The 285,945-nt window shown below is 48.9% G+C and overlaps 5 protein-coding genes, 2 long non-coding RNA genes and 1 pseudogene across 38 annotated transcripts; 4 read left to right on the forward strand and 4 right to left on the reverse strand.

The window, feature by feature from the left end:
- Window positions 1-10,538: 10,538 nt before the first annotated feature.
- GRK4 (G protein-coupled receptor kinase 4) lies at window positions 10,539-106,825 on the reverse strand. 7 transcript variants are annotated; one of them, XM_058719648.1, is made up of 17 exons: window positions 106,129-106,824; window positions 77,879-77,974; window positions 71,355-71,467; window positions 67,246-67,326; window positions 61,282-61,311; window positions 61,009-61,112; window positions 56,344-56,436; window positions 55,078-55,141; window positions 51,172-51,312; window positions 43,337-43,527; window positions 32,728-32,765; window positions 18,857-18,946; window positions 17,730-17,938; window positions 14,190-14,324; window positions 12,239-12,376; window positions 11,742-11,879; window positions 10,539-10,693 (listed from the first exon to the last, which is right to left on the reverse strand). In XM_058719648.1, the coding sequence occupies exons 1-17, from the start codon at window positions 106,178-106,180 to the stop codon at window positions 10,640-10,642; spliced, it is 1,767 nt and encodes a 588-aa protein (XP_058575631.1). In that variant the 5' UTR covers window positions 106,181-106,824; the 3' UTR covers window positions 10,539-10,639. The 7 variants fall into 7 exon arrangements, with proteins under 7 accessions (XP_058575631.1, XP_058575634.1, XP_058575636.1 ...); XM_058719651.1 differs by lacking the exon at window positions 56,344-56,436 and having other exon boundaries at window positions 106,129-106,825; XM_058719653.1 differs by lacking the exon at window positions 77,879-77,974.
- LOC131506041 (uncharacterized) lies at window positions 95,940-103,395 on the reverse strand. The gene is made up of 2 exons (XR_009258699.1): window positions 98,675-103,395; window positions 95,940-97,695 (listed from the first exon to the last, which is right to left on the reverse strand). It is a non-coding gene; the product is annotated as an uncharacterized LOC131506041 (long non-coding RNA).
- Window positions 106,826-107,042: 217 nt separating the features above from the next.
- NOP14 (NOP14 nucleolar protein) lies at window positions 107,043-132,437 on the forward strand. 3 transcript variants are annotated; one of them, XM_058719625.1, is made up of 18 exons: window positions 107,047-107,300; window positions 110,327-110,461; window positions 110,981-111,122; window positions 115,553-115,695; window positions 116,175-116,309; window positions 117,305-117,427; window positions 119,099-119,230; window positions 120,086-120,335; window positions 121,260-121,390; window positions 121,989-122,074; window positions 123,088-123,223; window positions 125,171-125,272; window positions 125,785-125,938; window positions 127,555-127,714; window positions 129,868-130,015; window positions 131,673-131,791; window positions 131,941-132,096; window positions 132,275-132,437. In XM_058719625.1, exons 1-18 carry the CDS (start codon window positions 107,106-107,108, stop codon window positions 132,372-132,374), a joined length of 2,547 nt encoding a protein of 848 aa, XP_058575608.1. In that variant the 5' UTR covers window positions 107,047-107,105; the 3' UTR covers window positions 132,375-132,437. The 3 variants fall into 3 exon arrangements, with proteins under 3 accessions (XP_058575610.1, XP_058575608.1, XP_058575609.1); XM_058719626.1 differs by lacking the exon at window positions 107,047-107,300 and adding an exon at window positions 109,549-109,728; XM_058719627.1 differs by lacking the exons at window positions 125,785-125,938; window positions 127,555-127,714; window positions 129,868-130,015; ... (1 more) ...; window positions 131,941-132,096; window positions 132,275-132,437 and adding an exon at window positions 125,342-125,778 and having other exon boundaries at window positions 107,043-107,300; window positions 125,171-125,294.
- Window positions 132,438-133,977: 1,540 nt separating this feature from the next.
- Window positions 133,978-137,918, forward strand: MFSD10 (major facilitator superfamily domain containing 10). Of its 9 annotated transcripts, none has more exons than XM_058719665.1 (13): window positions 133,978-134,104; window positions 134,654-134,854; window positions 134,964-135,060; window positions 135,228-135,331; window positions 135,588-135,746; window positions 135,828-135,989; window positions 136,231-136,339; window positions 136,423-136,534; window positions 136,701-136,809; window positions 136,917-137,007; window positions 137,131-137,178; window positions 137,264-137,353; window positions 137,545-137,918. In XM_058719665.1, exons 2-13 carry the CDS (start codon window positions 134,681-134,683, stop codon window positions 137,661-137,663), a joined length of 1,374 nt encoding a protein of 457 aa, XP_058575648.1. In that variant the 5' UTR covers window positions 133,978-134,104; window positions 134,654-134,680; the 3' UTR covers window positions 137,664-137,918. The 9 variants fall into 9 exon arrangements, with proteins under 9 accessions (XP_058575648.1, XP_058575649.1, XP_058575647.1 ...); XM_058719666.1 differs by having other exon boundaries at window positions 133,996-134,104; window positions 134,658-134,854; XM_058719664.1 differs by having other exon boundaries at window positions 134,006-134,104; window positions 134,593-134,854.
- Window positions 137,919-138,400: 482 nt separating this feature from the next.
- Window positions 138,401-227,232, reverse strand: ADD1 (adducin 1). 10 transcript variants are annotated; one of them, XM_058719634.1, is made up of 17 exons: window positions 227,031-227,232; window positions 184,959-185,173; window positions 178,871-179,033; window positions 170,731-170,882; window positions 162,259-162,339; window positions 161,867-162,016; window positions 160,007-160,150; window positions 159,802-159,900; window positions 158,904-159,080; window positions 153,737-154,081; window positions 151,196-151,297; window positions 150,447-150,536; window positions 149,618-149,710; window positions 144,985-145,141; window positions 142,495-142,593; window positions 141,798-141,831; window positions 140,111-140,238 (listed from the first exon to the last, which is right to left on the reverse strand). In XM_058719634.1, coding segments are annotated over exons 2-17 (2,082 nt in total). In that variant the 5' UTR covers window positions 185,154-185,173; window positions 227,031-227,232; the 3' UTR covers window positions 140,111-140,237. The 10 variants fall into 10 exon arrangements, with proteins under 10 accessions (XP_058575611.1, XP_058575612.1, XP_058575613.1 ...); XM_058719628.1 differs by lacking the exon at window positions 141,798-141,831 and having other exon boundaries at window positions 138,401-140,238; window positions 227,031-227,231; XM_058719629.1 differs by lacking the exon at window positions 141,798-141,831 and having other exon boundaries at window positions 138,401-140,238; window positions 153,830-154,081; window positions 227,031-227,229.
- On the forward strand, window positions 206,653-207,197 carry LOC131508104 (peptidyl-prolyl cis-trans isomerase A-like; annotated as a pseudogene).
- Window positions 227,233-239,905: 12,673 nt separating the features above from the next.
- Window positions 239,906-275,936, reverse strand: SH3BP2 (SH3 domain binding protein 2). 7 transcript variants are annotated; one of them, XM_058719645.1, is made up of 16 exons: window positions 275,816-275,884; window positions 260,906-260,955; window positions 260,513-260,667; window positions 259,854-259,931; window positions 250,750-250,889; window positions 249,459-249,561; window positions 248,625-248,742; window positions 248,265-248,335; window positions 247,091-247,179; window positions 246,722-246,790; window positions 244,546-245,200; window positions 243,072-243,183; window positions 242,776-242,831; window positions 242,335-242,416; window positions 240,728-240,787; window positions 239,906-240,527 (listed from the first exon to the last, which is right to left on the reverse strand). In XM_058719645.1, the coding sequence occupies exons 5-16, from the start codon at window positions 250,883-250,885 to the stop codon at window positions 240,390-240,392; spliced, it is 1,689 nt and encodes a 562-aa protein (XP_058575628.1). In that variant the 5' UTR covers window positions 250,886-250,889; window positions 259,854-259,931; window positions 260,513-260,667; window positions 260,906-260,955; window positions 275,816-275,884; the 3' UTR covers window positions 239,906-240,389. The 7 variants fall into 7 exon arrangements, with proteins under 7 accessions (XP_058575628.1, XP_058575629.1, XP_058575626.1 ...); XM_058719646.1 differs by lacking the exons at window positions 259,854-259,931; window positions 260,513-260,667 and adding an exon at window positions 275,472-275,587 and having other exon boundaries at window positions 275,816-275,933; XM_058719643.1 differs by lacking the exon at window positions 259,854-259,931.
- LOC131506043 (uncharacterized) lies at window positions 252,997-257,516 on the forward strand. Its single transcript, XR_009258701.1, has 2 exons — window positions 252,997-253,140; window positions 257,361-257,516. It is a non-coding gene; the product is annotated as an uncharacterized LOC131506043 (long non-coding RNA).
- Window positions 275,937-285,945: the final 10,009 nt, after the last annotated feature.

Here is a 285,945-nt window from a genome sequence, read left to right on the forward strand (position 1 = left end):
TTTTGTTTAAGCTCCTGTTACTTTGGATTATTCTGTTTATATGCTGCTAGACCAAATTCTAAACCGGTCCAGAGAGTTTGAGTCATGAGACCTTATTTGCCCACAAGAGATCATGGCTGTTTCAGCCACGGCAAGAAGTCACCTGTCCAGAACTTACTATGATCCTGACAGGAAATCTTCCAGGAAGGCCTTTTAGAAAGGGACTGTCATCAAAGCAGATTGTGTTTAAATTCAGAGAAAAGTTTGGCATAGTCCAAAACAGAGCCATTAAACATGAGCACAGGTGGGTGTGCAATTCGGCCTGGTGTCTCCAAAGCCTTAAAAACAGGCATAGTCCCTGGGGCTCCTGGGTGGCTCCATCGGTTAAGCGTCTGACTTCGGCTCAGCTCATGATCTCGGGGTCCGTGAGCTAAAGCCCCACGTCGGGCTCTGTGCTGATCGCTGGGAGCCTACAGCCTGCTTCAGATTCTGTGTCTCCTTCTTTCCCTGCCCTTCCCCCGCTCACACTCTGTCTCTGTCTCCCCAAATGAATAAACATTAAAACTTAAAAAAAAAAAAAAAAAAAGACAGGCATAGTCCCTGAACAGTAAAGACACTTCTGGTAATTTACCCCAGGGAAACAGTCACGTATACGTGAGGACCAGCGCTTATTACAGCAACACTGAGGACAAAAAACATGCAAACAACGTCAATGCTGGACAGAACAGGCGGCTAAATGTATCATGATCCATCCACAGGACTGCAGTCGCTCAGATCCTGCTTTAGGAGAGCATTCGTGACACGGGCAAAGTGTGCAAGGCGTGAGCACACTACAATGCATTGCATGACCTCCCCCCCTTTCTTTTTTTAAAGACGGAGAAGAAACAACACACACACACACACACACACACACACACAGAAAAGGGACCTGGTCAGTAAGTCTGTGACAGTGACTCTTGTGAACAAGGAAATAATAGGTGATTCGTATCTTCATCTTTGAGTTTTTTCTGTATTTTTCAAATCTTCCACAACGAACTTGTACTATTTGGTAGAAAAGAATGTAAAAGAGTAGGTTTGGGTGGGGGAGCTAAAAACGAAAGCCTAGCAACACACTGGTGACGGATCCTGCCGAGGGAGAGAGGGAGATATTTACGGTGCAGCTGGGGGCGGACGCACACTCCGGACCCCAAACCCGGTAGGAGTCCCCGGGGTGCACGGCAGGGCCACAGGGAACGAGGTGAGTGGGCCGGTGGCTCCTGCCCGTCTCCCCTGAAGCTTCCTTCCAATTGAGAGAGAGCTATTGCCATGTATCTTAATTCTACGTAAATGCACACACGTGCTGCAAAAGACACAGACACGGTGATTGTGGTTCTGAACAATCAACATTTGTTTAAACTGACTCCCACCTCTACCGTGTTTTCTTACTCTTCGTTGCCTCCTGCATCTCCGAGCTTCCAGCTGGGGTCATGGTCTTCCGCCTGGAAAACACCACAGAGACTTGCTTTTACAGGGCACCTTTTATCGCTGAGATCCCTCTCAGTTGACCTGAAAAAACCTTTACTTTGCCTTCATTCTCAATGGAGTTTTGGTTGTGTGTAGAGTTCAAGGATGACAGATGTTTCCTGTCAGCAGATGAAAGGCCTGGACACCACTGTCCTCTGCTTTTCATTCTGCCTGTTGAGGAGTCGGCTGTTGGTTGAATGGTTGTTCCTTGAGGTGATGTGTCTTTTTTGCCTCTCTGTCTGCATTTAACCTTTTCTTGCTATCTTTGGCTCCCTTGGTTGTGCTGCACGTGTATGGAGAGAGGAGCCGGCCTCTTGACGGTGAGGGATCCCGTTCAGTGATATAGCAGTCAGATGCTCGGCGGGAAGGGCTCGAAAGGCTGGCTGATACCAGTTCTGGAAGTTCTGGGATGCGAGTTCCCTGGTGAAAGATGTCTGGGATCAGGCTGTTCTTTTCATCAGCAAAGCCGTTCCCCGGAGCCTGAAGTCTGCCACTGCTGCGTGACCAGCCGGGGGCTCCCGGTTCCCTTCGGATCCCCGCGAACATGCATGTTGACAGGGAACGAGGTCCCTCTCCTGGGATGCTTCCGGTGGCCGTGGCCGGCTGGCCTGTGTGGAGCTAACACACAGCAGGAACTTGAGACAGGTGCTTCTTCTAATGGCCTTCTGCCTCCACGTTTCTCCATTCGCTCCACTGTATGTCCACACTGTGTGTCCTCTACATGGTGTTGGTCGTTCCTGGCTTGCTTAACAGTCGGGCTTCTTTTCTTTCTTTTTATTGTTTTATTTTTTTAAATGTTTATTTATATCTGAAGGAGAGAGGGACGGACTGTGAGCGGGGAGGGGCAGAGAGACACAGAATCCAGTGCAGGCTCCAGGCTCCAAGCCGTCAGCACAGAGTCCAATGCGGGTCTCAAACTCAAGAACTGTGAGATCGTGACCTGAGCTGAAGTCAGACGCCCGACCGAGTGAGCCACCCAGGCGTCCCACAGTAGGGTTTTCACTGAATCTGCTTGGAATTAGTTGGGTTTGATGGCTCTCAGGTTTTGGAAAAACTGGACTTATTTTACTGGTTCTCTCCCTGGCCGTTTCCATTCTGTTGTTCAATCCTTGTTTCACCATTAAGTTCTGGACATTTTGTAGTTTCCTGTACTAGAATGCCTGATCAGTTCTACAGGATGCCGTGTCACTTGTTATAGTTTCTAGTTCCCTGCTGAATTTGTCATGCCTTGAACATCACGTGCACAGCTTTTGAAGACTTTGTGTCTCCTTGATTTCCATTTCCCGGAGCATCTAAGGGCATGCGTCTCCTGTCTGAAGTTTCTGCTAATTCTCATTTGTATTGTCACATCTCCTGTCCCTGCTTCTCTTTGCTTGTATACGGGACATTGTATTTGGAAACCATTATAGAATAACTTGAAGCTTAAGGTATTGTCTTCCTCCAGGGAATATTTTATTTGCAATGCTGGGCAACTTGGGACATGAGAAGTCCCAGGGCGTCTTAATCCAGGTTGCAGTTATGAAGTTCTCTGGGCCACTCCAGAGCTGGCTTACTCCCAGGTCACCCTTTTTCTTGGGTGGGCTGGACCCCAAAGTGGAGACTGAACCGCCTGGGGCCCCAGTCTTGGCACTTTGGATTTGACTTGTGTTTCCCCTGCCTCAGCCTCTCAGGTGTCTTAGGATCCTCCCCGGTCCCCCCACAGCAGGAGGAGCCCTGGCATTTGGCTCGTCTCTCTAGGTTCCTACCCTCTCCTGGCTTTCAGCCCTGACAGTTGCTTACTCTCTTGATGTTTATACTTGTCAGAAGGTAGGTCCATATTCCCTAGCCCACCCTTGCTGTATGTGGAAGTTCTCCTCTACATATTAAATAGGATGTTGAGAGTGGTCATCCTTCTCTCATTCCTGATTTTAACATGAATGCCTCCAGTGTATATGGGTAAGTTGCTGCCTTCTGGGCCGATATGTCTATTCCATTGTACTAAAGAAGTATTTATTCAGTTTATTGACTGAATGTAACATAAATAAAATGAGTCCCTGTCCTAGGCAGCCCTTAACCCAGTGGTGAGGCACAAGCCATAGTGAATTCTTGCTTCTACATCCAACTATCCACTGCATCCAACTATCCAACAGCACAGAACTGTCCACTTCCTCCGTCTCCACACGTCCAACCTGCCCAGCCACCGATGGCCCCCACGTGGCTCCTTCCTTCCACTCCTGCTGCCCCAAACCCTGGCTTCATGCAGCAAACGGAGTGCACTTTTCTTACCTCTCTTACACACACGTGAAGTTAGTATGCAGCGGCCACCCAGTATACCTTCCTCTATATTCAACAATGGTTAACGTCTTGTCGTATCCACCCCCCCTCCACCCCTGCAATCACTGGAAAGTACGTTGAAGACATTGTCACACTCTACCGAGCAATACTTTAGGAGATGCCTTCAAAACTAATGGCCACAATACCATTTTCACATAACTATCTAACATCACGTAAAATCCAGTCCTGAGTGAAATTTCCAAATGGCCCCAATATGTCTTTTAAGTTTTTTAAAATGAGGATCCAATCAAGGTTCATGCTTTGCACTTGGGTTGTTATAATTTTTTATGGATAGTTCTCCATTGTTGTTGTTGTTATTGTTGTTGAAACGACACTGACCTTCTAAAGCATCCGGGCCAGTTTCTCCCGGAACATCCTCCCTTGTGAATTTGGTTGCCTCCTCGAGATGTGGTTTGACTTGTTCCCATGTCCCTCGCATTTTCTGTAACCTGGAAGATTGGTTGCACTGCCCTATACTTTAGCCACTAGCCACATGTGGCTATTGAGTACTTACTAACTGTAAGGGCGCCTGGGTGGCTCAGTTGGTTAAGCATCCGACTTCGGCTCAGGTCATGATGGCTCGAGAGTTTGAGCCCCATGTCAGGCTCTGGGCTGACACGCAAATTCTGTGTCTCCCTCTCTCTCTGCCCCTCCCCCGCTCATGCTCTGTCTCTGTCTCTCTCTCTCTCTCTCTCTCTCAAAAATAAACATTAAAAAAAATTTTTTTTAAGGTAATAACTCTGAACTGAGATGCGCCGTAAGTACAAAATACACCAGATTTCAAATACTCCGTATAAAGTAAAGAATGTAGAATATCTCATATTTATACTGTTTACTTGTAGAAATAATATTTGGATATATTGGGTTAAACAAAAATATTAAAAGCAGTTTCTTTTTACTTTTTAAAAATTACATATGTGGTTCACACATTGTGTTGCACGGCTCTGGTCTGGAGGCCAGCTAGGCTCCGTCGAGCCCTTTGGGAAGGAGGCTGCCCAGGTGGGGCTTGTCCCAGGGTCAGGCTGCCCTCTGTCAGCGGGGCCGTGTGGGGTCACTCAGGAGAGCTGGTAACCGCCAGATCTCTCCCGTGTAAAGTACCTTTTCCTCTACAATCAGGAGGTCCTTTGTGGCTGTTCTCTGCAGTTCTCCGGACCTGTGAGAATTCTCCGTTACCCAGAAGCCTTCCACCACTGGGTCTGGCACCCCCCCACCCCCAACGAGCCCGGCCCGAGTTGGCTGTGAGGCTGGGAGCGGCAGAGGGGCGGCTGTTGCAACTCCCTCGTTTCTTCTGCTTTAGCTGCCTGGCTGTCCTGTCTGAGGGACAGCTTGCCCCCCCATGTCGCATCCATTCCCTCCCTCCCTCCTCTCCTCCCAATCTTAAAAACTGTATGTGTCACAACCAGTTTCACCATTATTCTTTTATGGAAGCTCAAGTTGTCCCCAGTTCAACGCAAGCCCCTTCAAAGTAGCTCCTGTGTCCTTTTGACACACCCCGTCATGTCTCGAGCACTTTCTCATTTTATGTCACAACAAGATGTTCCCAGCCCGTCCTTCCTGCCTCAAACCTGGAATCGGCCATTTCTCTAAGGAGCCCTGACTCTTCGGTACATAATGACGTCTAGAAACGAAGAGCTGGGCTCCACGCATGCTCGCTGCTGTGGGGGCGTCACTGCTTCTGGGCCCTTCAGAGCACGCAGAGCTGGGGAATCATGAGTAGCTATCTCAGTTCAATTATTTTCATTCTCTTTCACTGTAGTAAAATATACAGAGCATAAAATTGACCATTTTAACCATTTTCAAGTGCACAGTTCAGTGGCACCCGATTCAAATTTATTTTAGAGTCTTTTTTAAGTTTATTATTTTTCTATTTTTTAATGTTTATTTTTGAGAGAGAGAGAGAGAGAGAGAGAGAGAATGAGTGGGGGAGGGGCAGAGAGAGAGGGAGAGAGAGAGAGAATCCCAAGCAGACTCTTGTGCTGTCAGCGCAGAGTCTAACGTGGGGCTCGGACCCACAAACCACGAGATCGTGACCTGAGCCGAGATCAAGAGTCAGACGCTCAACCGACTGAGCCCCCCAGGCACCCCTCACATGCCTCGTGTTATAGATGATGAAACACAGACCCAGGAGGGGTGGTGACATGAAGTGACGGGCCGAGTCCGGATCACCAGGTCCTAGCGCTGACGCCCCGGGTAAGGTGAGCACTAACGGGAAACTTTGAGTCGGAAACTCTTAACAACAGTATGCTCACAATCCAGCAAGAACCTGAGGCGGGCGAGCAAAGATTGGGGACAGTACTAGCCAGGACCGGTACGAACACACGCAAACAGGACTCCAAACACCGTTAGTTGAATAGATTCTTGTCACTTTTCTCAAGAGTGATTTGGCAGCATCCATCAAAAGATTTAAGTACACAAACCATTTGACTTAGCATCTATTAAGAGTGTTACTGGGGCGCCTGGGGGGCTCGGTCGGTTGGGCGTCTGACTTCAGCTCGGAGATCGTGATCTCGCCGTTTGTGGGTTCGAGCTCCGCGTCGGGCTCTGTGCCGACAGCTCGGAGCCTGGAGCCCGCTTCGGATTCTGTGTCTCCCTCTCTCTCTGCCCCTCCCCGGCTCGCATTCTGTCTCCCTCTCTGTCTCAAAAATAAGCAAACATTAGATATTTTTAAAAAAATTTTTAAGTGTTCCTCTAGAGACATTATTAGATAAGCACTCAAAGATGGAGGTACAAAGGTGTCAATCAAAGTAATAATATCAAAAAGATGAAACGACATCAATGTCCAACATAAGGCATTTGGTAGAAACATTCATACTTCTGTACATCAGAATGCCCAAAAGCCATTAAAAAATGACACATTCAGGAGGATGTGGAGAACCTGGAACCCCGTGCACTGTCGGTGACAATGCAAACTGGTGCAGCTACTGTGGAAAACAGGATGGAGGTTTCTCAATTACCCAGCGACCCAGCAGTCCCAATTCTGAGCATTTACCCAAAAGAATTGGCACCTGGGCCTCAAAGAGATATCCGTACACTGTTCACAGCAGCGGGATTCATAGCCGCCGAGAGGTGGAAACCCAAGCGCCCGTCGGCGGATGGACGGACAAACAGTGTGGTCCATCCACACAATGGAGTGGTATTCAGCCCTAAAAAGGAAGGAAACCCCGGGGCGCCTGGGTGGCTCCGTCAGTTAAGCTTCCAACTCTTGATTTCGGCAGGTCACGATCTCACAGTTCATGAGTTCGAGCCCTGAGTCGGGTTGAGTGCTGACAACATGGAGCCTGTGTGGGATTCTCTCTCTCTCCCTTTCTCTCTCTGCGCCTCCCCCCCTTCCCCCCCCTCCCCCGGGCAAATAAATAAGTAAACATTAAAAAAAGAAAAAAAGGGGGAAGGAAATCCTGCCACCTGCCACCACCTGCATGAACCGTGAGGACATTATGCTCCGTGAAATGAGCCAGTCATGAAAGGACAAATGCTGCATGATCCCCTTTATATGAGGTCCCTAGAGTAGTTAAATTCAGAGAGACAGAAAGGACATGGTGGGAGCCAAGCGCTGGGGGGAGAAAGGAAAGTTAGTGTTTAATGGGGACAGAGTGTCAGATTCACATCAGTCTAGAGATGGGTAGTGGTGACGGTTGCACAACAATGTGAATATACTTAATGCCACCAAACTGGACACTTAATGTTAAGAGGGTACATTTTATGTATATGTATGTTTTGCCACTGAAAAAATAAAGAAAAAGAAATACCTCATTTCTTTTTTTAAATTTTATTTTATTAAAAAAAATTTTCATGTCGATTTAATTTTTTGGGAGAGAGAGACACACACACACACACAGAATCCAAAGCAAGCTCCGGGCTCTGAGCTGTCAGCACAGAGCCCTACACAGGCCTCGAACTCATGAACTGCGAGATCGTGACCTCAGCCGAAGTCAGATGCTTAACCAACTGAGCCACCCACGTGTCCCAGAAATACTTCATATCTAATGAAAATCTTTACCAGAAGAAAAACCTAGTTTTTGATGAAACTAACAGGGAACTTTGAAGACATTTTTGGTGGGAGAGGAAATTTTTAAAAATTTTCAGAAGGGCAGTTTGTTCTCATAGGTATATAACATACATTCTTTTAAAATGTCCTTATACCTTTTTTTAGTATGTAATTGTGCTTTATTGGGGGAAAACAAATAATTTTTACAAGACAGGGTTTATTTTTATCTTTTTTTTTTTTTTAGTTTTTTTTTTAAGTTCATTTATTTGTTTTAAGAGAGAGAGAGAAAGAGCATGAGCAGGGGACAGGCAGAGAGAGCGAGAGAGGGAGAAAGAGAATCCCAAGCAGACTCCACTGTGTCAGCACAGAGCCTGACATGGGGCTTGATCTCATGAACTGTGAAATCACGACCTGGGCCGAAATCAAGAGCCAGTCACTTAACTGCCTGAGCCACCCAGGAACCCTTGTTTATTCTTATCTTAGTAATAAACAGATGCGGTCGACAGAAAAGGGCAGACAGTGCTTATAAAGGAAACAGCATTCCTCTGTCCCTTTTCCACCCATCCCAGTGGAAATGGGCAGAACGCCCACGGAAAGCCACTTTGAATTGCTTTAGCTCTTTCTTGTAGTGTTTACATCAACCGTTCATACACTTTAACCGAGGGAGTCCCTGCTACAAATCTATACAGGGATGTCCATCCCACTGGTGTTTATAGCAGCAAGAAAGCTGCAAACAATGATTGTGTGGATTGTCTGATACATGATGGCCTAAATGTGCAGCAAAAGATAATATTTGAATGACATGGCAAGAAACAAGTTAACTACGAATTATATAAATATAGAATAAACTGCTGATAGGGATTATCTTTGGACAGTGGCTGATATTAAAGGTGAATTTTTCATTGTGTAGCCTTTACTTTCAAAACTCTCTTCAATACATGTGTACTTGCTTATAACCAGAGAGGGAAGACAAGTCAACACATGACGTTCCGGTCTGAAAAAATCCTCCCTAGATTTGTTGCCTCAGTCAGGACTCTTCGCTTGGTCTTGGAGACACTCAGCTCAGACTGGCTTAAGCAGGGGGAAAAAAAAACGAAAAACAAAAAGGAAGTAAGGACTGAACTGGTCCCTGGAGCTGTGCACAGCCCCCCAACCCTGAGGGCAGACGGCCCCTCAGGCTCCCCTGGGGCCGGGGCTCTGCAGGCAGGTGGCTCCACCCCCACGAGGGGCAGGAGTGTCCTCGGAAGGGATGAAGGCAAGCTGGAGGACCACCGCCCCTGTGCCCACACTGATGGAAGTGTCCGGAAGGCCTCAGAACATAAACAGGTGGTAGGAATAAAGGTGATTTTTATTTTCTTTAGACTTTTTTTTAGAAAATTTTTTAGATTAGTCTAATTTTTTAGAAAATTAGACTGTAATTTTTACCAAGAGCAAGCATTACCCTCCCACAGTTACTAACATATTTACTGAGCGGGTAGCACGTACCAAACGCTCTACTGAATGCTTTACGAAGATGCTGAAGTTTCTGTCCCCACCTCCTGCCGTCTCCATTCTGGAGACGAGGGCCCCCACCTGAAGAGAAGCCATCTCTAAAATAAAGGTAACTTCTCTCTCCCCTCACCTGGGTATAAAGCACGCTCGGGATCAACGTCTGCTGGTCTCCAAGGACAAGGCCAGGCGGGGGCTTTCCTTGAAACACTGGCCCAGCGCTACTGTGCTCCAGCGGCTGACAACACGTGTGGAAAACCAATTTCAGACACGCCGTGATGCCGACGGCACTCAGAAGCACCTCCGGGCGCAGGTCTCCGCCAAGGCAGAGCGGGCAGCCGTCCCCCTGGGGACATGTGGCGGACCCTGGCTCACTCTCCTGCACACCGCCGTGGGGTGGTGTCCCAGCATCCAGAACAAGTCCTTGCCGTTGGCTCAAGTCGCCGAGGTCTGGGCCCTGGCTTCTCACCCCACAGCCCCCGCTGAAGGCCACACACACGTGGATACGGGAGAAAGCGCCAGTTCTGCACCTCGGGGCCACCCGCAGAGGTCTGTGTGCACCCCACCCCCGGGGGCTGCACAATGCCTGTGGGTGTGAGCGCCCCTCCCCGGGCAACAGAGCCCACGTTTCCACCTGAGGTTTGGGGCTCCGCCTTCTTCTCTGGGCAGCAGGGGCTGAAGGAGAGTTACTGACCTCAGAATTCTGGGGGCTCCTGCCGGCTAGGCGCCAACCAGCGCTTGGAAGGGGGCTCCTCGCCCACGACCACCTCCCACCTGTGCGTCAGGCCGGGGAGCCCCGAGGTCCCAGAGACTCACTGGGGCTGCCGCGGTTGGGTGAGTCACGGCTGCCAGCCACGCCCTGGCCTCAGGGTGCTGGAAACACCCCTGGAAGGTGCACGGCAGCCACAAGGACGGGCACGCAGGCGGAGACACGCCCCGGCGGGAGAATCTTGGTGACCGAGGCGCAGATGTCAGCCTGAATGCAAGCGGGAGAAGGCTTTGTGACGCTGGGGCCCTGGGGAAGCCGGGGCCGGCCTGTCCTCTCCCCCTCAATGACACCGGAGGGCACTCTGGGCTGAGGAACGGAACCCTCAGCTCTGGACACTGGTGGGCAGACGCCCAAGCCCTCCCCTCTCCCCTCTCCGTGGCACAGGTCCACCCCTGGGGGTCTCAGCATCCGGGTGGTGCACAAGGGCCTTCGTCTTCAACCCAGCTTTGGTGACAAGGTGATTCACGTATGAATATAGAGACGTCTGCAGACTCATGAGGCTCTCATTTTACGAGGTGTCACATGTTTATTGCTGTTCACAGATGGGGTCAAACACCGCGCTCGTGCTCCTGGGCGCTGGGGCCCGGCTCTGCAGTGGGTGGTCACACCATTGAGGGCAGCTCTTCCTTGTCGCTGGGGACACCGCTAATGCAGCCCTGCAACACGGCAGAGTGGCCGGGTCAACCTCTTACCCGCTCGGCCGGCTCAGCTCTCCCGTGCTGGACGCGCAACTTTACAACCACGGGGAGGGGGACCAACTTTAGGGCTGAGTTTCACACTTCCTCTCATCACCTCACGGTAGGGAAGCTGCTCAGTTCACACACACACACACACACACACACACACACACACACACACAGTGTCTCAGATTCGCTTTCTCTGTCACACACCCAATTGCAATTCCTCAACCCCGAGCTGGGCCTGCAAGGAAGGAAACAGGGCCCGGGCTCCCCCTGCAAGCACCGGGTGGCGCAGAGCGGCCCCTCCCGCACCGGGACACCACAGCTGCAGGTGTCCCTGCCCGGCAACCTGCTCGCCTGCTCAGGCCTGCGTGTGGAGCGTGTGCAGACACGACTTCCCGCGCATGGACAGACCGACCGTGCTAACGCACGCCTGGTCCCCGTTCTCCAAGGAAATGTGGTCATGGTGGACGTGCCCGACAGACCTTTCCCACCCAAGGCGTGTTTTTTACGCTGAACAAAGATGGACTCGAATGTTAGTGGACGAGCTCTGAACGAGGCCTTCGAGAACGGACAGGGCACCAAGCAGGATAAGCCGCTAGTCCAAGGAGAACTGCACTAGGAGGAAACATTTCTAGATACGGCCCGCGAAGTGTCTCCGAACCACTCCTCCAGGTTCTCTGTGAAAGCAGGCTAGCGAGGGAGCGGCTGTGAAGTCAGAACGGGAAGGGAGTAGTCTACATGGCATATACCGTTTCCCGACTGTTCTCCACGACACTGATTTCGGAGCACGCTTAAGGGCTTTGTCACTGAGAGAGGGATCTGCTTCGGAGGCAGGTAAGCCCTTTTCCTTTTTGGATCAGAACAGTCTTCGTACCAACAGCAAACGACCTTGTGAGGGTTTTTGAGCCCCCGTGGGGCTCAAAGAGCACCACATTGCCAGAGCACTTAAATTATGTTTCTTTGCTTTTAACACGTCACGTTTTTTAAGAAGCCAAAATAACAACATGCTTTTTGCTCTTACCCCTCTTCTGAGGAGTCTATAGAAGAAGCCTCTCTTTGCTTTGGGAACTGGGTGGCACAGTGTCTCTTGTAGATGTAGTGCCACACATTCTCCAGTGTCACTTTCGTTGATGTCCTTAAAACAACCCGATTCGATCATCTGCATCCACAGAGAAGTGGGGGACACCGCGAGGTCAGTCGGCCACTCCCCCCCCCACCCCACCCCCGGCAACCGTGCCCAGCACTCCGGGGCCACCCCCATTCCCGTCCTCTTTCCTGCTTGCTGACTCCTTCTCGGGGTCCCTGCCCCGGCCTCCTCCTCCTCTCCCTGAGCGCACCCCCAGAGCAGGCCAGTACCGTGGGCGCTGGGCACCGGCCAGGCCCGCTTTCGAAGTGAGACCCATCGTGGACAACTATCCCCTTCTACCTCCAAGCACACGCGCACGCGCGCGCACACACACACACACACAAACACACACGTTTCCTCCTGGCATCGTACCCCGTGGAAACCCGCAGTACCTCGTTCTGCCAGGGGATGGAGACAGAGCCTGTGGCAAATTGGCTGTAGAAAGTATCGTCCGTGGTGTCCAGGTAGACTCCCCTCACCGTGGAGAATTGGTCGATATCCACGACATCCTTACAATACACTGCCTTCGGCTGTGTGCAAAGAACAAAAAGGCATTGGCCTCTGAGATGACTGGAATCAATCTTAGTTTCCTTAATTACTAAGAACACGACGCGTATGAAATGGACCCGTTTACACCGTATCTGAAGCCTTTCCCTTCTCCAGGGAAGTCTCCTCAGTCACAGGCCCTGCGGATGCCCTCTGGCCCACAAACCTCCTGAGGCCCCCGCCCTCCTCTTTTCTGCAGTGGAAGGTGGGTTACAGGCAGAGGCAGGGATGAGGAAGGGCAGGGCGGAGTCCCACCTGTGCCTCCAACCCTCGGCCTCCTTCGCGTGAAGCGCCCTCTGCAAAGTCTCAGTGGAAAACAGCAGGTCCTGCCTCCCCACCTGCTGTCAGAGGTCATCTAGTGGTCGGGAGCCGACCCCTCCTCTGGGACAGGAGACCAGGCCGGCTGCCCTGAGGATCAAGCAAGCAGGGCGGGGCCCAGCCTGGGCTGCCTCCTCCGTGCAGCTGCCTGTGCTTCTGGAAATAAGGCGTCGGCAGCTACAGACCAAACCGTGATAGTGCAAGAGGCACTGGCAGTTCTGAGAAATGTCCTGCCCACGTGCTGGAACCTGCACAAAGAAGTGACATTCCATAGGTTGCCGGTCAGCACACTTCAGAGCAGTGCTATCCGTTCAGTCCCCACACAGTGGGGGAAGGGAGCAAATGGTGGCCACACTCAGGAGGCAGTCCACGGGAGGCCGAAGGCCCAGAGCCCCGTCCTGCCCCCTCCCCCCCCCCCCCAGTAGACAAAACTGCCTACCCCACTGCCACCGGACTCTCCTGTCAAGTGGCCCCCACGGGCTCCTCTGGTTACGTTCAGCAGAACACGCAGAACAGCCCCGGAGCCGGGACCCGCCAGGGCCTGCCCCAGGCTCGCCGGTGTGGCAAGGGCATCCCCGCCCTTCCCCGGAGAAGACCGCCTGCCTTCCCTGCTCCTCTCGGACCGACGGCCCGTCTCAAGTCCCTGCGGCACACAATCACTAGCCAGGGGGTTGGCCAGTTGTAACAAAGGTTGCCAGTTTGTACCCTGTCTCCCTGCCTATGTCCACAGGCTGGATCGAGCTCCACGGCAGCGAGACCTGGCTTTCCTGTTCTCCCTGTGGCCTCAATCCCGAGATCTGTGTCCTGCAGGTAGTAGGCACCCAATGGATCTGTAGCCCGTGAGCTAGTTCAAAGGAGGGAGGCACCGGATAATGCACGGGAGTACGGAATAAACACCGTAAGCCCTGAATCACACCCTGCAGAACTCTCTCCTCTTCACGGGTCTGTGCTGTGCCTGCAGCAGGCGGTTAAGGAGAGAGTCCGGACTGCGTGCTGCTCATTCGTTCACACTTCCATCCACAGGAGCTCGCTGCCTGGTGTTCCCACAGGCGTGGCTGCAAACCGGGCTCTGGGCGCGGCCCCCGCCGCAGGCTCACGAGGAGACTCACGAGGAGGCTCAGGGGACCTCCAGGGCTGCCGGTGTGGAGCCAGGAACTGGGAGACGCATACAGGGCAAGTGCTTCCCAGACTAAAGAGGCAGCTGTGCCAGCGCTGACACAAGAAAGGGGACGCCGGAACATGCAAGGCCTTGCCGGGCCCGCCGAGGAGGCCGTGGGGTGGTGCTGAGGTTCTGCGTGGGGCAGGGCCAGGCTCAGCTGCCACGAAGGCCCGTGAGGACAGTGTGGTGCGTGGCGGGGGCTGGGGAAGGGGGCCCAGGGTGGGGCACCCCGGGCACAGCCGGGCTGTGACTCTGTATCTGCTGGAACAAAAATCAATGGGTCACGTGACCCCCTGCTCCTCTCTAGACAACATACTTACATCAGGACAGAAAGGGGGATCCAACATATTTGCTTCCAGCTTCTTGAAGTTAATGTCCTTGAACACGGGGTGTCCCTTCACTTCCGTTGCTCCACCGCTGAAGCCCAGCCGTTGTCTGGGATTCTTGGTGAGTAACTGTGCCAGAGGCAGAAGCGAAGTCAAGTTAAGCTCCTGGGACGCGAGAGAACTCAGAAAATCTCCGCAATAAGAACCAGGGAATTAGGGGTAGCAAAGAGCACCTCCATCCAAACAAAGTTACGCAAATTTCAAAGTTTCAACCAAACCTTGTTAATTCAGATTTCTGTACTTTAGAATGCATGGTGCTTCAAAAAAAAGTGGAAGGTAATAAAATAACCCTTGAGCCACCAGCAAATAAAGGGTGGGCTAAGTAAACCTTTGAGGAAGAATTTTAGCCATGGAAAAATTAAGGGGCTTTTTTAAAGGAAAAGAAACTGTCAAGAACGTCCAATATGCCATTTTAATACTATGTTATGTTTATAACCAGAAAGATCTTTATTCATTAACTAGATCACTGAGGAATTCAGATGAGGCAGAATTTTGGCAAACCTAGTTCTGGAAATTGTATGTTCTTAAAGTGATCAGGCAGCACCTCTTCCTAACGTGTTCCTTACTCACACACTCATCATCGTCACCAATTCAAAGAGGTTCATCCACGGTTACTATCAGTCAGTAAGGCTGGGGGTGCTCAAAGCAACATGGGAGGCCAGGGTCTCTAAAGCACAGCGGAGCAGGCCTGGGGAGCCCCTGAGCTTCTACCTAAGGTTTTATCGGAGCACAGCCGGGCCGTTACCTGAGCTGGGCCCAGGGCCGCTTCTGCGCTGGAGCGGTGAAGGACCAGCTGTGAGAGGGACCTGCGAGGCCCAGGCACCTTTACTCTCTGACCCCTCACAAGAAAGTTTGCTGGGGCGCCTGGGGGGCTCAGTCGGTTGAGCGTCCGACTTCAGCTCAGGTCACGATCTCACGGTGCGTGAGTTTGAGCCCCGTGTCAGGCTCTGTGCTGACAGCTCGGAGCCTAGAGCCTGCTTGGGATTCTGTGTCTCCCTCTCTCTCTGCCCCTCCCCTGCTCACAGTCTGTCTGTCTGTCTCTTTCTCAAAAATAAATAAACATTTACAAAAACAAAAACAAAAAACAGGAAAGTTTGCTGACCTTGGCCTCGCCTCGCAGCCAGCACCCACTTTTCTGAACAGAAATCAACTCCCAGTGCGACGCACGCCTACCTCGTTCACCTCCGCAGACCCACGGCCCTCATGTGCACTGTGCCCTCCGTCTAGAAGAGTCGTGGCCTGGCTCTCTCAGGCTCCAGCTTCCCACCTCAGACCTCCCTCGGCATACCTGTCACGACTGCTGTGACGACATCACGTGGGGAGCTGCTTGGAACAAAGCCTCCAGGGCCGGGGGGGACTCCCGCTCACTGCTGTGGCCCCAGCACCCAGCCGGGGCGACAGCTGAGTAAGATTCACTCAGTGCAGCTACCCCTCGCACACTTCGTTAATTAGGAACAGATCTGGAAACTAACCGTGGTGCCAGATACAATCCCCACATCTCAGGGCTCCGTGACTCCATCATCCAGCCCGTTGCCAACACACACCCATCCAGTGGCCTTGGACTTGTGGTCAGAGAGCTCGCTTGGGATCAAGTCTGCCCACTGCCGTTGATGATGGGACATCACGAAAATCAAACTCTTAACTTTTCAACTGTGAGGCTAAGAAAATGCCCCAGAAATCCACCATGAGATTAGATGAGACAATCTGTCAAAGAGTTTTGAAAACTACAGAAAGGTGCCCACGTGTCAGGCGCCACTCTGACCTCCTGCTTGGGTCACCGTAAACACCGTAAACTTCCCTGCCTTCTGCTCTGTCGAGCACAAGTGCAACACCCTGACCTCACACCAAGTCCGGGTCACGCGCTCGGCACAGCTGCAGAGTGCTGGGGGCAGGCAGAGAGGGCGAGGGGCCCTGCAGAAGCCTGCGGCACCACCCCCCGCCCCGGCAAGTCCCTGTCCCCACAGGTGCCGTCCCCCTCGACTGCCCCTTGCCTCCCAAGACGCCCCCTCCTCTGGTCCGCGCTTGCTGGCACGGAACCCCCTCTCCAGGAAGCAGCCGCTGCCGATCTGTGTTGCCAGGCCCGGCACACGCACAGCTGCACCGCCTCCCGGCTGGCCTGTGGAGGAGAGGTCGTCACCACCCACAGCTTAGAGGCGAGGAAACCAGAGGTGCCGGCAGGGAAACCCGGCACGGGGAGCGGAGATGTGGCCCCTGGCACAAGCTCCAAGCCAGAGCTGCCAGCCCCAACGCGGGCACTCACGCGGGCACCGCCTCGCTCTCCGGCACCCCCAGCAGAGAACAGCACTTCTCCAGCCTGAAAAGCCCTGAGTCCTGGTTTCTTCCTTGTTGACGGCACCCGTCAAATCCTGCTTTTCCACTACAGTTCTTTTTCACGTTGGGTCTACGTGTGCATTCCTTAGGGGGCAGGCTCTTCCAACTCCATATTTTTACATTTCCACCGCCCTTATCGGTGCCTGGCAGATCACAAGCACTCGGTCAAATAGCAGCTTGGCCAGAGTGCTGTTAAACGTGGAGGTGCTGACTCAACACTGCCAGCTCCCAGCAGAATGAGCTGGCGGGAAGAAAGGCCAGCCTGCTTCCGCTGTCCGGTGACAGGCCACAAACATTGGTCACATCATATATGGAAACAACAAGGGAGGGAAAACAAAACAGGTGCTCTCCAGCCACCGACAACTCACCGAAGTTACTGATCTACTCAGTATAGCGGCTGTTGGTCCCACACCCACTTGGGGACCCACGCCCGGCCTCTCTGTGGCCTCCTCACCAACGACCTGGTCCTCCGCCCCCCCATTCCTGCCACTCTCTCTCCCTAGACTCTTTGTGACCAGCCAGACCTCCTGTCCTCTCCACACGCTCCCCCGGACTTTCTGACTTTGGCAAGGAGGGACCAGACTCCAACGAGCTGGGCCCCCACCTTGCCTAGAGCCTGCCAACTCTGCCCCTTCCCTTGAGCCCCTCTTCCTCACCCTCCTACAACCCACTTCGATTCCACTGTCCATCATTCAGCCACCCCTCGGCCTCCACCCAACCCCACAGCCTCGTAGGGCCCTTCACACATCAAGGAAGGTGGCAGGCACGTGGCAGGCCGTCAGGTCAAGGTGTCTGCTGTGAGCATGATTCCCGGCAGTAGTTAAAGAGGAAAGAAACATGAAAAGACAGAAAAACCTCACTGTTTCTAAGATACTGAAGATGCTGCTTTGTCTTTACTTTTGCAGGAAATGATGACCTTGGCCCCACCTTCCCTGTCAGGTGCGTGTTTGGAGAAAGCAAACAATGACTGCTCTGCTTTGCTCCCGTTGGCTGAAGCCCAGTCGCGTCGTTTCCCGGGCAAGGGCAGGACGTGTGGCGCCAGCCTGGCGCGGAGACTGCTGGGTGTCCCCAGCGCCGGTGGCAACAACTACAATGAGGCAGAGGGTGTCTCCCAGCCCGGCCCCCCCCCGGAGCCCGACCCACCATCCTGCAGACGGACTTGGCGTCCTCGGAAAACTTCCTGGAGTACTCCTCTGTGTCCTTCTTCACTCTGCGCTCGACTTCCTGTCGCTTGACCTTCTCTTTGAACTTTTTGAATGGAGAATGTCCCTGAATCATCTCATATATCAGGCAGCCAAGTCCCCACCAATCAGGACTAAAAGTATAGTTTTCATTATTGATAACTTCAGGAGCTACACAGCAAATACAGGAAATGTAAATTAAGTTTTGGTTTTAAATTTTCGTGCAGTTACTTACAAATAAAACACTATAAATTTAACATTTACTACAACATGAACCTCGGAAATGTGTTAAGGGAAAGAAGCCGGACGCACATGGCCCAAGGCGGAACAGACCAGTCTGCAGGGGCTGGGGCGGGAGGGGGTGCTGATGGGCGCGGGGTCTCTTTCTGGAGGTGAGGGCAACACCCTGTGGTCGCACATCTCCGTGAGCATGCTGAAACCCGCTTCAGAGTGGTGGACTCGACGGTGTGGGACTCATGTTTCAACAAAGCGGTTACTGGACACGGTCTGTACGATCCCGGAGCGTGGAACGAACAGCCACAGAATAAGGGCCACAGGGAAAGCGGTGCTCCGGGTAAGACCCCGCTCCTGAGGAGCGCGCCCCCTCAGACACCCAGAAGCATGCCCATGGGCACCCCACGGGTATCGGCCGCCTATTCGCAACACGGGAAGACCCCGCGGCAGGCGGTAGCACAGTGGGGGCGTGGGGCTCTCGGGGTCCCTCCTGCTGGAGGCCACCCCTGGGTCAGGCTGCACTGCTGGGCTGGAAGCTGACCCCAGGCCAGGGCCTCCCGCGCACAGAGGCTTTGCAAAAACCAGGGAACGATGGTTTCACGAGGGGCCTGAGAGGCCAGAGGGCACAGTGTGGGGACTGTGGCAGTGAGGGGGCCCCGTCCTATCCCGATTCTGCCCTCCCTCAGCTGTGTGACCCTGCAGGCCTCACACCCCACCTCTGTGAGACAGGAGGGCAGACGGAGGGCTCCCTCCGCAGTCCCGGCCCTGGCGCCCGTGCCCCTCCAGGCGGCCTGGACCTGGTCTCGGGTGTGTTCTGGGCATGCAGCGAGGCCCTCCAAGCGGCCCCTCACATACCCATGTAGCCGACGGTCCCCACTCTTCCTCGGACGGTCCGGCCCTCCGGGACCTCCACGGCTAAACCCAGGTCTGAGATCCGGATGTGCCCTGTGTGTTCAAGCACATCACACAAACCACACGGGGTGTGCCGACACATTAACGGCAAAAAACCATGGGGGAAAACCTAAAATTACGTGTACCTTCTCCACATTCCGTAAGACGCTATGCAGTTCCACTAACACAACAGGAAACCAGATTTACAGCTGCCTACTGACCAGGAAGCCCTTTAACCACAACCACTTGATGAGACAGAAGCATTGCATTTATTATTTTATATCTTATAAATAAAACTGTAATGCATAGTACATGAACTACACAAGCAAAAATAAACACTTTTGATCAGAACACCAGTAAGCTTATATGCAGGGACAACAACAGATGAATAAGGAGTTTTTCTCTGAAGAACAAATCGTAATAGCAAAATAATAAATAAAAATCAAGGAAATTCATTTAAAAGACTGTTATGGGGGCGCCTGGGTGGCTCAGTCGGTTAAGCGTCCGACTTCAGCTCAGGACATGATCTCACAGGTCTGTGGGTTCAAGCCCCATGTCGGGCTCTGTGCTGACGGCTTGGAGCCTGGAGCCTGTTTCGGATTCTGTGTCTCCCTCTCCCTCTGCCCCTCCCCCACTCATGCTCTGTCTCTCTCTCTCTGTCTCAGAAATAAATAAACATTAAAAAATTTTTTTTTAATTTTTTTAAAGACTATGTTATGTGTTAATGCCTGTATGTAGAAAGATTTAAGTAGTTAGAAAGATTAAGTAGTAGTTATTAAGTAGCTTTCTTTTCAGAGTCTAGAAAGATAAACCAGCCCTGGAGGCAGATACCCTGGTCACCCTGTTCACCAGGTGTCCCCAGCTTCGGACACAGCATCTGCATATAGTAGGTGGTCAATAAATATTTATTGAGGAAGTGAGTGAATCAACCAATAAATGTGTGCTGAGCATTAAAAATACACAACATACTGCTCAAGGCCCTGGGGTCGTTTTACAACAGTCCACATTGTGCTCTAGATGGAAAGATGACTCTCCCTTAGCGTGCCTGCCACCAGGAGTCACATCATTCCCTGCCCACCATGGGGGAGGCCGGAGGCTGGTGGGCACAGATTCTGGAGCCACACGGCCCAGACTTGAGTCCCAGCTCTGCCACTTACTAGCATGTCTCAGTTTCCTGCTTTCATACTGAAAGATTTCCTCAATAAGGCAGCTTTTATGTATTTTGTGTTTAAGTACAATACTGGCACGTCGTGAAATTTTAAGTGACCTTTCTTATTTTTCTTTTAAAAAGTGATTTTTTTTAACTGAGACATGAAAAGCAAAACTGCTGACAAACTGTGTTTGAGAACACGGCCTGTTGTGCAGACCGCGGGGAAGCCGGTGCACACACACCTTCCTAACGGGCACACAGACCAGCATAGACGGACAGCCCCCTCACAAAGAATTTGGCAATGTCTGTACAACTGCACGTGAATCCATCCTTCAGCCTCACACCCCCCAGGAGTCTATCCCAAGGACACACGAGATAAGGCAGGAAATGGCATGTGGACAAATTTATGCAGTAGAAATAGCAGAAGACGGGGAACAGCCTGCTGTCCGCCAGTGTGCACCGGGCAGATCATGCTGGTCCCTCCACAGGCAGGCGGACAAGGGAGTAAGCAAGGTCTCTATTTGGTGTTGTAGAGTGGTCCATGTTACATATTAAAGAAGCAAAGTGGGGGCGCCTGGGGGGCTCAGTTGGCTGAGCATCCGACTTTTGTTCAGGTCACTATTTTGCGGGTTCGTGAGTTCAAGGCCTGCACCAGGCTCACTGCTGTCAGCCTGTCAGGGAAAAGCCCACTTTGAATCCTCTGTCCCCCTCTCTCTGCCCCTCTCCCGCTACCACTCTCCCAAAAATAAATATTTCTTTAAAAGAAAAGAAAAGAAAGAAAGAAAGAAAGAAAGAAAGAAAGAAAGAAAGAAAGAAGAGGGAAATACTCTAATCATATTAATGTCATTAGGAACTAATATTTTCAGCATTAGGATTAAAAAACCCAAATGTGAAACAAAGAAGTTAAATGAGAATTGGAAATATCAACACGAATTCATGATGAATATTTTCTTTTAAAACAATGTTTTAAAAAAGTTTTTTTAATGTTTATTTTATTTCTGAGGGAGAGAGAGACACACACACACACAGAATCAGAAGCAGGCTCCAGGCTCTGAGCTGTCGGCACACAGCCCGATGCGGGGCTCAAACTCAGGATCCGTGAGATCATGACCTGAGCCGAAGTCGGACGCTTAACCGACTGAGCCACCGAGGCGCCTCTAAAACAATGTTTTCAAGAACAATGTTTTCTAGGAAGAATGACCATCATGGCATCAAAGAACATCTTAGCACCCACACTGTGCTCTCACAGAGCTGCTTTCCACACAGAGGACCAGGGCCCTTCAGAGAAACAGTTGATTCCAGGCCTTGGTCAGCACACGTGCAAGGTAATCCTGGAACATGTTTAATAAGAAACAATAACAGAAAACAAGGAAGTTATTAAAGGCTACTGGGCATCCACTGGCTGAAGATGGGACAAAAAACATCAAAAACATCAAAAAGAATAATTACTCGAATGGATGAAACCATATCAACATGTTAAAATCCATACGTTCATAATGATACCAAAACAGAACAAAAATCTCATGAGCATCTTGGAGAATGATAGAGAACTAACACAATACTCTGAAAAGTGGAAGTAAAAGAAGTGTTCAAGTATTTCACCCGCTTTTCCTGAACAAACAGGTAAGCGACGTTCCTTTTTACAGATGAATCTCAACAGATAAGTGCCAAAGGAGTGAGGGAATTAGAATAGCACCATTGTACAATCCTGGAGAAATGATGGGTCTTGATGTTGACCATTAAGCCGTTAAGTGAAACGCTGGTGGGGAACAAATAATGGACGGATCAGGCTGACAAAGCATCTGAGAGCACTCATCAATCTGAACACCATAAAAAGAGAGACACTCCAGCATCGTATGCCTCCTGATGTAGTACAACAGGAGTTACACACACAGTGTGCTCACCAAAAATCAAATCTGGACCTATTCCAGCCTCCAGATCTAACTACTGGCTTCCAGGGAAAGTAGGGCAGTAGGAAACATGTTAAATCCAGCCAAGTCCAGAACACAGGAAATTCTACGGGACAAATGTCTGTGTACTTGTGTGGCAGGGCGGCCATAACCCAAGTGCCACAGGCTGGGGGCCTTCAGCAAGATAGTTACTTCCCCACAGCCCTGGAGCCTGGAGTCCCAGACCAAGAGCCCGAGGGCGGGCGGCCTCTGCGCTCGGGGTGTAGAGGACCGCTCTTGCCCTGTGTCTTGACAGCGTCCCCCCACCCCGTGCATGTGCATGCGTGTCTTAACCCCACCTCTTGTAGGAACACTAGTCAGATTCAATCAGGACTTTCCCCAGCGGCTTCCGGCAACTCTAATCACATCTTTAAAGACCTTAACTCCATTGAGCTGCGAACAACACGACCTTGAACTACACGGGCGCACTCATGCGTGCGGTTTTCTAAATATAGGACAGGGCTATAAATGTATTTTCTCTTCCTTAGAATTTTCTTAACATTTTTTCTCTGGCTTACCTCATTGTAAGAATACAGTATATAATATTATGACATATAAAATATGTGTTAATTGACTATTCATGTTATGAGAAAGGCTTCTGGCCAACAGTAGGCTATTAGTAGTTAACTGTTATTGTTTTTGTTGTTGTTTTTAAGTAGGCTCCACGCAACATGGGGCTCGAACTCACGACCCTGAGATCAAGACCTGAGCTGAAATCAAGAGTTGGTCACTCAACCAACTGAGCCACCCAGGTGCTCCAGTAGTTAAGTTTTGAGAAAGGTGAAAAATGATCTGTGGATTTTTGACTGCGTGGGAGTTGGTACCCCTAATCCCCATGTTGTTCAAAGGTCCACTACCTAGTCACGCTCTGAGATACTGTGGGTTAGGGCTTCACAACATGAACTTTAGAGGGACACAATTTGGTCCATAACACCTGGTTTCACAAACAAATAAATGACAGAAATAAGCAGGGAGAAGAAACCTAGGAAGTTAAAAAAAAAAAAAAAAAAAAACTCAACCAGATATCAACGAAATGTAATGTGAACTTCATGCTATATTCAACACACAACTATAAAAACATTTATGAAATAATGAAGGAAGATTTAAAACGGATGGTATATTAGGTGATGTTAAGGAATTGCTAAATACTTTTGGATGTAATAATAGTACTGGGTTTATGTTTTAAAAAATAGCATTCTTACCTTTGATATATATTTTAGAGATAGAAGAATATGGTGTTTAGGACTTTCTTTAAAATCACTGTCAATGATAAAATGCTACCGGTTTTTACAAAAATCCACTACTTATCTTGCTATTTAGGAATATGCCTATTTCATAAAACCGAGGTCTCTGCTATAGAAAACATAGGAATGATAGGTTTTCTTTTTTATGTCAACTACCAGCTACATTTCACAAACCAAGTCCCTCTTAATTTATAAGTTTTCAAAAAAGAGTGTTGACATATTTAGGATGGACAAATGGTAAATATACCCTACAACCTGGAACAGATGATAGTTAGCACTTTTTAAATTTAAATTTTATTGTAATTCCAGCACAGGTAACATAGGGTTATATTCGTGTCAGGTGTACCACATACTGATTCAACAATTGTATATATTACTCGGTGCTCGTCAAGATAAGTGCGCTCCTTAATCCTCATCACCCATTTCAACCATCCCCACCCCCGTCTCCCTTCTGGTAACCATCAGTTTGTTTTCTGTAGTTAAGAGCCTGTCTTTTGGTTTCTGTCTTTATTTTGCCTTTATTCATTGCTTTTGTTTCTTAAATTCCACATATGAATGAAATCATATTGTATTTGTCTTTCTCTGACTGACTTATTTTGCTTAGCATAATACTCTCGAGATCCATCCGTGTTGTTGCAAATGGTAAGATTTCATTCTTTTTTATGGATGAATAGTATTCCATTGTATGTATATACCACATTTCCTTTATCCATTCATCAGTCGGTGGACATGGGCTGCTTTAATAATTTGGCTATTGTAAATAATGCTGCAATCAACACAGGGGTTTCAAATTAGTTTTTTTTTTGTATTTTTTGGGTAAATATCCATAGTGCAATCATAGGGTAGTTCTATTTTTAATTTTTTTTTTTTTTTTTTTTTTTTTTTTTAATTTTTTTTTTCAATGTTTTTTAATTATTTTTGGGACAGAGAGAGACAGAGCATGAATGGGGGAGGGGCAGAGAGAGAGGGAGACACAGAATCGGAAACAGGCTCCAGGCTCCGAGCCATCAGCCCAGAGCCTGACGCGGGGCTCGAACTCACGGACCGCGAGATCGTGACCTGGCTGAAGTCGGACGCTTAACCGACTGCTCCACCCAGGCGCCCCCTATTTTTAATTTTTTGAGGAACCTCCACACTGTTTTCCAGAGTAGCTACACCCGTTTTGCATTCCCACCAACAGTGCACAAGGGTTCCTTTTCCTTCACATCCTCTCCAACACTTGCTGTCCCTTGTCTTTTTGATAATAGCCATTGTGACAGGCATGAGGTGATATCTCTTTGTGGTTCTGATTTGCATTTTAATACAGGACAGTGATGAGGGTGATGAGGGATGTTGAGCATCTTTTTATGTGTCTGCTGGCCATCTGGATGTCTTCTTTGGAAAAGTGTCCATTCATGTCTTCTGCCCATTTTTAATTGGATTATTTGTCTCTTGGGTGTTGAGTTTTGTTTTGTTTTGTTTTTTTGTGGTCCAAAGGGATGTTCCTCTAACTCATAATTTGGACCAAAATCGACCAGAGACATAATTAGTCCCAGAAAAGATAAACCAATATCAGAACTTTAAAAATTGAAGAAAAAGAGAATTGATGTGAAAATATATCTTTCAATAATAAAGACTAAAGAGAGTAGACACAGAATCAGGAAATTCCAGTATCCACAACAGAGAACAGAAAAGAACTTTCACCAATACAGGTCTTATGTCATAATAATGTAAACAACATTTTGGAATGTACAATTCAAGAAATTTTTTTGTAAAAGTATATAAAGTTGTATGTACCCACCAACAACAGACACATTTTTATCACCCTTGGGTCCAAGAGACGTTGTAATGGGAAAGAGACATGTACATAACTGTGTGATTACTTCAAGTCTGAGATAACAACAAAGATTTTGTACAGATGTAGAAGACAAAGAAGGACACTCGAAACCATTAGTATTCATATCAGTGACACGAACTAGGAATTCATACACTTGGGATCCCCATCAAGGAAGAGGCACCTGGAAAGTCAAAGCCACATTCATAATAATGAAAAGATTTCTGTCCCGCCTGAATTTTCATGAACAAAATACATGAAGTATTTTGAAGTATTCTGAAGTTTTCCCAAAATTGTGTCGATTCAGGATCATCTCCATTGCATTTGGCTCGCATTTTAAATAAGATTTTAAGGGAATTTAAATGCTTTCCCACAGTGTGTCTGTGCTCACAGATTCCTAGGATACCTGAAGTCTTTTCCCTGGTGCTTAAGTTCATAGGATTTCGTGTCACTGTGCTTTCATGTGTGTCCTCGAAGGGAAGAGGGACAAGTGAAGGCTTTCCCACAGAGCAGTCATTCACAAGGTTCTCCCCACCAAGGGCCATCACACATACTTGCAAGTCTGTGGGACACTGGAAGGTCTCACCAGAGTCCTTACATACAAAGGCTTACTGTCCACTGTGCACCCTCTTGTGTTCTTGAAGGGAGCAGTGGCTTGTGATGGTCTCTCCCCAGGGTATTTCTTCATGTGCACTCAAAGAGATGAGGAAAATTTGTATGCCTTTCCACACTCCTTACATTCATAGGGTTTAATCACGCTGTGCATTTTCAAATGACCTTGAAAACTTTGCGGCTGACTGAAAGCTTTCCCACACCCCATACACTCAAAAGGTCTCTCCCCATTGTGTGCCCACATGGTGCTTGCAGGAGTGATGGACACCTGAAGGCCTTTTGGGTGTTGAGTTTTATAACTTCTTTATATATTTTGGATATTAACCCTTTATGGGATATGTCATTTCCAAATATCTTCTCCCATTCAGTAGGTTGTTTTCTTGTTTTGCCGTTTCCTTTGCTGGGCAGAAGCTTTTTACTTTAATGTAGTCCTAATACTTTATTTTTCCATTTGTTTCCCTTGCCTCAGGAAACATATCTTAAAAAATATTGTTATGGCTAGTGTCAGAGAAATTACTGCCTGTGCTGTCTTCTAGGATTTTTATGGCTTCAGGTCTCACATTTAGGTCTTTAATCCCTTTTGAGTTTATTTTTGTGTATGGTATAAGAAAGTGGTCCAGTTTTCCTAACACCATTTGTTGGAGAGACTGTCTTTTCCCCACTGTATATTCTTGCCTCCTTGGCCATAGATTAATTGACCATATAATTGTGGGTTTATTTCTGGATTTTCTATTCTGTTCTATTGATCTATGTGTATATTCTTGTGCAAGTATCATACTGTTTTGATTACTACAGCTTTGTGGTATATCTTGGAATTTGGAATTGTGATACCTCCAGCTTTGATTTTCTTTTTCAAGATTGCTTTGGCTATTTGAGGTCTTTGTGGTTCCATATAAATTTTAGGATTGTTCATTCTAGTTCTGTGAAAAATTCTGTTGGTATTTTGATAGGGATTGCATTAAATCTGTAGATTGTTTGCGGTAGTATAGACATTTTAACAATATTGGTTTTTCCAATCCATGAGCATGGTATATCTTTCCATCTGTTTGTATCATCTTCAGTTTCTTTCATCAATGTTTTAAAATTTTCAGAGTACAGGCCTTTCACCTCCTTGGTTAAGCTTTTTCCTAGGTATTTTATTTTTTTGGTGTAATTATAAATGGATTGCTTTATTAATTTCACTGCTGCTTAATTATGGGTGTATAGAAATACAATGGATTTTTATACATTGATTTTGTATACTGCCACTTTAGTGATATATCAGTTCTAGCAGTTTTTTGGTGGAGTCTTTCGGGTTTCTACATGTAGTGTCATGTCATCTGCAAATAGTGAAAGTTTGACTTCCTTGCTGATTTGGATGCCCTTTTATTCCTTTTTCTTGTCTGATTGCTGTGGCTAGGACTTCCAGTACCATGTTGAATAAAAGTGGTGAGAGTGGACATCCTTGTCTTGTTCCTGACTTTAGGGGGAAAGCTCTCAGTTTTCCCCCATTGAGGATTATATTAGCTGTGGGTTTTTCATACATGGCCTTTATTATATTGAGGTGTGTTCCTTCTCAACCTACTGTGTGAGGGCTTTTATCATGAATGGATATTGTACTTTGTCAAATGTTTTTTCTGCATCTATTGAAAAGAACATGTGGTTTCATCCTTTCTCTTATTGATGTGATACATTACAATTGATTAATTTGCAAACACTGAACCACCCTTGCATCCCAGGAATAAATCCCACTTGACTGTGGTGAGTGATTTTTTTAATATATTGTTGGATTTGCTATGCTGGTATTTTGTTGAGGATTTCTGCAACCATGTTCAGAGATATTTGCCTATAGTTCTCTTCATAATCATCTTTTTTTAAAAAAACCTAATTTCACCACAAATGTCAAGTTCTGCTTTACAGACAAGAACAGAAGCCCTAACAAGCTGTCTAGATGGGAAATGAAAGAGTTACTCTTATGTTCTATGGTTTCTGGTGGAAATTAGTTCTTGGTTGAATTTTAACTACATGATACTAAAAATCCTAAAATCAATCACATTCAGAAGTCATAAAGTATAGCTAGGATTACATTTTAAAAATTAAAAGAATAGGAAAACAAGAAGAAAAGATTTAAAGTCTCCTGAAATTGGAGCACCTGGGTGGCTCAGTCAGTTAAGCATCCAACTCTCAATTGCAGCTCAGGTGATGATCTCATGGTTTGTAAGATCGAGCCCTGTGTCAGGCTCTATTCTGACAGCACAAAGCCTGCTTGGGAGTCTCTGTCTCCCTCTCTCTCTCTCTGCCCTTCCCCACCATGCACGTGCATGTGCACATATATGCCCTCCCTCTCTCTCTGTCTCTCAAAATAAATAAACATTTTTTTAATCTCCTGAAATCAAGAAAAGCAAAACAAAGTTCTGTAGAATATTCCTTTCCATTCTTAACAGGAATGTGACCAGGTGCACAGCACCAAAAGAACAAATAACAGTCAAGACTACAGACATGATGCTGGGCTCCTGCTTCGGGGCAGGGTGGTGAAGGTCAGGGCGGCCCATGCTACTATCAGCCACAACTGCAGGGCCTAACAAATCACACAAGCCGTCCTCCAAGGGTGTCCACGAGCCACGACGGTGACTGTATCGGATGGACGAAACGCCCGTGCAGAGAACCACACAGAGGTGAGCTGCCAAGGGGCACCAGCATTTCTCAGAAGCATTGCAAATCCTGGTCAGAGCAAGGCTGCTCACTGGCAGTGGGGGCTGAAAGAGCAGATCTAGGCCGGCTGACTAGTGACTATGTCCCCGACATGGCCGCAGAAAGAAGTTCCTGCTCAAACCTCAGAACACGCCTCCTCCCCTTAAGTAACTTACCGATTGATGCATTCTTCTGAAGTCTGAGGTGGGAGGAAGGGGAGTGTGAGAGGCGTGGAAAGTGTCAGTAGAAGAGGGAGGGCTTCTCTCAGGTCGGGGCCAGAGGCAGGAGCCCTCAACCCTGTCCAGGCTTAGAATGACCTGGGAGCATTTTACCCCTCCCCAAACCAATTAATCAGAGTCTCTGGGGATGGTGTTTGGTGCTAGGTATTTATAGCACAGCAAGGCTGACAGCCAATGGTTAATAGGTGACCAGTGAGAAACGTTCTGTATACGCTGAGGCCAAACATGTTAGAGATCCTCAGACACAGTGGTTCTTAAACTTCGGCTGCATCAGAATCTCTTGGAAGACTTGTTCAAACACAGATTGCTGAGCCCCACCCCCAGAGTTTCTGATTCAGTAGGTCTGTGACCACCAGGCCCAACATTTGCATTTTTAACAAGTTCCAAGTGACGCTGATAACTGCTGACCTGGGACCACACTTTGGCAGACAATCGGCTGAGTCCACGACCCTTCCCCAGCCAATCGGCTAAGGCCATGATCCCTATAAAACCTTTTGTGCTTTTGAAACTTGCTCTCTGTCTCCGGTATCTCATCGCTGCGTTGGTTCAGGTAGGAGATTGAGCTCGAGCTAGCTCGAATAAAGCCTCTTTACTTTTGCATCGGACTCGGCTCCCTGGTGGTCTTTGGGGATCACGAATTCTGGGCATAACAGGGGCCACACACGGCCACTCTCCAGCAACCTGCAACCTGCAACTCCCACCGAGGCTGGGCCAGCTGGCGGCTGAGTCAAGACTTTTGGCCCCTGGAGCCTCTGCAGGGATGTAGGCAACAGCAGGCCGCTGGTGCTCCCATGATACTACAGACACAAGAGCAGAGACCTTCACCCCCAAAATACCAGGAAACAGAATCTAGCAATCTATGTAAAGAATAGCATACTATGCCCAAGTTGGATTTATTTCAGAAATGAAATGTTAGCTTAACATCTGAAAACTTACTATATGAACAGAGAAAAAGGACATCCTATAATTATCTTGAAGAGCACTGATAAAATTCAACAACCATTTGTTATTTTTTTAAAAAGAAAAATTCTTTAAAAAAATTTTTTTTAGTGTTTATTTATTTTTGAGAAAGAGGGAGAGAGACTGAGTGCGAGCTGGGGAGGGGCACAGAGGGAGACACAGAATCTGAAGAAGGCTCTAGGCTCCTAGCTATTAGCACAGAGCCTGACTCGGGGCTTGAATTCACAAACCGTAAGGTGAGATCATGACCCCAGCTGAAGTTGGATGCTTAACCGGCTGAGCCACCCAGGTGCCCCAAAAAGTAAAATTCTTAAATCTGACCAAGAGTATCTACAAAAATACTACAGCAAATTTCGTACTTAAAGGTGATATGTTAAAAGGCTACCCCTGAGCTACTGACTGAGCCACCCAGGTGCCCCCATAAAGAACTTTTAAAGCTTAACAGTATGAAAAGAAACAACCCAATTTTTTCAATGGACAAAAGACCTGAACAGACACCTCATAACAAAAATACGCAAATGGGAAATGAGCATAACAAGAGATGGTCAACACCGTATGTCACTAGGGAACTGCAAAGTAAAACAACACTAAGACTCCACTGCACACCTTTTGGAACCGCCAAATCCAGGACTCTGACCCCACCACATGCTGACCAGGACTCAGAGCGACAGGCGCTCCCGGTCACAGCTGGCGGGAACGCAGGATCACAGGTGCGGCCGCTCTGGGAGATGGTTTGTCAGTTTCTTACAAAACTAAACATACTCTTACTGTCTGATTCAGAAATCACACTCCTTGGTATATGCTCAACGGTGTTGAAAACTTCCGTCCACACGAAAACTTGCATGTGGATGTGTAGAGCAGGTTTATTCTTAATTCCCCAAACTTGGAAGCAACCAAGATGTCCTTAGCAGGTGATGGACAAATAAACTCTGGTCCATCCAGACCATGGAATATTATTCAGCAGTAAAGAGACATGAGCCCTCAAGCGTAGACCTGGAGAAACCTTAAATGTGTATTACTAAGTGAAAGAAGTCAGTCTGCAAAGACTACACACTACATGACTCCAAGTCTATGACTTTCTGGAAAAGGCAAAATGACAGACTGAGTAGAGATGGGTGGTTGCCAGGCTTGGAAGGAGGGTAGGAGGGCTGGATATGTGATACACAGGGGACGTTCAGGTTGTGAGACTACTCGGTGTGATACAGTAAGGGTGGACGTATGTCACCACACCTTTGTCAAGACCCACACAATGTGCGACCCAGAGAACGAGCCTTAAAGTAAACCATGGATTTTTGTTAATGATAATGTACTGGTATTGGTTCGATTTTAACAGTGTATCAGACAGCAATGTAAAATGCAAATAATAGGGGAAATTAGATTTCTAAATACCAGCAACAAGCAAACAGAAGTTTTAAAAACAAAACCATTAAAGAACATCAAATAGCAAAATGTGTACGACCCTTACGGTGAAAACCACAACGCGATACTGAAAAAGGATACCCCGATATGTACAACTAGACCCCACCGGAATGTACGGAACTTCTGCCTCCAACCAACAAGGGGTAACTGATGCAACACTTGCTCTTCAATCAGAAATAATTAAAAATGGCCCCAATACACTGTTCGGCACTGGGTCTACGGTAGTCAGGGATGGTGCTTCCCGACAGGAGAGAAACAAGACAGCTGGGTCCTACCGTCCTCCCGGACCAGGAGCCGCTTCCGGATCCCAGCACTGCAAGAAGGAGCCTACACAGAACAGGTGGTGTTGCTAAGAAGACAGAGATTAGAACTGAGGGAAGACAGGTCAGCTCAAATTTGTGGGGGAAAGTCCTGGAGAGGAGGGAGCGATGCACAGAAAGAACTACAAACATCTCCATGGAGTTTCACTGAGTCCACTTAGAAGTAATACAAACAGGGGCGCCTGGGTGGCTCAGTCGGTTAAGCGTCCGACTTCGGCTCAGGTCACGATCTCACGGTCTGTGAGTTCGAGCCCCGCGTCAGGCTCTGGGCTGACGGCTCAGAGCCTGGAGCCTGCTTCCAATTCTGTGTCTCCCTCTCTCTCTGTCCCTTCCCCGTTCATGCTCTGTCTCTCTGTGTCTCAAAAATAAATAAACGTTAAAAAAAAAAAAAAGTAATACACACAAATGACTTCTGAATAACGAATGTACTCACATGGTGCTACAACGAACAGAATCACAAAATAATGTGGAGAGAAATTAAACGAGCCCCAAATATACGGGATTATATACTATTTTCTTAAATGGAATGATTTAATATTGTTAAGATGTCAGTTCTCCACAAAGTTTCTATAGATCCAATACCATTCCAATAAGAATCCCAGCATGTTGTGGGTTCTTTTGCAGAAACTGAATTACATACTGAAAAATATAAAAGGGCATTAGTGTCAGTGGAAACCCTGCTCCCCCTAGGCTATCTGCACTCTTAACAGTTTCTTATGACTCTTCTTTTGTGTTTCTTCAGGTCTGTACGTATAAAGCAAATACAAATACACATTACTTCCCCTCTCGTTTTACACAAAAGGCAGCACACTCTATGCTGTGCTTGACCTCACTTCTTTCCAGGGAATGTTGTATCTTGGAGATCACTTCCCGTTTCCACACAGAGTACATCCTGTTTTCAAAGCCGCTTTCACGCCCCGCTGGTCAGCAGCACAGCACAGTGAACCACGGGTTAAGGGCCAGAAGGCATTTCCCAGTGCAGCCATCACCCCGAGAACTGAGGAGGGGCACCTGCTGATGACAATGAGCCGGTCCAGAAGGGCCATTCCCCACCTGTGCTCACAGGGTCCCCAACCAGCCACCTGCGCTCCTGCTCTGTGAAAGAAGCCTAAGGCAAGGGCAGCGGGCCAGTATTTAGGAGGGCAAAGATATACCCCTCCAAGGGAAAAAGCAAGATATGGGCAGAGGAAAATGTTCTTACTTTTGAATTTATTTTAATATGCTTCTAGAACTCAATTATTAACAGAAAATTATGACCATCTCTGCTTCTTGCCTAAATACGGGGGAATGACAATGTTATTATCTCTATTAGATTTTGAAAAGAACATGTACCAATGAGTTTCTCTTTCTGGTGTTGTTTCTGTTCTGCGATAAGAGGCTAAGTGCACATTAACTCTCTGTAGCCAGGTCCCTCCTAACAAAGCCTTATGCGTTAGACGTGAAAAGCTCACTCACTTACCAATGTCATCGAGGAGGATATTCTCAGGCTTTAAGTCTCTACAAAGGAAGGGACAACAACAAAAAGCTCAGTTATTCATAAGGCGACACTGTGACTCCTCAGCACCCAGCAGAAATGACCACAGATGTCTCTACTCTGAGCAGCAGCAGGAACGGGAGATGACAAGACCACCCTCTGTGGGTCAGCTCATGAGCCCTTCACGCTGTCGCCGGGAAGGACGAGGACCCCACAGAGGCTTCATCTTGGCAAGCACCGTGCATGTGCCAGCGGTGTGCGAACCGCTCCGCACAGGCCCGCGGATCTAACGGAAGGTCAGTAAGGAATTAGTCCATAATAAACTTGGCTGTTTCTCTCATCATTAACGTACTTTTTAAAACGTCAACAAGTGAAAATCCCCCGTACCGGAAGAACTCAGCTCTGGGGGTCAGACAGGCACGGTCTGCCACTTCTCCGCTGCGTGGCCTTGACCGCCCTAGGCCTCGGTGTCCTCCCCTCACAGCGCCGTCCACACCCACCCTCTTCCCGGCAAGGCAGGGTTGGGGAGCTCAGGCCTTGCAGCGGGAAGCAGGTAACCAACAGCAGTGACTGTTACTGGTAGTTCGTTGTGAAGGGGAGGTGGGGAATACCACAAACTTTGAATAAATATAGATCACGAAAGACTAAGATATCTTAAAAGTAATATTTCAAGCTGCTGCTTGTTTGTTTCTTCCCTTAGAGAGAAAAAATTTTCTTTTTCTTTTTTTTTAATTTTTTAATTTTTTTTTTTTTAATTTATGTTTGACAGAGAGAGAAGGAGCAACAGAGCATGAATAAGGCAGGGGCAGAGAGAGGGAGACACAGAATCGGAAGCAGGCTCCAGGCTGTGAGCTGTCAGCACGGACCCCGACGTGGGGCTCAAACTCACAGACCACGAGATCATGATCTGAGCCGAAGTCGGGTGCTCAACCAACTGAGCCACCCAGGAGCCCCCAAAATTTTATTTTTCAGAGGATTTACATTTAACTCTGATTTCCAGTATGGCCCTATCACAACACTGTGTCCCCTGAGCATCACCCCTGATCTGTGGCCAAATGACTAGAACCTACAGAGGAGGCAGAAGCAGCAGGACAGATGGACAGACAGTAAGCTAGTGAGAGCAATGGTGGCTGGAAGCGGCTGGCCTCCAGAAGGCTCTGTAGAGAGAGGCCCCGCAGAACCAGGAGCAGCTGAAGTGAGAGCACTGCCCACAAGGCCCACAGGCCGCACTTCCTGTAAAGCCTGCTCAGGCCAACTCCCACAGCCCTGGGAAAGGAGAGAGGTTACCTGGTTCCAAGCCCAGGGAGAGAAGAAGCTGCAGAGAAACATTTCCTGTAGCAACACCCACGCCACTGTGGTAACGGTCTCCCTGGGGACAGAGACCAGAGGCAGAGGCGTGGGGGCCTTCTGTGTTTGCATTTTCTTTTCTTTTTTTATTAAAAAAAATTTTTTTTTAATGTTTACTTATTTCTGAGACAGGGAGAGACAGAGCATGAGTGGGGGAGGGGCAGAGGGGAAGGAAGACACAGAATCGGAAGCAGGCTCCAGGCTCCGGGCTGTCAGCACAGAGCCCGACATGGGGCTCGAACTCACGGACCGCGAGATCGTGACCTGAGCTGAAGTCAGACGCTCAACTGACTGAGCCACCCAGGCGCCCCTTCTTCTCTTTTTTAAAAAATTTATTTACTTAGGGGCACCTGGGTGGCTCAGTCGGGTAAGCATAGAGCCCAACATGGGGCTCAAACTCAAGAACTGTGAGATTGTGACCTGAGCTGAAATCAAGAGTCTGACGCTTAAACTACTGAGCCCCCCAGGCGCCCCCGTGTTTGCCTTTTCTAGCCCCATGCATATGCTCTTGCGTTATCTGGGCGGAATGATGAACATTTTTGTTTTTTCCTTTATTCTTTTCTGTTTAAAAAAAAAATCCTAATAAATGTTATTTTTAAGAAAAGGAGTCTTCCTTGACACGAAACTTCCACAGCCTCCTTGTTAACGTAAATTTACACTCATCACCGCCACAATACCTGCCCACCCAAATTACTAGAACCTCCTCTGGGGACTTCCCAAGCCTCACTGCTCCCTGCACAACTGGTCACAATACAAGCTGGGGCCCCGCCTGAGACCTCCCGACCCGACCCCGGGGCACAGCTCAGCAGCGCACACTCGGGGCCACTGTGCACAGCCAGTCCGCTCGCTCCAAAAGGAAGTGTGCTGTATCCGTCTCCCAAAGGAGTTAACAGTAGAGGCGGCCTTCGGGTCAGCTCACTACCCACACACACCACGACTGTGCTTACCCACGGCACAGGCACCACCTCCTGTCGGGGCCACAAGATCTGTGAAGTAGCTGTGGGCAGAATGTGAGTCTCGAGGACGAGCGAAGCACAGGTGTCACAGGGACGCTCAAGGACAAGCTGGAACAGGCCCAGACCACCCGCTTCTCCCGCACACACCCGCTGTAAGCTGTGCGCAGATGAGCAGTCCGCTGCCACGCTTTAGGCCACAACGTGTTGTTTCTCCCACCTTGCTCCAAAAACAATTTCTCCAGGCTTTTAGTCAACTTAATGGCTGTCTTCACGCATCTCCAAGTTGGGGCACGGGGTGTGGAGGACACTGGACACTGAGCGCTGCCTCATCACTGGCCACTCCCTCGGCCTCCAGGGCTTGGCTTCCTCACCTGCCCGGGGAGGGGTTTCCTAGTGATCTTTTCAGCTGCTTTTGGAGCCAGGAACACACGCTGACATCAGCATGTACAGGAGGGTCCAAGGCTGAGGTTAAAAGCAAGTGAGGTCGTCTTCTTACATTTGTACAACCCCCCCCCCCCCCACACACACACACACAGCCTGCTGACTTGGGTATAACTTGCATATAATTCGTTGTGCTCCCAGCCATTTAAGAGTGATCTTACACCTCCATGCTCTGGGGCCAGAAACTCATTTTCTGGCTTTCTGTCCATCCTCTTCTTGTTAAAGACATTTTTGCCATCTGGATCACATTTCTCAGCCTGTTACTGAGGCTAAGTTGATTTCTGGAGGCTGAGGCTTGAACGGCTCATCCGGTGACTTCCTCCCTTGTCCACATCCCAGTGCCCTGCTTTCCCCCGATGACCCTCTGTCTTCCTGGTGGAAGACACCTCACTCCCTGCCAGGTCCTGTCACGTAGCCGGCCTCTCCTGGGGAGTGAGGCCGTGGGTGAGCGATCTGCTGGGCACACTGTGAGAGTCAGGGGAAGAGAATGGCAAGGGCTGGCCCGGCCACAGGTGAGGGTTTCCTAAACCCTGGCAACGCTGGATCTTCAGTACAGTCTAAACAGACGTTGGTCTCGGGAAACAGCTCCACCCCCATCAGAAGGCGTCAGGAGCAATGTTCTGCATCAGGGAAGGGGGAGAGTAAGGAAACAAAGGCAAAAATAACTTCGGCTCGTTCCCTAGAGTTCCCTTAAACGTTCTTCAAGGTAATGGGGCTCATGAGCCTCAGGGCAACATTCTAAGGTCCGTCCCCATCCCCTGTCATGCCACCATGCCCCCCACTTCAGAAAAGCTCACCTGTCCAAGACAGCCTCCAGAGAATGGATCTGTTTAGTTGCTACTGTCGTTAGAGACAGACACTGCTATGAGGCAGCAATGTCCAATCTGGAAGGATGTGGGTCACACGCAGGTTAATAGTTCTTTTAAACATTAAGATCTGCCACTCTCACTTTAAATTAACCTCCATGTTTCAAAACCAATGGAAACAAGAGATTATCCTTTGAAGCGCTTCTTGTAAATGGTAGTTATAATGGTTGGTTATACGCTTCCTGAGCACAAGGACTTCAAAATCCAATCTGTTCCCCGGAGTGTGCTTCTAGCATGCAACTAAGAAGTGTGTGTGCACCTGGGACTCAATATACATTTCTGGAATGACTGAATGATCCTTCCTGCTACTGAAAAATCTAACGTGACAGCAATAATCTGTACTAATGGCCTGTATGGGCCAATTCACTACTGGAAAAGTGTAGGTCCAAACTCTTTCCTTCCCACCATTACTCTCCTGCACACCAACTGCCTTCTCCTTACAGCGAATAATATCATCTGCTTTTCAATCCACAACTCATTCACTAGAAAAAGAAATCCAATGCACAACTAAACATCTGTTTCCCTTAACAATTTCTAACTACAGCATTCCAGACAGGTGGAAATTTCATCTTGCTTAATTAAGGCAGAGTCAACTTTCTTGAGAAATGTAACAAAACAACAAAACAGGTTAAGATTCAGGTTTTCCCTCCTGTTATGGGAAAGAGTGAGGCACAAAGGATAGAACACAAGGCCTGGATCAGTATCCATCGTTCACAGAGAAGGTGACGAGAGATAATCTCTCTTCATCTGTAAATAGACATGATCCCTCAAAACTGTTGAGACGGTAAATTACGGTGTATGCCAAAGGGCTCTGAAAATGCTATGTGTTGTACAAATAAGTGTTATTAGTATATATCTTGACCATATCCAGCAGCATCTTTTGTTATTCATTTCATAGGGAGTGGTTTTCTTTAAAAACAGTGATACGTGGAAACAAAGTGAAAGGGCATGTACTGCAAGTTTAAGTTGTTAAACTTGTTTATTATAAAATAAAACTGTAGAAATCATCCTGATTTAGTAACTACTTTTAGTTTTGTGAGGATTAGTAAAGGAAACGTGGTTTAGAATGAAATCTTGCCATTTGCAATGACGTGGATGGAACCAGAGGGTATTATGCTAAGCGAAATTGGTCAGTCAGAGAAAGATAAAAATCATTATGACTTCACTCGTATGAGGACTTTAAGATACAAAACAGATGAACATAAGGGAAGGGAAGCAAAACTAATATAAAAACAGGGAGAGGGACAAAACAGAAGACACTCTTAAATATAGAGAAGAAACAAAGGGTTGCTGGAGGGGATGCGGGAGGGGGGATGGGCTAATGGGTAAGGGAAACTAAGGAATCTACTCCTGAAATCATTGTTGCATTATATGCTAACTAATTTGGATGTAAATTTTTTAAAAAAATTAAAAAAAAATTAAAAAAAAAAAAAAGAGGGGCACCTGGGTGGCTCAGTCGGTTGAGCGTCCGACTTCGGCTCAGGTCATGATCTCACGGTCCGTGAGTTCGAGCCCCGCGTCGGGCTCTGTGCCGACAGCTCAGAGCCTGGAGTCTGTTTCGGATTCTGTGTCTCCCTCTCTCTCTGCCCCTCCCCGATTCATGCTCTGTCTCTCTCTGCCTCAAAAATAAATAAACATTTAAAAAAAAAAAACTTAAGGGGCGCCCGGGTGGCGCAGTCGGTTAAGCGTCCGACTTCAGCCAGGTCACGATCTCGCGGTCCGTGAGTTCGAGCCCCGCGTCGGGCTCTGAGCTGATGGCTCGGAGCCTGGAGCCTGTTTCCGATTCTGTGTCTCCCTCTCTCTCTGCCCCTCCCCCGTTCATGCTCTGTCTCTCTCTGTCCCAAAAATAAATTTAAAAATGTTGAAAAAAAAAATTAAAAAAAAAAAAACTTAAAAAAAAAACAAGTGAAACTGCTATGTTATATGGTAGTTTTAGTTTTAATATTGAGGCACCTCCGCACTGTTTTCCATAGTGGCAAAATTGAAAACATTTTAAAAAGGAAACTCATTAAAATTTCCATAGCCTTTTGCCATGTTCACCTGCATAGACTATACATTGTTATGTAAAATAATTCTTGTAATTTAAAAGAAATTACACTACCCAAACAATAGCAAGCAGAATGTGCCATCCCCAGAGAGGCTAAAGAACACAGAGAAGGTTGTTCTCTGTATCCAGCTGCTAGTAGGCTGGTCTCGGGAAAAGCTTTTACATGGAAAGAAAGCATAGCTGGTCCTTGAATAACATGGGTCCCCTTACACATGGATTTTCTTACAGTCTAGTGCTGTAAATGTATGTTCTCCTCATGATTTTCTTACTAACATTTCCTTTTCTCTAGCTTGCTTTTCTGTAAGCAAATAAGGTACAATACACATAACATACAAAATATATGTTAATCGACAGTTTATGTCATCAGTAAGGCTTCCAGTCAAGAGTAAATTATGAGTAGGTTAAGTCTGGGGGGAGTCAAAAGTCTTCTGTGGATTTTTGACTGCAAGGGAGTCAATGCCCCAACCTCCAGGCTGCTCAAGGGTCAAGCACACTACCCAGAAACCCAAGTGCTGTTTAATAAGGAATTGGTTATGCCTGCACGTTAGTATTCAGGTGGTGTCAGGGCATGGACCCATGGAGTCTGTTCCTAGCTAAAAGCACTTTAGTTCATCTGATTTTGTAGAAACTATGTTCTTAAGTTAACTTTTAAAGGACGTTCAAAACCCCGAAGGCCCGCAGTCCCCTTCACATGTCTGCATAATGGACAGGCAAAAAAGTCGCACGAGAGTCTGCGAGTGAAAGTTCTCAGCTGGACTTAAAACGCACGCACACACAAATACCTTTATTGTTGTTCTGTTTTTTTGTTTAATTTTTTTAACCTTTATTCATCCTTGAGAGACAGAGACAGAGCATGTCCGGAGGGAGGGGCAGAGAGAGAGGGAGACAGAGAATCCGAAGCGGGCTCCAGGCTCCGAGCTGTCAGCACAGAGCCTGACGCGGGGCCGAACTCACAAACCGCAAGGATCGTGACCTGAGCCGAAGTCGAAAGCTCAACCGACTGAGCCACCCAGGTGCCCCTATCATTGTTTTGTTTTAATTAAACGGTTGATTTCTTAACTGAAGATAAGGCTGCACACTCAAAAGTATCACGTGTCTCTCAAGATTACATCTACACTTTCATTCACCTGCTTTTTGTCATTGAACAGTTTAGACGAAGCCATGTTATACGTAGAGGAATCTAAAGGTACGACACAACTACACGGGAAAACCACACAACCGTGCTACTCACACCTGCTGTCCGCCTCCCGAGTGCTGTGCGGCAGCCCAGCCCCAGGGGTGCTCCTGGGCCACAGTGAGTCTGGCGCTTCTTTTGTGGCTTGTTGTTACACTGTTTCAGGCATTTTATGGGAACAAAAAGCAGAGGACTACAGACAAAAAAGATGAAATACTCCAGGAAAATTACATCTGCAACAAAAGACCTCAACAATGCTCTGGCACTTTAGCAACTTCTTAACCTTTTCCAAAAAAATAACAGATACAAACAGGCACAGCCTAGGGCCTGGCAGGCAACAGAAAGCCAACATGTTTTTTGTTTGAGACAGAGAGGGAGGAAGTGAGCAAGGGGCAGAGAGAGAGAGAATCCCAGGAGGGGCAGAGGAAGAGAGAGAGGGGAGAGAGAAGCAGGAGTCACCCAAAGTGAGGCTCGAGCTCACCTGATGTGGGACTCAAACTCGTGAACCGTGAGATCATGACCTGAGCCAAAGTCAGATACTTAACGCCTGAGCTCCCCAGGCACCCCAAAAGTCAGCACGTTTGCTTCTCCCTTCCTCCTCTCTTTAGGACTGCTCTGGTTTCCATGGACTCCTCTGCCCACTTTCTCCAGAATGCAAACACAACGCTCATCTCCCCTGGAAGAACGACCCCTTCTCCCTCTGCCCAGATCTTAGCCATCTACCCAAGCTGCCTGGTGAGTCCCAGCCCCTCTGGGAAGCCTTCCCCGACTTAAAGCACTGCTGGTAGAGAGAATCCCGGGAGCCCATTAGGCTGCAGCATCCGTCCTGCTAATTCCAGTTTGGTGAGAGGCACGGGGAAGGCCTGGCACCCTCGGGGGAAGCTCCTGCGGAGGAGGGTGAGGTGGCCCCCAGGCTCTCAATTCTGACCGCTAACATGCTATACCCTAAGGCTGGTCTAAAACCCAACCTGAGTGCCTCCTCTCTTCTGACCTTAGACTTGAAATAGTAAAGCATTTTTATTTGTACTGTCCCTCTGCAAAAAGGAAGGTCATCTCTCTGCCACCTGGTCTGATCAAGGTTGTCAAGAGGCAATCTCTGACAACAAGAAATAGGCCACAAAAACCTTTCTTTTGAAGAATGCAAGCAGTGCTTTACAGGTCCTTAGCTTAAAAGAGGAGGGGAAGGTACCAGCAGAGGCCGAATGCCATCAGTCATTCATTCAGCAAACACTTAGTGGGCAACCTCCCGATGGCAGGTGTTGTGGACACAGCAGAGGAGGAGACAGGTATTCCAGTTCCCAGGAAGTGCCGGCCAACCCATGCCTTTCACCTGCTCTGTCGGAGGGCAAGGGGAAGCCTGAGGTGAAAGGTTGGGTTCATAGGAAGGTTCGTTTCTAGCCAATCCAGTAATGCACACCTCAGAGGCACGGCAGTTTGGCCCCAGACCACCACAATCAAGGGACTATCACAATAAAACAAGTCAAATGAATGTTTTGGCTTCCCAGGGCACATAACACTTATGTCTACACTGTACTATAATCTATTAAATGTGCAGCAGTGTTATGTCTAAAAAAAACAATGAATCCCTCAATTTAAAAAATACTTTATTGCTAACCATCATCCGAGCTTTCAGCGAGCTGCAACCTTTCTGCTGGTGGAGGGTCTTGCCTTGACGCAGACTGCTGCTGACTGATCAGGGTCCTGGCTGCTGAAGGCTGGGGTGTCTGTGGCAGTTCCTCAAAACAAGAGAATGAATTTGCCGCCTCTTCCTTTCCCAAACGATCTCTCTGTGGCACGTGATGCTGTCTGACAGCATTCTACCCACAGTACAACGTCTTTCAAAATTGGAGTCAGTCCCTCCAAACCCTGCCGCTCTTTATGAACTAAGTTTATGCCATATTCTAAATCCTTGTTGTCGTTCCAACCGTCTTCACGGCATCTTCACCAGGAGCAGAATCCACCTCAAGAAACCACTTTCTTTGCTCCTCCGTAGGAAGCGCTCCTCATCTGTTCAAGTTTTATCCTGAGATCGCAGCCATTCAGCCCCTGATCGTAGTTCTCTTGCTGTTTCCACCCCATCTGCAGCGACTTCGCCACGGAGTCTTGAACCCCTCAAAGTCCTGCATGAGGGCTGGAACCCGCTTCTCCCAAACTCCTGTTAATATTGATATTTTGACCTCTTCCCATGAGCCACGGCAAGAAACATTTTCGTAAGGACATCCAGAATGGTGAATCGTTTCCAGAAGGTTTTCAATTTACGCTGCATCAGAAGAGTCACCATTTACGGCGTCTACAGCCTTATATTTTTTAAGATATGTGTTTCTTAAGTAGTAAGACTAAAAAGTCAAAGTTAAAAATTACTCCTTGCTCCATGGGCTGCAGAATGGATGTTGTATCAGCAGGCATGAAAACAACATTAACCTTGCTATACATCACCAGAGCTCTTGGGTGACTGGGTACAATGTCAATGAGCAGTATTACTTTGAGAGGAATCTTTTTTTCTGAACTGTAGGTCTGAACAGTCGGCTTAAGATATTTGGTAAACCATGTCGTAAACAGATATGCTGTCATCCAGGCTTTGTTGTTCCATTCAGCACAGTTCTTCGGGGCCACATTCTCGGGGGCAGGGGGAGGGGACACTGCCATGCTAACTCTGGGACAATGAGCAGCAGTGTCTCAGAGTGAAGGAAGAAGGGCCACAGTGAAAAAAAGAGTCCGACAAGCAGACCACATGTGCAAAGGTATGAAGCCCTGAGGACGCTTGAGAAGAGTGTGAGCTGCAAATATGTGCCCAGCATGAAGGCAGGGAGTCCCCATTCGGGGAGCAGCAGGACACTGGGTTGGAGCAGTCAGTGAGGAGCGGCATCACACAGGCGTCACACAGGGTCAGGGGAGCCAGGCCCACAGGGGTCCAAGCTAGGGACAGCATGACAGGATCAGATCCACATCACAGGAAGGCCTGTCACTGGTCTCACGGAGGAGGCACTGGGGCAAGACTGGCATTAGGGAGACCATTCAAGTGTCTGCCTGCCAGGTAACCTACGGAAGACCCAAACTAAGCCAGTGACCCTAACGAATAATCTGGGAAACATTCAGGGGTGATTTCACGACTAACTGTATGGGGAAGGTGAAGGCAGGGGATACACAGAGCCCTTGGAAATTTCAGGAAAAGGACACGGTGAGAAACTCCTGTAGGGAATGGTCTCCACATAGAGGTGCACTGCCACACAGAGGCGAAGGGACGGGCTGTGCAGGGAGGGGTAGAGAAGGGTGTCAGAGCCCGTGAGCTCCACACCTAAAGGTGGAAGGAAGGACTGCTTTCCCTAAAACTAAATATTCGATCATACTAATTTAATTCTACCTATTAAATTAAACTTAATTTTCTTTACTGAATTCTAAGGCACAAGATATTAAAATATTGAGGCATTTAATTGTACGCTATTTTGTTGGAACATAGTCTACAACCTTAAATAGAGCTCTCAAGATGCCTAAGAATCTGGGAAATGGGCTCTTCTTACATGAGCAAAACTGCCTACATTTCATCAACGTAACAAATAAAACCAACCTACTAGAGATGGAAGAGAACTGAAAAGAAAACCAAGGTCCCCCACCGACTGACCCCATTTCCTACGGTGTGAGTGACCACACCCTACAAATGGCCACCAAGGGGCCCCATAGCCCTTGTGCCCAGGCTCGTGAGGGGTCAGCAGTAGCCGGGTGGGAGTCTTGGGCTCTCAGGCCCAGGAGTTCGTTCTGTTCTTACCTGTACACAATTCTTTCTTTCTGTAAGTCCTCCAAGCCACAGCACAGTTCGGCCGCATAGAAGATCGCTCTCTGCTCATCAAAGCCAGGGCTGCCCAGGTTGTAAATGTGATACTTTAGGTCCCCTCCATTCATAATGGTCAGCACCAAGTACAAGGAGTCTTTGGTCTCATAAGTATAAGACAAACTAACCTAAGGACAACAGCAACATAAAAAACAAAGCACAAAAACCTGCACATTCATTGGTGATTTACTCTATTTGCTAACATTATTCAAATAACCCATGTTAGATTTATAATTAGAAAACCCAAATACTATATGCTTCAGGAAAATGCCTATCATGCATCTGGCGTTTCTCAGGCATGTACCTATAAAGGACTTTACAACAGTTCTGTACTGCAAGGACAGAACCTTCTGTGGCTAAGTGGGTAGGTGGCAAAGCTTCAAAGACACTTGGGACTATGATTTATCAAAGCTATGCTCTCTAATCATTGAGCACTGATAGTCCATACTTGTAGAACACCCACGTTTAGCATACAAGTTAAAGACACTCTCCACAGTAGTGCAAGAGGGGTCTTGCTGCTGCACATCCTTCCAACATTTTGTGCCGTCAGTCAATGCTGGTGGAGGCATAGTTGTCTCTTACTGTGGTTTTTTTTTTTTTTTTAATTTTTTTTTTCAACGTTTTTTATTTATTTTTGGGACAGAGAGAGACAGAGCATGAACGGGGGAGGGGCAGAGAGAGAGGGAGACATAGAATCGGAAACAGGCTCCAGGCTCCGAGCCATCAGCCCAGAGCCTGACGCGGGGCTCGAACTCACGGACCGCGAGATCGTGACCTGGCTGAAGTCGGACGCTTAACCGACTGCGCCACCCAGGCGCCCCTCTTACTGTGGTTTTAATGTGCATTTCTCTGTACATACAAATAAAGGAGACACTTCTCATAGTTTTTCATATACTTATCCATTTGGAACCTCTTTTTTTTTTTTTTTTTAATTTTTTTTTTCAATGTTTTTTATTTATTTTTGGGACAGAGAGAGACAGAGCATGAACGGGGGAGGGGCAGAGAGAGAGGGAGACACAGAATCGGAAACAGGCTCCAGGCTCCGAGCCACCAGCCCAGAGCCTGACGCGGGGCTCGAACTCACGGACCGCGAGATCGTGACCTGGCTGAAGTCGGACGCTTAACCGACTGCGCCACCCAGGCGCCCCTCTTACTGTGGTTTTAATGTGCATTTCTCTGTACATACAAATAAAGGAGACACTTCTCATAGTTTTTCATATACTTATCCATTTGGAACCTCTTGTGTGAAGTACCTGTCCAGGTTTTTTGCCCACTTCTCTGTTGGTATGTAGGTCAATTTGCGTGCACGCGTGCACGCACGCACACACACACACACACACACACACACACCCTGCTGGATTTTGATTAGGACTGCATTTAATTCATTTAATCTATATATCAATTTGGGAGAAGCAATATCTTTATATGTTGATTCATATGAATGTTCTGATCCATGAACATTATTTGGTCTTCTTCAATTTCTTGTAATAGCATTTCTAGCTCTCAGTTTAGAAGCCTTGCATATTTTCATTAAATTTTTGCCTAGATTTTGATATTTATTGATGCTATTATAAATGGTATCAATTAATTTTTTTTTATTTTCTAACTATTTGTGGTTGGCTAGATACACAATAAGTTATATAGAAAGTGTTAGGCTTTCATCATACATAATCATATCGTGGGCCAGTCACGGTGGGCAGTGGGAAGCAGGAGGAAATGAGTGACAGGTACAGGTCAGGTTCCACTGATCAACTGTAAGCAGGGAGTAAAAAATGTTACTTTATATCTAAAGGAACTAGAAAAAGAACAAAGCTCAAAGTTGGTAGAAGGAAGAAATTAATAAATATCAGAGTGGAAATAAATGAAATGGAGAGTTAAAAAAAACAATAGAAAAGATCAATGAAACTAAAACTTGGTTCTTTGAAAAAACAAAATCAATAAACTTCTAGCCAGACTTGTCATTAATAAACAAATACATTATCTCTTTTAAACTCAGAAATGAAAGAGAAGTTACAACTGACACCACAGAAATACAAAGAATCATAAAAGATTAATATGAATAATTACACACCAACGTATTGGGCAGCCTAGAAGAAATGGATACGTTCCCAGAAACCCAACTTTTCAGGACTGAATCACACAAAAATAGAAAATATGAACAGACCAATTACAAGCATTGAAATTGAGGCAGTAATTTAAAAACTCCTATAAAAAACAAAAAGTCCAGGATCACATGGCTTCACAGGTGAATTCTACCAAACATTTAAAGAAGACTTAGTACCTATTCTCAAATTTTTCCAAAAATTGAAGAGGAATGAAGATTTCCAAATTCATTTTATAAGGCCAGAATCACCCTGATTCTGATACCAGATAAAAACACCCTGAAACCAGATAAAAACACTACAAGAGAGAGAAGAGAGAGAGAGAGAGAGAGAGAGAGAGAATTACAGGCCAATAACCCTGATGAACATAGATGTAAAAATCCTCAACAAAATATTACTAAACCAAACTCAACAACACATGAAAAGGATCATACACCACAATCGAGTGGGATTTATTCCAGGGATGCGAGGATGGTTCAATACCCACGAATACATCAAGGTGATACACCACATTAACAAAATGAAGGATAAGTATCATATGATTATCTCAATAGATGCAGAAAAAACATTTGACAAAATTCAATATCTATTTATGATTTAAAAAACTCTCAATAAAGTGGGTATAGAAGGAACATACCTTAACATAATAAAGGCCATATATGACAAACCCACAGCTAATACTATACTCAATGATAAAAAGCTGAAAGCTTTTCTTCTAATATCAGGAACAAGACAGAGATACCCACTCTTATCACTTTTATCAACATAGTACTGGAAGTCCTAGCCATAGCAATTAGGCAAGAAAAAGAAATAAAAGGCACTCAAATTGGAAGCAGTAAAACTCACTATTTGCAGACGACATGATAGTACACATTGAAAACCTTACAGACTTCACCAAAAAGCTATTAGAACTAATCAATGGTATCAGTAACATCGGAGAGTACAAAATTAACATACAGAAACAGGTTGCAGTTTTATACACTAATAATAAGATATCAGAAACAGAAACTAAGAAAACCATCCCATTTACAGTTTTATCAAAAGAATAAGATACCTAGGAATAAATTTAACCAAGGAGGTGAAAGACCTGTACTCTCAAAACTATAAGGCATTGATGAAACAAACTGAAGACAAAAATAAGTGGAAAGATATTCCATCCTCATGGATTAGAAGAATTAATATTGTTCAAATGCCCACAGTACCCAAAACAATCTACAGATTCAATGCAATCCCTATCAAAATACCAATAGTTCTGGGGTGCTTGTGTGGCTCAGTCAATTAAGCATCTGACTCTCGATCTTGACTCAGGTCATGATCTTATGGTTCATGGGTTTGAGCCCCACTTTGGGCTCTGCACTGACAGCATGAGGTCTGCTTGGGATTCTCTCTCTCTCTCTCTCTCTCTCTCTCTCTCTCTCTCTCTCTCCTCTCCCACTCACACACTCACTTGCTCTCTCCCTCTCATTCTCTCTCTCAAAATAAACATTAAAGAAATACCAATAGCTCTTTTCACAGAACTAGAACAAACAATCCTAAAATTTGTATGAAACAACACAAGACTCTGAAAAGCGAAAACAATCTTGAGAAAGAAGAACAAAGCTGGAGGCATCATGCTCCCTGATTTCAAACTATACTACAAAGCTGTAGTAATCAAAAGAGTATGGCATTGGCATAAAAACAGACACATACATCAGTGGAATAGAATAGAGAGCCCAGAGATAAACACATGCATATAAGATCAATTAATTTATGACAAAGGAGGCAAGAATATACAACCAGGAAAAGACAGCCTGTTCAATAAATAGTGTTGGAAAAACTGGACAGCTACATGCAGAAGAATAAAGCTGGCCACTACATTTTACCATACACGAAAATTAACTCAAAATGGATTAAAGACTTGAGGGGTGCCTGGGTGGCTCAGTTGGTTAAGAGTCTGACTCTTGATTTTGGCTCAGGTCATGATCTCAACAGTTCATGGGATCGAGCCCCACATCAGGCTCTGTGCTGACAGCACAGAGCCTGCTTGGGATTCTCTCTCTCCCTCTCTCTCTGCCCTTCCCCTGCTCACATGCATGGGTCTTCTCTCCCTCTCTATGTCCCCCGACCCCCCGTCTCTCTAAAAACTAAATATAAATAAACATTAAAAAAAATAAAATGCTTAAAAATGGATTAAAGACTTGAATGTAAGAACCAAAACCACAGAACCCCTAGAAGAAACCACAGGAAGTAAGCTCTTTGGCATCAGTCTTAGGAATGTTTTTTCAGACCAGTCTCCTGAGTAACAAAAGCTAAAATAAACAATGGGATTTTAGTAAACTAAAAAGCTTTTGCACAGCGAAGGAAACCATCAACAAAACAAAAAGGCAACCTACTGAACGGAAGATATTTACAAATCATATATCAGATAAGGAGATAATATCAAAATATATTTTCTAAATTATACAAATATGTTAAAAAAAAAAAAACCTGATGAGAAAATGAGCAGAGAACTTGAACAGATATTTTTGTGGTTTTTTTGTTTATTTATGTTGAGAGAGACGGATACAGTGTGAGCAGGGGAGGGGCAGAGAGAGAGGGAGGGAGAGAGAGAGAGAGAATCCCAAGCAGGCTCTGCACTGTCGACACAGAGCCTGACACAGGGCTCGAACTTATGAAACCATAAGATCATGACCTGAGCTGAAACTGAGAGTCAGACGCTTAACTGATTGAGCCACCCAGGCACCCCAGATATTTTTCCAAATGTACATACATACATATACATACAGATGGCTACCAGGCACATAAAAAGATGCTCATCATCACTAACCATTAGGGGAATGCACATCAAAACCACCACGAGATAGCATTTCACACCTATCAGTATGACTAGAATCAAAAGACAAGAAACAAGGGTTGGTGAAGATGTGCAGAAAAAGGAACCCTTGTACAACTGTTGGTGGAAATGTAAGTTGGTGCAGCCACTGTGCAAAACAGTATGGAGATTCCTCAAAAAATTAAGAATAGAAACACCATGTGATCCAGCAATTCCACTTCTAGGTATTTATCTGGAGAAAATGAAAACACCAATCCAAAGAGGTATCTGCACCCTTCTGTTGACTGTGGCATTAGTCATAATAGCCAAGATATGGAAGCAACCTAAGCGGCCACTGATAGATGACAAATGGATAAAGATGACGTGATGTGTATACAGGAGAATGAATATTGCTCAGCCATAAGAAAGGATGGAATCTTGCCATTTGTGGCAACGTGGATGGACCTAGAAAGGACAATGCTAAGCAAAACAAGTCAGTCAGAGAAAGACACCACATGGCTTCACTCGTATGTGGAATCTAAAAAGCAAAACACACTCACAACAAAACAAAACAGAAACAACAAAACAGAAACTGACTCCAACACTAAACAGGCTTGTTACAAGAGTAGGGAGGGGTTGGGGGTCAGAAAATAGGTGAAGTGGATTAAGAGGTACTAACTTCGGTTATGGAGCAAATAAGTCAAGGAGATGTGATGTACAGCGTAGGGAATACAGTCAATATTTGTAACTTTTTAATAACTTGTAATAACTTTGATATGGCAACTAGGCTTATCATGAGAATCGTTTCACAATGTAGAAAAATATCAAATCACTATGATGTGCACTTGAAACGGATAGGATATTATTATGTCAATTATCCTTCAGTTGGGGAAAAAAAGGATGAAGGAAGTTACTTCCAGGTTCCTTGGGAGAGGCCAAGAATATAGAAACTAAAATATTTCATTTTAATAGAATAAACCATAGATACCGTTTATGTTCCTTTCAAAAAGCTAGATTATGGATTTCCATGTTTCAAGGTAGTTATACAAATATATTTAAAGAATCTCCCAGATGAGCTGATTTTATGAAAGATTTTTGTGTCATGGGTGCAGAAGTGACCTATCATACACGGAGACGTACATGATGGCTGTGCAGGCCCCTGTTCTGGAACATTTGTTCCCTACCACAAATCGGCGAACCTCAGTACTGAGACATGAATGACCGGGACAAAGTAGGTGTAACACTACAAATTCTTTCATAAAGTACCTTCCTCTCCCCGCTTCAGGCAGACCCTCCTGTCGCCGTAGCTGCTACAGGAGATAGGTGATGGGGTGAAGAAGTCAGGTTTGGCGGTGAAAACCACACCACCTCACGCACAGCCTAGGGCCTGGAAGGGTCCCAAGGTTCACCCTAGCCCCACAAGTCCAATCCTTGCCTGAAACAGTGAAGGTGGAATTTGAGGCTCCATACAGTTGGAATGTGCTGATAGAGGGCCAGTAATACATTCGCCAAGTGTCAGAAAGAGGCCACTGAGAAGAGAAGGACCAGAGGCAGTGCCTTTCAGGACTAGGAGTCAGAGTGGCTGAAAGGCCAGAGGGTAAGGCTGTCTGCCCCGCAGGGAGAGGAGGGCCCTCACTGGTTAAGAGCACACTGCTGGGTGTGGAGCGGAACCACAGGTCAGGCAGTGGTGGACAGCTACAGATTTATAGCAGGTCGGAAGTTGGAAGTGGGATCCCCACTCATTTACGTTTGTGCCCAGTAAGAAGTGAATTGGAAAGCGGATGGCCAACAGGCACATGAAAAGATGTTCAACGTCGCTCCTTATCAGGGAAATACAAATCAAAACCACACTCAGATATCACCTCACGCCAGTCAGAGTGGCCAAAATGAACCAATCAGGAGACTATAGATGCTGGAGAGGCCGTGGAGAAATGGGAACCCTCTTGCACTGTTGGTGGGAATGCAAATTGGTGCAGCCGCTCTGGAAAGCAGTGTGGAGGTTCCTCAGAAAATTAAAAATAGACCTATCCTATGACCCAGCAATAGCACTGCTAGGAATTTACCCAAGGGATACAGGAGTACTGATGCATAGGGGCACTTGTACCCCAATGTTTATAGCAGCACTCTCAACAATAGCCAAATTATGGAAAGAGCCTAAATGTCCAGCAACGGATGAATGGATAAAGAAATTGTGGTTTATATACACAATGGAGTACTACGTGGCAATGAGAAAGAATGAAATATGGCCCTTTGTAGCAACGTGGATGGAACTGGAGAGTGTTATGCTGAGTGAAATAAGCCATTCAGAGAAAGACAGATACCATATGGTTTCACTCTTATGTGGATCCTGGGAAACTTAACAGAAACCCATGGGGGAGGGGAAGGAAAAAAAAAAAAAAGGTTAGAGTGGGAGAGAGCCAAAGCATAAGAGACTGTTAAAAACTGAGAACAAACTGAGGGTTGATGGGGGGTGGGAGGGAGGGGAGGGTGGGTGATGGGTACTGAGGAGGGCACCTTTTGGGATGAGCACTGGGTGTTGTATGGAAACCAATTTGACAATAAATTTCATATATTAAAAAAAAAAAAAAAAGAAGTGAATTGGAAAGAAGAGGGCTGCCACTAAGACGAAAGAGGCTATCCCTGGCACGTTCCCAGGTTCCCAGCACACGCTGAGCCTGGAAGCGCGGGTGAGCCCCGGCTGCGGAGTTTTCGAGCCGGGGATGGAGGAGTAGGCGAGCCCGGACCGGAAAGTGGGCACGCCGCAGGGTGGAGAGTGGGCGAACCCCAGGGTGGAGAGTGGGCGAGTCCAGCAGCAGGTGCGCTCAGGAAGGTGGGACTCAGGACACCGCGTACAGGGAAGACTAAGGCAAGATACTTACTACAAATCTGCTATTCACTTTTTCCAGCATCCTCTTCTCATTTAGAGCCATTGCTTCACCTTTCCTCCTCTTTATTCTTTTCTTTGCTAGCTTCTTACAGGCGTACATTTTTCCTGTAGCTCGCACTTGACAGGCACAGACCTAGTCCAAAAGAAGAAACCACAAGCTTTGTACGTACCTGACGTCTCTAGGCTGCCAACCACCAACACCACCACCAAACCCTGTCCTCTCCATGTCAATTCCTCCGGCCCAGAGCATGTGATGGACCAAGGCCACTCCACTCTCAGACACGTGAGGGCTTAGAGCAGGCTCCTCCCTCCTCCCCCAGCTTCCTCAGACACAACCCAGTGAGCGGAGCGGGAGGCTGTGCTCCTGGAACTCGGGGCGGGGGGGGGGGGGGGGGCGGGTGCGGTGGGGGGGGTGGCGCGGCTACAAGGGACTCCTCATGTGTGATCGCGGCAGCCGCTTGACTCAAGGGTCCTCCTGGGTCTTTCAGTTTTCTTGCAAGAGCAACACCTTTTGAAACTAAATACATTCATTTTTCTTTTCTTTTTAAATGTTTATTTTTGAGAGAGAGGGAGACAGAGCATGAGCAGGGGACAGGCAGAGAGAGAGGGAGAGGCAGAATCCGAAGCAGGCTCCAGACTCTGAGCCATCAGCACAGAGCCCACAGCAGGGCTCGAACTCACTGACTGTGAGCTCATGACCTGAACCGAAGTCTGACGCTTAACCGACTGAGCCACCCAGGTGCCTATCTTTTTTTTTTTTAAGTTCAAGAATATAAAAAAATAGATTTCAGAGAATTCATAATCTTTAATACATTGATTCTACTTAGTTGTAAAATAATATCTGTATACTACTTAACCTTACATTATGAGAAAATTTCCAAAATTACAAAAGTGGAGAGGAGGGAATAATAAGCTCCCATGTGCCTGACCCCCAGCCTCTGGCTATCAGCTCAGGGTTACTCTGTTTCCTCAGACTCCCACCCCCCTACACACACACACACACACACACACACCCTCCACACCAACACTCCAAAGACACATACACACACCCCCACCCCACCCCCACTGCAGACACACACACACCCTCTACACCACACCCACACCCATTCCACACCAGACACACACACACAACACACCCCTCCACACATACACACAGTCCACACCACAGACACACACACTCCACACACACAGTCCACACCAGACACACATGCCCACACCACAGACACATACCCACACCCCGTACACACTTACTCCACAACCACACACACACATATACACATGTACACACACCACACACACCTACTGCACACCACAGACACGTATGTGCCCCCAGGCATGCAACACAGGCACATGCTACACATACACAAACACAATTACCTTATAAGCAAATATAAGACACATCATTTTAATCCATCAATAAAATGATTTTGATAATAAAATATAAAGTTCATCGTGGAAAATACAGAAAGTATTAATAAGGACAAAACTGCATAAGGATAAAACTCGTTGAAATTCCAAGATGACTATCATTCACATTTGCTGTATAGGGTCCTGAGTTCTCCTCAGTTTTGGCAGGGGGAACCGGCCTTATATTATAGAATAGGTAATATTTTATACTGTTTTTATCTTACAGTGGGACTCTCTTCTCATCATTAAATGTTCTCCCACTATATGAATACTCCAAACCTTATATAATCATTAAGACACGGCACACAAATCACGGCATATCTCTCCATCGTTAACTTACGATAATTCTTTTAAGTGAAACTGCCAAGTCAAAGAGAGAGAAGGAAGAGGTCAGCGTGCCAGGCCCTGCACTGTGGCTGGAGACGAACGCTCATTTGCCGCTCACAACAACCCAGGGAAGCAGGGATCATCTCCCTCTTAAGGGTAAGAAGGGGACGGTGGGCCCAAGATCACACAGCTGGAAGCGATGGAACAGGAACTCACCTCCAGTCTGCCCATCTCTCACAGATACGCTCTCTCCACAGCTCTCTGCTGTCTCTACAACCGTGCTCGCACAGACGCTGCCAATTCTCTTTCCCCCGTTCTGCCCCAGAGCCCTACAGATCCATTTCGGAGGACCTCAAGCATAAATGAACGTACTGTAGTTGACGAGATAAGACCAAAATGTTTGTCCTTCCAAACCCACCGGAAAAAGCATTAGCATTTGGAAAAAGTAAATACACCATTGGAATCTGGATTTAAATGGCACCGAGGCAGGGCATCTGGGTGCCTCAGTCGGCTGAGTGTCTGACTTGATTTCATCTCAGGTCGTGATCCCAGGGTCATGGGATGGAGCCCCACATCAGCTTGGGATTCTTTCTCTTTCTTCCTTTGCCCCCCCTCCCCCTCCCCCCCCTCACCCCCCCCCCCTCCTCCTCCTCCTCCTCTCTCTCTCTACCTCAAATGAAAGAGGCACTGAGGCTGTCTGCATTAGGGTCACAGTGCTCCCTCTGACAGGTATTCAGAATAGAAACAGATATTCACTCCGCTGCGCTCAGACTTGATGTAACAAATAGCACATTCAGAACAAGTCTGTGAAAAACCACAACATTTTTTTCATCCACACAATCTTTTGTTTGGAAACACAAGTAAATGTGTTAAAAAGTAATCTATAAATATCATAAATACACCAAGTCTTCCACAACAGTTAAAAGCTGCAAACATGTTATCACTGAGTCCATTTTTAAATGTACACATGGCTACAGTTAGAACTACATTCTGTTGTAAACACAAGATCCATGTGCTTGAAATGTCTTTCCCTCTGTTCTCCGACAAAATCTGAGTTTTATACTTGGAGATCACGAAAAGCAGAATAGCATGAATTAAAGAGAGCAAATTTTCCTGCTCTAGGATGTACGGAAAGACAGAGTGGATTTCTTACAGAAATATCTATCCCGAAAGGGTGACAGCAAGCATTTTTGGTTGAGATCATTCAAAATACTCTAAAAGGTCTCCAGAACCATATCAGAGGGTCGGTACCATGGATTCTCCTGACGTAATGGCTACGAGGACCAGTTTCTTACCACGTCCAACTACAGGTCTTACTTGCAGCACAAGGCCTCGAGGCCAGCTTCCTAATTCACGTTAAGGCAATTCTGGTATGTCTGGTTTAGGCTTTCGATTGGAATTTGGGAGTGTGCAGGATTTAAATCACAAGTGGCCAGCGTGACTTGCTTCTGACTAAACACACAGCTCCTGGTTCTGGGCAGTTGTAAATGCCTGAGCTGAATATGACCACTCCAGATCAATAGCGAGGCAATTAAATTCACCTCTTTAAGTTACGGAAACAGAACTACATGTGATTCTGTGTCCACCTCCCACAATAGTCTCTATCTGGGAGAGCCATTACATCTAGACCATGTCTCATGAACTTGTGGACAGTTTCCTCAGGATTTCCCCAAATTTAGATGTTGTGTAGTATCTTTTGATGTAGGTGTGGGGGCACATATACACATCCAAACAGAGTTGAGATAAATAAGCCTATTTAATAATATACCCTGTACTAAGTGAGCTTTTAGGCTAGTCCTAAATTATGGAAATAGAGTAACAGAAATTCCACAATATGGAAACAGAATCATCTTTTTAGTCGGGACAAACTGAGCTTGAACATCGGACAATCAAACACAGGAAAACAGCTTCTATAAGAAACATGAAGTAAAGAAAAAATCACAACGATAGCACATTTCTTTCCACATCTCCGAATTTTTTAAAAGCATGTAGCAAAGCACCTTTTGTTCCAAGTTCAATCTCAACTCACATGGTTGGCTAAAATTATTCCCAAAACACACGGTGAGGAAATAAAGGTATTGGTAAAGTTGAAGCACGTCTTTTCGTTCCCTTGCTATCTTACTTTTCTAGAAGTATTGCTTATGGTTAGTCACACATTACTTACCTCCCCAAATCCGCCTTTTCCTAGAACTCTGTAATGTCTAAATGTGTCCTTTGTTATTGGTTGCCTAATTAATTAAAAAAACAAAAAGCTTCAGGTCTCACATCACATTGTTATTTTAAAACAGAAAAGCCTACCTAGCTCTTGTCCTGCTTGATTTATGAAAGCATGCTGTTCAAAACAAGTGCCTGGGGCACGGTGCCTGTGCTCTGGGACTCCGTCCCCTCTGCTGACACAGCCTTCTACACTAAGAGGCAGATGCGCACGTCAACATTGAAGATTTACCGGATACACTGAAGATACATAGGGAACAGTCCAAGTATCCTTGCTAATTAAAGACAGGTCGGCAACTAGTCCACACTATGAAATACTTATGAATCGGGCCGGTCGGAAAGCTGCAGAGGAAAATGATAGCTATCCTCTGGGAAAAGAACCTCAGAGGAGATGTCCATACTCAACGTCTCGAAAGAAGTGTACATGAAGTAGAACTGGAAATTTAAACAATCAATCAATACAACAGTGACACTCGTGGCAGCTAACACTTTTTGAACACTTACTTTGTACACCAAGCACGGCTGAGTATCTTACACACCTTTTTCAGGTGGCCTCAGCAGCCCCGTGGGGGTAGATTATAGAATTACCTCTATTTTACAGAACAAGGACCCGATGCTCATGAAGGTCGGGTCTTTTGACTGAGTCCACATGGCTTGTACAAAGCTGAGCGGGGCTCAGACCACAAGACTGAACCAGTGTGCACTGGTTTATACTTCTGTGAATCCAGGATATGTTTTATTTTCTAACTACTATACCCACAGGGCTAACTGGCCATTTTATTTTATTTTATTCTATTATTATTATTATTATTTTTGTTTATTTTTGACAGAGAGAGAGAGAGAGAGAGCAAGTGTGAGCTGGGGAGGGGCAGAGAGAGAGGGAGACAGAATCTGAAGCAGGCTCCAGGCTCTGAGCTGTCAGCACAGAGCCCGACGTGGGGCTCGAACCCACCAACCGTGAGATCATGACCTGGGCCAAAGTCGTATGCTTAACCGACTGAGCCACCCAGGCGTAACTGGCCATTTTAAAAAGGCAGAACAGAGTCAACTAAATCAGAAGAAATTATATAACACATATTAATAATTTCTGTATAAAAATACCATATACAGCCCAAGATTTCTAATAGTATTTTGACAGATGGGAAAGTATACATCTATCAGTACACATTCTGAGAAGTTACTACTTGTTTTTGTTGAATTCTAAATTAGAACATACCTTTCCAGCCATTTCCACTGTAGAAATCGAGAAAAATATGAACTTTCTTGATATTCTTCAAATGGTTCTCCACTTAAATAGTTATGAACAAATCTAGAAAAAGATTTTATATAATTCTATACATCCGCTGCATTACAGCAGGAAAACAGCTGCGTTCAGTGCAGTCATGAACACTGGATATGAGAAGTCAATCGTTATACACAATTAAATATATTGAGTTTTGCAAGTATAGAATTCCACACTAGTTTCTAATGTTATCACTAAAAATATGAAGGCAAGAATTCAGAAGAAATGAAATTGGTTTACCCTCCCAAAGTCAAAGGTTCTTTTTATGTATATGTACTCAAGGTATGTGTGTGTGTGTGTGTGTGTGTGTGTGTGTGTGCAGGAGTGCACACATGTGCATACACCCAAACGTGTACTTCAGCAGGGAATGTAAACATTTTGTATATAAGATTAGAATGAATATCTAAATGATAATAGTCATATGACAGAAAATGTTAATATGTGACACCACCTTTTTAAACATTGAAACTAAAGCATCCAATGAATTATTTTATGCTATACACTTCCTGAATTTTTGTGCAATTAGTCATGCTTCTAAAGTTTTATTTACAATTTTATTACAGAAGTAATAATTTTTTTTTAATTGGAGATAGAGAGAGCACAAGTGGGGAGAGGGGCAGAGGGAGAGGGAGAAAGAGAATCCTAAGCAGGCTCCACGCTCGGTGTGGAGCCCTATAGGGGACTCAATCCCACAACCCTTGGAACATTACCTGAGCTAAAACCAAGAGTCAGACCCCCAGATGCCCCAAAGTAATAAAATTCTTATTTGGAGAGTCAATAAGGGACAGAATGTAGTCTGTCATTTACAATTGTTTTCAATGTTTATTTATTTTTGAGAGACAGCGTGAGCAAGGGAGGGGCAGAGAGAGAGGGAGACACAGAATCGGAAGCAGGCTCCAGGCCCCGAGCTGTCAGCACAGAGCCCGACGCGGGGCTTCAAGTTGCAAACTGTGGGACCATGACCTGAGCCGAAGTCAAACACTTAACTGACTGAGCCACCCAGGAGCCCCATAGTCTGTCATTTAAAACAGCCCATTAGTGGGGCGCCTGGGTGGCGCAGTCGGTTAAGCGTCCGACTTCAGCCAGGTCACGATCTCGCGGTCCGGTCCGTGAGTTCGAGCCCCGCGTCGGGCTCTGGGCTGATGGCTCGGAGCCCGGAGCCTGTTTCCGATTCTGTGTCTCCCTCTCTCTCTGCCCCTCCCCCGTTCATGCTCTGTCTCTCTCTGTCCCAAAAATAAATAAACATTAAAAAAAAAAAAACTTAAGGGGCGCCTGGGTGGCGCAGTCGGTTAAGCTGCCGACTGCGGCTCACGTCACGATCTCGCGTGATCTCGCGTGAGTTCGAGCCCCGCGTCGGGCGGGGCTCTGGGCTGACGGCTCGGAGCCCGGAGCCTGTTTCCGATTCTGTGTCTCCCTCTCTCTCTGCCCCTCCCCCGTTCGTGCTCTGTCTCTCTCTGTCCCAAAAATAAATAAAAAAATAATAATAATAAAATAAAACAGCCCATTAGTCAGTAAGCATCTAACGACTAGATTGTCAGCAGTGTGCAAGACACTGGAGGGACAATTTTAGATTAGGCTTACCCTGAAGAATCTGGCCACTCAAACAGGGAGACTGGTAAGATAGCGTGCCACGAGGAGAAGAGTGCCACCAGAGTTGTTACAGCCGTGCCTGGTGTGCTCGGAACAGCTCTCCTGGGAAAGGAGGTGTAGGGAGACTTTGTGAAGGTGGCGTCTGAGCTGAACAGGAGTGACCCTGAGGAAGGGAGAAGGGAGGGTCTCCCAAGCAAAGGCAGAAGTCCGAATGGGAAAAGATCATAGTCGTCACGGGGAATTGCTAGCAGGCCAGTAACTGAAGGGGCTCCAGCATTTTTACTGGTCGTTAGAGAAGGTCTGACCCTTGACTTCAGCTCAGGTCATGATCTTACAGTCATGGGATCAAGCCCCACACGGGGCTCCATGCTGAGTGTGGAGCCTGCTTGGGATTCCCTCTCTCTCCCTCTGCCTCTCTCCATGGCTGCCGTGTGTTCTCTCTAAAAGAAAAAAAAATCTGAGGAAGCCACTTGATTTCACTTCATTTTGTAAAAGGAGGTTATTCACAAGCTCTTGGACTCATTAGTGTTACAGCACAGTGATTCTCAAAATGTGTTCTGAGGATCTCTGTGGATTCTGAGACCTCGTCAGTCGGGGGCGGGCGGGCGGTTGTTAATAAGGAAACTATACTGTACTATACTTGTTGTAATGCTAAGACATCATGTACCTTTTAAAAACTTCATTTTCAGGGGTACCTGGGTGGCTCAGTCAGTTAAGCGTCCAAACCTGGCTCAGGTCATGATCTCACACTTTGTGAGTTCGAGCCCGTATTGGGCTCATTGCTGTCAGCACACAGCGAGCCTCGGATCTTCTGTCCCCCTGTCTCCCTGCCCCTTCCCCACTGGTTCTCTCTCTCTCTCAAAATAAATAAATACACGTGAAAAAAAAAAAAAGTCTCATTTCCACAGAGCGTTTTCCAGAAGCATAAGACATAGGATATCATTGCTCTGATGGCTAGGAGAATGCTTGTGTCTTTTTATTTTTAAAAACATAAGCCACATGTACAAAAGTGTTTAATAGTGTAATGGCGTCAGGAGGTGGGGAAGTTCGAAACGGCTGCTGTAGACAACCTTAGACCTGAGCGCTGTTCTGGAGGCTATGAAGATCGCCTCCACATTTCCTAGTGTCCACACCCTGGTCCAGCTCCCTCGGCCTCCCCCTCAGCCTTTAGGTGCAGTCTTTGTGGACACTCTTCTCTTGGCCACAGACTAGGAGAGGGCAGGTCACTGGCAACCTGCCCTACACTTGTGGGAGACTCAACAATGACAGAAACACATCCGGGTCCTAATCCTGGAACCTGGGACTGTCACCTTACGTGGCAACAGGGACTCTGCAAATGTGACTGAGTTAAGGGGCTTGAGATGGGAAAACGATCCTGGATTATCTGGGTGGGCCCTAAATGCCATCACGCGTGTCCTTGTAAAAGGGAGACTGAGGGCGATTTGGACACACAGAGTAAGAAAGGCTCTGTGAAGATGGAAGCAGAGAGAAGCTTGAGAACGCTGTACTGCTGGTTTTGAAGGTGGAGCAAGGGGCCATGAGCCAAGAAATGTATTCCTAGAAGCTGGAAAAAAAACAAGAAAATGGATTCTCCCCTACATTCTCAAATGGATCAAGGCCCTGCTGACACCTTGATTTCTGCCCAGTGACACTGCTTTCAGACTTCTGGCCTCTAGAACTGCAAGAAAATAAATGTGTGTTGCTTTAGGCCACCAAGATTGTGGCAATTTGTTACAGCAGCAATTGGCAACTAATACCGACGTCTCGGTTACTCCACTCGGTTATAAGCTCCCTAGGAGTTCACTGTTGCTCATCATTTTATTCCTGGAAACTAGATCAATGACAGGCACATAGTATGTGCTTAAATAAATGTCTTCCAAAAAATAAGTAATAAGTGAAGACTCTACAGTGTATATTTCCTTAGGGCATGTAAGAATGTAAACTCAAGTCAGCAGCATTTTATTCTGTTTGTCCTCTACCATAACTTCAACCCAAAGAAGCAAACTATCATGACTTGGAATCCATCTCCCAAAAACTATGTTGAAGTCCTAACCTTGAACCTGTATACTGATCTTACCTGGAAATAGGGTCGTTGCAGATATAATTAGTTAAGATGAGGTCACCCTGGAGTAGGATGGGCCCTAGTCCAATATGACTGGTGTCCTCATTAGAAAAGGAGAAAACACAGGGACAAAAACCCAAGGGAAGAAGGCCACGTGACAGCAGAGATTGAAATGCGGCGGGTGCAGGCCCAAAACATCAGGACTCCTGGCCACCGCCAGAAACAAGAGGAGGTGAGGAAGAGCCCTCTCCTCAAGTCTGCAGAGAGTACGACCCTGCAGAGAGTACGACTTCAGACTTGCAGCTTCCAGAACTGTGAGCATAAAGTTCTGTTGTTCGAAGCCTCCTAAGTTTGTGGGACTTTGTTATGGCAGCCTTGGGAAAAGGACACAGTCCCTGACATAGAGTCGGCACTCAACAAGTACCTGTTGAATGAATGGGTAAGTGATACCCGAATGCTGCCTAACTGTACAAAGGACCACACGTGTCTCAGGCCAGATCACTCCAGAAACCATTCTTTCTTCCTATGTACAGAAGGATGCCAGATTTACTCAAAGTGCTCTGACTTAGAATTTTCCTGTCCACATTGCAAACATCCAGAGAAAAGAAATTTTCAGCGAGTGCCGAGGTCTTTAGAAAACAACATTTTATGCCAGTCTTTTCATCCCAGACACAAGCATTTTAGAAGGCTGAGCTGAAGGGCCAGGGGCCCACAAAACCTGTGCGCACACTGGCTCTCCACAATGTGACCCATTTCGGTGTGTCATTTACATCTGTGTGATTATCACCCTTTGTTTAGCTCTACCTAGTGACAGTGACGATTTTCTTTTGGAAAGTACTCCAATAAGAACTTGTCTCCTGCAGGGAGGCCCCCTGGGAGCCCCCCCCCCCCCCCCCCCCCCCCCCCCCCCCCCGTCTCAGTCTGTGTAGGGCCGGACCGGTGCTCACCTGGTGCACTCCTCAAAGACGTCCTTGGAGGGGTTCTCCTTCAGTCTCAACCTACATTCTTTCAAAACACGTGAAGGTATTTCTGGTAAAGGGGCTGCCGATTTCTTAGTACAGAACAAATCAAATGCATAACAATTAGTGCTTTCATAATTTACCAGTTGTAAACAGAACCTAAAGCTTGCTGTAAAAAAAAATTATAATATCAAGTGTATGAAATAACAAGCCAAAATGCCACCTTCACCCTGCACCCCAGTCCCGTTTTCCAGAGCTCACTGTGTCGTCCACCTTTTTAGATCTTTCCCTCTGCAAATAAAACCAGAAAGAAAAGCAAGGTTGTCAAGAGGCATCTGTACACCATTTTCACAGCATTATTCACAACATCCAACCTTTCACATTTAAATATGACGTTAGCTGTGCTTTGTATATGACCTTCATCAGGTTGAGCAAGTTCCGTTCCGTTCCTAATTTGTTGAATACGTGCATTAGGAAGGAGTCTTTGGACTTTGTCAAATGGTTTTTCTGCCTCTACTAAGACGATCATGGGACAGGTTTTGCCCTTTATTAATATGCTCTATTATATTAATTGATTATCAGATGTTGAATCAACTTTGCATTCCTAGAATAAATTTCACTGGGCTTTGGTCACGATTCTTTAAAACTGTGAATCAAATGACTGAATTTTAATATTTGGGAATACTGAAAAGAAAACTAAGAAAAACTAAAAGTGACTGAGAAAAAAGAAAGGCAAGAGTGAATATACACAGTCTTGCCTTACTTGTAGATGCCTTAAGAATTCTGCATTGCTGGAATTTGAATAAAGGAGTTCCCTTTTCAAGATGCAAAAAAGGATGCTTGTTGTTTTTAAAGAAAAGACAGGAAAAAGAAAATCTACAATAAGGATGTGACCCATTGTTATTTTTACATAAAGCACAAGAATAGTTTCCCCAGTTGATGTTAAGAAAAAAAAAAAGCTTTCAAGTTACACCATCTTCGGGCCGCCCATAAACACCCCTCACTGAGCCACAGAGGCATGTGCACCCCTCCGCGCCCCTTCTACATTTGCTACATCCGTCAGGATTCCTTTTAAATTACGTCTTTTGGTGCACCTGGCTGGCTCAGTCAATACAGCATGCAACTCTTGACCTCAGGGTTGTAGATTTGAGCTCCACCATGGTGGGTGCAGAGATGACTTAAAAATAAAATCTTTAGAGCATCTGGGTGGCTCACTCAGTTAAGTATCTGACTTCGGCTCAGGTCATGATCTCGCGGTTTGTGAGTGCGAGCCCCGCTTAGGGTAAGCCCTGCTTCTCTCTCTCTCTCTCTCTCTCTCTCTCTCTCTCTCTCTCTCTCTTCCCCCTCTCTCTCCCATTCTCTCTCTCTCTCTCTCTCTCTCTCTCTCTCTTTCTCTCTCTCTCTCTCTGCCCCTCACTCGCTTGCACCCTCTCTCTTTCTCAAAAAATAAAATAAAATATTTTAAAAATAAATACATAAAGTCTTTCTTCTTGACAACCTCCCTTGCTATGTCAGTATTTCTTCAGGAAAGGTAAAGGGAAAAAAAGAGGTAACAAAAAGATAAAAGAACTTGATAGGTGGGAGGGAAAGATGGTGGCAGAGTAGGAGGCCCCTGGGCTTGCCTTGTCCCACGAATACAACTAGATAACTAAAGAAATACCCCAGGAGTCGATCTGAAAACTGGCAGAAAAAAATCCACAACTAGAGAAGAGGCCACATCAAAAAAGATAGAAATGTGGGGATGCGGCTTGGGAGAGAAACAAATCATGGCCATGATGGTGGGGAGGGAGTCGTGAAGAAGGAGGAGAGACAGACCAGCACACAGGGGAGCACATGGGGAAATCGAACCCCAATAGCAATTGGCTTGGAAAGAGACAGGGCCCGAATTTCATGAGTTCTTGCAACCAGCGGGGTTTAAAGCCTGGAGTTTGAAAGGTCAGCATGCCTGGCTCTGGGACAGCTCAGAGGACATTGGGCTGCTCCTGGAGAAAAGGCAGGCAAACAGCCTGCGGACATACACGGGGAAACAGTGATCGGAAGAGCGCCTGGGGCACACAGTGGGGAGGTTAGTTGCTCATCTGGGAGCGTGTCTCAGAGCGCCAGTATTCACAGAGGGACCTCTCTGGGAATAAAGGAACTAGCAGGTGCCATTTCCCTCCCCGGCCCCTCAACATGAGCACAAAGCCCCCTGCGGGGAGTAGTGCAACCCCGACACTCAGCACCTAAGTTGCTTACACCGGGTCCCCCACCACGCGTTCCAGAAGAACCACCCTTCCCCAGCCACCTGCGCCTCAGTCCCACGTGGCAGGCCCCCTCCCCCAGAAGACTGGCCCAAGCCCATGCCAACGCTGGGTCTCCCAACCTGGGAGTTTTCCAGAACCTCTGTTCTGGTGGAGGCAGCAACAGGTCACGTTTCACAAGCACACCAGAGAGCACCTAAAATGCATCAAACACTGCACACAACAGGCGAAGAAAGCCTCTGCAGACAACTGGCCTGAAGGATAAAGTATCTAGGACATAAGAGCGTGCACACAGCACACACTGGAGACACTCCCGGAAGCGCCAGGGCCTGGGGAACAGGGGACACTGCACTGCAGGGACCTCTTTTTCGTAAGGCCATTACCCTCAAGAACAGGAGGCATAGCTGACTTCCTAACACACAGAAACAGGCACAGAGACATAGACAAAATGAGGAAAGAAAACAAGGCCACAGCCAGACGGCCAAGCAAAACAGATATAAGTAACATGCCTGATGAAGTATTTAAAGCAATGGTCATAAGGATACTCATTGGACTTGATAACCACAAATCGAAAACCACTAATAAATGAGTAAAGAAAAAAATGCAAATATATCACTAAAGACAAGCAGCAAACTATGAAAGACAGAAAAACAAGAAAGGATCAGAGAAAATCTTCAGAAATAACCACAAAACAAGTAATAAAATGGCAATAAATACATATCTATCAGTAATTACTTTGAATGTAAATGGACTAGATGCTCCAATCAAAAGACATAGGGTGACAAAATGGATAAAAAGAAATAAACAAGACCCATCTATATGCTGCCTACAAAGGACTCATTTTAGACCTAAAGACACCAGCAGATTGAAAGTGGGGAGAAAGAAAAATATCTATCATGCAAATGGAGGTCAAAAGAAAGCCAGAGTAGCAAAATTTATATCAGACAAAACAGACTTTAAAACAAAGACTGTAATAGGGGACAAAAAAGGACACTATATAATAATAAAGGGGGCAAACCAATAAGACGATATAATAATTGTAAATATTTATGCGCCCAACCTGAAACACCAGAATACAGAAAATAGTTCATAACAAACACAAGAGATCTGATCAATAATACGTCATCAAAGCCATACATGAAAGACCCACAGATCATATCATCCTCAATGGGGAAACACTGAGAGCTTTCCCCCTGAGGTCAGGAACACGACAGGCATGTCCACTCTCGCCACTGTTGTTTAGCATAGTGCTGGAAGTCTTAGCCTCAGCAATCAGACAACACAAAGAAATATAAACCATGCAAATCGGCAGGGAAGAAGTCAAACTTTCACTCTTCACAGATGACCTGATACTCTACATAGAAAACCCGAAAGACTGCTAGGTCCGTGAATTCAGCAAAGTCACGGGATACAAAATCAATGTGCAGAAATCAGTTGCATTTCTACATACCGATAATGAAGCAGCAGAAAGAGATATCAAGGAATCAATCCCATTTACAATCGCACCAAAAACCATAAGTACCCAGGAATAAACCTACCCAAAGAGGTAAAAGATCTGTACTCTGAAAACTATACAAAGCTTATGAAAAATTGAAGACACAAAGAAATGGAAAAACAATCCATGCTCGGGAATGGAAGAACAAATATTGTTTAAAATGTTGAAACAATCTACACATTCAGTGCAATCCCTATCAAAATGACACCAGCATTCTTCACAGAGCTAGAACAATACTAAATTAGTATGGAACCACAAAAGACTCCAAATAGTCAAAGTAATGTTGAAAAAGAAAACTAAAGCTGGAGGCATTACAATTCTGGACTTTAAGCTGTGTTACAAAGCTGTAATCATCAGGACAGTATGGTACTTGCACAAAAACAGCACAAAGATCAATGTAATAGAAAAGAGAACCCAGAAATGGGCCCACATATATGACCAATTAATCTTTGACAAAACAAGAAAGAGCAGCCAATGGAAAAAAGTCTCTTCAGCAAATGGTGTTGGGAAAACTGGACAATGACACACAGAAGAACAAACCTGGACCACTTTCTTACACCAGACACAAAAATAAACTCAAAACGGATGAAAGACCTAAATGTGAGACAAGAAATCCATCAAAATCCTACGGGAGAAAACAGGCAGCAACCTCTTTGACCCTGGCCGTGGCAACTTCTTACTTGACACATCTCCAGAGGCAAAGGAAGTAAAAGCAAAAATGAACTACTTTTCCAAAGAAGACATCCAGATGGCCAACAGACACATGAAAAGATGCTCAACATCACTCATCATCAGGGAAATACAAATCAAAACCGCAGTGAGATGCCACCTCACACCTGTCAAAATGCTTAAAATTAACCACTCAGGAAACAACAGATGTTGGCGAGGATGCAGAGAAGGGGGAACCCTTTTGCACTGTTGGTGCAAATGGAAACTGGTGCAGTCACTCTGGAAAACGATATGAAGGTTCCCCCAAAAGTTAAAAATTAATAGGTAGGTAGTTAAAGAACTATCCTACAATCCAGTAATTGCACTACTGGGTATTTACCCAAAGAACACAAGAATACAAGAACACTAATTCAAAGGGATACATGCACCTCTGTGTTTACAGCATCATTATCTACAATAGCCAAACTACGGAGGCACCCGAGTGTCCATCGACTGATGAATGGATAAAGAAGATGTGGCATATGGTGTATACAATGGAATATTACTCAGCCATGAAAAACGAACGACATCTTACTTGCAACGACATGGATAGAGCTAGAGAATATAATGCTAAGTGAACTTCATCAGAGAAAGACAAATACCATATGATTTTACTCATATGTGGAATTTAAGAAACAAAAGAGATGAACAGCAAGCCACAGGAGACTCTTAATGATAGAAAACAAACTGATGGTCACCAGAGGGCCGGTGGGATGGTGGGAGAAGTAGATGATGGAGATTAAGGATAACACTCAGGGGGAAAATTAAACCAACGTTTCAATGATTCATTCTATAATCATTGTGAATACAGTTATACGATAATTTCAATGTCAAAATTATTTTAATGTAAAAAAAAAAAAGGTTTATTCCTGTTGTCAAAAAAATAATCCTATCCAGTGATTTAAGTTCAAAAATAAAAAATAAACTAGCTAAATGCAACTTCCCATCAATTCCTCCCAATCAGTGACTTGGGGGTATCTTTAAGTACATGGATGCTGTAGCAGCCGTGTTGGAAAAGAATGATCTAGGAGCCATGGTACTGAGGCTGGAGGCTAAGACAAACACAAGCTTTGGAGTCAAAACCCATCCGGTCCGAACCACACCCCTGCCTCTGCCGATTGTGTGTATGTCTCTGTACCCACCTGCTAGTCCACTGGCCTTCCCCCCGAGTACCGGCGAGCTCCCCCCGCTTGATGGCTCCACCAACCTCAGTTAGCCAGGCTCGACAACTGAGTAGTTTGGACTCAATCTCACTACACTGTTCTCCAACCCCAGTCTCTACACGTTTGATGCCTGGCCCTGGCACTTCCCAGCTGTGTGACCTTGGGTAAGTCACTCAACCACTCTGATCTTCAGTCTTCTCATATGAAAATACACATAATAATGTACCCAACTCAGAGGACTCTTACTTGTTACATGTACGTGGCTTAGAGCGGTATACTAAACTGTAAGAATCTACCAAGTCAAAAATCATAGAAACTAAGACTCATTAAAGCTTTTAGGAGAAAAATATTATTTTCAGTCCAAGACAGACACATGAAATTCTCTAATTCTGTATTCTGTTTGAGGATACAGAAACTTTTAAACTCGCTGAATCAACTTTCCAAGAGATTTGTTAATTTCCTCACTGACTCAAAAGAAAATGCATACGAGGAATATTTATAAGAAATTAAAATTTTTAACATACTTGCCATATCTTACCCAACCAAGAAAAAATGGTTATGTACTCTAATTATTTCAGTAAGTATTTACAACTCTGCGCATGTAAAGAAGAAAACGCACCTCAGCAGCACTGAAGAACGTGTCTAAGATGGACAGTCCGTAACTTCTGCGGTCTTCGTCATCAGCCACTTCATATTCTGCCTGATGGTAGAGAGGAGAACAAAGAAAAATGGTAGTTAAGCTTTGCCGGCTTCACAATGTTTCAAATTCTCTGACATACACAATTCACTTAGGACCCTATGAACCACAGAGTAGCTCTAACCGATTTGATATCGATCAAGGATCTGCAGCTCTTCTTTGGGAAACGAATGGCAACGAGGGGAGATAACAGTTTTCTTTAAAGAGTGAATAATGCAGTAGAGCAACACGTCCAGTAATGCTCTGTCATATTACACTTTCAGCCCTTACATGTGGCCAAGTAAAATAGAATCAAATAAACAGCTTGGGTTGTTCTAGGCAATAGCATTTTAGAAATGCCCAAGAGGCACTTCAGGAGAACCTGAGTGCAGAGCTCCCAGAGAAGTCACATCCCTTCACAGGTGTCAGATGAGGGACCTTAAGGGAGGACACTACCACACAGGCCAGAAAACAGAGGAAAGGTCAAGGCAGAACCTGATCGATATCTAAGCACCTACAAAAGATAGTCAAGGAAGAAAGAGAAGAGAGAAAACCAGAGGAGAAATCATTAAAGCCTGGATAAGAATTTCAAGAAGAAGGTACTCGACAATGTCAACAGACCTGGAGACTCAGGCATGAGGAGGCCTCCGTGCAGCCACCGGGCTCTGCAAGTTGGGGCCTCAGAAGAGCAGTGAAACTAGCCAGATGGGGCCAAAGAGGTTGGTGAGGAAACAAAGACCAAAGGAAGTGCGTCGACTGAACCTCACACTTGCTGCCGCATCCTCCCCAACACAGGAGCCACAGCCATCGGGCTGACGGCCAGCCAGAGCCAGCTTCACGTTCTGTGCTCAAGGGCACTACTCACCTTGACTGGGAACTAGACACTGTTTACTTAAAGAACCTTCAACTTACATTCTGGATGCTAGATGGCACGTAATGAGTGGGAGAGAAAGCCCTGTGATTTTGTGACCATCTTTTGACACATCAGCCTGGCAGGCAGCAGTGTCCAGTCATTCCAACACGAATCTAGTCATTGCTGAGCTGGGCTTTGCAGATGTGATTAAACTCTTTACCAGTGACTTCAAGTAAAGGATATTATTAAAAAAAATTTTTTTTCAACGTTTTTTATTTATTTTTGGGACAGAGAGAGACAGAGCATGAACGGGGGAGGGGCAGAGACAGAGGGAGACACAGAATCGGAAACAGGCTCCAGGCTCCGAGCCATCAGCCCAGAGCCTGACGCGGGGCTCGAACTCACGGACCGCGAGATCGTGACCTGGCTGAAGTCGGACGCTTAACCGACTGCGCCACCCAGGCGCCCCAAGGATATTATTTTAGATAATCTGGGCGGGACTGATTCAGTCAGCTGAAAGGTACGTTAAGGCCAGAGCTGAGGCTTCCTCAGAGGAGTTCTACCTGAGGACAGCAGCTTCTCTCCTCTTGGAGGGTTCCCTCCTGCCCTACAGATTTCAGACTCTCCTGACCAGACCTCACAGTCATGTAAGCCAATTCCTCGCAATAAATCTCTTAATAAATATCTCCTCTTGGCTCTGTTTCTCTCACTGAACACTGACTGACACAGAGGCCCTTAATTCAGTCAACAAACACGGAGCAGAGAAGAGAGGGAACAGCCATGCCAGGCGCCAGGAGGCAGAGAGATCAGACGCCATGTCTGCACTCCAGAAGCTCCAAGGACCTGTAACCGCCTCCCACAAGGGAGGTTCCAGGAGCAAGTGCCCCACACACGGCCTCATCAGGTGTTATCATCGCCCCACACAGCTGGCACCAAAACCAGACCAGAGCAGAACCTGTCACGCCAGTCAACTGGCGCTCCCCAGTCTCGTCACACCGCCAGGAGGTCCAAACCTGAACCAGCTTTAGCAAAGCAGCTTAGCCATTTTGAAATAAAGAAGAATCATAGGTCCTTAAATTCCTAAAATATAGCAGCTTGGCAAATATAAGCCAATGCACGAAGACATATCCACACTCTACTCCTGGACAAGGGTAGGCGTGCCCCACCACACCAAGTTCTAGCTGGAAAAAAAAAATTACCTCCTTTCAAAGCCCTGTCTTATTCGAGTAAAGGTGCCAGGAAGGAAAGGGCTGCAGGAGCTCCAGGGAGAATAGGTAAGAGTCTCACATGTTTTTCTGAAAGAATTCAGGTGTACTCCATTCTATTGTGCTTTGCTTTATTGCACTTCACAAATAATGTGTTGTGTTTTTTTGTTTGGTTTTTGGGTTTTTTTGTTTTGTTTTGTTTTGTTTTACAAACTGAAGGTTTGTAACAACCCTGCAACCAGCAAGTCTATTGGTGTCATTTTTCCCACATCACTTGCTCATGTCATGTCTCTGTGTCATATGTGGAAACGTTTGCTATATTTCAAACTTCTTCATCATTATCATGTCTGTTATGGTGATCTGCGATCAGTGCTCTTTGATGTCACTTGTAACTGTTTGGGGGCGACATGAACTGCACTCATATGAGGCTTGGTAAATGTGGTGCGTGTTCTTACTGCTCCACGGACTGGTCATCCCCTCTCTCTCCCTCTCTTTCCTGGGACACAGCAGTATTGAAATCAGGCCAATTAATAACACTACAATGGCTTCTAAGTGTTCAAGCAAAAGAAGAGCCAATCAATGTGGCAAACTTGTGTTTTGTCTTATTGTAAGACACAGCCACAGACACCCCAAGTCAGCGACCCCCACCATGGTCAGTCAGCAGCCATGGACACCAAAGCAAGACCCTCCACCAGCAAAAGATGACAGCTTGATGACGGTCAGATGACAGTTAGCATTTTTAGCAGCAGAGTATTTTTTAATTAAGGTATATACATTGTTTTTTTAGAATAATGTTATTGTACAGTTGATAGACTACAGTATAGTGTAGACATAACTTTTTTTTAACGTTTATTTATTTTTTTGAGAGAGAGTGACAGAGGATCTGAAGCTGGCTCCAGGCTCTGTGGTGACAGCAGAAAACCCGATGCGGGGCTTGAACCCACCAACCATAAGATCATGACCTGAGCCAAAGTCAGGACACTTAACCGACTGAGCCACCCAGGTGCCCCTAGACATAACTTTTATATGCAGCGGGAAACAGAAAAGCTCATTTGATCCACTTCATTGCGATATTCACTTGTAGGGAATAAGTTTAAGAATTCCCTGAGTTTGCACCAATGGGTTAACAGGACTTAGGGCGGAAAGCCACCACAGGGCAAAAGCGCCCCCAGTGTAGAACAAAGCAAGGAGCGGAAAGCCGCTTCCACAGGACGAAAGCGTCGGAGAACAGGTGGAAGTGGAAAGCCCCACAGCAGGATGGAAATGTCCAGAGCTAATTAGCAAGAAAAATGCCTTGTCAACCCTGAGGTAGCACGCTCTGACACTGCCCCTAGATAATTTAAGATAAACAGACACGGTGCCTGGTGCCTGCAGTAAATAGCCGTCTGCTCGGTGCCAGGACTTGGATTTGCGTTGACCCTAAGCCCTAACACTGCACACCTTTGAAACCCCCTTCCTCTCACACGCGAGTTAATGATCACTGTTTTACTGTCTCTTTCTGCACGTGCATCACGTTTGTAAGCCTTCTGATCCTAGTAAATACGGAGCAAGGACCCTTACTCTGGGCTCTTGTCTCCTCTCCAACATTAGCCTCTCTCGTGTTTAATTCTGCATCCACTCTCTTGCTGGACAAGAGAGAACTCCGGACTCAAAGTCTGCAACATTCGCTTCACTGACATGGTCTGGAACTGGACCTGACCCGCAATATCTCCAAGTGTGCCTGCACTGACCGTACGTTAGAAGGAGGGTCACCTGCTTCCAGACTCCAGCTGGCCCCAGACAACTGAAACCCGGAAGGCAAAACTGCAGACAAGAGGGAATATTATATAGGGACTTCCACACCAAGGTAACATGACACCAAGAAGCTAGTTTATCCCCTCTTACCATCATTGCCAAGGTCTACTTAACTTAGAGAGATCTAAGTTTTTAGATCGAGTCTCTTAATTTTCAAAAGCACAAGACTGGGTGATTCAACACTGAGATAAATTGCTCACCACTACGTCTAGGAATTTGATGTACATCTTTAGATCATGTCTTGTATCACAGAATTGCCTGAAGAGAAGTCTTCCTATTGGCTGCTTGTCACAAAGGCTGTTATAATCCTTTTCTGGGTGGAGAAAGGGGATAAGAAATGAACAAATATATTCATTACAATTCAGAAAGTGATTTTCTGAGCCTGCCATTTTCACCTGATAAAATAAAATCAATAATAGTATTTGCAGTATTTTTTTTTAACTACTGGTTTGTTTACTAGTCTAGACTGGGTTATCATGAATATTTATAATCCCTCCACAGAGCAAAAGGTAGCTGGAAGAATTGATAAAAGTGTGTGAAGCAAACTGGAAATGTCCCTGCTCCCCTGCAAAAGGATTTATGTAGGGGAGCAGTATTCCCTGGGGAACTGAGCAGTCAAGATCACAGTGAAGGAAAAAGGGGGCAAGAAAGAGACCTGGCCCCGTCCTTGTACAGGCCTACCCCCCAGTGTGTTTGGGACAAATTGTATGTGGTGAAATACATGACAGGATGTACTAAATTACATTTTTTAAAATTCTTTGCCATTTTGCTACCATTTTACACTTTTACAAGTTACAAACATTATATATTCTTAATTATTTTTTTTTAAAGACACACACTGAGATTTTATTTTATTTTAGAGAGAGAGAGTGAGTACGTGCGTAAGTGGGGGGGGGGCGCGGTTAGAGGGAGAGAGAGAGAATCTTAAGCAGGCTCCATGCCCAGTGCAGACTCTTACTCTGGGCTCGATCTCACAACCATGAGATCATGACCTCAGCTGAAATCAAGAGTCAGACACTGAACCAACTGAACCATGCAGGTGCCCCTCTGCTTACTTGTTTTTCAACTGTTTTTTTTTTCTTTTCAGGGGATAATATGTTATATACCTTAACCTTACCCCAAACACTGATACTGTTTTGAGAACAAAGCACTAATATTTAGTCAAAGTATCTAGAGGGATATAAAACAAAAATGATGGGAGTGCCAGGGTGACTCAGTTGGTTAAGTGTCCAATTCTTGATCTCAGCTCAGTTCTTGATTTCATGGTCGTGAGTTCAAGTCCCACAATGGGCTCCACTCTGGGCACAAAGCCTACTTAAAACAAACAAACAAACAAACAAACAAACACAAAAAAGTTATGTTCAAAATAGGCTAATTTAAAAATTGAGAAAATCAGTTGCTCTGAACCTGAAATGAACGTTATGTTCAGGTACTCTTTTTTTTTTTTTTTTAAACATTTAAACTTTTTTTTTTTAAACGTTTTTAAACGTTATTTTTGAGACAGAGAGAGACAGAGCATGAACAGGGGAGGGGCAGAGAGAGAAGGAGACACAGAATCTGAAACGGGCTCCAGGCTCTGAGCTGTCAGCACAGAGCCCGATGTGGGGCTCGAACTCACGGAGTGTGAGATCATGACCTGAGCCAAAGTCAGACACTTAACCGACTGAGCCACCCAGGCGCCCCTCAGGTACTCTTAAAGTGGCCCTAAAGCTGAAGAATTAAATAAAATTTGTGAAAAATAAGCAAGCCATAACAAATTCCTCAATTAACAGGTTTGTTAATGCCAAGTAATTAGTGGAATCTAAATCCGACTTTGGATCGCTGAATTTGCATATAGAAAAGGGTACGCAGGGATGTAGATATTTTGGTTGCCAGTGTATAATCGCTTGTTTCAACAAACAACAGTTTTGCAGAGGAAGGCGCTGCAAAGCCGATGGCCAGAGTTCAACATGTGCGGTGGGAGACCCCTGTGGGACATCCCGGGTTTAAGCACTGCTCCGTAAGGACACCCGGGGAGCTCAGTCAGTTAAGCCTCCGGTTCTTGACCTCAGCTCAGGTCATGCTCTCAAGGTTTGTGGGATCGAGACCCAAGTGGGGCTTTGTGGAGACTGCTTAGGATTCTGTCTCTCCCTCACTCTCTGACCCTTCCCTGCTCTCTCTCCCTCTAACCCCTCCCCCGCTCATGTGCACACGGGCTCACTCTCTCTCTCTCTCTCAAAATAAATAAACTTAAAAAAAAAAAAAGTTTTGTTTTGTTTTAAACAGAACTGCTCCAGAGCCCAGATGTGGGGAGGAGAGCGACACAGTGAGGAGGAAGCCACCGCAGCGGGTCAGGAGGGAACAGCCTGGCAGGGAAGACAACGTTACACTCCAGCTTAATCTGGTTTATCTGGTAAAGCCAAACATCTGAAGTTTACGGCCGTGAGGGCATAACTGTGGGTACATAGTTCAGATTGTTTTGCATTTTATATTTACATCATCCTTAGACGCTAAAAATACTTGATTAGAGATGGATTCCATTCAAACTTTCCAAATTCATTTCTTGATTACCCTTAATTTCATCCGGAACTCTGTTAGATAGGAGTCCTTACTTGTAAAGGAAGCTACCTAAATGGCTCTACAAGTCTTAATTCAGGTTCAGCAGGAAGAACATAAGATCCTGAGGCTCAGATACTGTATAAATTTCTATCCTAACTATAAAATCTCTGAGGAAATGATCACATGATGCAAGCCACATTTGCTGAAAGATCTTTAAAAACATAAACACAGGGTAGGAGCCCCTTGGATGTTTCTGGAAGGAAGCGGGGCAAAATCAAAGAGCATGAGGAGGTCTAGGACAAGGCCGGGTCACGTGACACGCGCCTCCCTCCCGTGTGGAAAATGGCGCTGCCGCCCTCTGCCCACAGCGCTGGGTAAGGGCAGGGACTGGGGGGACTCCGCACACACACCTGGCTGAACGGGCTGTCCATCAATGGGAGTTTGATTCTGGGGACAGGCCGGTCCTGCAGCGTGGTGAGGAGGCAGCAGGGACGTTCAGACTGGACAGCACTGATGTGGGCACCTCACGGGAAAAGGTCTAATTGTACGCAGTCCAATCGTCTTAGATTGGCTCAGGTACATTAGCAAAAACGATGCATGGCTCCAAAAGACCTTAATTCTAGTCTTCCCCTTGTATTTGGGTGGTGGGAACATAGGTGACTATTTAGTCAATAAAGTCCTTTTTCTATTTCAAAATATTTCATCACACAATTTTCTCCATCCTGCAGTAATTCAATACTTTCACACTGATGACATTAACAGCAGAACCCTAGAGAAATGACAGCAACATCACAAAACCCATGGGAAGTAATACAATCAGGGAATTAAAAAAAAAAAAAAAAGTTTCTCTAAACCAGTCGAAAACAAGCCTGGCATTTAAATAATCACAAAAACTGTAAATCTATTTCCTTTTACCTTATCTGGCTCACAATTCTATTGATGATTTCACTTTTCCATGCATTAGATTTCACATGTTACTAAAATCAAACACCATAAACCACAGAGATGTGCCACGAAATATGTGTCAGAAGCAGCAGCCACCCTCTTTCCGTCTTCCCGTCAGAAGCCCTGGTCCTGCAGGAACCGGAAGATCCAGCTTCTTCTTTTGACCCCTCAGAGGCTGCACAGTGAACCATCTACTGTCCCGGCCATGGGTGAGCAGACGCCCCACAGGGAGTTCAGGCCACAGAGAGGGGAAGAGCCCTGCCATGGTAGACAGGGACAGGGAGGGCCAGCACCGGAGACTTCCAGGTCGGAGCCCTCAGGGCACCAGAGTCAAAGTCCGCTCCCCGAGAGGCACTCTCCCTTGGGCAGCGTAGGGAGGGGAGCCAGCCACATGAGACACTGGGGTTTCTAAGTGCACCAAATTCTGAGGCAAGGATGAGCCACTTACCAAAAGCTCTCTTGCTTATTTCAAAGTGATCCTCCTTCAGTAAAAACACTAACTCTAAGTTTTATAGCTCATGGATTCTCTACAAGCCACCAATTTAGAACAACCAAAGGCTAAACATTAGAAAGACCCAGCATGTGCCTACTACTGCACTAAATCAAACACACACGTAAACTAATAAAATAAACGAAGAGCTGCATACAAAGTAGAGGGTATCTGACTGGAAGTATCGTTTTATTCAGTGAGAAAGTCGGCTTGTACATCTTCCCTGAAGCAACTGCACTAACGTCACCAATTCACCCATTCCTTCATTCATTCACTTAACAAAACTGTGGGTGAAACAGAGACCTTGACCTTGGGATAAATCCAGTGGCCGCTTGACCTCTCCGCTGACATGCCCACCAACCTGGGGCCACCCTGGCCCCCGGTTCTCTGGACCCGTCCGCTCCCCAGACTGCGCACAGACCCCCCTGGCTGTTCCTCCTTGGTCTGCTTTGCCCGAGCCACACCAGGATGTGAGGTCCTCTGAACCTGGTCAAGGGCCCCTTCTCCTCTTCCTGTCTCTAGGGAGAGCTTATCCACTCCCAGTCATGACTGCTAAACGCCATTGAGACACAGATCTCCCCCAGACCCAAACTCTTCCGATCTCTAAACATGAATGTGCCCCTTCCGTCCAAACAGAGCTGCTCACACCACGGACCCGATCTCAGTGGGTGGACCAGACGTGGAAGCCACCCTTAATACCTCTATCCTTCCTACCTCCACATGTAAATCCAACTGATTCTACTTCCTAAACATCTCTCATGGCCATCCAATTGGTCCCCTCCATCCCATGCCAAGCTGCCATCATTTCTTGCTCACACAGGGCGACAGTCTCTCCCATGGCCTTCCTGCCTCTCTATCTACCCTGTCAATTACATGCCTCACCCTGAAGCCCGAGACGCCCTCCAGAGACGTGCGTCTACTTACGTCAGCCCTCCGCTGGAACTCTGAGAACGCCACCTTTCTAATGAGATGGATGCCTTTACCAGGCCTACAAGCCCTGCCTCCCTCCTCTCCTCTCATCCAGTGCCACTTTCCTTCTCCACCTCTCTGCTCCAGTACGACTGGCCTTTCCGATGTCCCTGGGAATTGCCATGTTCCGTCTCACTTTGGGGCCCTTGTACTTACCCAGCAGGTGAGAACTTTTCCTTCAGAGGGCTTACTGCAGTTTGTAACTATGCTTATTTCTGCAATGATTTATTTCATAACTATCTCTGCCAAGAGGTCAGAAGTCATGTCTGCTTCTTAGCCACTGTTATTGGTGGCACCATTCCCAGTGCTTGGTACATAGAAGCAAATAAATGCTGACATTTAAAAGTTAACTAATGGAGTGGTACACCTTAGGCTCATACAATGTTATATGTAAATTATATCTCAATAAAAATAAAATTAATTTTAAAAAAATGAAAATAAAAATTAATTTTAAATATAAAATATAAATAATAAATATAAAATAAAAATAAAAATTAATTTTTAAAAAAGAGCATGAAGTGGCGGGGGGGAAGGTTAACTAATGGGATATTTAATGTCATTTACTTCATTCTATGTACGAAAAACTACCCCCAAAGAATCAGAAGTATACAGAGGTAATTTATGTGCAAATATACATGAATATATTTCTATGATCCTATGAATATATTCAATAGCATAAATAACCCCAAAGTAAAGCTTATAATATCTTAATTATAATGCATGTGTCAAATAATGGAATCAATCTTTGTATTAATCACTTGGGGCTACATGCAGAGAAAAATTACTATTAACGCTATGGATCAAGTATCAGTTGACCCAAAGAAGCATGGCCAATAATCACATAAAAAGATGCTCGACATCATTCGTCCTTAGTGAAATGCAAATCACACCGGCTAGGCTAACTGTAATGAAAATGAGCGTTGGCAAAGATGTGGAGAAACTGGGACTCTCGTATGTTGCTGGTGGGAATGTAAAATGTGCAGCTGCCTTTGGGAAACAGTTTGCCAGTTCCTCAAAAGGTTAAGAAAAAGTTAAGCTTAGAGTTACCATCTGTAATAGGCTGAATAACAGCCTTCCCAAGGTATCAGGTCCTCATCCCTACAAATACAACCTTATTTGAAGGAAAAAAAAAAAAAAAAGAGAGAGAGCCTTTGCAAATATGATTAAGTCAAGGATCTTGAGATGGATGACTGTGCTGATTATCTGAGTGGGCCCTAAATGCAAACATGTGTATCCTTACAAGTGCCCAGAAATAAACATTCACCTTCACAGTCAGTTGATTTTGATAAAGGTACTAAGACAATTCAATAGTCATTCAATGAATGGTTCTGGAACAACTGGATATCCAATGCAAGAAAATGAAACTGGATCCCTTAAAAATGGCTAAAATGGTAATTTTTATGTGTACTCTACCACGAACACAAACACTTGTACATCAATGTTTCTAGCAGCATTATTCATAATAGACGAAAAAAAAAAAAGGAAGCAAGTCCTCTATCAACTGATGAATGGATAAACAAGAAGTGATATAACCATATGGTGAAATGTTACTTGCCAAGAAAAGGAATTAAGTACTGATTCATGCTACCACATGGATGAACCTTGAAAACATTGTGTTCACTTCTAGAGAGATGATTAGTTGGGTCATGGGGAGAGGAAATTTTACTATATTACTCTTCTGTCCTATATAGAACAATGTGCACATATTACTTCTTAAAAGAATAACACCTAGCGAATGGTACAGTGCCCGACGTGGGCCCCAGACTGGCACTATTTACTCACCAATGGAACATCTAAGCTCGCTGCACTGGCTGACAGGGGGCAGCTTCAGCATTTCCTTCCATTTTTTACTACGACCTCTTTTTTTGCCATATCCTCCTAAATTGGGGGAAAAAAGTATTTTTTTAATGATCAGAAATATCCAATATCTGTTTGAGTAGTTTGGTACCCATCGCGAGTGAAAATACAGTCTTAAAACAATTGGTCTTATCTAGAAGCCAGCTTGACAAAGTATAAAAATCCCAAGTGATACAATTATTCACTGGCTCTATCTTTTAGAAACTGTGTGACCTTGACCTTCTATAAGTAACTCTGCTGAGCCTCGGCTTCCAAATTTGTAAACCGGACGTAACATATCATACATGGCTGCATACCTAGTATGAATCAAACACCTGCAAAGTACAGGAAATACAATCTCACCCTTCCATTCTAGTGCGGGAGGTTTTAGAAAAAACAACCAAAAAGCAGTTAATGATAAGTGATTAAAATATCAGCCAATCACACAGTGCTAAGTGGTATGAAACAAAATCAAGCAAGGTGAAGGTGAGATCAGAGAAGCCCTCTCAAGAGGGTCAAGCTTAGGCAGAGGCGTGAAGGATGTGAGGGAGTGAGTCTCTGGAAGATCTGGACGAAGAGTGTCCCCTAGAGAGACAAGACTGGTGGGAAAAGCTCTCAGGTCGTGTTTTTAGCAGATGGCAGGCACACTTGCGGTAAGCGGAGCATAGAGAGGTAAGAGTCTCTATGTTGTTTGTACATCTGAAACTAAGGTAACGTTGTGTGTCAACTATACTCAAATAGAAGAAAAGTTTTAATAGATAAGTAAAATAAAAATCTAATAAGATAATATTTTAGAAAGATCTTTTTAAATAAGCGCCTTAAAAAAAAATTTGGAACGCCTGGGTGACTCAGTTGGTTAAGCATCCTACTTGGGCTCAGGTCATGATCTCGTGGTTTGTGAGTTCGCTCTGTGCTGACAGCTCGGAGCCTGGAGCCTGGAGCCTGCTTCGGATTGTGTCTCCCTCTCTCTCTGCCCCTCCCCTGCTCTCTCTCTGTCTGTCTGTCTCTCAAAAATAAACATTAAAAATAAAGCCTCAGAGAAATCAGAACCTTCAATTTCAAGCATTCTGAGGAGCTGAAATTTTACCAAATTTCATCCAAGAGAAAATATCACAGTTTTGGTGAGTGTGATTGGAAAGAATAGGGAAAGCCATGTTCCGGGAAGTGACGAGCTCGGCCTTGACCACCGTGAGCAGAGAACTGAGAGAAAGCCACCTGGAGGACAGCGGCATGGGTGAGCTCAGGAGAGAAGGCCTGGCTAGAGACGCGGATTCGACGGCAGTCTGCCAAACAGATACTGGTTGGACACGCAGGGGCTTCTTCCGTGGCCTTTTTGCTCCTCCTCTTACCATCCCTCCACCACCCCATTTCAACTGGGATCGGGACTCCAGACTTGTATCGCGACTGTAGACTACACAGAGCTCCCAGAACACCTCAAGGTCAACATGTTCAAATCAGACTCCATTTATCTTCCCCTCGAATTCAACCCTCTTTCCACACACTATGCCTCGAGTGGGCTGCCTACCGTCTACCAGGTGAATGGAGCTGGAAACTGCAGCACTAACTCTCTCTGAAGTGCCCCACCCATTTATTCAGAAAGCATTTGCAGCTGAAGTCCCGTGTGCGGGGCACTGTCCGGGCACCAGGCACACAGTGGAGGGTCAGGTGGCCAGCGCTGCCTTCAGAGGCTCTCCTGTCCCCTACTCTCCTTGCCCACGCTATTAAAAGATCATTAGCCTCTTCTTCTGACTGGCCTTCCTACCTCTGGTCTTCCCTTCCAGACCCTCCTCCATACTGCCTTCCACGGTTACTTTCCTAAAATGCAAGTAACAGCCCCCTCCTGAGTCGAGAGATGAAGCAGAATAGAGCACAGCCCTGCCTACCATCATTCCACAGGCACACCATCCCCGAGCCACACTGTCTACAAAGGTCCCAAAGAAGCAAAAGCAGGTTCCATCCTGGACTGTCACTCTGGGCTTATTACTGTAGGCAAATCTCTACTCAGCTCAGGCAGAACCACCCCCACACAGCTTGCCCCGCCTTCCTAGGGAGATGCAGGGACTCCTTCCTCTCCATACCTTTTGCGTCTTGAAAACATCTTCATTAAATCTCAATGGCAGGTTCTAGGTTAGTGGCCTCACTCTCAGTGTATCTCCAGCATTCAAAAAATGATCAAAGGAATAAATAAATGGACCTCCAGGTGCCCAGCACTCTACGAGCAGTATACCGCACACAGCAGACACTAAAGGAAAAAGCTGGAGATGCTGACTACAGAGTACGGGTCAGAGGAAGGATGAAACTGCCAAGGTCTAAGAGGAGGAGGAGGAAGTTAGTTTACTGAGTATTTATTATGTGCTGGGCACCTTTCTAGAAGCGTCATAAATATATTGACTCATTGAATCATCCCTCGTCCTATGATGAAAACACTACTACTATTCGCTTTTCTCAGATAAGGGACCAAAGCAAACGGGTCACATAACTTGTCCAACATGCCACAACCAGTGAGATGTGTGGGTCTGCCCCACTCCAGGAATCCTGTTTAATCATTACTGCTATTAAGAAGAAAAATGGTGTAACAAAGCCTTTTTTTAAAAGTACACAAACATTTAAAATAATTTGCCGTAAACACATTTACAATTAAATCATGTTGTGAAATGAAAATAATATTAAACCAACATTTCCCAAACGTTGGAAGTGGTTATGGTGACGGCCCTAATACCAGCAGCCCTTATAAGCGCTGACCGTAAGCTAGCCACTCCGCTAGAATATCCTGGTCTGCTCTCACTAGATCCTCCCATCAACCCTACAAGGTGAGTACTGCTGCTATACAAGGGCAAAGTTGTTTCAATCCTAATTTTATAGGTGAGGAAACTAAGGCACAGGTATGTGAAATAATTGGCCCAAGGCATTATAAGCAGTAAACAGAGAAGCTGGGATTTGAGCCCATGTAATCACACTGGCCGAATGGGGACATCCCCTTTGTCACAATAGCTCAGTTTTTCTATCGGTAATTAGGACCACCAAGGGAAATGCATCCAGTGACCAAGAACTGGACCGAATAGCTCTCTGGCCTACAAATTCTGCTGGATGTTAAGAGGTTTAGGACTTGGTTTTCTACTATGAATACCATAATTATGTTTATAACATATTCTGGGATATTATATGCCATCCTGAGTATAAGACACGCCAGAAAATCACAATCATTAATTTGGCGTGTGTTATCCCAATCCATTTGTAAATCTGTGTGTGTGTGTGTGTGTGTGTGTATGTGTGTGTGTGTGTGTGTGTGTGTGTGTGTATGGCTTTGAACAATATATTGCTTTAGAGGAAGATTCTTTTTTGTTTTGTCTTGTTGTTTTTATTTATTTTTGAGAGAGAGACACACAGACAGACAGAGCACAAGTAGGGGAGGGGTAGACAGCAAGGGAGACACAGAGTCTGAAGCAGATTCCAGGCCGTTGAGCTGTCAGCACAGAGCCCGACGTGGGGCTCAAACCCACAAACCGTAAGATCATGACCTGAGCCTAAGCCAGATGTTTAACCGACTGAGCCACCCAGGCCCCCCTGGAGGAAAATTCTTAACCTGGCATCCACAGGCCGATATCAGGGTGTCCCTGAATTTGGACAGAAAAAAACTCACATTTAGCTTCACTAACTTCTGGCCAAAACTCATCATTTCTGCCAACCACAAATGTAGGCAAGAGTACCACCATATTAGTAGTACCTGTGACTTCATCACCAAGAAAATTCGGATTTTTCTATCATGTTACAGTTGTCAGAAATAACTCAAAATGTCATTTACACTCACACTGCTTTGAAATTACAACATCGGTGCCAGATTGTCCACAAGGGCTCAGGTGACAGGGCCAAGCAACCCCTAGGCAGCTCTGTGCCTGGTCGTTAATCATTCAGACTCCAAATGGCAGGTCCCACGCTCTCACGTGGATTGTCTAGTGACTCCCTACAACTGTGTTGATGGACGCACGGAAGCAGCTGTGTCAAAGGCCACCCCACAGCTTCAAAGCCCCACTCGGACTAAACAATGACACCCTTCACACGGACAGATCTTTAAAGGACAAGGCTTTAACTTGCCTAGGTATTGCCTTGCTGCTTAATGCTCGGATAACAAAGCACTTCTTATAACACTAATCCATTAAATTTTACAATTATTTCAATATAATTGACTTCTGTTACAATCATGTGTATATTATTTTATTTAGATTAAGAACTCCTACTCTAGAGGTTGCCAAATTAGCAGGAATGGTGTGTTACTGCATACACCACCCTACAACTTTTCCTACACAGCTCAGGCCATTTTGACACAGATTATCCACTTGTCCCAAGTGGGCTCCATGCTCCTCCTGCCCCCAGCCCCCAGCCTCCAGCCTCGTGACCTTTGCCTTCCTTGTTTCATGGCCCAAAAAGCTCTTCCTCAGCAAAGCTAGATCCCTCATCTCAGGTCTTTTCTTCTGGCCACCCAGTCTGAACTTTCGTGTCCTACCCCCACGCCTAACCCTTAGCATCCCCCTTCTCTGCTTTACTGTCTCTTCTTAGCCCTTATCACCATCCACCATGCAATCTACTTAAGGTATGCTATTGAGGACCTGTGTCTTCACAAGATTAGAGACACCTTGAAGAGAGGGGTTTATCTGTGTTATTCACAGTCATAATCCCAATAGCTACACAAGCACCTGGCATAAAATAAGCATTCAGTAAATATTTGGTGAATAAATGACTTTGTTTTAAATACTATATAAATATCCTATTTATCTATTTCCCATTAATAGTCATTTAATGTTCCTGGTTTCCAGTATTACAAATAATGTTACAACAAATATTCTTATAAATGTCTTCTTTACCACCATTTCTGCAGAGTGTAGACCTAGAAGAAGAGTTTTTGACCTGGGACATTGACGAGTACTATTCACTTGTTCTCCGAAACCGTTGTCAGTTACCATGATTTCTTAAAATACAGCACACACACTGGGTGTAATTCCCTTGATAGGAGCCACTCAGGATTGCTTTTCACACGTACTGTTAAGTTTGTAGTCAAAAATAAGACACGTTCTCTTCCTTGAGTTTAAAACAACTTTGGTTAGTCAGAAGAAGAGCTCCATGGAGTGGAGAGGCTGAGACTAAGCCAAATAAACGTAATTCACTTCCCTCTTAAAATCAGTTATAACCACAGGGCTCCAGAGTCTTCCGTAAGAGTCTTCCCAAACTCTTATCATACCACAGAGTTGCAGACACAAATGTGATGGTGAGAATCAGGCATTCATGTTGAGCAGGGGGCCTCTCAAAGGTACACTGTGGTCACTGCATTCAGCAGGAAGCTACCTGCTGAAGCTGGCCGAGCCACCATCAGCCCGGGTTCTACATGACTGAACAACAGCACTGCCACCCAGCTGGGCCATCTGCCTGGACTCTTGCAGGACAGAAAGAACTTCTACTAAGTTGGAGATTACACTGGGGATCTATATGTTCTGTCAGTTCAGCCTACCCTAAATAATAAGGTGTGTTTTGATGAACAGGACAGCACTAGCATGGGACTTGGAATATTAGAAGATAAAAATGAACATGGCTGGATTTATCTGAAAATAAAATTGTTTATTAACATGCTCACCACTGACTTATGTTTAGTAGCAACATCACTTAGTCAACTCAGAAGACAGTAAGAACCACACAGAAAAAGGACCTCTGCAAAGCACAAAGTCAACATGCTGAAACTTGCACATTTTATTTACTCATAAAAGAATTTCTTAGGCCCTGATGTCTTCTCTTATTTTATGTACAATTCTTATTATTTGGCTTTGATTTCCTATACCACAACAAATTAGAAACAGAAAGTTACTAAAGAAAAAAAATACTTGTAATAGGTAATTTATAGACAGATCTATGTGACAGCACCTTGAAAGAATAGCCACAAAACAGCATAAAAAGGAAATGTAAGCATTCAAAGCACAGCATCGAGGCCACCTGGTATGGGGATAAAGAGGCACATGCCACAGGCCTTAGAGCAGCTTTTAACATACGGAGGATCATAATATGCCCTTAAGTTATCCAAAAGAAATTAATTTAGGCTGTATTTAATAAAGGCAGAAAGGGTCCACTGTAGAAATGCCAATTTTAAAATGTCAATGCTCAAGGAAGTAAACCCTAAATGACTCAGACACCTCAGAGGCTAGAATAACATATTTCCTGGTTTCAGAGAGCAAAGGTTTCTATGTATTTCATGAAATAAATGTCTTTCATTGAACCAAAAGAAAAAAATCCACCAGTCCCTCTCCAAAGCCCTGGTGGCCTATTACCAGAAATACATGCATGAGGCTTCCAAGAAGGAGATTAAAGACATCCTCATCCAGTACAACCAGACCCTGCTGGTGGCCGATCCCCGGGGCTGTGAATCCACAAAGTTTGGCCGTCCTGGTGCCCATGCTCACTACCAGAAAGTTTACCAATAAGCCCATCATGAGGATCAGGGTTCACCTTTATAGTAAACAATTGTCACAGGACTTAAGGTTAAAAAAAAAAAAAAAAAACGGGATGGAAATTCTGACACCTGCTACAACACGGATAAACCTTAAGGGCATTATGCTAAGTGAAATAAGCCAGTCATCAAAGAGACAAATACTGTAGGATTCCACTTACATGAGGTATTAGTAGTCAAACCACAAGAGACAGAAGCAGAATGGTGGTTGTCAGGGACTGGAGAGAGGGGAGAATGGGGAGTTATCACTGATGGGACAGAGTTTCAATTGGAGAAGATGAAAGTGTTCCGGAGGTGGATGGTGGGGATGTTTGAATAACAATGTGAATGTTACTTAATACCACTGAACTGTGCACTTAAAAATGGTTAAATGTAGTTTACAACAACAAAAGTTTTTTTGAAAAAAAAAATCTACTCAAACATCATAAAGTCACTTGTTGTTGACTATATCCATGGAATCTATAGCGATGTCCCTCTTTCATTTCTGAGATTAGTAAGTTGTGTTTCACCCAAATTGTCCACTTCATAGTCACCCAGAAGTGAAAACAGATATGCAACAGTCCTGAGACACAACAGTCTTGATAAGGGTGTTCAACGTAACTGCTAATCCTGCCGGAAACTCAGCACACAGAGCCATCACACTAGAATGACATATCCAGGTCCCAGCTCGCTCCTTTGGGGGACTCCAGGGCTATTTTTCTTCCTCACTGCGTCCAGTGTCAACATCTACCTAACACAACCAAAGCAAGAGTCAGGGACCAAAAACCCCACTGGGCCTACCCCAGTTCTTTCTCATCCCATGATAAAATCACAGGGATTTTGTTATTTCACCAAACAGAAGAATGAAAAAGGAGGATGGAGAGGATACATCACATTTCCCCGCAGGTACCTTACTTGATCAAGTCTGTTCCCACCAATACTTCCTGAGAAAGGCTATTGCAATCCAAAAGAAGCAGGGTGCACAATCTTAGAATAAAGGGTGGTCTGCCAACCACACAGATGTGCTTATTGAAAACTCAGTACAGTGTTTCGCTATTCCCACCCAACTATGTCAACGAAAATTTTGCCCTGGTAACTTCTGTCCCAGGAGAGACGGAACCCCAACAGATACTCTGCTCTTCCATACCCTTGACTGCATGGTCCACACGGGGCTTTACTTACATACAAGTGCCCTCATCTTGTCTGGCTCACTGATGACCCATTTCCCTCATACCTCCCACAAGTCATCTTTTTCCAAGTATTTCTCTAAAAGGTCTGTGAAGAGGAAGGAAGGGATTGGTGAACAGGCAGCCCCAGTGCTCCTGATGCAGAAGAGCCAGCAAGGTATACCAGTCTCCACCAAGGAAGGCCACAGGCTGGGGCCGCAGGTGCTGAAGAGCCCTGGCCAGGACTCCAGGTTCAGTTTGGCCTCTGGCCCCCAAGCCAGAGTCCAGGACAATGATAGGTCACTTCCCAGAGCCACAGGCTCACGGGGAAGCAGCATACCCTTCCAGGCCGGGTTCTCCTTGTGTGAGTGAAAATGGCTGGTCATAGGATATCTATCCAGTGATGAAGCAGGAGCAAAGCTGTGACAGAAACAGAGCTGGGATCTCCTGTGTCATTTTCTTGGTAAAGTTCCCTAATTTCTATATCCTGAGTTATACGGGCTCATCAATTCATATGAGCTCAAGTTAATGATTTTGGTGTACTGATTTAACTCTTCAGAAGAAAAACAGTGACAGCAAAACACTGCATGGTGTCTGTCCAGCACATCCTTCCAGTTATCAGATTCTAGCCTTCCTTGTCTCTGAGATGTTGTGCAGCTTTCTGCAAACTGTGGGTGACAGGCAGACATGGAAGCTGTTTTGTCTGGTAGCTCCCATGCACTTCTCTTCCCTCTGTAGGAAAATCAGTTTGCCTGGATTTGCAACAATTCCTTTTGCCATGTAAACTTGAGCCTTTTGACTTCATTTGAATTGATTATAACATCTGCCTGGTTCCCTATGTATGAGTCAAATAAAACATATGTTCATTTTAATTTTATCTATATGAGCATAATTTTACCTTTCTCTAGCAATTTTAAGATTCCTTATTCCTAGCCAAGCTATATCCATGGCATCGGTAGTGATGTCCCTTTTAATTTCTGGTATTAGTAATTTGTGTCTTCTTTTTTCCTTAGTCTGGTTAGAGGCTTACAGATTTTACTAATCTTTCAAAGAGTCAGATTTTCACTTTATTTCCTATCTTTGGTTTCACTGATTTCTACTCTAATAGTATTCCTCTTCTTTTGATTTGCTCTTCTTTTTCTAGTTTCCAAAGGTGGGAGCTTAGATTACTGATTTTAGATCTTCTGGGTTTTTTTTAAGTTTTTGTTTTAATTTTAATGTTTATTTTGAGAGAGAGAGAGAGAGAGAGAGAGAGAGAGAGAGAGAGAGAGAGAGAGAGAGAGAGAGAGAATGAGCGGGGGAGAGGCAGAGAGAGAGGGAGACACAGAATCCAAAGCGGGCTCCAGGCTCTGAGCTGTCAGCAAAGAGCTCGATGCGGGGCTCTAACCCATGAATCATGAGATCATGACCTGAGCTGAAGTCAGAGGCTTAACCAACTGAGCCACGCAGGCACCCAAGATTTGTTTTAATATATGCATTTGAAACTGTAAATTTCCCTCAAGCGCTGCTTTTGCTATGTCCCACAAATTCTGATGTTTTGTTTTCATTTTCACTGAGTTCAGGGTATTTTTTAGTTTCTCTTGAGATTTCTTCTTTGGCCCCCATATTATTTAGAAGTGTGTTGCTTAAACTCCAAGTAGTTGGGGATTTTCTAGCTGTCTGTTATGATTTCTAGTTTAATTCCACTGTGTTCTGAGAGCAGATATTGTATGATATCTATTCTTTTAAATTTGTCACCATGTGTTTTATGGCCCAGAATATGGGCTGTCTTAGAGAACGTTCCATGTAACCTTGAGAATAATGTGTATTCAACTTCTCCTTGCAGTTCTATCAGTTTTTGCTTCATGTATTCTGACTATATGTTAGGCACATACACGTTAAGGATTGCTACATCTTCTTGGAGAATTGACCCTTTTATCATTATGTAATGCCCCTCTTAATCTTTGATAACTTTCTTTGCTCTGAAGTATAAACTGTGTGAAATTAATATAGGTACTCCCACTGCCTTTGATTAGTGTTAGCATGGAATACTTCTCTCCATCTCTCACTTTTTTTTTTTAATTTGAATTCAAGTTAGTTAACATACAGTGTGGCCTTAGCTTCAGGAGTAGAACCCAGTGATTCATCTCTTCCATAAGCATCCAGTGCTCATCCCAAAAAGTGCCCTCCTTAATGCCCACCACCCATTTAACCCATCTCCCTACCCACCTCCCCTCCAGCAGCCCTCAGTTTATTCTCTGTATTTAAGAGTCTCTTATGGTTTGCCTCCCTCTGTTTTTATCTTCTTTTTCCTTCCCTTTCCCTATGTTCATCTGTTGAGTTTCTCAAATTCCACATGAGTGACATCATATGATATCTGTCTTTCTCTGACTTATTTCATTTAGCATAATACCCTCTAATTCCATCCACATTGTTGCAAATGGCAAGATTTCATTTTTTTTCATCATCCAGTAGTATTCCATTGTGTATGTATACCACATTTTTCTTTATCCATTCATCAGTCAATGGACATTAGGGCTCTTTCCATAATTTGGCTATTGTTGATAATGCTGCTATAAACTATGGGGTGCATGTATTCCTTTGAAAGAACATTTTTTATCCTTTGGATAAATACCTAGCAGTACACTTGCTGGCTCATAGGGTAGTTCTATTTTTAATTTTTTGAGGAACCTCCATACTGTTTCCAGAGTGGCTGCACCGGTTTGCATTCCCATCAGCAGTGCACAAGAGTTCCTCTTTCTCCGCATCCTCGCCAACATCTGTTGTTGCCTGAGTGGTTAATTTTAGGCATTCTGACAGGTGTGAGGTGGTATCTCATTGTGGTTCTGATTTGTATTTCCCTGATGATGAGTGATGTTGAGCATCTTTTCATGTGTCTGTTAGCCATCTGGATGTCTTCTTTGGAAAACTGTCTATTCATGTCTTCTGCCCATTTCTTCACTGGATTATTAGTTCTTCGGGTGTTGTTTGGCAAGTTCTTTATAGATTTTGGATACTAACCCTTTATCTGATTTGTCATTTCCAAATATCTCCTCCCATTCCATTGGTTGCCTTTTAGTTTTGCTGATTGTTTCCTTTGGTGTGCAGAAGCTTTTACTTTGATGAGGTCCCAGTAGTTCATTTTTGCTTTTACTTCCTTTGTCTCAGGAGACGTGTCAAGAAGTTGCTGTGGCTGAGGTCAATGGGTTGCTGCCTGTTTTCTCCTGTAGGATTTTGATGGGTTTCCTGTCTCACATTTAGGTCTTTCATCCATTTTGAACTTATGTGTGTGTATGGTGTAAGAAAGTGGTCCAGGTTCACTCCTCTGAATATCGCTATCCAGTTTTCCCAGCACCATTTGCTAAAGAGACTGTCTTTTTTCCATTGGATACTTTCCTACTTTGTCAAAGATTAGTTGGCCATATATATGTGGGTCTATTTCTGGGTTCTCTATCCTATTCCATTGATCTATGTGTCTGGTTTTGTGTCAATACCATACTGTCTTGATGATTACAGTTTTGTAATACATCTTCAAGTCTGGAATTGTGATGCCTCCAGCTTTGGTTTTCTTTTTCAACATTACTTTAGCTATTCAGGGTCTTTTCTGGGTCCACACCAATTTTAGGATGGTTTGTTCTAGCTCTGTGACAAAAGCTGGTGTTATTTTGATTGGGATTGCATCGAATGTGTAGTTTGCTTTGGGTAGTATCGACATTTTAAACAATATTTGTTCTTCCAATCCATGAGCATGGATTGTTTTTCCATTTCTTTATGTCTTCAATTTTTCATAAGCTTTCTATAGTTTTCAGTGTACAGATCTTTTACCTCTTTAGTTAGGTATATGCATAGGTATCTTATGGTTTTTGGTGCAGTTGTAAATGGGGTTGATTGCTTAATATCTCTCTCTCTGCTGTTTCATTATTGGTGTATAGAAATGCAACTGATTTCTGTACATTGATTTCTATCCTGCGACTTTGCTGAATTCATGGATCAGTTCTAGCAGTTTTTTGTTGGAGTCTTTCCAGTTTTCCATGTAGAGTAGCATTTCATCTGTGAAGAGTTAGAGCTTGACTTCTTCCTTGCCAATTTGGATGCTTTTTACTTCTTTTTGTTGTCTGATTGCTGAGGATAGGACTTCCAGTACTACGTTGAAGAACAGTGGTGAGAGTGGACATCACTGTCGTGTTCCTGATCTTAGGGGGAAAGCTCTCAGTTTTTCCCCACTGAGAATGATATCAGCTGTGGGCCTCTCACACATGGCTTTTATGATGTTAAGGTATGTTCCTTCTATCCCTACTTTCTTGAGCGTTTTTGAAAGGATGCTGTATTTTGTCAAATGCTTTTTTCTGCACCCATTGAAAGGATCATACATCTCTATTTTTATCTACATGTGTTTTATATTTAAAGTGGGTTTCTTATAGACAACACGTAGTGGGGTCTTACTTTTCTGTCCACTCTGACAATCTCTGTCTTTGACTGTTGCACTTAGACCGCAGATATTTAAATATCATACAATACAGGCATACCTCAGGGACATTGTGGGCTCAGTTCCAGACCACTGCAATGAAGCATATATCATAATAAATACAAGTGGAATTTTTGGTTTCCCAGTGCATATAAAAGCCATGTTTACACTACTATACTGCAGTCTATTAAGTGTGTAATAGCATCATGTCTTTAAAAAATGTACATACCTTAATTTTAAAATACTTTATTGTGTTTTTTTTTCTAATTTTTTTTTTTAACGTTTATTTACTTTTGAGACAAAGAGAGACAGAGCATGAACAGGGGAGGGTCAGAGAGAGAGAGAGGGAGACACAGAATCTGAAACAGGCTCTAGGCTCTGAGCTGTCAGCACAGAGCCCGACGCGGGGCTCGAACTCACTAGCCATGAGATCATGACCTGAGCTGAAGTCGGACGCTTAACCGACTGAGCCACCCAGGCGCCCCTAAAATACTTTATTGTTAAAAAATGCTATCATCTGAGGTTTCAGTAAGTCAATCATTGATCACACATCACCATAAAAATTATAATAATTTTAAAGTTTGAAATATTACAAGAATTACCAAAATGTGACACAGAAACATAGAGAAAAAAATGCTGCTGGAAAAATGGCACCAAAAGACTTGCCACAGGATTGCCACAAACCTTCAATTTGTAAACAGTACAGTGTCTGCAGAGCACAAAACAAGGTATGTCTGTAGTTGGATTAATCTCCACCATATTTTTACTAGTACTTGTCATCCTTATCTTTGTTCCTCTTATTGTCTTCCATGTATATATCTGTTCCCTGTTAGTTGATAGCTGATAGAGCAATTAAGAATAAGAGAAACAAATCTTCACTTTACCTTCACTTATTCATTTTCTGATGCTCTTCATTTCTTTATATGTAAAGTTTCTGAGTATATTATTTTCTTTCTCTCTGAACAATTTCTTTTAACATTTCTTGAGAGGCAGGTCTACTGGCAACACATTCCCTTGGTTTTTGTCTGGGTAAGTCTTCATTTCTCCTCACTTTTGGAGGATACTTTCACGGGGTACAGAATTCTAGGTTGGTGAGTTTTTTCTCCCAATACTTTAAGTGTTTCACTCCCGTCTTCTTCCTTGCATGGTTTCTGAGAAGAAATTGGATATAATTCTTATCTTTGCTCCTGTACAGATGAAGTGTTTTTATCTGTGGCTTTTCTCAAGATGGCTTCCTTATTTTTTAGTTCCTGAAGTTTGAAGATGATATTCCTAGGTGTAGTTCTTTGGTATTTATCCTGTTTCATGTTTTCAGAGCTTCATGAGTCTGTGGCTTGGTGTCTGACATCAATTTGGGTAAAGTCTCAGTCATTATTACTTTTAATACTTCCTCTGTTCCTTTCTCTTTCTGTTCCTCTCAGCATTCCTGTTATGCCTTTTACAGGTGGTTGCCCCACAGTTTTTGGATATTCTGTCCTAATTTTGTTCAGTCTTTTTTTTCTCCTTGCTTCTGTTTTAGGAATTCTCAGTTATTATCCTCAAGCTCAGAGATTCTTTCCTCAGCCCTGTCCAATCAATTAATGAGGCCATCAAAGGGATTCTTCATTTGAAAAAAAAAAAAAAATTTAGGGGCACCTGTGTGGCTCAGTTGGTTAAGCATCCAACTCTTGATTTCAGCTCTGGTCATGATCCTAGGTTTGTGGGAGCAAGCCCTGCACTAAGCGTGGAGGCTGCTTAGGATTTTCTCTCTCCCTCTTTGCTCCTCCCCAGCTTGCGCAGTCTGTCTCTCAAAATAAACGTTAAAAAATTTTTTTCTTATTTGACAGCAAGATAACAAGCAAGCGGGGGGAGGGGCAGAGAGAGAGAGAGAGAGAGAGACAGAGAGAGAGAGAGAGAGAGAGAGAGAGAGAATCTTAAACAGGCTCCATGCCCAGTGTAAGGCCCAACATGAGACTCCATCACACAACCATGGATCATGACCTGAGCAGAAATCAAGAGTCAGATCCTTAGCAAACTGAGCCACCCATGTGCCCTAAAAGGATTCTTTGTTATTGTTTTGTTTTTTCTTACCACTAACATTTCTTTTGATTTTTAGAATTACCATCTCTCTGCTTATGTTGTGCATCCGTTTTTGCATGGTGTCTACTTTTTCCATTAAAGCACTTAGAATATTCAGTTTTAAAAAATTCCTGGTCTGATAATTCCAACACATCTGCTTTTACTCTGCTTGGTCTGGGAGGTCATGACGAGTTCAAAGGAGAGGGATGACATCTTGACTTAAATTTTAATAGGATCACTCTGGCTTGTATGTTAAGAACAGACTATAAGGTCAGAAAGCCAAAAGCTGAAACCAAGTAGCAGTCAACTGCAGTCTTCCAGGTGAGAGAGGTTGATGGTTTGAGCCATGCTGAAAGCAGTGGAGGCAATGAGAGGTCAGATTCTTTATATTTTGAAGGGAGATCTAAAAATATTTGTCCGAGGGCTGGATGTGGGGAATTGAAAGTAAGGAGTTAAAAGTCAACTACAAGATTATTGGCCTGGCTATTAACTGAAATACAGAAGGAAAAAATTGGTGTACGTGGGTGTCAAGAGTTTAGTTTTGACTGTGTGTGTGTGTGTGTGTGTGTGTGTGTGTGTGTGCGCACATGCACCTATGAGGTTTTCCAAGTCAAGTGGGCAATATCAAGTGGGCAAGTGGAGAATGAGCTGCAGTGCAGTGGACAAGTCCAGTCTGCGGATTTCAATTTGAGAGATCACAAGAGAGTGAGTGTGGATAACGAAGGTGAGATTCCACGGCCTGAGCCTTCAGAATACTTCCATGTGAAGAGGTCCAGAGAATGAGGGGTGACCACTCAAGCAGTCTGAGAAGGACAAGCACTGAAACAGCAGAAAAACACAGAGGCTGGTCTAAAAGGACATATTGACTCAGGAAACCCCCATGATGGGCTATGTCAAGGGCAGCCCACAGGCATAGTAAAATGAGGACTGAGAACTGACCCTGGTGATCTGGACAAGGGTGGTTTTAGGGAAGTGGTGGAGGGGAGAGCTCAGAACCCAGCACATAATTCACTAACAATTTCCAGTTTAAAGAGTAAATGACATACACACAGTAGTGCTCACACCATGCACATCCAAACACAGGGCATCATCCACATTTCACTAAATGTAGCAGCGCACACAGACAGACCCTGTGCCACCTGGGTAAGCTATGGCCACAAAAGACCCCCTTCTCCCTAGACAACGCTCCCTGGCTTGGTCTGAAGAAGAATATCACCAGGTGAAAGAGAGAAGAATGGGGTCTCCACAGGTGTCTCTGTCACTTTGGACTGCTATAACAGAATACCATAGTCTGGGGGGCCTGAACAGCAAACACTTACTTCTCAGAGTTCTCTTACTTCTCAGAGATCAAGGCGCCAGCAGATTCACTGACTGGTGAGGGCCCTCTTGCTGCTTCGTAGATGGCTATCTTCTCATTATGTTCTCACATGGCCTTTCCCTGCTGCGTGCACTCAAAGAGAGATCTCATGTCTCTCCCTCTTTCTATGAGGACACTAATTCCATCATGAGGCCCCCACCCTTATGACCTAATGCAACCACAATTATCTTCCAAAGGCCCTACCTCCAAATGCCATCACACTGGGGATTAGAGCTTCAATTATTAAATTGTGAGAGGACAGAAACTTTCACTTCATAGCGGCAGGCTTGGGGCACACATGCCGGTGAACCGGAGCAGCACCTCCCGTGCACGCTCTCTCAAAATAAATAAACTTAAAAAAAATCTCAAATAAAAAATGTCACACTTAAGATATTAACTAATGGAACCATTGTGATTATCATTTCTCTTCCTTCCTGCGGTTATGTTACTGTAATACTCAAGTTGACCAATGCATAATGCGAAATGAAGAGCCTTGAATGTTCTTCATACACAACCTCAACTACCTATCATTCCTATAAGGTAAGCAAGTCATGGAAAATAATTTACAAACAGAAAAATGAAGTCTCGACAGACCTAGTGTCTTCAAATGCTGGAGTGGCCCCCTCTGGGAAACAACAGACCTTGGAGACTGGACGACCTTTCTGCCCCTCCCCCCACAAGATCACAGTTCATCTCTGATGTTTTAAACTCAAGCTTAACGAAGAAAAGATTCCTTTGAACTAATTTAATTTTGAAATGCTTCTGCATTTATGATAAAATATAAACAAAGCACAGGGCTATTTGCTGCTTTTTTGGTTTCAAATCATTTGCACTTACGTTCAAAGATGAATATAAATGATCAGTATTGCAGTTTTCCCCAATCTTTCTTGCTTGTGTTCAACTGCATTACTATAGCCAGTAGTGGCCATAATTTTGGAAAGCTTTATATTATACACGCATCTCACAGGTACATATCTTCTCAGGTAATAAAGGCATTTGAAAAGCACATGATTATAAGACCTAAAGCCAGGGTGCTTGGATTTAATCTGACCCCACTGTTCACTTGCTGTGTGATCTGGGCCCAGCTGTTAGCTTCTCTGGACTGTTTGTTTTTTTTTAATTTGCAAACAGAATTACTAAAACTATCTTCTTAAAGAGTCATCAGAATGAAATGAATTATTATATAAAAACAGAGGTTTGTACATTTCAAATACTCAAATATTAGCTATTATGATTATATAAGACTATCAAGCCAAAGGAAAAATGGTAGCAAAATACATACCAAAAAAAAGTCCCATAAAATGTAAAATAGGGACTAAAAACTTAAGTACTAAAAGAATGAGATTATTAGACTGGATAAATCAGCAAAATCCAGCGGGATGTTGTTTACAAGAGACATCTGAAGCATTCAAAAAATACCAAAAGGCAGAGAAAAACAGCAAAAATTAGCGGGGGCAAGAGAAAAAAAAGCAGGTATAATAACAGACATGCCAGATGATAATACAATTTAAGGCAAATGCACTGGTAGGGATAGAGATGCACCTTACATAGTAATAAAAAAAATAATAACCAACAAGAAGATACCAAAATCATTAAGTAGTAAATACTTAACAGTGTCTTGAAATAAAAATCAACCAAATTAGGGAAATCAAATTTGATAAATCCACAGCCTTAATGGGAGATTTTATCAAACCTTTATCATAAACTGATTAATCAAGCAGACAAAAAGCAATAAAAATAGAGGCTATTTATATAATAATATTACAAATCTGACCTAATAGATAATTGTACAGGGTCTTACCCAGCAAATAAAAAACACATATTCCTCCTCGGGACAGGTAAAAACAGTTATAAAAATTGACCACGTACAGACCACAAGGTATATTTCAACAAATATCAAAACATTATTATCCTTAACACCGTATCTTCTGATCATATATAATTAAATTACCACCAATAAAAAAGATCATTTAAAAAGGTGCCACAAGTTTAGAATTTCTTAAAAATCACATTCAAATAATCAAGGTCTAACAAAGAAATCGCAATGAAAATCACTAAACATAACTGAAATGAAAAACCTACATTAAAAAAATCTTGCAGGGGCGCCTAGGTGGCGCAGTCGGTTAAGCGTCCGACTTCAGCCAGGTCACGATCTCGCGGTCCGTGAGTTCGAGCCCCGCGTCAGGCTCTGGGCCGATGGCTCGGAGCCTGGAGCCTGTTTCCGATTCTGTGTCTCCCTCTCTCTCTGCCCCTCCCCTGTTCATGCTCTGTCTCTCTCTGTCCCAAAAATAAATAAAAAACGTTGAAAAAAAAATTTTTTTTTAAATCTTGCAGGCTCCTGTTAACGCAATACTTAAGAGTTTTACACTTACTATAAAAGAAGGAAGTTTAAAAAGTAATAGGTTAAGCATTCAACTTGAGAAGCTAGAGGCAAATCAAAATAAAGAATACAATATAAGCAAAAATTAATAACCTGGAAGGCAAACATAATACAGCAAAGCACACGAAACCAAAAGCTGGTTCATTGAAAAGTTTAATAAAACAAAAATCTTTTACAAGTCTAATAAAAATAAAAGACACACACAAATAATATTCTAAATTAAAAATATCACAGTTGCAATTGTAAAAATAGCAAGAAAATGTTACCAATAACATTTGTGCCAAATAAATTTGAGAACTTAGGTGAAAATAATTTTCTCAAGGGAACCCTCTTGCGCTGTTGGTGGGAATGCAAACTGGTGCAGCCACTCTGGAGAACAGTATGGAGACTCCTCAAAAAACTAAAAATAGAAATACACTATGATCCAGCAATCGCACTACTAGGTATTTACCCAAAGGATACAAAAATACAGATTTGAAGGGGTACATGCAGCTCAATATTTATAGCAGCATTATCAACAATGGCCAAACTATGAAAAGACCCCAAATGTCTACCAGCTGATGAATGGATAAAGAAGAGGTGGTAAAAATATATACAATGGAATATTACTCAGCAATTGAAAAGAATGAAATCTTGCCATTTGCAACATGGATAGAGCTGGAATGCACTATGCTAAGCAGGACGAGTCAAATAGAGAAAGACAAATACCCTATGATTTCACTCATGTGTGGAATTTAAGAAACAAATCAGATGAACACATGGCAAGGGGCGAAAGAGAGAAGAGAGGGAAACAAACCACAAGAGGCTTTTAAGGATACAGAACAAACTGGGGGTTGATGGTGGGATGGGGTGGGGGATGGGCTTAGATGGGTGATGGGTACTAAGGAGGGCACTTGTTGTGATGAGCACTGGGTGTTGTAAGTGATCAATCACTGAATTTGACTCCTGAAACCAATATTGTACCGTGTGTTAACTAAATTTTAAAAAATTCTCTTAGAAAACATAAATTGCCAAATCTACCTTGAAAAGAAATGGTCCTGAATATCACAACAAGTATTAAAGAAACTAAATTGATAATAAAAAGTCATCCCTATCCCTGCTTCCTAGGCAAGAAGGTCAGGATGGGGGATGAGGGAGACACCAACCTCAGGCAGTTTCATAAAGGTTTACCAAACATTTAGGGAGCAGAGAGGTCCTAACTTATAAAAAAATTCTTCCTTATAAAAAAAAAACCCACAACACCTTTTAACAGACACAATTTTCACAATAATATGCACCAATCTTAACACTATGGCTCTACAACCTCATAATTACCAGCAGGATCAATACACATTTTCATCATCCCATAAAGTTCCCTCTTGCCTCTTGGGTGACAATCCCTCCCTTCTTCAAAGCAATCAGCATCCCGATCTGTATTATTGTGGATTAATTTCACTTCATACTACTGGAACCACTAAGGATTGTTCTCTCTCCTGATTCTTCTTCCTTAACATGATGCTCCTGAGACCGGCCTGTGCTCTTGCATATACTGGCAGCTCTTTCTTTTTTTACCACCACATTGCGTTACGCGTAGCAGTATGTCTTTATCCATCCTCTTATTGATGAACATTTGGGTTGTTTCCGGTTTGAGATTGTTATGAACAAAGCCGCTGCAAACATTCTTGTACTAGACTTTCTGTGGACATATGCCCATTTTACTGGGTATATGTTGAAAGAGAATCACTGGGTCACTGGGCAGGTGGGTGTTTAACTTTATTAGAAACGGCCAGTTTCCCAAAACGGTTCTCCTGTTTCACACTCCACCAAGCAGCACGGGAGAGTTGTAGCTGCAGCTACTCCAGGTCTTTGCTAACACCTGATTATTGCTGAGGTGTGCAGGTGGCGTCCAGAAGCTGGAAAAGGCAAGAAAATGGATTCCCCCACAGAACCTCCAAAATGAACCTCTAATAGCGCTCCACCTGTATTAAGGATTAACTCGCTTCAAGCTCTTGTGCTCCTTGTGTGCTGACCTAACTCCCTTGGTCTATAGCAGAACTAACCTCTTTCCTTGAGATTTGCAGACCACTGGCCTGGAGGAGTGAAGGACCAAACTTTTCCAGAAGGTAAGGCTGACCACCTTCAAAAACAGCTGCCACTGATGCCAGTGAGTCTGTTCAAGGTCATGCCAACAGACCACTGACTAACTGCGTGAGCACCTGCTTCTCTTGCATGTAGCCCCCCTCCCTTTTCCTGTGCCTTCCCCTCGAAAACCTTCCAACTTGGCCTGGACAGGGAAGATCGTCTTTGAGACGTCTGTCCACTTGTCTTCCCAGCTTGCCGGCTTCCTGACTGATGCAACCTTTCCCATCGGTACTGGTCTCTCGAGTGTTGATTTTTGAGAAAGCAGACAAACCTGAGCTCAGAACTGGTTCTCTGTCTGGTAACAGATTCCCCCTAGAAGCTCCAGAAAGCAACACAGCCCTTCTGCCATCTTGATGCTACCTTAGTGAGACCCATTTCAGACTTCTGATCTCCAGAACTGTAACACAACAAATCTGTGTTGTTTGAAGCCGTTTAGTTTTTTGTGGTAACTTGTTACAGCAGCAATAGGAAAACTAATAGAGCAGGTGGGAGAATGGGAGATTTGTGCCATGTGTACTTAGTATCCCGATTATATAAAAAACTGCTATAAATCAGTAAGATATTCTGCCCTCATTTGTGCAGAAGATATGAAGAAGCAATTCATGAAGAGGAAAGCTAAATCACCCTCAATATGAAAAGATGTTTAATTGGGAAAATGCAAATTAAAACAGCATTATACACTGATTTGTATCCCATCTCCTCCCCCTCACACTCACATGTTGAATCCCTAACCCCCAGTGTAAACCGTACTTAGAGATGGGGTCTTCAGGAAGGGTCAGCCAGTTAGGGCTCTAATCCGACAGGTGTATTCACAAGAGGAGTCACCAGAAAACTGCTGTCTCTCAGTGTGAACCCAGAGGAAAGGCCACGTGAAGACACAGGGGGAAAGCAGCTTTGTACAAGCCAGAAAGAGTCCTCACCGGAAACCAACAATGCTGGTAAGTTGACTTTGGATTCCTAGCCTCCATAACTATAAAAAAACAAACAAAAAACACAAAGAACAAAAACATTTCTGTTGTTTAAGCGCCCAGTCTGCGTTATTTTGTTACGGCAGCCCAAGCTGCCCAAACAGTAAGATAATATTCCATGTCCTTCAGGAGCAAAAGTTTTACAGTCTGATAATTCTCTGATGTTTTTAATCTAGGTTGTTTGGAAACCTTTTTCTTCTACTTTTTTTTTTTTAAGTTTATTTATTTTGAGAGAGAAAGAGACAGAGAGAGAGAGGGTGAGAGAGAATCCCAAGCAGGCTCCGCATCATCAGTGCAGAGCCCGATGCTGGGCTGGAACTCATGGAACTGTGAGATCATGACCTGAGCCAAAACCAAGAGTCAGACACTTAACCGACTGAGCCACCCAGGCACCCTAGAAAACTTTAAATTAGTGGAACAGAATCAGCTCAAAGAGAATTCTGTCCCTAGCTCTACAAGGGGACATTAGCAGGCTGTCCTTTCAAGAGGAAACACACTGTGTTTAACCCAATGGAGAACTTGAAGGAAAGACCACAAGCATGGAAGGCAAATGTAATAAAAACAGGGAGCAGAGAGGGGGCTCCAAGTCCCCTCCTTTCAGACTCACAGTGAGTAAGGCCCTGCCCCATCGCCAAACGTCTACCATCACTTTCGGATCTGGTTTAGGCTCCCTCTCAGTGAACAATGCTGTTGGCTCTTTAGTTCTCGTTGCTTAAACACAGACAACGTCTCTGGACTTCTCGTTAGATGAGAATACCGCGCCCCCCCCCTCCCCTGCCACATCCCAACTTCCGTCAACTGTGCTTTCATGCTGTCCAACCAGGCGAGGAGCGACACTCCCACATCTAGAAAGCTAATTTCATGCCAGAAGCTAAATACAAAACATCAACTCATTTCCATTGAAGCAGTAAATTGAGGAAGTCTTTCAACAGACAGCATCACATGATTGGTTAGAACATGAGTTTGGGGCCAGACAGACCTGGGTTGAAACCTAACACTCCCATTTACTAGTGACGTGACCTCGATCAAGTCACTTCACTTGTCCTTCCCCCATCTGTCAAAGGGGATAAACACCTGCCCCTGGGTGGGGGGAGGGGGATGCTACCAGTTCAGCAGCCTGTCAACCTCGCAAATGTGCTAGCATCGTCTTCCAAACAACTCACAAGAAGAGATCTAGGTTTACCATGCAAACACTCAGGCACAATGTCTCTGCCAGGAAGTGAGACAATCAGCACAGGAGTAAGGGGGCAGGAAAGGTAGTACTACCATGTGTTCTTTGAACTAGAAACTCTTTCAATTTGGTAAAAACAGAGAGTTTACCCTCTAAAAGGAAAATGTACGGGCATGGCCTTTTGCTAACATCCTGACTAGTTGTGGCTAACCCTGCTGCTGTCTCTGCTAGTGATGAGCATGTAAACATTGAGAGAACTACAGATTGCGTTATAGGTATAATTAAATATTTTAATACTGATTTGCTAAAAACAAGAATATTAAATTCAAAATGAAATAAGAACTACTCACCACTTCGAAGTATGGAGCCAACTGACATTCCAAAAATTGAATAAAATCTCAATTTCTGTTCCAGAAATCCAGACTAGTTCCAGATCACTAGTCTAAAAAGACACTTGGTTTGAAGCCTTGATTTCTGGTTATCACCAGTATTGAAAGAATTCCTGAGATGTGCTCTTTTGTCCCCAGTCATCAGTTGGCATTTGTAGAGCTGGGAGCTAGCACAGTGCTAGATGCTGGTGACACAGAAAGGGACACCCAAGCTGTCCTGAATCAGCCCAGTGCAGTAACAGCTCATCCTGGGCATGGCAGTGGCACAAAAGATGGAATGATCAAGTCTCTTGCAGGAGTGTCGAAGTTTCCAGAAAAGACACCCAAGCCGGAACATGAAAGAAGAACAAGACTTCACCGGGTAGGAAGGCATCGAGTGGTCACATACACTTAGCAGCAAATGGACAAGGAGAGAAGAGCAGGTCACTGAGGTCAGGTAGGACCCTGTGGGCCATGAAGCACTAAGGGGTTTATACTTGACCCAGAATGGAAGTCTAAGGCCAAATTCTAAACAGAAGATTAAGAGAACAAATCTGTGTTTTAGAAAGAGTGTTCTAGCAGCACTGGGGATGAAAAAGGAGGAAAAAAGTCTGGAAATTCTTGCCCTCAGTCAATTGAAGAGGTATAGAAGACCATCAGGGTGGGGGCTGGGGGGTGGGGGTGGTTTCTAGGTGAAAATAGAGACAAAGACACAGACATGAGAAATAACAAAGGTCAAGGATAAATGAGATTCAAGCACCTCCAGCATGGAAGAATTTAGGAAGAGGAAAGCTATGCTTTTGGGAAATCTAAGAATGAGAACAGACTACAAAGAGCCAGGTTCAAGGTCAGTTAACACAATTGCACGTTAAAGTACCAGTTCTTCATTATGACACTGGACAGAACAACAAAATCTACAACCACAACTACTACTATTTACTGAGCACTTTCTGAGCGCCAAGCACTGTGCCACATTATCACAAGCAATCCTCTAACCTTGTGAAGTAGAATTATTATGTCTGGTTTTATGGGTTAGGAGAATGAAGGATAGGACTAGCTGAAATAATGCCCTTAAAGAATTTAGCATGCTGCCTGGACAGAGCAAACCCTCACTAATGTTAGCTACCATTATCAACCACTAGTCTCTAAGCAAGCTGGGAACACACTTTATTCGCTCCAAGTCCAACCAATCCTTTTGTTTTCAACATGAATTTCACCCCCTCTTTCTTGAATTTAGCAAAATAACAAATCACCCCCTTAATCTCCAGTTGTTTACCAAGTACCAATTATATGGCCAGCCAGCACTGAAAGGGATAAAAAATGAAGGTAAGAGCTATGCCCTGCCCATACAAAGATTGCAAATTAGCTGGGAAAAGAATCATTGACTATGCTGTTGTGAACCCCAAGTTCCAAATTTCCGAAGGGCAGAGAACGCCCCTGAGCTGGAAGAACAGAGCAAGCTACAAAGAGGAAGTCAAACTGGATTCTGAAGGGTGGAAAGAATTGAGCAAGAAAAAAGCAAGGAGGGCCGACTGCACACGTTGGAATGGTAAGCATTCAAGAACACGTCCAAATGAATACAAAAGTTATTTTTTACAACAAAAATGCGCTAAGTAGCTCTTGGGTGTGGGATCAAATTAAGTGCAATGAAGGAAACACAAATATTGGCTACTATACCTCTGGAATCAAAGGGTTTATAAGCTATTTCCAGAGATTCCTTGCAACCAAAATCCTGGGGAGCCTCAACAAGGGCATAAATGATAACAGGGATGGGGTGCCCAACTTCGGCTCAGGTCACGATCTCACAGTTCATGGGTTCGAGCCCCGCATCGGGCTCTGTACTGACAGCTCAGAGCCTGGAGCCTGCTTCAGATTCTGTGTCTCCCTCTCTCTCTGCCACTCCCCCACTCATGCTCGGTCTCTCAAAAATGAATAAACGTTAAAAAACATTAAAAAAAATGATAACAGGGATATTAACTATGCGTCAGATGCTAAAAAAACAACTGGTGAATAACACTATCATCTGCAATCAGAATGGAATTGCTATGTAAAAGGCCAAAATCCATATTAAACATACATATATTTTATTCTTCCCTCTCTATTTACGCTGTCAGTTTCTCTAAGAGAAAATGGGGCGAATGTCTCTTTATAAGTATGATGTAAACAATTTAAGGTTATCATTTAGAGCTATGAAAGGTCACAAATTGCCTAACAGATGTATTATATAGGAGAAAAAAAAAAATCCTAAAAGTTGGGGGTGGGGGGGAAGCAGTGATTCTGTGTTTTATTTTATTTACAGTATGATCATTTTCTACCTTTTTTTTTAATGTTTATTTTTTTGAGAGAGAGACAGAGTGTGAGTGGGGGAGGCAAAGAAAGAGGGAGACACAGAATCCAAAGCAGGCTCCAGGCTCTGAGCTGTCCGCACAGAGCCTGATGCAGGGCTCAAACCCACAGGCCGTGAGATCATGACCTGAGCTGAAGTCGGTTGCCCAACCGACTGAGCCACCCAGGCACCCCCATTTTCTGCCCACTTAAAGTGTGCTGGCAGAGTGACAAACCACTTTGTCGATGTAGCTTTATCTCCCAACATTCCTGAAAAGGAGGAATGGTTTTAACAAATCCTCTTTGTTTTTTTTTCTTTTAAACAAATCTGTTGGAGACCAGAAAAAGACACTGAATTTATTTGAAACAAATCGAGAAAACGGCCTCACTCATACTATTAAGCCAACAGTGTAATTCCCAAGGCCAACATATAACTGCTCTGCTATGTACACTCCTTTCAAACGTTAACTTTCTAATGCGTGCGCCAGAAACACATGAGGAACCAGCCATGAACACACATGTCCAAAAAGACCCTTGCTAGGAGACAGTCTAGGAGCTTCTAAAGCAAATAAGCTGCTTTGACTTGGAAGAACAGCCCTCAGTTATAACCAACACTCAGCATATAGTCCTGTATTTCTTTTTTTTTTTTTTTTAATTTTTGGGACAGAGAGAGACAGAGCATGAACGGGGGAGGGGCAGAGAGAGAGGGAGACACAGAATCGGAAACAGGCTCCAGGCTCCGAGCCATCAGCCCAGAGCCCGACGCGGGGCTCGAACTCACGGACCGCGAGATCGTGACCTGGCTGAAGTCGGACGCTTAACCGACTGCGCCACCCAGGCGCCCCTATAGTCCTGTATTTCTGATATTTCATATTCAACTTCTCTGAGCATCAACCACACTGACAGAATGACTCTTTCTGAACACAGGAGTAAGCACTATCTGCTGACAGGGCAGACCTTGTAAGAATCACATGACGGCTTAATACTTTAAGGAACAAAATTTAAAACTCTTTTGAAAGTATGCAGTCCTAGGCTTTATGGCAGGAAATACTGGTTTTAAATATTTAGCACTTACAAAGCCCTTATATTCACCTCATCACCTAACCTCTACAGCACTGTAAGGAAATCTGCTCGATATAACAGTCCATTTTTGTACATTATACTCAAAGAGGACGGTACAATGGAAAGAAAACAGGTTTAGTATGGGTTTCCACAGATCCGGATTTCCACAGATCATGGTTCACCTTTTTTTTTTTTTTTTTTTTTTAACGTTTATTTTTGAGAGAGACCGAGCATGAGCCCGGGGAGGGGCAGAGAGAGAATGGGAGACACAGAATCCGAAGCAGGCTCCAGGCCGCAAGCTATAAGCACGGAGCCCGACGCGGGGCTCGAACTCACAAACCATGAAACCGTGACCTGAGCCGAAGTCGGACACTCAACAGACTGAGCCGCTGGGGTGCCCAGGATCATGGTTCACTTCTATGACCAATCTGGAGTTCAAAGTGAGAAACACGAAACACAGTCAAATGCTCCACTGAAACGTACTGCTCTCAGGGACTTCCCGCTGCCTTAACAGAAAAATAAGACCCACTTTCTTCCCACCCATCTTCACTCTTCTATTCAAAATAATGCAAGTTAGGGGCACCTGGGTGACTCAGTGGGTTAAGCGTCTGGCTTCAGCTCAGGTCACGGTCTCATGGTTTGTGAGTTTGAGCCCCTTGTCCAGCTCTGTACTGGCAGCTCAGAGCCTGGAGCCTGCTTCAGATTCTGGGTCTCCTTCTCTCTCTGCCCCTCCCCCAGTTGTGCTCTGTCTCTCAAAAATAAATAAATGTAAAAAAAAAATTTTTTTTTAAGAATGCAAGTTAGCACACAAAAATATTTGAGAAAATGAATTTCCTGTTTTCAACTCTTAATATGAGAAACACTTTACAAAACAAAAAAATTCACTACTTCTTAATTCTGGATCCTTCTATGTAAACCTAACTTAGGTAGCTAATTCTCTGCACCTGTCACTCTTACTTCAAGAACTCCTGTTGACCGTTTCTGAGTTGTCTCCACTGAGTTGAGAAATCAGGCACTTTCTGATGAAGCTCTTTCCTCTTAAAAACACACTTTTGACACAAATGGGAAGGGGAGAGCATTAAAAAGGAAACAAAACCCAAAGATCTGAAATAGCTGTATTCCACATTAAATTCTCTCACAGAACGTTATTCACTATTTCAATCACAAGATGAGTTTATTGATGTTTCCCAACAAGCATCCCAAGTGACCAGGAGGACCACTCCACGGACACGGGCGCCCAGGATGGGACTCCAGCCCTGGGAGACTGTGCATAGCACTCCTTCCATGCGGTCTTCACTCCGGAGTCGTGGCCAACGTGGTACCTCCGGCGGCCATTTCCCGCCATCGCGCACAAACACCAGGCACCTGCTCCGTCACCCACTCGGTAGGAGCAAAGGGGCTGAAGAACCGCAGGTGGGTAGCTGTGCCGCCAGCTCTCCACTCTCTTGGGAGGCAAGAGAAGAAGGACGGTCGGGGCCAGGGCCACCTCTGAGCCAACGGGCTGGGTCAACTGTGCCTTTTCGTGGACATGAGGCTGGATTCGTACCAAACTGTTGAATCTGCCACCACGTCCCGCCTGGTAAAACCCACTCCACACACCACGAAGCCTCAAAACCAAGTCAGATCAAACCTCAAAACCAACAAGCTATGCTAAAATAACAGTCCAGGGGCGCCTGGCTGGCTCAGTCGGCTGAGCGGCGGACTTCGGCTCAGGTCACGATCTTGCAGTTCGTGAGTTGGAGCCCCGCGTCGGGCTCCGTGCTGACAGCTCAGAGCCTGGAGGCTGATGCGGATTCTGGGTCTCCCTCTCTCTCTCTGCCCCTCCCCCCCCCTCACTTTGTCTCACTCTGTCTCTCAAAAATAAATAAATGTAAAATAACAGTCCAAAAAGACTAATGGAAGGTCCTCGCTTAGGGTCGTTAACAGGATCGTCTTCTTCGTCCTTTAAAGACCGCAAAGGCACGGCTGTTTCTTGCCGGCTTCACTCGGTGGTCTGGCTTCCTCCTCCCAGGACAGGACCCCGCCAGCCTGTGCTGACGCACTGGAGGCTGCAGGACAGAGCAGGTTCACACCGACAAGAGTGGGGCGCAGGCCACCGTTACTTGGGCCCACAGGTGCTGAGAGGGGGGCAGGGCGGCGCGCAGAGCAGCCTAAGGCACCCAAGCTGACCCCTCGCTGTCTGGCCGCTGCGAATAGTGAGACGGAGCGGACGGTGGCTCGGGGCTTTGAGGGGATCGGGGTTCCCGGTCAGGGTCGGGGCTCCTCGAAGGATCTGAGTTTGCGGGGCGTCGGGCGCCCCTGTGCACCCACCTTGGCGCGCTTTCAGCAGCAGCGTGTTGGCCAAGAGGTTCTCAAGCTCCATGGCCCCTAGCCGCCGCCGCCGCCGCCGCGGCCGCTGCCTCCGCCGCCTCCGCCGCTGCCGGGCTCGGCGTGTGCGAGGGGGAAGGGGAGACGGAGAGGGCTCTGGCGCCTCCGGGCATCGCTCGCAGGACGCCACCCGCTCGGGAGGGTCCACAGAGGGCCCGGGGGAGCTGCCCCGCCGCCGCCGCCGCCGCCCCAGCTGTCGCGGCTCCGGCTGCTGCCCCTCCAGCCGCCGCCGCCGCCACGGCCACCAACCGCTTTGCTGCCTCCGAGACCGCCCGCGACGCCGCAGCTGCTTCGGAAGCTGCTGGCGCCGGCCCGGGGAGCCCTTGCCCTCGCGGCCCGGGCTTCCAGAGGGCGAGATGCTGGGGCGAGGGGAGCTGGCAGCCCGCCTACCGCCGGAATCTGCGGTCACCTTCCCCGCGCCAGGGCCCGGGCTCTCGGCCCCATCGCCCGAGTCTGGCAAGGGCAACGCTCTCCTCAGGGCCCGGCTCCCCAGCCGCCCAGAGTCTCCGCCGAGCCCCACCCCAGGGAGGGGCTCAGTGGCCGGGGCTCCCCGCCCCCCGGCGGCGACGGCTACGGCCGCCGCCGCCGCCACCGCTACCCACTCTCACAGCGGCCGGTTCCCAGAAGAGGGCGCTCGGGTGCACCTCTCGCCGCGGTGCGGCGCCGCGCAGGGCAGCAACGCTCCCAGAAGGCCGCGCGCAGGGAGGAAGTGGCGGGTCGGGAGAGCGTGGCCTGCTGGGAGTTGTGGTCGCTGGCCTGTAGGCGAATAGGCTAGCTTGCCGGTCGCTGGTGCGCCTCGCTGGCTCAGTTCTCGCGGGACGAGGGCGGGGCGGCTCTCAGGTCCCCGCACGCGTTTCCGGACGGAGCGATCCGTGCGGAGCGATCCGTGCGGCTGGCCGAGCGGGCCTTCGTGGTGGCTGATGCGAGCCATGGGGAAGGCTGGGGGTGTCGCGGCGCGCAGGAAGGGTCTGGGGGCCCCGGCGGGAGGCCGCGCGAGACCCAACCCCAACCCGTTCGAAGTGAAGGTCAACCGGCAGAAGTTCCCGGTCCTGGGCAGGAAGGCGCGCCACGCCGTGGGGCTGCCCGGGGTATCGCGCGCGCGGGCCGTCCAGAAGGTGAGTGGCGGGGGTCGCGCCTCCGGGACGTGGGGACGTGCCGGGGCCGCCGCGGTCCCCGGAGCTGTGAAACGGAGGTCCCGGAGGGCGCTGGCGCCCTGGGGCCGCTGGGAGAGCCAGATGCGCTCCTTTCAAGACATCAGACTCATGCCGGCACGGCTGGGCGTTCTGTGGTGTGTCGTGTGAGCCTTCACGCCTGCTGCCCTTGCACGCGCGGCGGTGACGTTGCCCTGGAAAGCTGCTGCCGCTTCGTCGAGGTGCAGCACACGCGTGTTCGTCTCTCTCGGGCGTGGGTCATCGCTTCTGTGCCCCGTGACCCCTGCGCACACCTCCTACAGCCTTGTCTCTCGGGGACTCTGAGCTATTGGTTCGGGGATTGTGGATGCTGTTCTTCCCCGGGTAGGCAGACACGGGATGGGGATGCTTCACAGACGTTTGGAGAGCACGTGTTTCTGTCTTTCCAAGCGCAGCACCTTGTCCCTTGAGAGGAAACTGAAATGCTTCCTTCTTTCCTGTACTTAGGGTTCCAGAATAATCTGCACCTCTCCAAGTCAGTGCAGATGGAATTCTCTATCTATATGCAGCCTCTGAGACGCGTTCTTTGGTTTGTTTAGGATATTTGTTGTTACTGTAAGGAACATACACTAGTGTTTTATTGAAAAGTTAAGGTAGGTGGGGAAGTTAAGGCACAGAAGGGGCGTGTATGTTTCCCAAGGTCTCAGAAGTGGTTTGAATGTCTGTGAAGCCTTAGCTCTGTTCTAGCTGCTGGGAGATAAAGGTCAACTGAGACTGGACCCCCTGCCTTCCAGGGCGGCCGACTGTGTCCTGTCATACAGTGTGCTATCCGGTCCAGCTTTGAACGGAATCAGTCGGCATCCTTCCTCCAAGGAGTGGTCAGGACAAACTTAGGATGGACTCTGATCAGTGCCCCGGGGTCCACCCCAGGGCAGGCTCTGGGATGGGATGGTGTGGGCTCTACAAGAGCCGTGTTTATTTTCACCCCCTAGGCCTCAGTATTCTCATTGCTAAAGTGGGGATGGTAATAACCGTCTTTCTCTGCCAGTGGTTGTAAGGTTAAGTAAATAGCACATCGGGCACATAGGAAGCATTCTAGCATTCTCTAAACACGAGCTATTGTTCTTAAACTTCTCAGCTTGTCATTGTCAGACTCCTTCACAGTCTGGCCCAACCTGTTGTCCTTGCTTTGCCTCTTACAACTCAGTCTGTCCAAAAAATCCTACCTTACCTCCCCAAGGCTCCCAGGGGCTGGTGCAGGTCACCGCCTCCGATACTTTCCCAAGCCCTACGGCCCCAACAGGGCAGGTTGCTCACGCCTGTAGCACCTGGTGGACTCACCTGTCAGGTGCCACACCTCCACGTGCCCGGGGCCCCACTCCTCCGTGCTCTGTGCTGAAGGCCTGGGGCGAATGGCCTGCAGGGATGTGTTGGTGCCTCCTCTGATCCCCGGTGCTTGGCCCAAGTACTTAGTAGAAACAGGCCTTTGAAGGATTCAGAAGTAGAACCTGAGCGCTTTGGGGGCTGACAGTCTGGAGGAGGTACAGTAGGAACATCAGAAACTTCTTCCTAGTGGGAGCCACACTGGAGCTCGGAAGGGCAAGCGGAATGTCACAGGTGGGGACCAAGGCACGTCGTCCCCTGTCGCGGAGAGTGTGGCACGGCATGGGGTGGAAGAACTCAGAGCTGTCCCAGGGGAACTCAGGTCATCCGGGGCGGTTAAAGCTGGATGTGGGGGAGTGGGGCAGACAGGGTGGCAGGGCCTGGGGGGGCCGCGTCTTCTCAGTGACAGTCCCTCGGAAGTAAACGCACTGGCCCACGTGCCCTCTCTCTTGTCAGTGGCAGCGCTTTGGGCAGCACGCGCCATCGCACGGCCAGGCGTCACCCTCCTCAGTTCTCACAGAACTTGTGAAACAAGAGTTAACGTGGCCATGACCCCTCACACCAGAATAGGCGTCGTACTAAGGAGTTCGTATCGAATCCTCGCCGTCAGCCTTACGAGGGAAGTACTGTTACCCCATTTAATGCATGAGGAACCTGAGACAAGAACGGTTCCAGGCCTTTCTTCAGGTCAGGAATGGAGGAGCCGAGACCCAAAGCTAGACTTGAGTGTGATGCACACCGTGCCCGGCTCTGTCCCGAGCCATCTTGTGGCTCCCGTACCGGCAGCCTGAGGTGATCACTACCATCACTTCCCTTTTATAGGTGAGGCCTCTGGTGGACAGAGAGGTGAGGTGCCTCCCAGAGTCGGAGCTGGGAAGTGGCGGGGCTGGCGGAATTCAGTGTCCACACGCTTGACCTCACCTCCTGGGCCTCACACACGTGAATGACCACGAAAGTGCCACGCGTACTGGTTCGGAGTCGCAAATAACCTTTAGCAAGCAGACAGATTTATGGATCTGGAATCCGAGAGGTAACAGGGATTGACTGTTTACCAGCAAAGGCACGTATGTACCAAAGAGAAAACGGGCACGCCTTACTACAGCCTTTGTGTCTGCGATCGGTTATGGCGTTACGGTTTACACACAGGGCTTCCTGTTCAAGTCCTTGTTCATGTCTCCCTTCCTCTCAGCCAGAACCTTAGCTCCTCCAGCTTCTCCACCTGGTGGAGCTCCCCCTGCGTGCTCCAGCGTTCTGCTTTCTTTTGGTTGCTGTTGTTTTTTCTTTAACCTTTAGTACTGGGCATGGAGGTCCCCACGCGTGCTCTAGGGAATCCCCTGAGCCCCAGACAGTCCTCTCTTCGTCTCCATTGTATGGTGGCAACCCAGCTTCCCTCGGTAACCGAGGTCAGTCTTTCCAGCTGGCAGCTCAGCCCCTTTATTTTGACTGTTGGTTTCAGTGGTCTGAGGCGTACAAAATGGCCAGGTGGCAGTGTCGTCTTAAGCTTCATCGGAACCATCCCGTGTCCCCTTGTAGGAACGTTTTCCCTTTAGGGACCAAGATCGCCAAGCCATCAGAGCTCCGAATTGCACTGGGACCAGTGTGAGATTTTCCTGTGATCTGTTTTCCAGCGTACCCAGACGTTACTGAAGGAGTACAAAGAAAGGGATAAGTCCAATGTATTCACAGATAAGCGCTTTGGGGAATACAGTAGCAACATGAGCCCAGAGGAAAAGATGATGAAGAGGTTTGCCCTGGAACAACAGGTATGCAGGACAATTGGAGGAGGGTCTTATGTTGCAGACTGAACAAGAGTCCAGCACAGGGAGAAGGCAGTTGCCCCGTGCCCGTTGTTCACCTATACTTGTGTGGGCACTCACGCACGAGGTGCAAATCCTATACCTTGTCTGCGTAGGCCAGGGGGAAGCAGCCTTTTGCAAATACCGCTTGGGTGGAAGAGTAGCTTAACTAGAACGTGCAGCAGGATGTGTCCTGGCGTTCTTGACTCAGTTGCTCCTGCGGCTTGGTCGGGTGGATTGCGAGTAGGTTGTGGAACATCCTGGTGGGTAAGGCTGCATGAGTTACCGGTGGCTGAGCTGGCCCGCTGATTTGGTTACCTTCCGGGGGTTCTGTTTATATCTGAATCACTGCTCACATGACCCAGAATAAACTGGAAGCTGCTTGGGCTGCATTGTTACATTATGTAAAGAGTGGAAGAATAACTGGCTTTTGCTATTAAATGGTGGGGAATTTTTAGGAAATTGATTTTTTTTTTCTTCTGTCAGCGACAACATGAAAAGAAAAGCATCTACAACCTCAACGAAGATGAAGAATTAACTCATTACGGCCAGTCTTTGGCAGATGTCGAAAAACATAATGACATTGTGGACAGTGACAGTGATGCTGAGGAGAGAGGAACGCTGTCTGGTAAGGGCCGGGAGTGGGGGCAGTCTGCTCATCATTACTTTCGTCCAGCCCTTGGAGACCTAGGAAAATGTGGGATACAAGTGCCACATCTCTAGCCTCTCAAGAATTGTACACGTGACAGGGTCTTTTGTGTATTTTTTCACTATGTCCAGAGGGTGTATATGTACATAGAAAAAGGCTTTTGTAGGCTGAGAAAGCACTTCCGTATCCCTTATCTTATTTGAACTTCACCGCAGCTCATTTTTACCCGTAGCTCAGAGAAACAAGGTGATCAGTGTGACCCATGATTCAGAGCCATGGGTAGAACCCACCTCACTGACTCTGCCCTCACCCACACTGCTTTGCTACCCCTGTTTAGTCAGTTTGGTCTGAATGTTTGAACTAACGGTTTTACGTGGTTCTTTTAGTCTTTATTACCGTGGAATCAATTATGGCAGTTTGGGGAGTAGTTAATACTGGGCTTCTTATTTATAGATGGTATCATGGTACCAAAGGAGATAAAATTTAGCTTCGGGGCAGCTGGGTGACTCAGTGGGTTAAGCATCTGACTCTTGATTTCGGCTCAGGTCATGATTCACAGTTCGTGGGATCGGGCCCCACTTCGGGCCCTGTGCTGACAGCACAGAGCCTGCTTGGGAATCTGTCTCTCCGTCTCTCTGCCCCTCCCCTGCTTGTGTGCATGCTTGCATGTGCGCTCTCTTTCTCAAAATAAACAAACTAGTGGCGCCTGGGTGGCGCAGTCGGTTAAGCGTCCGACTTCAGCTCAGGTCACGATCTCGCGGTCCGTGAGTTCGAGCCCCCGCGTCGGGCTCTGGGCTGACGGCTCAGAGCCTGGAGCCTGCTTCCGATTCTGTGTCTCCCTCTCTCTCTGCCCCTCCCCCGTTCATGCTCTGTCTCTCTCTGTCTAAATAAATAAACGTTAAAAAAAAATTTTTTTTTAAATAATAAAAAAATAAAGTAAACACACACACACAAAAAGTGTCCCATTTTCTAACATCTTCAGAAGGATGCAGAAACTAAAACTGACTTAAAGCTTTTGTCTTTACAGTGTGTGGAAAGCTAAGGCATTAAAGCCGCGATTGCCCTTTGAAATTTGGATGCTCCTGGGGTCAGAAGGCTTAGGACGCAGGGCACACATGGTTCTGTTGCATGGCACTGGGGATGGGACCACAGCTGTGCTGAGACTGGGGGGTTGTAGAAGACTAGTTCCGCCTTCTGTGCCTTTCTCTTTGTCTTCTCATTGTTTGAGATTGTTTTGAGTGCTTAAGTGTTAAACACGGTCACTTAGCTGGTCATAACTCACTGTGGTAAAGGTAAGCGTTGACACCTTCGTGTTTCCAAACTGGTCTTCACAAGGTGAGTGGCCTTGGCCTTATTGGCACAAGAGGCTGTGATTCTCGGGTGTCTGGAGGAGACGCTGGATTCCATGTCTTCCTGGTGTTGGGTCTTAGGGGCTTGACTGTTCATTAGAGATTTCCTGGCATCCTTTGATTTTGGCTATAAGCTCACCAAAACCCAGGTAACTTAGAAAAGAAAGGCTCTTATATTTGAAAATATGTGCACTTACTATAACTTCACAAAGGAATCATTTGGAAACGCATTCTGTTTTGTCCAGCTGCATGACACAGTATAGTCTCACGTATTAGGAGAGGTGACAGGTGGCTGTTACTTCCTTGTGTAGCTGCAGAGGCTGAGGTTGAGGCTGGGCATTGGGAACTTGCCTGGGGCTGCAGAGCCAGGTGGAGCTACGCCTCACATCCCTCTGGGTTTGACTTAAACCGGAACCACAGTGTTATTCTCTATCACGTTACGAAAACAAGCATTTAACATACTGTAAACTATAGTTGGATTTCAGAATACATGAGTATCTAAAAAGCTTTCTAATTGAATCCTAATATAAGCACACTGACGGAAGATTTTTTTTCCAAGACTGAATTTGTTGTTTTTTGGGGTTTTTTTTTAATGTTTATTTATTTTGAGAGAGTACGCGTGTGCGTGCGTGCAGGGGAGGGTGAGAGAGAGAATCCCACACCGACTCTGCACTGTCAGCACAGAGCCTGACTTGGGGCTCAATTTCACAACTGTGAGATCATGTCCTGAGCTGAAATCAAGAGTCAGACACTTAACTGACTGAGCCACCCAGGTGCCCCATGACTGAATTTCTTATGTAATACCACCTTATTAGTTAATGGTTTGTCTACTTTTATTTTCAGAAAATATTGTAAATAGTCTTGAATTACTAAAATACTAAATAGTGTTTTCTGATAAAGTTTCTAGGAAACAGAGGAATTGTTTATTAATAAATACTGGCTTATGTAGCAGGCACTGTTCTTGGTGCTATAAGAATAGCCGTGAATTGGGGCACCTGGGTGGCTCAGTCAGTTGGGCGTCCAACTTTGGCTCGGGTCATGATCTCGCAGTCTGTGGTGTGGGTTCGAGCCCCGCGTCGGGCTCCGTGCTGACAGCTCAGAGCCTGGAGCCTGTTTGGGATTCTGTGTCTCCCTCTGTCTCTCTCTGCCCCTCCCCCGCTCAAGCTCTGTCTCTGTCTCTCTCAAAAATAAACAAACATTAAAAAAAACCATAGCAGTGAATAAAACCTTCCTGCAACTTATTACTGGGAAGACCCAGACGATAAACAAAAGATGTCACTAAATTATATGGAATAATTGAAAGCAAAGTGTTGTAGGGTAAAAATAAAGTAAGTTCCAGGCTGAAATGTGCCAGTCAGGTAGTCTTGATTTTAGCCTCACTGAGAAAGAAGGTGGTGATCACATAAAGATTCAAGGGCAAGAGTGTCCAGGATGATCCTTACTTCAGGTGGGAACATGCCTGGGGCGAGGGATGATAGCAGGTGGGTGGACCAGAGCTACCTAAGCCACAAGAAAGATTTTGGCTTTTACTGAGGACCTAAAGCCATCAGAGGGCATGGAGCACGACTTCGCCTGTGGGGCCGAGCCAGGAGGATTGCCGAATGAATTAGATACGGGTGTGGGAGGAGGAGAGGGATCGGAAGATTCCCAGGGTTTCTGCCCGAGCACCTGTTAAGGTGGGACTGCCAGACATTGGGAGGGGCTGGACCGTGACACAGACTGGCTTCAGGCGGTTTGAAAGGCTGTTAAACCTTCGCGGGAGGCCTCAGGCCTGGAGCTGCAGCTTTAGGGGTGGGAGGGAAAGAGCGGATGAGGCATCCTGGAGCTGCTGGAAACCACTTAGAAAAAAGCCTTTCCCGGAGGGAGTGGGAAGGGTCCCGAGCCCCTGGTGGTAGGCACAGTGAGAACTGGTGAGCCTGCCTCGGCAGGGAGCCCATCCAGCAGTGATGGGGAGCCCGGGCGACCCAGGACTCAAGGGCCCAGGAGCAGTGAGGGTGATAAGAGCGCCTCAACGGGAGAGAAATCAGATAATGACCCGATAGAATGAGAAAATTTGATTTGGGACAAAGGTGGTTGAATTGCTCAGGTCATTTCCTTGAGTAGCTGGGAAGGGATGGCCCAGACACTTGTGTGGTAATTGAGGGGCCGAGGATGATGCCCCAAAGATGCTCTCTGGTTGGGTGGGCGAGACTTCTAGTTTTCTCAGCTGAGAGCGGGTGGAAACGGAGCCCCAGCCCTGGTGAGTGGGCCGTGGAAACGATGTCACCGACCGGCAGCCTCAAGAGCCTGGCAGTGTTACATACGATGCGCTTCCTTCCTGCACACACGTTAACCTGCGCGGCTGTGGCGGGGGCAGGTGCTGTTGCGATCTCAGCAGGTGGCGGCAGCATTAACAAGAGGGCTGAGGCTGCCAGCAGTGTGGGACCCTGGGCCCCGCTGGGGAAAGCGGCCTGGACGTTCTGTTTCTGTTACTGGAAGTGAGTATGGCTTAATGTATAAGCCTCCATTTTCTCAGCTGAGATACTGGGTTTTTAAAGGAGTCTTTCCATTCCAAAGGTGATGATTCCCACAGAGCTTTCTCTCTCATCTGCCCTGGTAAGTGGGGCCGGCTGAACATAAGTGTCTTATGCTGCTGGCTCGGGTTCCTGCCCTCGGGACTTTTTAACCTCCGAGTCCCTGCCCAAGAAGGTGTGAAGAATGGAGGTTCTGGTGCAGCCTGATCCTAAGATTTCCCTCCTAAGACACATCACTCAGCTTGTTTAATTGAATTTGCTGGTCTTTTATGCAATGCAATCAGCAAGTAGATCCTTGGGGTTTCCAGTCATCAGGTCATGATCAAGTGGTATTCTATGTCTGGGTTTTCTTGGAGAGGTCTTGGGTGTTTCTCAAGTGCCACTGTGCCTGTGGTCTCGTGCAGCTACTGCGTGTGACCGTTTTTTCTTGAATACAGAATTGGTTCTCAAGACCACACTTGGGTAAACGCTGGTGGACCAGGGCAGGAAGTGGGTCCTGCGCCAGCGCCTGGGCTTCACAGACGTGTTTTCTGTTCTTTGTTGCCAGCCGAGCTGACCGCCACCCATTTTGGAGGTGGTGGTGCCCTCCTTCACAAGAAAACTGCTCAGCAGCAAGGCGAGGAGGGGGAGAAACCACGGTCACGCAAAGAACTGATTGAAGAGCTCATTGCAAAATCAAAACAGGAGAAGGTGCGCTAGCGAACTCGGTGGGGGCCTCCGTCACCAGAGACGCTCGCAAAACACTTTGGGACTTTTTTCCTTGTGCACCTTTAGGCTGTAGCTACCATTTTTCTGTGTACTTAATAGAAGCATTAATTTTGAATAGGGGTATTTTATTTCACCATGTATATACTTCTCATGGTCCGTTGTGTTTTGGGGAGGGGTGTTTTTTGTCTGGTTGGGTTTTGTATTTTGACATTATTTTATCATTGTTTTACTACCGGCAGACTGTTCAGAGCGTCTTAATGAACAGTTTACAGCAGGAAATTAGTTCTGTGTGATGAGATTTTGTAGCTTTCCTTTTACAATACTGATTTCTCATGGTCTCTCTATTCTGCTGATGCATGAAGTGTTGACTCTGCGTCAAGTGTGGCCTGGACACTGACGTGGGGCTGCTCGGTCGGGGCCCAGCAGTAGTGGCACACACCGTGTCTGTTCTCTTTCCCCAGAGGGAGAGGCAGGCACAGCGAGAAGATGCCCTGGAGCTCACAGAGAAGCTGGATCAGGACTGGAAAGAGATCCAGACCCTCCTTGCACACAAAACACCCAAGTCTGACAACAAGGACAGAAAGGAGAAGCCCAAGGTGGGTGTTGAGTTGGTTGACCTTTCTCTGGGAAGAGGTGGAGGCCGGCGTCTCCTCTGGCCTGTTCTGACATCAACAACTGTTTCCTTTTCTCTTGGTTCCTGCATCCTCCGGTGGGCAGGAACTTTTCCTAATGCATGTGGTGTCCGCGTAGAGAGACAAAAAGTGACTTCCATATCTACTCCTGAATAATTAAACTAAAGAAAATGGTGGTTTCTTGGTACGAGAAGTCCTCGAGGGTGAGACCTTCTTCAGGTGGTGTTTGAATTTTCCTATTACACGTTTGTATGTCTATGTATACAGTTACTTAGTTTTCCCTCCAAACAGTATATGGTTCCTACCACATTCTTTTTAGTCCGAATTGCTGGAAAAGCTGCATTTGCATGAGTGACTGGCTTCTAGGAATTACCTAGGATCTCACTGGATGACTGATGTGTGGCCAGCGTCCACCTTTGTGAGCCACTCTCACTGTCGCTGCTGCCTTTACCCAACCCACATTTTGCGGGCTTCATGCCTAATGAGCAACATTTTATTAAAGCAGGTATGTTTTTAGAAGAATTTCCCAGGAGTGAAAATTCCTATGTGTCTTTACTTAAAGTGCCCTCAAGACTGAGGCGCCTGGGAGGCTCAGTCGGTTAAGCATCTGACTTCAGCTCAGGTCACGATCTCATGGTTCATGAGTTCAAGCCCCGCGTCGGGCTCTGTGCTGACAGCTCGGAGCCTGGAGCCTGCTTCAGATTCTGTGTCTCCCTCTCTCTCTCTGTCCCTCCCCCACTCATAGTCTATGTCTCTCAAAAATAAACATACATTAAAAAAAAATTTTTTTTTTTAAAGTTCTCAAGACTGATTAGAATAGCTTTCTTTCAAGAAGAAAAGACTCAGATATGGTTTGGCTTCATCCACCATGGTGTCCAGGGATTACTGGACATGCAGGAAGTGGCTGTGCAGGTCATTTTAAAAAACCCTAAAAATGAAGTTCCTTCTTTCTGCCCTAGCCTGACGCATATGACATGATGGTCCGTGAACTTGGCTTTGAAATGAAGGCCCAGCCCTCTAACCGGATGAAGACACAAGAGGAACTGGCAAAGGAGGAGCAGGAGCGGCTTGAGAAGCTGGAGGTATGGGTGTGACTGTGACCATGACCTGGGGCCCAGCGCCACTCGGCCCACGTGGTCCACGCGGGAGGCCTTCCTTCTGCCTTCTCTGAGGAGGGTCGCAGATGCACTGTTTTATCACAGGAATCTTAGACTATTTGAAGTTTATGTTGATTTTACTATAAATATCTTTTTTATTATAGAAGCAAGAAAAATGCAGATAATACTCAAATACACCAAGTAAACAGTGTTTGCTCTAATGCCTGTACCTCAGAGCAACTGCTAACTATAAAGTGTACTGCTTTCTGAACTTTTTTTTTGTGCCTTAAAGAAGCCTTTTAAGATTTCATACGTTGGGGCGCCTGGGTGGCGCAGTCGGTTAAGCGTCCGACTTCAGCCAGGTCACGATCTCGCGGTCCGTGAGTTCGAGCCCCGCGTTGGGCTCTGGGCGGATGGCTCGGAGCCTGGAGCCTGTTTCCGATTCTGTGTCTCCCTCTCTCTCTGCCCCTCCCCCGTTCATGCTCTGTCTCTCTCTGTCCAAAAATAAATAAAAAACGTTGAAGAAAAAAAAAAAAAAAAAGATTTCATACGTTAAAGCAAAAATTGGGGCACCTGGGTGGCTCAGTCGGTTAGGCATCTGACTTCAGCTCAGGTCACGATCTCATGGTTCGTGAGTTCAAGCCCCGCATTGGGCTCTCTGCTGTCAGCTCAGAGCCCACTTCGGATCTTCTGTCTCTCTCTCTCTGCCCCTCCCCTGCTCACTCGCTCTCAAAGGTAAACAAACACTGGGGCTCCCAGGTGACTCAGCTGATTGAGTGTCTGACTTCAGCTCAGGTCATGATCTTGCAGTTCATAGTTCAAGCCCCACACCAGGCTCGCTGCTGTCAGTGCAGAGCCCGCTTCAGATCCTCTGTCCCCCTCTCTCTGCCTCTCCCCTGCTTCTGCTCTCTCAAAACTAAAAAACGTTTTTTAAAAATTGAATAAGTAAATGGGGCGCCTGGGTGGCGCAGTCGGTTAAACGTCCGACTTCAGCCAGGTCACGATCTCGCGGTCCGTGAGTTCGAGCCCCGCGTCAGGCTCTGGGCTGATGGCTCGGAGCCTGGAGCCTGTTTCCGATTCTGTGTCTCCCTCTCTCTCTGCCCCTCCCCCGTTCATGCTCTGTCTCTCTCTGTCCCAAAAATAAATAAAAAATGTTGAAAAAAAAAAATTTTTTTTTAAAAATTGAATAAGTAAACATTCTAAAAAATATACGAATGTTGGCACACCATTCTATATCCCTTTCGGTACAGCCACATCACGAGCCTCCTCTGTCACCTGCGTATTTCCAAATAGCGGTGTGGTTGGGCTTGCGGCTTGGACACACAGACCACACCGCGGGGTGCCTGCCCTCTTCGGTGGCTGTGCACTGGGGAGTTAAGTCTGCATAATTTAGCCAGAAAGACCTTAGAACCACAGGCTTGCCTTCCTTGTGACTAGAACATCCTTGGGCCACAGCATTTATTTTCATTCCTGTGCGATAGGAAGTCCCCCACTTGATGCCTGCTCACCTGGCGCCTGCACGTTAGAAAAAAGACAGCAGGCTCAAAGCCGCTGCCGCAGGGACCGGGGCCTGGGGGAAGGAGGGCAGGGACGGCGTGCCTCCTGCCGACGAGCTCTGTGAGCCCAACAGGCGGCTTTGCTTTCTTTCCCGCTCAGGCTGCCAGGCTGCGGAGAATGCTCGGAAGGGACGAGGACAGCGGCACCAAAAAACCAAAACATCAGTCAGCGGATGACTTAAATGACGGCTTTGTCCTGGACAAAGACGACAGGCACTTGCTTTCTTACAAAGTGAGTGTTTGCCTTTGCTGGTCGGCTTGCTCTTTGAATTCAAAAGCAGTTTCCGGTGTCTCGTTTAATGGGTTTATCACAGGTGGAGAGTGTAAATCTCTGAGAACACTCATGCTCTCTGTATCTGGGTGTCCCTGGCGGGTCAGGTCCCATGCCTGGAAGCAGGCTGGCTGCCTGGAGAAGGGGCACGCTAGTCCCCTGCTGTGAGTTTGCCTGTTAACATCGGCCGCTTTGGTTTATGAGGGCTCAGCGTTGCTGTGGAGCGAGTTGAGCAAAATAATCGAGTTTCTGAAACCGGTAGTTTTTAGTTCACAAAGTCTGTAAAGTCTACACCCTTTCCCCTTTAGAGCGAATCAGGTTTCAGGGCGGGAATACAGACACAGTTTTTTCAGCAGAAAAGGGTCCGAGGCAGGAAACGGAGTGCTCACAGAACACCGGGCTATTGAGCAGGAGGGGACAGTCGGGGGTCACCCCCAGGTGTTGAGGTCCTGCCACCTCCAGGTGCAGCCCAAATGTTATGAAGTCCCTGCTGACCAGTCATCTCCCAGCCCCAGAGCCAGTGGTGAGACACTGCAGACGTAGCCACCAGAGCCCATGGCCGCTGGTGCGCCTTCCACGCCTTGCCGCCCCGTGGCAGGAGCTAACCCTTGCCCAGAGCCCTGGCGACCGGGATTCAGGAGGCTGGCGGCAGGCCCTGCGGTTCAGGAGCTCACCGAGGTGGGGCCCGGTGCCCGAGGGCGAGTGCAGCACAGGGTTGGTGCTCCGTGTGCGGCGTTTTGACGTGGTTACAGGATGTGCCAGCTGCGTGCTCCCCGGGGAAGTGAGCCTGCGGTGTCCCTGTCTGTTCTACTCCAGGATGGAAAGGTGAGCACCGAGGAAGAGCAAAGCAGGGAAGCCGGTGATGACAACAGTGACGAGGAACAGGGTGAAGGCCCGAGCGAGGACTCAGAGGAGAGCAGTGGCCCTGATGGGCACTCGGACCTGGAATCGGACGTGGAGAGCGAGGAGGACAGAGAGACCCAGCAGGCTCCAGGGAAAAGGCTGAAAAGCGATGGTCACAAAGCTCGAGAAGCTGCCAGAACAGAGCTGCCCTATACCTTTGCAGGTAGACCGTTGGCTTTTCTTATGTCTTGGGATGACCTCCACGACCTGGCGATACGTCTGCCTCGCTGGGGCCCCTCTGAGGAGTGGGGGCCGAGGGCACGCTTCTGGGCACACGGACACCTGCCTACCTGTGAAGTCTTGGCTCGTGGTGTCATTCTCCCCGCTGTCTGGCCGGAGTGTTAGCCAGCCTTTGTGGTGTGACTGCAGGTGGTTTTGTGGGCCCACGGCAAAATGAGGACGCCACGTGCCTTTCCTTAGAAGCTCTCTGTGCTCTTTCCGTGGCCAGCCTTTTGTGGTGGAATCACGGCCGCCCCGGAGAGCCAGGGCAGGGCCTGGGAAGTTGGGGAGCCGCCTGTGAGGAGGCTTCCCGTGTTCAGACCTGGGCAGTTGAGTGGCCACATAGCATCTTATAGCAAACGTGGCATGTCCCGTTGTCTGGTTTGCAGAGAAGAATCATCTGGTTCTGGTGAGCAGCCCTAGGTTGTCCCGTGACTTAGGGTCACTTCCAGAGGAGACACTGGCGGGCGAGGCCTGCGACTGGTGGGAGTCTGGGGGTGGTGACGGCACCCACATGGCTTCTTCCGTGTCGGTCTGAGCCCAGTCTGGACCCTAGAACCAGGGCCGTGCCCCTTGAACCTCCCGTGTGCTGGCCGTGGAGTCGTCGTCTCACTGGGGCTGTGCTCGGGTGCCTGTCACTGATCGTAGCTGTCCCACCTCACCTCAGCCCCACGACGCTCTGGAGCACATGTCAGATGCACCAGAGGTAGCTGTGGTGTGAGGCGAAATGTGTCTGTAGAATCGTGTGAAATCGTGTTCTGGTGAAGTATATCACTAATGTTCCTTTCCGTTCTTAACCTCTGGGTTATCAGAAACATGAGTCTCATTTTGAATAGTAACCGTGGCACGTGTTTTGTGTTTTCGATAGCCCCTGAGTCCTACGAGGAACTTAAATCCTTGTTATCAGGGAAATCGACGGAAGAGCAGCTCTTGGTGGTGGAGAGAATTAAGACCTGCAACCACCCCAGCCTCGCGGTGGGAAACAAAGCGAAATTGGAAGTACGTGTTGGGCGTTGTGGGTGGCAGGGCAGCCCCGCTCTGGGTCAGAATGCTGACTGTCCCGCGGTGCGCCTCAGCGCCTCGCGGCCGTGAGCACCGCGCGGTGACCGCGGAGGGGGGGTCGGGGCAGGCCGAGGGCCACCTCTGCTGACCACGCAGGCCCAGGAGGAGGCACCGTTGCCCTCCGCCTGCAGGCGAGGAAAATCAGGCTCAGGGAGTGGCTCACCTGGCCGTCAAGCAGAACTAGACTTAGGGAGATGAGTAACCGGGAAGGTGCCCCTCTTCCCGCTGGGCGCGCGCATTCACGGGGCAGGTGGCGGTGCTGGGTGTGTGCTTGGTTGGTCTTCAGGCTCGGGTGTTGTCCGCCATGACGGACGAGCGCGCACCTCAGCCCGCAGCTGTCCCGTTAACCCACCGCCCAGTGTTCCGCAGGAATCTTGGCCCGCGTTTCGCAAGGTGCCCCCGTCAGTGGCCCTGAGGCGTGTGCGCACGCGCTTTAGTCAGAGTGTAGGTGGCGGTGCCTTGCACGGCTTGCGTGCCTGTGGTCTTTATTCTGGGGCTCAGCACTGAACTCGGTTCCCAATCTGTGTTCCTGCAGAAACTGTTCGACTTCCTCTTGGAATACATTGGAGATTTGGCTACAGATGACCCACCAGACCTCAGAGTAATTGATAAATTGGTTGTGTAAGTACAGATGATCCAGTTGAACTGGATCACGGGGCTGAGTTGAACAACTTTTACCCTACTTACAGCCACAAAAATACACCTCGGAGTTACTAAGGTTGCCCTTGTAAATAGACCCCACAGCATACACCAGCTACGGTGATCTCAGTGAAGACGCCCCCTCTGCATGGCGTTAGCACACTGCTCCTATCACCCTGGAGAGCGATATGATGGTACCTACAAACAGGTTGACTTTAAGACAGTTGAACACTTCAAACTCGTTCCTGGTGTTTGAAGATTAGCTTTCTGTTTCGTTCACCGGTACAATTTCGAGCTCTGCTCAGACAGGTGAAAGGTGTTTGGGACACGTGGTAGACTCCATCGTGGTGTCCAGGAACCCGCCCGCCCCAGGTTCACGCCTCAGTGGACCCTGACAGGCTCATGCTGTGAGCGTCAGGGAGGTTGGTCCCTCTGGTCTGCCTGTTCCCACCCTGCCCGGCGATGGCCGGGGCCCTCGCTGCACCAGAACTCCTGTGAAAGCAGGCCCTGGAGCGCGGCACCTGGGCCGGGTCATCGGAGGGAGGTGTGGGGGAGGGAGGATTAAGTGAGCACGAGTAGCTTATGGGCGCCTCTCTGGGGCCAGCCACACACTGTGCACCCCACCCCCCATGCCACCTTCTGCCAGCACGGCAGGGCTCACAGAGGGTTCCCGTGGACAGCGCCTTGGCACGGTCTTCTGAGTGTGGCACGTAGAACGAGCCGCTGATGGCATTACCTGTCACTACCATTGCTGCTCAAATCTCAGGCTGTTTGAAGAGATGGCGAAAGTAAGTGTAGATTGTTATAGAACAAGCACTACTGGAAAAATTACCTGGATCGCCAGGAAGGCCAGCCAGATCAGTAAGAGGAGAAGTGGCTTCATCCAGGGGCTTCCCGTGCATCACAGGGAAACGGTGAACGTGAAGTCTGGGGGCTCTTTTTCTGTTTTTGTTCTCTGGAGTCATTTTCACCTGACCTGTGTTTCTGATTAACAGGCAGTTATATAATCTTTGCCAGATGTTTCCTGAATCTGCAAGCAGCTGCATACAATTTGTCCTCCGAGATGCCATGCACGAGATGGAAGGAGCGATTGAGGCCAGAGGCCGGGCACCGTTTCCAGGCCTGGACGTGGTGAGCAGGGGTGTGGTCTCAGCCACCAGGGGCCAGTGGCATTGGCCCCTGGGAGGGCTGACTGAGCACCGTGCGCAGTTACTACAGTGTGCGTAGTTAGAGCTTCCGGACTGATCTGGAGAACAGGCTGGAACTAGGTGGGAAGGACTGTTTATCCATTAACAGTGAACTAAAATGTGTTTCGTAAAAGAGGAGACTGTGGTTTGATTCCACGCCAGTGGGGCTGTGCGTGGCCTTAGTGGCAGAGAGACTTTAGGGCGAACAGAACACGTATGTTTTCCTACGGCCCCGAGCCCTCGTGCTGGAGCTGCTCTGTCCCAGTGTCTGCTCACTGAGGCACCTGCGTGGCTCCGAGGTTTCTTACGGTCCCGTAAGAGCCGCGGGCTGCCCTGTCGGCCTCGGTGACTTTGAAGAAATACTTGTTCCGTCTGTCCCACTTCAGGCTTTTCTGTGGAAATGTAACAGTGATTAACAAACTTAAAAATACAGGATTTACGTGCCTGGTTTTAAAGCCTCTCCAGAGCAGGATCTGAGCCAGTGTCCATGCACCGCTGCTGCAACTTCCTTCTGTGAGCCTCGGCCCTTAGCAGACTCTCCCTGTTTACCTGCTGATTGGTGGCCAAGGAGACACAGCCTGTCTCCCCACGGAGTGTCTGTGCAGAGACCGTGCAGCAGGGCCATAGGCAGCGCCTGGGCCCCATCCCTGCTCCTTAGATGAGCTGTGTGGCCCTGGCCTTTCTCCTCGTCTGGAAGCGGGGGTGACGGTTACAGTAATGCCTGCCCTAGAGATCTGATGTGAGGATTCATGACCTAACACGCGGAATGTGTCTGTGTCACTGCCTGGGTGCAGCAGTCACTAACCTGGGGCCATCACCCCTCACGACCGTTCCTTTAGCGGACACTCGTGGTCTGCTGCTGGCAGAGTGAGGGGTCGCGGGGGGCGGGGGTGCTGGGGGCCAGGTGGGCTGTCCTCCACCTCTGCCTCCCTGTGCCTTGTGTCCCCTGGAGTCCCAGGTCAGAGTGAGGTCGAGGGCTCTGTGGGAGGCCCTCCTGGTGGGTCTGTGGTTGACCGTCGAGCCCCTGCCAGGAGCTTCGGAAGGAGTGGGGTCTCCTGGGGTGCACCTGACATTTTCAGAGTGGTCTAGTTCTGGGTGTTTTGGGGGATTTCTTGGTGCCTTTGAACAAGATGAAGGGTCTGCAGATTCGACGCTTTTCTGCTTTAATCTGTGAACCAGCCTCTTCGGTGCCTCCCAGGGTGGGTAGCCTGTGGGTGCACCTTTCCCTGTTAGTCCCTGAAAAGTAACTGCCTGTGATTGTCACCCTCCTCCCCCCCGTCTTCGGGGCCCCCATCCAGTGCGTGCGGCCTCGTCTGTTTTTATCCCAGAGCCACCACTCACGCCCCGGTTCTTCAGGGCTGGGCCGAGCCTGGTGCAGTGGGACTCTGTGCGTTCTTTTCTCCTCTTCCCGACCCGACCCGGCACTTGTCTGCCCCGCCCATCTCCCTGTCTCCAAGCCTCGGCACCTGCCTTTACCCATGAGAGAGAGAAACGGTGGCCTGTGGTCTGTAGCGTAGCTTTAGTCTCCACGGCTCCCACTCTGAGTCTAGCTGAGGGCGATCTCACGTGTTTGAGAGGAATTATTTTGGTGAGCGGTCCTCCCGTGTCCTCTGCCCGTTTCTGCCAGGCCGTCGGCGTGTTCGTCAGTGCTTAGCGGCTGCTCTGGTGGACTGTGGCGCGTGTGGTGGGTGTGAGCCAACACGTGCAGGGAGGTGCCGCCCTGGCTACCGGACGGCGGCGAAGGTGGGACATGGGTGTGACGTCGCAGGCGCTCCGCTGCCCTTGACCGGGACGGTCAGAGCCCGATTTGCCGCCAGGCCCTCTGTAAAGGTCGTGTTTGAACTTCACTCTGCTGTGTCTTTAATCTGTGTGGTAACGCTTTGTCTTTTAGCTCATTTATTTGAAACTGGCTGGGATGCTGTTTCCGACCTCTGACTTCTGGCACCCCGTCGTGACGCCTGCGCTCGTGTGCATGAGCCAGCTGCTCACCAAGGTACGTCCTCGGGCCCCGCTCGGTGAGCCCGTGGCGGCGCAGGGCTTGTGACCCTCGGGGCCACGGGAGGGAAAGTCATCCAGCGGGGCCTGTGGAGACGACCAGTCAGTATCTCTGAGGCTAGAAGTGGCCCCAGACGAGGTTACAGAGGATGTGACACCAGAGAAGACAAGTTCATGGTGAAGGCATCAAGTCTGATGTGGGGTCTTGTCCCCATTTTGGCTTTAAAAAGCCCAGATAGTCTCGTTCTCCTTGGTCAGGCGTATGGCTGGTTCACTAACGGCGGTACGTGCCATTGTAACTGTTCTTGGGAAGGGAGAACACTAGGGTCGCCTCCCCTGAATACAGCACGCAAGGGAGACACACACGCACGCACGCACACACACACACTCCTCTGTGCAGGTGAGGCTCTGGGGCCACACGTCTCACCCGGGAAGCCAGGTTGCATACCTGGTGCAGCCTTCCAGAACATCACTCCTGACCGCTGACCATGCCCTGTGCCTCTGTGCCAGTGTCCGGTCCTGTCCCTCCAAGATGCGGTGAAGGGCCTGTTCGTGTGCTGCCTGTTCCTGGATTACGTGTCCCTGTCTCAGAGGTTCATACCTGAGCTTATCAATTTTCTCCTCGGGATTCTCTACATCGCAACTCCAAACAAGCAAAGCCAAGGTGAGCTGGTTTGAGGGAGCTTTCTCAAGTTCATTACACGTTAGCATTCTTTTTGAGGACTTTTAAAAGTAACTCGTACTACTTGTAGAGGGTGTGGGACGCGGGAACGTTAGGCCAAACCATCTGGAACCCTGCTGTCCAGAGGAGCAGCCTTTCCTTCCCCCGCTTTTGTTAATGTTTATTTTTGAGAGAGAGCGCGCATGATTGTGTGGACACACTGCACCCTGAGAGAGTCGGGACCCTATTGTCTGTGTCCCCCGTGTCAGCCGGCAGCCACGTGCACGAGCCTGGACGGTGGCATGCTGGGTATGAAGCACAACGACCAAGACTTCCTGTTAAAGATAATAAGACACATCAGGGTTTTTTATATTGATTATGTGTTGAGATAATGTTTTTACATTTTGGGTTAAATAAGTATGTCATTAAGATCTCTCTTTTCATTACTTTCTCTTGCAACAAGAACTTCTCACTCACTCTGCGTGGCTCACATCGTCTTTCCAGCGGCTCAGCCCTCCTCTGTGTAGTTTCTAGTTTCTACTGTGGGGATTTTGGGAGGAGTAGCCATCAAAAGCAACATTATGACAGGAGGGAGCTGTAGTGTTTGTTGATCTTCTAGATTGCACCCTACTCTCCACTCCCCTGTCTGCCTCTGGCCACGCCCAGGATGTGACCACACACCCTGCTTCCCTCTTGGGTTGTCGAGGTGTCACTTGATCTCTGCCCCTCGCTCTTTTGTGTCCGTAGGATCAGCTTTCCCGCCCCGACCGTAGATCGTGTCTCAGGGATAAGGCGCAGATCTGATGCTGCCTGTTGTGCAGAGCACCTCACCAGTGCTGGGGCGGGGGCGGTGGGACGATTTCAGACCTTCAGGGGTGCGGCTAAGGGAGCCCAGCAGCTCCTCTGTCCAGTACCCTAAACATGGGGCCTGTCCTACTGTCCCCTTGTGACCTCACGGCAAAACCTCCCTGCACGCCGCTCTGCTCCCTGGCCACTGACCCCCCATCACATGCTCCAGCGTGCTAGGTGTGCTTTTGGGCCCTGGAGAGGCTCAGTCGTGCCCCGGGAACCTGCTGCAAGATGGTCATAGCCCAAGGTGAGGGCTGCAGTGAGATGCACTGGACGCTGGGGTGGGGGGAGGCGGGGGGCAGGCTCGCTGTCAGCCCACCTTCCCCTCCCCCTTCGCCTGCTGTGCCTGGAGCCCACCAGGCCTGGCAGGCCGTGCTTGCCGCCTCAGTTGCTCTTCAGGGCGGTAACTGGGTTAAGTCCTTGTCACTGGCGTTTGTCCTCTGTGACAGGCGTTCTCTGACCTGGCTGGTCAACTGTACCATCTGTCTCCCGCCCTCCCCCTGCTCTGCTCCACCGTGATCTTTCTGACACTCAGTCTTGTTCACTTCTGTCGTGTAGGTGTTGTCTACTGCCTGTCTCCCCGGCGAGGTCGGGGACCTGGTCTGTTCCCTCAGGCACACCTACGAAAGCTGTAGTCCCACCCATGCGTGATAAAAATAGGGTGTGTGTGTCAGAAGTGAGTTTTCTACAGGCCTCACCATGTAGAGCCTGCCCTCTGAGCCCAGTAATGCTCAGAGGCTGTCTCTGTCCTTGTCCCACCTGGAATTCAGGTTACACTCTGGTGCACCCTTTCAGAGCATCTGGGAAGAATTCAGACTTGCTTTTGGTTTCTGATGAAGAGGACATAGCCACATGGCAGAGGAGAGGCCTCTCCCTCCACTGGGCAAATGGACTGAAGGCCCAGACTAAGACGGAGGCCAACCACATGAGGTAGGTGTATGGCCTGGGGCACCTGGGAGGGCGTGCCTCAGTGCCTGGCCTGGAGCCAGACATGACCAGGAAAGCACTCAAAGGACGCACCAGTGTCCACTCTGCGGAGGATGTAAACTTAACATGTTTATATCCTCTAAAGACTCTACAGAAAAGCTGTTAGATCCAATAAGTTAATTCAGTGAAGTAGCAGAATACAAAGTCAACAAAAAATGTCAGCTGCATTTCTATGCACAGTGAACAATTGAAAAGAAAATTAGAAAATTTTACTTACAGTAGTGTCAAAAAGAATAAAATATAGGAATTAACCAAGGAGGGAAAAGACTATCGAAACTATAAGAGATCACTATAAATAAATGGAAATACATCCCATGTTCATGGATAGGAAGACTTAATCACCTCCAAATTCTGTCACATTGGGGATTAGGTTTCAACATGTGAATAGGGGCAGGTCACAAACACTCCGTCTACAGGAGGAGGAGTATGAGGAGGACCAGGGGTTTTTGTCAGAAGTCTTTATTTATTCTCTGATTTTCAGAATTGTGGATTCTTTCAAGTGTTCCTTTGTCGTAGTAAAACAACAGAAGGTTTACCATGCTAATCACTTTTTTAAAATTTTTTTTAAAGTTTATTTTTTGAGAGAGACAGAGCATGAGTGGGGGAGGGGCAGAGAGAGAGGGAGACACAGAACGCAAAGTAGGCTCCAGGCCCTGAGCTGTCAGCACAGAGCCTGATGCAGGGCTTGAACTCACAGAGATCGTGACCTAAGTCGAAGTCAGACGCTCAACCAGCTGAGCCACGCAGGTGCCCCGGGTCTTAGTCATCTTTAAGAGAGCAGTTGAGTGGTATTAAATATATTTGCACTGCGGTGCAGCCACCACACATTCATCCCCGGAATCTTCTCATTTGCAAGACTGAAATTGTATACCTATTGTACACTCCCTCCCCAGCCCCAGACTCCCACCATCTACCTTCTGTCTCTGTGGATGTGGCTCTTCTAGGGACCTCACTGAAGTGGAATTACAGAGTATTTGTCTCTTCATTTTTGTCTTATTTCACTGAGCATACTGTCCTCAAGGTGCAGGTATGAGAATTTCCTTCCCTTTTTTTTTTTTTTTTTTTTTTTTGATTTTTTTTTTTGGAGAGAGCATGAGCAGGGGAGAGGGGGCAGAGGAAGAGAGAGAGGGAGAGAATAGCAAGCAGACTCCACGCTCAGCACAGAGCCCCACATGGAGGCTTGATCCCATGACCCAGGGATTGTGACCTGAGCCAAAATCAAGAGTCAGATGCTCGACCGAGCCACCCAGGCACCCGAGAATTTCCTTACTTTTTAAAGGCCGAATAATATGCCATTGTCTGAATGAACCACATTTTGCTTCTCCACCAGCGGACACTTGGGTTCCTCCACATCTTAGCTATTGTCAGTAATGTCGCAGTGGATGTGGGTGTACAGGTATCTCTTTGAGGCCCTACTTTTAATTCTTGTCAGTGTATGTTCAGAAGCAGAATTGCTGGGTCATATGGTAATTCTGTGTTTAATTTTTTTGATGAGCCTCCACTCAGCGCCATGTTTTACATCCGCACCAACAGTGCACAGGGTTCCAGTTTCTCCACATCTTCACCAACATTTATTATTTCATTACTATCATTTTTTTAGTAATAGGCATTCTCATGGGAATCAAGTGCCAACTCGTGGTTTTGATTTGCATTTCCCTAAAGACTAGTGACGTTGAGCATCTTTTCATGTGCTTATTGGCCATTTGTATGTCTTCTGTGGAGAAATGTCCGTCCAAGTCCATGAAAGGAAAAAAAACCTGTCCTAAAATTTTGAAGATCTGTCTGCTTGATTTTGCAAATAGTAATTTAAAACCTAACACAGAGCCACTCTCCCAAAGTTGTTACTGCATTTCCTACAACGGTCCTTTAGACTTGGGGACGAAAGGTGTGTTTCGCGGTGTTTCTGGCCCGATGCCGTGAGCCGTCGGCTGCTGTGGACACTGCGCGGGCAGGGTCTCCGCTCCGGTGGCCCCGCGGCCCGGGACAGATCTCAGAGTTGAGTGTTGCCAGGGTGGTTGGCGGAGGCAGTGACCGACGGGAAGGAGCCGGCTCCCGTCTGGCCACCGGCCCTGACGCCGGGTGTCGCCCTCTTGCAGACTGTCCTGCCTGGCCGTGTGTCTGGCTTTGGTGAAGCGCTGCGTGCTCACGTACGGCCCCCTGCCATCCTTCCACGACATCGTGCGGCCCCTCCGGGCCCTGCTGACGGAGCACCTGGCCGCCTGCAGTCACCCCCAGGAGCTCCAGGTGAGGCTCCCCAGCCACCTCGGGTGGGTGGGGAGCAGGTCAGGGGGCGTTCCTGTCACGAGGCTGTGACTCTAGGAATCGGGGACACCAACGGGAAGGCGCAGTAGCGGGGTGCCGAGGGAGAAGGCACTCGGCCTGCACGGCGTCTGGCTTGAGAACCTGGTCTGAGAGCTGCCCTGTGGTCACGTGCCCTCTGGGCTCCGCATCCCCTGAGCCTCACAGGTTTTCTGAGAACAGTCCCACGGTTCTTTACAAGGTGACAGAAGCCAAGAAGGACCCCCTCAGTTTCTCTCAGCGGATGTCTTCAACAGCTGCCGGTTGTGTGGCACGTCTTTTGGTCGTGCCTTCGTTAACCTCCAGACCCTCCTTCCCGTGGGTGCCCCGCCTCCCCACCCTGTGTCCTCTGGAGTCGTCCCCAGCCGGCCATAGGCTTCTGTCCGAGGGGCCGTCAGGGCCCGTCAGAAGGCGAAGGCGGGACTGTGGTGTGTCAGGCCAGGCGAGCTGGCACACTCCCTTCACCCGCTCGGACCCCGTCATCTGCAGAGTTGACACCTGCCCTTTTCTCTGCCTGCAGCGCTGTCCCTAAAGACCGGTGGCTCGTCCCCTCGCTTTCCTCAGGAAGCCGGGCCGTCTGGGAGGGAGTGGCCCCTGCTGCTCACCCCCTCCCTGGCCTCTCCTCCACAACACATTGTCATGTCTCTCCCCTGCTAGCACAGGGACAGGCCGTGTCCGTGAGGACAGGAGCTCAGCCGTCCCTTGTTGGACACCCTCCGAGCCCGGGCGGTCCACACGGAGTCACCTCAGCATGTAGAGATTGAGGAGGCTAAGGTGTCAACAGCTGTGTCTTACTGTAGGTGTGGCTGTGGCTTGTCCTTTAAAGGACAGAGTGGCTCTCTGGTCCTGCGGGATTTGGTCTGACCGAGGGGCCTCGATGGTGCTAATGGACCCGGGGCGAGCCAAGCTGGCCGTGCCTCACGTGCAGTTCCTGTGGAGATGGGGCTTTTGGCCTCAGAAGCAACTGTGTGGGCCGGGGGTGAGGGGTGTTGTGCCCGTGGTGCCAGAGGCCTGAGTTCCAGGACACAGCTATGTGAGGGGAAAGGAACCGTCAGTATGCCGGCTTCTAGAAGGTTCCTCAGAAGTCACAGCCGTGGTGAAGGTACCTTAACCACCTGGTTCTGTAAGGTCAGATCACAAAGTCGGGTAGAAACTCAGTCTTGCCCCCATAGTGTGGCTCCCCGTTGGCTGTCCCGTATGTGTCCTTAACGGGTGGATCGCTGGCGCCCATTGTGAGCAGTTTCTCTGGGGAAGGAGATTCCACTGTGTCTGCCGGACGCCAAAGCACAGGCGGTCCTCACTCCTACGTGTGCCAACAGAACACCCTTTTGCACGGGTCTCGGTGGCCCTGCAGTCCTGCCAGCCAGAAGTGGGAGCCAGGACGGGAGCCGGCCCGCCGTGCACCGGCCCCCACCCCTGTCGGCATGAAGGGGGCTCCCTCACAGCCGGGCCCTCACCCCTTTACTTAGCGGAGGAGGCCGGAGCCAGAGGGGCGCAGCAGGGGGGCCGGGTCTCTGACCCGTTTCCCGCCCGGGGCCCGGGGCCCGGAGGCCACACGCCGGCGGGCCTGCCGCAGCCTCCCCTCCGCCTGCCCGCGTTTCAGGACCTGTGCCGGAGCGCGCTGGCCGCCATGGGGAAGCAGGAGCGGCGCTACCGGCCGCTGGTCTGTGAGAAGAGCAAGCCCGTGCCGCTGAAGCTGTTCACCCCCCGACTGGTCAAAGTGTGCGTAGCCGCGGCCCCCCGGCCCCGCTCTGAGGGGTCCAGCCCCGGGGCGCAGGAGGGCTCGGGATGGGGAGGGGGGTGGGGGGAAGAGCCACAGGGGGGCAGACTGCCCGAGGCGGGCGGGCTTGACCGCGGCTCTCCACTCTCAGCCTGGAGTTTGGGCGGAAGCAGGGAAGCAGCAAGGAGGAGCAAGAAAGAAAAAGACTGATCCACAAACACAAGCGTGAATTTAAAGGGGCCGCCAGGGAGATCCGCAGGGACAACCAGTTCCTGGCTCGGATGCAGCTGGCGGAGACCCTGGAGCGGTGAGGAAGCCGGGGGGCTGCCTGACGGGGCGGGGGGGGGGGGGGGGGGCGAGGCCTGGGCCCCTGACGCCCCGCGTCTCCATGGGTCCGGCGCCCGCGTGCTCGTTAGCGGCTCGCGGGCAAGACATCCTGCAAAACAACTAATCCAGAAAATGGGGTTTTGTCCTTTGCTTTGAAGGGATGCGGAAAGAAAGCGAAAAGTGAAACACCTTTTTAACAGTCTGGCCACACAGGAAGGGGAATGGAAGGCTCTGAAGAGGAAAAAGTTCAAAAAGTAAAGTTTCGCACATTAGGCGAGGAGATCCTGTAGACTGAACGTAATAAAGGCTGCTGAACTGTCAGTGTGACTTCTTCTTCCCCGCGCCACAGCCCCACAGTCCTCCGTGACAGCCACACCGACCGGCCGGGACGGACTCCTCCGTCGTCCGGACAAGCCTCGCTGAATCACAGGGTTTGGGACTGAAGGGATCCTGGCCAGCTTCGTGTTGGGACGACCACAGAAATCGGTGTACCTGGCAGGTGATAACGGGGCCCGGTGCCGAGGCCTCGCCTCCCACAGGCCGGCGCTGGAGGCCAATGTCACACAGCTTGTGGTCACACCAGCCAGTCCTGCGAGGTGGCCCTGGGACCTGCACTGAGACACCAGTCCCTGAGGTCACACAGCCGGCCGTGGCAAAAACCACAGAGATTTGAGGACTGGCCAGGGGGATGTGGGGGACCCAGGGAGTGGCTGGCAGGACGGCCTAAGTGTGGTGGGAAAGAGGAGGTTGGTTGGTGGGGAGAATTGGCAGTTTGCTTTTGGACAAATCGGATGGTGCTGGAACTCTACGTGGAGTCCGGGGCCAGGATGCCCCTGGAGCACGTAGGGCTCAAGCCCCGACTACAGAGAGCAGCCTTGGGAATGAGGGAGGAGCACTCAGCCAGCCTCCCCTGGGTCGCCAGAGACCGGTTCGCCAGCTGTGTGGCTCCACAAAGCCAGGAGGCCCCCGGCAGCTGTCACGGGCACGGACCAGGCTGGCGTCACCTCCTCGATGCGCAGGCCTGGCCAGCTGGCGTTCAGCCCCGGGATCTCGTGCACCCGGGCCTCGGCCCGACGTCCTGCTCTTCAGTCCCACGAGGCTGGACCGGGCCGGCAACAAGCCCTAAAGCCCCAGCTTTGGATCACGCTATCACTCTGCTCCCCCCGCCCCCGGGGCCTCTCTCCAAACCCCCTGGACATGAAATTCTCGGAAAGGTCAGGATCTGTGTATCTGGCCCAGCCCAGCCCTGCCTCTTCCTGCAGGGATTCTGGAAGAAGGGATGAAACCCAGCTAGGACCACCAGCCTGCCAGGGGCAGGACCGAGGGCTGCTCCGAGCCTTCTGAGACACTCTTTCCAACTCGTGCCTCCTGCCCCTCCCCCGTGGCCCAGCTGGGAGAAATGAACATGACCCGAACGTAGTATCCTTTGGAGAAAGTGCTAACGGCGTTCTTCTTGGTTGGAGGTGGACTCCTTGCGCCTATTATCAGGCGGTGGGACTGCCGCTATCTTTACTTGGGAGTTTAATACGGTGCAAAGAGGGGGTAGGAATGCCAAGTCGACAAGGAAGGGGTGGGCTGTGGACGCGCGTCAACTTGGAAGCCGAACCTCATTTCCAGAACTTCCCGTTACTTTCTGGTTCGGGTCGGCCAGTCAGACGAATCCTGGAGGGCATGGGGTGGAGGTGGTGAGGCGGTGTGGGCGTCCGCCGACCTGGGTCAGGCTGGTGGCAGGAGAGGCCAGCGCGCTGCCGGCTGGACGCCCCGGCGCTGGCGCGCGGAAGGCGGCGGCGGCCCCTCCCCGCCCGCCCGCCCGCCCGCCCTCAGCCTGCCGGCCGGAAGAGGAAGCGGGCCGGCGCCCACGTCCGGGGCGAGAGGAGGCGTGGCCAGCGCGCGCCCGCCCCCGACAGTGTGCCCGCAGTCCGTTCCGCATCCGTCCATCAGTTCGTGTGTCCGACCGTCCGTCATCCCTGAGCGCGCGGCCGCGGCAGGTGCAAGGGGGCGCTGCTCCCGCGTCCGTGCGCGCCCCACTGCCCCGCCCAGGATGCGAGCCAGGGCGGGGGTCGGGGTCCGGGATTCCGGGCGGGGCGGGGCGGGTGATGGGGGAGGTCGGGGGCCGGGTTCCTGGGGGGTGGGGGCTGGGGGCCGGGATTCAGGGGCACGGGGACACCGCCGCGGCTGCCCTCCGCCCGGGCCTCAGTTTCCCCAGCCACTCTGCAAGACGACCTGGGGCGGCTGCATGGAGTAGGCCGGGGCCCCGATGCCCCCAACTCGGCCCCTTGGGACGGTTGGCATTGGTGGCTGCGGTTTCTTTGCGCAACCCAGCAGCCTGACTTTCCTGCTGCCTGGCATCGGGGAGAGGGCGCACTGAGGGGCCCTTAGCGAGGCGGGCAGGCACTCCCTTTAGGGTGCTTGCTAGCTGTTAGTGGGCCGGGGGCATAGTGAGGGCTGGGGAACTCCGTTTCCCCGCCCGGTCCAGGATAGGTATCTGGCTCTGGGGTACCCAGAGGTGCCCTCATGCAGACCTGCCACACTCTCAGCCAGGCGGGATTGGAGCGGCCCCCACCATGGGCTGGGGAGCAGGAGGGAGCTGCACCCCGCGCCCACCCATCCGCCAACAGCCCTTGTCAGAGCCCCGTGTGATCACCGTGGTCTTCCTCGGCCTCCTGCTGGATCTCCTGGCCTTCACTCTGCTGTTGCCTCTGCTGCCAGGGCTGCTGGAGAGCCATGGCCGTGCCCACGTGAGCCCTCCCCCATGTCTGGAGGCCCCCGACTCCCACGATGGCTGCCCACCGCCCCAAAGCCCATCAGGGACTCCCCCAACCCCTGTCACACTTCCTTGCTCCCCAGGATCCCCTCTATGGCTCCTGGCAACAAGGCGTGGACTGGTTTGCCGCAGCCATCAGGATGCCAGCGGAGAAGAGGTACAACAGTGTCCTGTTTGGAGGTACGGCCCCAAGTCCCACGCTGGGGTCCTTGTCCCCACTTTCCTGCTGCTGGGCACTGTCTGCCCCCTTCCGGTGTGCAGTGTCCACTCCTGGTGGGGCCCACCCAGCATCACCAGACCCATGAGGACAGACCGAGTCGTGTAACCCAAACGTCTGTCTCTTTCAGGTCTGATAGGCTCAGTCTTCTCCTTCCTGCAGTTCCTCTTGGCACCAGTCACGGGGGCGGTCTCAGACTGTCTCGGGAGGCGCCCGGTGATGCTGCTGTCCCTGGTACGGGTGCCCACCTCTCACCCACCCGGCAGCAGCCCTCGCTGCCCCCTGGGTGTGCTGCTTTGGGTGCTGGCTCCTGTGGCTAAGGCAGGCTTTCCCAGAGCCGCTCCCTGTCTGCGGGGGGACATCGGGAACACAGACAGACCTTGAGTGCTCCAGAACAGACAGGGCCGGGTCCCAGCGGTGTTACCTGGGTTTGTCAGCCCAACTCTGGGCCCCTCCTGGCCTCAAGTGACCACACCTGCCCCGGGGACAGGCAGGTCTGGCCACCTCGTATGCCGTGTGGGCGGCCTCAAAGAGCTTCGCCGCCTTCCTGGCCTCCAGGGTGATTGGGGGCATCAGCAAGGGAAACGTCAGCCTCTCCACAGCCATCGTAGCCGACCTGGGCTCACCGTCCGCCCGCAGCCGAGGCATGGTGCGTGCGCACTACGGGGCGAGGAGGCTGGGATTCCTTGCCTGGGGTCTCCCGTCCCGGCTCAGGCGGCCTTCTCCCCAGGCAGTCATTGGAGTGGCCTTCTCGCTGGCCTTCACGCTGGGCCCCATGCTTGGCGCCTTCCTGCCAGCGGAGATGGTGCCCTGGCTCGCTTTGCTCTTTGCTGCCTCCGACCTGTTGTTTATTTTCTGCTTCCTGCCGGAGACGCTGCCTGCGGAGAAGCGGGTAAGGTGGGTCCCAGAACCTGCTGCCGAGCCCCAGGGCAGGGGCTCAGTTCTGTGGGCACGTGGGGCTGGCCAAGAATGCTGGGCTGGCCTCTCCTTCTGCACAGGGGCTCTTGGGGCCACAGTGCCTCCGGGGACCCCTGCCTCTTGGGCCGGGCATCTGGACCAGAGGCCAGGCCAGGTTCAGGTCGTGGCCCTCCCCAGCTGCCTGGCCGGCCTCTCCAGTCCCACCCCCTCCCCAGGCATCCTCTATGGGCCCGGGGTTCCAGGCCGCGGCAGACCTGCTCAGCCCCGTGGCCCTGCTCCGTTTCTCGGCCGTGGCCCGTGGCCAGGACCCACCCGCCGGAGACGGTAAGAAGGCACCCCCATCATGAGTGCAGGACTGTCGCGTCTTCGGGCTGCTGGCCCCTACAGCCGCTCTCCGTGCTCCCCAGGGATCCGTCACCTTCGCCGCCTGGGTCTGGTGTACTTCCTCTACCTCTTCCTGTTCTCGGGTCTCGAGTTCACCCTGAGCTTCCTCGCTCATCAGCGCTTCCAGTTCAGCAGGTAGCAGCGCCAGCCTGTCTTCCCCGCTTCAGTGACGCCCACCCTGGCCCGTCCCTGGGGCAGGCGCTGGCTGAGGCCCAGGAGAAGCTGTGGGCTCCCAGGCTCCGGCGTGGCTGGCGGGAGCAGGGCGGTCAGACCAAGGCACTGACGGCTCCCCCGCTCCCAGCCTGCAGCAAGGAAAGATGTTTTTCTTCATCGGCCTCACCATGGCCACCGTGCAGGGCGCCTACGCCCGGAAGATCAGCCCTGGCAGCGAGATTGCAGCGGTGAAGCGGGTACGAGGCTCCCCCGGGCGAGTGGGGGGCAGGCCCTGTCGCGAGTCCCGCTGGAAGCGGCAGGGGTGGGTCCTGAGTGCTGCCATGCCCCCCGCTCCCCACCACAGGCCATCTTGCTGCTGGTGCCTGCCTTCCTCCTCATTGGCTGGGGGCTCACGCTGCCCGTGCTGGGCCTGGGGCTGCTGCTCTACTCCTTCGGTGAGGGGGTCCTCCCGGGGCCAGGGTGGGAACGGTAGGGAGCCGGTGGCCAGGGATCCCGGGTCACAGCCCTCCAGGCATCACCTGGAGGCTGCCTGCCACCTTCCTGGTGTCCCCTGGCAGCCGCTGCCGTCGTGGTGCCCTGCTTGTCCTCCGTGGTCGCTGACTACGGTAAGGAGCCTTTCTTTGCCCGAGGCCCCCCAGGTGGGAGGAGACCAGCAAGCACCTGACGGCTTCCTCCCCCCCTCCCCCAAAGGCTTGCCCAGGCAGAAGGGCACGATCATGGGCACACTTCGGAGCCTGGGCGCCCTGGCCAGGGCAGTGGGACCCATGGTGGCCGCCTCAGGTAAGGGCCCTGGGATAGCATTCCAGGCACGCTTGTGCCCCTGGGAGGCAAGGCCAGGGGGAGGCCACGCGGCCCTGCCATCCGCCTTCCCCTGCCGCCCCGTCGGTTCCTGCCGTGGTCCTGCCATCCCCGGGGTCGAGGCGCGGCGGGGAGGGAGGGCCCGCATCACCTCTCGGGCTGTCTCTCCACAGTGTACTGGCTGGCCGGGGCCAGGGTCTGCTTCACGGTGTGCTCAGGCCTCTTCCTGCTCCCTTTCCTGCTCCTGCGCAACCTGAGGCCTCCAGCCTGCATGGCACCCAAGGCCGAGTAGTGGACCTAGCCCTGCCCCAAGCTGGGGGGGGGGGGGGGGGGGGGGAAACGGGACCTCTCGCCTCCCCCTGGGGCCCAGCCCTGGCCCCTGCTAGACACTCCAGCAGCTCCGTGGTACGCGCCTGGGCAGTCCTGCCCATCGTGCTGGGAGCAGGGACTCCCCAACACCTTTCAGGTTTTGTGTTCACTTTTCTCTCAGACACACGGTGTCAGCCAAGCCTCCAAATGACAAAATAAAGCAGCTATTTTATACCAAGTGCCTTTCGCCAGCACACGGCTGTGCCTCACTACCCCCCACCTGGGAGACCCCCGAGCACCAGAAGCTCTTACACCTGCACTGAGCAGAAAAGGCCAAGGCTCGTCCGGGGCCCGTGACCATTCTGCACAACAGGGAGGACACAAAGGGTGACACAGGGCCCGCCACGATGGGAGCCCGCACTCGCTAGGGCCTACGTGAGCTGTGCCCTGCACCCTGGCCACCCAGGGAGGAGGGAGCCCTGTGCTGGGCTCGTCCCATCACCATCCCACCCCTGCGCATCTGTTCGGACTGTAGGGGCGTCAGGCTCTGGGGCGCAAGAGCAGGCTGGCGCCCCGGGCAAGACGATTCTGGGTTCTAGGGGCCTTCCTGGTGCAGAGCAACAGTGTCCAATCAAGAAATAAACACTTGGGATCTCAAGACAGACTTCTGGAAGTCCTATCTTGAACAAAGGGGAAAAAAATGCCAAACTGCTTCCGAAATTTAGACAAGGAAACTGCTTAAAGAATTTTATTTGTGAGTAAAACACGTTACAGTGGAGGACAGAGGACCCATCCTCCCAAGCCTGTATCCATATATGCGACTAGACTTCATGTTGTAATACAAAGAGTTAAAATAAACTACAAAAGTGAAATAAAAGTCATTGCATGTGAGGGACAAAAGGAAGGGGTAAAGAGTCCGGGGTCAACTGAAGTACGGGCTGAGGGCTCAGCGCCTGGACGCCACCATGGCAACAAAGGGACACACAGGAGAAAAGCAAGTCGCCAGCAAGCTCGAAGCAGTGGTCAGCGCCATGCAGCCGGCCTCAGGTCCTGCCTTGGTGTCAGGAGCGTGGGTCCGCCCGGGGAGGAGGCCTGCCGGTGCCTGGTCAGGCTGGCACCGGGGCAGCTCCTGGAATGGGTCACCCACTAGTCCCGCTAAGCAGCTTCAGGTGGTTTCTCAGGGGTCTGAGTTAAGTGAAACTTCACGATGCCGAACAAGGAGAGCAAGTCACGGCTCATAAGTGGCTGGTACAAGCAGGGAGGGAGGGACCACCGCGTCTTGTACCCTGCGCCTTTTACCAAAACCAGGGGGTCTTCAAGGCAGAGTTAAAGGTAAGAGAAGACCCCTTCTCGGTCCAAAACGTCCCCTAGACGAGTGAGCAGAGAAAAAACTTACTAAAAAGTGGCCTGTTCACGGTAAAAAACGTAGGGTAAATTGCAAACCTGCTGAAAAAAAATTCTAGAAAGGACCCTTCCCCTGTCTTGACGTATCTTCCCCATGACAGGAACCCAGAGACCCCAGTGAGTGAGAAATGGGGAGCCCCTGAACCTGTTTCTGGCCTCAGGGTAATCAGACCACACATAGCTTGTGCTGGGCAGACACAGGTCCCCTTTGCTGTTGGGGTTTCCGGCTCAGCCCAAACTCGCCTCTCAAAGGCTGTTGTTATGCCCTGGGCCGTTGGTGGGCACGTGAGTGTTTTCACAGGACTGAGGCTTTGTGTCCACAGAGTGAGATCACTCACCCAGCAGGTAACGCCAGCAGGAAACTACAAGTCTGATTCAGTCACCTGAGACCTGGGGGTGAAGGGGAGCCTAGCACACAGCACGGGTCACCTCACAACAGAAGGAGAGAGCGGTCAAGGCCAGAGCCGGCAGGGCCTCCGACCGTGTGGCCAGGACCAGGACTTCTCACCGCCAGGGGAGAGGGTGTCACCAAGGGGCAGACAGATGGGAGGGACGTGGATTCGTCTCCCCCGGGACCTGAGGCTGCGGGCCGGGGAGGAGGTGGGGGGACCGCTGCACACACACGCAAGGCGAGCACCGGTGGACGTGGGGGTCTGGTCCCCCACGGGAGGGGACCGGGAGGGGAGCTCTAGCTACATGGAGGGCTGGGCTTTTTGCATTCACCACACGGGAAGACAGGACACGAGACGCGATCGGGGACGGTCTGGTGGCGTCAGCTGGTGCAGGACGGGGTCTTCAGGAGTCACTCCTCCTCTTGCTCTTCTTCAGAAAGGAGGGGGTGCGGAATTTCTTCTTCTTTTTGGAAGGGGACTTGCCCGGAGACCCGTCGCTGCCAGGGTCCTCGGCAGCGGGGGAGGCGGCCTCTTCAGCCGCCCGGGCGGAGGCTGGCTCAGGGCTGGCCACCAAGGGGGACCTGGTGGGGCTGGGGGGCTCGCGGGCCTCACAGAGCCCCTCCTCCTCTTCCTCCTCCTCCTCCTCCTCCAATGTCGGGAAGCCGAGCGCTTCTGAAGGCTCATCAGGGGACAGGTCGGGGAGAGTCGGCTTGAAGGTGGCAGCGACACTGTCCTCTCTGGAGGCGGGCTCCTGCGGCAGGTCTGGCGGGCGGGGTAGGAGAGACAAGGCTGGAGAATGGCTGCCAGACCTCGGCAGGGCGGCCCCGAGGGGGGAGGGGGCAGCGCCCCGCACGGAGCCCACCTGGACGCAGGGGCTTCTACCGACACCCGACTGACACTTTAAGTGAGGTGTACTCTACTTCAGGGCCAGGGGGAGCTCAGAGAACAAGACGTAGGCACAATCTCAGGGCTGTTTTCAGCTCCTCCTCGCGGACAGGGCGCTCACGGACAGGGCCTTGGTCCCCGGTCAGAGAGAGCGAGGTGGGCAAGTCGGGAGCATTTCAGCAGGACAGTGCTCTGCGTTAGCACTTGAACAGAAGTTTATTCTAGAACCCTAAGGGCACATTATCAGTAGTCCTGAAATTAAGCCTCAATTTCAGCCCACAACACCTGGTCTCCCGCAAGAAGAAAACCACAGAAAATCATGGTTAACTCCAGACCCCATATATCAGCATCAAACGAAATAAAGGCATTTTAGGCTGGAGAATCAAAGAAAAGAGATGAATTATGAGGTAAGAGCTAGGGGCAAAACATCAGGCCATCTTCACAAGTTGAACGTGGAAACGTAAATAGGTACAGCATAACTGGTCTGAGGGTGTGCTTCTAGCAAAGGTCCCCATCACCAGATTTCTATACAGACTCCTCTGACATTTCCAGAGGAGTGACCTGAGCACAGGAAGGTCTAACGACTGTGTAAGCGGTGGGCAAAATGGACATCATAACGAAGGCGGGATCTAATCCCTGAACCAGTTTTGTAGATACTTAAAAACAGCCTATAGAGTTACAAGCAACTTGCTGCTTAGGCAACAGCAAACCGTCTAGTACGGAGAAATGGAGCTGAAGTCAGGAGGGGCCCCGAGCTGAGTGTCGGTGAGGTGCGGCCGGCACAGGAGGCTCCGGGCCCCAAACACTTAGCACTTTGGCTCTGGGAGGCTGGAGCTGCCCTGTCCCTGCCCTTAGCCACCTTCTGTCCCAGGATAATGAAATGTCCTTACTTGGCTAGGGCAGGAGGAGGTCGGGATTCACTCTGCAAAGCATGCAGAGGTTGCCTGTGGGTGCCTCCGGGGACTTTCATCGTGTGGCCAATGTCACATTAAAAAACCAGTGCCAAATGTAGCTCTTCTGCCCCATCTGAACTTAAGCAAAGATCCAAACACATGCGACCCCTAAGCTGTCTGAACCTAGTCTAGACGTACTTCCGATCCAAACAGCGAAACCTCCCGCCCAGAGCAATCACAGGCTGATCCGGCCAACATGATCGCTGTGTAGCTTCCAAGGCCCAGGGCTCCCTGAGCAGGGCCCTCAGTCCAGGGGCCCCAGGGACAGGCTGCCACCACCCAGCTCTCTGGTGACCGAGTCCCTGCCAAGATGCCACTGCCTGGGATGGAGGAACTGGGTGTGAGAAAGGGGGAGGGGGGCCCTCTATTTTTATTTTGAATAAACAGAAAACAAAACTGAATAAGCAACGAAGAAGCAGGAGAATGAAGCAAAGCACAGGGGATGCTGGTTAAACAGCAGAGGGCCGGACGGGCGGTACTTACTATGGTAACAGGTACTCTTTAGCACATCCACCTCCTGCTTGTGACGCAGCCACAGGAAGAGAAAAGCACAGGGAGAGAATCTAGGCATTCAGTCACAGCCGCCGGGTTATAGAAGGGTGGCTGAGCCATTCTTGTGGACAAGGAACGGGGGGAAGGTGAGCCACAGGCTCCCAACAGGCACGGGCAGCACGACACAGAAGACCGAGGGACAGACACGTGGGCCACACGCCACAGACACGCAGTGGGCAGTCCGAGAGGCCGGTGGAGGCCTGCACTCGCACGGACCAATTACTACGGCAGGTCCAACGAGGTACCACAGCTCAGACATGACGGAAGACGTTTCCAGAGGAGTGATCTGAACACAGGAAGGTCTAAGGACTGTGTGAGCAGTGGGCAAAACGGACATCATAACGAAGGTGGGATCCAACCCCCGAAACCTTTCCCGCCTGGTTCTGACATCTCACTAACAATCCGTTTCTCCTTGAGTTACCAAGGCCAGCGCCAGCAAGGAGGGCCGGTTCAGAACCATGTGGTGGGTGGCTTTCCATGCAAAAGCGCTTTTTTCATCACTCAGTCCCTCTACTGCACACCCGGCTGCTCTCCCCCCACGGGACAAAAACGCGAGGCCCACCCCTCCCGGCCAACGCCGGACCCCAGAAGGCCACGCGCCCTCCCACAGCGGGCAGCCAGAGCTCACCTTCCTCAAGCTTGACAGGGGTGCTGGGGGGGGTGTGGGGGGCAGCAGGGTGTTCTGGAGGACTCTTCTCCTTCTCTTCTCTGCTCTCGTCCAGAATCTCTGCAGGCAGACACACAGAGAAGCACGTGGTAAAGAGCTTCAGACATCGTGAGCCTTCACCCTCCTCCAAGGCAGGCAGCCCCTGCCCTCCCTATCTGGCTGCATCCAGGAGACTGGGAGGGCTCACGACACACTGTCTTCACCTCTCCAGGATAAAGAAAGCCCACTATGACTGTGCATCTGAATTTCAGAAAGATTCAACAACTTTGGAAACAAAATTAATTTCTACTCTTAGGCCAGAGAGAATCCGCCAGAGCTGACCCTGTGGCACACCGACTGGAGGCCCCCGGCCTGTCCTCATCTGTCCTCCAGGGAGGAGCCCCTCCCCACGTCCTCACCGTCCAGCCTCCCCACTGCTGAGCTGGCAGCCCAGGGTCCCAAGCACCCTCACCCTGCTCACCTCCTCAAGGGATGGAACATGAGAATTACGTGGGTTTTCATTTTCTATGTAGAACATTTTCTACCAATAATTTAAACCTGGCAGCTAATAAAGCGTATTTTTATTTTCTGAAATAAAATCACTGATAAGGACCAGAGGAAAAATTACAGGTACTAGGACCGAACAAAGATCTAGGAAATTTCAAGCCTACTTCTTCTCATTTAGGGAAAAATACATACTAATATTATCTTAATTCCCTAAATCTCCTTATCTCACTTACACTTTTTATATTAATGCTTAGCATCACTAGGTCCCATATTTTGAACAAGCAGCTACAATCATTAGGGCCTTTGATCTCAAAGAGATGCCAACCCACCTTCCTGAAGCCCGATTTCTATAAACAAAGGCCTTCGCATCTCCTACAAGTTCCCTCAACCAGAAGAAGGTGCCAGAGCCCTGAGGCTTTCTTTCCTCCTGCCAGAAGTGCTGACCTAGGGGCGCCTGGGTGGCTCAGTCGGTTAAGCGGCCGACTTCGGCTCAGGTCATGATCTCGCGGTCCGTGAGTTCGAGCCCCGCGTCGGGCTCTGTGCTGACAGCTCAGAGCCTGGAGCCTGCTTCGGATTCTGTGTCTCCCTCTCTCTGTCCCTCCCCTGCTCATGCTCTGTCTCTCTCTCTGTCTCTCAATAATAAATAAATGTAAGGGGGAAAAAACAACATCTTGTAATCCGGGCCCCCCGACACTGGAGGGGCTCAGGGTCAGACGCATGTGTGTGCTCTGGAATTGGGGCCGGTCCACGCACCATCCCCAGGGCTCTAATCTGAGGCAGGGACTTATGGTGACAGCACAGAGAGCTCTCGGCGGGGCTGTGCGTACATGCAAGGGAGCCGATCAGAGACACAGAGCTCTGTGTGCTCCCAGCACACCAGCTCGGTGTGACGGGAAGACTGGGCTCACTCTGATTCGATATGCACTAAGTCTTAATTTCAACGCACACCTAACAAAGTGACACAGACGGAAAACGACAGTTTTTTGCATGACCCAAATTCCAGTAGCAGCTATGTAATGTATTATTTAGTCTAAAACAAGACCAGAAAAACCTAAATCGGGGCAAATCAGAGACTCGGGAGCAGTACTCAGAGACTCAGGAGTAGTTCCCGGTCAATCCCCCCCAGACCCAGGGCCATGGAACACTTGTGGGACTTCCATTCCTAAAGGCAGATTCCTAGGGGGTGAGCCAAGGAGGAAGTGTGGTCCCTACAAAGACCAGGATTAGAACTTAAGGCCCTGAGGACAGCAGCATGAACCTCCTGGGCGGGGAGGGCAGGGGGACATCTGTGCCCAGGGTCTGCTGGTCTCAACCAAGGCTGCCTGGGGAAAGTGATGCAGACCCACTGGAGCCTTCCTGGTAGAGGCAGGGGGAGGCTCACCTCTGGCATTCTCACAATTCTTGGATCTACTTTTCAAAACCTAAAGTTGAAAACAACCTGCTCCGTGAGGTTCTGGTTCTTAGAACCATTTATTTTCATTTGCTGCAAACAGTCCCATTGTATTTTACAAAAACATAAAATACGACCTCCTGCGTCAGCAAGTTACCAAGAGAAACAAAGGGCCACGCCAGCAAAGAGCCACACTCCCCACTGGGTCCGGGACCCAGAGCAGGCCGCACGCTGGGCCGTGGGCCTGCCAGCACACCTGTGTAGGAAGACCCTCCAGGTTCGTGCAGGAGGGAAGTTCAGCTCTCCAACATGGTCTCTTGCACAGGCACCGTGCACACTCACAAGTGTGTCTCATGGTCTAATTCCTTCGGGACTAGGAAACGTGCGCTCAGTGACGTTCTGAACTAACCAGACCCAAGGCTGCTCTTTCATGCGAGTCACTGACCCTATCGCCCACCGTTAACACCTGGCACAGAGGAGCGGGCACAGCGCTTTCTCTTGCTTCGGGGACAGCCCGTGCGGCCTGCGCCAGCATGCCCAGGACTCGCCCAGGACTCGCGCACACGCACGCTCACCTCCAGGGCCCTTCTGCTTCCGCTGCACCTCCCTACGGTACTCTTCCAGCTCCCGGTCGGTGAGCGTGCTGAAGGGGTTGGGACCCGCGGTGCTCACAATGACGTGGGGCTGGTACTCCTTCTCAATGATGGCCTTGGAAGCCGTCACCAGCTCCCCCTGCAGACAAAGAGGGACGCCCCGTCGGTGGGAGCCCTGCCAGAGGGGACTCTCCCCAATCCCGGGCAAGGCTGCAGGCGGGGCGGGGCGGGGCGGGGCGGGCGGGTTTCCAAGAGTGCACACGCACACACCCACACCCACGCACACGCACACGCACACGCACACGCACGCATCCCTGAGACGGGGCCTAGGAATCGCCCTGGGCCCTGAGGCAGAGGCCGGGCTGCGGCCTCCAGTGGTAGGAGACAGAGAAACACAATTTAAATGCCACAAAACAAATGTACCAGGAGGAAAAAAAACCACAGGAGAGTCCTTCAGGTTTCAGAAGCAAAAGCAATGAGGTGCAGACGGACAGCACAGAGCGGGCACCTCCAGGAGAATGCCGTCTCCACAGTGACAGGCAGGACAGAAGAGGGGACTTTTGAAGCCAACTGCCCCCCCTCATGACAGCAGAAAACATCAAGGGTTCCGATGGTCAGGGAAGGTGTGCTCGGAGACTGACCTACTAAGTTCACAGGTAAGTTCTGTCCTTTTGACTATGTATTTAGCTTACAATCAGCTCCCGAAAACGGATCCCAAGAAATTGTTTTAAAGTCCCAAAATATCAGTATTTGTCTGAGGAATTTGGAGAACTAGGAACATGTAGAAAAGAGAAGAAAACAGAAAGAAAGCAGCTCACAGGTCACACCCAGTCTGCAGGGAAGAGACAGACCCAGGGCAGGGCAGGGCAGGGCAGGGCAGGGGGTAGGGGGAAGGCAAGCCTCGGAGGGAGAGAGCCAGGAGGGCAGCCCTGGGCGTGTGACGTACAGCCCACCCTCGCCTGCCCCAGCACAGCTCCGCACTCCACTGCTCAGCCTGGCTGGCCCCCAAATGCCCTGGGTTCATTCACTGAGAAAGTCAGCCAGAGCTCACACACGTGCGCATTACTTATCAGGAGCTTCCAAAAACCACCTAGGAAAGGAGAAGCCAAAATTCTGATGCCAGGCTGGTTTGCCAACACTCTCCTCAGTGAGAGGCAAACACCAGACACGGGCCGTGCCGACCAATGTGCACGAGGGACAGAGCCAGACTGGGGACACCTGGGCCACCTGCTACCCTGGCAAAGCCTGGGAAACCCGGATGGAGGGGTGACTGTCCAGCAGGCTGGGTGCAGAGCATCCAGAGCACTCCAGGATTGCTCTGGGACGCAGACCCAGGGAAGAGAAGGGAAGGGCCTGCTGCAATTGGCCACCTCTGCTTAGAGAGCCTGAAGAGTCAAGACAACCTGGATGGTCAAGGGGAGCCCACTTTCTGACCAAGGCGGACCCAAAGTCAACCGGCTTTTCACTCAGAAGCTGCCCTGTCTCCAGACAGGGAACCGAATCCCTCTTCTCGGTAAAGCCTGTTCCTGTGCATCGGCTTCAGTTGTGCCATCCTTGGGAGGAGCTGCTGGGCTGACAGCAGGAAGTGCTGGGTGGGGGGGGGTCCTGCAAGCTGGGGCACTTGACCTGCTGCACGCGCACCCTGCTAGCACTGGCAACAAAGCGACCAGGCGATGCGAGGTTTGAGAGAAACGTTTAAATCCATTTAACTCAACAGTTCAGAACAAGGAATGAGTAAAATATCGAGAATCAACGGCCACAGAGGCACCTGTGGCAAGCGAGGCCCTTCCCGCACGGAGACCCCGGACCCTCAAGGCACCTTGGTTCCCACCTCCGCTGGCAGGGAGCCTCCTTCCTCCAAATTCCTCAGCCAAGCACCAAGCGGCTGCCAAGCCCCCAAGACCTGGGCTCTGACCGGAATGGAGGACAGAGGAACTGCGTTATCTGGGGGGACGGAAACAAGGCTCGGGATGCAGAGGGAAAACGAGTCCCCTGCGGGGCAGCAGCCTGGGCTGAGAAGCCAGGATGTGAAGTGGCTGCTCTTCACGCAGAGGCTCTCGCTGCTCCCCTCACTTCCAGCCACAGAACGCGGCTCTAAGCAAAACCGATGCCGCCGAGTAACTGCTTCTGCGCTTGGCTGAGGTGCGCCTGGTGTGGACTACGAACGTGGCTAGTGACCCAACCTCTCCAAGCATCAGGCTTTTCAGCCATAAAACCCACTCAGATTTGAACTTACATTCTTAGTGCCGGGCCACGCGCTTCTGGGCGCTCAACACCAAGTTCGCCAGGTAAGACTGCAAGGTGGGCCCAGGCACCTCCCATTTCCCCCACACAGCACCAAGTGAGAGGGACTCTGCCCAAGGACACACAGGTGCACAGAGCACAAATCCGGCAGCACGGTCCCGGCCTGCCCCCGGCAAGCTGTCGGCATGAACTTGTTCGCGCTAACGTCTAACAGCTCAGTTCACTTGCAATGACCTCCAGAAGGCGGCCAGTTACCACAGCTTCCGTGTTGGCGCGTGCAACGTGGAGTTAAGAGAGCCTTCGGCTGGGCTCAGTATTCCTTCTGGAACCAGAGCATCAGGGTGCGGCTGACAAGCTGCCGCTCCTCCTTCAGGCAGAGGACGACAGGGCCTGAGTGAACGGCCATCACCAGGGAGGGAGGGGTGGAAGCAAAGGGAAGGGCTTCCCCAGAGCCCCTACTTCCTAAGCCCCAGACACATGTTCCTCAGATTCTCAAATGGAAAGCAGGTATCTACAGATTTGCCTCATTGGGAAGAAGACGTTACTAGGACACGTAACCAAGTTCTTTTTCCACTTTGTCAAAGAAAAACTCAACTTGCCACCTTGAGAGCAGGGCCACCTTGTAGAGGGAGCAATGCAGTCTGCGTTTTGAGATTCGCACAAAAGATGTGGGAACAGCTTCAGTCAAGGTCACGGATGGAGTCGTATTCTCCACGTAAAAATGAGAAAAAGACCAATGTGAGCAGCAGGAGGGTGTTGGAGAAAATGCAAGCTGGAACAAGAATCCAGGCACGGGAGCACCCTCTAGGCTGGGCTGGGTGCGGTTGACCCCACCTGGATGCAGCACTCCCAGAGTGCGCTGCCCAGACTAGGGGGTGGGGCACCAGAATGGCCAGGAATCCCATTCCCAGCGACTCTGACTTCCTGGCAGGTGGGGGTGGGGGGCCACATCTATACGTGATGAAGCACTCACAGGTGATGGTGACACACACCCGAGTCTGACATGCCGGAGCGAAAACAAAAATTGGGGCTGGGTGAGGAACTGGCCAAAAAAGCCCACTTGAAACACAGCCAACCAGCCCACCTTCCGGAGAGCCCGAACCAGGTCAAGAAGAAACCACTACGTGTGACCCAGTGCCAGAGAGACTGTAGAGCAAGGACAGCGTCAATCAGCTCTGCCCAAGGACTACAGGGTGGCAGCCCCAGTGGAGACCCCGCACGGTAAGCACCCCGGGCTCACGGACTCAGCACACCTTCACGCACCGGAGAAAAGAAAATTATGAGCTAGCAAGACCACAACGGCTTAAAGCCCAAAGTACTGAGACATGCAGAAAAAGGCCATCTTTCTCCCCTGCTCTGAGAAGTCCCTCCAAGAACGGCAGCTCAAAGTACATTCAAAGGATAAGGAGAAACGGACCTACTGAATTAATCCCTAAGTATGCAAAACCTCGTCATTGGTGAGGGTTGCACGCAGGATACAGAACCCCTGGTACGAATCTCTGGCAACTGGGACATCACTACAAAGATATGGCATCTCACTGGAGGCGTAGGAATTGAAGAGACACACCCTAAAAATCTCCTTTGAACACAGGATGAACATCACCACGACTCAACACCGTGCAGGCAGCCGCTTTCTGCTGTCAGCACCGAGCTGTGCACACCAGCACACCTGCAGGGCCCTCACGGGGCTCCTTCCAACGGGGCAGGTTACATCACACAGACTTCTCACCTGCCATCCACATCAACGTGTGCGTGTACACAGCTTACTACTACTCCTGGCTTCAAATTTCCATGTCTTTTTTCCCTGTGAAACACTTTTTAAAGAATTATCTAGGATTTTTTTTTTTTTTAGGAGAAAAACTAAATATATCTCATCAACAATAGAAACTGTCCAGTTTTACTTTCCGTTCCTCTGAAATGCTGTCTTTCAATTCTACAACCTCCAATGGCCACATTCACTACGCGTGCGGTCACAGCAGAGCAAGCAAAGGTAGAAGGTTGCACAGGGAGCCACCGCTGCCCACAGGCGGCCCGTATGAGCCTTCTGCCATGGACATCTCATAAAAGGCAAACAAAACCCAAAAGCATGCGCTAACCAAAGTCACGTGCAGACCCTCAGAAATGCGCCACGCATCGTGAAGAGGGGCCCTTTCTCCCCAACCTCGTGGATGCCTCGTGGATGCCGAGGATTATAAAAATAACCTCGTACCAGACACTCTAATTAAAGAACAGAACAGGCAGAACGGAACCTCGGTCCATCGCAGAGGTAGGGGTAACTGAGACGGTGCCCGGCAAGAGCAGACGGGTGGGGACGGGGCAGGTGGAAGGGCAGCGCGTGCCGAGAGGCGGTCAAGGACAGGGCGGTGAGTACCTTTCTACAAGACAGAGATCTAGCAGGACTAAAGGTCTGCTCTGTAAGCTCGAGCCCTTCGATTGTTTCCGTACAGTCAGAGAGGGGTGCGTCCTGCAACAGTAAACTGAGTCATCAGAGCCCGCCAGGCCCGGCTTCGAAACAGCAACTGAGAGCACAGGATGGAGCTGGCTGAGAGCATGCAGCAGAGACAGCCGTCCACGGCGGTGCAGCAGTGATGGCGGTGCACGTGCAGACACAGACCACAAGACCAGGACCACGGCTGCCCCAACTCCGAGCACAAACACCTACCCTGCAGGGTCGCGTTTAAAGCAGCAGGTGGCAACTTGATTTTCAGAGATAACTACTTACACGATTATCTTCAATGTGCCACGAAGTACAGTGCTCTTACAGAAAGGCATGTAAATGCAGACATTTACAGGTGCCCTCTGTAACCACTTTTCCCCAAGCAGCACTTTATTGCAGAGAGCAATACACACGAGAACAGAAAAGTCCGTTAAACCCACCCTCTTCTAGCATCTTCCACCGTACACTGCCAAACCGGGGCAAATCCAGGTCCCACGGCAGGTGGCGTGAGTGCCACCCTCACACAGGCATGCATTGCATGGAGCAGGGCTGGGGAGGACACGGCCCGTGGGCATGCTTGTGCTACGTCTGCAACTTTAGGAAAAGTGGGGGGCTGTTTCTCATCATGAGGATCTTTCACAGGGGTAGCTCTTGCCTAGAACACTTACCTCATAGCACCGCTCTCTGCCAACTCAAGAATAATTTTGGAGTGGCCGGTCATCAGAGCCACCACCCACTACTATCAGACACTCTGGGCTCTCACCTGGACAAGGCTCCTGTCCATCACTACACCACACAAAACCTGGGACTGGGGGCCAGCCGTCTTAATGTCCTGCAAGTTCTGCTCTCGGATCTGAGGACACAAGAAGGAGAAACACACATCAACAGAACGGAGAAGACTCGCCACGACTTGAGTCACCCTGCATGTGCACTGGGGCCCCAGAGCCACGCGCAAGCCACACCCCTGCCCTGCCCTGCCCCTCAGGGCCCCACATGGCCACAGTGCCTGTCTGGTGGTGCTAGTCCGGCCTGTTTAGAGGTTCACAAGTCCAAGGGGATGGACTCTCTGCACCTCCTGGATGGCTCTGGCAAGCACCGATCTCTAACCGTACTCACTCCTCCAGGAGAAACATTCCCTACGAGCCCCTCTCACGGTGGCGCTGCGAACACTGGTGGATCTCATGTTCCATCTGACACATCAAACATTCAAAGCTCGGCGAATGAACGCTGAGACGCGGGGGCAAAGGCTGCTCTTGCCAGAAACAGGCTGTCGCTTCTGATTCTGCCCACTATGTGAGCAAGCATCTGTTCAGGAACCGGGGCCCCAGGCTGTCTGCTGCTCACACACCACGCTTGTTAGCACAGGCGCACAAGCAGCGGAAGGAGAGGGCCTCGACTGCAGCGGTGGGAGCCCTCCGCGAGGGGCAAGCACGTGCCACCTCCCGTCCCACCCGCCACCACCTCCGCCTGCACACAAGTTCCTGCCACGGGCTGACGTCAGCCAGTACGTACCTTGTTCCTCATCTCCTGGACCTCTTTGGGGTTAGTGTTCAATGGAACAAACAGGTTAGGGACAGCGGAGGTGGAGGTTCTATGTCCATCCTCTTTAGTCCACTGTAAACATCAAGAACAGTTGAAAAGTCAGAACTGGGACAACGGTTACGTGATGCCACAGCATCCAATCTGTCCCACGTGTCTCACACCTGGTCATGCATGAACATCACAGAGAATGAACCAATGACCACACCTCCTGTCACTGCAGCGGTGGGATCGGGGCAGGGCGTGTGCAAACAGAAACCAGTAACGGTGGAAGCCAGAGTCGTGACTGACCGGCACACGCCATCCAGAAGGCCCGGCAGAGGCTGACGACAGAGCTACGCTCTGTAACTCCCGCGGACTAGCCATGGGGGGACCCCTCAGAGCACATTGGTTCACCGCCCTGAGAGTCATCAATGCCAAAGCCGCTGGAAGCATGAGATGGCAAGGTCATGAAAAGCGATGTGATGTTGCCACCAGGTAAAGGGAAAGACTGGACTGGGAGGCAAGAGTGGGCATCACCAAAGTTTTGCATGAAAATAAAGTACAGCATTAGAACGTGCTGTTGGCATAGCTTTTCAACCCAAGAAAATTGCTGCATGAACGGATATACAGTAGCTGCCTGGTGGGAGGGTTTGGTGATGTCGAATATTTTATATAACTTAATACTTCAGAGTGTTACAAAAATATCCCAAACAAACTTGAAGCGCTTCATGAGTTTTTATCAGAAGGCTGTTTTAGATATCAGTGCATAGCATCAGCACACCGCGCCTTTCACATTTTGTCTTTATTTTTGGATCTCCAATCACACACGAGATTTTCAATCAAATTCTAATTCTGAGGCATGGGTGGGCACTGAACATTAAAACAAGGCCAGCAATGTTACGCCTTTGAGAGTATTTTCAGGAGGCAGTAAGATGGCCATAAACCGTAAGACTTTAAAGAAAGCAACAGACTGGCAAATGCTTATTAGCTGCTGCGGAGGGAAGTGTGGGATGGGCATGAGCTATGAGGTACTCACTGACAGTTATCTTCTCAGATAAAAATAACTCCAGCTTTTTATTAAAAATAAGTTTTAGTCAAAACATTAAAGCAATAACCTTGGAAGCGTGAACACGTTTGAAACTTGAGAACAGTTACTGTAAGTTAACATACCAACCTGGGAACACTGCATGGCATGCCCAATACTCCGGAGCAGTAGGAAACAAATTTAAGTGCTGAACAAGGTCTCCCCTTCAATGTGCACACTGACTAAAACACGCAAAGTGATTTCATATTGTTTCAAGACAATAGCAAATAAAGCTCAAAGCTGAGGCTACACATGTGCTTAGAAAAACTTCATCACAGCAACTCAGCACTATGTACGTATATCCTCAGCAGGAAGGTGGTTTTTAGGCCCACGCCCTTTAACAAGTAAAATAAATAAAAACAAAACAGCTGAAACTGGGGAGAAGAAAAGAGGGAGAGGAAGAGGAGGCAGAAGGAGAGAGGAGAGACGGGCTCCACGTGACGAGTCTGCTCAGGAGCACAGAGGCTCGCGCACCAGAACCGCCTGGGGAAGACAGAACTGTCTTCTTTGGAATAAATCTATAAAGTAAGAACACTGTTATTACGGGAACAGGAGGCCCCGCATGCTTGCTCGGGGCACACCGTGTTAGGCCATCCGACCTCACGGGTCACCTGCGTGCCTGCCCCAGCCGCTCCAGGGGCCCCCTCTGTGTGGCACAGGAGCCGCTGAACTGTCAGAGGCTGGGTTACCGGACAGTGAAGACCGGTCTTCACAGGACGTGAGCACCAAGACAGCAAAGTGTCTTTGAGGGCCGTGTCTGTGATTACGGAAACAAAGCGCGCCTCGCAGGGTCTGTCGCTGGTGCCTGCAGATGGCCTGCGCCGCACTCGGGTCATGCCACACCCAGCAGGAGCCACAGGACTCACCACTACGGCCGTCTACTCACATGCAACAGTCCATGCAGAAGGTAGCTGGCTTAGAGCATTCGGAGGCTTTGGGACAGCAAGCAGGGAACGAGACCAACAAGAAAGGACGAGGTCAGCTGGGAAAATGCCCGTGAGACACCAGGGAAAACTGCTTAAGAAAACACTGAAGCCTTTAAAGAACAGACTGCAGTCTGGCGATGACAACACTGAAATAACAGGTTATGACTGAACTACCTTTCCGTGCATGAAGCATTAGGATTCCTTGAACATAATTTGAATTAAATGTCAGCTCCAACTTTTAGATTAATATGTGTAAGTTACTTAGTATTTTCGCTACGCACAGAGTTAGGTGATGTGGGGGTTACTGAAGAAGTGCTGAGTATCTTAAGCAGTTTCAAGCAGACAGTATTACTTGAATTATAGCTAATGCATACGGCAGGTCCGGTTTGGGCTAAAGAAGGTTAAGGAGGAAGGTTTGCTCGAAATCCAGGTCAGAAAGGCTAGATTCCCAAAGCCTCCGAAGCCCCAGCTACCCAACTTGCTCTACATCATCTAACTATGAACAGTAAGGTAGGCACAGACCAAGCAGTTGGTAATACAGCTTGGCACGCAGACACCGGACGAGAGAGACTGCAGCAAGGGTTTCACGTGATCGTGTGTAATGTTCGTCCACACCTTAGTCTTCGACTTGGGACTGCTTCCGTTCTGCCCTTCCTCAGAAGCATCGTCACCCCGGCCAGAGTTCAGCCATCTTGTCTTCTCTCGCTGCTGCTTCTGAAAACTGTGTCTGAGAGGGGAGCCAGTGCCCGGATCCCCGTCACTAGCAAAGGAGTACCCTGTGACACTCGCAGGAACCTCCACATCGCTGTACTTTTTAGATTTCTCTCTCAGAGCAGGGTATCGGTAAGGGTAGCCAGTTCTGTAACCCTAGGGTCCAAAGAGAATGAAAGACCGTCAATATGCCAGATCTCACAACAGTTTCACTTTGGGGAATTGCGTGGAAATACCTACAAAAGCTGGACAGGCACACACGCGACAACTCCGCACTCCCAGATACATGCCGACAGAGACGCACAAACATTCACCAAAATCCTGACCGCAGATTAGACAAAGCCAGCAACACCAGAATGGGCAAACTGCAGCATCCACGCAACGGACTAGGGGGCCGGATTCAGAGCAAATGCTCCATCCCTAGGTGCAACATTAGGATGAACCTCACAAATGTGATGCTGAGTCAAAGAAACCACATGCGAGAGAACACTATTCCACTCATCACTTATTAAAAGTACAAAAAGAAGCACCTGAAAGGGTACAGGGGATTCTGAGGTGCTGTTTTGTCATCACTGCTGCTGTTGTTTTCAATAGGCTCCACGCCCAACGGGGGGCTTGAACTCATAACCCTGAGATCAAGAGTCACGTGCTCTACCGACTGAGCCAGCCAGGCCCCCCACCGTGCTACTGTTTTTTGATCTGGATACTGGTTCTACAGTGTGTTCAGTTTCTAAACAATTTTTTAATGTTTACTTATTTTGAGAAAGAGAACGAGTGCATGTGTGTAAACGGGGGAGGGGCAGAGGGAGAGAGAATCCCAAGCAGGCTCTGCACGGTCAGCGCAGAGCCCAATATGGGGCTCGAACTCAGGAACCATGAGATCTGACCTGAGACAAAATCAAGAGTCAGACACTTAACTAACTGAGGCACTGAGGTGCTCCCAGTTTTTAAAAGTTACTAAACTGAATACTAATAAACTGAAAAATGGGCTTACTTGCTGCCGTCTACAGTAAAGATCGTATTAAACAACATACTTAATTTTTTTTTTCTTTTCTTTTTTCTTACCTTTTAAGATAAAGTTTAGATAAGATACCGTAATAATCTTTGGGGAAGGCCAAACAAGTACACCTCGTGAAACCTGGTTCTTTCTTTGAATGTAACAATCTTCGAGATCAACCTTCAATTCTGCCTCATGACCACTTACTAGGCTTTAAGGCCTGGGCCTCAGTAGTTCACACCTCTGTAATCACTGCAATAGCACTTAGCCCACGTGCTGGACCAACCTGTCTGCCAATCCCCACAGACAATCTCTCCAAGGCAAGGAGGATGTGTTCCCCATCCCTCCAACCCAGTGCATAGCAGCTGGTGGGTGTGGCAGACAGACTTTCTGGTGCCCGCCCCCCCACCATGGTCCCCACCTGCTGTAATGCCCTCCCTCCTGGAGCGTGGGCAGGACCTGACTTGCTTCTAACCCATGGAATTTGGCAAAGGTGATGCGGGATGTACTACATAGGAGGCTGGCACCCATCTTGAGTCTTTTATCCATTGTTAGCTCTAAAGAAGCGAGCCCCATGACTCCTACAGCGGTAAGAAAAATGAATTCTGTCCACAGAATTCTGTCTGGAGCTCAGAAGTGGGTTCTGCCCCACTGAGCCTTCTGATGGGAACCAGTCCCGGCCACCACCTTGTGAGACCCTAGGCCAAGGACCTGGCTCAGTTTGCTCCTGACTCGCCGTTTCACGTCTGGACCGAGTCACTCACAGCACCTTCACCATAAAGGACAGGAGAATAAGGGCTGTCACATTAGAGGGGCCCCGGCCTGTGTCCTGCTTGCTGAGGTGCTTTAGAATCATTCACATTTCTCCCAATTCAGGAATTCTCTCCCTTCTGGATGCTTCTCTTCTTTGGGAGACCACTGGCATACCAACATCCCTTTACTACATTAAAAAAAGGGTGGTGACAATTCTGAAACGCAGTCCTCAGTGGTCGTTTTCCCACCACCATCCTCAAGAAGATCGGTAAATGTCTACCCTGCAGTTTTTCCTTGATGAGCATGCTTTGTTGAGGAACAATAAAAGATAATGGCTCCACTGTAAAAAGGCTATCTTCAGAAAAATACAGTTCTTGTTAACTCAAGTTTCCTCTCGCTGAGGGCGCCAAGACTCCTGAGTAGTCTCCATGACTGAAGGATAAACCACCAGAACTTTGCCAAATTTTATCCTCAGAGGGTATGGTTTTATTCTTTAATCTTCCCCTTTAAATGCTGTCAAGCCAAAACTAGAGGCAATACTAGGACCTCACACCTACTGTGTGGCTTATCAATACACATATGGATTCCTTCCTTCTTTGAAGAGCTAGAATTAGATCTTCATGTTTGGGAAGCAATCAGCATCTCTTCTGTGTACGTTAAAATAGTTCTTACAGTATGAGAATCTTCAACTATTGTCTACCCTACTCAATTACTGGCAAACATATATGGTTAGTCAGAATGCTAAGTTAAGGGGCACCTGGATGGCTCAGTCAGTTAAGCATTCGACTCTTGGTTTCGGCTCAGGTCACAATCTCATGGTTTTGTGGGTTTGAGCCCCACACTGGGCTCTGTGCTAACAGCACAGAGCCTGATTGGTATTCTCTCTCTCTCTCTCTCTCTCTCTCTCTCTCTCTCTCTCTCTCTCTCGTTCTCTGCCCCTTCCCTGCTCATGCTCTCTCTCAAAAATAAATAAATAAACATTAAAAAAAAAGAATACTAAGTTAAAACATGGACCGTAATGATAATTATTATTTCTTACAAATTACACAGCCTTCTAATATCAAAATGACAATAACAACCTGTGCACATCAGGGACACTGAATACCAACAGCCCTGCAATGAGCACTTCACTTATTCGTCTTTTGTCCTTTCTCTCCCTCCTCTATCACATTAAGAGTTATTGCCTGATTTTGATTTCTCTCTCTCCACCTTCTAGAATGCACTGAGGACACAAGACGTGGTGGGCTGGTATTCTCGATTCTTGGTCCTCTCTTCTGATTGTTACCTGACTTCCAAGTAAAGAGCAGTGAAACCAGAGCAACGGCCAGGAGGAAACAAGAGAGGTTGTAAGACAGGGTGCCCCAGTGCTCCTTGCCTCGTGGGGCCCCTTGGGGGTATCTGCCTCCCAGTACTGACACCTGGGACACCACTGGCCCCTGCCACCTAACTCCAGCTGCTTCTTCCATGTTCTTAGTGCGCCTCACTCCTCCCCCTGCTTCCCGAGACCAGTCCTGGCCCATGCCCTATGTCTCTGCCTCCACAGCTCTCCTTGTGCTCTGTCAGGACCCAGATCACAGATGCATGGCCACATGTGGGATCTGTTTGTCCACCTCCCCGGGTAGGTCATGAACTCCTTGTGTCCTGTTAATGGCTCCTGGCTCAATAGTAGATGGTCAGTAAATGCAATCCCCCTGTACAGGGCAAATGAATTCAGAAGTTATAGAAGATTCTGCCTTCTGTGTTCATTCCCCCCTGACTAATCAAATCCAGCCCCTGAGGGCACTTAGCACCCCTGAATCAGATCCATGAATTCTTTGTGTTCCAACATCTTCGAGAAAGTTAAGCTTCCCGCCTTCCGAAGCCACCCCTCCCCTGTGTGACCTGGTCCAATAGTCGGGACTCTCTCCTGCTAGGCTAAAATGCACCCCGCTGGCCCTGGAGATGCTATCTAGGGTGCCCAGCATGGCCACAGCAACACATGGGGACTCCAGCCCTTCTGGAGGCTTCTCAATCCCACACTCCTGGGACAGGTCCTTGTGTCTATACCACCTGAGGTCATGTGGAAAGAGGATGGACTCTCCCGAATTCCATCTAAACAGCGTGACACCACAGCAGGCACAGAGCCCAACGTCTCTATGAGACAGAGTCCTACGTCTTATAACACCTTGACCTAAATATTTAAAGAACCTGCTCATACCAGACAAGTGCCTGGAAGGCATGTCCCCACCCCCTACACCTACTGTAGTGTCTTCAGTCACGCACACACCTTCCTTCTCCCAACTCGGCCTACCACAATTTTACCTACTCTCCAAGATCACTTCCAAGTGCCATCCACATCAAGTTTTCTCCCTGATGCTTGCAAATGAATGAGATCCCTCACTGAACCCTCTAACACAGACCACATCCTGCTGGTAACATCAGAACATCCTTATTATGCTTAATACACCATGTCCAGCTTCCGTGTTGTGCTAGGCTCCGTGTCCCTGCAGTTTGGAGGAAGGGGTCTCCCCAACAGAGTAAATCAGCAGCAAACGTCTGTGAAACATAATAATCAGGCCCCACGTAGCTAGAACTTACATTAAAACAAAAGACAAAGCACATGGCTAGCAGATGTAGAAGGCACCCCCAGATGGCTTGCTTGTGGGAGGATGGGCACCGAGCTGGCTGCTACTCTAGGAGCAAGTTACCCAGCAGCCTACTTCCTTTATTTTTAAGTTATTTTCATTTTTATTTTTGAGAGAGAGAAAGAACATGAGTGGGGGAGGGACTGAGAGAGAGAGAGAGAGAGAGAGAGAGAGAGAGAGAGAGAGAGAATCCTAAGTGGGCTCTACACTGTCAGCAGAGAGCCCAACTCAGCGCTCAAACTCACGAACCGGCAGATCATGACCTGAGCTGACATCAAGAGTCGGACACTCAACCGACTGAACCACCAGGCACCCCAACCCAGGAGCCTACTTCAGAGCAGGGCATTCTCTGTGCTCTTGTCCCCACATAGTCCAGTGTGATTACCTTTAAACAACAAAAGAAGACAAGAAACCCTCACTTCTGTATTTTGCCGTGGTTTAGCTTAGAAGTTATATTGCCCGGTGCTTCTTCATGATTTTTGAGGGTGAAGGCACTCAGATACTGCATGAAGACAGTTTCACGCCATTTCACTTGCTATAAAAACACGAACGCTTCTGCTTTCAGAACAAAAGCTTTACCATCAGGTGGTAGCAACATTCTTACCAGATTATCGAGCATCCGCATCAGAGCTTCGAACTCCTGCTCACCAATCTGCCACTTGGGAGGTGAGCTGGTACCCTCCCCTGCCGGGGACCCTGGGGAACGGGACTTGGCTTTGTACTTGCCAGGATCCAGGAGGACTAAGTTGTCTGGCCCTCCTGCACTGGCCAGAGTCCGAACCTTTTCCAAAACAAGCAAACAGTAGTTTGAGTTCGTTACTGAGGGCAGAAGGATCAGACGACTACAAGAGATCACTGAAACAGAAATGTACGTTTCAAAAGAAACCAAGTCATCAGAGTGTAAGAATAAAACATGGAGGATGGACAGCAACAGACTATTCACACACAAGGTTATTTTCAGAAGCTCGTCTTTAGCATGACAAAGATACTGAGCACTCATGCTTGGAGGAGAAATGGGGAAGCAGAGCACCTTTGAAGACTGTATGAGGAGCCTGGGGACTGCAGTACTGCCTTGAATGTAAGTCAAGGTAACATGCAGAGTGCAGACTTGGGGTTGAGCAGACCTGGCTCAGCGGCGCTCACAGACACGGGCCGGGGGCAAGGCTCTGCCTCCCTGCACGTGCTTTTTTACAAACAGTGCTGTGAGGGGCAAGTGAAAGAACATGGAATAACATCTAGGAAGCGCCCGATGCCGGGTGCTCCGTAATGGTGGCGACTGACGTATTTGAGTAATAAAAAACTAGAAATGAAAGCCCAGTAATCATTTGTAAGTTTCAGCCAGTGAAATGGCATTTGCTCTGGTCGATTTCCAAATCCATGAGCTCATCTTTGGCAAAGAGATTACACAAAGACTCATTCCTACAAAACAAGTACCAAAACTCTATGAAAACGCGGCAAACACCCAGATAAGCTGCAGACCGAACAGAGTGGCCACCACCCACCTGGATCTCGCACGCGACCACAAGGTTGTGGATGTAGTAGAAAGCCTCCTCAACGCTCTCTCCGACGGATACGAGCCCGTGGTTCCGCAGAATAAGAACCTGAGCAAGAAACATGAAAGCCCTAAGGAACGAGGCAAGAAGACTGACACTTTAACTTTTTCTTCTTCCCTCTATAATTTAAAGACCACATTAGATGCCCACTGACCTTGCTTTTAGGCCCCAGATTTTTCTGAATTAATACTTTTTCCTCCTCATCAACCAGAATCCCATGATAATCATGATAAGCTACTTCTCCAAGAGAAAGTGCCTCCGGGGAGATCGGCAAGAGGCCACATTTCATCGCAGAGACCTAGAGAACACGCAGTCACCATGAATGAAGGGAAATCAAGGGTCACACGTTGATGACATGGCACATGCTTTCCTCAAAGAAATAAACAGGGGGACAGATTTTATTTTGTTACCTTCTGAGAAATAAATGAACCTATGAACTTACGATGAACTTTAACTTCTGGGGCTTGCTAGTGATGTGCACTTAAAACTCCTAATGCCAAGCGAGCTCAGGTTTCAGGGTAAGATGACCCTGGCCCTAACGCAAGGACCGACCATTGCTTCCCCTGAATGAATCGGGACACTGCAAAGAGACGTTCTGATACACTTTTCATCTCAGGTCGTAGGTGAACCAAAACCAGAAATTTACATAAAAGCAAATTTCTGAAGTTTAGGATAATTATGCTGTAAAATTTCTATTTAAGTAGAAAAAATCTTAAGCATTCATATAGCCCTTCAGTTTCCTTAAACTTCCCAAACTGACTTCAGAACGTGCTAATTTTGAAGGTTTTCTACCAAGATGAAAGAACAGTTTCCAAAGATTCAAATAGTGTCTAGAGGTGGGTGCAACGATGCCACAAACAAGTTCACCTAAAAAGACACCACAATAAAAAAGGCGATACAGCATTAAATTCCTTTCACAGCCTTCTTGTAAGAAGAATTTCCTTACCAAGTGAAGTGATTTGGTAAGTTTTAAAACATATCACATGGTAAAATGTTTGGAACCATATTCTCAAAGGGACCTCAAATAGTTCCTTAAAATGCATGTGGTTGGGAGTGCATGCATCTTTTTACAAAAAAAAACTTCAGAAAAGGATAGATCTAACGAAACTCTTCTGTTCACATCTAGAACCACATGTTCAAAGTAAAATAAACTAGATAGGTCTAACACGCATCAAAACAATCCAATATGCGTGACATTAAAACATCATATAATTCCACATTACTGAATCCATGTGTGGTACAAATAAGCCCCCAAAGTCATTAAAGAATAAAATGGCTGATAAAAAGCCAATTCTAGATAGTTGTAGTATTTCACTGTCACATGACCGTCCCAAAAACCGGAATGGGCATTTTCATACTGGGAGGTCTGGGCTGTCGGCACCAGAAAGGCCAGGGCTCGGTGACTGGGCAGGGGCAGGCTTTGGGAAAGTTCTAGGCTCCGAGGCCAGTCTCCTAACAGCCTACAGTGTCTGTGCCTTCCTCTTGCAACAGCCATTCCTCCTCTCCTCTCACGACCCAGCCCTGCTCTTGCTGGCTCCAGACAGAACATCTAGGGGTTTCCAGGCCTCAACCTCTCGCTGTCTCACCTGGCTCCTCCCCACAGCCCATCAGTGGGCTCAGGTCTCCTGCCTCCAGCTGATCCTTTCTGAGTCCACAGCCTCCTCCTGCGGCCTGCCCGAGCCCCTCCCTCCCACCCCTCTTCTCCAACAAGGTGTCTCTGCAGTCTTCACTTACACTGAAATCTGACCTCACCCTCAATACACTATGATTTGCTAACTGTCAAGTCTAACGGACACTTTCGCTCACACAGGTTTTCCAAAACTGGATAGTATACGGACCCCTTAGAAGAAGAAAAAATTCTTTTAAGAAAGTCAAACTTAGGAAAAAACCTTCTTCACTCCAACAAAATTAGGTTTATTGACTTGCCTCAAAAAAGGGCAGCTGTGAGTAAACGTGGCGTGCCTTTCACTAAACAGCTTTCAAATGTAAGCTGCCACCAGGGCAACGCACTCACCGCGGCCCCTGCTGGCGTGTGAATATGGACCACGCACTTCACATCTGGCCTTGCAGCATAAATTGCAGAATGTAATGTAAAGCCGGCCTGATTTACTCCCAGATTAGTGCTCCCGCGATCTACCACATCTCCTTGAAAATTGATTTTAACCTGAAAATAAGCAAATCAAAATTTTCAATGTCAAGAGGATTTCAAATTACCCTTACTAGGTATTATTTAAACCAAAGTTTAAAGTGTGTATAACTAGTTCTAAAGTTTTTCTCAGAGTTAGTCACACAAAACATAAACTTCGTCCCCTTTCTTGGGTTTTATATGTCTCGTGGGGTTAGGTGTTTCATGATCTAATACGACCTAAACACACATAACGCCCAAGAGGAAAAGGATCTTCTTACCAAACTGGACGCGGTCACTTCACTGTAGAGAAGTCCAAAGGGAACGATGAGGAAATGTTCCTGCTCAGAGCTCACTCTGGTCTGTAAGGAAAATTACCGAAAGGAATTACTCACACAGACTCACTCTGGTCTGTAAGGAAAATTAGCTCAAAAATACAATTGGAATGATCTGCCTCTCTTTCCACCCACAAACACACAGGCTTGTGTGCATTCAGTGAGCTACACAGGAAAGCACATTAAGTACAGCATCTGTCACGAAGCGATGAGGTACCGGAAGCTTTGTATCATTACGCTGTAGTAATTTATCAGGTGCATGAAGTGCATCTTGGTCACACTCATGACAATCAACTTTATAGGGAAAACACCTGGTGGCTACCAAACCAGCATCACAGGCCAGAAGGTGGCATCCCGGAGGCATATACTAGTGAAAGCCAAAACTTTCTGGTCCTCAAAACCTGCAGGATAATGAACGATCATAAAAATCACAAACAACAGAGACCTCCTCCTTACCGCTAATGAAGGATTTCAGAAAGTTTCTACACATGATCATGCCCCTGGTGGGTCTGCCCCTTCTTTCACTGCTTTCTGTCCACAATTCGTTCAACGTGTACCTGTGCTAGATACTAGTGACAACAGGAAAAAAAGAGTCCTGCCCATTTTTAGGATGATTCTGGGAGAACTCAAACGATTCCCCAAAGCCATTCGGTTGGGACGCACTCACTGCTGGTCTAAGAACTGCAACGAGGGCCAGGCAGGCAGAGCGCGGCATCTGTGGGAAAGGACTTAGGGTGTTTAGTACAACTTCCTAACCAGCACAGTGACTTCCATAGTGGTCCAAACAGATGCACACCCGGGGCCTGCCGGGGCAGGTGTACTGAGGGGGGGTGGCGCCCACCACATCCTCACTGGGCCTCATTTCTTCATTCAGCAAACAGCCACCCACGGGGGCGGGGACCGAGCCAGAAGTGAAGCAAGAAAGACCTGATCATCAAAACGTCCTTACTCACACAGCAGAAATTTGTCTTCCTGAACTTCTCTTCACTCTTCCTAGCGTGCAACACAGAACAAACTCAGTCCCCTATTTGTACAATTTAGCTCTCAGATACAGGGAAACGACCCTCCTGCTCCTGTCACCTTCATGCTAAACTCACCTGATTCCCTCAGGATGACATCATGCGGAGCCACAATCAGGTAAGACCTTAGTTAAGATCTCAGCTCTGCCAAGTATGGTCTGTGCTGCTCTGGGGACCCTGCTCTCCTGGCCTCCTTGTCCATAAATAGGGGATGATAAGGGCTGGTACTCACAATAAATAATCAGTACGTGGCATCTCCCCACGATTACTATTACTAGCGGTAACAGGATCAACGGCAGTAAATCATGACCATGAATGAGCCTATTCTATATCCACCTCCAAGATATCCACTCTCTTTAAATCCCCATTACCCTAGTCCCTGCTCTCTTTGCATTTCAAAAATGCACACGTGATTTCCATTCTTCCCGAAAATATTTTCCCATTAATGGTGAGTTCCCTAGGCTTATATCTAAAGTCGGTTCTTGTACTTTAAAAAGCATGCACCTTTTTAACTGTCTACAACAAAACCACACAATTCCCCCAATTTCCAAGTTGGGACAAAACAAAAAACATAAAGCAGACTATTGCTTTGTGTATTTACTACTGGTTAGAATGAAAAATAAGGAAAAATTAAATGTCAGGTATTTTTACTTACATTAAAAGTTTTCTCTTGCAACATCATATATTTAGAAGGCACATGAGTACAAAAGGCACTTAAGTACAAAAAAATCAAACACCCGTGTATCTTTCAACCAACTTCAGAACAGAGGAAGCGTAGTATCCTGGAAGCCCCGTGTCCCTTCCCCCAACTCCCAAAAGTAACCACTAACTTGAATTATGTGTTAAGCCTCTTCTTCCTTTTCTTTACAGTTTTATCTTATATATATTTATCCCTCACCAATATACTGTTTCATTTTTATCTGTTTATGAACTTCAACTAATTGGAATCATACTGTATTTTCTTTGCAGTGACATTTTTTTTCCTCAACAGTATTTCTGAGATTCCTCCAGACAAGGACAGACATGCCTATCATGTGTTCACTTCCATTGCTGTAGAGTGTCCACTGGTGAGTATACGATTGATGTATCCATTCTTCTGTCAATGGCCATGATTCCCATTTTGCTACTAAAAACGCTGTGAACATTCTTGCACCTGCCTCCTAGCATACCTGGTCAAATTTCTCCAGAGCGACACCGAATTACCTTCAGAGAGCCTAATTAAAGACACTCCTGCCAGTAATGTGCGGTGGGTCTGTGCTTCTACTATTCTCTTCTTTAAAAATGAAAATCTGGGGCGCCTGGGTGGCGCAGTCGGTTAAGCGTCCGACTTCAGCCAGGTCACGATCTCACGGTCCGTGAGTTCGAGCCCCGCATCAGGCTCTGGGCTGATGGCTCAGAGCCTGGAGCCTGTTTCCAATTCTGTGTCTCCCTCTCTCTCTGTCCCTCCCCCGTTCATGCTCTGTCTCTCTCTGTCCCAAAAAATAAAATAAAAACGTTGGAAAAAAAAAAAATTTTTTTTAAATAAAAAAAAATAAAAAAAAAAATAAAATAAAAAATAAAAATGAAAATCTAATGTCTGTGATATGGTATTCCATTGTGGTTTTAATTTATAATTTCCTGGTTAATAATGAGTTGAGCAACTTTTCACATTTTTATGAGCCATCTTATTTCCCCTTCTGTGAAATTCCTTTCTTGTCTTTTGGTCACAAAATGACCATACTGGTTTGTCCTTTTCATACTCATAGTTCTTTATCTTTTCTAGATACTAATTGTTTGTTGGTTACCTGTAAGGCAAAATCTTCCAGGTTGTAGGTTTTCTTTCTTCACACTCTCTGATTTTTGTCCCAAGTTTATTTTTTTGTAGTAATCTGTACCCCCCAACATGGGTTCTGAGCTCACAACCCCAAGATCAAGAGTCACATGCTCTTTCAACTGAGCCAGCCAGGCACCCCTATTTTTACTCTCTTTATGGCATCTTTTAATGATAAGAAATTTGTTCATTTTAAAGTAGTCAAATTTACCCATCTTTTCTTTTATAATAGGTGCTTTTGTGTCTTAAGACCTCTTTCCTTAGGTCAGAAGTTAAAGGTCAATGGCACGCCTGGGTGGCTCTGTTAAGTGTCCAACTTTGGCTCAGGTCATGAACTCACGGTTGGTGAGTTCAAGCCCCGCATCGGGCTCTATGCTGACAGCTCAGAGCCTGGAACCGACTTCGGATTCTGTGTCTCCCTCTCTCTCTGTTCCTCCCCTGCTCGCTCGCTCTCTCTCTCTCTCTCTGTCTCTCTGCCAAAAGTAAAGATTTAAAAAAATTAAAAAATAAATAATTAAGAAGTTAAAGGTCAATGATTTTTGCCTATATTGATCCAAAAAAAAATTTTTTTTTTTTTTTTAGTATTTATTTATTTTTGAGACAGAGCGTGAGTGGGGGAGGAGCAGAGAGAGAGGGAGACACAGAATCTTAAGCAGGCTCCAGACTCCGAGCTGTCGGCACAGAGCCTGACATGGGGCTCAAACTCATGGACTGCGAGATCATGACCTGAGCACAAGTCAGACTTTCAACCAACTAACTGAGCCACCCAGGCACCCCCATTCTAAAATTTTTAAAGTGTTACCTCTCACATTTAATTCTGAATTCACTGGAATTCCTTTGTGGGTATAAATATATAAGGTGGGAATCCAATGCAACTTTCCAATTTCAATTTTTCACTCCAACTGTGCCAGCACCAATTACTGCCTAGTGCACCCTTCCCATGCTGCTCTGCAACGCAGACTCTTTTGTGCCTCTGATTTTAATAAATGAGATCCAGCTCTGGGCTCGGTTCTGTCCCACTGGTCTGTCTCTTCCTTTGCCCAAAACACACTATTTTAATTAGTATCACTTTTACAAATTCAGTTAATAGGAAAAAACTCTCACTTAGTTCATCTTAGCCATTCTTGGACTTCCATCTTCCCTATAAACTTTACAAGCATACTATCAGGTTCCACATTAAAAAACTATTACATACCATTTTTTAATGACTTCTTGTTTCCTGGTCTCTATGGCATAATTCATAGTTATAAACAGTATACATTTTATAGTCCCTCTTTTGTAATAACTATTTTTCATTTTTTCCACATGGTCTATATAAGTATTTTTCATAGTATGTAACGTTCCCTCAAACTGATGTTGAGTAACTGGGGCATTTTCCACCTACCATTGGATATTCAGACTCAAATTTTATTATTATAAATAATGCTATCACTTTTTCTTCTTTGACTTATTTCGTTAACATGTATTTCCAAGAGTGAGCCTAATAAATCTACATATTTTAATGGAAAAAGCTTAAAATATGATTTTCTGAGTCTGAAGCAAAAAAAGGAAAAAGTGCTGGGACACCTGGGTAGCTTAGTCAGTTAAGCATCTCTGACTTCGGCTCAGGTCATGATCTTGTGGTTCATGAGTTCAAGCCCTACATTGGGCTCTGTGCTGACAGCTCAGAGCCTGGAGCCTGCTTCGGATTCTGTGTCTTCCTCTCTCTGCCCCTCCCCTTGCTTGCATTTGGTCTCTCTCTCTCTCAAAAACAAACATTAATTAAAAAAAAAAAAAAAGAAAGAAAAGGTGCTAAATACAGATGTAAAGTGAAAAAAGAGTGAAGGATATTTCCACGTAAGTTTGTTTTTGTTTTTTTTTAAGTAGGCTTCACACCCAGCACAGAGCCCAATGCAGGGCTTGAACTCAGGACCCAGAGATCAAGACCAGAGCTGAGAGCAAGAATCCGACACGGGGCACCTGGGTGGCTCAGTCAGTTGAGCGTCTGACTCTTGATTTTGGCTCAGATCAGGATCTCACGGCTCATGAGTTCAAGCCCCACTGCCAGCGCAGAGTCTGCTTGGGATTCTCTGTCTCTCTCCCCTCCCCTGACTTGTGCTCTCTCTCAAAAATGAATATTAAAAAAAAAAAAAAAAAGTCTAACACTTAACTGGCTGAGCCACCCAGGTGCCCCTCCAAGTAAGGTTTCTGGTGTCTAAGAGACTGGCGTTACCCTCACTGAGATTGACTACTCATGTCACAAATTTTAAGGTCACTCACTGAAAACCAAATACACCCAACTCAGTATCTCTGGCAAAGATCCATATCATGTCCCAGAAGCACAGTGTACTGGTCACAAGGTGGGCTCAGACCACCACCTGAGGTTTAGCATTCCCTGGAGTCCACATGGAGCTGAACCCAGCACTCCACTGTCACCAGAGGCATTTAGGGACGGAAAGGCCCCAGCTACTGACACCCCCCAAAGCTTCTCTAAACCTAATGCGATCTTAAGACAGAGATCTAATTCAGACAATCATCTCCAATCTCCTAATGCCTGCCAGCACTCTAAATCCCTTCAGCAGAAAATCCCTATGGCCCTCTTTCCCAGAAAGGTCACCATGACCTGTTCGCACTTTCTGGTTGCACTGATAAATATCGTTAGTATTTCTTTGCTGTTAAGTGTTTATACGGTAACATTTAGATTATAAAACAAAAAATGTATACCACAAGTAGTTAAAATAAACAAAAATAAAACTTTTTCCCTCAAAGATTCTCTAGCTCACAAGATACAGGAAATATTTTGGTGCTTAAAAATCTTTTTTACTCAGTATTAAGGGCCACACAGATCATCTACAGAATAGTAAACATTTAACTAATGTTTTAATTCTGCCAAGTCCTAAATAAAGGGCGGGGGGAGCAATTTCAGCAATTTAAACTTATTTAAATAGCATTCATACCAGGACTACTGGTAAACAGCATTTTAAACACCCCCCCAAAATGTGAAGGTGTTATTAAAGCCAAGGATTACATTTCCTATTACAGCTGTAACATTTTCATGGAACTAATTCTTAGCCAACCACCGAGCATTAAATCTCCGCACAGAGCACTTGGTCAAGCATAATCAGCCTCAGGTGCCAGCAATTTCCATGCAGGCACTAGAAACAGAACTGGCACTTCTGGCAGGTGAAGGGGACCTTCTGACCAAACACCAAAAGGCACCACGGAGTTCCTGTTTGATGTTTTTACGGAGGCCAGATTTCGGTCTGGGGGATTTCACCCTAGAGTTCACTGTATGCCTATTGTACGCCCAGCACGGCTCCTGCTCTTGGGGACACAACAGGAAACACAACAGAGGCACCCTTCAGAGTCAGTGTTCCCATGAGTGGAGATGGATGACAAAAGGCAAAAGTCAAGTATGGATGGTGGGAACTGCTTCGGGGGAAATAAAGCAGGGGCACTAGGGTGGAGGCAGCGTCCTACAGGCACAACAGTGTGGAAACAACAGGGCCAGGTCTCCGTTTTGAAAAGCGAACTTTAAGGGCAACAGGGGGAAGAGATGGAGGGGAGAATAACTCGGTATCTCTGGAAAGACCCACATCACATGCCACAAACACAGTGCACTGGTCACAAAGGTGGGTTCCAGACTGCCACCCTGGAATCCACGCTGGAACTGAACCCAGCACCACTTACAAGTCCACATGTGCACACCACCCACACGTGTGCTGGGTATAGAGAAAAGGGTAAAACAATTCAAACAGCTGTTAACGCCAGTTGCCTGAAGAAGAGTATCGGCAGGATTACAACTTCCTCTTCAGACATCCCTGTGAAGTACACTTATTACTATTGGTAGGCACTGTACTAAAAATTTGAAATATTCAACAAAGGAAAATAAATGAAGAAACAGATTGGAACAGTTTAAGAGTCAAGGAAAGATTAGGAATCATTAGGAATCTAAGAAGGCAAGAGAGATGAAATTCCAACTGGGAAACAAAGTTTGGCTGCAGGTAGGAAGGAGGTGCTCAGGAGCACAGAATGGGTACAAACATCAGTCAGGCGTTCCCCTTTTCTCTGTGACACACTGTGGTCATTTGATAAGAGAAAAGAGGTCAGGGGCGCCTGGGTGGCTCAATCGGTTGAGTGTCCGACTTTGGCTCGGGTCATGATCTCACAGCTCATGAGTTCGAGCCCCGCGTCGGGCTCTGTGCTGACAGCTCGGAGCCTGGAGCCTGCTTCGGATTCTGTGTCTCCCTCTCTCTCTGCCCCTAACCCACTCGCATCCTGCCTCTGTCTCTCTCAAAAATTATAAATAAACATTAAAAAAAAATTTTTTTTTTAAAAAGAAAAGAGGTCAGGAGTTCCGAAGACTGTAGTAGAGAGAGTAGAGAGGCACTAGTGAGTGAGCTCCTAAGTGAGACGTCCTACGGTGCCAGGCAGTGTCATGGGTTTGTAACCTACAGAGAAGGCCTGTGGGCCCTGTTGAGACCCTCTGCAGCAGGATTAGCTGTTTGGGTGCAGGAGGGAGAGGACAGCGTTGGCAAAGAGCGTTACCGAAATGATGCAGCACCAGGAAATCCAAGCTGGACCAAAGAGGGAATGAATGTGGGCCAGTGGACAGGGATGCAGGAAGGAAGACCCACAGAGGCAGGACTTGTCGCATTCACTGATATGACCCCAGACTTAGAACAAGGCTTGTACTGAATAAATATTTACAAGAGACACGCAATAAATATTTACTGCAAAATCAACTGAAGAAAACAGAAGTCCTGATCATGTTGAAAAATAGCTAAAACTGGAGTAGCTGAAGAAATAAATAACTATGAGAAATAGAAGGCTTTGGTCAGAGTAGGAAAAAAATACCTTCATTCTTAGGTTTTTAGGCATATAAAGAATTTTGGGAACTGCCTATACATAGCTCCTCCTTATCCATGGGAGAGACGTTCCAAGACCCTCATGATGCCTGAAACTGCGGACAGCAGACAATACTAAACTCTACATACACTGTTTTTTCCTACACTTACATACCTACGATAAAGTTTAATTTATAAATTGAGCACAGTAAGAGGTTCACAACACAACTAATAATAAACCAGAACAAGTGTAACATACACTGTAATGAAAGTTGCAAGAATGTGGTCTCCCTCGCTCTCTCAAAATGTCTTCCTGTCCTGTACTCACCCTTCTTGCAATGATGACAGATGATGAAGTGCCGACACGTGGACACCAAGTGAGGTGAGTGATGCGGGAGGTGATGCAGCGTGAGGCTGCTGCTGACCTGACGATACGCCAGGAGGATCACCTGCTTCTGGGCTGGTTGACTACAGTAACGGAGACCGTGGAAAGCAAAACCCTATGTAATGGAGGACCACTGCACTTTGGTCAACAGTTATTAGATTAGCATGCAGGAAAGGAGTTTTAAAGAACTACTATTCTCATAATTTTTAATTCAAAGTGGGTAATTCTCAGATTATAATACTCTGCAATCAGGAATCAGAAAGAAAGTGTTCTAAGATTTACTTCAGTCGACTCTCCTCTTCTCCTAAATGGGAAGCAGTGATGTCAGACACATAACATTCCATTTACCACTCAGTTACTACCCCACTTAATACTCACTGTGATGTGATTATAGATAAGCTGAGACCATCCAAACAGATCTGCAAGTCGGTAAAATGCTGCCAACTTACACCGCAATAATTTCTCCCCTTTGTCATAGGCGATTGAATCAGACCCTCTCAGATCATTCACAGGAGTCACCATACCAAGACCTGAAATAGAAGATAAACAAACTCAAAGACTCACTATTTCTTATCAAATATAAAACAAATAATAATAATCCTGAGACATGAATCTTCCACACAAGGCTACAAGTCAGTCTTGAAAACTTCAAAGACTATTTCATAAAGATCATGTTCCCCAACATTAATACAGCTAAGTTAGAAATCAAGAACAAAATGGTAGCAAAATTTATGGGATACAGTCAAGCAATTCTTAGCAGGAAATTTACAGTAGAAAACATATATATTAGAAAAGAAGAAAGTTTTTTTTTAAATGATCTAGTTTCACCTTACTAAAAAAAGAGAAAACGAAATCCAAAAACAAGAAGAAAAAATTAGTAATAAAGAAAAAAGGAGATACCAAACAGAAAAATAGAGGAAAACTGACTTAATCTTGAGAAGATTAAAAATAAACTAATGAAATAAAAGAAAATGAAAAATGTAATGAAATAAAATAAAATACACCTCTAGGGAGACTCCAAAAAAAAAAAAAAACACAGTGGAGGTAGAAATTACACCATGAAGCAGTAGAGAAGGGACATAACTACATATCCTACAGACATTAAAAGGATAATAACAGGATAATATGAACAACTAATTATATCAGCATATGTTTTAACTTACATGAAAAAGACAGAATCCTTGAAACACACAAGCTATCAAAAGCTCACTCCAGAAGAAACAGACATCCTGAATACCCTTGTTTCCGTTAAGCTGAATTTGCAGTTAAAAACATTTCCATAAACGAAACTCCAGGCCCAGATGACATCACCATGAATTCTACCACACATTTAAGTCAGAAGTAATACCAATTCTATACAAACTCTTCTCAAAAATTCTACACAAACCCTTCCAGAACACTTTACAATTCATTCTATCAGGCCCAGCATTATCTTGATACCAAAACTATACAAAGATATTTTGTTACATGACGTTATAAGAAAAAACAGACCAGTATCTCTCATGACCACAGACTAAAATTACTTAACAAACTTTGAGCAAATAATCCAGCAATAAATACAAAGAATAGGGGCACCTGGGTGGCTCGGTCAGTTAAGCATCCAACTTCAGCTCAGGTCATGATCTCATGGTTCGTGAGTTCGAGCCCCATGTCAGGCTCTGTGCTGACAGCTCAGAGCCTGGAGTCTGCTTCAGATTCTGTGTCTCCCTCTCTCTGCCCCTCCCTCACTCATGCTCTATCTCTCAAAAATAAACATTTTTTAAAAATTCAAAGAATAATAATACATCATGAGGGGGATTATCTCAGCCACACAAGATTGGTTCAGCATTCAAAAACCAATCAATGTAATTCACTATACTGAAGAAGAAAAAGTATGGGATCATTTTAATAGATACAGAAAAAGCAGTTCATAAAATTCATCACCCAAAACTCTCCGCAGATTGATAATAGAAGGTACTGTCTTCAACTTAATAAGGGACAGTTACAAAAATCCACCACTAATATCAAACATAATGATGAAAGACTGAATGCTTTTCTCCCAAGGCCAGGAACTACGTAAGGATGTACACTCTGGCATTCTTATTGAATACTATACTAGGTAGGGATCCTAACTAACACAATAAGGCAAGAAAAAGGAGAAAAAACAAAGACATACACACTGGAAAGGAAGGAAAAAGAAGTATTTGCACGATTCCTCATTACATGTTGCTAGATTTGAATCTTGTTAATCATAAACTATCTTAAGCATACAGAAAAATATAGAGAACAATACCAAAAACCACCTATCATCTTGATTTAACATAGGTCAATCACCTACTTTAGATCTTTAATTCTTTTTTTTAAGTTTTATTTATTTTAGTAATCTCTACACCAAGCGTCGGGCTCGAGGCTCAAACTCATTACCCTGAGATCAGAGTTGCATGCTCTTCCAACTGAGCCAGCCAGGTACCCCTAGATCTGCAATTCTTAAAAATTGTTTTTCAGAAGATTTTCAGATGATGGTAGCAGTGGCGGTACAGTTTTCGAGTCTTACTAAATCTCTATTCCAACCCTCCCCCCAAAAATTAACTACAGCAACTAAGATATCAAAGCCAAAAACCTAAGAATGATATCTACAACAACACTAGGTAATGAGGTAGACTCACAAAACTGAAAATACAACTGGGTAGGGTTGACAAAGACAACAGTGTATATCAGCATACATATAGGAGGAAGCAGAAGGAACCGTGGACCATTGGTTGAACCTAAGACCCTCAAAAGAACCATCAGGAACTCACTACAAAGCTCAGAGGGCCAATTTGAGAACAGCAGCTAGAACCAAGAGGAGTTCTGCACACTTAAATCCTTAAAAATTCTCCAAACTAACCATTTAAAATTGTCTTTTAGGACAAAGCCTCACACTAAGAAATATATGGTAATTCAAACCCAAACTGACTAGCACAGAACTATAAAGAAAACAGAAGAGTCCAGATAAAAGCAAGGAAGGGAAACAGGACCCAACTTCATTCAACAAACTGCCATATTTTTTTACCACTTTGAAAAAAAACAGAAGAGGGAGCTCTAGAGCCATGACATTAGAAAAGCCTGCCTAAACCAGGAATCTCCAAGAAAACCAAGTTTCGTGTAAAAGTGAACAAAAACACCATGATCAAATACCACCCAAAAATTATTTTAAGAAAGAAGTGCAGAATCACATCCCTACAGATAATGAAATCACACAAGAAAGATATGTATGCAAAACAGATGAAAACGATAACCTACTGCTTCATAAACAGTAAAGAAAGGTAAAGAAAAGTATTAATAATAGAAGATATGAAAAAACGTTTAATCAGAAAAATTCACGAAGGAACATAAAAGGAATTAGAACATAAAAGGAATTAGATATAAATGAAAAAATAATTTTAAAAATAAATACTAAGCTAGGGGGTACCTGGCTAATTCAGGTGGTTATAGCATGCAACTTTTGATCCTGGGGTTGCTAAGTTTGAGCCTGATGATGCTGGGTGTAGACATTATTTAAAAATAAAATCTAGGGGCGCCTGGGTGGCGCAGTCGGTTAAGCGTCTGACTTCAGCCAGGTCACGATCTCGCGGTCCGTGAGTTCGAGCCCCGCGTCAGGCTCAGTGCTGACAGCTCAGAGCCTGGAGCCTGTTTCCGATTCTGTGTCTCCCTCTCTCTCTGCCCCTCCTCTGTTCATGCTCTGTCTCTCTCTGTCCCAAAAATAAATAAAAAACGTTGAAAAAAAAAATTTTTTTTTTAATAAAAAAATTAAAAAAATAAATAAATAAATAAAATAAAATCTAGAGGAGCCTGGGTGGCTCAGTCAGTTAAATGTCTGACTTGATTTCGCTTCAGGTCATGATCTCGCAGTTTGAGTTTGAGCCCCATTGTTGGGCTCTGCGCTGACGGTGCAGAGCCTAGTTGGGATTCTCTCTCTCTCCCTCTCTCTCTGCCCCTTACCCACACTTGCTTGCTCTCTCAAATATAAATAAATTTTTTAGATTAATTAATTAAAAAATAAAATAGTGCTTGCTTTGGCAAGCACATATACTAAAATTTAAAAATAAAATAAAACAAAATCTTCTAAATAAATACATACATACGCACTAAACTAAAAGAGAAAAGAACATGAAATGGAAAAATGTTTTAAATCATAAAGAAATGAAGCAATAAAAAGGATTTGAGAACAAGCAACAGTGAAAGACAAAGAAACTCCAACATGCATATAACAGGAATCCCCGAAGTAGGAAACAACAGGAAACAGAATAAATACTGCTAAAATACAAAATATTGATAAAATACAAAAGATCTGGAAGAGCACATCATCTGAGAAAATTAAGCCACAATGACCAACAACACTAAGACATATTCTGATAAAACTGATGGACTCTATAAAGAAAAAAGTACTTTGAACATCCAGGAAAAGAGACCAAGTCACTTATATGGAAGAGTATCTTCAATTTTAATAGCAATGCTTTGAGATGGAAAAAAAATTAATTATCTCTTTAAGATACACATAGAAAATGTGAGTCTAGTGTTTTACACCCTAACAAACCAAACTCAATTAATATTGACATACAGAGACGACAGCAGGCAAGAACTCAGACAGTATTGTTTCCACAAGTCTTTTCTGAGAACTCTACTACAGAAGGCACTTCAGACAACCAAAACGACTGAGGGATACACGGATACAAAGGTTGGTGGTGAGAATTAATATATATTTATTATGTATTAATTATAACACTAACTGAACATTATAAGAGGGAGATCATAACGTGTAATGGTTACATACTCTGACAACATAGACTATTTTAAATCATGAAGAGAATAGACTGTTGGTAGAGTATGGTTACTTTGTGTGATATATGGGAAAACAAATGAGTAATTACATAATATTCTGGTTTTGTTATTCCTGGTTGTCCTTAAAGGCCAGAATTCTTGTTGTGGAAGAAAGGAGAATAAATGTTAGATAGAAAAAGTCCAGTAAAAACCCCTTAGCCCTGAATTTTGATTGGAATTAGGAGTATAATTCCAATATACTTAAAATTCCTATATATTCCTATATGCCTATATAATTCACAAGATAATATATATTTCCTAGTTCTGCCCACTAAAAAGGCCTAGAAAAGAATAACTAATCCATTAGCAAAGAGCATCCCTAGTACCTAATTTCCATTTCCCACAAAAAGAAATAAAGATTTCTTAGCAATATGGCTGATTCCAGACCTGGGGCAGGAAATGTACTAGGGTAACCTGGAACATTTCCTCATGGGGGATGGCCTGGAAACTGTCAAAGCACTAGGCTCAGAAGTCAACCTGGAGGGACGTCCACTGATCAAAGATGGGACAATGTTAGCATCACAACAGGTAACTGTAACATTTTGAAACACATTAAATATATTTAAATCTATGAATTCAAAAGAATACTAAAAAATAATTGGTCATTTAAGAATGATAGGAAACTAACTTCTTATTTTGAAAAGGGCTTTAGACCACACTGGGTAACCAAAAACAGTTGTTGAAGGGAAGCTCCTTTTTTGCGTGCATGCCTGATGGTCAGTAGATCACAGCCAGGAAAGTGCTGTTACGTCTGAAACCCCGACCCAGAAACAGATCATTTACAAGTAGTTCAGCAAGAGGCTCCCCTTGAACATGAAATGAGTGATGGGGAAGGGCGTGGCCCCTTTCCAGCCATGCCCCATTTCCCAGGGAAGTTTCTCTTTATAGAAATATTTTAACTAATGAATATAAAGGAAGGAATGATAGAATTAAAACATCACCATCTTGGAACCTTTATTAAATTAATAGATCTATTTATTGAGCATCAGTGGCTGTTAACACAAAAAAGAAACAACCAGACTACGTGCCTACTCCTGATAGAACACAGTACTACCTACAAAGTAGGCTTTGCCAAAAAACTGAATCCAAACACACTCAAGCGTCTAGATCCAACTACCAACTTACTGTAAATACAGAAGACAAAAAAACATGTTAGCAGCACCATGGAGATGGAATCAGCAAAATTCAGCCAAAAAACTCTACAGGTCCACAAACCCATTTTCTTTAAATGTAAGGAGAAAAGGGGCAACTGAGTGACTCAGTAGGTTGAGTGTCCAACTTCGGCTCAGGTCATGATCTCACAGTTCTTGAGTTCAAGCCCCCACATTGGGCTCTGTGCTGACAGCTTGGAGCCTGGAGCCTGGTTCAGATTCTGTATCTCTCTGTCTCTCTCTGTCCCTCCCCTGCTCACACTCTGTCTCCCTCTCTCTCTCAAAAATAAACATTAAAAAACATTTTTTTTTTTAACAGACAAAAACCAAACCAAAATATTTAGGGATGACCATTTGATTGACGAAACCATGAAGAAAAACCAAGGCAGTGGTTACAAGCCAAAATGGAGGTTCCTGGGGTGACCAGCTGTACTCAGTCAGTACAATTCTTGATCTCAGGGTTGTGAGTTCAAACCCCACATTGGCTAGAGAGATTACTTAAAAGTAAAATCTTTTAGGGGCGCCTGGGTGGCTCAGTCGGTTGAGTGTCCAACATTTGATTTTGGCTCAGGTCATGATCTTGCGGTTTGTGAGTTTGAGCCCCTCGTCAAGCTCCACGCTGACAGGGCAGAGCCTGCTTGGGATTCTCTCTCCCTCTCTCTCTGCCCCTCCTCCCCCGCTTCAAAATAAATAAATTAACATAAATAAATAAATAAATAATTCTTAAAAGATGGTGGGTTCCTTCTGAGAGGATGATAGGAAATAGGCCAAGTGATCAACAATGTTTTATTATTAACCTGGGTAGGAGTTATAAAAGTATTCACCTTAAAATCCTTTATAAGTTATAGATCATTTATTCTATGTTATTTCTATATATTTTACAACAAAGGCTGTAATAATTTGTTTTTAAATTTGTGTTTTTAAGAAACATATCATTAGATATAATTGAAACTAATTAGCTTTCTTCCTTTCTTTTCATGGTGCGGCATTATTGAAATAAAATTTCCTTTTCTCTGACTAGAAGACAATATGCAAGTAAGTAAATACATTACACCACCCTTTTATTACCTAATCCGTATCAGACAGCACAGGATTCCATTAAAAATCCATGTGAAGGGGCGCCTGGGTGGCGCAGTCGGTTAAGCGTCCGACTTCAGCCAGGTCACGATCTCGCGGTCCGTGAGTTCGAGCCCCGCGTCAGGCTCTGGGCTGATGGCTCGGAGCCTGGAGCCTGTTTCCGATTCTGTGTCTCCCTCTCTCTCTGCCCCTCCCCCGTTCATGCTCTGTCTCTCTCTGTCCCAAAAATAAAATAAAAAACGTTGAAAAAAAAAAAAATTTAAAAAAAAAAAATCCATGTGAAAACAAGAAAAACTGACTACCGTTTGACTTCAGGGTAAAAGTTTGAGTTAGTGAATTAAATGTTATTTTCATCACTCTCTGGACATTAATGGATGTATCACTCTGGTGGGTGTCAGTCAACTTCTAAGAATACTATGGAACTGACAGGCAAACTGCAAACACCAGGTGACCTAACAGAAACCACTGTCTTACATTGGCCCATCAGAAGCTAACTATCCAGGGGCACCTGGGTGTCTCAGTCGGTTAAGCATGCGACTTCGGCTCCGGTCATGATCTCATCAAGTTCCAAGTCGGGCTCCGTCTGACGACTCAGAGCCTGAAGACTGCTTCAGATTCTGTGTCTCCCTCACTCTCTGCACCTCCCCTGCTCACGCTCTGTCTCTGTCTCTCAAAAATTAATAAACGTTAGGGGAAAAAAATTTGAAAAAAAAAGAACCTGACTATCCAATTAGAACCGGCAGACACTAGTCCAGAGAAGTACACAGTAGGTCAGTACACAGTACTCAAGCTGCCCCAGGTTCACCCCGTCATGTGAACGCTTACAAATTCAACAGCGATGGCAAAGCCCCTCCACCTTCGCACAGCTACCCGTTCTTTGCTCACATTCACCCATCCAACAATCTCCCCCTGGCTTTCTTTCGGAATTTCTCTGTTTCTCGCCCATTTACAAGCAGCAATAAGGAACAGTGGATAAGAAATGTCTGCCTGAATGAAGTTCAGGCAAAATTGATGTGCTACTTCACAAGCAGTTTCTGATTAATTTTAGTTCACAAAAGGTGTGAGAAGCCACCTAAAATGTCATCTGCCTGAGAAATAACAGTTAATGGCTCATAAAAAAGGAGGCCTCTACACTCAAGACATTTTCAGACTTACAGACTATTTTTTTACTGTAACCAAAATATTAATTTTCAAAAATCTCAATTCTATGTATTACACTGTATACTGATCTATTTCACGTAAGAATCTGTCAGGAATTTTTTTTTTAAGTAGGCTTCCTACCCAGCGTGGAGCCCAATGTGGGAATTGAACTCACGACCCTGAGATCAAGACTTGAGCTGAGATCGAGAGTCGGATGCTTAACTGACTGAGCCATGCAGGCGCCCCAAAACTGTCAGAAAATTTAACCTACAAAACGACAGAACATATATGCAGAGTCAGGAGCTACTCACTCATGTTTAAGGCAGCCATCCCTCCTTGCGGAGCTGCAGGGTAGACATTCGGTACGTTCGTGGTCATAAAATCTGCAATCTGCTGTAATGCCAACAGGCCTGTGGGATTCTTCCCCTTCTTAAATTGTTCCTGTATCATTGATTCCAACTCTTCGCAGAAAGCCTAATTAGAAGCAAATTACAACAGTGAGACACTATTTCTTTTCTGTTCCTTGGGAAGGCACAGGTAACTATCACATAGACCCGTTTGTTTTCATCCAGTGCTGGAAAAGTAAGTGGATATTCTCATATATTGCTACTTGGAGCATAAACTGCTACATTCTTTCTAGAAAGTAATTTAAACAGTACTAAAGCTTAAATCTTTGAACATTCTATTGCTGATAATCTTTTCTAAAGAAATAATCAAGACATGTCCAAAGAATTATTCATAGGAATGTTCATGCTATCATGAATGACAGACAGGAAAACGGGTGATGTTGACATTTTAGACAGTGGAGAACTGACTGAACACACTGGCCCACCTCACGACAGAATTCCCTGCACACATTCAACACAAGAGGCTGAGAAAAAGGAAAGGACATAAAATTGTTCCTGATATACTTTTGATCGTGAAAAGGTTAGAAAGCAACGGAACCTTTTTCTGTAAGAGAAAATATGTATCTAAACATAGAAAAAGACTACATTAAATACATCAAAATGTTCATTACAATTATCTTAGTGATGGAATTATTAGCAATTTTCATGTTGTACTTTGTGCTTCTCAGTATTTTCTTCAAAACAGATTTGTTTTCAAAATAGATTTTTTGAAATTACTTTTTAAAAGTTGAAAAAGGAACCCTAAAACATTTGTCCTTTATCAAATAATCCTAAATTTTTTAAAAAAATCCTAAATTAGGCAAAAGGATTAAATTGGGTGAATAGTGACTTTCATATAAAGTCACTACTGAAACAATACAGATTTATAGCTTTCCCAAACCGCAATAATTTTTTATATACCCTATAAGGAAATATCTTCATAGATAACATTTAATGTGAAAATGTGAACTCACTGAATCATTATCCACCCCGATTTTAAATACTCTGAGGGCTTCTGGATGATTTTATATTAAAATATACTAAACTTTCTTCTAGTTTTCCACTGCCTCAATGTAAAGCTGAAAAGATATATTGCCAAGGGACAGTCTAAATAGAACTATCACTTGCAGGAAGCAAGCAACAAACAAACATACCACATTTAATGTAATGGTATAAAAGAACGTCAAAAACCAAGAGCTGCTGGAGGAGCCCCTATTTACTGTATCATGAGAAATAATGTCACAGATCGTGTTCTGTGGTAGTCAAGGAAGGAGGGAAAAGCTGACAGGTGCTCTGAGTAAGAAACAGAACTAAATCCACAGAACTCTGTCATCAATGCAGAATGTAAGACACAGACAGATACGCACAGATACAGATGATGAGATACAGACAGATGCAGACAGCCTCTACCAAACATCCCAGAGTGTGCTGGCTGGGCACAGAGGAAGCAAAAATTGCATAAAACAAGCTCCCTGCCCTCACGGGCCCTCAATCTGAAAAACCAAACAATCTATTTCCAGTTTCCAAATCCACAGACATATGTGCAGGAAGCTCAATTCAACATACAGGTACCACATATGTACATGCACGACATCACAACTCAGCATGTGTACACAGCACAACACACAGAAGTATCAGGTGCTGTTCTAGGTATTGAGATTATACACATAGAAAAAATGGTTCTTGCCATCAAGGAACTTAAAGCTTAGCAAATACAACACAAAAAGAAGACTGCAGGGCGAGAGGCCCTTTGTGTCAATAGCATCCCAGATGACTTACACGTGCAGTAAGGAGCTGAGCTTAGCGGTGACCAGTGAGGGCCGGGAGCCACCTGTCTGGATCCCAGAATGTAGCTCCAGCCAGCAGTCACCGGCCAATGACCTTGTGTGCTTCCTTGGTGCTACATCCACACCCTGACTTCTCTGCTTCCGGACCACCTCTCCTCCAATGCCCCTGTCATCCAACTCACCTCAGCCTCCCCTGTCCACAATCATGCCCTGGACATGCTCTTTCCTAGGAACTGCGCCCCTCTTCAGTGTCAGAGCCAAGCATGGGTTCTCCAAACACCGCCCCCCCCGCCCCCAGCATCCAGCTCACCCTTTTCTTCAACGCTGTCATGACCCTAACACCTTTCTGCCATCCCTTACCTTTCCTGAGTCCTGACCTCCCTCACCCAACTTAGACCCTTGGTTTAACATTATAATCATTCCCTTGCTCACACCTTCAACTCTCCACCATTTCACCCAACAAAACCCTAATCCTGGTTAAGTTCAACCCTTCACTCTTTCTATTCATGCTGCTCAAATGAGTAGAGAGGCTGGAGGGAGGGAAAAAAAAAAACAAAACCCAGACCATGCTATGTTGTCTCACTATGAATTCCTGACCCTGACCTGACGCGCCCTTCACATTAACCCAGCGACAGCCCATCCCCTCACCCACTCTCTCCTCACACCCCCTGCACGATGCCCTGGGCGCATTCTCAGCAGGCGGCTCCACTTACTATTCCCTGACAAGAGAGAACCAGCCTCAAGTGTGTGCTCAAGCTCCCTGTGGCATCTGTCCAACTACCAGCATCCACGGCCATGGCAAGGCCTTTCCCACTCCCCTCACTGACTCAACTCTCCGTGCTCCTAAAACCAGACACCAGCACCAGTGCGTTACTAGAAAGCAATTCTAGGCTTTCAACTTCTGTCCTCTGTTCCAGGGTCCCACACTGCATTCAGGTTGGTAACAGCCGATGCTTACTGTGCTCTAGACAACCTGTGGATGGGGGCTTGCTCAGTCCCCAGGGCCTGCGCATGATGTGCTGGAAGTTTCCTTTCTGCACTCTACCCCTGGGGACTTGTACTTAGTTTCTTGCGGCTTTTACATGGGAAACTGCTCAAGCCAAAAGTCTAAATGTTTTCCTGATTCCTTTCTTTTTTCTTACCACCTCTTCCTCACCAGCCATCAGCAAGTCCTATGTATCCTACCTTCAAAATAAAACGCAAAACTTACCACCACCTCCTGCTTGGAAGACAGCTTTCTCCCTTACCCCATACTTTTTTTTTTTTTTTTAATGTAGGCTCCACACCCTACGTGGCTCTTGAACTCATGGCCCTGTGATTAAGTGTCGTGAGCTCTACTGACTGAGCCTTCCAGGCACCCCTACAATTACTTTTTCTTTTTTTTAAATATGTGTGTGTGTAAATTTATAATTTACTTGGGGTGGGGGGAGGGAGGGAGAGAGAGAATTCCAAGCAGGCTCCACGCTATCAGCACGGAGCCTGATGTGGGCCTTGATCCCACAAACCGTGAGATCATGACCTGAGCTGAAATCGCTTAACCGACTGAGCCACCAAGGCGCCCCTATAATACTCATTCCATACAAAACCCAGAATAACTTCTTTAAAAACCAAATAGTGTCATTCCTGTCTGCAGCCCTCCAATGACTCTCTCCTGTACTCTGAACACAAAACAAACTCCTGATGTGAGCTTACACAGCTTTCCAGGACCTGCCCCTCCCCACCATCCAACTTCACTGCCCCCTCCCTGTTGCCTCCTGTGCTTAGACCACACTGGTGCCTTCTGACTCTCCAAGCCCACAGAGCACACCCCTGGCTATCCTAGGAATTTCATGTCAGCTGCCCCTCAAGCCGGAAGGCTGCCCCCCCCCCCCCCCCCCGCCCACCGCAACCCCAGCATGGCCGGCTCCTTCCAGTCATTCAGACTCAGGTGAGACCTCCCTTTCTCAGAGAGACCTGTTCTAACCACCACTCAATCTAATCACCCCATTGCTTCCTGCACCACACTTCTCTTTGTTGTTTCTTGTTCACCTCCTTCGAGGGGAGTGTGAAGTCCTCTCCCTGACCTGGGTGCTCACACAGGGTGTGACACACATCAAATTTCACCAAGCTGTACACTTGAGATTTCTGTGCATTTCTCTAAGTTATGCCTCAACAATAAGCAAACAGTAATAACGGCCAAACAAATAGAATCTGTTAGAATCTGAGACCTTATTTGTCCTGTTTACCGCTAACTCCTTAGGTTCCTTGAACAGCTATATGCTGCTGAGACAATCAACATTAAAAAAAATTCAATGACTACCTGCCAAATGATACCCCAAAGTATTAAGGGCATCAAACAAGATGAGAAGGATAAAAAGGAATAAAGCATATACAAGGGCAGCAGCATCAACATGAGGAAACAGTAAGACAGAACTACTTTACATGGAGACGTAAGCACAAGACGCAGAGTTGGGCGCGCTTCCCACTCTCGGTGCTGACATAACTGAAGGGAAACCCAATCAATGATCAGGCGCAGGGTAAGGCCCAGTAAGTGCCCGGCGCTAAACTAGGTGGTCTGGAGGAAAGGGCCCTTTTTAAAGGGTCCTGAAATAAACTGACTCTCTGGAGAAGTAGTAAGAGAGTGAAAAAGAGAAGGAAAGCACCTCCCCTCCTTGAGGACACTGAAGAGTTCTCATTTATTTTGACTGATAACGTGAACTAGACAAAATTCTTTCAAAAGCCTTGCACGTACATACGAGGCACTGATTTCCTGTGTGAAAACACATGGACCCGGACACACACAACACAGCTAAGAGCAGACGCATCAGAAGAGGAGGAGGAGGAGGAGGAGGAGGAGGAGGAGGAGGAGGAGGAGGAGAAAGAGGAGGAGGAGGAGGAGGAGGTAGAGGAGGAGGAGGTAGAGGAGGAGGAGGAGGAGGAGGAGGAGGAGGAGGTGGAGGTGGAGGAGGAGGAGGTGGAGGAGGAGAAAGAGGAGGAGGAGGAGGAGGAGGAGGAGGAGGAGGAGGAGGAGGAAGAGGAGGAGGAGGAGGAAGAGGAGGAGGAGGAGGAGGAGGAGGAGGAGGAGGAGAAAGAGGTGGAGGAGGAGGAGAAAGAGGTGGAGGAGGAGGTAGAGGAGGAGGAGAAAGAGGTGGAGGAGGAGGTAGAGGTAGAGGAGGAGGAGGAGAAAGAGGAGCAGGTAGAGGAGGAGGAGGAGGTGGAGGAGGAGGAGGAGGTGGAGGAGGAGGAGGTGGAGGAGGAGGAGGAGGTAGAGGAGGAGGAGGAGGAGGAGGAGGAGGAGGTGGAGGAGGTGGAGGAGGAGGAGGAGGTAGAGGAGGAGGAGGCAGAGGAGGAGGAGGAGAAAGAGGAGCAGGTAGAGGAGGAGGAGGAGGTAGAGGAGGAGGTGGAGGTAGAGGAGGAGGTGGAGGTGGAGGAGGAGGTGGAGGAGGTGGAGGAGGTGGAGGAGGAGGAGGAGGAGGAGGAGGAGGAGGAGGAGGAGGAGAAAGAGGAGGAGGAGGAGGAGGAGGAGGAGGAGGAGGAGGTGGAGGAGGAGGAGGAGGAGGAAAAAGAGGAGGAGGAGGAGGAGGAGGAGGAAGAGGAGGAGGAGGTGGAGGAGGTGGAGGAGGAGGAGGAGGTGGAGGAGGAGGAGGAGGTGGAGGTGGAGGAGGAGGAGGAGGTGGAGGAGGAGGAGGAGGAGGAGGAGGTGGAGGAGGAGGAGGAGGTGGAGGAGGAGGAGGAGGAGGAGAAAGAGGAGGAGGAGGAGGTGGTGGAGGAGGAGGAGGAGGAGGAGGTGGAGGTGGAGGAGGTGGAGGAGGAGGAGGAGGAGGTGGAGGAGGAGGAGGAGGAGGAGGAGGAGGAGAAAGAGGAGGAGGAGGAGGAGGAGGAGGTGGAGGAGGTGGAGGAGGTGGAGGAGGTGGAGGAGGTGGAGGTGGAGGAGGAGGAGGAGGAGGAGGTGGAGGAGGTGGAGGAGGAGGAGGAGGTGGAGGAGGAGGAGGAGGAGGAGGTGGAGGAGGTGGAGGAGGAGGAGGAGGTGGAGGAGGTGGAGGAGGTGGAGGAGGTGGAGGAGGAGGAGGAGGTGGAGGAGGAGGAGGAGGAGGAGGTCGAGGTGGAGGAGGAGGAGGTGGAGGAGGAGGAGGAGGAGGTGGAGGAGGAGGAGGAGGAGGTGGAGGAGGAGGAGGAGGAGGAGGACGAGGAGGACGAGGAGGAGGAGGACGAGGAGTGCACTGGTTCTGAGAGAAGGCTTCTCTTACGGGACTCTGCAGGATCATAGAGACCCTCTTTTTCTGCTCCATCATATTGAAGTCCTGGCGAAGGTCCGGTGCCATGTTCCTCTCTCGCAAGTACTCCGGGTTGTTCTCATCCACCCTGTCGAAGTACCTCTCCTTGTGAGGCGCTGTGGTCGGGGGTGGCGAGGTCACCACCGCAGCCCGCGTGTCACCGTTCATCGTACAGTCTTTCTCGGCTCCTACAGAATCAACACACAAGACAGCGTTGTGTTGGAGTCAACGTCCACTAGCATTTCACAGCCAGCAGCCAGCCTGACAAACCCAGCCTCCAGTGTGACAGGGCTGTGACCAATGGAGTCAGAGCCACGGCGTGTGAGGCTTCTTTGTGGCCTGAGGCACACGGTGTGCATCAGCCACCTCCCGCCCCTTCTACGAACCCAAGGCCAAGGGCGTCTGTCCTTGCCATTGTTCCTCACACACAACAGAACAATCTCACAAAGCTATTAAGTCCTCTGTCAAAGTGAAAAAGAACTCGATATTCAACTGTGACAAGACGGTTTAAGTCATGATGTTGTCCCACCCAGACAGGACCTACCAACAGCAGAATTCATTTCTGGAGAAATCTGATTTATGGTATTTTTCCAATATTATGTCAGTACTGATTTTGCAAAGGATTTTCCAAACACATCAATAAGAAGCTGCTCACACATCTGTATTCATCCAAATGGGAAATACTCCTCATCAGCATCACCTTTTCAGTTCAAAGAACGGCAGGTCCTGAAAATGTCAATGTGCCCTAATTTGTGACTAACCTAAAAGATGCCCAAATGACTCAAATTTAAAAATCTGTTATTATAGCTACTTATTTACACTTTTTAATCCCAATCTTTTTATCTGAAATGATGTTGAAATACTAAATTATATTCTTTAACTACTAAATCTCTAGACAACACCCTTTACTAATCAGTTTAATTACTATTGTTCGTATAAGACACTGAATGACAGCTTCAACTACATATATGCAGTACTTACTGAGCACCTATTATGTCTAGCCATTGTGCTAGGCACAAAAATTAATCAGACACTGTCCTCACCTTGGGGAAGCTGGAGTCACAAACTGAGAGAGGAGGCACTGATTCAGAAGTCATCAGCACCGGGACAGTGCAGTTAAAGCCGGAGAGAAGGGGACACTGGCTAGCAGAACACAACGTGAGAACAAGGGGCAGAACCAGCACCTAGAATAGTTCCCAACATAGAGCTGTATATAAACAAAAGTTTTTGAATAAATTAAGAACAAGAAGGAAAGGAAACAGAGACAGGGTGAGAAACAGACTCAGTGGCCACAGGCAGAATTTGAATGGTGAGTGGACAACAGCTCCTCAAGCCACACGGGATAAGCAAGGTAGAGATTTCCAAGTTGATTAAATTAGCAACTGAAACGTAATTGGTGCCCCTTCCTTACACACTACACACAAAATTCATCCCAAATGGAACACAGACGTAAATGTAACAGCAAAATCTATAAAATTCCTAGAAGAGAACACAAGAGTAAATCCATGAGACATCAGGTTAGGCAAAGTTTTATGGCACCGAAAGGACAAGCAACAAAAAGAAAAAAAGAGATGGATTGGACTTCCACAAACTTAAAAATGTTTGTGCTTCAAAGGACACATAAGAAAGTAAAAAGAGAGCCCACAGAATGGGAGAAAATATTTGAAAATCATGTATCTGGGAAGAGATTTGCATCCAGAATATATAAAGAACTCTTACAATGTAATAATTAAAATAACAATAAAAAAACTTGAGAATTATCAAGTGACCTCAGTGGATACCCCAAAGAGCACAAGAACTGAGCAGCTGAAAGGGCCTAAATTCTTGATCCACAAAATCATGAGCTATGGATAATAAGATAATTATTTTACGCTGCAAAGTCCCAGGACAGCTTGTTACTGAAATAATGGTGCTCAGGGGAAGGAGAGGGTGTATTCCAGACACTGGTTTTCACTTGTACGTGATCCTCTCAACTTCCCTATTTGGTTTCGTGGTTGTGTTTGTTTTTTATTTTAAAGATTCTATTTTTAAGTCATCTCTATGCCCAACATGGGGCTTGAACTTACAGCCCCAAGATCAAGAGTCACAAGCTCCACCGACCTAGCCAGGCAGGCGCCCTTCCCTATTGTTGACACATCACTGTTTTCCTCACTTCACAGATGAGGGAACTCAGCTACTCAACAGAGAAGGCGCAGGGCTGGGATTCAAAGTGCAGGTCATCTGCTGCAGAGCTTTTGTTCTTAACCTGTAAGCCATACTGTAAATAATGAGGATGACAGTGGGAGGGGACAGAGGCAGCAGTGGGGGGGAGAAGGTCCCCAAAGGGATGAGAAGGAATGAAATCAATGGCCTGAGAGGCTACATTGCTACATGTCTCGTAAGTCAGACCAATGCCACTGACTTTGGACTGCAATGTGAATAGCAAGGCTTTTTTTTTTTTTTTTTAAACATTTATTTATTTTGAGAGACAGAGCGTGAGCGGGGTAGGGGCAGAGAGAGAGAGGGAGACACAGAATCTGAAGCAGGCTCCAGGCTCTGAGCTGTCAGCACCGAGCCCAACATGGGGCTCAAACCCACGAATTATGAGATCACGACCCGAGCCGGAGTCAGACGCTTAACCGACTGAGCCACCCAGGTGCCCCTGAATAGCAAGGCTTTAAAGAAAAGTTTATATTAAAAAATATCTTACGGTATCAAAAGCCAAAGAATCAGTTGGAGAAAACCTTTTTTTTTTTTTTTAATAGAGATCAATTTAAATATTGTTCTTCTGAAACCTAAAGATAGGACAGAAATAATATATGCTTAAAGTGACACATTTCAAGGACTCAAAGACAAGGTATAAAAACAATCAGGGACTAAAAGTCAACACAGAATAAATAAACCCAGGACCTGAATGTAGTCTTTAAAACTTACTCTTCTCTAAACATATCCCATAAAATTTTAGTTTAATCTGTTTACTTTAACCTAGTTTGTTCTAAAATAATGATGCAAAGAATAAAATAATGGTTGTCTAATGTTTCTTCATTAGATGTAAATGAAGCTGAACATTCTGAGCCAATGAAACAAAGGTTCTATATCAAGGATAAAAGAGAGAGGAAGAAGAAGAATATGCAGTATTGTTACTTCTCTATTACTGAGTCCCAATTGGAAGACATTTTCACCAATTAATAAGGACACAGGCAACATTTTAGAGGCAACCATCGCTGGTTCTTGGTTCCCAGAGCTGACTCACAGAATCTCTGAAACACTTGTTAAAGATAAGGCAGAGATTGCTCTCTTTTTATTACAAACTGCCATGTGAATGGGATAAGACGCAGAGTGCAGACTAGATATGCATGTGTTCCTTTCCTTCAATAAGGAAGTCTATAAATTTAAATCAAAACCGAAGTATACATATTCTGAGCCTAATAATCAAGAATAAACATAATTCCATTTTTAAAGCACAAAGCTATATTTAGTTTTGGTCAATTGTGCACTCAAGTTTCATGAGCTTAGTTTTTAGGAGCATGTTAGGACAGCAAATTTTTCTAGGAAGATCTCTAAAACTAAGTTATTACTTAATCCAAATTTTTAAAAAAGAAATGGGGAAATACAGATGCAAAAAAATTTCTGGCAACATTAGAGTATTTTAAAATAATTTAAAAGGTAGTAACAAGCTCACTAGTTGTTAATGTCTAACAGTACATGAATGGTCATAACATAAATATTAAAATCTGCTCAATACAGTATTATGAAACTATAGATTCTTTGGCATAGCATACATAAGAGATTATACCATATAAGTGAAAAACTATAATTTTTCTCTTCTATTCTATATTATCAATACTGTAATTATGATTACACAGACAAGATGACACAGTAGCACACGAGCTGTACTAAAGCTGAATAAATTGATAAAAGGCAAGAATGGATCAGCATTTCTCCATCTCAATATTCTGTAAAGTTGCTCTAATTTTACCTGTGTAAAAATGTTAAGATTTCACTAATCTTAGTATGTTGATACTTACAATCAACGAAATCTCTGGGAACAATCCATTCAAATACACAAATGCACTCAACAGAACCCAAAGGTCTGGATGAGCCTTGACTACCAAGCTTGGCTTGCCCACGTGACATCTCGCACCCACCCCCTGCCCATGTCACTCCTGGACACGCAACTACCTCCTAATTAGTTTCTCTACTTCCTGTCTCCCAATAATCCCCACATCAACCCATTCCCCCAGCAAAACCAGGAGTTTAAAAATGTCTGATCATAGCACTCACTCTCCTGCTTAAAACCTGATGGCTAGCAATAGGTCTTTAGCTGAATCCTGATCTAAATCTAAAAATGACATAGGAAACAGTAAGACATCTGAACATCAACCAGTCTTGGATGGCATGAAGAAATTATTGTTAAAATTTTTAGGTATGATCTTATTATGGTTATATTAGCTACATAAGACACACACACAGAAATACTTATGGATGAAATAACATGGTATCTGGAATTCGCCTAAAGCTTCTCTGGGGGTGGGAGGGAGGAAGAGTAAGGCTTACACAAAACAGATAAGACTGGCCATGAGCCGGTAACTGTCGAAGCTGGATGAAGGATAAAGCAGCATTCACTATATATTCTGTATGGTCCGAAAGGCTCCATAATTTTCCTTCCTCTTAGAATAAAGCACGTCTCAAAACCCCTTACATAAGCTGGTCCCGCCTAAGGCGCCTTCAGATGAACACATTTCAGCAAGTTCTTTCCCACGGATATCACTGATACTGGGATGAAAAGACATTTTAAGATTAACACCCCTTGTCTAATGTCCCATAAGACACCACTCTGCCTCATACATTATTTACTGATATGGAAATGACAAAGCATGCCCTGGAATATTCTTTCTTACCAAAGGTCTTCTAGCCCAGAATGATCCACCTTGATATATAACTAAACCTTAGATCAGAAACCAGACAGATTTTTGCTTCTCTAAAATAGCTATGAGATTGTTCTAAAGCTTCTGGGCAGATTCAGTTATTTCTTGGCATCCCCTTCCAGCACAGACATTTTGCTAATGGCTACCTAGTCTGGCCATTCACTGAATTTATCCCTGAATCCCTAAAGGCAGAACTCAAACCAAAGGCTGAAACAAGAAGGTGGCCATTAACAAAATTCTCGGGATAAAGCGTGTGCTAGAAGGTCACGTCAGTTCCTAATTATTCTTAAAACATTTCTCAGGAACCATGACTTCCAGGTGATAATGAACTTCTCCATGGAAAATAAACCAGGAGGTATCAAAAATGCTCATGTGGTGATAAAAGTGGTACTTTCTGCAGGTGTCCTTGGCCATCTGACACCTAACTCCAGACAGCCTTTGGAACTGTCAACAGGAGAACAAGAAAAGAAGTGACCTCTGCAGTATCTCCCCTTATTTCTGTTGTCTCCTAGTGCTACAGCTACTTTCCCCATTATGTGTGAGGCACCAGAGATAAAAAGTTAGAAAATGAGTAGATGAGAGACAAATAAATGTAATCAAACACTCTTGGTGCCATGACAGAAACCTACTTACGTATCAGCGAGAGAGAAGTGCCCAACGGTGGCAGGTAAAAAGAGCAGCGACGGTGTTAGGGGTGGAACTGTATCCCCGCAAAATTCATTGTTTTTTCATTGTTTTGGAAATTAGGGTCACTGTAGATGTAATTAGGTAAGGCGAGGTCACAGTGACATAGTATGGATCCCTAATTCAATATGACTGGTGCCCTTATAAAAAGAGGACATTTAGATACAGACTCGAATATAGGAAGAACGCCGTGTGAAGAAGGTAGGGGTCAGCTGAGGTGACGCATCTACAAGCCAAGGAACAGCAAAGACTGCCAGAAAGTCACCAGCAGCTAGCGGAAAAGCCTGGAACAGATTCATCTTCACGGCCTCAGAAGGAACCAACCCTACCAACACCCTGATCTTGCATTTCTGGCCTCCAGAACCGAGACACAATGAATTTCTGTTGTTTGAGTCACCCAGGCAATGGTACTTTGTGACGGCAGCCCCAAGAAACCAATACAGAGGGCTGTCTGGAAAGCTTCGCAGAAGAGATGCATTTAGAGCTAAGGAGTTGCTTCCAGGAGGCTCGGGGCAGGTAGCAGTCACCTGGTGAACGGGTATCTACTGAGCTTTAAGGACAGCAGCAGAGACAGCACGGTGAGCGAGCGGTCAACCACCCCCGCTCTCACGCGTAATGCCTGGCACCCCGCAGGAAGGTGGCGAAGGAGCCTTTAATGACCTACCTGAACTGTTCTCTCTTGCAAACCTTTCAGCCCCACTCACTGTCAGGATCCAACTCAAACATATCCTGCTCTGTGAAGTGTTCCCAAGCCTCTGAGCTTGGCACTTGGCCTCCAGGGTTCCAAGGAACTTTACACTCACCTCTGTTCGGCCACTTTCAAACAGGACCAAATTATCTGTATGTGTGCTTGCTCCATCACCAGTCTGTGGGCCCACAAAGAACAGAGACACTCAATCTCTAGTTCACTTTTGTAAACAAGCCCCGTGAGAGTGTTTCGCATACAGTAGGGACTCAAGAGAGACCCTGTTTGTTCCTGCAGTAGAGTGTCTGCTACAAGCGACACCCTAACTTCTCGGGAAGGGCTCTGTGAGGTTTGTGCCCAGAATGAAACTGCATCACCAGGACACACCCAATGGTACAGATGGTAGAATCGCCCCCCAACAAAACAGGAACAAAACACGTCGCTGTGAGAAGTGACGGAGATGTGAATCTGATTGTGAGAATCATTTCACGGCGTATACATACACATGTCAAGTCATCACGCTGTACACTTTATTTTGTAATTTTTTTTTTTTAACGTTTATTTATTTTTGAGACAGAGAGAGACAGAGCATGTACGGGGGAGGGGCAGAGAGAGAGGGAAAGAGAGAGAGAATCCCAAGCAGGCTCTGCATTGTCAGCACAGAGCCTAACTCAAGGCTCAAACTCATGAACCAAGAGGTTGTGACCTGAGCTGAAACTGGGAGCCAGTCGCTTAACCAACTGAGCCACCCAGGCACCCCCAAAGAGTGACAAGCTTTTAAACAGGAGGAGTGGACACTGATGGCTAAGCTCACACAAAGGGCTGGGACAGTGCTGCATGGATAGTCCACACCCTGTCCAGCGCCTGGGCTGGGAAAGCAGAAGAGACACAAAAACCATGGCCAAAAATTCATGCTAAGTTCTTAGAAACCTACAAGTCTGGAAGGGGTGCTATGCCAGTCAAAAGAGGAGTCCCTAATACCTACTGGCAGGAGGGAGTCCAACATTGGAGCCCTCTCCCAAATAAAACAGAACACAGCCAGAATGAGTTAGAAGCCCTCACTGCTCACAGTACCAGCGTCTTTCTCCACCTCCCCTCGAGGGCAAACACCCACCTTCTGTGTAAGATTCTTCTTCACAGGTTCAGGCTGACTGAGTGTCCTGCCCTGCTTGGGGCCTCAAAGCTAAGTACAAGCCTTTAATTACTCTGATCGGATCATTTCTATTCCTGTGTCTCCGGATGTTCCCTTGCTGATGAAACTGCTCCAAAGTCCCCTTTAAAATAATCGCTGCTTACTATTTGGTTAAGTGCTGATTTAAAACTCAGTCGTACACGCATTAACTCATGTTTTCCCACAGGTAAGATAACTGAGGCACAAAGCAGTGAAGCAGCCAACACGAGGGGTAGCATCTGAACTCCAGCTGCCTGGCTCCAAAGCGCCTGCTCCTAACAACACCGTACACTAACCTCCCCACCCATATGTTGTCCCAGCACAGATCCAATTAGAAAAGAAAGAAAAAATAAAAAGTCAAACTGAATCAAAACAATGCTTCCCGGCCTTGTGGCCCACACTCATGCTCCTTTTAATCAGGAAATGATAACCTGGGTGGGTCCTCTTATGTCCTCTCTCCCTTAGGATGGATGGTTAATTAACAAGTCCCCAGCCTAAATCTTACACAGTTTAGTTTTTGCATTCAGTCATATACCTGCTGTTGTTCTTTTAACTGTTTTTTTTTTAAAGGTTTCTCTCTTTTTTAATGTTTATTCATTTGCAGTGGCGGGGGGGGAAGCTAGCAGGGAAGAGGGGCAGAGAGTCTTAAGCAGGCCCCATGCTCAGCACGGAGCTCGACGAGGGGCTCAATCCCACCACTGTGAGATCGTGACCTGCCAAAATCAAGAGTCAGACGCTTAACCGACTGAGCCGCCCGGGCGCCCCTAACTATAGTTTTTTAATCAACCCTATGGTGTACTATTACAGAGTCGAGTTGCTTGTTTAAGGATGCACAGCCATAAATGGAAAAGCAAGAATCTGGAAATAAGACTACAGTTTGGAGCCTGTCCACATGTGCTGACGACAGGACCCTCCAGTCCAGGGGTTAGTGCGAGGCAGTGGACAAGCCGCTGGGTCAGACCCCAGTGGTCAGTCCCACTACTTCCACTGCAGAACTTCAACAAGGACCAAGTCTTCATCCATAACGTAGAAATATCTCCCTAACGTAATGAATCAAATGAGACAATGCAGCCTAGAGCACCTTGGGGGAAAAATGAGAAAATGCTACAGAGAAATAATTATCATTTCTAGGACTCTCAAACTCCACACCTAATTGCTCTCAATCCAGCTGAGGAGAATACAACTAGGAAATGCAAGGGACGGAGGAGAGAGCCCAGCGCAGGAACTTTATGGCAGCGTGCCAAAGGTCCCTGCAGAGCACCAAGCTCCCACCCAGCTCTGTCCACTTAACAACCCATTTGCAGGTGGAAAACGGACTCTGAGTTTCAAGTTCCTGAGGCCTCAAGATGAATAAAGGGCCAAGTCAGGCCACGGACCCAAGACCACTCGCTCCAAACGCCAAGCTCATCTGACCTCAACTGCTGTACAAGAAGTCTAAAGTGGAACACTGGCCAAGAGCAGGAAAGCAGGGCACTCTCTCCCCACCATTTAGCACAGAACAGACCTGAAGATCGGTTAAGTGCATGGACGGTGAAGAAATACAAAGTCATCCTCCATTGCTGATTTCACAAAATTTCCTTTCGTCCAGAAAAATTATAAAGTGACATCCAGCACTTTCAGATGGCACATGAGCTCATACTGATCAGTTTACTCTCAAACAAGGGCTTTTTTTTTTTTAAGATTCTATTTTTTGAGTAATCTCTATCCCCAACATGGGGGCTCAAACTCAGAACCCCAAGATCAAGAGTTGTAAGTTCCACCCACTGAGCCAGCTAGGTGCCCCAAACAAATGTTTTTCAAGAAAAAATTCCACATGGCATGCCTGGGGTGGCTCAGTGGGTTGAGCTTCCGACTTTGGCTCAGGTCATGATCTCACAGTTCGTGGGTTCAAGCCCCACATCGGGCTCTGTGCTGACAGCTCAGAGTCTGGAGCCTGCTTCGGATTCTGTGTCTCCCTCCCTGTTCCTCCCCTGCTCATACTCTGTCTCTCAAAAATAAACAAATGTTTAAAATTTTTTAATTAAAAAAAAAAGAAAGAGGGGCGCCTGGGTGGCGCAGTCGGTTAAGCGTCCGACTTCAGCCAGGTCACGATCTCGCGGTCCGTGAGTTCGAGCCCCGCGTCGGGCTCTGGGCTGATGGCTCGGAGCCTGGAGCCTGTTTCCGATTCTGTGTCTCCCTCTCTCTCTGCCCCTCCCCCGGTCATGCTCTGTCTCTCTCTGTCCCAAAAATAAATTAAAAAACGTTGAAAAAAAATTAAAAAAAAAAAAAAAAGAAAGAAAGAAAAGAAAAAAAGTTCCACAAAGGAAACTGCAATTCAGATTTCAAGAGAGGAATCTGGGAGAAAAAACTTTACATATGGTACCTCACAATTCAACAAATAACCCCCACTCCACGGGACAGTCTCCACTGCCATTACTCTACTGATCCACACATTCTAAGCCACATGCCCTGAACCACCGTATATAATCAAGGGCATAACTCAACTTCATCCTCCGATAGTGCCAACGACTTTCTCTATTTTTGCTCCTTCGCAATCCCATTACTGTCCTTCAATTACTATTTTTAGTTTTCACTATATTTTTACTGAAGCAATGGACTCTTCCAAAATTTACTGTTTTACTGAAACAAGACTCTTCCTGGATTTCATTCTATGAGAGTGGCTTACAAAGTAAGGGTCTGAGCTGGATTTCTGTTTCTTTTTCTGGGGGGAGGGAGAAGGTGAGGAAGTCTGGCAGGGTCATACAGAAGATTAAAAATACTGACCACAAAAACAAAGTGCTTTCAGAATGTAATGGTCAGTCACTAAATGTTCCTATTTGTGAAGTAACTGGTTCCTGTGGAAGACAAATGCTAACCAGAAGCTTTGAAGATAGTCAACCAGGGCTAAAAGACAGAGGGCACGTTGCCAAGTGCACTAAGAAATGCATATTCTACACACGCGAAGGTCGAGCTGCAGGCTCCTTTATTAACTCTGGGACTTCTGAAAACAGGGCCAGGTTTTTCTCTTTGGAGCTGGTCAGGAAGCACTTAAAATCACAAGCATAAGCCTAAGTAAAATTCTGCCAAAAGTATATTCTCTGAAAAGTAACTATGCCTGCTGACGGAGAACGAAAACCCTTTTATGCTATACTTATGAGCACACAAGTTTTTCGACGGTCTAGTTCTCACAAAAATAAGGATATACTGTCAGGTGCAAAAAGCAAAATACAAAGAATGATATATGTGTGGTGGTTTTTCATGAGGGAGAGGAGGGGTAAGAAAAATACCTGTACTTGCTTGTATTTGCATAAAGAAATGAAAGAAGAATATACAAGAAACTTAAAATGGTGGTTTTCTTTTGAGAAGTGAGAAGGATCTGGATAGATGGAGGACAGAGATGGCCAGGAGAGTCTTTACTGTTCATATATATATACATACATATATATATATATGTATGTATATATATACACATTTTTTTTTTTAAGTGTAATTTATAGGGGCATCTGGATGGCTCAGTCAGTTAAGTGTCTGACTTCGGCTCAGGTCATGATCTCATGGTTTGTGGGTTCGAGCCCCACATCAGGCTCTGTGCTGACAGCTCGGGGCCTGGAGCCTGCTTCGGATTCTGTGTCTCCCTCTCTGCCCGCCCTCCCCCACCTTGCACTCTATATCTTGCTTTCAAAAATAAACATTTAAAATAATTTTTTTAATAAAGTATAATTTATAAAAAAAAAGAAAAATTTTAAGACGTAACACCATGAAGAACATAAATAATAAGCATCACTGAAGGTATAAAATGAACAGAATACACAGTACATTGTATTTCCAGCAGCATGACGATACCAAACATTTGTTTACAGCTTATAGTTTAATATATATTGTTAGATGTTTTAGTAGGGTGGCCCTTTCCTGATTTTACAGGTGATAAAATGTAGGTTCTAAGAGACTGTCTCATCCTAAGTAGAGACTGCAAGAGTTGATAATGTAGAAGGTTAAACGAGCCCCTCCCAGTCTCTCCTCCAAAATGATTCTGTTCATATCAGAATCATTTATAACCCAATATTTCTTTACATCAGTAGTGGCTGATTAAAACGGGAGTATTTATTTAAATCCATATTGGCTCTAGTTTGCAGCCATGACTTCCATCTTGCCAAAAGCACTGGAGTTCCTGCCCTACAAGTACCAAAGGTCACTTCCTTCTCTAAGGAAGCAAATAAAATGCTCTTCGGTGTTAGAGAATGACAGACAAGGCTTAGCGCTAAAGAACAGGCCACTAATCGCACTGGCCTTGAAGTCTGTAGCTATTAGGGGACATGGTCCAGCTTGCTAATGGAGAGAGACAGACCAGGCTTTATGAATTTTCGTGGCCTATCAGCATCTCGCCCTGCTGTCTAGGGCACAGGAGGTCATCCTTAAGTGTGTTAACCTGAGGAGTTAGTAGGCAGCACAGCAGACATGAGGACCTTACAGCCTTTCTGACTCAATGTTGTAAAGGTCTCCGCAGTAGACCCCTTAACTCTGACCCCTTTGTTTCATAAAATTTTTTTTTGTTTATTCATTTTTGAGAGACAGAGGGAAACCGAGCATGAATGGGGGGAGGGGCAGAGAGACAGAGGGAGACACAGAATCCGAAGCAGGCTCCAGGCTCCGAGCTGTCAGCACAGAGCCCGACGCGGGGCTCAAACCCACGGACCGTGAGATCATGACCTGACCTCAGTCAACCAACTGAGCCACCGAGGTGCCCCTGACCCCTTCATTTTAAAAGCAGGAAACCTGAGGATCAGAGAAGTAGAAGACTCGGCACACAGGGAATCACTGGCAGAGAGCAGCAGCCTAAGGTATGTCTAGAGTCAATCAAGGCCAAGTGAGAGTTAGGAACTGTGTAATCCTGGACAAGCTGCTTTAACTTCTCTCTGGGACTCAGTCTCCTCATCTATAAACTGGATGTGGTGATGGAAACCTTGAGGGATATTGTAAGAATCCGAAATGCTGTCTGCAGAGCACTTAGCAGTGTTTGGCAGACAGGGCACGCACATTAACAAGCAGCTATGATTACTTGGGGCGCCTGGGTGGCGCAGTCGGTTAAGCGTCCGACTTCAGCCAGGTCACGATCTCGCGGTCCGTGAGTTCGAGCCCCGCGTCAGGCTCTGGGCTGATGGCTCGGAGCCTGGAGCCTGTTTCCGATTCTGTGTCTCCCTCTCTCTCTGCCCCTCCCCCGTTCATGCTCTGTCTCTCTCTGTCCCAAAAATAAAAAAAATAAAAAAATAAAAAAATAAAAAAAAAAAACAAGCAGCTATGATTACTGGACTCACCTAGGACACACGTGTACACACATAATTTATTTCTCATTATCACTATCACTATGTTAACATCCAAAAAGCTCTGAAGTCTTTAAAAATTCTGGATGATATCTGAAAGGGGAAATTATGAAAAGCTTTAATAACCATAAACCAAAAAGAGGTCAAAACCAAATTCAGACAAAGGAAAATTACGCCTCAAACTACATACCTTCATCAGTTTTTACTTTTCAAAATGGTGCTATTTCTTAAAATTTTTTTTTTTTTTCAACGTTTTTTATTTATTTTTTTTTTTGGGACAGAGAGAGACAGAGCACGAACGGGGGAGGGGCAGAGAGAGAGGGAGACACAGAATCGGAAACAGGCTCCAGGCTCCGAGCCATCAGCCCAGAGCCTGACGCGGGGCTCGAACTCACGGACCGCGAGATCGTGACCTGGCTGAAGTCGGACGCTTAACCGACTGCGCCATCCAGGCGCCCCTCAAAATGGTGCCATTTCAACGGACAAGACATTACTGCAGTGGAGGGGACAATCCCAACTTGAAAAGGCTCTGCACTTAGCCCGCAGACAGAAGTGACAGACCCTGGCAGAGGGGCCAGGCAGTTGGCACGATGAGTGAGTAAGTGGCATGGTGCATTCGAAGGGGAGAAGTGCTACGGGAGGGGGCCAAGAGGACAAGGAGGTGGGGAGCAGGTCCAAGATTAAGGAGGAGGGCGGAAGAGGACTCTGGAGAAGGTGACATCACCCTCACCATAATGGTGAGGGCATCCAGACACTCCAGGCACAGGGACAGCCAGAGCCAAGGCCAGGAATGAGGACCGGCATTTGCCTGGAGATAAAACAAAGTCTGTTTCTCATCATTTTCTTCAAGCATTAAAATATTTCATTTACATTCAGGTAAATAAGCAAAGATACGAAAAGGTCCACTCAACCCTAACTTGTCCCAAACAGGACTCTTAATCTTCCCCTAGTCTTGTCTCCCTGCTTCTACCCTCAAACTCCTGTAACTTGTTCTTCATAAAAATATAATCAAACCATGTCCTGCCCCTGCTTAATACCCACCAATGGCTTCCCACAGCCCCTGGAATAAAATCTGAAATCCTGACCAGAGCTGGCAGGGACCCTCCAAGGTTGGCCCCTAGCCATCTCTCTGCCGTGATGTCCCAGATACGTCAGCCTCTCTTCTGTCCACAAACACACCCAACCCCTTCCTGCCTGACAGCTTTACACTTACCTTCTCTCTGCCCACAACAAACTTATTCCAGCTTCGCCGAGTGTCTTACTCCTTATTTTAGGAGCAAGTTTTGGGTCAAATTTCACCTATAAATTTTGAGATTAGTTTCCCTGCCCACCCTAGAGTAGCCCCTACTCCCACCTCTCTCAAATCACCCTGGGTTTTCTTTGCCTTCAATGCACTCATCACCACTTTCAGGGCACAGACTCTGGAGCCAGACTGCTTGAGTTCAAATTCCAGCTCAGCCACTTACCGACTCTGTATGCTTGGGAAAATTTCTTAACTTCTTCGGCCTCATTTCCCACATGTGAAATAATAAGGCTTAACAACAGTACCACCTCAATGCATGTAAAATGCTTGGAAACAAGTATCTGACACATAGGAAGCATTCAAATGTTCATTAGTATCACTGTCAGAAATGAGTATTCCTATCTCGCTATTAGAATATAAACCCAATAGGGCAAGAGGCTCATCTGTACCATGTACTCCTGTATTACAGACTCACACTTTATACACATAAATATAGGGGGAGAGACAGACAGACAGACATGTCCAATCTAACATTCTGGACTGGTAATGCTAATATAAGCATTTGGATGCTAGAGCATTTGACTGTAAGAAAAGCCATCACCTTGCTTCATTTAATCACAACTGACATAGGACTCAAGAGACTCTGGGGACGCAAGCAGCTAACTAAACAGGCTCCAAATCTCCACCTGCCACTCACAAGGACAGCAAGTGGACAATCTGTATATCAAATTGGGTTTTGTGTTTTGAGGTGCCTGGGTTTTACATTTCCAAGAATTACGTCAATTCCCAAAGTCAGTATACAAAGCAAGGCCAGGAGCTCTATGTGTCTCTAGCTGACTAGATTTGAAGATTCAAGCAAGTGTAACTCCCAGAGGCCGGAAAATAAGAAAGAATTCCAGACCTCACAACTAAGTGTGCATGGTAATACAGTGAGGCTCATAAACACTGCATAAGATCCAGCCGAGCAAGATAGGAGGCACAGGTTGGCCAGACACGTGTAAGTATAGAAAATTCTATACAGATGTGATGAGGAAGAAAAAACCCACGCTGCAACCGAGTTAAACACATTAGGAAGGACCGTCTAACAACACTAGCATGAGAATGTTTCCCCCAAAAAGTACATTAATCGGTATCAGGGGGAAGAGTTTAATAGTTACAGAGGAGTAGGATGGAGAAGTATTTAGTCATAAAAATGATCTTAAGAGCAGTATGTAAGACACGGGCAACACTTCAAGTTATTCAAACGGCATGCACAAAATATCACTGCAGCTGTGACAAGTACACAACAGTGACAGAGGCCAACACGGCTAGACAGAGGCTCTGTCATCCGCTCCTTCACTCCACAACCCCTAGTATCTGTTGGCTGAAATAAGAACAGGCTGTTTGCTCGGCCAGCTCTGTGTGATCCCACAGCTCTGTTCTCCACCTGGAATCTGCCTGGAATCAATATTCTAAGGGAGGCAGTACATGGTAAGAAAGACTGTGAGTGGACAACCCTCAGGTCCCACAACTGTGGAGAGGACAGCGACGCTTAATGGGAAGAAGGGAGGACTGTCGCCAGGGTTCAAACTCCAGCCCAGATACTACTAAGAGGGTATCCTGGGCAAGCTATTTGTACCTCAGTTTTTTTTATGGTTAGAAGGGGATCAATAAAAATATCCACCTCGCACAATTGTTGAGTGAACATGACGTGCTCAACACGATGTCTGTTTGATGCAGTCCCATGCACCTGCCAGTGTAATCATGACAGCTGGTGCCTGAAAACACCGACCCTCGGTCACAGACGGCATCATTGTTCATATCTCACCCACCAAGCCAGATCCAGACTTTCAGAGGAATGAATACCAGAGGAACTCCCTAAAGTTACTGAGTAGACAGATGTGGTTATTAAACAGAAAGATCTAGTTAACTGAATATTTTGATTAATAAAATTGCCGGTTTTCAAAACCCTCAAATATAATAAAACATACTTAATACTAATAAATACTGAACAAATCAACCTTTGGTAGTTAAAATTCTCTAGAATCATTTATGTACGTAAATGAATGTCAACAGCTCTCAAATACAAACCCCTTATTTTAAAAAGTACTAAATATGTTGGGATTGAAGGAAACCCTGTAATCTTTGCATACCCCTTTGGGTTAAAAATGAAAACAAAATGGCTAAAAACAAGAACTATTTAACATCTGTATATGCATAGGTGCTTTTATTTATTATTTTTTTTAACGTTTATTTTTGAGACAGAGAGAGACAGAGCATGAACGGGTGAGGGGCAGAGAGAGAGGGAGACACAGAATCGGAAGCAGGCTACAGGCTCTGAGCCGTCAGCACAGAGCCCGAAGCGGGGCTCGAACTCACGGACCGCGAGATCGTGACCTGAGCTGAAGTCGGACGCTTAACCGACTGAGCCACCCAGGCACCCCTGCATAGGTGCTTTTAAAACCTTGGGGCGCCTGGGTGGCGCAGTCGGTTAAGCGTCCGACTTCAGCCAGGTCACGATCTCGCGGTCCGTGAGTTCGAGCCCCGCGTCAGGCTCTGGGCTGATGGCTCGGAGCCTGGAGCCTGTTTCCGATTCTGTGTCTCCCTCTCTCTCTGCCCCTCCCCCGTTCATGCTCTGTCTCTCTCTGTCCCAAAAATAAATAAAAATAAAAAATGTTGAAAAAAAAAAAAAAAAAAAAAAACCTTAAAATCATGGGCACCTGGCTGGCTCAGTTGGTAGAGCACATCCGTGACTCTTGATCTCAGGGCTGTGAGTTCAAGCCCCACGATGGGTGTGGGGCCTACTTTAATGAATGAATGAATGAAACCTTAAAATCATGTGGCTATTGATTAAAATTTTAGAAATAAAACCTTTTTAATCCAAGGGAAAAAACAACTTGGAGGACAGTCGAAAAGAGTCACATTCTGGAAACCACTTACTGTTGATTTTACCCAGACATGTTAAGTGGCCACTGGAACTGTAGAAGAAATGCAAGATACAGGGTGAACATTAACAGTATATCCCCATAGGAGATCCTGTTTAAGCCCAGCAGAAGCCAACTGCTCTTTTCAAAGGAGAAAAAAAAAGTTTATCCCTTTCATTCATCCCATTTCATTTAATACCTGAATAATACTAGCACTTTTAACCTAAACAACGCAGCTTTGAAATGAGCAAATAATTCATTCTTTCCCAAGTGTTTTATACTGTGTCTAGGAAAATCTTGAGCCTTGGTTTCACAGCCTGTTCTTCTTGTGGTTATATAAAATAGAAACAACCCACCAAAGTGTTCAGATCCAAGCTGCAAATGAATAGCAATGTTCTGTTTACTTAGGGGAGGCAATTCTATTCAGGTCCCAAAAGCATGGCATACTATACTTCAAAATTATTTCCACACAACAGTTCAGAACCCTTCTGAAAAACTACAGCCTATTTTAACAAGCCAGTAAAAATGCAAGGCACTCTTGGGGCACCTGGATGGCTCAGTCGGTTAAACGTCCGACTTCAGCTCAGGTCATGATCTCTCAGTTCATGAGTTTGAGCCCCACATCAGGCTCTGAGCTGTTGGCACAAGCAGCTGTTTGTACCAACAGCTCAGAGCCTGGAGCCTGCTTCGGATGCTGTCTCCCTCTTTCTCTGCTCCTCCCCTACTCACGCTCTCTCACAAACAAATAAACATTAAAACTTTTTTTAAATGCAAAGTACTCTCAAAATAATTGTAACATGGCAAATAAAATAAACATCCCAGAGGGGCGCCTAGGTGGTTCAGTTGGTTAAATGTCCGGCTTCGGTTCAGGTCATGATCTCGCAGTTCACCTGGGAGCTCTGTGCTGACAGCTCGGAGCCTGGAGCCTGCTTTGGAATCTGTGACTCCCTCTTTCTCTGTCCCTCTCTCGTTCACACTATGTCTCTGTCTCTCAAAAAGTAAATAAATGTTAAAAAAAAAAAAAAAAGTTTTATTTTTAATTTTTTTATATGAAATTTATTGTCAAATTGGTTTCCATACAACACCCAGTGCTCATCCCAAAAGATGCCCTCTTCAATACCCATCACCTACCCTCCCCTCCCTCCCACCCCCCATCAACCCTCAGTTTGTTCTACGTTTTTAAGAGACTCTTATGCTTTGTTTCTCTCCCACTCTAACCTCTTTAAAAAAAAGTTTTTTTAAATAAACATCCCAGAAAATGTGACCCCTTCAAAAACTGCTAGTTGCAGGGCCTTGCCTAGGGTGGGAGCTCAAATGCAGTTGCCAAATGAAATAGCAGAAAACTGTGTTCTAAAACAACTGCTTGAAGAGTAAACCTGACAATGGAAAGTGTACAGTAAAAGAAACCCCCAAATGGGTTAGGATTAAATATAAAGTTTTACTTCCAGGGGCGCCTGGGTGGCTCAGTCGGTTAAGCGTCCGACTTCAGCTCAGGTCATGATCTCACAGTTGGTGGGTTCAAGCCCCGCGCCGGGCTCTGTGCTCACAGCTGGGGAGCCTGGAGCCTGCTTCAGGTTCCGTGTCTCATTCTCTCTCTGCCCCTCCCCCACTTGTGCTCTGTCTCTCTCGTCTCTCAAAAATAAATAAAAATGTAAAAAAAAAATTTTTTTTTTTTTTAAGTTTTACTTCCTTTTTGACTCACAGACTCTGAAAAGGAAACAGAGGGATCACTGAGATTTCCCCGCTCTGGTAGATCGGAAGTGGCTGCTTTGTCATTCCTCTGACCTCTACTTGAGGATGAATGTCTTCCCTGTGTTTGTTTACGTCTCCAATTTCCCACAGGGTCTATTAATTTCTTTGTCCACCTACCTCTCAACTCCTGATGTAGTTACTCCTACAAATTAAAAAAAAAAAAATAGTATACCTACTGACTTTTTGTCATATTTGATTCCCCAGACTATTACTTTCTAGAATTTTATTTTTCAATGAATATTTTAATATTTTGTATACTGAGGTCTGCAAACTTCTCCCTCTGAACTCTTCTCTTTAAGAGACACTCCTCATTCCTTCACAGACGCAAGTCCCACAAATGTTCCGAGACAGTTTTCAGGAATCATCTCTGATAAACATGCTATCGTGCTTTCCCCACAGTCTATAATTATAAACATGTGTCCTTAATCCATCTGGACTTTATTTTCATGAATGATGTTTTCCAGTTATCTCATCGCCGATAATGGCCTCTCCACAGAGACACATGGGCGTGGTTCCCTCCCGACAGGGCCAGGGACACACAGGCGAGCTCTGGGGCAACAGCACCCCACCGCTTCCTCCCATCTACACCACCTGAGCTGCACCTCGGTGGCCTCATCTATAAGGAAATACCCTCAAGTCACATGTCCCAAGGTTGTTGGGGCAATTCGAAACAATAAACGTAAAATGTCTAGCACGATGTCTGACACAGTGGATACCCGATAAATAGGAACTATTTTAATTATCTAGTTTCTAATGGGAATACAAAAGTAATATGCCAAAAAATTCACTTCAGAACTTCAAGAACATTAGGTTTAACCAACTAAATGTTAAAACACATTATTTTAATTAAAAGTTAATTCTCTTATAAACTCATCTTATTTCATCTTTTTATATTTTAACTAAAAAACTACCGTATTCTATCTGTATCAACACACAGTGGCACTAATTAATTGAGATTTCTCACTTTAACTCCATCCCTCAACCAACATTCTGGTGTGGCTTACTGAAACTGATGGGTGTGGTTCTGAAAACAAGGCTGGGCGAGGCACTAAAGATAAGCCAACTAACCATCTGTTTCACTAAACAAATTTAAGTGAACTTCGATGTACTCCATGCAGTTTGTATTTCCAAAATCCATCTGATAAAACTGGTACAGAAAGAACCTGGCTTGGGTCGTCAACAAAATTCCATTTGCCTCTCAATGCTAACTGATTTATAAACCCCACTGAATTCACATTAGAGTGCAGAGCCCAGGACCAGACCACCTGGATACTGATCTCAGTCCACCACGTACTAGCTCTGGTCATCCCTGGGCACGTTTCTTCACCTCTCTATATAAGCTGTAGTTTTTTCCTCTGTAGAATGAGAACGACAGCATTATCTACCTCCCTGGTTTAAGATTAAATGAGTGAACTCAGCACTGCTGAGAGTTCCCTGACAGCGGGCGTCACGGCTCTGTGCTGTCAATCTTTAACACAAAAGCGAGACTGCAAGCTTACTGAAGGCAGGAGCTACTATACCACTTTACCTTCTGACATTCCCAACACAGTACTTGGAGCACAGACCTTAAACAATGCTTATTAATAAAAGGGGAAAAAAGGGCAGTGAGACAAAACCTTAGAAGAGTAAATCTTTAGCACCAGAAGGAAATTTAAAAGTCATCCAGTCACTTTACAGATGATAAAACTGAGCAAAGTCGTGACTTTACTACCAAAGTCTCACATGCTGGCCAAGCTAGCGCCAGCTCCTCCCACGCCAAGAATGCCAACACATCTCACTACACCCACCCTCAAAAGTGTGCATTTTACAATCACCTCATACTGAATACGCTTTCCTAAGTTTTAAACCACTATTCCACATTCACAACCACTATTTCCATTACTAGTAATCACCACCTGGAGATCAAGTAAGGCCATTATCTGACAGGCCCTACCACTCAATAAGGTTTTCCATAAAATCAAATGCAATTCACACGTAAGAAATATATGAAACCTCCAAGGGCTAAACAAACGAACAAACAAAAAAGGCCCCAAACCATGAGAATGAAACTAGTAACTCCAAATGGGAATCACTCACAAGGGGCAGCATTACCAAAGGTCAAATACCAAAAATGAGCATTGCTGAAGGCAAACAAAAGAAGGAGCTAATGAGCTAATGAACTCTGAAGAGAGTGGAATGGTCTCAGGAGGGCAGTGACCCTGGCTCATGACAGAAGTAAATGCAGTCCTCGCAGGAAAAACATCCTCAACGTTGATCCCCAGGTTTTCCCCAGGTTAAAGTCAACCAAATATAAGGTCTTAGTCAAAACTTCAACAAACCCAAAAACAATCTCCATGAGTGACCATCATCAGAAACAATAAACCATACATTTAGGCCCTCAAAGACTTCAGATACTAATACAGAACACAGAACAACTATGTACAAAATGTTCAAAAAATAACCACAAATAGGACAAGCCTCAGAGACTATCAAAAATGAGCAGCTGAAAAAGAAACCAAACAGAATTTCCAGAAATAGAATATCGAAAAAAATTCTTTACAAATCAACTAATGAATTAATAGCAGCTTTGACACAGATAAAGAGGAATTAGTAAATTAAAAGACAGACTTGAGGGGCGCCTGGGGGGGCTCAGTCAGTTAAGCCTCCAACTTCAGCTCAGGTCATGATCTCACACGGGTATCGAGCCCCATCTCAGGCTCTGTGCTGACAGCTCAGAACCTGGAGCCTGCTTCAGATTCTGTGTCTCCCTCTCTCTCTGCCCCTCCCCCACTTGTGCTCGTGCACTCTCTCTCTCTCTCTCTCAAAAATAAATGAACATTAAAAAAAAAAAAAAAAAAAAAAAAAGAAAGGACAGAACTGAAAAATTCCCCAGATGCCAGCACGGGGAGACAAGTTGATACAAACTATGTCAGAAGAGACAGAATAAGAAAGTCCACTACACATCTGCTGGAATTACAGGCAGAGATAATAACAGTGAAGACTCTGCAGATGCTGCCACCCCAGAGCCTGCCCGTGTGGCCCAGCCATGATCAATCCCACTGTGTTCTTGGACATCACTGTGGATGACGAGCCCTTGGGCCACATTTCCTTCAAGATGTTTGCAGACAAAGTTTTAAAGACAATAGAGAACTTTTGTGCTTTGAGCACTGGGGATAAAGAATTTGGTTATAAAGGTTCCTGCTTTCAGAGGATTATTCTGGGATTTTTATGCCAGGGTGGTGACTTCGCACAACATAACGGCACTGGTGGCCAGTCCATCTAGGGGGAGAAATGTGATGATGAGAATTTCATCCTGAAGCACACAGGTCCTGGCATCTCGTCCATGGCACATGCTGGACCCAACACAAATGGCTCCCAGTTTTCATCTGCACTGCCAAGACTGAGTGGTTGCATGGCAAGCATATGGTCTCCAGCAAAGTGAAAGACGGCATGAATGTTGTAGAAGCCATGGAGTACTTTGGGTCCAGAAATGGCGAGACCAGCAAGAACACCACTGCTGACTGGACAAATCTAATAAATCTGACTTGCATTTTACCTTTTAACTTAACTACCACACCATTCCTCTTGTAGCTCAGAAGGGCACCTCCGCACCCCCACCTGCTTGAAATACCCTATAATCTCTGCGCTTCTGCTGCGGTTCTATGGGTCCCTTATTATCCTTACCCACCTCCAAGTCTAGCTGGATTAGATTTAAGTTTGTGATTATGAAATAAAAACTAAACAAGAACAAAAAGAATAGTGAGGCATCAATATAATATCCAAGGACAGAATGGGTAACAATTTTACCTAACTGAAAGACACAAATCCCCAAATACCAAGCAAAATAAAGAAAAATACATATCTTATACATACAGTAATGAATCTATAGAATAGCAAAGGCAAAAAAAAAAAAAAAAAAAAGATCATCTACAAAAGAATAACAATTAGACACTGGCAAGCTTGTAACAGAAACAACAAAAGTGGAGGAATAGAGTATCTTCAAAATGCTAAAAGGAAATAACAGGCAATCTGGATTTGTATAACAAGCAAAACTATCCCTTAAGAATGTGCGTGAAAATAGTCACTTCAGATAAACAAAAACAACAGTACCATCTACAGACCTGCAGAAAAGGAACTTCTAAAAAAGAAAAAATGACCTCAAGGGAAAACAAATCAGAAATGCCATGGGCGGGGCGGGGGGGGGGGGGGGGGCGGCGCCTGGGTGGCTCAGTCAGTTAAGCGTCTGGATTCAGCTCAGGTCATGATTTCATGGTTCATGAGTTCGAGCCCTGCATTGGGCTCTGTGCTCACAGCTCGGAGCCTGGAGCCTGCTTCAGATTCTGTGTCTCCCTCTCTCTTTGCCTCTTCCCCATTCATGCTCTCTCTCTCTCTCTCTCTGTCTCTCTCTCTCTCTGTCTCAAAAATAATAAGGGGTCTGACTCTTGATTTCGGCTCAGGTCACGATCTCACGGTTTGTGGGATGGAGCCTGTGGTGCTCTGTGCTGACAGTGCAGCGCCTACTTAGGATTCTCCCTCTCTTTCTCAAAAATAAACAAACATTTAAAAATGAAAATAGAAAGTTAGAATCAAGGCTTGCCTGGTTAATTAAAAAAGAATACAAAATGTGAAATGATAGAAAAAATACAAATTTATCAGAATCACGAAAAACGTAACCGTACTAAATTATGCCAGTTAAGAGACAGAAATTACAATTAGTGTGGTAGGCTGAATAATGGTCACCAAAGACATTAGTTCTCATCCCAGGAGCCTGTAAATGTTATTTTACATGACAAAGACTGTGGAGATGTGATTAAAGATTTGGAATGATGAGATTATCCTGGATTACCAAAATGCAATTGCCAATAAAAAGAACTGCAGAAGGAAATGTGACTACAGATTTATAAGACAAGAGGGTGGTGGGACCAGAACCGGAGACACAGAAACTGGAGCAAAGCGGCCACAGCCAGCAGCCATAAGCTGGAAGAGGCAAGGAGCAAATTCTCCTCTAAGAAACTCCAGAGAAGTTACAGCCTTGCCATCACCTTGACGTCAGTTCCATGGTACTGATTTTGGACTTCTGGCCTCCAGAACTACAAAACAATAATCTCTGTTGTTTAAAGGTACCAAGTTTTAGGTAATTTGTTATGGTATCCACCAAAGGAAAAATAAAGCAAAAACAAATATATCAATAAAGCATAAGCACAGAACATAAAAGTTTGCAAGTAAATGGATGAAAATAGGTATTCCAGGCAAACACCAACCAAAAGAAAGCTGAAGTTTCTGTGTTAATATGAAACCAAAAAAAGACCATGGAAAATAAAAGCATTTACTTGGGACAGAAAAAGCCACTCCATAATGATAAAAAGTTCATTTCAAGAGAAAGATTAAAAATAATAATAAAATAGTCTCAAGGGGCACCTGGGTGGCTCAGTCGGTTAAGCGTCCGACTTCAGCTCAGGTCATGATCTCACAGTTTGTGAGTTCAAACCCCGCGTCAGGCTCTGTGCTGACAGCTCAGAACCTGGAGCCTGCTTCAGATTCTGTGTCTCCCTCTCTCTGCCCCTCCCCTGCTCATGCTCTGTCTCTCTCTGTCTCAAAATAAATAAAAAGCATTAAAAAATTAAAAAAAAAAAAAAAAAAAAGACATATGAAGCAAAATTTGCTGGAACTCAGAGAGAAACTGACAAATCTACCATCATAATGGGGAACTAAAACATTGCTCAATTATTAATAGGCAAAGAAGTCTTTGCCTTTTGGCTGGCTCAGCCACCTGGCTGGCTCAGTTGGAAGTGTGCTGATCTCGGGATAGTGAGTTCAAACCCCACATTGAGTATAGAGATTACTTACACACATACATACAAGAATATATGTTCTTCTCTAGAATACAAAAAACATTCATAAATATTAACCTCACCTCTGGATAGAAATTTTTTAAATCTCAAATTCCGGGGTGCATGGGTGGCTCAGTCAGTTGAGTTTCTGATTTTGGCTCAGGTCATGATCTCGAGGTTCATGGGTTCATGCCCCACATCAGGCTCTATGCTGACAGCTCAGAGCCTGGTGCCCGCTTAAGATTCTGTGTCTCCTGGGGCATCTGGGTGGTTCAGTTGGTTAAGTGTCCGACTTTGGCTCAGGTCACAATCTGGTAGTCTGTGAGTTCAAGCCCCAAGTTGGGCTCTGTGCTGACAGTTCAGAGCCTGGATCCTGCTGTGTCTGCGTCTCTCTCTGCCCCCTCCCCACTCACACTCTGTCTCTCTCTCAAAAATAAACATTAACAAAAAAAATTTTTTAAAGATTCTGTCTCCCTCGCTCTCTGCCCCTCCCCCACTCACGCTTGCTCTCTCTCTCTCTCTCTCTCTCTCAAAAATAAATTAAAGGGGCGCCTGGGTGGCGCAGTCGGTTAAGCGTCCGACTTCAGCCAGGTCACGATCTCGCGGTCCGTGAGTTCGAGCCCCGCGTCGGGCTCTGGGCTGATGGCTCGGAGCCTGGAGCCTGTTTCCGATTCTGTGTCTCCCTCTCTCTCTGCCCCTCCCCCGTTCATGCTCTGTCTCTCTCTGTCCCAAAAATAAAAATTAAAAAAATTAAAAAAATTAAAAAAAATTAAAAATACAAACCATTTCTCTGGTCACAATGCAATTAAAACATATCAATAATAGAAATTTAAAAATTTTTACATGTGTATTAAATATATATGTATACGTATGTATGTATACGTATGTATACATACGTATGTATACATAAACATATATATTTCAAAATTTAAAAGCACACTTATAAACAACTAATGGGCCAAAGCAAAAATCATAATGAAATTTTAAACACACATAATGAAAAGATAGTACTTGAAAACTACTGGCTTCCCTAAAGAGCTACTTTTAGAGAAAGGTAGACTTAAACACTTTAAGTGACCAACTTCTAAGAACTTAGAAAAAGAATAAACTTCACACATTCAGCAATCCATAACCCTCCCTATGTTTTATTTATTTATTTTTTCTAATCCTTAAAACAACCCTGAAACTTAGATTATAGCTATAGCTAAAAATGTGCTGATTACCTGAGTTTAAAAGCACAAACCACATGTCCTTTCACGGGGAAAAAAAAAATGTATGTACATCACATCTCAAAACGCAATTCATGTATCCACTCTGGCAAACGACACGCAGCCTTGATTTTTACTGGGAATGAAGATAATGTCATGGCTTTTTTCCCAGCACAGTGAAATCTGGGGTCAATGGCCTCAAAAGCTGAAATAATGTACAAATAACAAAAAAAAAAGTACTGGCAATCTCCCACAGTTGTAGTCATGAAAATCTGCACTATTTTCATGAGGATTCTACTTCACCCTAATGCATTATGAAGCAACAAAAATGGAAATTATCCACCAAGAAAAATTAAAATATACTTTAAAACAGAACTGTTAGATTTTTAAGAACTGTTAGCTTTATTTTTATAAGATACAAATGATAAAAGTGACTGCGGGTGAGCAGCATGAAACATCTCAATGATTCCAACAGCCCTAACAGGCATCCATCTCGTGTCCCTCCCAAAGACGCGAGCAGGAGCACCTGTGCAGCCTCATGGGCTTATTCTCTGACCTGCAGAGCCATGAGCCCTACAAGTGGGACCGCTGTTCTTGTTATCTTCAATTCCTCAATGCTCAGTACAAATCCTGGTAGATGGAAGTCTTTTTAAAAAGTTCAGTAAGGGGCGCCTGGGGGGCTGAGTCGGTTGAGCGTCCAACTCTGGCTCAGGTCATGATCTCATGGTTCATAGGTTCAAGCCCCGTGTAGGGCTCTGTGCTGACAGCTCGGAGCCTGGAGCCTGCTTCATATTCTGTGTCTCCCTCTCTCTGCCTCTCCCCCACTTGCGTGCTTCCTCTCTCTCTCTCAAAAATAAATAAACGTTTAAAAAAAAAAAACCTTCGGTGAATTAAAAAGTCTCCTAAACACTATTATCATTTAGCAACTAGAGACAAAGAAAATTCATACTTTCATCGCTTGACTAAAAGTTAGAAAAGAAATGCTTCCTTTCCCTGAAGAAATTCCCTGGTTTCTAAAACAATCAGTCTAACACCCTAGGCAAAAACAGAGCACATTAAATATTCCAGATTCTCTAAGTCAAGGTCATTCCTGATATTCATGCTGTCAAAATACATTGTGCTTCAGTCCCTGGAGATGATGCTCCACACAAACTGAGATAGGGAGTATCTGGATCGTGGGGTTACTAGTTCCCCAAAGATGAGTGCATTAATGTCACATCCCTTCCTACTGAAGTAGACAGGCCTAAAGGGAGCTCATTTCAGGAGACTCGAGCACCATTTCTAATCCTCGCTGCCTGCCTGAAGCTCTGTGCAACAATAACTTGATTAATGGTATCATCTGGGAATGAGGTTGGCCTGTTAACTAAAATATTCTTAAATCTTGGAAAGCATGTTTAACCACAAAGTCCTTGCTAAGCTGCAAAAACGTACAGCTGTACGTGACACAAATATCTCTGCACAGAGCTTTGACTTACTAAAAAAAAAAAACACACACACACAATGGTAGCAGTTAATAAACAGGGCTCGCTATTGCTTTTCTGTGCCTTTCGCTATTAGCATCCACTTCTCCCTAGTCTATGAGGATTCTACTTCATCCTAATGCATTATAAAGCAATACAAATGGAAATTATCCACCAAGAAAAAATAAAATATACTTTAAAACAGATCTGTTAGAACTACTCTATGCACTGGAAAAGAGGAAAGAAAGGGAAAGTGCACACGGACAGCACACCTGTGCACCATAAGCAGTCACAAGTTCTCCCTGTGGCCCCACGACGCTTTCTAGTTAGACGGGACCATTAGTGTCACTACTCCTACAGAAAGGAAAAGGAGTTCAGACAACTTCACCAACTCGATCCAGGGCCACACACCCTGCGCAGCAAAGCTGGCACTGCATCCTGACACCATGTCCCCAATCCCCAGTGCTACACCAACCGTCGACCACGGACTCGCTGCAGTGAGCCCGAGCTCCTAATGCAGCATTTGCAGCTTTACGGTTGGACTGAGATACCATAAACTTCACCCAATTAAAGTGTGCAGTTCAGCAGTTTCTCCTTTATTCACAGAGATTGCAACCTTCATCACAATCTAATTTTGTAACATGTTCCACACCCAAAAAGAAACCCCCCACACACACAGGCTCTCCCCACTCCCCCCACTCGTACTCCGTCCTCTTCCCCGTTTCTCTTTGGCTTAGCATAAGGTTTTCCAAGTTCATCCATGTGAAGCATGTATCAACACTTCATTCTTTATTGTTGCCAAATACTGCTCCACTGCATGGATATACCACATTTTGTGTATCATCTATCAGTTCACAGACGTTTGGGGTTGTTCCTATCTTTCAGCTATTAAGAATTACACTGCTGTGAACATCCGTGCACCAGCTTTTGTGTGGACGGATGTTTTCACGTGGCATTTGCATTTTCAAAGTGTTTTAATAACATTCTCTCCTTTGTATCTTTTTTTTAATGTTCATTTATTTTTGAGAGAGAGAGAGAGACAGAGTGCGAGTGGGGGAGGGGCAGAGAGGGAGACAGAATCAGAAGCGGGCGCCAGGTTCTGAGCTGTCAGCACATAGCCCGATGTGGGGCTCGAACTCACGAACCGGGAGATCATGACCTTAGCCAAAGTCAGATGCTTCACTGAATGAGCCAACTAGGTGCCCCTCTCTTTTGCATCTTAAAACTGCTTCATTTTGGGGCGCCTGGGTGGCGCAGTCGGTTAAGCGTCCGACTTCAGCCAGGTCACAATCTCGCGGTCCATGAGTTCGAGCCCCGCGTCGGGCTCTGGGCTGATGGCTCGGAGCCTGGAGCCTGTTTCCGATTCTGTGTCTCCCTCTCTCTCTGCCCCTCCCCCGTTCATGCTCTGTCTCTCTCTGTCCCAAAAATAAATTAAAAACGTTGAAAAAAAAAATTAAAAAAAAAAAAAAACTGCTTCATTTTGTGATGGAGAAAACTGAGGCTCAGAGCAGTCAAGTGACTTTTTCACCTACTGCTCAATCGCTCTCAGTTAACCAGCAGTAAACCCACACCTTCCAGCTGAAGACGGGCTCCTTCGCAACCCTACACTGCTCCATCTCCCCTGCAGGGAATTTCAAGCAAGAGCAAGCAGATGAGAAGAACAGTAATTGTAGATACAAGTCATTCTAAGTCAATCCATAAGGCAAATTTACATTGAGCCTTTCAGAGTAAGAGAAGGGAAGAGCAAACAAAGTGCTCAGGACAGGGTATTCTAAAGGTCCCCCTCAAGTGCTGGCCTTCTCTTCCCCGTGCAGACTGCAAAAGCGGCCACTGTAGGGCACCGTGCAGGCACACAAGGAATAGATACCTACTGAGTCCTGTCCCTGTGGGCAGCCGGGGGCCTGGTGCAAGCCTGCACGTGCCTGCGGGTTCCATCATGACATCGGCCTCGGGGGGCTGGATGCAGAGCTAATTTGTTCTGATACAGGTGACAATATCTAGGGGGCACAAAGTACTATGGCCAGCTGTATAACTTCTCTTTCCCAACCTCCTGAAACAGTTGCTAGGCTTACGGTATCTCTGGTAATACAGTTCAGAAACAAAGGTTCATAATCACATGAGTAATATGTAACAGCCATTTACTGACAGCCTGCTAGGTACCAGGTACCTTACAATAACTGTGTAAGTTAGTTATGTGGAGACACTTTATTTGGGGGAAACATACCGCTAGTGGGAGGATAAGTTGGTGTAACTTCTAAGAAGCAAAATTTGGAAACAGCTATGCAAGCCAAAGCGCAAATATCCTCGGACCAGGCAATGCACTCCTCGGAGTATCCCTATAAATATACTTCAGAGTGCCCAAAGATGGAGACGCAAGAATACTAACTGAAACATTTTGTGACAGCAAGATTCAGAACACAGACAGCAATCAATACAGCAGTGATTAAATGACAGTCTACTTGTAAAACAGGATGCGTGAGACTTAAGGAGAACGAAATAGATTTCTGTGTGCTGATGCTGGGCGTTCTCTGAGATGTATTAAGGCAGAGCAAGATCAATATCACCATGTGTAGCTATTTCTTATTTTTTTTCTCATACAGTTTATTAAATTTTCTGCAACCTGTTCCTTGTTTGTTTGCTTTAAGTGAGCTCCATGCCCAATGGAGCCTGAACCCATGGCCCCGAGATCAAGTCGCACACTCTACTTGCTGAGCCAGCCAGGCACCTCTAAAAGAGGTATATGTGCCAACCACCCTTCTGGCTGTGTGATCTCAGGCATGTTACTCAACAGCTTCCTCATCTGCAAAGCGGGATAACAACAGTACTTCCCACACAGTGCTCAATAAAAAATTACCTGTGGCTACTGCTGTAATTTAACGATTATAGAATCATGACACTACTATAATAGTAACATTAGTAATTTCACTGTTGCTGTTATCAGATGGGCTCCAAAAAAAAAATCCATTTCATACCTACACTTCCCAGCGTCAGGCATTAGGCAGATACGAGAAACCGACCTTCGCCATCTGCTCCGTCTCCTCGAGCTCACGGCCTAGCTGTGACACCTAGCCCACGTGGCCTGCCCTGGTCGGTATCTGCCACCGACAGGCAACAAAAAACACCGTGTGGTGAGATGGAGCTCCACTCCCACTGCCCAAACACCTGCTCCCACACACACAGAGATTGGAGCTCTGATCAAATGTCACCTCCTCAGTCAATTCCGTCCTCCATCTAAAATAGATCCTGCTGCCATCATCCTCTATTTCCCCATGCCTCCAGTCTTCACAGCAGTTACTACTACCTAATGTAACATTCATTCCTTATCTCTCATTCTAGAATAGAAGTTCCCCAGAGGGGGAATGTGTCTGTCCGCTGTGCCTACAAAAATACATAACATGTAAGAGGTGCTCAGTAAGTATATATGAAGAGCTGGGACTGATATACAAGTTAACATGGAACAGAAAATGTGCTTGCAAAATAACATTTTTAAAAATTACTGTTGTTATTTTATCCTGACAGAGAGGGTTCTCAAGGCACTGTTAAAAGATAAGTGTCCTACAGACTCTAGTCCTACTGTATTTAAAATGCCAGCTTTTGGGGCACCTGGGTGGCTCACTCGGTTGAACGACCGACTTTGGCTCAGGTCATGATCTCACAGTTTGTGAGTTTGAGCCCCGCATCGGGCTCTGTGCTGACAGCTTGGAGCCTGGAACCTGCTTCTGATTCTGTGTCTCCCTCTCTCTCTGACCCTCCCCCACTCATGCTCTGTCTCTCTCTGCCTCAGAAATAAATAAACATTAAAAAAAAATTAAAAAAAATAAAATGCCAGCTTTTTCCTATATAGCATAAACTCATTTAAAAAAAAAAAAAGCCTTGTCAAAATACACTGAACACTTATAAACTAACAACTATCAGAAACAACGTACATTAGTCATAACAGTTGTTTAAAAAGATACTTCTGGAATAAAGCTCAAAGGGTAAAATGAATTAAACTTGTTCCCCTTCATTCTTTCCAATTCAAGTTTCCTGCATGTAGGTCAGAATAAGCATTAACTATTAAACAGTTCTGTTAAAATTTAATATTATGCTATGTTAAGATTCCTAACTATTTTAAGGAGACATGTGATTGCCAGTAAGCACTGACCAAACTAAGGGGGCATTAACATATTTACTGTTACTAACCAAATCTTAGATTCAGTTTTGAAAACCTTAAAAAATAGGGAATTCAAAAAAGGACATCCCTTCTACTTGCCAAAATAACTTCGCAAAGTGTGGAGGAAAATAAAAACAAAACGACATGTAGGATTCACAAGTAAGTAGGTATTTTTTAGTGAATTTAGATTCTCAAGAAGGCTATGAACTTAACCTATACAAAAAGAAAAAGAAAATGTTGCAATTCACCAATTTTCCACCGAGAAAAATTTTAAAGTCCTGCTGCTGACATAACAGAACAATCTTCAAGAATATTTATAGGAAAAAATAACTCTTGATAACACAACAATGTAAAATTTACAATGCCTGGTATCTAATAAAAAATTACCCAACAAGCAAAGAACAGGAAAATATAACCCATATTGAGAAAATAATCAAAACTAACCCAGAGCTGAAAGATAAGTTAAAATTAGCAGACAAGATCATTAAAACAGTTGGTAAAACTATATTCTGTATTTTCAAAATCTTAAGTAGAGAATTGGAAGATATAAAAATACAAATAAGGGCACCTGGGTGGCTCAGCCAGTTGAGCATCCGACTCGATTTCGGCTCAGGTCAAGATCTCACAGTTGTGGGATTGAGTGCCTCATCAGGTTCTACACTGAGCATGGAGTCTGCTTGGGATACTCACTCTCTCTCTCTCTCTCTCTCTCTCTCTCTCCCTCTGCTCCTCCCTGCTCATGCTCTCTCTCTCTCAAAATAAATAAACTTTAAAAATTTTTAATAATAGATAAAATAAAATAAAAAATTAAAATGATGCAAATAGAACTTTTTAATTTAATGTTACTTATTTTTGAGAGAGAGACAGAGACAGAGCACGAGCAGGGGAGGGGCAGAGAGAGTGGTAGACACAGAATCTGAAGCAGGCTCCAGGCTCCGGGCTGCCAGCACAGAGTTTAAAGTGGGGCTCGAACTCACAAACTGTGAAATCATAACCTGAGCTGAAGTTGGACATTTAACCAACTGAGCCACCCAGGGTCCCATGATACAAACAGAACTTCTAAAGATGAAAGCCACAAGGATCTAGGAGTACTGATTCATAGGGGCGCATGTACCCCAATGTTTACAGCAGTGCTATCAACAATAGCCAAATTATGGAAAGAGCCCAAATGTCCATCAAATGATGAATGGATAAAGATGTGGTTTATATATACAATGGACTACTACTTGGCAATGAGAAAGAATGAAATCTTGCAATTTGCAATAATGTGGATGGAACTGGAGGGTATTACACTAAGTGAAATAATTCAGTCAGAGAAAGACAGATATCATGTTTTCATTCATATGTAGAATTTGAGAAAGTTAACAGAAGACCATTGGGGAAGGGAACGGAAAAATAAGTTATAAACAGAGAGGGAGGCAAACCATAAGACTCTTAAATACAGAGAACAAACTGAGGGCTGATGGGGGGTGGGGAGGGGAGAGGAGAAAATGGGTGATGGACACCGAGGAGGGCACTAGTCGGGATGAACACTGGGTGTTGTATGTAAGCAATGAATCATGGGAATTTAAGAGAAAGAGCTAAGAGCACACTGTACACACTGTATACATACACTGTATGTTAGCTAACTTGACAGTAAATTATATTTAAAATATATATGTACAAAAGTAAAAAAATAAAAATAAAGATGAAAGCTACAATGCGTAAGATGAAAAATTACATTGAACAAGACTAACGGTAGATTAAACACTGCAGAAGAAAAATTAGTGAATGTGAAGATACAGTAATAAAAACTATCCAAAATGAAACCTACAGAGAAAAGACAATCGAATAAAAGGGCATCAGTGAGCTGTGGGATAACTTTTAATGGTGTAACATGCATGGGATTGGAGCCCTCAAAGCAGACAACATGGAGAAGGAACAGAAAAAAGTGTGAAAAATAATGGCCAAGATTTTCCCAAACGTGATGAACACTACAAACCCAAAGATCCAAGAAAAAAAGCTCAATGTACCCCACGAGCACAAAAACATGTACACAAAGCACATCAAAATACGACTGCTCAAAACCAGTAACAGGGAAAAATTTTTAAAGCAGCCGTAAAAAAGGACATGTCACGTAAAAGAACGAAAATTAGGATGACAGATTTCTTGCAGGAAATGTTGCAAGTAAAAACACAGTGAAGCAATACCTTTTGAAAAAGTAAAAATTAAAAGGGTTGAGCCCAACAGTTTCAAGTTCCAAGTCTTCTGGCTCAAATCTACACACCTCTGTGTAGCAAACTTCTATGGCAATACCACCTTTGAATTGCAAGGATTAGTTTTTTCTTAGATGTAATATACCAGACATCTGCTTTCTTAGTGCATACACCCAAAAGGCAGGAGATAAATATTTGCTGGGAGTTCATCTAAGAGAATTTACTGCAACCTGTGGGCCAGGTATAATGCTACCAGTTCACTTACGTTATATCTAATCCCCATAAATATGCCAAATGAAGTAGGAAATAGCTCCTGTTTTACAATTCAGGAAACAAGGGGTTCATTTGGCATAGAAAATTACACAGTGAGGTGTAACCAGGTCTTTCTAATTCCAAATAGCTCTTTCTATTAAAGTACAATTGAAATATATTAAAGGGAAAACGTAAAATACAAAAGTTCATTCTGGAACAGAGCTAGAATAATAAAATGGGGAATTCTATTCAAAGAAAGTAAAGCAGATTTCTTCATGAAAACAAACAACAGTCTTTTTTCCACTTATTATAAGGAACAGGCCCCCAACAACTGCCCTATGCCCAATATGACATGGTGTTTCAGAACAGTGTTTCTCATACACAGTTCCTTAATGGATGCAACAAAACACAGGCCACTAGAAGACAAAACAATTTGGTTCAGGAGAGAGGTCTAGTTCGATCTAATGATAAAACTTAGACCCTGGCCAGAAATCAGCAAGTCATGATTCCCCCCCCACCCCCAACCCAGCCAGATGCTTTTATAAGGGCCACAAGTTAAGATTAATATTTAAAGGTTGAAAAAAATGATATTAAACATAAATAATAACAGATGATAGACATGCAAATCAATTCAGATTTCAGCGTCCATAAAGAAGGTTTTATTGGAACAGTCATGCACATTCATTTGCATATTGCCTATGGCTGCTTCCTGCAACAACAGTAGAGCTCAACAGTTGCAACAGAGACCCTACAACTCTCAAAGCCTGAAATACCTATTATCTGGCCCTTTACAGAGAATTTGCCAACCACTGCTTTAAGGGAACAGATGACCCACACCACTTTTAACAATCTGCCATGAACGTTACTCCTCACAACTTAGCTTTTAAAAAATAACTGAAGATCGCTAACGCAACAACTATTTCTTGAGGACCTACTCTGTGCCAGGCATTGTGCTGGACTCAAAGACAGCAGTAGTGAGGCACAGCCCTTGCTCTCACGGGGAAGACTAGGACCAACAGTTATAATCAGCTGCCTACAGTGTCAAGACTGAGTATACACAAGGAAGGCAGCACAGCCTGGTGGTTAAGAGCATCGTCTGTGGAGTCAGGCAGCCTTGGTCTGAATCCCAGCTCCACCACCTAACTGTCTGACCTTGGCAATCATCTACACTCCCTTAGTGTTTTCATAGATAATCTCATGAGCACTGAACAGGATTGTTGTAAGGATTAAATGAGCTATTACATAAAAGCACAACGCCTGGCCCATAGCAGGTACTTAAAAAGATGAAAATTCTAGTTTATAAACTCAATTTTAGAAATTCTGTCTTGCTAATTGAAAGCACATCCCTGGTTTTCAACAATCATTTAAACAGAGAGAAGGACAAACCTCAGCAGAAAATCCAGAGGCACTTCACATGACACACACACCCAATGTGGAAGAAACGCCACCTGCACAGAATGGTCGTCTTGGGCCCACTCGACACTCACTGAATGGGAGACCACTGTTCTGGGGAGTACATCTGAATCACCTGGTCCAAGGTTGGAATTCAGCAGGTCTAGATGGGATTCCTGCAAGTGTGTTTAAACCACAGCCATCAAACGTGGTGACAGAAAATCTAATCTTAAGAAACTTCCCATTTCTCCTTCACAGAATGATATTTCCCCTTTACCCACCGTGCCCAGCTCTCAAGGGTGACTTTAAACTCTACCTTCTTTATGTAGCCTTCCCTGAAGCTTCACGACCTTATGTTTTTAGCTATCATTGTCTTAAGAGTGTGACTTAATTTCCCAAAGATTTAAAGAGACTGAATCTTAAATCACTCATTCCACAAATATTTACTGGGCACCTACTGTGTGCCTGGTTACCATGCTCAGAGCACTGTGGGAAGCAAAACCAAGGTGTTGTAAGAGATAAAACTGGAGATATATATGGGAAGAGGCCAAGCCTTGAAAGCCCGGTCCAGGAGCTCTGGATTTACAGCCCAGGGAGAATTGATGAAAAGCTCTAAGAAAGGAAGTGTCATGGTCTAGTCTGTGACTCAGAACTCGTTCTAGCAAAAACACAAAGGGGCCAGCTTAAACAGCAAATAAATATGCTCTCTGCCTTCATAAAGTATACTTGCTATGGGGAAAAAAAACATGAGTAAATAAACAAATCATTAAAATTGAAGGACACAAGAAATGTCTGAGTTAGTAACAGGGGAAACCTACTTGAAAGAGGGAGGCAGGATAGGGAGAGTCTCTTTAAGGGACTTTTATGCAGGGGACTAAAAGAGAAGGAGCTGGCCATGCGGAGTGGTATAAAAGTGTTCACTCTAAGCAAAGAGATCAATGTGCGATTCCCTAAATGGGAAGAGCGGGCCTCCAGGAAAATCACTGTAAATGCAGGATAAATGAGCAAGCAGAATGACAGAAAGTGAGGGCGCCTGGGTGGCGCAGTCGGTTAAGCGTCTGACTTCAGCCAGGTCACGATCTCGCGGTCCGTGAGTTCGAGCCCCGCGTCAGGCTCTGGGCTGATGGCTCGGAGCCTGGAGCCTGTTTCCGATACTGTGTCTCCCTCTCTCTCTGCCCCTCCCTCGTTCATGCTCTGTCTCTCTCTGTCCCAAAAATAAATAAAAAAAAAAAAAAAAAAAAAAAAAGAATGACAGAAAGTGAGCTTGGAGATCATGTTAAGAAACTTGGATTATGTCGTTAAATATAAATGGGAAGTCACTGGGTTTTTGTTTGTAAGATGACTTATTTTATTCTGAGTACATAATCCAACTACATGAACTACAACATATATCCAAAGATATATAAACTTATCCCATGAAGAGTAATTCTCCCTCCCATGCCATCCCTCAGCCACAGTTCCCTGTCCCTAAAGGCAACCACTTTTATCAATCTTTGAAAGGTTGCAAGAAAGACAGACCATGATCTAATTTATATTACATGAATAAATCACCCTGGCTGAAATGTGGAAAATGGGTAGGAAGGATGCAGGGAAACCAGCCGGAGGCTGCTGTGCTGGTCCAAGGGAGATGTGACGGCTGCTGGGCCCCAGGTGGTGATAGCAGAGATGGGACGGGACTGGTTCAGAATGCATGATGGAAGCATAATTGACAAAACTGATGTTAGCAAAAGAGCATTAATAACTACAGCTATAGGAACTGTTTTTCACCCCCTTAAAATCTACAGGCCTAATACTTTAGACTTTAAAGCTTAAATATCTCAGAATTCAGGGAACATGTATGTAGATAATAGGTGAGAGAACGATAGGTAAGACCAGAAACACGGATTACTACAATGTAATGTTAACAAATCAATAATGGACTCGTGTGTCAATATGAGTTAGATGATTCTATCTCAGAAATGGACTTTGCAAAAAACCAACATAAAACAGTACTGCTGTAATTGAGGAGCTGAAATGGCAGCTATTAAAAAGAAAAAGAAAGATACAAAACTGAAGTCTTTAATATCTGTAGCTGTCAACCACCAAATAAAGACTAAAGTCTAGTCAACTGAATTTCTGAGTATGAAATCAAACCTATGAGAAGTATTTCCTTCCAATCTGATAACTTAAAATGTACCAGAGAATTCTCATTAACTCATAGTATAAGGGGGGAAAAGCCATTAATGGATAAGATTTTTAAGTTAAGTATTCATTAAAAAGCACTTATGTGGTATATCTGCATAATGGAGTATTATTCAGTCTTCAAAAGGAAAGACATCTTGCCACCTGCCACCAAATGGATGAACCTGGAGGACATTATGCTAAGTGAAGTCAGCCAGTCACAAAAGGACAAATACTGCATGATTCCACTTATACGAGGTATCTAGAGTAGATAAAATCATAGAGACAGAAAGAACAGAAGATGGGCTGAGGGCAAGGGCGAAGGTGGGGATATTGACTTATGGGCACAGAGTCCTAGTTCTACAAGATGAATGAGGTCTGGGATGGACGGTAGTGATGGCTGCACAACAACACGAATGTGTATACCAGGAACTGTACATTTACAAATGGTTAAGATGGTAAATTTTATGTTATATGTATTTCACCACAACTAAAAGAGGCTTTTTAAAACACCATGAGATAATGTGTATATATTACTATCCATCTAATAAAGAGGAGGTATGAATATAACCATAAAATTAAAATATACAAAGGTTATCTATAGGGAAGAGAGGATAGGTGAAAATGAAGGGACAAAAAGAAGCTTCTTTGCCTATACCTTGTTTCATACGTTTGATTTTGAAAGACTTTTAATATTTTACGTCATTATAAAATAAAATTTTTAAAAAGCAATCCCTAAATATTGAAAGAAAAAAAAAACAAAACTATGCACCGAGTAGTAACAAAATCAGAGTAACTATTCTAAGCGACTTTTTTTTTTTTAAGTTTACTTATTTGTTGGGGGGAGGGGGAAAGGGCAGAGAGAGAGGAAGAGAGAGGATCCCAAGCAGGCTCCACATGGTCAGCGCAGAGCCCAATGTGGGGCCTGAACCCACGAACCCATGAGATCATGACCTGAGCTGAAACCAAAAGTCAAATGCTCACCCAACTGAGCCCCCCAGGCACCCCTTTAAGTGACTTTAAAACACAATAATTTGACTTCATATCCCTCACAGGGATGCAAAACAACTCAAATTTTATTAGTCGATAGCAGTTTTAGTATTCTTCTTCTGAGACTCAGATGTGTATGGTGTGGGATGAAACAGTGAGTAGTTCGAATCAAGCTGTTTCTCTTGGAAGAAAAAAAGATACAGGTGTAAGATCAAGAAGGTTAAGAAGGTCTCTGTACAGTGACCTGTGATCCGTGCACTGAAAAGACCTAAAACAGTGACCCAACCCAATAGCACAGAACTACCCCAGGACACACACTGTCATTACTAAACACTGTTTTTCATTAAAAGAAACCAAGGCCCTTGAAAAAATGGATGATTCCAGGGCTTGGGAAAGAAATGTACAAGATGAGCCTGGTGGGGTGTGTCACACTAGAATGAAGATCAAAGACTAGAGAGTCCTGTTTAAAGGATTTAGGAGCCAGACTGAATAGATTCCTATTGGACAAAGATTAGACAATCTCAGCATCAATAAAGACAATGTCTACGATGGATCGAACCATATCAAATATCAAGTATCAGTGAGTGACACCGATGACACACCATTGACACCGGTGACAATGACACAAGCATGCACAATTCACTGGCAACTTTTAGAGGATTCCAACTCATTTTGAGAACTAGTAAATAATGGAGAGGAATTAAGCATTCATCCTACTCTTCCCAAAAGAGCTAAAATTCAGGGTAACCAAATTACAGAGGAAACATTTCTCTTTATAGAAGCATTCCAGTTAATAAATGATGAAATTATAGGATTAAAATAACATTTTCCAAAGCCTAATAAAATAATGACTCCAGGCACTGAGCATCGAGGGTTGCTAACAAGACCACTAATCATAATCTGCCTACTATCCTACTGAGGTCTTTTTTGCCAAAAATAAATCCTGAATCTGATCACACCTTTTGATTTACCTACCGGTTTACAATCAATTCTGTGTAGTTAAACTACAATACAGAATAAAATCCAGACTGGCTATAACTCCCCAGGACAAACCACTCACTGAGTTTCATCAAATAAATCACAAAAGAAGACAAAAGATGGAGGGGGAACCTATAAATTAAAACAAGTCACAATGTATAAACAGCATTTGGATCCTCATTAAAACTGTTATTAAAAAACTGTAAGACGAGAAAATTGTAACATTGGTTGGGTATGTGAAGGTGGATGAGAAATTATTCATGTTCTGTGATGGTGGTACTTACGTTTATCTTTTTAAAAAAGATATGTAAATACACATACTGAAATATTTAAGTTAAAATGACACGAAATCTGGGTCTGGGGGGATACAGATAAAGACTGGCTAGGGGCACCCGGGTGGCTCAGTCAGTTAAGCGTCCTACTCTGGATCTCAGCTCAGGTCATGACCTCATGGTTTGTGAGATGGAGCCCCGCCTGGCATTGGGCTCTGCACTGACAGCTCAGAGCCTGCTTGGGATTCTCCCTCCCTCACTCGTGCTCTCTCTAAAAAGACTGGGGTGCCTGGGTGCCTCGGTTGGTTAAGCATCCAACTCTTGATTTCGGCTCAGGTCATGATCTCACAGTTCAAGAGATCCTGCATCGGGTTCCATGCTGACAGTATGGAGCCTGCTTGGGATCCTCTCTCTCTCTCTCTCTCTCTCTCTCTCTCTCTCTCTGCCCCTCCCTCCCTCTCTCAAAAAATAATAAACTTAAAAAAAAATAAAAAGACTGGCTATTAACACCTGTTTAAGCTGGCTAAGGGTAAGCAGGGAATTACTACACCATTCTCTACACGTGCATGAGAACAATTAAAGATGTAAAATAAATAAGTCAATTTATACTTTGAGTTTCATATAATAAAAACATCTTTCTTATCGTCAAACTGTTAAAAGTTGAGTCAATCAAGGTAAATTTTAACACTGGTTGGATATGTGTTTTTTTAACAATATTTTTTAAAGTATCTTTTAAGGCACTTCAGTATTTACTCTTCTGACAATACAGCGACTACTGGAAAGAACTAACTGGGAGCTATTATCTACAGAAACAGCCTTTACGGTAAAGTCTGCAACACAAAGCTGAACACCAAACATAACCTTATCAGTACCAGATAATGCCAAAGAGTTAAAGGAGAAAACGGCCGGCTGTACAAATTAACTTTCAGAGAGAAAACTATCCCACCTTTTGGAAACTGGGTAGAATTTACATTCAGGGCATGCAGTGAGCCTCTGTGGCTGAAATCTAAACGTACCGACAAGCAGTAAAAACAAACCATACCAGCTGTCCTGCTGCAAACCACACCAAAACTCGGAAAAGCAGTTCTGACTGCCAAAACCGTTCACTTCCTTTAAAAACACCTCTACGGGGGCACCTGGGCGGCTCAGTTAAGCATCAGACTCTCGGTCCCAAGCTCAAGTCACGATCTTACAGTCCACGAGTTCAAGCTCGGCATCCGGCTCCGCGCTGTCCGCGCTGACAGTGCAGAGTCCGCTTGGGATTCTCTCTCTGTGTGCCCCTCCCCTGCTTGCTCTTTCTCTCTCAAAAATAAATAAATAAACTTAAAAAAAAAAAAAAAAAAAGCCTTTACTCTTCTAGCTTTCCCCACAGTCAGAATGGAGGAATGTATTAAAATTTTGGATTTTAAAAAATAACATACATTGCTAGCATGGGCCCATTAATTGAAGGCTGAATTTTACAATCTCACCCTGATATACAATTCACGCTCCCGGCCAGATACGCCCTCCCCGCTCTGGTGCCTGAACTCTTACTCCTCCACACGCACTCGCTTTCACTGGAGGCCTCTATTGTGGTTTTGCAAAGGAGACACAGTGGACCGAGCCTATTTCTAATCCCCACTAAGATTTCAATGCGTTTTTCACACGTATAAAAAAAAAATCTTTCCGTAATAACTTACGAGCAATACATGCAGCTATTACACGTGTTTTTATCCTTAGGAATTTAACAGTTGCCTTATGTCATTTAGGCATAAAATTATATGATCACACCACCAGCAGTTTCAGGTTAACCAAAATATTTACTTCAAGGTAGATGTGCAAGAGGTGAACACAAATCACCTACAAAACACCCTGAGCCGTAATTGCAAGGCTACAAACAAATGTTATTGTTAAAGGCAGAAGCCCTCTGAAACCTCCCCAGAACAAACGAAAACCAAGCCCAGAGAGGGAGGAAGAGGACCGCCAGCCCCTCAGTAACTCCCATGTGCAGGCAGGTTGGGCTGGCACACCCCGTCGTCTGTGGAAACACCAGAGCCCACCGGCAGCACCGGATGCTCGCGACCGTGCCCAAGCCCCGAGCCGTGGGCGCTGCAGGCCACAGATGGGGCCGTCGCGAGCACCCGCCGACCCAGCGCCGGGTCCCGCGCCTCCTCTTCCTCGCTGACCCCCGACCAGCCCACCAACCAGCCCGCGGCGAGCTCCCGGGGCGCTCCCACGGAGAAGTCCGAGTGGCCAGGGATGTGCAGAGCGCCGTCCCCTCCGCACCCGGTCACCGCTGACGACCGCACCGCGGGGACCCCTCCCAGCGCGCCCCGGCGCCCGACTGGAGACCCGCCAGCGCCCCGCCCGGCGCAGCCCCCCACGCTCCGCGGAGGCCCCCGCGGGCCGCCCGCCTCCACCCGGCCTCCCGCGCCGCTCGGGCGCCGCCGCCGCCGCCGCCGCCGCCGCCGCAGGCCCTGCGGCCCGGCCTGCAGCTCCCGGGCCGCTCCGCCGCGCTCTGGGCCCCGCCGCCGCCCCTGCGAGCGGGCCTCACCTCAGGGGCGAATCGCAGGCAGCGCACCGGCTCCCAGGTCCGAGTGCGGCCGCCGCTCGTCGGCTCCGGCTCGGGCTGGGGCTCGGGCTGGGGCTCGGGCTCCGCCCCCTATCCGCCGCGCTCACCCCAGCCCGCAGCTCCGGCCGGCCCGGCCTCTCCGCCCCCTCAGCCCCAGGCGCTGCCCCCGCCGCCGGAGCTGGGTGCGGCCTGCGACACCGCAGCCCAACAACGCGCTACCCCATAGGCCCATCCCGCGCCGCACCGCCCAGCAAATCTTCCTGCGATTGGCTGACCGTGAGGCGGGCCTTGCGGAGGGGGCGGGGCTCGCGCTGGAGGGGGATGGTAAGGGCGGAGGCCCCGCCTGCGGCCGCCGCGGATCCCAGAGGCCCCACCGGCTGCGGCCCAGCCCGCCCCCTACGCGCAGGGGAGGGTCCCAGCTACCTGCCGGCTGGGCAGGTGCGTGGGCACCGGGGGTCGCGGCCTCACAGGCCTTGTCACGGACGCAGGTGGGCCGGCTCTGCCAGCGGCGCCTGCTCTCCCGGACCCGCTTGTGCACTCGCGCGTTGTGCACTCGCGCGTTGTGCACTCGCGCGTTGTCGCGGGCCAGACCCTGGTGAAAGACTCGTGCGGGCCAGGTGCCCCGGGATGCGCAGCAGGCGTCCCAAACCGTCCCGTTCCCGGCCTGGGTGGGCGTCCGCTCCCTGCCCACCTCGCGGACTCCTCCAGCGCACGGACCCTTGGACCCGGCCCCCGTGAGCCTGGCCCTGTGCTTGTTTCTGTGCAGAAGCCCCGCAGAGCAGCGGGCGGGACCAGAGGCCGAGTTTGAGGCTGGCAGCCTGGGTGGAGTCAGGACAAGGGGGTCTGTGGATGGTGATAAGGCACCACACACAGGGTGGCCACCTGGTGCCCAGGGCCTACCCTGCTGATGCTTGATGAATGAGCACCGTTCTCCGCAGAGCCAGTAGAATGAGTCTAGGCGGGGGCATTGGCAAGACCAGGACACCTGCCAGTGACCTGGAGGCTAGCCTAGAGACCAGACCAGCACCTCTTAACCTCTCCCTCCTGTTGTCTCATCTGAATACCCCCAAAAGGCCCAGGAGACAGGGAGGCAGAATTTCTTGTTCCCTTTATACCACAGGAAGCTGAGGCCCAGCACTGGGCAGGGGAAGAACAGCGTGGAACCCAAACCTCCCTCCTCAGCAGGAACCTCTTTGGCTTTGCCCGCAGAAGACTCAGGGATATTGTGTATGGGTAACAGTCAGTGATCTCTGATCTTGGGGCACTTCCATACAAGAGTCCATAATTATGTCAGTCATTTTTTTTTTAATGTTTATATATATTTTTAAGTGTATTTACTTTTATTTAAGAGGGAGCGGGTGGGGGAGGGGCAGAGAGAGAATCCCAAGCAGGCTCTGCCCTGTCAGCACAGAGCCTGATGCAGGGCTCGAACCCACCAACCGTGAGATCACGACTTAAGCTGAAACCAAGAGCCAGAGGCTTAACTGACTGAGCCACCCAGGCGCCCTGTTTATTTATTCTTGAGAGAGAGACACACAGAGCATGAGCGGGGAAGGGGCAGAGAGAGAGGGAGACACAGAATACGAAGCAGGCTCCAGGCTCCGAGCTGTCAGCACAGAGCCTGACACAGGGCTCGAACTCACAAATTGTGACATCGTGACCTGAGCCAAAGTCGTATGCTTAACCGACTGAGCCACCCAGGCACCCCAGTCACTTCTTTTTAAAGAGATTGATTGAGGGGTGCCTGGGTGGCTCAGTCAGTTAAGCCGTCCGACTTCGGCTCAGGTCATAATCTCACGGTTCACGAGTTCCAGCCCCGCATCAGGCTCTGTGCTGACAGCTCAGAGCCTGGAGCCTACTTTAGATTCTGTGTCTCCCTCTCTCTCTGCTCCTCCCTGCTCCTGCTCACTCTCTCTCTCTCTCAAAAACAAATCAACATTTAAAAAATTAAAAAAAATTGGGGCGCCTGGGTGGCTCAGTCGGTTGAGCGACTGACTTCGGCTCCGGTCATGATCTCATGGTTTGTGGGTTTGAGCCCCGCATCAGCCTCTGTACTGACAGCTTGGAGCCTGGAGTCTGCTTCAGATTCTTTGTCTCCCTCTGTCTCTCTGCCCCTCCCCTGCTCATGTTCTGTCTCTCTCTGTCTCAGAAATAAATAAACATTAAAAAAAATTTTAATAAAAAAATAGAGATTGATTGATTTTTGAGAGCACGCTTGTGCACATGTACGGGGCAAGGGGAAGGCAAAGAGAGAATCATGCAGGCTCCATTCCCAATGCAGAGCTCTAGGGCAGAATGGGGCGATCTCACTACAGAGAGATCATGACCTGAGCTGAAATCAAGAGTCAGTTAACCAACTGAACCACCCAGGCACCTCTGTATCAGTCACTTGTTTCCCTTGCACCCAGGAACAAGGCCTGGCGCATAGAGAGCTTGCTAAAAGAAGGGGGGGGGGATAGAAGATAATTGAGAATCAATCATTAATGATTGAGAATCAATCATTAAGTAGAGTCATAGAAGACAAAAAAGACCCAGATCAAGCTTCGAAAGGTGGAAAATACATCAAATATGAAAAATACACTGAATGGGATTAGCAGCAGATTATACACAGCAAAGGAAAAAGTGAAATGAAAGTAAAGAAAGAAAGTAAATGAAACACAGAAATGAGCCTGAAAAGAATGAACCCCACATCAGTGAGCTGTGGGACAATTTCAAGAAGCCTAATAAATGTGTAATTGGAATCCCTGAAAATGTGGGTGGGGGGTGGGAAGAAAACAAGTACTATTTGAAGATACAATGGCTGAAATTTCTTTTCAAATTTGATAAAACAACTACAAACCCGCGGATACCAGCAACTCAGAAAGTAACTTCTGGCTTGCTACTGGGCTCTGGTAGAAATGGAATGTTTCTATGGGACATCAAAAGTGAGGCCAGCATCGCCCATCAGTTGGTCCCATCAGACTAACAAGACATAAAGTCAGGTGATACATCATAATCTAAGTGGCAGATCCAGGATTGGATGGATTCATGTGGATACAGAGGTCCAGATCCTACGTCACCTGCCCCTGTAGCACCAATATCTATCAGCTCACATCAGTCGTCTCAGGGGGATTCCCTGTGACACAGTGCCAGAGGAGCAAAAAGCATGTGCTTTGTTCATAGGAAAGTTGGCTGGTATGGGCTGAAAATGGCCTACTGCCACACTATATCCCCATTCAGCAACTGCTCTGAAACAGTGGTGAGGGGCACTCATGCCACTAGGCAAAGCTTCAGGCAGTGAACTTGGCTGTTTACTTTGTGTGGCAGGAGATGTTGCCGGGATTCATGGACAGTGGCATATGGCTTATTTGGTTGGTCAGGAGCCTGAAAGGCGCAATCTCAAAATTTTGGGAACACAGAGGTCTGACGACAAGGCACGTCAATGGGTCTGTGGGAGTAGGCACAAAGAATGAAGATCTCTGTACTTCATGTTAATGTGCACCAGTGAGCATCCACCACAGAGGCTGAAAACAACCAAGCAGATAGAATGGACTGGCCAATGAGCGTCAGCCAGACTCTGTCCTCTGCCCCCATATTGCTGGCACAGTGGTCTCTTGAATGAAGCAATCATGGTACCAGGGTGGAGGCTATGCATGAGTCTAACAACATGGACTCCTGTAACCAAGGCTGACCCACCAACTGCCACTGCCACATGTAACCTGTCAGCCTCAGAGACCAGGGCTGAGCTCCCTGAAGGAGCCAACCAGCTATTTGTTGGCAAGTTGATTACACTGGATCCTTTCTATTCTAGAAAAAGCAATAATTCATGGATCTGGATGTGGGTTTGCCTTTTCTGCCTGCAATACTTTCTGCCAACACCACTATCAAGCTCACAAAGTGTCTACTTTGCTGACATGGAATCCCTCATAACTGCCTAGTTACCAAAGGACCTGCTTTATGGTAAAGGAGGTATGGCAATGGGCACATGACCAGGAGCCCACCATTCCTACCAAATATGCACCATCTAGAAGTTGCTGGCATACTACAGTGATGGACTCGCCTCATGGAGATTCAGATGAGGCTCCAACTTGGAGAGGACACCTGGGAGGTGGGGTGCTAGCCTCCAGGAAGCAGTATGCACTTTATATCAATAACCACTTTATGAAGCTCCATCCCTAATGGGCACAATATCCAGTGACCTATTACAGGAATTGGTGCTTCCTGTTCTGCAACACTAAGTGCTGTGAGCTTGGCCATCCTAGATGTCACCAAAGAGGACACTTCTGCCAGGGGGCATAGTAACGTTGAAACTATGGCTGCCACCTGATCACGTGGGACAATTTGTGCCAGTGGATCAGTGGGCACAGAAGGGAGTAACCATATTGGTAAGGATACCTGACCTGCAGTATTAGGAATGTGTAGAGCCACCTGCCACGTGATGAGGGCAGGCAGGAATGGGTGTAGCACTCAGGCAACCGGAACAGGCATTCAGAGGAATGGGGCATCTGTTGGTACTCCCCCACCCAGCAACTGTAAACGGGCAAGCCTGGCAACATGTCCTGGTAAGGGCAGGCCCCCAGGAGCTCAGACCCTCAGGCACGAGCCATCTAGGAGAGCCAAAGTGTCAGCCGTGAAGAAATCTAAAATGGGTGGTAGAAAAGGGAGACAGTGAGTATCATTTGTGGCCTGGGAGGGCAACTGCACCAGTGAGGGCTACAGCTCATCTCTCTACCCACCTCTCAGAAGTTCCCCCAGATACTCTGACCCACTAGAACACTGGAGAATCTATGTCTGAATGGACTGACCTTAATGTGAGAAGCAAGTGGATATGAGTAGCTCACCGGGTGGACTCAGTCGTCGCTGTCGGTGCCTACCCAGATTACCTTTCTGGCTTGGTGTCGGAAGCGGGCCCTGCCCGGGTGCTGTTAGCTGCTAATGACCCCAGAGCCCTGCCTCTAGTGTCGCCCTGCCCAGGACATTATCTCCCCACTTGAAGAGCCTAGAGCCAATAACTGGCTGATCCAGGGGCACCTCAAAGCAGGATCAACAGTGGGACAATCCACACTCCAGAGCTCCCCGTGGGATCAGGCTGAAGCTAGACTCCAGCTGGGACTTCCATCCTTTCTTTATTCCTCTTCCCTATCCTGGTTCCCCCATTCAGCTTATCCTGAGAGCATTCCCTGTATAAATCACTCGCGCAGGAGCCCCATTTCAGGTTTTGCTCCTAAAGAATTGAATCTAAGAAAATTGCATATTAAAAATACTGTCTACAGGGGCGCCTGGGTGGCGCAGTCGGTTAAGCGTCCGACTTCAGCCAGGTCACGATCTCACGGTCTGTGAGTTCAAGCCCCGCGTCGGGCTCTGGGCCGATGGCTCGGAGCCTGGAGCCTGTTTCCGATTCTGTGTCTCCCTCTCTCTCTGCCCCTCCCCCGTTCATGCTCTGTCTCTCTCTGTCCCAAAAAGAAATAAAAAACGTTGGAAAAAAAAAAATACTGTCTACAACCCAACACCAAAAAAGCAAGCAACCCAATTAAGAAATGGGCAGGGGCACCTGGGTGGCTCAGTCGGTTGAGCAACTGACTTCAGCTCAGGTCATGATTTCACAGTTTGTTGGTTCGAGCTCCGAGTTGGGCTCTGTGCTGACAGCTCAGAGCCTGGAGCCTGCTTCAGATTCTGTGTCTCCCTCTCTCTCTGCCCCTCCCCTTCTCATGCTCTGTCTCTCTCTCTCTCCAAAATAAATAAACATTAAAAAAAAAAAAAAGAAATGGGCAAAGGACTTGAACATTTTTCCAAAGACATATAGATGGCCAATAAGCACATTTGCCCAACATCGCTAATCATTGGGAAACTGCAAATCAAAATCACCACGAGATACCACCTAACACCCATTCGGAACTGCTATAATAAAAAAAGAAAAGAGTAAGTGTTTAGAAAGGATGTGGAGAAATTATGGTGGTGAAAATGTGCAATGGTGCAGCCACTGTGGAAAACAGTAAGGTGGTTCCTCAAAAAGGCAAGCAGAGGGGCGCCTGGGTGGCGCAGTCGGTTAAGCGGCCGACTTCAGCTCGGGTCACGATCTCGCGGTCGGTGAGTTCGAGCCCCGCGTCGGGCTCTGGGCTGATGGCTCGGAGCCTGGAGCCTGCTTCTGATTCTGTGTCTCCCTCTCTCTCTGCCCCTCCCCCGTTCATGCTCTGTCTCTCTATGTCTCAAAAATAAATAAAACGTTAAAAAAAATTAAAAAAAAAAAAAAAAAGGCAAGCAGAGAATTGCCATATAACCCAGCAATCACACTTTAGGGTACATACTCCAAAGAATGAAAACAGAGACTCTAACAGATATTTGTATGTCCATGTTCATAGCAGCATTATTAACAATAACCAAAAGGTGGAAGCAACTCAAGTGGCCAGTGTAAGATGAATGGATAAACAATGTGGTCCATCCGTACAATGGAATATTATTCAGCCTTAAAAAGGAAGGAAATCCTGGCACCTGTTACAACATACATGAATACTTGAAGACACTACGCTGAGTGGGATAAGCCAGACGCAGAACAATAAACTGTTACATGATTCCACTTACACGAGGCTCCCAGAGTAGTGAAATCCATCCTTGTAAGCGCCAGGCTAATCTCTGTATCATTCCCATCAGTCTATGTGCTGCCAAAACAAGCAGCGGAAGTACTAGCCTTGCAGGGCTCAAATCCTCAACCTGGGTGTTATTAGCATCACACTCAAACCAAGTGAGCTAACCGGCCAGCTGTGTGTCAGAGTCTCTCAGGGGGAGAGAGCAGACGGTGGGAGCCAGGGGCTGGGGGAGGGAGAATGCTCAGTTGTTTAATGGGGACAGAGTCTCCCTTTCACAGGATGAAAAGAGTTGTCAGGATAGATGGTGGAGATGATTCACAATAATGTGAATGTACTTAATGCCACAGAACTGTACTGTTAAAATGGTAAGTCTTGTATTACACATATTTTATCATAATAAAAAAAAGTTTTTATACTATTAAAACGCACCTTCCTGGGGCGCTTGGGTGGCTCAGTTGGTTAAACGTCCGACTTCAGCTCAGATCATGCTCTCACGGTTCTTGAGTTCAAGCCCCGCGTCCGGCTCTGTGCGGGTAGCTCAGAGCCTGGAGCCTGCTTCAGATCTGTCTCCCTCTTTTTGCCCCTCCCCCACTAGTGCATGCACGCCCTCTCTCAAAAATAAAAAAATAAACATTAAAAACATTTTTTAAATACACCTTCCTTTTCCAAGGGGGGCGGGGGGAAGAAATACTGCCTTGGATGGAAGTTGTTTTCTTTTTCCTTTTTTTTTTTTTTTTTGGATGGGAGTTTAAAAAAATTAGACAATAAACAATTAGACAATTAAACAACAGAATTAGATACATACAACAATGATATCAAGTAATTAAGGAGATCGATGGAGCTAAAGTCACCTAAAGTCCTTGTGCTGTCTAGGAAGTAAAAGTATTACTCCAGGACTCAGGTAAGAATAGAAATAGACTGTATAACTTTCAAACTAGAAGAGGGGTGTGGAATGACTGGAAAAAAAAAAAAAAAGTTGCTCAATCCAAGAGAGAGAAAGGAGAAAAAACCCTGCATGGGTGCCTGGGTGGCTCACCTGACTCTTAATTTCAGTTCAGGTAACAATCTCACAATTCATGAGTTCAAGCCCCGAGTCGGGCTCTGTGCTGACAGCTGGGAATCTGCTTGGGATTTTCTCTCTCTCCCTCTCTCTCTGCCCCTCCTCTGTTCACACGCACACTCTCTCTCAAAATAAATAAGTAAACTTAAAAAAAAAAAAAAAAACCCATAAACACAGATGGGACAATACAAGTGGTAGACTTAATTAAATTAGATACAAATGAACAAAATGCTCCAGTTAAAAGAAGAGGTATGTCCTATATGCTAGAAACTAAATGAAATTAAAAACATATACAATTTGCAATACACTAAAAGAAATATAAAGTATCTATGAACCGAATCTAATAAAACTTGAGCAGGGCACCTGGGTGGCTCAGTCGGTTAAGCGTCCAACTTCGGCTCAGGTCATGATCTCACAGTCCGTGAGTTCGAGCCCCGCATCGGGCTCTGTGCTGACAGCTCAGAGCCTGGAGCCTGTTTCAGATTCTGTGTCTCCCTCTCTCTGACCCTTCCCCATTCATGCTCTGTCTCTCTCTGTCTCAAAAATAAGTAAAAACATTAAAAAAAAAAAAAAAACTTGAGCAAGATCATAATGGACAAAATGATGAAATCCTATTGGCAAACCTTAAAGAAGGCTCAAATTAATAGGGAGGTAGATAGACCATGTTGATGAGTCAGAAGACTCAATGTTGTAAAGATGTCAATTTTCTCCAAGCTGATTTACAGCTATAATGAATTCCCAATCAAAAGATCGGCAGAGGGATGCCTGGGTGGCTCAGTCGGTTAAGCGTCCAACTCTGGTTTCAGCTCTGATCATGATCTCACAGTTTGTGGGATCAAGCCCCATGTCGGGCTCTGTGTTGATAGTGTGGAGCCTGCTTGGGCTTCTCTCTCTCCCTCTCTCTCTCTCTGCCCCTCCCCTGCTTGTGCATGTGCTCTCTCCCTCTCTCTCTCTCTTTCTCTCAAAATAAGCTTAAAAAGATCAGCTGAGTTATTAGTGACATTGACGAGCTGATTTTAAAACTTAAGTGAAAAAGAAAGTGGGAGAAAAAATTCACATGGAAGTAGAAAGAGCCATAATAGCCAAGACACTCTCAAGGAAGAAAATAAGGTGAGGACTTACTTAGCAGAGAGAAAGACATAATCTAGTGACAGTAACTAAGATAGCTGCTACTGGCATAGGGATAGACTGACAAATGGAACAGAACAGAGTCCAACAACCGACCTACATATATATGGACATATCACAGGTGGCGTTGCAGATGGTGGGGGGAGAGCAGATTATAAATAAATGGTACAGGAAGAAGTGGGTAAACTTATGGGGAAAAAAATAGAAGTGAACCCTTACCTCTCACCATAAGCAAAAGAACAATTATAAAGTTGGAGACGATATTTGCAATACACATTACTGACAATATCAAGGCTACGTAAAGAATGTGTATAGATTAACAAGAAAAAGGAACAACACATAGAAAAATGTGCAAAATATTTAAATAGACACTTCACAGGAGACAAATCACAATGGTTAATAAACACATGAAAATATGCTCAAGCCCACTAATAATCAGCTAAATGCAAATTAAAGCCATGATTATACACCCACCAGATTGACAAAAAATAAAATCTGACAATACCAAGTGTCAGCAATGATGTGGAACCAAGGGAACTATCTTTTTTACTGCTGGTGGGAGTGTAAACTGGAACAATAAAATTCCTGGAAGACAGTAAAAGGTTCTGATGCCCTAGAACCCAGCAGTCAGCCTCCTGGGTGCATAACCCTAGAGAAACTCATGAAACATGGATAAAATTGTTGCTAGCAGCATTGTCTGGGACTGCCCCAAACTGGAAGCAAACCAAACGTCCGTCAACGATAAAATGGACCGTGAACTGATACACTTATATAATGGAACGGTTTTCAGCAATGAACGGGAACTACAGCTGCGCCCAGCAACATGGACAAATCTCAAAGACATGACAAGCAAAAGAAGCCAGATGTCAAAGCTTCATCTGTAGGATTCCATTGACATAAAATACAAAAACAGGAAACCGCTGCAGTGGATGTGCAATTGAGTGGTGAAGGCTTTATAGCCAAACAAGAACATGAGCCTCACCAAAGCCAGGGCAGGGGTTGCCGACGAGACCGGGAGAGTGGTGCTGTGATGGGGAGGGCACATGGGTGCCAGAGAGGCTCTCTTGATGGGATCGTAAAAATGTTCACTTCATAGCAATTTGTTAGGCTGCACATTTGCATTTTGCTCATTTTTCTGAATGTGTGTTTTACTCTATGGGGAAAGAAAGAAAAAAAGGAGCATGCTTCAGCTCTGGGTAGCTCAGAGCATGGCCAGAGCTGAAGCCAGAGGGTGATGCAGGAAGAGCTGTTGGGCAGCCTCTAAGGATTCATGAGGAGCAAAGGAAGGTCTGAAGGAGGCAGACGTGTCTGGGGTCAGCTGTGTGTCAAGACTCTCCCTCTCGTGGGAGCATGCCAGAAGGGAGCTTAATGATGGCTGGCCATTACCAACCATCTTTGAGGGTCACTGCCCCCCCTGGACAGGAGCCCTCCCCGAGGTCCCCCCATCAGGCCATCTTTTCCAAGGGGTGGGATAGGGCATGCAGGCACAGTCACAGCAGACTGGATATGGCAAGCTTCCCAGTGAGGGGCTCCGTGCCACGGGGTCATGGCCAGAGACAGAGGCCCTCCCCTCACTGCCCTCTAGACACACGGACTTGGTTTAAGTGCCAGCTCTGCCCCGTGTTCCCTGTGTGTCCTTCATGTCCTCCAGGCCTCCCTTCTCCCTTGGCCCTAAGCCGCTGACTCTTCTTCCCTGGTGCCCTGTCAGGGCGGCCCATCGCACAGGGGTGCGGAGAGGTGGGGGGAGGGGGGGGGGAGAGGGTTGCCTCCTTGGACCAGCAGGGGGCATCCTTGAAATGCGCCCCAGAGTTGGGGCAGGGACTTGCAGCACGTCTGGACTTGCTCTGTGAGGTCTCTTCTGGTTCTAAAAGCATCTCTTTTTACCATGAAAGTCTATTAACAGAAGGTAGAGAAGCTCCCCGTACTCTTTCTGATCAGCTATAAGAAAAGCAAACCCACGTTCAGTCCTCTGCTTGGAGAACTTCACAAAGGGTCTGGGCCTTTCATAGGACCAGGAGTTGGACCCATCCCTGAACCCACCATGATGCTGGACAAGGCAATGAAGCCTCTCTGAGCCTCAGTTTCCCTATCTGTAAGATGAAGAAGCAGGCTAGCCCCTAGGGCAGGTCCCAGGCCTCCTATTTATTCCCCCCCCACCCCACCCCCCCACCCCGAGACTGGGCCCAGAGGGCAAAGCAGAGGGAAGCAGGCCAGTTTGCTCGCCCCAGGGCTGTGGCCCCTTCGGCTTGGTCAGGGCATACCTAAGGACTGTGTAGACACTCAGAAGCCCCCAGGAGTGACGGGGAGGTAGCCAGGGGCTGGGGGCTGGGCTCAGAGCAGCAAAGGATAGGTCACATGGTAGCAAGTGGCAGAGCTGGGACTTGAATCTAGGCTTCTCAGACCCTCCGTTTTCTCACCTATCAAATGGGAACATAGCAGCTTCTTCTCCATCCAAACTATGTCAAGTATCCATGGGGCTCAGTGCCTGGAACCCAGGAAGTACTTGGTGAGTGGTAACCACCTTCCAACACTATAGGAGGAATAGAACACTCACGGCAGGTCTCAGGAGGGAGTGGATCCCTCTGGCTCCTCCTTTATGCTGGAGACCATGCCTGCGACCCCATCGGCCACCCAAAACACACACTCTTACCACTGAGGCCAGGGCCCCTGGGGCAGTTCAGGGAGGTTGGAGCCCGTCCTGCGCAGGCATAGGGCCCAGAAGGAGAGGTAAAGCCAGTCCAGGCCCTGGGGTGGGTCTTGGGCAGCAAGGCCTCATCCATCCAAGTGAGCAGAGGACCTATCACCTGGCTCTGGGCCCCAGAACCTCCAGACTTTCCAGCTCAGGGGTCTTCAAACACATTTTAGCCCCATGTTAGCCAGAAGTACTAAGGCATCCCACATCCAGCAGCACATCACCAGCGAGCAGACTCCCAGGCACGGACTGGAAACCACTCTTCTGGCCCAAGCCCCCCGCTGAACAGTTTTTACAGGAAGGAAAGCCGCAGCCACAGTGGGGATGGAGTGCCTCAATGGGCTCCCCACACAAGGGCTGAGAGGGGCAAGAACTGTAGCTGCAGGGAGGAGGGGCTGCTCATTCCCAGGGCTGGGCTAGGGCATCAAAAGCGCCCCGTGCGCCACACTGGACCGTGCCTGTGCTGACCCCTCCCCTGGCAGGCTTTAGAGGAAACATCTACGCAAGACGGTGCTGGACACTTGGTTCCTAGAAGGGACCTCTCAGTACCCTGGGGCCGCAGCCTCTCACATCCACAGAGGCCTCATCCCTCCCCCTCCTCCAGCAAACCACCCCACCCCCAAAACATGCCCAGGGGCACATGAAGGTCAATCCAAAAAAAGATGATTAATCCTCAGCTGGTGGGCACAAGTGCTATCCTGGGTTTGGATCTCACACAGCAAACTTCTTTCCCCACATAAGGTGCAGAGAGGATCTGATGACCCTGGGGTCCCTCCCTGCCAGCCCAGACCCTAAATGGAGTCTGTTTGCACACACACAAAAATCCAGCCTGTATGGCCGTTGCCAGGGAGAGCACCTGCTGAATTCTGTAGTAGGAAAGGAGGGGGCGGTGAGGGCTGGACTTGAATGGGGTGTTGCCCAGGGGACTCAGCATCTGGGGACCACCCTCCCCACCCACTCAGCCTACACAGGACCCACTCTTCCCACCCCTCTGTAGCCATCACTTCCTCCAAGAAGTCTTCCTGGAGACCTCAGTGAGGTTCTAGCTCCCCACCCAGGCACACCCCAATGCTGTGGCCAGTGTGTGCTCAGCTGTCTCCCAGTAACCATCTGTTAATCCGGCAAATGACCCAACTGTACATACGGAGACCTTTTAGCTCTGTAGTCCCATTGCCTTGCCTCTGACCTGTGGCACTTCAGAGTACAGGCTCTGAGTCCAGAGTGCCCAAGGTCAAATCCTGTTGTTACCAGCTATGCACCCCGAGCAAGTCATTTAGGGACCTCTGCCCCGGAAGACAAGAACTTCTTAGGCTTCCTGTAAGCTGGGCTGCTGCAGCCAGCCGCTTGGATGTGGGTGTGGGTACTTGGTAAGGCTGGTCATCCCTCTCTCCCAATGAAACTTCAGCCACGGACAGAAAGGTCATCTGTGCTTTATTGTACATCAATGGCCCATCCTGGAGCCTGTGTCTTAGCGTTCCTGGGGGTGTCGGTCCTGGGGGGCCAGCCCCTGCCCTAACCCCAAATGCCCCAGCCCTGCCCAGCTCCCAACCCAGTGCCGGGTTAGTGTGCTGGGCGAGTGGGGAGGGGTGGAGGTGACCAGAATTCTTGTCCACAGAGCCCAAGCGGGGCTCGGTCCTGGGACCCTGAGCTCCCGGAAGGTTGGACAGGGTGGTCTGCATGGGACAGGAGAGCCCCCCGATCCTCTGGAGACCAGAGCTTGGCCTAGCCCCAGGGACCCAGCCTGCTGAGTGGGGCCTGGCCTTGCAGATTCTACAAGGCCCTGGATCAGAGCACGTTGCTCACTCCAGATCATGCTCTCATGCGAGCCCGTCCTGTCTGCATGGCCTGGGGTCACAGCCCCAGTGGTTGTCTCTGCCCAGAAGCATGTATGACGGGCGTCACCTGGGCCTTGTGTAGCCGTAGGGGCGCTGCAGTCGCAGGCTCTGGTGGCTGGGCAGCACGTGGGTGTGGTAATGCTCCACCAGGCTGCCCACACTCACAAACAGCACCTCGCCCTCCAGGTAAAACTTAGAGTCCTGGGAAGGGGAAGGAGTGGCAGGGTCAGGGGGAGGTCTCCTGCAAAGTGCAGTGGACAGCAGCAAGGATGACAGTCAGGCCTGCTCCCGGCTGCCCTGTGTCACCTGTGTCTGCCACACACACCCCCCCCCAACGCCGTCCCACCCAGGCCAGGGTTTCCCTTTCAGCCAGGGCCCGGGTGAGGGGTCAGCCTGCCCACCTTCTCAAAGATGCGGTAGTTCCTCACTTTGTTGGAGCTTTCATCCCACACGACCAGAACCTGCAGGGAGAGAAGCTCCAGCCTCAGGAGATGGACCGCAGAGACGGAGGAGTGGACAGAGGCATCATGCCTGGGTCCTATGGCACTTACGGTGACCTAGGGAGGGGTCACTCTGCACGTGGACAGCAGGGCTGATATGGGCAGGCAGCCATTTGCCCCAGGGCTCCCGCCCAATAGCCTCCAATGAGACATAAGTAATAGCAGCAGGTGCCTGGCTACTCTACGACCATGTCTGACGTACATGGGAACACTGAGGGGCTCCAAGCTGGCTCAGCTGGAAGAGCGTGCGACTCTTGATCTTGGGGTTGTGAGCTCAAGCCTCACGTTGGGGGCAGAGCTTACTTGGGGAGGAGGAAGGGGAGGGGAGGGGAAGGGAGGGGAGGGGAGGGGAGGGGAAGGGAGGGGAGGGGAGGGGGGAGGAGAGGGGGAGGGGAGGGGAGGGGAGGGGGGAGGGGAGAGGAGGAGAAGAGGAGGGGAGGGGAGGACAGGAGGGGGGGAGGGGAGGGGAGGAGAGGAGGAGGGGAGGGGAGGGGAGGGGAGGGGGAGGGGAGGGGGAGGGGAGGGGAGGAGAGGGGGAGGGGAGGGGAGGGCAGGGGGGAGGGGAGGGGAGGGAGAAGGAAAAAAGGACAAGAAAACTGAGGCTCAGTGAGGTCACAAAATTCACCCCAGAGGAGCAGAGGCAGACCCAGCACTCTCTCCCTATTCCCACTGCCCCAAGCAGCCTCCCCTTCAGAGTGCATGAAAACCCCCAGCCCAGTGCCTGGGTGACTCCGTCGGTTAAGTGTCCAATTCTTGACTTAGGCTCAGGTCATGATCTTGCGGTTCATGAGATCGAGCCCCACATCAGGTTCTGGGCTGACAGTGAGGAGCCTGCTTGGGATTCTCTCTCTTCCCTCTCTCTCTGGCCCTTCTCTGTTCTGAGCATGTACACACACACTCTTTCTCAAAATAAGTAAACATTAAAAAAAAAAACAAACAGGGGCGCCTGGGTGGCTCAGTCGGTTAAGCGGCCGACTTCGGCTCAGGTCATGATCTCGCGGTCTGTGAGTTCAAGCCCCGCGTCGGGCTCTGTGCTGACAGCTCAGAGCCTGGAGCCTGTTTCAATTCTGTGTCTCCCTCTCTCTGACCCTCCCCCGTTCATGCTCTGTCTCTCTCTGTGTCAAAAATAAATAAACGTTAAAAAAAAAAAAATTAAAAAAACAAAACAAAAAAACCAAACAGCCGCATCAGAGTTCCAGGACCCTCAGCACTTCCCTCCCATTTCCTGCCTGTGCTGGGGGGCTGGGCCACTATCCCAGCTTGCAGACAGTATTCAGTTCCTGAGAATAGATGGAGGAGGGGCTGCTGGGCAGAGACCCCAACGACGGAACTAGCTGAGATGCGAAATAAGAGGCTGTGCAGGGAAGCAATGTATATACTATAAAGCACGATGCGTGCCATCAGCCCAAGTGTGTGCAGAACCAGACGAACCCCCCCACAACGCAGCAGTCCCCAGGGCGCCTTCACTCAGCAGGGTGACTGTTGGGGCACCCCCCCTGGGCACCTACCTTCCCTGACTTGGTGGAGGAATCCCGGATGCAGTAGAGTCCATCCTGGGGCTCTCCCTGGGGGCTTGTGGCTTTGAACAGCCTAAAATAACACAGCTGCATCAGCAAACTATCCTCAGACAGCCAACCCTCTCAGGGACCCTCCAGCCTCACTCCTCAGTGTAGGTTTTTGTCTTCTCACTATTCTGCAGCACATGGTCTGAGAGCAACCGGTGTGGTGAGGCCGGCCTGTGTGGGGCTTGGGGCCCTGCCCAGGGTGATGGGCAGCACTGGGACTGGGCTGATGGCATCCGCTGTTTTGCTGGCTTCCCCAATCTGCTCAGGGCCATGCACCTGTGCTAGCCACTGTCCAACACCAAAGCAGGTGACGGGGGACAGAAAGGCAGGGGACCTCACATCTGCAAAAACAGGGATTCGGAGAAAGAAGGGCTTCGTACTGACCTTTCCACTTCGTAGGATTCCGTGGTATTGATAAAGACAGAGCTGGGCAGGGGCACCTGGAGAGAGGCCAATGGCGGTCAGGGTCAGGGTCTGCACCAGCCCTCTCCCCCCTCCCCCCACCCCGTGGGCTGCCAGCCTGTGCCCAGATCTGGGGCTGTGCACACGCTTACACTCCCGACAACTCCAGCGTCCTGGGGGCTTGTCACTGGAGGTGGCCAGTGAGGGGCCACCCCGGCCTGCAGCCCGCCCACTGCCACCTGCCCAGTGCCAGGATCCGGAGCTCTCCATTGCCTCACCTTCTCATAGTCATCGTCAGAACCCTCTGCACTCGTGTCCTCAGGCTTCGAGAGTCGTCGGGGCTTCTCAAAGGAGAAGCTCCGGAAACTCTGCCCATCAGGGGGTGACCGCCTTGAAGGGGAAAAGCAGAGGAAGGGACATCACTGTCACACCCCTGCACACCACCCCCACACACCCTAGGCCTCCACCAGAAAGCTCTGAAACAGGCCTCTGTTGGCTGCCCTTGGGTGACGGCTGCCAATGCCACTGGCAAGAGGGGTCCTAAGGGCCTGAACCCTGGTGTCAGGGGTCACACGACAGATGGGTACTCTGGGCGCTGTGGGAGAAGGCCCTGGGCTGGGGGTCTCGGCCCAGCTCTGCTGCTAACCAGCTTGTGACCTTGGCCAAGTCATGCCCCTCCCAAAGCCACAGAGAATGGATGCACGTGAATGGATGGGAGTCCACAAACATGTCCCACACATGCGGCCAGGTGGTCTGAAGCCTCTACGGTTTCAAGGAGGATTAAAGGAGACCACACGGGGCTGGTCTGCTGGGCCGTGGGCAGTTGGCCCTGGCACACCCAACCCTGTAGCATTTGGCAAACTGACCCAGTCTGCACCATCATGGCCCCTTGTCACATAGTTCTATGAACTATGTTCTATAGTTCTAGTTCTAGAACTATCACCTGGCAAGAGGGTCCTCCCAGGCACCCTCCCACAGCAGCAGAGCTAACAGAGCCCTAGGGAGGAGAGAGCCAGAGCCAAAGGGGTTCCAGGAGCACTGGGTCAGCACGCTCACTCAAGTCTCACCCCATGGCTCCCAGAGCCTCCACTGTTTAGGGCCCTGGACATCTCTGACCACAGGCTGTGGTATGAATGACACTGTGGGAGCAGGGGACACCAGTCTCCTGACGCAGCCCAGCAATAAAGAAGACAGTGTTCCACGCAGACCTCAGGGTGAGTCACCAACATACTCCACATTCTGGCAAGTTCCCAGTCAGGAAGAGCACAAAGGCAGCCTTGGTGGCTCCAGAGCCCCAGGCAGGGCTGGGAAGGACAGCTGTGGACCAGCGAGGCTTGTGCAGGCTCGCTGGCCCCAAGAGGCTCACAGCCCCAGCTCCCACCCTTACCGTCTATCCCAGAGCAGGCAGCCCTGCAGGCCTCTCCCTTGACCCTTACAGGGTCCTCGGGTTGCCCAGCACGGACTCTGGGAGGCCGGTTTCCCCCAAGACCCAACTTGCCCACTGCTCCCCAGGCAGCCACAGGCTCCAGGCCCAGCACCCACTAGGCTGGACATTCTTCCGGGGCCAGTGCAGGGGAGGCTGCTCAGCCTAGCCAGGCTGGGGCTGTCCAGGAGCCTTCCCGCTCCTATGCTAGGGCTGCCGGCTACCCCTCATGGACAGAGAGGGCCAGAGACGAGGAGGCCAGGGCACCAGCAGGAGAACCCATCAGGTTGGGGAGGGACCCCAGGGGCCCCAGTGCCAAGTAAACTCACTGGAGGTGGGGGAGGGGTGGCTTCTCTGGCCTGGGCAGGACGGGGGGCCGGACTGTGGCCTCGGGCATGGGCAGCTTCAGTACAGGAGGCCTGGGGGCCACAGGGGGTACAAAGAGTCCGGGCCTGGCTGCCTCCCTTGGGGGGGCCTCTTCAGTCATCTTCAAGAACTTGGGCTTGTTGGCCGGCACCGGCGGGGGCTCGGGTGTGGGTGGCCCCCGAGGGGACAGATGGAAGGACTTGAGCTTGTCACAGTTCCTGGAGGTGGCAGTGGCCACGCCAGCAGAGCTGGAGGCAGAGCCAGCCCCATGGCCAGGGACCCGGGGCTCTGGGCTGGGGCTGGGGCTCTCCCGGAAGCAAGGGGGTTTCCGGAGGTTGGGCATGGTTGGCAGGTTGCCCAGTGGGGGGTCGCTCATCCTCCGGGAGGCCGTGGGCACTCTGAGGCCAGGCTCGGGCCGCCTTGGGCCCAGCACGTCCCTCTTGGAGTCCTCGGGAGCCAGGCTTGCATCGGGGAGGCCACGCTTCGGGGGCGGGGGTGGCAGCAGAGGGCTCGGGCCCTTGGAGGCAAAGGAGTGAGCACGGGGCATGTCGGAGAAGACTGGCTTCCTGGGCGTGGGCACAGGAGGCGGGGGGTAGGCCGGCGGGTGGGTCAGAGTGTCTGCAGAGCAACGAGACCAGTCAGTGAGCAAGCATGACCTGCTTGAGGCTGGGCCAACACCACCAACCCGCACCACCTGGCCTGCCTCACGCATCTCCCAGAAGTAGCCCACAGAAGCTTCCAGAAGCCTAGATGTCATATCAGGAGCCATCAGGTTCCCAGAAGCAGAGGTAGAGAGAAGAGGCAAGGCGGACTCCTAGGCCCTGACCTCAGCTAGAGGAGGCTATAACTCCCACCAACAGAGGTGAGGAGGATGGACAGAAGCAGGTGGGGTGGAAGGCGAGGGTTACGTGCGCTCGTGCTACAAGACACATTGTGGGCATCGGGGCACAGGTCTGGGGTTCAGAGGAGAGGTGCTGGATGGAGATGCCAGTGTGACACGGCTGTCCCGGCAGCCTAAGACTGGAGGGAAAGGAGCGAGCCGGGCCTGAGTCCCAGGGTGGCCAGGGTTGTGCGGATGGGCATCAGGGAGCTGGTACAAGGCTGAGTGAGGCGGGAGGGGCCTGGAGCACAAGGCACCTGGTGCTGAGCAAGGCGGCTGAGAAGCAGGGGGGACGGCACCAGGCTGGGTAGAGCTCCACTCACGGGTGCCGAGGGCTGCGTCGGGGGATGGGGAGGTCGCTGGAACCATATTAAGACACATTTTGGGGACGGGGAGGTAAAGCCTGCTTGTAGGGGGCACTCAGAAGGGAGTGTGCAGGCAGGTGCACAGGAGCGCTGGCCCTGGAGGTGCACGGCTGGGCGCAAAGCGAGGCCCAGCGTGCTCACCTCCAGCCACGTGTGGCCACAGTTCAGGGAGGGGCAGAGGGACACAGGATGGAGCTGTGGGCTCTGTGCTGGGAGGGGAGCTGGCACATGGCTGGGAGGCCCTGGTGGTGGCCTCAGAGGGAGGGGCCAGTAGGAGGGAAGGGGCTGGACCTGCTTCACCTGAGAGGGACTCGGGGTTGAGGTGGGCAGAGGACAAGGTCGTTGGAGGAGAGGAGGCAGAGACACAGGGAGGCCACGGGTTAGGGGGTTTGTCCCAAGTCCCCAGGACAGTGGAAAGGATAGTGAGTGATGGGCACAGCCCTCTCCCGCTGACCCTATGCTTTGCTGTAACGCATACGTGTGATGCCCAGTACAAGCCTGTCTCCCTTGCCAGGGAGGTTGGGTGGGAGTGGGTCGGTAAGCGACAGGCTAGCCTGGCCATCGTTCAGATGGCCATCGGCCACAGGAGTAGGCCCTACCCTGGCCCCACCCACTCCTCAGTGTCCCTCCTTCCCCCCTCTCGGCCCCCAGGACCACCCCAGCCCAGCATCACAAGTGTGGGCCCCCAGCTCACTTATTTGTAAATCCTCCCCCTCCATCCCAGGCTTACTGCAGAGGCTGGAGGGTCAGGTGAGCAGAGCCAGCCAGAGTGCACACAACAGGGAAACGGAGGCCACCCAGAGCAGGATTCTGGCCAGCATTCCCAGCCCAGGAAGGGCTCTGCTCTAGGCCCCAGCCCCGTGAGCGCCCCAGGCTCACAGGTTGCCCACCTACCTTCGGGCTCCACGGGCTCAGGGGAGTCCGGCTCCATGTATGAGTCGTCCTCGTCCTCGTGCTCATAGTCTGTGAGGCAGACAGAGGGTCAGACCTAGGGCCGCCCAGGCCCAGCCGCACCCAGGGTTGGGCGGCAGGGCAGGTGCCCTCAGAACACTGGCAGCCAAGAGTCAGGGAGGCACTGGGCAAAGACCAGGTGGGCCGGGTGTGAACCCAGGACCCAGGCTGCCTGGGGAAGACAAACGGACAGATCAAGGACAGCCAGATATGTTTCCCCTCCTTGGTGGCAGAGAGGAAGGACTGATCCTGTCACTGCCGCAGCCAGGTGCCGAGAGGTGGTGGGGCAGGGGCTGCAGAGACAGGCCTCACCTTCATTGTCTGTGGGGTATGGAGAGAGGCTGATGTCCACAGGCCGCTCGACTGCACCGTAGAAGCTGTCTGTGTCTGAGCTGGAGTCACTGAAGTGGGCGGGGGGGGGGGGGGGGAAGTGAGCATTGTGCAGGGGGGAGTCCTTTGCACCCACACGTATGGATACATATGCACAGAGACACACACAGAGGAGGACATGAGCACAAACGTGACATAGACACACACAGACATATACAGAGCTGGACCCACAGACAAACACAAAACGAGAAAAGACATAGGGGGTGCCTGGGGGGGCTCAGTTGGTTGAGCATCTGACTTCAGCTCACGTTCATGAGTTCAAGCCCCGCATCAGGCTCTGTGCTGACAGCTCACAGCCTGGAGCCTGTTTCAGATTCTGTGTGTCCCTCGCTCTCTACTCCTCCCCCACTCATGCTTGGTCTGTCTCTCTCTCTCTCTCCCTCAAAAATGAATAAACTTAAAAAAGAAAAGACCCACACAAGGTGATAAAAACAGACACAGGGACTGGAGGCTGTGGTGCCTCCCCTGACCGACCAGACAGGGCCAGGCCTCAGGGCCAGCCCCACATCCCACTGCCCACCTCTGGGTCTGCAGTCAGTTCTGAGCTAAGCCTGCTATAAGGCTCAGGGCCAGGAGCTCTGGGGGCAGGCAGGCACTTGTGGGATGGCCTCAGGTGTGCCCAGCCTTCTCTGGGCCTTAGTTTCCTCAGCTCTGAAAGGACAGGATGGTTTTTGTTCCTGCCCAAAGGGTCCTTGCTGCCTGCTGGGCCACCTCACGGTGAGGTCACTGAGACCCAGATGGACTGAGCCAGTGCCCTGGGGGACTCACTCTGGTCTCAGTCTCAACGCGCCAGGGTGAGTGTCAGGGGACTAGGAAGTTGAAGCTCTGAGCTACAAGTGCTGGGCCTCCGGGCGGGCAGGTAAAATCACACACGGCCCCTGAACAGAAACCACCAATGGGTGTGCACACACGCACTTATACACTCCGGGACACACACACACACACACACACACACACACACAGCCTCGCTGCACCTTCAGAAAACTCATCAAGAAGGCGATTCTGGGTCAGGCTCCCGGAAGCTGGGAGGTAGGCACACATGTCAACCCAGTGGCCCTGGCGACACCCTGCCCATGCCTTCCATGCCCAGGCCCACCTGGCGTCTGTGGGCAAGTCCTTCTTCTCGTGGAAGTGGCCGATCTCCCTGCGCAGCAAGGCCATCCAGCCCTGTGGATCAGTCCGGGTTGCGGTGAGCACAGCGCTGTCCGGGGCCTGCCCCTCCCTCACCCTGCCTGCCCTCACTGCCCTGGCTGGCAGCCTTCCTGGGGCCCTGGCCTCCCCTCAGCCCATTCAGGGCTCTTCCTGACACAGCTTCCAAGAGTGTGGTGCCGGACTAGGCTACAGATGGAAGGAGGAGGACTGAGGAACAGCACCTGCCCGGCACCTTGCCCCCCCACGTCCCCTCGGGGCCAGGATGGTACCCCTGCCAGCTCCCTGCCCCTGGAGGCAGCCTCACCTTGCGCTCATCCTCAGAGGAGGCGGAGAAGAACCAGGTGCGGTGCTTCTTGCTGATGTGGACAATCTTGAAGGGGAAGACATTGTTGGACGTCGTCTCCTCAGCCGCCCGCATCACCCTGAGGGCACGGGGCCAGCGGTCAGCACCTGGGCAGGCCTCAGCACCCAGCACGCCCCCAAGGACACTGGCAGGTCTGGGCAGTCCCACCTTGCTCACTCTCCAGGCCAAAGGCCTAGATGCTTCAGGCAGAGGAAAGCACGTAGGCAGGGACAGGGATGGGCAGACATGGTTCTGGGGTCTGGGAGGTCATCCTGGGAGCAGCAGCATGCGGGGCTCCAAACCGAGGACACGTCACCCTCGCTGCCCACCTCAGCCCCACCTGGACCCTGGCCTGCCTGTTGGGGGCCCTAACATGTCAGCCTCCGCCCTGCCCCCACTGCCACGGGGGAGCCCGTGGGGCCAGGCACCTGGGGCAGGCGTGCCCATCTGCACCATCCCCTGAGGTCAGGGTGGTGTGTTTGGGAAAAGGAAACATCCCTCCCCGGGGGACCCCAGGGGAACCCCATCAGCAGGGAGGCGCTCACTGGGTGGACCCAGCCCATGGCATGTGTAAAGCAAGGAGCCGGCCCCAGCCCAGGAGGCCCTGAAGCCGGGGAGACCTGACGGAGGTCGTGAGGAGGCCACATAGAGGCCAAGAGGGAGGGGAGAATGCTGGACGCGATCCAGGGTGGGTGGGGTGTGAGCCATCTCGGGAGAGCCTGAACTTTCCCTGGGTGGGAACCTGGGATTGGCCTGGCCAGGGCTCTGCTGGGGCCGGCGGGTAGCGGCACTTACCGGTTATAGCCGTTCAGCGAGAAGGCACCCTGCGGGGAGGCGGACGTGCTGCTCTTGAAGTAGTAGACGCATCGCTTATGGATGATGACAAAGCGCAGGGGCCCTGAGGGCAAGGGCAAGTGTGGCAAGGGCACAGGGTGAGCCCCGAGAGGCTGCCAGGCAGACCCCACTCTGGGGGCCACTCCCAGAGGCCCTGGGTGACCCGAGGCCAGACCTCCTGCCTTTGAACCCCACTAAATGGAAGGGCCTGGAGTTGGGCTAGCATGCTGCCCCTCCCACGGAGTCCAAATGTAAACGATCCATGGGCATGCTGACCAGCCCGAGCGCCAAGGCAGGCCTGGCTGTTCCCGGGGCAGGGGCAGACCGTGACCAGAGAGGCTGGCTCAGAGAAGGGCAAAGCCAGGGCCAGAGGCCATGGCCACCTCTTTCCACCCTAGGAAGGCAGAGCGAGGGTCGGGGCAAAGAGGCCCGAAGAGCCACTGGCATGGAGCCAAACACCAGCCTACACAGTTACAGTGAACCCCACGCTCCACTGTCCTATTCCCAGACAGTCCCTCCCGGGCCTAGGGGCACATCAGTTACAGCCCCTCCTCGGGGGCTCCCTGTCCAAAGGCCAGAGCAGACCAGCAGCCCAGCCTGCGGTACCTCCGTAAGGCAGCACGGTGCCTGGGAGTCCTTGGCAGAGGGCGCTGCTGGAACAAAGGCCTGGGCGGAAGGACAAACAAGGCCCTGATGCTTTTTGGCCTTCAATGTCTTAATGACCGGGCATCTCCCAGACCTGGGGGCGCCCACCCTCTCCCAAAATGCTGTCCCAGGGACCAGAGCTTTGGCCTCACGCAACTCTGAAGGTCCAGCACCCAGCTGGGTCTTGGCACGTTAGTTCACTAAGGGACCGAGTGACCAACCAACTCACTGAACACCCACTGGATAGCGCAAGGCCAGACCTACCAGGCCACCGAGGGCCCCCAGCCCCTGGCTGCAGACTGAAGCTGCCCTGGACCGATGGTCAGCGCTGTGCACCAAATGCCCATCCTATCTCCACTTAGCAGTAACACCCCGAATCCTCCCACGATCCTGGGGAGTGGGGAGGCTGACCTCAGCACCCCCAGGCAGCACCGGCCACCATGGAGGGATGGAAAACTCTGGAGGGCCCACCACAGAAGGAGGCAGAGGCTCAGAGAGACAGGTCGCTTGCCCATGGAGGTCCACCAGGGCAGTGGGGCGGCAGGGCTGGGGTTCAGCCCTGTCCCCACATCCTCCCGTCATGCGCCCTACCACCCAGAGGACTCACATCTCAGCAACTGCAGCTGGGTGCCACCCTTCTTGTGCAGGTAGCCAGCCTTGGCCACGCCCCCGGGCATGGTCAGCAAGTTCTGGGCACCAATGGCCTTCATGGGGGCCGGCCAGTGCATCTCCTCGGCCGCCATGAAGCTGCAGTAAAAGGAGGAGACAGGTCTCAGCCAGGGCTGGGGGACAGAAGACGGCAAAGCTGAGGGCATGCAGTGGGGGATACTGCCAAGATGCTGAAGACAGTGTGAAGCGTCAGCAAGGGGTGAGGAAACTCCTTTCGGAAAGCCCCCGGCTTCTTGGTGGGGCCCCAGGCTGCTTGGTGGGACCCCAGGGAGAGAAAGGGCCAACTGGTCCATCTGGTTGGCCTCTGGTCTATTTGGCCACAAACCTGAGCCCCAAGGACTCTGAGAACTGAGTGTGTTCCTTCACTGTCACTGGTTTACTCAGCACACGCCTACTGAATTCAAGGAAGGGGAGGGACCACCATGAGTGAATTCAAACAACCACTGGCCCAAGGGCACCTGGGTGGCTCACTCGATTCAGGGTCCAACTCTTTGTCTGGCTCAGGTCATGAGCTCACGTTTCATGAGTCAAGCCCCACGTTGGACTCTGTGCTGACAGCACGAAGCCTGCTCGGGATTCTCTCTCTTTTCCTCTCTCTCTGCCCCTCCCCTGCTCCTGCTCTCTCTCAAAATAAATAAAAATTAAAAAAAAAAAACAAAACAACCCACTGGCTTGGATAAGTCAAGCCTTGGGCCATAACCACCCCAAATCTGAGTGCTATGTGAACCTACGATGGGGACAGCCACGGAGGGCTTCTAGCAGATGAGTAGGGTCACAGCCTAATGAAGTCAAAGAGGTACAGGGGCTGGGCCAGGCCCTGGTCACCCTCTCAACCATCTCTGACCCTTTAGCAGGGAAGGGGTGAGGGGCATGGCCCTCAAATGCCCCACCCTCCACTCCTGCCTGCCCTTCGCCAGCTTCAGTCCATCCCTTCCTTAAGGCCCTGAGCCCAGGAAGCAGGAAAACAGGTAGTCAAGAGTCCCCACTTCCCATCCTGGCTTGGCTTTCTGGGGGACCCCTAGGCCTCAGTTGCTGGAACTATAGAATGGAAAGACAGAGTGGACACAGCCTGGCACACAGCACACCCTTATCGGCAGTGGCCGTGATGACCATCCAGTGGGCTGGCTGGTATCCACCCTGCCTCCCCATCAGCTGGGGCATCACTCAGGCAAGGACCACACCGCGCACAGTCACCAGGGGCAGGCTGACTGCCTCAGGGTTAACTCGGGCCTCCAGGACCTGACATTCTAAGTGCCAGCGTCAGCCCTCTCCCTTGTCCAGCCTCTTGTTCACCCCAGCTGCTCTCCCTGAAACATGCCAGGCTCCGGCCTCTGCCTGGAATGACTGACCACTACCCCTTCTCACATGAAGAACTCCTATTCATCCTTCAAGACCCAGGTTCTGAGTCCCTTCTGTGAGCCACCTCATATTCGGGTCCCCCGCCACTGGTCCCTCTGAACAGCAACCCCACGGGGCACCGTTTTGCCTGTGCCTGCCTGAACCTGATGCCGGGTCCCTCCTGGCGCCCCAGTGGAGTTGGACTGAACTGGGTGTGTGGTCAGTGTCCCAATGAGTCACTAGGGTTAGACCCAGAGGCCCCGTCCTCTGGGACTCCTGCCACTACAGCTCCCACTCCCAAACACACACACAAAGAAAACCACTCTGCTGCTGGCAAACCAGCACCCTCCACCAAACGTCCGGGGCTGCTCCCCCGGCCTCTGCCTGGGTCACTCAGGCTGCCCCCCTCCGGCTCCATCTGCCCAAAACCAACCCCTCGGCCTGGGTCCCGCCAACAGCGGAGGAGGCTCCGAACAAAGGCACGTCCCCGGCCCCCGCGACCCAGCCCCGCGCCCCGCCCAGCCGGCCCACGCCCGCCTTTGTTCCCGCAGGAAGCGCGGCTCGGTACTCACGGCGTCCACGCGGCGGCCCGCCGTCCCTGCGCGCAGCGACACGGCCCCGGGCCCGGCCCCGCGGCGCCCGCCTCCCGCCCGCCCCAGCCCCGCCGCCCGCGCCCCGCGCCCGCCATGCCGCGCCCCGCGCCCCGCCGCGCCCCCCGCCCGGGGCGGCCGCCGGGCTCCTCCCCTCGCGGGCGGGGCGGGCGCGGCAGGTGGGGACCCGGCGCTCCGCCCGCCGCCGCGCGGCCTCAGTTTCCCCAACTGCCCACGCGGGACGGTGGCTCGGGGCGCGAAGCGGACGTCCACAGTGCGGCCCGGGCTCCGGAAGCGGGCGAGGCAAAGCAGGCGCACACGGCCGGGCTCCCGGCTGGCTAGAGCCCTTGGGAGAGGGGCTTCTCCTCCCTGAGCCTCAGTCTGCGCCTCTGCAAATGGGGGTGAGGGCCGCCCTGCCTCCGAGGGTTGCGGGTGGGCTCGAAGCGGGTGTGGCCTGCAGGCACTGGGGCCCAGGGTGGGTCTGTGGGTCTTCCTGCCCTCCTCTTGGGCAAGTTGCCTAACCCATCTGCCGCCATGGGCCTCCAGCCCTGGATTCCCTGCAGGAGTCTCCCTGCAGGAGGTACAAGGTCCAGTCCTTGGCAGCTCCCACCTGCTTGGGTAGATGGGGGCTCCCCTCCTAGGGGACCCCCAGGCTGGCCAAAGGCTGGGATGGCCTTGCTGGCCCCCCAAGCATTCTGCCTCCTCTGCCTCCCACCTGCACACAGCCTGTCCAAGCAATGGGCCAGCCATGGCATAAGGGAGCTCTGACAGCTTGGGCGCTGCTCCCACCCAGCTACACACTGGGCACCATTCCCTGCTTTCCTGGCCTCCATTTCAGGCTGGCCCTCGATGCCCCTTCCCACTGCAGCAAGAGGCTCCATCCCATCTGTGTGCCCCTGTTCACAGCACCCTTGCCAGTCCCTCCCCTGGCAGCACACTCAGCCCTCAAGGCCACCACCTCCCTTCCTCCTCTCCACCAGTTCCCTCCCCTGCTTGCAGCACCTCCTCCCCCATCACCTTCACTCAGCACACTCTCCCCCACCACACAAGCCATTCCCATCACCACTTTGTTCCAGGACTCCAGGGCCTCCTCATGCCCCCTGGCCTTTCCAGATCCAGGCCCCATGGATCTTTCTCAGCGGCTCTCCTCATGCCCTCTACCTCCCATGCACCTGTGGCACCCAGACCCTGTGGTTCCCGAATCCAAGACCCAAAACCACCAAGCACCACCTCCAGGCTGCAGTGCACACTGTTTCCACTGCCTCCAGTTGCAACCGAACTAACTCAGCCCTCAGGAATTGGTTCAAATGAACACCAGTCCTTCATTCACTTCTCCCAAAACAGAAGACAAAGGAACTCACTGTATCAGGCCAGCATTACTCTGACACCAAAGCCAAAGGCATCACAAGAAAACTACAGATCAACATCCCTTATGATTGTAGACGTAGAAAGCCTCACCAAAATACTAGCAAATGGCATTCAGCACCATGTAAAAAGGATTCTACACCACACCAAGTGGGAATTATCATGGGAATGCAAGGGTAACACTTACCTAGGGTTCAATGATTGTAATACATCATGCTAATCAAATAAAAGACAAAAAGCACATGGTCATCTCAACACACACAGAGAAAGCATTTCGCAAAAACTTGACAATTTTTCATGATACGAACAACACACCAGGAATAGGAGAAAACTTCCTCAACATCGAAAGGGTGTTTATGAAAAATCCCCAGCCGACATCATACTCAGTGGTAAAAGACTGAAAGCTTTCCCCTAAGAGCAGGGGCAAGGCAAAGACATCTACTCTTGCCACTTCTATTCAACCTTGTACTGGAGGTACTAGCCAGTGCAATTACGCAAGAAAAAGCAATAAAAGGTATCCAGATTGGAAATGAAGAAGCAAAACTATTCACAAGTTAGATAGTTATGTATACAGACAATTTCAAAGAACCCACGAAACAATTATTAGAACTAATAAACGAGCTAGCAGAATATAAGATCAAAACACAAAAAACAGCCATACTTCTATATACGTACTAGCAACAAACGATCCAAAAATTAGAGTTAGCTCAAGCGTTCCCTCCCTCAGGTTCCTTCCCTGACCTCTAGGGGTCCTGTGTCCCTCTGTGGGGTTAGAACACCCTTCTCTCCACCTAACACTGACCACACTAGCTTGTCGCTGTTCCCCATCTTCACCAGCTCAGGCCCAGCACAGAGGGGGCACCCAGGGAGCCCCAGAGGAGGCACAGAATGTTGGCCCTGTCACCGAGCCCCATGATGGTTTAGCTCCACTCGTTCATTCCATGGGCCTGTCAGCGGGAAGCCTCAGTCCCTTCCTCTGCAGGGGCAGACACAGCAGTAGGGACCCCTCACTGTGCTGCTGGGGGTGCCCGCTGAGCCGCCCTGGCTGGGAACTGCCAGGGACAGTGCTGGAGGGCCGGGTTCAAAGCCCACCAGGCCTGTCCTCCTCTGACCCCAGCGTGTGTCCTGGGGGAGGGGCAGCTACTGTGAGCAAGTATGGAACCCACCACTCCTCCCAGTCCCACACGTGTGGGAAACTGCAGGGGAGGAGTTAGGGCAGTATACAGCCCCACTCCGGCTCAGCTCAGTGGCCAGGCAGGTACAGGCCCGTGAGAGCCTCACTCTTGCCTGGCCGCAGTCTCTCTGTGGGCAGAATGAGGGCTCTTGGGTGGCCACTGACTAACCTTAGTGTGGAGGGTAGGTCGTGAGAGAATCCGGTTGTACTCTAGCTTCACGTCCCCTAGGAATGTCCTCACTGAAGGGACAGATGCTAACATCCTCAGCTTCTCTCCAGAGGACGGACTACCCAAGGGGAAACCCATCCTGAGGCCCCCAAATCCTCTGGTCCCACCCGGCCCCACCCTGTACCAGTGGGTGAAGTGGGCTGACACCTGACAAGTGCCCAGTGCCAGGCCAGGCTGGAGCAGAAAAAAGGAAGGAAATGGTAGCTGAGGGTAAGGGTAATGATGGGCCACGGTGGCTGTGGTGACCACACAGATTCTGGGGACTTTCAGCCCAGTTCAAAGACCCCAACTCCACTGGTGCCCAGGAAAATTGAGGGGAGCCCCCAAGAGACACCCAGACTCCTGGCCAGCCTGGCCTCCCCGGCTACCTCCCTCAATGTCCACGGTGTCACCCAGCCCCCTGAGGGTTTAACTCCACTCATTCATTCCATGGGCTCATCAGCAGGAAGCCTCAGTCCCTTCCTCTGCAGGGGCAGACACAGCAGTAGGGACCTCTCACTGTGCTGCCGGGGGTGCCCGCTGAGCCGCCCTGGGTGGGAGCCGCCAGGGACAGTGCTGGAGGGCCGGGTTCAAACCCCACCAGGCCTATCCTCCTCTGACCTCTGTTTCCTCTCACTTAAAGTGAGCACAGAAAGTCCAGTCGTCAGAGTCCCCCGACACCCCTCAGGGCATCTCTCCCTACATAGGAGGGTACTGAGGCCACCCAGGGAGACTGCTGTGCAGGGAGGGGCTTGGTTCCCTGCAGCTCAGAGGGGCTGACTAGGGCAGGACTCTGATGACACAGAGGTCGGCGTTAAGGTGGCCAGCATGGGGGTGGCCGCTGGGCTCCATGAACCCTTTCAGACGGCATGTGATCTTTGGAAGGCGGGCACCTCAGGCACACACCCTGGTCTCCGCTCCTGAGCTCACGTGACCTTCTCTTACAGTAGAGGTTAGTCCAGCCGACCGAGCAGCAGGGACAGGGGCAGAGCTGGTGGATGAAAACCGCTCGGTCCCCCAGAGACAGTCCTTGAGGAGTCCCACAAAGTGCAGGCTCTGTGGCTCCCCCCTACCACGGGGCTGTGAGCCCCACAGGTGTGTGGTGATGATTTGCACAGGCCCACGTGTGAGTGCCACAGATAGTGTGCTCGGGCAGGCTGTGCTTGTGAGCTGCACAGTGCACACACAGGTTAGAGTGTGCACATCAGTGTGTGTGCATGCGTGTGCATGGGTGTAAGCTTCTGTGTGAGAGCCAAGCAGGGGCCCTGGAGGCTGAGCTCCTGCGGTCTCCTCTCTGACACTTGCAGACATTGCCCTGACTGTGATGAGGGAGCTGGTGCCTCGTGCGACCACAGTGTCAGGGGTTCCTGTCAGTGGTGACCACACCGGCCCTTTGTGGGCGCTGCAGGGAAAGGGGAGGCTGGGACCTCCGGCCCCAGTGAAAAGGGGACCTAAATGCATTCATTCACACACTCACACCCACACAAACACACGTACACACACAGACACACACACAGACACGTATGCTTTCTCATGTATGCCCACTGACACAAATATATTCACACATACACGCTCATACACCCACACTCACTCACACACTCACTCAGACACACACACCCATTCGTAGACACGCACTCATTGTCACACACGCTCAAGCTCACTATGGATTCATACACACTTTTATGGACTCACACTGACACACACACTCATTCACTCACTCGTAAATATACACACATGCACAGCCTCCAGGGGCTCCCGAGACCCTTTGTGGGTGGCCCCCGTGCCCCAGGCTGGCAGCCTGGGCGTAGGTTAGAATGTTCTACTTGACAGCTCCTTAAGTCCCACGGGCTCAATGCTTTATTCCCGTTTTACAGACTAGAACCCTGAGGCTGGGAGAAGCGCCCTGGGCATTCACCATTAGCCAGGCTCTGTGCTTCTCAAGGATCACCCCACATCATCATCCCGACACCCCCTGACGTGTGAACTGGCGTCATCCCCACACCACTGATGAAGACACCGAGGGTCTGAGAGGCTGAGTCACCTGCCCAAAGTTACACATCCAGTAAAGGGTGGGGGACTCTCCAGGCACAGCCACGCCCCCAGGCAGGCACCCTGCAGGCGCTAGGTGGCAGTGGGGTTACGCCCAGGCCATCTGTTTTCCCCTTTCCCCTTTCCGTTCCCTTTCCCCTTTCCGTTCCCCTCCCCCTTTCTCTTCCCAGAATCTTCCTCCACAAGAGAATCAAAACCAAACATCTCCTGGGGTGGGGGAGGCGGCAAGCAGCCATGCCAGAGGGAAGGGGCATGACCTGGGCTTTAGGCGGAGAGCCCCCCAGCCCCTCAGCTCCATGCCAGGCTCCCAAGCATGGTCCACGTACACACACACACACACACACACACACACACACTCACATCCATTCACACATACTCACTCAATGTGTGAGCACACAGGACCTGGCAGCATACGTGGTGGGAAGGCGCCCCCCAACCTGGGCCCCCACCTCCCTGCCAGCTGCGGGCTGAGTAGCACATGGTGGGGGCAGGGGTGTCCTAGCAGCAGGCTCCCTCTTGGGGCTCCCACTGTGCCCCATCCAGTTCCGCAGGGCTCTCCTCACAGCCTATCGGCTCTGGGGTCCAGGGCTCAGCCTGGACAGTTCCACAGGCCCGGGGTTCACGCCACCTGCTAAGCCCCCGGTCCCGGGGCAGCCACACTGACCTGAGAGCACTGACCCAGCACATGGTTCTCCTCCTGTCTGTCGATGGGCTGGGGGCAGGTGTCCTGAGGCCCAGGGCGGCCATGTGGCTCAGGGGCCACAGGGAGGACCTACAGCCCACGTCCCCCAGGCGGGGAAGGCCTGATGCCCCGGCATTGTCCTGGGTGCTGCCCAGGCAGCTGCGTCCACAGCTCCCTCCTGCTGACAGCCGCCGGCTGCATCTGGGGCCTGTGGCCGCCAGGCTTCCTCCCCTCCGGAGACTTCCTGTTGCCGGGTCCCTGGGCAGCCCCAGCTAGCCAGCACTTCCTGCTTTCTACCCTCCCAGGTCCTGAGGCTGAAGTGAGACCCAGGGCTGCACCCATCAGCGCTGTTAGGCCTGCTGGATTTTAGCCAGCACTGCCCCCATGCCCTACTGCAGCCGGAGACCACAGCTCTCCAGGCCCCGGGGCAAGACCAGCTTTTTCCCCCGGGGAGGAAGCTCCCTGCTGATGCCCCACACACACTTCCTGTGGCCACCTCTGCATACTTGGCTTCTCTCCAGGAAACGACCAAAGCCCCTTCCCAGCCATGGGCTGTCACACTGTCTCCTTGGCCCCAGAAGCCCCTTCCCCTCACGAAGCTGATGCTTACACCCAACACTGGGAACTCACTACCTCCACCTCTCTGCCCTTTGACACCAAGGGACCAAGGGACCAAGGGACCAGGTTCCCAGCCTTGGCCCAGGCATTTGCCTGCCACCCTCCCTCCCTCTTCTACCACAGGCCTCCCCGTCTCCCCCAGCCAGGCATGGCCTCTGTGACAGAGCTGGGCTCACTGCCTCTGGCAATCATCACTCTCAACACCAGGCTTGACGACTATCAGAGCATGCTCTTGCCACTGTCCGGTCCTGCCCCAGGTCCCACTCAGAATGCGTCCCCTCCACAGCCTACACTGCCCCACAAGGGTTGGGTGCCTCTCCTGCCCAGATCCACAGCCAAAGATTTGGGGAGCAGGGATTCAAGCCCAGGCTGTTCGGTGCTGAGCCCCCACATCCCCTGGCTCTCTTCTCCTGAGCTTGGGTCTCAAGGTCATACCTCTCCCACAGAGGACAGGCCCAACCAAAGGAAGGAGCACTCTGGGACCACCACCACCCCCCCCCAAGTAGGATTTGAGGGTCAGAAAGGCCACAGACCACAGGGTCTCCGGGAGTTGCTGATGGTCTTGTCCACCAAGTTTCCTGGGGCACCTAGCCGTCTCACATACTTGTAGTCAGGGCACTGGAGGGCAGCTCCCAGGCCGGGGGACCTCCATCTCCCACAGCGTCCACCGCCCCAGACATCTGCCAAGGCCCTCGTGCTACCTGGGGGCCTATCTGGGGTCACAGACCACCTGCTGTCTCTTAGAGGATGGGGGGCTTGACCTTTGTGTCTGAGCTCTCCTCAGGATAGGCATGGCTGCCCTGGCCTCCCCACGCCTAGGCCAGCCTCGATCCCCTTTGGTGGCTAAGGGCAGACTGTGCTTTTGGCAGAAAGTTGGCCATGACAGACAGACACCAACAGACAGACAGGTAGCAAGGGGGAGGGTTACAGGGGGGTTTCTGCCCCTTCTTCCTCTTTGCGGTCTGCCCAGGGTGGATAGAGGGCCCCAGAGCAAGCTAAAGCTGGACACTCAGCCTACCTTTGTCCTGTGCCAGCTCTGTGGCCTCAACTTACTTAGTATCTCTGAACCTTAGTTTCTTCATCTGTGAAATGGGTGCTGAGGGTTGAGATAAAATAGCAGGTGAGGAGCTCCTGGGCCATGATCCAGCCAGGACAAGCCAATGGGCAGTTCTGGGCCAGGGTGGGGGCCTCAGCCTCAAGGGCCATGCTATGGGGTCAACAGAAGGTGGCAGGCCCAGCAGGCACTAGACTGGGGAGGCCTCCAGGGGAGGGGGCTGGATCTGACAGAGAGAGGCAGAGTTTGCTGGGAGGGGCTGGGGTGAGGAAGTCAAAGACAGGACAGGGGTTCGGGGCCACATCACAGGGTGGGGAGGAATCCAGGGGCAACAGGGTGACCGAGGCCCAGAGAGGCTGGGGTACAGGCGTGGGGGTGAGAAGCTGCCAAGACGAGGACCAGGAGCCAGCCAACACTCCCCAGGATGCACCACCCCTCACCGGACAGACAGGTGGATGGATGAAGAGGCCTGAGGTCAAGGCAGCAGCCAGAGCCTCCCCCGCCCTTGCGCCCTGGAGGGTCCCCAAGCGCCTAAACAACAGCAGAGGTAGGAGGGGGCAGAGGGCCATGAGGGGAATAGGATCCCCATCAGGGGTCAGACCCATGCTGGCCCCTTCTCCAACCTTTGTCTCCCTCTGGGAGGTGAAGGTCAGGAGTCCTGGGCTGCTATGTGACCTCTGCAGGCCACTCTTCTCTGGGCCTCAGCTTCTTCATGTGCCCTCCTACCTCCTGAGGCATCACTTTATCCTTACAGCGAAGAACACTGCCATTTATATTCCTGAAAACAGAGGACCCTCCAATAATGGCAGCTCCGTGACCTTTTACGGTGTGCTGGAGATAGCCATGGAAATGATCCCACGCCAGGATTCCAGCAGCAAAACGCGTGAGGGTGGAGCATGGCTGTGGTCTCTAGCCCACCCTCCCCCAGCTGCGGCTCCTCCCCCTGCTCCAAGGGCAGGTGCCTCAAAGTGCCGGGCTTGGGGACCACCCCACCACACCAAACGTAGGGCACTTACCAGGATGGGTGGGAGCCAGCCAGCAGGGCCAGCAGGGGCCAAGGGTCAGCCTGAAAAGAAAGCAAGACAGAGAGATTTCACTCTGAGTTCCTGGGGTCTTCAGCCTCCTCAGGAGCAAGGCAAACACCTAGCACAGCGTGACCTCTGCAGCTGGGCACGGAGTTTTCCTCACCCGTGTGCTCACAGCCCACGAAGCTGGTCCTATTGTAACCTGCGCTGACCGTGAGAACACTGCCATTCAGAGATGCTGGCACCGGCCAGGCTGATGGCCTGAGAACGGAGGGGTGAGGAATGGAACCATGTCCCTGGGAACCCCAGCCCCGGGTCTCCCTCAGGCACCCCGGGCCCCTGTGCCCAACCCAGTGCCCATCTGCCACCTTCAGGGGCAGCTCAGGCACTGAAGGTGCTGAGAAGGGCCTGTTGGGCTCTGGGGAGGGCCTGGGCCCAGGGAGGGGTGGCTGGCACCCACGATGGGGAAAAACATCAAGTTCTCAAAATAAGATGTTTTGTATCAGCCCCTCCCGCAGGGCCTCGGTCCACCTAGAGCCAGCTCTAGGACCCGTAGACACAGCTTCCCTCCTTTCTCTGAGCCTCACTCTTCTCTCCATACTTGAGGCTAGAGGCTGCCTTCCAGAGCAGGGCTGCAAGGGTCGTACTGGGCAGAGGGAGCGGGTGATGTAGAGGACAGGGCCCACCCAGAGTCACCCAGTGTAAGAGATACATGTCTAAGTCCTAGTCCCCAGATGCTACAAATGTGACCTTATTTGGAAAAGGGACCTTTGCACATGTAGTTAGGGATCTCATCCTGGACTGGCCAGATGGGCCCTAAATCCAATGACAAGGATTGGATTACAAGAGAAAGAAGAGACAGAGGCACAGATTGGAGTGACGGTGGCCCCAAACCAGAGAAGCCAAGGATTTCTGCAACCACCAGAAGCTGGAAAAGGCAAGGAAGAAAGGATCCTTCTCTAGAGCCTCCGGAGGGAGCATGGCCGTGCTGACCCTTGGATTTTGGATTTCTGCCTTCCAGGACTCAGAGAGTGAATGTCTATTGTTTTAAGCCCCCAGGGGGTGGTGCTGGGTTAGGACAGCCTTAGGAAACTATCACACACAGGGACTCTCCAAAGTCCTTTCCCTGGGCCAACTTCACTTGAAGCCCGAGCATATCCTGCAGGAAGAAACCGGTTCTGTGGGCAGCCCCTGCCATGGGCATCCAGCTGGACGGAGCAAACCTGAGCTGGCCTCCTTGGCTGTGCACACCTCCTGCGGGCCTGGCCCACCACCTCTTACCCTCCCAAGCAGGGGATTGGGTGCCACACCCAGCTCACACCCATCACACTTGCTGAGCCCTCCTCCTGCCTCTGGTTCACACCCCTGGCCAGCCCCTCCGTAGCACATTTCCACCATGAAGCAGGGGTCAGCCTGACTCCCTGGCCAGGTATATGGGGTCTGGCTCCTGCTTCCAGCCCTGGGCCCTTAACTCTGGGCCTGCCACATAGGCCCATCAATCATGCCCCATTCCCAGTACCTGCCAATCTCTTCTACCTGTAAACTAAATCCTCTCCAAAATGCTCCCTCATCCTTGGAAAACAGAACCATCTAGAACCTCACACCCTTCTCTGAAATCTCCGTCAGTGGCATAGCCTGATACACCAGAGTATCACACGGATACCCCAGCACTCCCCACTGGCCTGGGTCCCGCTGAATCCCCAGAGCCAGGCTGGTGCCTGACCCATGCAGGGCCCAGATGGATAGATGGGACAGATGGCTTCAGAGTCACGTCTACACACACGGCCATGCCCCTCACATGGCTGTAACTAGCCCTTGCCTAGGCCATCCCTCAGAGCCAGAGTGTACTTAGAGTTAATCTGACCCTGAACAAGAACTGATGTCCAGTGTGGCCACCACCAAGGCCCATCCATGGCCCAGGATCCCTCCTCGGTGAGATGAGGGGTGGCCAGCAATGAGCAGATATTCAAGACTGCTAACTGCAAAACAGAGATGAACTGGACGCATTGGAGCCTGCCAGTGTCCCCAGAAGGACAGCGGTGTGCTGGGGTCCAGAAGGTCCCCAGGGTCTCAGGGCTGCCCAGGATAGAGGCAGGAAGCGTCCAGTCACTCCTGTGTCCAAGCGCAGAGGAAATTAAGGGAAGTGCAGAAAGAGACCCACATGCATGGCTGCCCGCCCTGGGGCCTGGGCTTCTGGGTCAGCATGGGGGTGGGGGTGGGGCTTCTACTCTGAGACACGTGGCCCTCAAGCTCTGTCCCCAAAGAAGACTCATGAGGCCCTCACATCCCTGGACGCTGCCCCAGTCACACAGCACCCCGGAGCTTTCCTCTCCCTGGCCTGGCGTCTCTGCCTCCAGCAAACATTCCCAAGCTGGGCAGAGTGCAGAGCAGAGCTAGGGGCCCTCACAGAGTCAGGGGTACCCCTGGGCTCATACCCAGGGCAGAGCTCCCTCCAGCAGAGCCCGGAGAAGGAGGCTCCCCAGGAGGGAGCTGGAGCCTGGCCAGGAAGGAGCAGCATGCAGGCAGGAGGGAGGATGGCGGGAGCCCCGGGCCAAGGTCCCTGTGTGAGGGACAAGGTCCACTGTGGGCTGTGGTGAGGGGCAGGCTAGGTCTGGGGGGAACCACGCTGGCATCGTCACTGGCGTGAACCACTCCCCTGCCTCAAACCACAAGCCAGCAGAGGTTCTCAGGATTCACGCTTCGGTTCATCAGAACTTAAACAAGTCTGTGCCTTTTACCTGATTAAGAAAAAATGTCCCAGAGCACTGATGTGTGCCCCGAGTTCCTGGCCCGTGCCCGCGGAGGCAGCCTGCCTCTCGTCAGCCTTGCCCCAAAGTGCTAGCCCCAAGAGAGATGCTCAGGGCTTCCTGCCCCTGTGGTTCCCCGTGAAGGGGCTGCTCCAGCCTCAGGACCTGGGTGGGCAAGAAGAGCACAGTGGTTACTGCACAGGCTTCCTTGGGGACAGGCCTGGCACAGGCCTGCACAGGCCTGTTCCTTGGGGACAATCCCCTCTTCTAAACTTGTGGCCCACTCTGAGCCTAAGCTTCCTCATGTGAAGAATGGGGTTGACAGTTCTTCCAGGACCATCTGGCACGGCTGGTGGGCAGGGATACTCCAGGGGCACTTGGTCACTGGGGTTCTGTTGCAAACACTGTCAGCGCAGTCATGTTGGAAAGGGGGAGTGTGCTCTCAAACCATCCTGCTTGAAGCCGGGCTACACCTTCCCTTCCGGCCCCTCGGGGTCTGGACCCTTGAGCACCCCAGGATCCCCGGCCACTGATGGCCCCATTCTGAGCCACATTCCCATAGCGCTGGGAATTGCACCCAGAGGTGACCCACCGCACCCACAGGCCTCCAACCACACGCAGGACCCCTCTCCCAGCTCCCAGGAGAGTCTGCCCCTCCCTTCATACCCCGCACCTGAGCATTTCAGTCTGTCTGGGGACCACCTGTCCCCTCCTTCAGCATCGGCTCCAGAGGACGGTCACTCCTCATGTCCACCCCCCATAGTGTGTCCAGCACGAAGCAGGCACTGAGTACTTTCTAGAGCATGAGCTACTGTATCCCTGACTAGCTGGGTGCCCCTTACTCCCCATGGCGTCCAGCCCAGGACGCTCATTTCTTGCCTCAAGTACCCCCACTTCTCCACCCCTGGGGGCCTCTGGCTACATGACATATGCCCAGTGTAGGGGCTTTGGTGCCCACCAAGCAGGGCTTGAACCCCTCCCCAGAGTGACTTCTCCCAGCCTGTGTCCTCGTCCACAAAGCAAGGCTGGCAACCGTCACCGACAGAGCAGATGTGGCGCCAGACCAGGCACCCTCACACCCCGAGCACCTGGTGGACCAGGCCCTAGGCCGACAAGACTGCCCAACACTGCTGCTGACCTTCCAGGGGTCCAGGGAATGTGGTTGGGCAGGAGATCTGCTTTTTTGGCAGGATGCCCAAAAACAGAGACACCATCTCCTCTCAGGTCAGAGATAAGCTGATCCCTGGCCAGATGAGGGATCCACAGAGACCAAGACTTCCCCAAATCCAGTCTGCTCCCCTCTGTCCTTCGCAGGCCATGCCACATCGGCTCCCTCAGCACATACTCACTGAGCGCCCATCCTACTGGGCAGCAGAAGGCTCCAGAAGGCAGTTCTGGTGCTCGGTGCGAGGCCTGCCTCCCCAACAGAGGGCCCGGTTCCTGCCACCAGCCCTAGGCCGGCCTCCTCAGGAACAGAGGCTACCATCAACCAGACCCTCCTGGGGACCCCTGTGTCGCACACACATCCCACGGGGGCAAACTCCCCACCTGCTGAGGCCAAGACCAGGGGGTCACGAAGGCTAGGGTGCTTTCCTTCCTGTAGTCCCCTCCCGCTATGAATGGCCAAGCCACCGGGCCAGGGTAGGGGCCTGGAATGTCCACCAATGTGTCAGCTCTGTGGCCGGCGCGGTCCCCAGCTGCTCAAGGGTACACACTCTGCTGCTCTCCCGATGAGGAAAGGGAGGCTAAGAAGGCCGCAGCACAGCCATCCAGCCGGCACTGCCCATGGGGCCTGGAGCCCAGAGCCACCTCACCCACACCACACAGTCCGGCATTTCCTGCTGAGGCTGGCTCCCAGAGGCGCGAAGGGAGAGGAGGAGCCCCACAATGGCTCCCACCTGGGCAGAAAACACAGCAGCCCAGAGGGCAACGGGAGGGGGGCCCCAGGCTCTGGGCAGGAGGCTGCAGCACAGGGGGTGGGACAGACCATGCGGCATGCTGGTGCATGCCAGCCTGTCCTTGTGGGCTCAGGGTTTGCTTGTTTTACACTCACGTCCAAAGCCCAGGGACAGCCCAGTCGGGAGACATTCAGCCTGAGCCTGGCTCACTGCTGCCAGTGCTGCAGGGGGAGGACAGCGCTCGCCCCAGAACAAGGTCTGGCAAGAAGCAGAAGCCAAAGCCTCGGAGTCTCCATTGGTAACTCAGGCTGTTCTGAGAGCTGGCAGGCTCAGCGGGGTGAGAACCGAGGAGGCCCGGCGCTCAGTGCTAGGGCTGTGTGGATGGAGAGGTCCACACTTCAGCAGAGAGTCAAATGAAGTGAAGGAGCAGGCCATCAGATATCCCAGAAACAGTATTTCCGTCAGAAACGGGGGGGGGGGCCCCTACAGAGCCAGAGCCGAACCCCACTGGGTAGCTAATAAAACTGAGAGCAGGAAGTGTCGTCCACCACTGGGCCAGGGTGGGCTGGGGTGCTTGTCTGTCTTGCACAGAGCATCAGCGCAACCCCCAAGTTCTCCTGGTACTGGGGCAGAGGGAGGCAGTCAGGGCACTGCCACCTGCCGACAAACACCACACCCTTCACCCCAGGATCCAAGCTGGCCCCACCCAGAGCGGGGCTCCCCATCTGCTGGGGAGGCAGCCACTTCTGACTCATGTCCCTGTGACCACTATTCCACCCAGACACGGTGACACATCAGCCAGCATCCTTGGAGCCATCTTCCACATGAAGTAGCCAAGCACAGAAACCACATGGGGGGTGTCCCGGATGGGAAGCAACTTGTGCAAAGGGCCTGGGGTTGGGGTAGGAGGGAACACGCACCTCAGACCAGAGGGACAAAAGCAGTTTCATTTCAGAGCTGTTTGTCAGGGCCACATGCCCAGCTGAGTGTGGATGAGATCCCAGGCCTGTCCCCAGGGTGAGGTCCCAGGCCAGGATCCCATTCAGGCTTAGGCTCCGGGCCCAGTCTCACTGATTTGCAATGGGGTCCTGGTGCAAGTTGCTTCACACCTTGAGCCTCACTTCCTCATTCCCCAAATGGGCTTATTGCTAATGGCACCCTGAGGACCAAAGAAGACCGACCGTTCACTGGAACTCTGAGACAGCCGCTTGTCCCAACACTGGGTCTCAGGGCCTCTGAGGGTAGAGGGCATGCACTCAGCCCAGATCTCAGTACCAGGGCAAGGTGTAGGAAAGGAACACAGCAGGGATGCCAAGGCCATGAAACTGATGCTAGGGAGGGATGTGGGTAGAGGAGGCAGCCAGAGAGATCCAGCCCCACTGCTCCTCGAGGGAGCCGAAGTCAGAGACCAAAGGTCAGCCATCATGGGCACACTGTAAGGACACCTGCTGTCCACCTGTGCCAGGCCAAGGCAGCTGTGCGAGCCCTCCACATTGGCAGCCACTTGACAAGGCATCTCGGGCTAGGCCACGAGGGACACAGCCTTGACCCCTGCAGCAGTCAGTGGCCTTGGTCACTCAGCCATCTGTCCCACCACCCCTCTCCTTAGTATCTTTCCTGCCACGGTGGCCTCCCTTAGACCACAGGAAACCGTGGTGTCCCTCAGCACTCTACAACATTTCACTGGCTCAGGGCTGCTAGGTCAGGGCAGGGTCATGAGGTGTGGCCCCCAATCTGGATCCTCCAGGGACTCCTTACTCACCAGGAACCCCAGGTCACCATTTGTCCAATGGGGTTCTGGCCTCCTGCTGACCCTGCCCCAGGCCAGAACTCAGAGCAGGGACTCTACACGACAAAACCTCTCTCTCATTCTGCTCATTTCAGCCTTTTACAGTGAGGTCTTTCTTCTGTCTTAATCCACCTACTGTTATACTTTCATCCCCAACAGAACATTTTTAAGCTGTTCTCAAACCATTTTTTTCTTCGATGCTGTTGATTAGTTTTTACTTTCTGAGGTTTTTTTTTTTTGTTGCCTTTTTTTTTTTTTTTTTTAATTTTATTGCATTGTCTTTTGTTTTTGGTCACATTGTATCCATCGGTAAATTTTACGTTGGCCTCGGGAGGTCTCACACCGGCCTGGTCTTGCCCTCTCATTGGTGACCTTCTGAAGTCACTCACAGGCCAGCAAAGGGGAACACCCAGGTGACAGGCTAGCCCGCCTGTCGGGGCTACAGTGGGCAGGGCCTGGGGAAGCATGCTGTGGCCACTCCCAGGCCTCCGTCTCTGGCTGGACAGAGACAGGGAGACAGAGACAGGTCCAGAGGGAGGGAGCCAGAGAGAGGACACAGGAAGAGGCCGGACAGAGGGCAGAAGAGGGAAGGGGGAGCAGGTCAGCCCCCCATTAGAGGAACTGAGAGCAGTGTGTTCCTCCTTCGCCTGGGAAGCCAGGCTTGGGCACTGGACAGGATGACTCAGCCACTGGCTCCTCCCGCGCCCTTAGCACAGACCCCCCACAGGGGGACCAGACTGCTCCCAGGCGCCCTCATACTGCCCCATTGTTCAGAGGCCCAATGAAGAAAAGGGTCTGGCAGGGGGCCCAGGTTGGCAGGAAAAGAGCCCAGTCCCCAGTCTCCCCTGCGAGCAGTCTGGGCCCTCCATCAGGGGGTCTACGTCCAGCCACCGTGCTGTCCTGCACACTGTCCCCTTTCCAAGGCCAGGTGTCCTGTGAGATGCCGTACCCCAGGCCCACCCTCCTGTCCCCCCACCCTACCCTCTCCTGGCTCTGAGCCGCAGCAGACTGGTGGTTCTCAAGGTTCTCAAAGGTGATCACACTCAGGCTCAAGTTCAAGGTCCTTACCCAGCCGGTGCTCAACCACAGTGCACACGTCACACCCCTTCCCTGACCTCCTCATATCATTTCCACCTGACAAACTCCTGCCTGGCCTTCGGCCCCAGTTCAGAACACCCCAAGACACCCCTGATGCCCCACAATCAGGCTGGGGCATGGCTCCCTGAGGGTTCTCAGAGCGTGACGCAGGGCAGGAAGAGGGGCTTACCCCATCGCTGCCCAGGGATCCCAGGCCGGGCCCTTCCTGAGGCACACACAGCTCTGGTTGGTGCCCCCAGACACCACAGCCAAGACCTGTATGAGCCCCATGGCCGGAGATCTCCCGTCTGCCCACCCCCACCCCACACCCTAGCCCTGAACCAGAGCCCTAGAGAACTCCCTCAGATCCCCACATGCAACAGAGACAGGGAGTCTAACTGAGGCGCCAGAGGCAAGGAGGCTTCTGCTGGCCAGCAGAGCCCAGAGCCAAGCTCTTGGGTGCCAGCCCCTAAGGCCTCCTCCTGCCTGGGGCAGCCTGCTGGGTGGGAGGGGGAGGGGGTACGGCTCGGTGGGTGCTCTAGGAACACCCTCCCCATCCCCAGGGAGACAGCTGTGGGGTCACATCACTGTGGGCCAGAAAAGCCAGCAAACAACGCTGGGGGGGGGGGGGGGCGGGGGCGGTGCAGAGTCAGTAACACCAGGGCCCAGCGCTACCCCGTCTGACCAGGACTGCCTCCCCCACAGGCCCAACAGCTGCTCGGTTGCGGTCACTGACTCCACCCTGGTCAGCTGACCCCCTCTCCCCACCACACACCTAGCTCTCCTGCATGTCTAAGCCCCCTTCCAACCACCCCACTCCCACCCAAGCTGCTTCACAGCCATTGCCGCAGGGGGGCTGTGCGTGTGGGAGCATCTCCAGACCCGAGTGAACTTTGAAAATAGAAACCAACCCCTGCTCGAGACCCTCCCGTGCCCTCGGGCCTGACTTCCGCACCCCTTCTGCCTTCTCCAGGCCTCTCCTTCAGAGTCTCTATGCCAACACACCGCAGGGCCCCTAGCCTGGCTCCTTTTTTCCCCTTCCTGCTCCCACCCCAAGGAGGCCCCATCATGGATGCCCCCCACGGCACCTCCTGTGCCGTTCTTGGGTGCTGCCCACTAGCAGGGCCAGGACCACCCCCAGGCCAGGCACCCAGGAGGGCTCCGTGCAGGTTTTTGAGGGGGTGCATGACTCAACATGGAGGCCGCTGGCTTGGGCTTGGAGTGGGCAGTCTCCTCCTGCTTCCCAAGACCTTGGCCCCGGAACAGCTGCCCCCCACCCCCGCCCCCATGCCTGGCTGTTGGGAAGCTTGGGCTTGGGGCAGGGCCTCCTAGATCCCCTCAGGAGTAGGATCTCTTTCTCAACCTTCTTCCTTCCTCAGCAACTTCCTGCCTCCGCAGTGAACATGGCCACCACCAACCACAGCACTTCACCCTCCCATCACAGTCCCAGGAAAATGGGAAGACTGGTTTCAGAGAGCCCCTGCCCCAGGTGGCAGACCTTCTGAGGCCAGGTGCCCAGGACCCCAAAACAGGTCAGGGCCTCGGAGACGGGCTCCATCCCTCACTCCATTGTGGACCACTGGTGCTGACCCAGGTGGGACAGAACCCAGACCTGCTCCCAGCCTGGGGCGTTCCCTACACCCCACCACCAGACCAGAGACAGAGCCCTGACCTAAGGGCAGGCATCGCCCTCCGCTGGCAGCTGTAGCCCACGGTCTGGAACCAAACTGGGCTGGGAAGGAAATGATTCCAGAGTCTCCTGCTCCCAGGCCACCCCTCCCCCAAGTAGCTTGCTGTGGCAAGGAGCCAGCGCTGGGAGTTTGGGGGTCCCGGCCCTGTTACATGCCAGGCAGCAGTGTCGGGGTAAGGTCCCCGGAGGAGCATATCCTTCCTGAGCCAGATTGGAGAGACAGGAGGACTGCCTGAGGAAGGGGGTACAATGCAGACAAGATCCTGAGACAGGGTAGGGTGCAGGGAGGCAGACACTGGAGCCTGAGGGGCTACCACCAAGCACCATCAGCTCTGACCCGAGCTGGGTGGGTCGGCAGGGAGGCCTTGGTGGCCTGACACCAACTGCAGGGGCTCTGAGGCCCTCTGCTGCGTCCAGCTCACAGCCAGGTCACCACCCTGCCTCCTGCTTAGCACCTCCTGCATTCCTAGAGGTTCTAGGCCTGACAGGCCACCTCCCATCCTAGGCTGAGGGCTAGGAGACACAGCCACTGCACCCTCTGCCTGCCCAGCTGACCACTGATCTGCCTGTCAGGGCCAGGCCCCCAGTGCTGTGTCCGCCTGGCTATCAGGGGACCCAGGGAGCCAACACAAACAGCTTGTCCCTTTCCGGACCCAAATAGGAGGAAAGGAAGTAGCTGGATTAGGGAGGGACGTTCAGGAGACAAGGCAGGCGCTGAGTGCCCTGGTGCACCTCCCTCCAGCTCTGACACAAGGCTGCGGTCCTCACACCTGTCCACTTGGGGCTTCTGGGGCCTTCCTCATCGCTCTCCTTCTGGTTGCACACCAACTCCACCTTGGGGACTGGTTCCCTGGGACCCAAAGACTGGGTTTCCAGAGTGGCCTGCAGTTCAGGGGAGCTCAGGCTGACCCCAATCTTGGCCCTAACACACATCTTCAGGAAAGGAAACAGCCACAGAGAAAAGAACTGCTTCCATTTAGGGTGGGACCCCCAGGATACCCCACCTCAGTCTCCCCATCTGAACCCTGCTGGGGCCACTGAGAGCATCTGGAACGCAGAGCTGGGGCAGGGCAGTCAGCTGGGGTGGGGGGTGGGGAATGATGACAGAAACCTTTGAGCGAGGCCGAAGCACAACAAACAACCCATGGTTATCTGATTGGCAACTCCACCAAGCTGGGCAGCAGAGGGTTCCAGGATGACAGCACGGATTCGTCTCAGACGCTGAGCGGACAGTTAAATGTAGGCAGGTAGTAACAAGCCAACTTCAAAGAGGGCCCGGCCCTGCCCTGCCCCTGCCCCGGTGCCACCTGCCCGCCGGCACTTGAAGCCGTGCCTTCTGGACTTCCTGGGATGCTCCACAGTGGGACTTCCCTGTGGGGGGGCCCACATGCACCTCACCCCCCCACCCCAGACCAGGCCTATGTGGGCACCCTGTCCTTTATGAGTTCCCAGTAAACACGGTGACCAGGCAATGAACTGGGAGGCTCAGAGGAGGCACCCGGTTACTGGCTAGAAAGGGTCCCCTAAGCATCAAGCAGGACAGACACTTAGGCCTTTCATTAAACTACTTCTGAGGGACAGAGCGGCAGGGTGGGCCAAGGCCAAGCTGCCTCGTGTGGCATCTGCCAGCGGGTCTTGCCCTCCACCTGCAGGCCTGTCTACTCCTGGGGCCCATGCTGACCAGGCCATGGTACACAGAGCACCCAGCATATGCAGAGGAGCAGAGGGCTGGGGGGCAGCAGCTGTCTGAAGGGGTCCACCTCTGCTCCAGAGGCAAGGGCTGAAGCCAGGTGGCAAGGGCCCAGGCCCCCAGCCAGAGCCCCAAGTGGACTGTGGGGACAAGCCAAGGCCCCACCCCGGCATTCAAAGCCCCAAGGTCTACCTCTGACTTTTTCCCCACCTTGCTGGGGGCAACCAGCACTGAGGGCTAGGAGCTTGACTGGCTCCTAGTGTAGCTCAGGACATGGGTGGGGCCTCAAGGCCAGCCAGGGTATGCAGACACGTGGCCCTCCAACTGCAGAACAGGGCTGTTAGATTACAACATCACCTCGGGCCAGGCTGGAGGAAACCCTCAAAATGGAGCTGCACAGTCTGTGCAAGGTCAAGGGCAGGAATGTCTTGGCCCGGGGTCTGGGGGTGCGGCCTTGATGGAGCCCCTCACGAGGCTCGAGATGCCCATGAGGGCTCCTAGGCAGCCTCTCATTCACTTTTCCCAAGGACATCAGGCATTCGAACTGGTTTTACCCTATTTCACACGGAAAGGACCGAAGTCCAGGGAGTCACTCAGACCTGAAGTGGACGCAGCCTGCCAGGCAGGCTCAGTCCCCCCCCCCCCCCACTCCTCCGTGGGGGAGCACGGCCATCACCACCACTTCAGACTTGGGGCGGGGACCTCGCTCCCTCTGCAGGCTCCAGCAGGCAGGCACCCACACCCCACTCAGTGGCCTGGAACAGGCATGCTTGGCAGCAGGCCATCCCCACCCTGGGCTTAGCGAGCGCGCAATAAACATCTGATTCACGAGGAAACAGAGGGCACTTCTCGGAATCAGAACGTAGCTGCAAAGGCTAGGGGTGTGGATACCACACGGATGCCCCACCAGCTCCACAGGCCCTGTTGACCTCCCCAGGACACCGCCTCCAGCAACCAAGCACACCAACCCCGTCCCGGGAGACCAGCTGGCTAAGACTACTAGAACCTGGCATGGCCAGCCCACGTGGGCCAGGGGTGAAGGAAACAGCAGCCCTGCCATCAGGATCCAGCACGGCCTACAATCTGGGGCAGGGGTGAGCAGAGGCTGACCGTTCAGGTGGCCTCAGAGCTGGAAGTCACCTCAAGCACAGTGAGGCCCCTCCCCACTGAGAGCCCAGCAGGGCTGGCATTCATTTCACTTGTACTGCTCCTGGCTTTCACGTGCAGCTCAGGAGCTTGGCCCCCAAGGCCAAATCCCTCAGTGTGAGCCAGAGCCGGGGGCTTCTGTCACCTGAGGGTCAGGAAGTATCAGAGTGTCACTAAGGAGCCTCAGGTCTCCTGGCCTGAGACTAAGAGGCACCATCCTGTCCACTCTCCCCTGCGCAGGCCTTCAGAGGTGGTGAGAAAGGTGGTCTGGGAGAAACGCTGGGCCTGCCTGCCCGAGGCTATGATGAGCCCAGAATGTGTTCACAACCCCCCCCCCCACCCCGCCCCACCACCTCTGGCTGGGACTTACGTGGTCCACACATGGGGCCAGCCCCGGCCCGTGAATGCCCAGTCAGGGCCACTGGAGAGATCCAGAGGCCTTCTGGAGAGAGGCCACCTACCCGGGGGGGCATTCTGAGATCCCCTCTGCCCTTTTACCTGTTGCCCCATCCATGCCCTCACCATACCCGGCACACACCAGGCCACTCTGGTCAAACTGGTCTGCCGCCCTTCCCACTTCCAGCCTTTGGCTCAGTCTGTCCCTGCCTCCAAGGCCATCCACCATGGCTCAGAGAGCAGCCCCCCTCTTTTTTGACTGCAACCCCTGCCTGCACAGGCCACCTGTAGCCCACCAGCCAGGTTGCCCAGGATGGCCGCACTACCCGGGGGTACCTAAGGACCACATATGCATGTGCCTGGAACTTACTGAGGCCACCTACTACCTTGCCAGTCACTGACCTTGGGTATCTCACCACAGAGCTTTAAGGACAGAAGCCAGGAGGACCCAGGTGGCTCCCCAACCCTGGCCACTCCTCACAGATTCAGGCTTTTGCCACGAGACCCAAGCAGAGCCTGCCCTTTGCCCCCAGGCCTTTCCATGTCTGGTCCTACCCCTACTCCCAAGCAGAGGCGGCCCAGCTGTCCCTGCTGTCCAGTTTGGAGGCTCACAGTCACTGAACACCAACCATGAGCCACCACCAGCCCCTCAGACGCACAGAACCACCCACTAGGTAGGGGTTCACTACTGCAGTTTACAGATGAGGAAACCAAGACTCAGCAATGTGAGATCTCCCGGACGAGATCATACAGCTGATAAATCGACATGGCCAAACTCAAACCCAGGACCCAGCCCCTTGTGACCAAGCTGGGCCACCTTGTCTGTCTGTGTTCCCTCAGGCTTCCCATCTGCAGGGCTGCCTGCGGGTGGGGGGGCGGGGAGGGGGAAAGAAGAGGACAGCAGGGGCTCACTCAGCACCTCATTTCCCTCTGTCCATGTGAATAGGAAGGGACAAAACACATTTGCATCCCCCTATCTGCCTTCTCTCTCTCCTAGGCCAGCCTCCGTGGGGGGCTCTTTCCTGACTCTGTGAGGACTCTCCCTCTCTGAGGGACTCCCTGAAAGGGCCAGGGCCCCATCAGTACCCTCTTCCCCGACAGGTGACAGGGACTGGCCTGGACCATCTACCTGTCTGCCCTTCTGCCTGCTCCCTCTGCCCAGGTGTGCTCCAGTATGGGACACAGAGCCAAGTAACAGGGGTGGGGAGGTCGGGAAGGGGAGGTTGACAGTCTTTACCCATCAGAGCCACCGCCCTGGCCCCCTGTTCCACCAGGAGTGGAGCTCTGACTCCCAGGAGCGCCCTGTGTGGCCCTCCTGGGTAAAGGACACAGTGGCAGGAGGTTCCAGCAGGTGATGGGGCCCAGCCCCCTCCTCTGCTTTTGCAGAGCCAGGCATGGACAGGATTGGGGGCTGACCCCTGGGGGTCACACTGAGTCAGTGCTGAGCTGGACAAGAACCTGGGACCCTATTCCCACTCCAGGATTCACCATGTCCCCTTGGTCCCCCAACTATTGAGAAAAAAGTCTGCACATGTCATCATGACCATCATAGCTGTCACTGCAAGTAACATTTTCTGAGCCCCTTTGTGCTGGGGACTGGCTGACGCCTCATAAGCAAGATCACACGTCTGTCACGCGCACAGACACCCCAGCAGTCCCACACAGAGCCCTCATCCCAGGCCAGAGCCACTTCTGAGGGGCGGCTTACTTGGTCTGGCCACCAGCCCAAGGCACAGACATGACCAGCACTGGCAGATGAACAAATGAAGGCACAGAAAGGGGATGTGAGGCGCTCGTGGTCACCAAGGGTGGCAGAGAGCACCGGCCCCAGGCTGACACAGGGCAGCAGAGCTCAGTACCTGCCAACACTCTCAGAGGAAGCCCAGGTCGGCACCACCTCACCAGGGGCAGCCAAGGCCTGGAGCAGCAGGAAAGTGTTGCGCGGCTGGAAGAGACCGGCCTTCAGGAGGCTGTCCCCAACCCCGAACTCTCCCATCCTCTCTGCCACCCTCTCTGGCACTCACTGTTTCCCCAAATAAGACTCGCAGACTCCCCAGAGTCACGGATCTATCAGTCACTCACACTTCAATGTGAATCAGCTCCAATAAGCAGCTTTCCTCTCACCTTTTGGATTACCAGGAGGAGGTGGGAGCAAATTCCGCTCTGAGCCTTTGGAGGCTCGGTCCGGAGGGTCGCCTTGGGGGCGGAGGGGCGCTGTGGGGCCCGCGAGCCCCAAGGGCCTAGGGAAGCGGGGGGGGGGGGGGGGGGGGGGGTAGAGGGGGGCGGGAGCGGGGAGAACAAAGAGAGGTACGCGGGCCGGACGCGACGCAACCGCCCTCCACCCCTGGACCTCCGGGGTACACCGTGCAAGCCCCCGAACCCGCGCGCTTTCTCGGGCAGAAGCGCCGAGGACCCTGGCCCAGGGAAGCCGGGCCGGGGGACTCGATCGCGCCCCGCCTGTGTCTTACCGGTGAGACTCTGCACCCGGCCCGCGGGCCCTGCGTGCCGGCGGCGGCTCCCGCCCGCCGGACCCGCGGCCAGGCACTGGGACCCGCCCGGGTCCGCCCCGCAGGGCCCCGCCCCTCCCCGCGAGCCTGGCCCCGCCTTCCCAGGCTCCGGGTCCCGCCCCTATCTGCCGCGCGGCGGCTGGGGGCGGGGCTGGGTCGTTTTCCCGCCCCGCCCCCGCCCCGGGGAGGAGAAGGTGGGCGTCCGCTGCGGGCGTAGACACGCAGTCAGTGCACAGCGCACAGTAGGTGCCCAGTAAATGCAAATATGAACGAATAAGCAGCGTTTCTGTTCTTTCTGCGAGGCCGCCCTTGACACTGTGGCCCCCCTGGAGGTGGCGCTGCCCCCCCTCTCAACCCTGCAATCCTGATCCTGATGGAGGAGGTGGTGTATGTCCCTGATCCGACCCCTGACTCAAGAGTCTGACTCTGATCGGGAGGTACGGAGCAGAGATATGGATTGAATCCCCCCTGGCAGAGAAGGGCTTGCTGGGAACTGAGCCTCTGGAACCTCGCCCTTGTCAGGAAAGAGTCGCCAGGGCACTTTCAGCTGCTTCCAAACCAAGACACAGCCCGTGGACCAGGTCTGGACTCCTAAGGCCCAGGGATCTGGCCCCAACACTGTGAGGCCCAGAAAATAGGGTACTTTTTACTTTGCCTCCTGGGAAGCTCCCAGCCAGCAAGGCCACTCCCAATAGCTGAGGAAGAGAGGGGGGATTACAATCCAGGTTTACACCCAAATAACCCTGTTTAAGGGGCTGGGGCTTAGTGGAGGAAGGGGGCTTGGCAGGTCTCTTTGGGGAAGGGCCTTTCTGGGAGGAATAGCTCTCCCCGGCCTGGGGAGTGGGGGGCGGGGAACCATAAGGGCCAGGTAGGCAATGTGAGTAGTGGAGACAGAGTAAATGTATTCTAGGGAGAAGGAACAACGCCTGCAAGCTTGCAGGTGAGTGAAGCCTTCTGGCGAAGGGGTTCACTGCTTAGGGCATGAGGAGGAGGAGGCAGGGCTCATCTCCAAGATGAGTGGAGGCTGGATCCTGGTCCCAGAGCCTAGGAAGCTGTGAGCAGAGGAAGGACAGGATCTGTCTGGGGGCCCAAAGAGGCTGATTGGGGAGAGCAGAAGGCCAGCCCAGCAGAGGCTGGGCCTTGCCCAGGTGGGAGACCAAGGTCTGCCTCTGTGTCGCACTGGGTACGAAGGGCCAGAGTCCAGCAGGGGGAAATGGCTGGATTGGATGGCTCTGAACCACACAGGCATGGGGGTCACCCAGGGGCTGGGTTTAGGTCATGCCCACGCTGAGGTCTCTGAGGGCCTTAAGGAGACGTTGCCGGGCAAGGGGGGCTGTCCACTTGCAGCTGGACAGAGCTTAGGCATCTCGCTGTCTACCTGTCCCTGAGCTGCCTGGCAACGGTCCCAGCCCCCAAATGGGGAGACCTGGCTGCAACAGTTCATGTGCTCTCTGGTGAGACACACTTGGGGTCAGAGAAGTTGCCCGGGACACGCCAGAAAACCAAGTAGTCAGGCCCATGCCCACCAGGAAGAGACCACGATGAAGTCAAGACCACCTGAGAGGAAGGGGCAAAGCTAAGTAAGGAAGGGGTAGTCGGAGGCTGGTAAGGCTACAGGAAAGCCTTCAACCAACAGGGACTCAGTTTCTCTATCTGAAATGGGGGAAGGGGCATCTGCTGGAGAGTTGGCAAAAGCTGGGGGAAGAACAGGAGCCAGCAAAGGGCCTGGTACCCCAGCCCTAAAGCCCCCTCTCAGGGGGGTACTCCGGTATCTCTGGGAGATACTCTCCCTGCTTGGCCCAGCACCTCCCCTCACCCTGCCCCCAGTCTGTGACTCCACCCACCTACCCACCCATCCACGACTGAATCTGGTTGTCAGGGCTGAACTTAGACCCCAGAGACTCTGAAATTCTACCCCTCCAGGCCCACAGAAGCACCGTGGAACTGGCCACCATTAGCATCCCACGTGGCACCTCACTCTTGGAACAGGGCTCCATGTGAAGGAGCCTCAGTGCCGGCTCGGCTGCGTTGGAGCTCCTGACACAGGGCTCATTACCTTGTGGCTGGACATACATGTTTTCTGGCAGTTCAGCAGACCAAGTGCCGACCCCTGCTGGGCCCTGGGGACCCCAAGGTGATGCAGGGAAATCCTCGCTCTTGCTTCTCTCTTGTGGGAGGGAGCAGATAGACACATGAGCAGACATTGTTGTGTCATCCATGAGTGACCTCTTCCTGGAGTGGGTGGCTGGGGGGGGGCGGGGTAGACCTGGAACAGAGTGGGAAAAAGCCAGACATCCATGCCTCCAGCCCCTGCATGACAGCAGGACAGGATGGGCAGGGGCTGACTTCAGATGCCACACTCCAAGGTGGGTGACAACAGAGAGGCTCATTGCAGTTGGTTTGGACAAACCAGGTGGTCCAGAGAAATATCTCCCAGGAATGCAAACTGCCTGTGTGTGCAGGAGATCTTAGCCGAATGGGGAAGAGTGTGCAGCCCCTGCCTTGGAGAGAATCGAGAGCTCAGGTTGCTGCTGTCCTTCCCCGCCAGTCTAACTCTAGGCCCTGGGGAGGAAGGGAATGCTGGTTGGGACCCCAGTGCACCTCAAAGCAGCCTGTCAAGCTAGGGAGTACAGGAGGCACAGGCCAGAGGAGCCGGGCGCCCAGGGGTCCCCGTGGGAGCTGGCAGGGCTGGCGCTGGTGAGGAGGCAGCTCTGGCTTGCGGGGAGGGTGTGCAGGCAGGCCCGGCCCCGCAGGTGAGCAGAGGTGAGGCAACGAGCTCTGGCCGGCCAGAGGAGAAGAGTGGGGCAGGCCTCCCTAGAGCAGGACCACGTTAGAGGCACACCAGTGTCACGTGAAGCACGCTCGTGGGATGATGGCCAAAGAGCAGGGCTAGTCCCTCTACCACACCCATCACTAGGGTAGCCACGGCTGTGCACTTGGTGGGCTGTGCCTGGGTCCAGAACAACTGGCGGCAGCTGCAGTCTGAGGGTGGTTAAGATTAAGATGAGCTGAGGGGCAAGATCTGCTGCTGGCCCAGAGGTCACCCCTCCCCCAAAGCCTTGGAGCTCTAAGCGGCTCACTCCCTGTCAACATCCGTATGAGCCCTGGCCATACCATGCCCAAAGTCACATCACCAGCCTCTGTGCTGACCACCAGGCTTCACACAGACTCATGATCCACGGCCCACTTGCCATGTCTTCCAGGGTATCTCCAAACATCTCAGGTTTAACACATTGGAAAGCAGGCACTTCATTTCCCCTGCCCTCCCCATCTCCAGCCTCGTTCTTCATGCCTCTCCTCCTCTTAACTCTATGCTTACTCTGTCCATCTAGAATCCTGACCCTTCTCAGACCCTCACCACACCATCCTCTCTCATCTGGTCTCCTGCTCCTGTCCTTGCCTTACAGTATCCAATGTCACAACAGAGGGATTCGGTCACAATGTCAGTTAGATCATGTTACCTGTCCACTGTGGAATCTCCCAGAGCAAACACCTGGGTTCTCACTGAGGGCACGTGTCTGCACAACACTTCTGTTCCCTCTCTGAGTTCCTCTCTCCCTACTTCCCACCCCAAGCGGCCCCACTGGCCTTCTTGCTGCTGGGGAAGGAGCTCTGTAGGGACATTCCTGCCCCAGGACCTTTCACTTGCTGTTCGCTCCTACATCAGTCTTCCCCCAGATTTATTACACACACACACACACACACACACACACACACACACACACACATACATACATATCTTTTCTACCCCTTCCCTAAATCCCTATATATTTTTATTGGTTATGGTTGGACTCCTCTGGAATGTCATCTTACAAGGTCAGGACCATACTTGACTGCATCACTGCAGCCTCTCCAGGGTCTCAGTGCCTTCCTGGCACAGAGTAGATGCTCAAAAAATAGTTGTAGGATGAATAGACAAAGGCCTCAAGGGGCAGCTGCGAGGAAAGGGTGGGCTTAGGCAGAGCTGTGTCCAGAGGACCCAGAAGCATCAACCTTCTCACCCATCCCAACCCCAGGAGTGGCCCTTAGTCATACCAAGTACTGCCTCACCAGCCTGGCTATGGGGAGAAAGGAAAGGGGCTTGGAACACCTTGGTGGGCTTGCTCTAGGGCCGGGCCAAGGCCGTTGGCTGTACCACTGCCCCCTCTGGCAGTCTGCCTGCCCAAGTGGAACAGCAGGGAACAAGTGCCCTTCCCACTGTCCCAGCCCCCTCTGGGGGAGGCCATTTGGAACCGCAGGAGCAGGGCCTCTGGCCACAGGGCCCAGCAGGTGACAGAGAGGGACTGATGCTGTAAGGCGGGAGAGGGTGCTGGCTGCTGGGCTCTGAGGTGCCTCTTCCAGGGGACTCACTAGCGGTATGTGCTCTGGCAAGGAGAACGGGCTGGGCGGGAGTGGTCAGCCTCAGCTCTAGGCCATTTCTGAACCTCGGGCCCAGCCTCCAGCATTCCCTCACTCCACTTTACCCTCCTTTGCTGGTGGCCAGGGGAGACCAGTAGAGCAGGAGTGGGGGGCCAGAGGGTGGACAGTGGAGGCAGTGGCTTACGGGATGCCTGAGTGCCGGGTGGAAATGGGGAGTCTCATCCAGACTCCAAGCCAGAACTCCTACAGCTGGTTTCCCCACTGCCCCCTAGCCCTCTTGCATCCTTCCTGGGAGAAGCAGCTCAGTACTGCTGCCCCAGGAGGCCTCTCGTGCACTGCATTCCTGCACAAGCCCACCTACAGCCCAGCCCCACCTACCGCTCTGGATAGCCCTGGCTGGAACTTCTAGCTAGCACCCCCACCAGGGAGGGGTCCCGGGGGCAGGGCCCTGTCAGTCAGTCTGCATCCCAGCACTGTCCAGCACTGGGCCCTGATCGGAGGCTGCCCCCGCTGGCAAGCCCTGTCTGTGGGCTTCTGGGTGGGCTGCCCACTGTGATAGCCTGGAGGGCAGTGCCTGGATCCGGCTTTGCCTGCTGCCCCTCATGCCTGGTACCGGCCTGGCTTGAGTGTGTGGCTCAGCCTGGCTCCCTTCTCGGCCAGCCTGAGAGACGTGTAGGGTGATGTAGTCAGAGGAGCCTTTCTGGGGACGACAGAACCCGGCCGGCCCTGCTGTCCTGGGAGGACTCTCCCCACACAAGAAGGACCACTGAACTGTGGGGCTCCCTGCACACCCACCTCCCCTCCCCAAATGGGCTGCCCCCTGCCAGCAAAGCCCAGCAGCATCCCCTGAAGCCCAGGCCACTACTGTCTCTGCCCTCCCAGGGGTTTGTTTGGGTGAATTTTCCACAGAGAACAACAGTCAGGCCGGCCCCACTAGGAAGTTCTATTTTTAGACACCAACCCCCTCGGTAGAGGACGTGGAGCCCACGCACACACTCCTGTTTCTATTTTTACAACCAACCACCCTGCCCTCAGCCCCCACCCCCAGCCCAATTTGGAACTTGAAAGTGGCCCATTCTATTCTGGGTCCCACTTCCGGAGTTGGTGGTGTGGAGGAGGTGGGTGTTTGTACACATGGAGCCTTCTCTATCCTCCTCTGCAAACCCCCACTCCAAAGCTCCTGCACCCTGCTGTCCACATGACCTCCAGAAGGCCCAGGGGGCTGGCAGGGGAAGCCCATGGGGCTTGGGAAGGGGAAGCTGTGGTCCTCAGGATGGGAAGGCCTCCTGGCACCCCCAGGGGGCCCCACCTAGCACCCTGTCTGAGGTCAGGGGACAGGTGGCCCTCCCCAACAGCAGTGGACACTGGGATGAGGTGGGAGTATGAAGCCTTCCTCCACCAGGGGTAAGAGGAATAAGGGGCAGCCTGGGAGGGCTCCTCCCAGGAAGGGAGACCTCCAAGAGGGCGTGGCTGTCCTCCAGGCCCCTGCCTCAGTAGGAGTGAATGAGGGAGTTGCCCCACCAGGCTCCCAGAACTTCCTGCCCAGCTGGGCCCCTCTGGGGCTCCGGGAGAGTCTCACCAGGCCTGCTGCCGCCTGCCAGGGGGCACCACTCCTGTCCCCCTTCTGAGTGGACTTGGCCCTCAGTCCCTGCTCTCATGGGCCTCCTAACCATGCTGGGCAGCTCCGAGGCCCGCAGCTGCTGGTTTGGGTACACCACCCCTCCAGATGTGCCACCTGCGGGCCAATCAATCAGTGGGACTCATGAATTGCACCTGACATTGTGATGCCCTCCTGTGCTCCCACCCCCACCCGGGCTGAGGGGGAGCCTCCTGGGCCCCAGACGCAGTGCTCAGCCTGTGCCCACCGCGGCAGCTTAGAATGGCTTAGGTCCAGGATGCCCTGCTTCTGAGCCCCCTGCCTTTCTTCCCAGCCTTCGACAGCGGTGGGACAGGGGAAAGGTGAATATGGCCCACCTACAGTGAACTTCTGAGCAGTGCCCAGCCCAGAGCTGGCTGCCAGGAGGGGTGGGGAGGGGGGGCAGGGTTGGAGGGGAGGAGCTGGGGGGAGGAAGGGCAGAGTCTGCTTGACAAGGACTCCAAAAGCAGATGCTTCCATCTCACAGGGAAACGGGTTAATTAGCATGTGAGGAAGGCCAGGAGGGGAGTGGGGTGGGGCTCACAGGAGTGGGGAGGTGTGGCTGAACCAGGCCCAGTCAGAGGGGCACCCGTGGCCTTCCCTGAGCACCTGCTCACATCCCTTCCTCCAGCTCATCCCACACCCACCACGGGATGGCAGGGAGCCCTATTTTCAGATGAGAAAACGGGGGCTCTCAGAAGTGTGAGACTTGCTCTCAGCAAGTCTGGCTTCAGAGCCTGTGTGTGGGCAGCTCCCACAGAGACACACAGAAATACAAGGTTGCTGGGGCGCCTGGGTGGCTCAGTCAGTTGAGCCTCCGACTTTGGCTCAGGTCAGGATCTCACGGTTTGTGAGTTGGAGCCCTGCTTTGGGCTTTGTGCTGACCGATTGGAGCCTGCTTCAGATTCTATGTCTCCCTCTCTCTGCCGCTCTCTTGCTCTCTCTCTCAAAAGTAAATAAACATTAAAAAATTTAAAAAAATACAAGATTGCCTTTTTTTTTTCTTGTTTCATACTGCAAAAAATTAAGGGCAAAGTTGTGTCTGTTTATCTCAATGCATTCACAGATAGGGTTGGAATGCCTGGCTGACCATCAGAGAGAGAAAGAAAGCCTACCTCCCATCTTATGCCAAAATAAGTTTCACCCCAGATCAAAGATCTAAAATGTTTTAAAAAAGAAAAATACATTAAAAGGGCATGTAGGTGATTATACACTATGAGAGGAGGCGGGCTCTCCCCACACAAACCAAAGGTGAAAACAACTGTTTTTTTTAGTATAAAGGAAAGAACCAGCAGATAGGGCAACATAAAAGTGACTCCCTAAAGGTGAATGTTAAAAACACCATAAACAGAATTGAAAGGAAAGGGACAAGTTGGGAAGGAATATGTGCAAAATGCATGCATTAACAAGGGGTGAGTATAAAAAGCTCCATCGGCTGGGCTGTTGGGCATCCAACTTCTGCTCAGGTCATGATCTCGAGGTTTGTTGAGTTCGAGCCCCGCGTGGAGCTCTGTGCTGACAGCTCGGAACCTGGAGCCTGCTTCAGATTCTGTGACTCCCTCTCTCTCTGCCCCTCCCCCCACCTCAAAATTAAATAAGCATTAAAAAAAATTTTTAAAGCATTTTTACGAGTTATTTACAAGTTTCTACCCCTTTAGTTGAAAATGGGAACTATATGTTACCACTAATACAACTTTAAACACATTCTAACTCACTAACAACTAAATAAATACAGATGAGAACAATGAGATGGCTTTTTAAAAAAAACTTCCTGAAGATAAAACTGTTATTTGGCACCGTAATATCTAAGGACAGGTAAAAGCAGCATTTGGTTACTACACACCCGTGTATTTACTTATTACAAGGAGAATCTACCTTCACTCTTTCTGGGGCCGCACAAAAATGAGCCGGTTTTGAGGCACACGTTCACATCCTGCCAGTTCACCAACGAGACAAAATTGGGCACACAACTCATTTAGAGTGTGTGTTTTAAATTTAGTTTTGACTCATTACCAGAGTTTTACGTGCATGTAGTGTAGAGAGCTACGTAGTTTTACAAGTCTTCTTACAAAACACAGCCGTCCCCCCACCCCTCATTTTCCATGGCAAGTTTGAGCTCATTCTTTTGGTTTCACTTCCATATTCCCAAGTAACACACTTACGTTGCCACTTCCTGACCTCTGATATCACTACATCATCATTTTGTTCAGACCAATGGTCATGGTTGGTAGCATGATGCTGGTTGTAAACACCACTCACGTCTGAGCCATGTAATATGTGCTGACAACCTTTCCTTTCTTGATCTCTTCTTACTTGCCCTGAAGTTAATGTCATCTTTGTTTATGTTGTTTAATTTCTCACAACAAATTCAACTCTAAATTCTGTCAAATGTCCAGCTCTCCCCCAAGATCTCCTGGTGTGTGATGTATTCTATCAACTCAAAATACACCCTGCTTTCTCAGCTGAGGGACAGCCTTCACCCCGGGACCTGCCTGCCCCAGCGCTGCGACATCCCTTCGTCCTTCTCTCTGCTGAGGATTTCCTGTGTTCTCCATTCCGTGACTTCCCCTTTCTTGATTTCCCCCCTCTGTTTGGTGGAGCACACCCTCAAGCAGCTTCCTGAGAAAGGGCTCTGGGGCCTACATTTTTTGAGGTCTTATCTTTCCGAAATGTGAAAACAAATGTAAAGAAACCTCACTACAGTGGCCTGGGGATACTAGAAGGGAAGGCTGGCAGGGGGAGCTGGAACATTCAGTGTGGGCTACAGGAAGAATTGTCGACTACAGATCTCTAACAGAAGCATCCTCAACAGTCCCAAATCATCAATGACAGGTTTCAACAGGGAAAGATGGACACTGCACCTTCTATAAATCAACTATATTGCAACTCATCACCCTGAACCCTCGCTTTTCTCCAACAGACTTTTGTTGGAAACAGCCCCTCCCAACTTCCTCCTCCTTCTCCGTAAAATAATGTCCCCTCCTTTGTTGGACGCACCTATGATTTTGTTGTAGCTTGCTTGTCCTGAATAAACCCATTTTTGCTGGTAAAAAGAATCTTTAGTCTTTCTTCTACCCTCTCTCTTGATTAATAGTTTGGCTGAGTGTAAAATTCTGGCTTAGAAAGCATTTAACTTGAGAATTTTGAGAACTTTTTATCCGGCTGCAAGTTTTGCTTTTGTGAAGTCTGAAGTCATTCTGAGCCCTGTCATTTGTACAGTATCCATTACTTCTCTCTGGGTGCTTGAAAGAACTTCTCTTTGTTTCCAGTGTTCTGAAATTGCCCTTTACTGGGCCTTTAGTGTGCACCTACTCTCACACTTGGATTTGAGCGTTCAGTAGATCCTTTCAATCTGGAAATTCAGGTTTAATTTATGTGAAGGTTGTTCAAGTATTTCTTCAATGCTTTTCCTCCCGCCTATTCTCTCTTTTGAGAACTCCTGCCATGTAGATGTCACACCTACTTGACCAGTTCTTTAACACTTTCCTCTTATTTTCAACTGTTTGGTCTACTTTCTGCAAGATTTCCTCAATCCTAGCTCTCAGCTCTTCCACTGAGTCTTCAATTTCCATCATCATGTTCTTAATTTCCAAGAGCTCTTTATATAGTATATGTGCTGCCAAAGCGAGCACTCCAAGAGCTCTTTATAGCTGGTGAATATTCCTTCTTTATAACACCCAGTTCTTGTTCCATGACTATAATTTTTTCTTCCTGAGGACATTAATGATGAATTTTCTAAGTCTTCTTCCAGCATAGTCCTTGTCTCCTCCCAGGTACACCTTTCGTTTGCTTCTTCTTGATCTTCCACGTCACAGGTGTCCCTCAGATGTCTGGTCATCCTGGCTGGCTGTTCAGGCTGCAGAGTGGGACTCATGAATGGGGCTTGCTGACTGTTAGTTTTGCCATGGCACCCCAGTATCTCCTGGCTAATCAGATGTGCTGGAGAAAATCTCTCTGCTGTCCTGCCTGAAAGGGAAAGGCCCAGATTCTAGTGTTCTGGAGGTGGGGAGCGGGGGCAGGTCTGGGGGTTCAGCATTGTGAAAATGTGTGCTGCAACCTCTACCCCTTCTGCCCCATGGCCCCCAGTCCAGGGACC

Source organism: Neofelis nebulosa, chromosome 3 (assembly GCF_028018385.1).
Source record: "Neofelis nebulosa isolate mNeoNeb1 chromosome 3, mNeoNeb1.pri, whole genome shotgun sequence".
In the NCBI taxonomy this organism is placed as follows: Eukaryota; Metazoa; Chordata; class Mammalia; order Carnivora; family Felidae; genus Neofelis; species Neofelis nebulosa.

Bases quoted from the DNA above. Each gene is read 5' to 3' on its own strand.
- GRK4 (XM_058719648.1), bottom strand. From the start codon at position 106,180: ATGGAGCTTGAGAACCTCTTGGCCAACACGCTGCTGCTGAAAGCGCGC. The intron at 55,142-56,343 runs GTATGTTCTAAT...TTAATTAATTAG, and splicing joins CAGTGGAAATGGCTGGAAAG to GCAACCAATAACAAAGGACA. The intron at 10,694-11,741 runs GTAAGAGCAAAA...GCCGTGTTGCAG, and splicing joins ATAGACTCCTCAGAAGAGGG to GGCTGCATTAGCGGTGTCCC.
- NOP14 (XM_058719625.1), top strand. From the start codon at position 107,106: ATGCGAGCCATGGGGAAGGCTGGGGGTGTCGCGGCGCGCAGGAAGGGT. The intron at 123,224-125,170 runs GTGAGCAGGGGT...TTTGTCTTTTAG, and splicing joins CGTTTCCAGGCCTGGACGTG to CTCATTTATTTGAAACTGGC. The intron at 132,097-132,274 runs GTGAGGAAGCCG...TTTGCTTTGAAG, and splicing joins CTGGCGGAGACCCTGGAGCG to GGATGCGGAAAGAAAGCGAA.
- MFSD10 (XM_058719665.1), top strand. From the start codon at position 134,681: ATGGGCTGGGGAGCAGGAGGGAGCTGCACCCCGCGCCCACCCATCCGC. The intron at 137,008-137,130 runs GTGAGGGGGTCC...GTCCCCTGGCAG, and splicing joins GCTGCTGCTCTACTCCTTCG to CCGCTGCCGTCGTGGTGCCC. The intron at 137,354-137,544 runs GTAAGGGCCCTG...GTCTCTCCACAG, and splicing joins ACCCATGGTGGCCGCCTCAG to TGTACTGGCTGGCCGGGGCC.
- ADD1 (XM_058719628.1), bottom strand. From the start codon at position 185,153: ATGAACGGTGACACGCGGGCTGCGGTGGTGACCTCGCCACCCCCGACC. The intron at 162,340-170,730 runs GTGAGTATTAAG...TTTTCCTTACAG, and splicing joins TTATCTATAATCACATCACA to ACCAGAGTGAGCTCTGAGCA. The intron at 154,082-158,903 runs GTAAGAATGTTG...TTTGGACCCTAG, and splicing joins TGCGGATGCTCGATAATCTG to GGTTACAGAACTGGCTACCC.
- SH3BP2 (XM_058719640.1), bottom strand. From the start codon at position 252,837: ATGGCGGGCGCGGGGCGCGGGCGGCGGGGCTGGGGCGGGCGGGAGGCG. The intron at 245,201-246,721 runs GTAGGTGGGCAA...GTTGCTCTGCAG, and splicing joins TGAGCCCGTGGAGCCCGAAG to ACACTCTGACCCACCCGCCG. The intron at 242,417-242,775 runs GTCAGTACGAAG...GTGTTATTTTAG, and splicing joins GAATCCTACGAAGTGGAAAG to GCTGTTCAAAGCCACAAGCC.